This window comes from Canis lupus, chromosome 6 (assembly GCF_048164855.1).
Source record: "Canis lupus baileyi chromosome 6, mCanLup2.hap1, whole genome shotgun sequence".
NCBI classification, from domain to species: domain Eukaryota; kingdom Metazoa; phylum Chordata; class Mammalia; order Carnivora; family Canidae; genus Canis; species Canis lupus.
In genome coordinates, this window is record NC_132843.1 from 23,683,204 (window position 1) to 23,971,561 (window position 288,358).

General features: G+C 37.3%; 3 protein-coding genes, 1 long non-coding RNA gene and 1 other non-coding gene across 18 annotated transcripts; 2 read left to right on the forward strand and 3 right to left on the reverse strand.

Moving 5' to 3' along the window:
• Nucleotides 1-23,773: 23,773 nt before the first annotated feature.
• TRAPPC8 (trafficking protein particle complex subunit 8) lies at nt 23,774-111,458 on the reverse strand. 9 transcript variants are annotated; one of them, XM_072829139.1, is made up of 30 exons: nt 111,302-111,458; nt 103,554-103,748; nt 95,401-95,490; nt 94,001-94,175; nt 90,875-91,028; nt 88,468-88,561; nt 87,576-87,832; nt 87,121-87,236; nt 86,269-86,419; nt 81,631-81,731; nt 76,561-76,666; nt 67,902-67,922; nt 66,888-67,019; nt 62,817-63,041; nt 61,782-61,890; nt 59,775-59,969; nt 59,239-59,369; nt 56,985-57,059; nt 56,359-56,485; nt 55,807-55,961; nt 49,419-49,861; nt 45,917-46,064; nt 43,778-43,874; nt 42,493-42,561; nt 42,347-42,405; nt 39,948-40,115; nt 36,605-36,706; nt 33,143-33,288; nt 25,742-25,831; nt 23,774-24,814 (listed from the first exon to the last, which is right to left on the reverse strand). In XM_072829139.1, the coding sequence occupies exons 1-30, from the start codon at nt 111,456-111,458 to the stop codon at nt 24,580-24,582; spliced, it is 4,323 nt and encodes a 1,440-aa protein (XP_072685240.1). In that variant the 3' UTR covers nt 23,774-24,579. The 9 variants fall into 9 exon arrangements, with proteins under 9 accessions (XP_072685240.1, XP_072685239.1, XP_072685245.1 ...); XM_072829138.1 differs by having other exon boundaries at nt 87,576-87,835; XM_072829144.1 differs by lacking the exon at nt 111,302-111,458 and adding an exon at nt 110,835-110,972 and having other exon boundaries at nt 87,576-87,835.
• Nucleotides 111,459-112,251: 793 nt separating this feature from the next.
• LOC140635112 (uncharacterized) lies at nt 112,252-123,813 on the reverse strand. The gene is made up of 3 exons (XR_012032457.1): nt 123,776-123,813; nt 116,682-116,808; nt 112,252-113,877 (listed from the first exon to the last, which is right to left on the reverse strand). It is a non-coding gene; the product is annotated as an uncharacterized lncRNA (long non-coding RNA).
• A 45,367-nt stretch (nt 123,814-169,180) lies between these two features.
• RNF125 (ring finger protein 125) lies at nt 169,181-206,024 on the forward strand. Of its 2 annotated transcripts, XM_072829154.1 has the most exons (6): nt 169,191-169,488; nt 185,866-186,019; nt 188,443-188,537; nt 190,698-190,788; nt 198,675-198,782; nt 201,964-206,024. In XM_072829154.1, exons 1-6 carry the CDS (start codon nt 169,325-169,327, stop codon nt 202,048-202,050), a joined length of 699 nt encoding a protein of 232 aa, XP_072685255.1. In that variant the 5' UTR covers nt 169,191-169,324; the 3' UTR covers nt 202,051-206,024. The 2 variants fall into 2 exon arrangements, with proteins under 2 accessions (XP_072685256.1, XP_072685255.1); XM_072829155.1 differs by lacking the exon at nt 198,675-198,782 and having other exon boundaries at nt 169,181-169,488.
• Nucleotides 206,025-213,632: 7,608 nt separating this feature from the next.
• Nucleotides 213,633-213,739, reverse strand: LOC140636191 (U6 spliceosomal RNA). Its single transcript, XR_012033492.1, has one exon. It is a non-coding gene; the product is annotated as a U6 spliceosomal RNA (small nuclear RNA).
• A 7,125-nt stretch (nt 213,740-220,864) lies between these two features.
• On the forward strand, nt 220,865-255,905 carry RNF138 (ring finger protein 138). 5 transcript variants are annotated; one of them, XM_072829148.1, is made up of 9 exons: nt 220,865-221,028; nt 221,464-221,665; nt 237,102-237,267; nt 238,448-238,563; nt 241,811-241,873; nt 249,131-249,187; nt 249,990-250,098; nt 251,607-251,714; nt 253,541-253,725. In XM_072829148.1, exons 2-9 carry the CDS (start codon nt 221,556-221,558, stop codon nt 253,607-253,609), a joined length of 798 nt encoding a protein of 265 aa, XP_072685249.1. In that variant the 5' UTR covers nt 220,865-221,028; nt 221,464-221,555; the 3' UTR covers nt 253,610-253,725. The 5 variants fall into 5 exon arrangements, with proteins under 5 accessions (XP_072685249.1, XP_072685251.1, XP_072685252.1 ...); XM_072829150.1 differs by lacking the exon at nt 241,811-241,873 and having other exon boundaries at nt 220,870-221,028; nt 253,541-255,905; XM_072829151.1 differs by lacking the exons at nt 220,865-221,028; nt 221,464-221,665 and adding an exon at nt 222,054-222,395.
• Nucleotides 255,906-288,358: the final 32,453 nt, after the last annotated feature.

The window sequence follows — 288,358 nt, forward strand, 5'->3', positions numbered from 1 at the left end:
CAAGCTTTGTGAGAAACTAGCTATACCCACTGAATCTAATTCCTTGAGAAGGGATGGATTCTCCATTCTAAATACACCCACCAGGTGACTGCCATGATTAACCACATTTGGGAACCACTGACCCATAATACGAAGATGAGGGAACAAACCTATGAGGGGCCTAGACTGAGGCTTCTTCCCACCAGGGCTTTAAGAAACAGACCTGGGGTTCCTGGGTGGCTCCGTCAGTTGGGCATCGGATTCTTGGTTTCTGATGAAGTTGTGATCTCAGGAGTTGGCGGGTGGACCAGCATGGGGTCCATACTCAGTCAGCCCCCAGTCTGCTTGGGATTCTCTCCGTCTCTCCCTCCCTTTCTGCTCCTCCCCCTGCTCTCACGCATGTGCACTCTCTGTCTCATAAATAAATAAATAGATAATAGATAGATGATAAAATAGATGATAGATAGATAGATAGATAGATAGAATCTTTAAAAAAAACAAAAACAAAAACAACAGACCCAACCTTATGAGGCTTTTGAAGTGACACACAGAGAGTTCTCAACAACAAAGCCTGAGAGACTCTCTAAGAGACAGCTGTAGACTTGTAAGTAAAGAAGAGTAGGGTGGAGAGAGGTTCAAGCAAGGGTAGACGCAGCAAGAGCCACACTAATGCAGAAACCAAGCACAACATGGAAGCATCATCAGAGCAGGAGCAAGGGGCAAGGCTCCGGGGGGGCCGCGGAGCAGCTGTGGTCACACTCTGAAAGCAACGATGTTCTAGGCTCCTGGGGGCTGGATGCTTCGTAACTGGGATGGTTTCTTCTGCTTCTTCACTTTCCTGTGTTTCCTACCAAAAAAATCTCCATCACTTGACACACCCCGAAAAGACCTAATTCACTCACTGGTGTTATTTCTTTAAAAAGAGAAAGAAAAAAGGGGTGCCTGGGTGGCTCAGTGTTTGAGCTTCTGTCTTTGGCTCAGGGCGTGATCCTGGGGTCCCAGGATGGAGTCCCACATTAGGCTCTCTACTGGGAGCCTGTTTCTCCCTCTGCCTATGTCTCTGCTTCTCTCTCCGTGTCTCTAATGAATAAATAGATAAAATCTTAAAAAAGAGACAGAGAGAAAGAAAAAAAGTGTTTTTAGAGGAACATGTTCTTTTGAGGGCCAGCACAGAGGCTGCTGAAGATGATTCCAGTTGACTTACTCTCCTAATATTACTGGAGCCTGAGCCCTTTTTATCCTTCCTTGTAATAAACTTTTTATAATTACCATTTTAAGGACACCTGGGTGGCTCAGCGGTTGAGCATCTGCCTTTGGCCCAATGTGTGATCCCGGAGTCCTGGGATCGAGTCCCACATCGGGCTCCCTGCCTGGAGCCTGCTTCTCCCTCTGCATATGTCTCTGCCTCTCTCTCTGTGTCTCTCATGAATAAATAAATAAAATCTTTTTTAAAAATTACCATTTTAAAAAATTTCAACATTTACAACACCCTTGATTAAATGTATTTAAACATGCTATGCAGTCTTGGTCATAATTATTTTTAATGGCATAGCTAAATCTTCCAGTCATTTACTTTTTTTTCTAAAAACATGTGCCCCCTGGAGCTACTGGAGTATAATGCCATAGTCAGGGTGGCTCATAAACAACAAACGGTTACTTCTCACTGTTTCAGAGGCTGGGAAGTCCAGGATCGAGGTGCCAGTGGGCTCTGAATCTGGTGAGAATCCTTGTCCGTGTTCACAGATGATACCTTTTCACTGTGACCTCCTATGTGGCAGAGGTTGGGGACCTCTCTGTGATCTCTTCTATGAGACCACAAATCCCATTCATGAGGGCTCCACCCTCATGACCCAATCACTTCTCGAAGGGTCCACCTTCTGACGCCATCACACTGGGCCTGAAGATTCAATATGTGGATTTTACGGAAATGCAAACATTCAGCTCATAGCACTGGTGTGAGGATTTTGCATTTTTTAACAAGGAGACATCAGAAGGATCTGAATGTCACATCAAGGTCAATGACTGTAGGGATGAAGGCAGTCCTGAATGCACAGGGTCTGGAGACCCCGGGGGCACCCTCTCCTGATTGCGCTTGGTTGGGTGTTGCCAACCTCTGGTTCTTTAGGAGCAAGTGTTACAGATTGCACATTGGCTGATGCCCTTGTGTTCACGCAGCCTTTCTCCAAACAAGGCTTCATGTAATCTGTTTTTCCCATTACTAAATTACAATCACTCTCCAGTCCTGGGTTCCAGAGTAATCAAGCCTGGAGGACCACGTGTTTGTAAACTTTTCACACATAGAATGTACTTAGCGCTTACTCCCAAATTTTCCATCCAAGATATGACTCCTTCATGGAGATTGAAATAGGTCAGTGCCATTAAAGATTTAAGTTAAAAAATCAAAAAATGACTCTTTGTGGTCTGACTCTGTATTCTTCAACATTTGGATTATAATTTGGTTTCTGTTGTAGCAAGAAGCCAAAGGATAGTCTGACAGCATGAGCTTTCTGACCCACCTGTCAGTGCTGCTGCTTTCCATAAATTAGTGGTAGGTATACAGTATACACTCACCTCAGCATGTGTGTGTGTGCGTGTGTGTGAGCCCACGTGCCCACAAACATCCCTGTCTAGCCACATAACACACCTCTTCTTAGCTTTCTACCAAAGCCCAATTTCTGAGAATTCCGGGCTTTGGAACAGTCCCTTGAAAGCAGTGAATTGGTTGAGGCAAATAGCACTTTGTGAAGACCCTTGGGAGTAGCAGCCAGTCCGCCCTGGCAGCAGACACCCTCCAGCAACACCTGAACTTCTATCTTAACGTTCAAAATGGCAACAGTAAAGATCGGGTGTTTTACGAGAATTTAACAGGGGACAGGGACACCTGGGGGGCTCAGTGGTTGAGCATCTGCCTTTGGCTCAGGTCGCGATCCTGGGGTCCTGGGATCTAGTCCCGCATCAGGCTCCCCACAGGGTGCCTGCTTCTCCCTCTGCCTGTGTCTCTGCCTGTGTCTCTGCCTCTCTCTCTGTGTCATGAGACAAATATTTGTCATGAACAAATAAATAAAATCTTAAAAAAAATTTAACAGGTGAAAATTTGAGACTGATTTAAATAAACAAATTAGCTTCCTTTGTGTAAAACATAATCATTGGTTCTAACCACATAGGGATGTTGTTTTGATCATTGCAAACATTTTACTTTTCGAAATAGCTATTTCTATGAACCACTAAATAAGTGTACCTATATGTGTATTTTAATGTTACAAACTAAGAAGTGTGTATCACACACACACACACATTTTTTAATTCACAAATTGAAGGACATAGGATTTTAATTCCCAAAGCCACAATCACTTAAAAGTTGACATAAAATGCAGAATTCAGTTCATTCAATTAGGGTGGTTTGTCTCTTTATTTCTTTTAAAAAATCATATTATATTCCATTCCAGAATAAAATGAAAAAACTAAAAATACTACAAATTATGAGAATTGTGTTATTTCCATCATAAATAAGGGACTATAGGTAAAGCTACTTCAGCTGGCAAGAATTAAAAATTCTCTATAATATCACACCATCTCACACGGGGGAAGAGTCACACTAAATATAGCACATTTTGAATGCATACAAAGCCAAAATAGAAACTAAGAAAAAGGAAATAAGCTGTAGACCAGGTGTCAGGCTCCCCAAATGGAAAGGTTTGTGTGAACTTTGGAAAGCCTGGAATTGCATTACCTGTCATTTGAGAACATACAGACTACAGAACAATTGCCTTCATCTGCAAAGAACTTTTGATTATCACCAATCGAGTTGTGATGCCAAGAAATAAATGTCTAGGACAGATTTTATGATGTAACATAAGAGGTAACAAATATGGTTTTTAAGGCTATCCATATTCCCAGGTTCTTGGCTAGCAATCCTAACAATTTCTTGATATTTTCTTTAAGATTATATGCTATAGATAATTTTCCAGGTGGAGTACATTTTGAAAGTGTTTTGCTACTCTTAATAGTTCTCATGAAAGCTTCTTAAATGTTTGTGGGTACCCCCAAGGGACATAATGACCTTCTGTTGACAGACAGTTCTCCATGGGTCGCATCTTCCTGCACGTCCCATGAGTATTACGTGGCCTTGTGTTTCAGACCACCTTCTCCAGAACAGTTGTACAGTGGAACTTGGAAGCCAGCATCCAAGTTAACAAAGCTAATATCCTCGTGCGCAGTGAAGGTCACGCAAGTGTGCTTGCAGCCCATTACAAAAGATATAAATATTTTACAAACAGCAGTTTGAGTCTATGCTACCCCACCATCAACCAGTAAAAGCCCATCGAGACAACGTTCAGTCTTTATGCCTTTGTTTAAATTAGGAAAATTGGACATTTGGGCAGTTTTACTCTGTTTAGAATACAGATTCTAGGAGTGCCTGGGTGGCTCAATTGGTTAAGCATCTGCCTTCAGCTCAGGTCATGATCTCATGGTCTTGGGATTGAGCCCCATATTGCGCTCGCTGCTCATGGGGAGCCTATTTCTCCCTCTCCTCCCTGCTCGTGCTATCTATCACTGTCTCTCTCTCTCTCTCTCTCAAATAAATAAAATCTTTATTAAAAAAAATAAAAGAAGAAAGAAAATAGATTCTAGCTTCTGTAGTCTTTTTTTTAAAGATTTTATTTATTTGACAGAAAGAGAACACAAGCAGGCAGAGCAGCAGGCAGAAGGAGAAAGAGAAGCAGGCTTCCCCACTGAGCAAGGAGCCAGATGCAGGGCTCAATCCCAGGACCCCAGGATCATGACCTGAGCTGAAGGCAGGTGCTCAACCACCTGAGCCACCGAGGCGCCCCTACTTTGCATTCTTGTTAATTGAAAGTCTTCAGTTAATTCTTGTTCCAATGCTTTAGCTTAGTATCAGCTGTGCTCTGGAACCTTAAGGAAGGACCTGGGTTGACCCACACTTAGGCCAAGCAGCATGAGGGAAACTGCAGCCAAAGAGGAGTGTGTTACCTGCCCAAATGGCTAGAGGTGTTCCCTGAAGTGAGAGCAGCGGCTGTCCAGACAAGCACAGCCAGGATGGCCTTAGAGTAGAAAAGCATCCTTGTAGATAGCCGAGGGCATCTGGTCAAAGATTGGACTTTAAACAATTGAGTATGAGAGATGGAGAAAATCACTAGTCTACAAGAGCAAAGCTAAACCCAACCAAATTAACTGCTGTATTAGAAATTGGACATAAACAATGTATCATGGCATACCAAACCAGACTTACTGGTAAACAGTTTTATTAGGGTTATATTCAGTAAAAATATCAATGGCTTAAATAAAAATAAAGTTTGTTTCTTTTTCACAAAAGTCCATGAAAGGAATCCCAGGCTACTATGTAGATGCTGCAATCATTAGGACTACTGGCTTCTACTAACTAGTTGATCCATTCTCAAAGCATGACTTCCACTTCATGGCTGAAGATGGCTGCCACAGCCCCAGCCATCCCAGTCCGTGCATCCCAGCCTTCCACAGGAATAATGAGAGAAGGAAGGCATTAAGGATGCTTCCCAGATGTTGCACAGAACATTCTCAATTACTTGATCAGATATGCATTTTAGAAGAAAACTCTGGCTGTAATTTGGAAACTAGATTGGAGGTGGGGTAACATGAGGATTAGACCCATGAGGTAACTTTTGTAGTAAACCAGCCTAGTCATCACAGAACGCTGGAGTCTGGAAGTAGCAATGGAAAAGGAGAAAAGTAGACAGATTCATGTGATTGGAGATAATATTAACAAGACATGACAGTTTATTGGCTGAGGAGAACGAGGGATAGGAAGAAGTTAGGGACAAGTCTCTGCATCTAGGCTTTGGTGTGTGGCCGAAGCATAGGGCCACATAGGAGATAAGGAAGTTGGTAGGAACATCAGGGTAGGGGAGGGTATAGCTCAGAACATGCTGAGTTTGAATGTGTAGGGCTGAAGCGCAGAGAGAAATTTTGGTTGGAGACAAATTTGTAATGGATCATCATGTTCAAAATGGTGGATCTAAGCTCATATAGAAAAATAATTGTAACTGGGACACCTGAGTGGTTAGTTGGTTAAGTGTCAAACTCTTGATTTTTGGCACAGATTATGATCTCAGGGCTGTGGGATCAAACCCCGAGTCAGGCTCTGTGCTCAAGTGGAAATCTGCTGGAGATTCTCTTTCTCTCCCTCTGCCCTTCCCCCTGCTCATGCTCACTCTCATTCTCTCTCTCTCTAAAATAAATAAATAAAATAAAAATATTTATAACTGACAAATGTGAATTTTTGAAAAATATCCTTTTCCAAATTCCTATAGGGAATACCTAAATTCACATTTTAAAATAATTATAATAGGTAGATGAGTGTTTGTTTAAAGTAGTCATTTCCAAGTTCCTATATATAAGAACACAAAAATTATTTACATTACACTAGTTATATTATATTAATATTACATTAGCAATAATTTATTTTACATATGATATCTGACTTGCAATTATCCATTTTCTGATTTGAAATATGCAGCATAAAAAATTTCCTAGGCAGACAATCCCAATTTTTAAAATATTAAACTTAACGAATTTTTAAAGCCCTCAACTACAAATCATTTTAGGCTAACAGACATTTTCTAGATTTTAATTAACTTTCCTTGAGTCAACAATTGTATTTTTCATAATAGAGGAATAGCTTTCTAAAGAATAACATCAGGTCTATCTCCCATTTATTATACAAGAATATTTTTAAGATTTATTTTATATTGTTACTCTGGAATTCTTTTATTATAAAGCTATTTCTGTGTTGTCTTTTTATTAATTCATCTAGCCTTGAGCACTGTTAATTTTTAAGCACTTAATTATGCATCCTAAAAATTCAGGAAAAAAGTCACTTTCCCTGTGATTGTCTATGATTACAAACCCAAGATTCCATGGAAGCATGGAAATTAAAAATAGGAGTAGAAGCAAGCCACTCCCTTTAATTGAAATCTCACGCTGTGCCAAAACCAGTCCACTCTTTAACAATTAGACCAAACTGTTGATGGTTGAATAAAGAAAAAGGAGCTTAAAAAGAAGTCTCAAAAGGAACATTGAACATATTAAAGGAAAACCAGAAGGGTGGTCTGCCATAAAAGTCAAGATGAGAGTCTCTTGTTTGAGTTTGAATCTGAGAAAAACAAGAGAAGACAGGGCTGGAGAAGAAATTACACTGACAAGCCTTTTTTGGTAAGAAAAAATATCTCTCAATGAGGCAAAGTGGAGGCAAAATATTCATGAGGATTTTCTACAGCTATTAATCTTGGCTATAAAAGTTAAACTTATTCATGTATATAACCCTCGATTATTAGGAAAATTATTGGAACACACACAAAATTACTGCAATGCAGCATTAACAAACATACACAACCCTCTTTCTCTGTGACCCAGTCAAGTTGGTCAAGGAACTCATTTCTTTTGAGGATGGCTTTAGAAACCAGACTAGAATATATATTTAAAAATACTAGAAGGAAAAAGAGAAAAACAAGAAAAAGTATCTGAATAATGTTGCCATGGAGCAGCCAAAATGTGTGACCAAAGACATAGCTGTCAAATTAGAAAACACTTAATGAAGCAATCCCCTCTACATAACAAGAGCATGAGGCCAACACATATAAGACCACAAGGACAAGATGAGACTGACATTTTTAAAAAGTGGGAAATAAAAATATGCAAGTGCAGCCTATGTTGGAAGCAGCACAAAATGAGACACTGATGAAAATACAAAGATATTGAGAACAGAATTGACAAAAATCAAGAGAAATGAAATGGAAATGAGCAGAGTAAAATTCCTTATGAAGAGAATAACAGCTTCAAAAATTCTGCTGGGTCATTTTGGTTGTATTACCTTTAGGAAATGGCCAATATACAATAATAATGACACAAAGAAACCTAAATTGTTCTGTATAATGAGTGAAATGGGTTGTTAAATTGGGACTTTTTCTTTTTTTCATTTTCACTGATAACCCAAATTTCAAGAATAACACAGAAGATGGAAAATACTCCCATCTTCCAAAGTAAGGAGCTAAACAGTCTGTGCAGGATGCACAGAGGATATAATCAACATCCAGTTGACTCAACATCCACTTCAAGGATATACAAAAAGAATAAGTCTAGAGGGCTTTGGTGGAACTTCTCAGATAGTTTGACCTGGATCTTATGGAGACTGTATGGAAGAGAGGTGAGGGTCAGGCCCACGGACCAAAAAGCCTAAAGGCAAGAAACTGTAGCTAGTTCCTCCAATAGAAGAGCAAGAGAGGTGGCTGCATTGAGAACAGTCAGCATTTGCAGTTTGTTGGCACCAAGTTCCAGATGTGGGCCACGTACAAGAGAACGACATTTGGCAGCTGGATTTAAAAAGGGTTCACCTAGAGGGAAGTGAAAGCCATCAACAGCCACCCAAGGAAGAACACCCACATTTAGAAATTTTAGGTGAGAAATCTCTAGTAATGGCAGTTCTCCCCAAAACACAAAACATTCCCCAACAGAGTCAACGTTAAGCAACTACCAAGACCAGTGAGCCCAGAAAACGACAATGCCAGATTACCACAGGACCAGTGAGGTGAGGCCTTTCTCACTCAAGTAAACCCTTGAATCTCCTATTTAGTTCTCTTACCAAATTCTGGAAGATTTGGAGGCAACCTGGTATACAAGACAGAAGGGGAGGAGACACGATAGAAAAAATGGGACAAGTTGGCCATGCTCCCCCTAATTGAAGGCTTCTTAGTAGAGAAACAAAGCTTTAACTTTATGAAATTCAGAATACTGGTTGTCAAAGTGCTTAGAAGTGCTGAATCACCATATTGCACACTGAAACTAATGTAACACTATGTGTTAACTCTACTGGAATTAAATTAAAAACTTAATTAAAATAAATCAATAAATAGGGTGCTTGAAAACTTCAATAATTTTTTTAGGGCTAGATTTACCAAGACAGTTGTGTTTGTTTTTTTGTTTTTTTTTTAATTTATTTTTTATTGGTGTTCAATTTACTAACATACGGAATAACCCCCAGTGCCCATCACCCATTCACTCCCACCCCCCGCCCTCCTCCCCTTCCACCACCCCTAGTTCGTTTCCCAGAGTTAGCAGTCTTTACGTTCTGTCTCCCTTTCTGATATTTCCCACACATTTCTTCTCCCTTCCCTTATATTCTCTTTCAGTATTATTTATATTCCCCAAATGAATGAGAACATATAATGTTTGTCCTTCTCCGACTGACTTACTTCACTCAGCATAATACCCTCCAGTTCCATCCACGTTGAAGCAAATGGTGGGTATTTGTCATTTCTAATAGCTGAGTAATATTCCATTGTATACATAAACCACATCTTCTTTATCCATTCGTCTTTCGATGGACACCGAGGCTCCTTCCACAGTTTGGCTATTGTGGACATTGCTGCTATAAACATCGGGGTGCAGGTGTCCCGGCGTTTCATTGCATTTGTATCTTTGGGGTAAATCCCCAACAATGCAATTGCTGGGTCGTAGGGCAGGTCTATTTTTAACTCTTTGAGGAACCTCCACACAGTTTTCCAGAGTGGCTGCACCAGTTCACATTCCCACCAACAGTGTAAGAGGGTTTCCTTTTCACCGCATCCTCTCCAACATTTGTGGTTTCCTGCCTTGTTAATTTGCCCCATTCTCACTGGTGTGAGGTGGTATCTCATTGTGGTTTTGATTTGTATTTCCCTGATGGCAAGTGATGCAGAGCATTTTCTCATATGCATGTTGGCCATGTCTATGTCTTCCTCTGTGAGATTTCTCTTCATGTCTTTTGCCCATTTCATGATTGGATTGTTTGTTTCTTTGGTGTTGAGTTTAATAAGTTCTTTATAGATCTTGGAAACTAGCCCTTTATCTGATATGTCATTTGCAAATATCTTCTCCCATTCTGTAGGTTGTCTTTTAGTTTTGTTGACTGTATCCTTTGCTGTGCAAAAGCTTCTTATCTTGACGAAGTCCCAATAGTTCATTTTTGCTTTTGTTTCTTTTGCCTTTGTGGATGTATCTTGAAAGAAGTTACTGTGGCTGAGTTCAAAAAGGGTGTTGCCTGTGTTCTTCTCTAGGATTTTGATGGAATCTTGTCTCACATTTAGATCTTTCATCTATTTTGAGTTTATCTTTGTGTGGTGCAAGAGAGTGGTCTAGTTTCATTCTTCTGCATGTGGATGTCCAATTTTCCCAGCACCATTTATTGAAGAGACTGTCTTTCTTCCAGTGGATAGTCTTTCCTCCTTTATCGAATATTAGTTGACCATAAAGTTCAGGGTCCACTTCTGGGTTCTCTATTCTGTTCCACTGATCTATGTGTCTGTTTTTGTGCCAGTACCACACTGCCTTGATGATTCATGGAAACTAATGAGAATGAAGATACAACCATTCAAAATCTTTGGGATGCAACAAAAGCAGTCCTAAGGGGGAAATACATCGCAATACAAGCATCCATTCAAAAACTGGAAAGAACTCAAATACAAAAGCTAACCTTACACATAAAGGAGCTAGAGAAAAAACAGCAAATAGATCCTACATCCAGGAGAAGAAGGGAGTTAATAAAGATTCGAGCAGAACTCAACGAAATCGAGACCAGAAGAACTGTGGAACAGATCAACAGAACCAGGCGTTGGTTCTTTGAAAGAATTAATAAGATAGATAAACCATTAGCCAGCCTTATTAAAAAGAAGAGAGAAAAGACTCAAATTAATAAAATCATGAATGAGAAAGGAGAGATCACTACCAACACCAAGGAAATACAAACGATTTTAAAAACATATTATGAACAGCTATACGCCAATAAATTAGGCAATCTAGAAGAAATGGACGCATTCCTGGAAAGCCACAAACTACCAAAACTGGAACAGGAAGAAATAGAAAACCTGAACAGGCCAATAACCAGGGAGGAAATTGAAGCAGTCATCAAAAACCTCCCAAGACACAAGAGTCCAGGGCCAGATGGCTTCCCAGGGGAATTTTATCAAACGTTTAAAGAAGAAACCATACCTATTCTCCTAAAGCTGTTTGGAAAGATAGAAAGAGATGGAGTCCTTCCAAATTCGTTCTATGAGGCCAGCATCACCTTACTTCCAAAACCAGACAAAGACCCCACCAAAAAGGAGAATTACAGACCAATATCCCTGATGAACATGGATGCAAAAATTCTCAACAAGATACTGGCCAATAGGATCCAACAGTACATTAAGAAAATTATTAACCATGACCAAGTAGGATTTATCCCCGGGACACAAGGCTGGTTCAACACCCGTAAAACAATCAATGTGATTCATCATATCAGCAAGAGAAAAACCAAGAACCATATGATCCTCTCATTAGATGCAGAGGAAGCATTTGACAAAATACAGCATCCATTCCTGATCAAAACTCTTCAGAGTGTAGGGGTAGAGGGAACATTCCTCGACATCTTAAAAGCCATCTACGAAAAGCCCACAGCAAATATAATTCTCAATGGGGAAGCACTGGGAGCCTTTCCCCTAAGATCAGGAACAAGACAGGGATGTCCACTCTCACCACTGCTGTTCAACATAGTACTGGAAGTCCTAGCCTCAGCAATCAGACAACAAAAAGACATTAAAGGCATTCAAATTGGCAAAGAAGAAGTCAAACTCTCCCTCTTCGCCGATGACATGATACTCTACATAGAAAACCCAAAAGTCTCCACCCCAAGATTGCTAGAACTCATACAGCAATTCGGTAGCGTGGCAGGGTACAAAATCAATGCCCAGAAACCAGTGGCATTTCTATACACTAACAATGAGACTGAAGAAAGAGAAACTAAGGAGTCAATCCCATTTACAATTGTACCCAAAAGCATAAGATACCAAGGAATAAACCTAACCAAAGATGTAAAGGATCTATACCCTCAAAACTAATGAACACTTCTGAAAGAAATTGAGGAAGACACAAAGAGATGGAAAAATATTCCATGCTCATGGATTAGCAGAATTAATATTGTGAAAATGTCAACATTACCCAGGGCAATTTACACATTTAATGCAATCCCTTTCAAAATACCATGGACTTTCTTCAGAGAGTTAGAACAAATTATTTTAAGATTTGTGTGGAATCAGAAAAGACCCCGAATAGTCAGGGGAATTTTAAAAAAGAAAACCATATCTGGGGGCATCACAATGCCAGATTTCAGGTTGTACTACAAAGCTGTGGTCAAGACAGTGTTTTGTTTTTTTTATTTTAAGTCGCCTCTATGCTGGAAGTGGGGCTTGAACTCATTACCCTGAGATCAAGAGCCTGAGATCCAGAGCCAGATGCTCTCCAGACTGAGCCAGCCAGGCACCCTGGAAATTTTAATTATTGAAATTGAGGCTGTTCTTGAGATTTAAGGTGACTGGAGGGCATTGGATGAAAGTATTATGGTGCCCGAATTTCATTCAATCCGCCTAGGTGAGTTTCAGTGTGTATATCGGGAGGGTAAAGAAAAGAAACAGAATTGTTTTCTGCGACATCCTTTGGAGCCTGTTAAGTCCATAAGACATGAACACTGCATTTCAGGAGGCAGATGGAAAGGGAGAGAGCGAGGTTTGGTAGCCAGATGATGAGATGGAAACTGGGAAAGTAGGTCAGTGGAAAATGATGCCTGGAGTAAAGGTCGTCAACGGACTGCTGCCTGATGTCTGGTGGTGTTCAGCTGCCGTTGTGTTGTGCTCCAATACAGCAACCCTCCATTGCCACACATCTTCCAACCTCCGTGAAACAGTTTGGGTCACTGGCACTTCAGAAAGTGAAACAACTGGGCATTGCATGAGGAAATGGGACGCAGTGCGTCCATAAGTTCTAGATGGGTGACGTAAAACGATTCCTGAGAAATAAAACTCATAGATACAGAAAATAGCTTGGTGGTTGCCTGGAGGGAAGCGAGTCAGGGTAGTTGAAATGAGTGATACAAACTTTCAGTTATGGAATAAATAAGTCATGGGGTTGTAACATACAGCAGGGTGACTATGGTCAGTCGCATTGTATTGCATATTTGAAAGTACATCTTAAAATTTCTCATTGCAAGAAAAAATTTTATGTGACTTTGTGTGGTGACAGATGGTAACTAGACTTACCGTGATCATTTTGCAATGTATACAAGTTTTGTTATTGAAATATAATTGACACACAATGTTACATCAGTTTCTGGTGTACAACATAGCAATTTGACAGACAAGTCTCTACATTATTCTGTGCTCACCACAAGTAAAACCACCATCTGTCACCATACCACTCTATTACAATACCATTGATTACAGTCCCCATGCTGGACCTTTCATCCTTGTGACTTATTCATTCCCTAACTGGAAGCCTGGACCTCCCACTCCCCAATGTATACAAATATTGAATCAATATGCTGTACACCTGAAACTAATACAATGTTGCATGCCAATTATACTTCAATTACTTTAATTAGTTAGCTAATTAATCCTTAATTAGTTAATTAATTAATTCCCGAGAATCTCTGTGAGAATACTCCAGTTCCCTGTTATCAAGGGGAATGGATCCAAAAATGCCATTTAGAGGCAAAAACTAGATTGCTGATCCGGTTAATGTGAAGACTGTGGTAATTTTCAGGGACAAATGGTAAATATTGATACTATGCTTTCATTCAGGTGACAATTCTAAATTCTATCATTACGTTAATAAAAATGTCACATTCCCGAGGAAACCTTAGAAATGAACATTTGTGCATGTTGTTAAATATGTAAATTCATGATTCCCTACTCAGATCTGCTGAATTAAAATATCTGGCATAGGGGATGGAAATGAGCTTTTAAGTTGTTTTTAATTGTTGTAATTTTTAAATACAGGTATTTGCATGGATTCATATATAAATGGCGACAAAGAATACAGAGTAAAAGGAAGTCTCCTCTCTTCTCCTGTCCCACAAGGATTCCCCTTTTCAGTCCAGAGGCAACCACCATTACCAGGCTCTCCTCTAACCTTCCAGAAATGTAACCTAAAAAGCATGCATTTTTCCAAAGATCTAGTTAAATAACAGCCACAATCAATTCATGTCAACTTGGAGGTTATAATCCATTCAAATTTTAGACAGCATATCATAACCTAATTTAATATTTGCAATGCTTTGGGGAACATTTTATTTTATTTTTTTTACAAAATAAAGGATGAGCACTGGGTGTTATACTATATGTTGCAAATTGAATTTAAATATATTTTTTTAATTTTATTTATTTTATGATAGTCACAGAGAGAGAGAGAGAGAGAGAGGCAGAGACATAGGCAGAGGGAGAAGCAGGCTCCATGCACCGGGAGCCCGACGTGGGATTCGATCCGGGGTCTCCAGGATCACGCCCTGGGCCAAAGGCAGGTGCCAAACCGCTGCACCACCCAGGGATCCCGAATTTAAATATTTTTTAAAAATGAGATTGTTAGATTGTTTTAAGATAAAATACTACATTTCAGTATAAGGAACCAAGAAACAATAAGCTCAAACTGAGTTTTACTTAAACTAAGGCTATGAGTAAAGGCAGAATTATGTCACATGCCCCCTGACACATATTATAATGCTGAAGCTTCTAATGAAAACACAATTATTTTCTTTATAAGCAAAGACATATAGAAAGCTCTCACATCTCAAGAGATGACTGGATTCAAACACATAATAACAATTATAGTACAAATGGTGGGTACCCATCACATTAACAAACCAATGTTTTGATGTGATTACTGTTAGAAAAAATGTTGATTAATACTATAAAGAATAACCACCACACATCTATCAGAATGGCTAAAATTTTTAAAAAACTGATGAATAAAGAAAGTGTGGTATATACATATAATGGAATATTACCTCGCCATAAAAAAGAATGGAATGGAGGTGCTTTGGTGGCTCAATTGGTTAAGTTTCTGCCTTCAGCTGGGGTCCTGGGATTGAGCCCCACATCGGGCTCCCTGCTCAGTGGGGAGTCTGCTTCTCCCTCTCTCTCTGCTGCTCCTCCTGTGTATCACATGAATGAATAAAATCTTTAAAAAAAAAAAAAGAAATCCTGCCATTTGCAACAACGTGGATAAAACTGGAGAGTATAATGTTAAGTGAAATAAGCCAGTCAGAGAAAGACAAATACCATATGATTTCACTATATGTGGAATTTAAGAAGCAAAACAAACCAGCAAAGGAAAAAAGGAAAGAGAGAGACAAACCAAGAAAGCCAACTCTTAACTATAGAGAATAAACTGAAGATTACCAGAGGAGAGGTAGGTGTGGGGATGAGTGAAATAGGTGATGGGGATTAAGAGGATACTTAAAACAGCTCAAGTGTCCATCAACTGATGAATAGATTAAAAAAAGATGTGAGATATATATATATATATATATATATATATATGAATATTACTCAGCCATAAAAAAGAATGAAGTCTTGCCATTTGCAACAACATGGTTGAGAGTATTATACTAAGTGAAATATGGCAGTTAGAGACAAATACCATATGATTTCACTCATATTTAAGAAATGAGAAAAAGGGAAAAAAAGAGAGAGGCAAACCAAGAAATTATAGAGAACAAACAGCTAGTTACCAGAGGGGAGGTGGGTGGGAGGATGGGTCAAATAGGTGATGAGGATGAAGGAGGACACTTGTGATGAGCATCCGGTGATGTGTGGATGTGTTGAATCCCTATATTGTAATATTACACTCCATGTTAACTATATTGGAAATTAAATAAAAACCTAAAAGAGTACACTTACCATGATGAGCACAGAATAATGTATAGAACTGTTGAATCACTATATCATACCCCAAAACTAATATAATACAGTATGCTAACTATACTGGAATTTTTAGACATTAATAAAAAATTTGACAATACCAATTGCTAGTGAGGATGCAGAGCAACAAGGACTCTCATTTGTTGCTGGTGAAAATGCAAACTGGTACAGCCGCTTTAGGAAACAGTTTCGAGCCTTAGTAAGTTAAGCATATACTCCCTGTGCATTTGTGACCCATTAACCTCACTCCTAGGAATTCACCAAAAAGCAATCAAAACTACTTTCACATGAAAACATGCATGTGAATGTTTACAACAAGTGTATTTACGATCTCCAAAAACTGGTAATAACTCAAATGTCCTTCAACTGGTGAACAGATAAGCACCCTTGGTGCCTCCCGGAATACTCCTCAGCGATAGAAAGGCATGTGTCAGTAGATACACAGATAGAACAGTGTGTATGGATCTCAAATGCAGTATGCTAAATGAAAGAAGCCACAGACAAAGGTATATATTCTGTAATTCTATTTATATGACATTCTGGAGAAGGAACACTTAGGAAACAGAACAGGTCAGTGGCAGCAGAGGCTGAGAGTGAGGGGAGTGGTTGACTACACTTACGGGTTGAATTGTGTTCCCCCCAAAATTCCTACGTTGACGTTCTGACCTCTCCACACCTCACAATGTGACCTTATTTATAAATAGAGTCATTGCAGGTGTCATTCGTTAAAATGACACCAGGCTGGAGTAGGGCAGGCCCCCAATCCCAAACGACTGGTGTCCTTATAAAAAGGGGAAACTGAGGCACAGACATGCACACAGAGAGACCATCATGTGAAGATGAGGGCAGAGACTGAGGGATGCTTCTATATGCCAGGGAACAACCAAAGATTGCCAACAAATCATCAGAAGCCAGGAGAGAAGCAGGGAACAGATTCTCATAGAGGGAACCAGCCCTGCCAACATCTTGATCTTGAACTTCCAGCCTCCAAAACCGTGACAGTGCGTTTCTGTCGTGTGATCCAGCCAGCGTGTGGTCCTTTGTTATGGCAGCCCTCCCAAACAGAAGTGGAGGGCCAGCATGAGGGAATGTTGGGAGGTGTTGGAACTGCCCTGCGCCCGGATTAACGGCAGTCACAGGACTAGAGATGTGTATACAAAAAGCAATTAATTTTACAGTATGTAAATAAAGTGAACAAAAACATTTAAATGTGATAACTAGAAAGATTGTGAATAAAATATTTCATTGCTTGGTCTAGTAAATGGATACAGCAAAACGTTTTCCTGTATCTTTCAAAATGAAATTCTGGTTCTTTACAGATGCAGTGTTCATATAATTGTTGTCTGATTGCTATCTCTGTTAAGCTAAAAATTAATCTCTTTAATTAACATAAGACATCCCTGCAGCAAGTGCCCAGGCTAGTGTTTCTCGCACTTAGAATAGTGCCAGAACAAGACCCTATTAATATTTGCTGGATAAATGACACATTATGACTTCTGTACTTGAAATCACTTTTATTGACAATGTTGGCAAAAAAGCACAATACAGAATCAAATCTAATGTTTCCACTTTCCTTAAATTCTTTAAACTTCTTGTCATGGGTAAAAGGCTTGATTTTTACTCTTTTCTCCATTCTTTTAACAAGAAAATGAATTCCTGTGCATGCAATTATGAAATTCCAGTTTTGAAAGTTCATTTTTAGTAAGCTAAATGCCAGGGTTATGAATATTTGTCATTTATAAGGCATTCTGTATATATTACATTAAAGCCATTGAAGAGTTGTTGTCTATTGGCACTGCTAATCACAAAATTCATTCCAGTTGTATAATAGACAAGAGGTAATTTAATCAATTCTTCAATTCAAAAGCATTTCTAGTGTGCATCCTGCACTGCTCTAGGTATTAAGGGATGATATGAAGGAAGCAAATCTCATGGTTAATGTGCATGAGGCCCAAGCCAGCAATCAAAATAAAGCCTATAATCTTGAACGAAATTGGAAACTTAAAATAGTGTAATGGTTGCTATAGATAGAATAGATTATGGGTTTATGGTTTCTATAGCCATTTCAAATTGCATCTGTTAGGGGGGCTTATGAAGGACATTCTCAAGGGGAATCTAAGTAAACCATGTTTAAAAACAATACATTTATTGAGTATTTACTATGTGACAAGTCACTGAACTAACAACTTACGGACTTAAATTATTTGATCTTCACAATGACCCAGTGAAATGAAAACTGTTGTTGACACACTCTACGGATTAGGAAACTAACATGGCTAGTTAAGTCACTTTAGTTTTCCAAGGTCTTCTATTTGGTAAGGACTAAACATGGGAGTTCAAACCCAGGTGGTCTGCTATGGGAGCCGTTCACACTAGATCTTCCGAAGCAGTCTTTTTGCATAAGACTATTACCCACAAGCAAACTGAGAAGCCCCAAATCATAGACCCTTACTTTACTACTTATAGTAGTATAGTTAGTACTTCTAGTACTCAGCGTGTGGTCAGGTATTACACTTGTACCTCAATCTTGGCATTCATCTTGAAATCAAGATTTTAGTTTTAATATGTAACTTCTGTTTTAAAATTTTAAAGATTATTTCTGCCAACCTCTAAAGGTTGCCAGATTTTGACTTTTAGGTAACTGTGAGATACTTCAGAAAGCTGCCCTAATGACTGAATCAAGCTGGTAAGTTTTCCTATTCTCCCCAGCAGCTGAGGTCCCTTCTGGCTTCCTTCATCCTGCACTGCGATGTCAGGTCCCACTAGGAGGAATTCCGCAGGTACTTTGAAACCCCCACATGCAGCTTACCCACATATGATTTAGCCAATATGTGTTGGACACCAGCCATGTTCCAAACATTTTAAAATCCGTTTTCTCAAATATATACCATAAGAGAATCCTGCTATAAAGAAATAAAGGGGTTAAAAGATTTGCCCACAGCCATCAAGTGGGGATGGAAGAATTTTTTTTTTTTTTTTTTTAAGATTCTACTTATTTGAGAAAGAACAGAGGGAGAGTGAGGGGGAGAAGCTGACTCCCTGCTGAGTGAAGAGCCATATGTGGGGCTTGATCCTAGGACCCCGAGATCATAACCTGAGTCGAAGGCAGATGCTTAACCAGCTGAGCCACCCAGGTACCCTGGAAGAATTTTTTTAAATATTTTATATTTAAGTAATCTCTACATCCAATGTGGGGCTTGAACTCATAACTGGGATATCAAGAGTCTCATGCTCCACTGACTGAGCCAGCCAGGTGCCCCCAGACTGAGGAATTCTTACCCTCATCTTTTATTAGAGGCTTTGTTGAATTAACAATTTCCCATTTTAGCCTCCATTTTAGATTGTACTATGACATATTAAAATGACTTTGTGATGAGTAACACCTTATAGCATCTTAAGATATTAAAACTTCAGGTGTCTGGGTGGCTCAGTTGGTTAAGCATGGGACTCTTGATTTTGGCTCAGGTCATGATCTCAGGGTCATGAGATCAAGCCCCATGTCAAGCCTGTTTAAGAATCTTTCTCTCCCTCTCCGTTTGCCCCTCCTCCCACCAATTAAAAAAGATATTAAAAGTTTCAAGAAAATCCGTCCATCTTGATTCACCAGATGATGTAAAAGCTACTAAAAAGTCCATAATCATTTTAAGTATGAAACATTTCCTGGGTTAATATCGTTAATATGTTAGTTTGGTAAATTATCATTAACTTGCCTGATTCTAATTCTGTGTAGAAGAATAATGCTAAGCCAAATTCCACTAAGTGCTTCCTCGTAACATGCTAATTTTAACATTTGAAAGGAAAATGGGAAGGATGGCACCCATATAAAATTGCACTTTAGGTGCCCTCTAGTGGATATAATGGTTTTGAGCATCACTTGCCAAATCTGCCTAGAGGATGAGACATTCCTTCTCCCTATGCTCTGTCCTCTCTCCTTTCTCCTCCGTTATTCTCCGGTCTTGTCCAGGTTCCCAAGATGTACTCACTATGTCACTCAGTGTTAAAATGAGTAACTTGGGTACCTGGCTCAGGTCGTGATCCTGCGGTCCTGGGATCCAGTCCCGCATTGGGCCCCCCACAGGGAGCCTTCTTCTCCTTCTGCCTATGCCTCTCTCTCTGTGTCTCTCATGAGTAAATAAATATAATCTTTTAAAAGATAATAATAAATAAATGTTATTATTCTGTTAGTACAGAAACAGGTGTTTATTTACAAATACAGCCACACCCATTCATTTACATACTGTTTGCAGCCAGAGTGTTTGTATCCCCATAGACCTGAAAGACTTACTGATACTTTACAGAAAAAAAGTTTGCCAATCTTTAGTTTATCATTAGATCTGAAAAATGCTTGGTGAGGGAAGACTGATCCCTCCTAGTCAAATATGTTGGGAAGCCTCCATGAATGCACGTGAGCAGTAAAGAAACCTCTATTTTGTTTAGTCAGGGAACTCTTTTTTTTCCACTTAATATCTATTAACATCCTATTCAGTGGAATAATAAAATATGCAATATTCTATATTGCAAATTCCATGTAGCCCAGTGATTTCACAGAGGGCCTTTGTTGAGTTTTGCCAAGCTCTTGCACAACCAACCTATGTTGCAATTATCAAATGAGAACAATTCCAGTACGAATGGTGATTGATATTTTTATTGAGGAAGAGGAAAGCGAGAAGATATGCTAATCCTCACCTGATGTTGTTTATCAGTTACCATGAGCAACTTCTTTGCTGATCTGGATAACAGTTTCCAGGTACTGGAGGAATATTTCCTCAAATATTTGTGCTATCCATAATGGAACAGCTACCTTCATGTAATACTTTTAAACTTTAATCTGCATTGCTAACATTTTCTCCATTTCTTTTGGAGATCTAGAGAAAACAGCAAAAATCAATACATCAAGCCCTGATGTGTAGCATTTGATGCCTGTGGGGTAAATATTCCACTTTGGACCATTTCAAGCTTTGCCAGAGCAAGACATCATTGAATGCAGAGCTGGGAACAGTAGCGTGAGACCCAGAAGTGTCAGCAGCAGTTGCAGAGAAGTGTACAACCCTGCTCTTAACAAGAGCTGTTCTGTGCCCAGGTTTTGAATCTTCAATGTTTTTGAATCTGGAAAATAAGGTCTTATGAGCTCTCTTCACTTTTGTGCAGTTCTCCCTAGAGGGTTGCTGGGATACATGCTAGAATAAACCATAGCAGCCCCGGAAGGCACAGGGGCTGAGCCTGTCCCCTCCTTCAATTACACAGGCCTCCCTTGGAAACACCTCTTCTTCCCTTATCTGCATCTACCAAGGTTTTGTAGTAAAGTTAGTTTTGCCTCTGCCAGCCAAATGCCCCTTCTCTGATTAAAAAGTTATTTTGAAACCAGACTTTCTAAGTAACAGATAGTAATAGTCTTCAAAGGATAATCCTCGTAGAACGTTTACTGAACTAAGACATACTACTCAAATACAAAAAAAAAAAAAAAAAAAAAGCACTCATTTTTGGCCTTTCATAAAAACATCGAATTCTCAGATGTGTCCCTGTCTGCCACCATATAATTAATTCAATAACTAAAGAAGGGGAGAACTGTTAAAGTTAGGAAAGCGGACTTCTTTTACAGCTTAAAAATCAAAACAGAAACATGGGGGCAGAGGAGGAACACATGACATGCAAACTCTTCTCCAGCCCATCAATCCTGGGAACAGGCAATAGAATATTATCAAACGTGGTTGACTCTAAGCAAAAATATGAAATGGGCTAAGTGGGTTATTATTATTATTATTAATTTTTTTTTTTTTTTTTGGCTCCTTCAGGACCTCTCCCCATTCCTGCTCCTCCCACCAGCACTCCTCACCTCCCTTCTAAGCACTGTTCTGGAGTCCCATTCCAAGAAAAGCTTTGCTCTCACAAGCTGCTGGGCAAATCTCATCAATTATGGTAGGCTCTTAGGGTACCTACAAGTATTTGCACTTTAATGGAGTCTTCTGGAAATCAAGCCTAGGGGTATGAATCTTAATGAAAAAAAATTCAGTTGAGATTGAAAATTCTTTGAGCAGCACAGGCTTCAAAATACTCAGTGCTCTTCTAAGGAGCCAATTTACTCCCCTTAGGAGGCATTTCCTTTGCTGCCTGATGAATGACCCCGGTCCCTTGTTGCTCCTACAAGGCCTCACCACAAAGCCTGTCATCAGCGCTCTCTCTGCCAGATGGGAGTACTTTTACAGTTAGGGGAGACTTGCTTTGTTTCCGAGTGACTTCAGCTGACCCTTAAGCCGTGTTCTCTGGTTTCCTCTCCACAGTTCCTTCTGGATTCCCATCTTCCCCTCCACTCCCTACAAAGGCTGGTAGTAGATGCTTGAGATAGCTCGGAATTCAGTGCTAAATTCTCCATTCAGACAATCTGAAGTTAGTAGTGTTCTATGTCTAGTTATGCCAGAAGTATGAGTTAGGCGTGACTTCACTTGCTCTTATTGATATGTATATTTAACTGCAGAATGAAGGGAAAGATTAAGATTTAGGTAGACACCATTATCCTAGGGCCACCTGGAAATAAACACTCTGGTTTTATTTGTCTGAAGATACCTTTGTTTTATTTCCATTCCTAAAAGGTATTATTGCTGAGTTTAGAATCCTGGCTTGGCAGTTCATTTTTCTTTCAGCTCTTTGAAGATATTCCCCCAACCCACAGGCCCATTTTCCGGTTTTCATCATTTTGGTTGAGGAACATGTGATCAGCTATGCTACTGCTTGTCTTTGGAACTCAAGATTGTATTCGCCCCCACCACCACCACCACCTTTTTAAAATTCCCAGTAGTTTCACTTTGTGGCATCCAGATATAGTTTATGTTGTTTGGGATTTACTAAACCACTTGAATCTGTAACTTGATGTCCATCTTGGAAAATTCTCAGATTCCTTTCAAATACCATCTCTACCCTACCCTCTCTCTCCCCTCCTTCTGGGACTCCAAATAAACATAAAACTTTCTCGCTGAACCAGGTATGTCCCTTACTTTTTTTTTTTAAGATTTTATTTATTTATTCATGAGAGACAGAGAGAGAGAGAGAGAGAGAGAGAGAGAGAGAGAGAGAGAGAGAGAGAGGCAGAGACACAGGCAGAGGGAGAAGCAGGCTCCATGCAGGGAGCCTGACATGGGATCGATCCAGGGTCTCCAGGATCACGCCCTGGGCTGAAGGTGGCACTAAACTGCTGAGCCACCGGGGCTGCCCTGTCCCTTACTTTCTTGTGTCCATTTTCCAAACTTTTGTCTCCTTGCTTCAGTTTATTTTTTTCCTGACCTGTATTTCTTGTTTCCAAGTATGTCAGATGTGTTGAAGGCTCTGCCTCTCAGCTGCTTCTTCCTAAGTAGATAAACACTCCCAAGGCCATGTAGCCCCAAATGATGGTCTCTTCTCTCTAGACTTTCTTCTTCTAGATTCTGGTCTACTAATAAGGGACTATATTGTTAACACTTTGTCTTAATAAGATGTTTTCTTCTCTGTTTACTCTTTAGACTCTTTAGCAAGAAGACTAAAGCACCTAGGCTACCATACCCAGCTTCAGTCTGTAATGTTTTGCTTTAAGATTTTATTTACTTATTTGAGAGAAAGAGAGCATGAGCAGTAGGGAGGGGTAGCGGGAGAAGCAGACCCCTCACCAAGCAGTGAGCCCAATGCAGAACTCAATCCCAGAACCAACCCTGAGATCATGACCTGAGCCGACAGCAGACCCTTAACCAACCGAGCCACCCGGGCACCCCTGCAATGTGGTTTTTTTCAACAGTTCAGTAAGCATGATCTTCCTTTCTCCTAGAATATAAAACAATTATCCAGATTTGTAACTGGGCATCAGACAGGACATGTTTAAAGACAAAATTCATTTGCTCATGTAAAACAAGGCCACCAAGGAATGCAGGAACAAAGGCTGCACTTCATGTTTGCAAACAAAGCTATCTCAGGAAATTGGTTTGGCCTGCTATAATTAATATTGTTGGTATTTGTTTTAGATAAAGAATATATTAAGTCCTCTGAATTTAAAAAAAAAGCATCTCATAAGTCTATACAGTGAATAGCATGTCTTTATTCTATTTACATTTGTTATAAATATAATACATTTTTGAAAAGCTTATTTTTAATTAACTTGAGTAGATTTATATTTTAAACAGATCAACTCAATTGTTAAAGTTACATAATAAAGAATATGATAATTTAAATGACAAAAAATTTCATATTGTGAAATAGTGCACCCTATGCTGAGATGAATGAGGGGAAAAAAAGTCAAACTCCTTTCAAAACTATATTCAAAGCATCAGAAAAAATTTTCTTTTTACAAAGTTATGTATAAGCCATAGGAACCACCAGATACTGAAGTATGAAGACTCTATAACCAAAGTTCAAAACTGATTTTAGAGAATTGTGTGAAGCAAGACAGGAAAATTTGTATTTAACACTCTATAGAACTTCACAGTAAAGCTGGAATTTATAGACTAATGGCTTAACAGGAGTATTGCCAACAAGGCCTTTCTCTCCTCAGAATCATCTGTTATATTCATATACCATCAATAAGTTGTAACAGCAGACTTAGACATTGGTTTTTAAGACAGGGCTTAATAAGGTGCATGGATATGTTGAAATTCTGTATTATGAGCATGTAAATTATTACCAGGGTTTAAAGAAATACAAAAAAAGAATAAGTATTCTCAGTCCCACGTGCTTTGCATCATCAACACACTGACAAGTCGAAAGTATTTTGCAGCAATCCAACACCAACCTCCATAACAAGTTAGGTATTTCAAATACTGCTGTTAAAACTCATTCAGTAAAATAAAACTGATTCTTGTGGATATCAGTACAAATGTGCAAGTTGTCACACATTATTGATGATGATCAGGGCAGGCATGGAGTTCTGCTGACTTGTTTCAAACACTGTAACTTGGTCCGATAACTTGGCAAATACTCTAGGCGTTCCAAGGTTATAAACACCTGTATGAACAAAGCATGCTTTCAGCTGCAAACTGTGAATCTCCTGGCTTTTAAGCTGAAGTTTATATTGTGTTTGTCCAAGCCATGTAAATGACCCATGGATTTCCAATGCTTCTGGACTATGTGGGAGAAAGAAAACAGTAAGTTGGAGGGGTTTTTTTCTTTATAAATTTTTTCCTGAAGTCCCAGTAACACATTCATCTAGCGATTTTACTTCTAGAAACTAGTTCATAAAGCCAACTATTTATTAATAACAACAATAATGGCAATAGCTAGTATTACTAGTGCTATAATAGCTAACATTTGTTAACAGTTACTATGTTCTAGCCATAAGTGTTATCTCAATTAATGCTCACAATAGCAGCTAGTAAATGATGGAACCTGATTTCAAACCTCAGCTTTTAACCAACTGGTTATCCGTACCTAAAAATAAACTTGTATACAGGAATGTTTATAATACTAAAACTGTTTATAATGCTGAAAAATGGAGAGCAACCTATTATCTACCAGTAAGGCATTAGTGAATTTATGACACACATAATCATACATAGAACATGTCTGGACTCCAGAGAGCTGACCCAGTTCCTATCTGGGGTGTTATACAATAATAATCTGTGTATACTTCACATGAATTTTCTAAAAATCCAAAAATTTCTGCATTCCAAAAAGCATCTAGCTCTTGAGATATCAGATATGGGAGTATGGACTTATATTTTTTTAATTATTTAATAATTTTAAAAAAACCCTTTAAAAAAACTTCTGTTGCAAACTTGATTTTCCATCACCAACAAACTTTACAAAAAATTTGTCTCTGATCAAAACAATCTGTTGCTTTTGGAAATTGCTTGTCACTCCGTCACTGCTGTAATGCTGAGACAATCTGCAGTAATTCTTCTGTAACACTTCTGTTACGTCAAACACAAATCCAGGGCACATCTGAGTAAACTTCCTCTGTGTTAAGTCCTTATAGGCATAACTCAAAATATTAAACTGTTCTTAAATAAATCCTAAACTAAAAAATAATCTTGCACTAAGTGAATCTTTACCTTGTTGTTTTATGCCGAAGATCAACTATTACATCAACATCAGCCTTAGAACAATTGGATAGTAAAAGGGTGACTGGTACCAAACAAAGACTGTGGAAGGAAAATAGAGAGGTTAAGCTGTCATTTTATTTTTTAAATCAACTTTCTTGAAAATAACACTCACAAATACCTAAACAAGATCCTTAAAAACAATCAGATTCAAGAAAGGAAAAAACTGAGTTCCAAAATTATTCAAGACACAGTATTTGTGTAATTAAGAAGAAAAACATGTTCCAACAATGCCTGAATGTTAAATACCAGAACACACACATCCACAAAGTCATTTTGTTTCCATTTATTAGAGCTACTCTTAAAAAACAACCAAAGTGTTTCTTGGTAATTATTTCTCAAAATGAAAAACAAAAGTTTATAACATAAATAACTGCAACCAGGAAAGATCAATGAAGTAAAAATAAATTCTGAAAATGCCAACAACTAATCCTGTTCTCTTTATGTTTCTTGAAAATTACTTTGAGAATTTGACCTTGATTGACATTTGCTTTTCTACCAAAGATTTTACTTCTAGAAACTATTTTAGAAACTAAAACTAATCCTATACAACAAATTATGAGGAAAACCTTTTTAAGTGGACACATTTGCTCAGGTAATTCAGTTTCTGATATCGCTTTGTAATTAATAGATTACTAAAGCATTATTAAGCAAAGAATGGACAGGCGATGACAGAGGAAGACGTATGAAAAGACTGGTACAGATTTTAAATCAAGAACATAAAAAATAAACATAACCTAGGCACAAAAGAAGCCTGGTTACATGTTAATATTTTATTGTATAAATACAAAGAATAAAGAGATAGTAAAAAATAAAATATGGTAACCTTATAAGTGCACACAAAATGACTAAAAATATGCTCAATGTATTTTATGCTTTCAGAAATGGTATATCCTCTTACTGACAAATGTTTTCCAAACAAGACTGCAAATAACAGATTTCTCCTAACCAAAAAGCTCAGATAAATCAAAAACATGTCCTTCACTTGTGCTGGTGCTATGCCCTTACCTCCCCCACAAATCAAACCTCTCACAAGGAAAGGAAAGCAATCAAGGCTATTGAGTAGGTTTTCAGTCTGAAGCACCTTTTTGGTTAATTCCAGTTGCATAATTTGTAACACAAAGCAAAACCTCAGGAATTTTTTGATCCTCAAATGCCAAATTCTCCACGCCTTATCTAAATGCCTCTAGAAATGTGAACATCTGGCTGTTTCCTAGCCCCAAACCAAACTCATTAAGTTCATTCCTTCTCCTCCTCAGGCGGTGCTGACCCTGTGTCAGTGGTCAGCACCCCACCCCCACCCCCGCATCCGCCCCAGTAAACCTTGGACACTATACTAAGTGCTGCTTCCTACTTGGGAACGGAGTTACTGCCTCGCCAAGTCCCCATTCCTAGTTTTCTATTATTCTTCACAAATTTCTGTCAATTCTTTCTCCCACACATCTCTGGAACCTGATTAATTCACTTGATCTTCATTTTCCTTACTAGTTTAAGGTATCTTGTCTCTTGGTATACTACAACAGCCTCTCGATTAGTGCCCGGCTGCAATCCATTCTTTACATGGGGTGTTGCTCATACTGTGCTTCTCACACTTGAACAAGCATCAGTATCACCTGGTGGGTAGGTTAAAAAAAAGACTGCTGGGCCCCACTCCCAGTTCTGGTTCAGGAGGTTGGGGGTATGGCTCAAGGATTTGCACTTTAACAAGTTCCCAGACAATGCTAAGGCTACTGGTTGGAGACCACATTTTAAAAACCACTTTATACAACAGTCTTTCAAAAATGCTGATCTGATCAGCCACACAGAGTACCTAGAGACCAAACTGCTGACAACTATCCCCCTGCCACCAAGTTTAGCATTATTAAAGGCCTGGGTTCTACAGTTATAGTTCAAAAATGAGCTCAACAATTCTGTACCTTGGTTTTCTCAACTGTAAAACAGGAACAATAGCTGTACCTAGCTCTTGGGCTCGTTATGATGATTAGGTAAGATCAAATATGCTAAAGTGCTGAGAATACTGCCTAGCACAGGTCCAAAAGCTCCATAAACAATGTCTAATATGACTTCTTATTTTGAAAGCTATGACAGCTAAACTCATTATGTTTCACATTTTGTTATCACTGGCCATATATTCTTTCTCATTTTTTTTTTTTTTTTAAAGATTTACTTACTCATGAGAGAGACACAGAGAGAAGCAGACATAGGCAGAGAGAGAAGCAGGTTCCCTGTGAGGAGACTGATGCAGGACTCGACCCCAGGGCCCCGGGATCACAACCTGAGCTAAAGGCCAACGCTCAACCACTGAGCTGCCCAGGTGCCCCTATTTCTCATATTCTAATTCCTGTAAGGCCTGGGTGCTACTGCTGTAGTCAAACCTTTTACTGTCCCATTCCCTCCTGCCTTTCTGTTTACATGAAGGAACACTCCCCTAAAGGTCCTCAATCTCTTCTCTTTATGTTTCTAGTCTTACTTTAACTGATATTTGGCTGAGTACACAGCTTTCTCCATAGCCCTCTCAACAATAGGTACTGTTTTTCTTCCAAAGTCTTCCACAGCTTCGGTCAGAGTGTATCATTAATGTAGTTCTCAATGCCACTTCTTGATGATTTCTTCTTCCTATCTCTTCTGTCAAAACATCCATTTTTTGTCATAAACTACTCCACAGTTTTTATCTTTTTTTTATGTCCTCATACTGACATACTAAACCACCAACAGTAACTCAGTACAGCAGATTCTCTGGGGAAACGGGAAAGGAGGAGTATTTTGAAATATCCTAGGTAAAGATGAGGGAAGAGTCTGTTTCACCTCCCAACACCCATTCATCTTATAAATCTGTGAAGCAGCGGCATACCACCTAGATGAGAGACACTGCTCTAGGCTTCTCTTCCATATCAGCTATTGGCTTAAATTATTAAAAGCTTCAGCATGAATTTGCTTTCTTCTTTTTAATCCTAAGAGACTTGTCATCATGTGGACAACTTTACTGTCTTAACTCATTCAACACCTTCCCAAATTCAGTACTATACACAACTCAACTGCCTACTTTCCATGACCATATAGGGATAATTTTTAGTCACCTAAAACAGCTACCTCTGCAATAATACTCTGCCACTCCACTCTCTTAACAACTATCTTCCATCTTGCCAGCTCTCTCACTCAATTATACTTCTAATCTTAGTTTCACTAGGATGACCAATCACTTTGGCCCTCAATTTCAGTGTTTCTCACTCATGGTAACTGTAGTGTAACTAAAATTACTGTTTAGCACTCCCCTCACCCTTCCTATTGGGGGACTGTGAATCATCCTTGTTGACTGTGAAGGTGAGGCTAATTAGCCGATGGAATATTAATGTCTTTGATGTCAACAGAAGCCATAAGTGTGCTATTACAATATGGTTCACATTTGTACTCGAGAGAGATATGCCATGAGAAGAACATATCCAAGTAGCTGCTGCTCATTTGGACTGAGCCCAATATATATGTGGTGCAGACAGCAACCCAACCAACCCAAAGCTTGGAGATGAGCTTCAAGCTAAATGGTAGTTGACCTGCACGTCCATGAGTGCAAGAATACCTTGTAGGCTACTGAATTCTGGAGTGGTTTGTTTTAAAACATTACTGTGGCAATAATGACTGATATGGATGCATGCTGGTATCAGATGAGGACATTTAAAAAATACAGATGCCTGGGTCCTATTCCCAGAGATTCTGCTTTAACTGGCATTGAGCACTGGGATTTTCAAAAATTCTCCAGGTAATTCTAATGTGCAGCCAGGAGGGTTGGAAAAAAACTGCCACATTTTATTGATCCTTATCTAACCTGTCTTGTTTTCACATACTTCCATGCACAGTTTTATTTAATTGTGGTTTTATTTTTAACCCACTACTCTACTTTAGCTTGATCAAACCTGCCCTGCTTCACATACTACCCTGCACTGCCTAGATTCTATGATGCTTTTTAACTCCAATAGAATCATGTGGAAAATTCCAAGGATATTTAATCCTTGTCTCTAAGGCATAGCCAAAGCTTTAACTACTAAGGTTAAAAAGAAGCACTGTGGAATCGAAGATATTCAGGAAGTACATAAAGAACAGGTCCAATAAAGAGAGACAAAGTAAAACAATAGGTTTAAAATGAAACATCAGGGAATTAAAACTACCCATGAAAAGTACAAGATGTCAAGACAGGTTCAACAGGGATAAAACAAAAATTTTTTCCCTCACCTATGGCTGCAAATTAGAACATTAAGACCTGGACAAAAAGGATTTTATAAATAACTTAAATGGTTAAAATTTTTAAAATCTGACATGGAACAAAGGGAATTCCCATATACTGCTAGTGGGATGTCCAAGTTGGTTAGACTACTTTGGAGAAATTCCTAAATACCAAAAAAAAAAAGGGATCCCTGGGTGGCGCAGCGGTTTGGCGCCTGCCTTTGGAGACCCGGGATCGAATCCCACATCAGGCTCCCGGTGCATGTACCTAGCTGTACCTAGCTCTTGGGCTCGATCCTGGAGACCCGGGATGGAATCCCACATCAGGCTCCCAGTGCATGGAGCCTGCTTCTCCCTCTGCCTGTGTCTGTGCCTCTCTCTCTCTCTCTGTGACTATCATAAATAAATAAAAATTAAAAAAAAAAAAAAAAGAGGCAAGCACACATACACCCGGAGATTATACACAAGATTATTCACAGAATTCAAAAGAAATCAAGTATGAAAACAATCCAGAAGTCCATCAGTAGTAAAGTAGATAAACAGATAAACTGTTCTGGTATGTTGAAACATTCACGTGGCAATGAAAATCCTGTTTTATGTAATAGTTGGCAATTACTAACATAATATTGAGTGAAAGATGCTGGACATAAAAAGAATATACTCTATAATTCCACTTATAAGAAGTTCAAAAAATGCCCCACAAAAATCAAACTATAGATATATGTATTTAGAAAAATTAAGCAAAGCAGCAACTATCAATATTGCGGGTTCATGGGGTAGTGACTGGGAAGGAATACACAGGGGGCTTCTTGATGCTTGCAATATTCTATTTCCTAAATAGATGTGGTTATTTGGGTGTTAACTTTGTGGAGAAAAAAATCACCATGGTCAAATATTTTTGTTTTTGAGCACTTTTCTGTGTGTTATATTTAACAATGAAAAGGTTTAAATGTGGTGAGTACCATTTAAGTTACTTTTTAAATATGTCTGATGGGGCAGTCCCGGTGGCGCAGCGGTTTAGCGCCGCCTGCAGCCCAGGGTGTGATCCTGGGGACCAGGGATTGAGTCCCTGTCGGGCTCCCTTCATGGAGCCTGCTTCTCCCTCTGCCTGTGTCTCTGCCTCTCTCTCTGCCTCTCTGTGTTGCTCATGAATAAATAAAATCTTAAAAATAAATTAAGTAAGTAAGTAAGTAAGTCTGATGTTAACTCTCTGTCAAGGTCTTAATTTTGCCTAGCAATGTGTTCTTAGCCAGTTTCTTCTCATTCCTCTCAGAAGTTAGCCTTAAATCTCACTTCTCAAAAATGTTCTATCCTTTATTCTCTTACCTCCTATATTACTTTGTGTAGTTAACCTTGCTCCTAGAAACATACCCAAAATGGAGGCACTCCATAATGTGTGAACATGTTAAAATTTCTCCCTACCTTCTTCTGTCCCTGTTTCAATAGCAAGTACAAAGCTAAACCTGTCATTCTTTGGTGTATCTTTCCACCTATTAAGGATTCTGTTATTCTCCCTGTATCCCATCATCTCCTTCAGGACCATAAACACATCCATATCCTACCTAGTAAGAAAACAATACTGAATAGATATTCTGGGATCTCTGTTAATAGCCCAGCTTCCTGAAAGAGTGGTCTATACTTGTAGATTACACTTTATTTAACTACCTCCCAATCTCTCCTAAACCTATTATATTCTGATTCCACTCCCATTGCATAGTAACATTCTTCTAAGAAACCATCAATGGTCTCTTATTGTCAGATCCAATAAATAATGTTTTGGTCCATTTACTGCTTGACATTTCTGCAGCATCTTAAACATTTATATTATTTTTCTCTCTTTGAACTGTTCTCTCTCAACTTTTGAGATAACGCTTTCTCCTCATTGGTCTTCTAATTACCTCTCAACTAGTATTCTTTGTGTATTCCTTTTCCTTTAACTCTTTTCTCAGATGTCATTGTTCTGCAGGTCACTGTTCTCTTCTTGTTCTATCCCACCCTACCCCACCCTTATGTAGGGTAGACTTTTCACCAAAATTCATACCTTCAATTATCACTTACAGAGTGGTGCTAAGAGACTTCTTTCCATCTTTTCTTATTGCTGCAAACCAGCAATTTTTTGAAGTGTCATCTGACTTAGGACTTTTTTATTTTTAGAATCTTAAGTTTATGTAATCAAGCTACTTACCAAAATTACAAATATAGATAGATGCCCCTTGAACAACACAGGAGTTAGGGGTGCCAACCCCTACATAGCGAAAAATCTGTGTATTCCTTTTGACTACCCAGAAACTTAACTACTTACAGCTTACAGTTGACTCAAAGCCTTACCAATAACATAAACTGTCAAATAACACATATTTGGTATGTTATATGAATTATATACTATATTCTTAAAATAAGGTAAGCTGGAGAAAAGAAAATGTTATTAAGAAAATTCTTAAGAATGTTCTGTGTACACTTGAGAAGAATGCATTTTCTTCTGTTGTTGGATTCAATCTCCTGAACATGTCTGATAGGTATATTTGGTCTATAATGTTCTTTATGTCAGCTGTTTATTAATTTTTATCTGGATATTCCATTATTAAAAGTGGGATTGAAGTCTTCTAGTAAAAATAATAATAAAAAATAAAAAATCCTTAAGAGAAAATACATTTATAGTATTGTATTTATCAAAAAAGATCATGTAGAAACAGACCCATATAGTTTGAACTGCATGTTCAAGGGTTTACTGAACATTATTCCCCAAGAATTTTAGCACTTAGTAAATCTTAATAGTGCTGTCTAAATTTGGACTGTTTGATGAGTCTATAGTCATTTCTTACATTTAGTATGTGTCTAAAACAAAAACAAAATGATACAATATTTTTTCCTTGTTTCTGACTTAATGATAAACCTGCTCACCAAAAGGAAACTATCGGCAACTGAGGTGTCGAATGCAATATCCATCTCTAACCAGAGCTCCAATACACAGTAATTGTAGTAAAGGGTAAATTACTTAAGAGCAATTTCCATACACTCAATATTATTCTAAATTTCTTCTATTATTTGGGTTAATTCCATTGTTAAATAAATAAGAGTATGTGCAAGTGTGCGCACACATGCATTGTAGAAAAATCTTAACAAAAATAAGCCTCAGACCTTTTTTGATGAAATGGATGATTGAATGATTCTGGATAGTGAAGACTCGTTTTAATGAGATTAGAAAGCTGCTCTACTGATGGTCTTAAAGGAACTGTAGTGTTTTCTGGCCTGAAAAATTTTAATAGTTCCATTTCTGGTGGCTCCTGAGAAAAGAAAAAAAATATATGACAATAAAAACATCTTGTTAAAATATGGCATATACAAACAAAATAAGTTAAAACCAGTTGAGACAAAGGAAAGCACAAACAATACAATACTTTTTCTGCTGTTAAACTAACAGATTCATCAGTGATACAATTTAGGATAAAGAATCTAGGATCAGAATCATTTATTCATTCCTTATGTGCTGGAGTTAGATTTGAATTCTAGGAACTTCACATACTAACTCTATGATCTTGGATAAGGTATTCAAAATCTGCTGTGGTTCTCATTTGGTAAAATTCCTTATTACTTAGTACTTAAGTCACAGACACTGAATTAATTATATAGCACCTGCTTTAATAGTTGAAGAACTAAAATTGCCTTAAAATTTCACTTTGTCAATAGACTGCTGTGTTTTAGAGATGACAGCGTTTCATCTGTACTAACTGAAGGTTAACATGCATCTAGAAGTCTCAAGATAGCCAGTGTCAGGCACACGGTAAAGATTTCAGTAGGTATCATTATCACCTAAAGGAAAACAGAGAATATCATCCCCTTTCTACTATTATCTTTTTAAATCATTTTTACTCCATTTTTTTTTTTTACCATCCAGGAAAGTTCTGATTTTTTATTTTTAATTCCATGCTAGCCTAGTTGGGATTTTGCTCTGCACTAGGGATTGGCAAACTATAGTCCCAGGGGCCAAATCCAGCCTGTTATCTGTTTTTGTAAAGAAAGTTTTATTGAAATAGCCATATCCATTTGTTTACATACTATCTATGGCTGCTTTTGGACTCCAACAACAGAGATGAGTAACCAGCACAGCCTAACATATTACCATCTGATTATTCTCAGAAAAAGTTTGCTGATCCCTGATCTATACAGCTATAAAAGCAAGAACTAAATTTGTTTTTGATTTCTAAGTCAGAGAAAAGTAACTAGAGGTTTACTTTGAAGGAAAGAAGAGGAACAGAAGCAGAACTTCTAGGGTGCTAGTTCTGTTCTATTTCATGATCCGGGTCCTGGTTATACTGGAGTGTTCTTCAATTCATGAAATTCAATAAGCTATTCAACTATTCTGTATTTATCTTACACTTTAAGAGAAAGTTCAAAGAATGTATTATTGTTTAATATATTCTAAATGTAAAAAAAAGAAGCTGTTGAGACTTCTAAATTATAAATAAATTTCCATATGCCACTTATTAGGAGGAAAACACACGAACAAGGGCCTTAAAAGGATACCAAAAGCCTGAGCTAATTTATTGAGAGAATATTTAAGAGTTTCCCTTCTCCCAGCTTAAGAGTAGCAAAAAGTATTTTCATAACCAGTGCTAAATATTTGTCCAGTGATTTGACAATAAGCTTCTGATTCATACCTTATGATAGTTCTACCACAAGAGAGGCAAGGACTAATGAACTATTACCTTTGTCTTCTAAGTGAGTAGTAAGCTAAAGTTCATCAAGTTGTACAAGTAATTTGGTCAACAATCTGAAAGTCTTTGGGCTCCAAATCTATCATTCACAGTATTATGAAACTGCCTTATATCCCAAGATCAGTTAATCATATAAAGAGAATAAAAAATATTTCAAAGGTGCAAAAATATTTCAAAGGAAATATTTATGTAAATATTGTAATTTTGTAACTATAATTTATAATATTTATGTAAATAATGTAATTACATATTGTAAATACATATGTAATATGTAAAATGGATATGCCATTCATGGTATGTAAAATGAAAATACAACAAGAATAAATTTTATATAGCAATCACTTTTTCATTTTCTAAATACTATTTCTGCCAATGTTTGAGAGGTTCCAAATTATCAAAAACTTATAACTATACAACTAGAACTTGGGACTTCTGTATTAATCAAAGGCAAAAACAACCAAGTTTTTAAAAAAGAAAAAGATATGGGGTTAAATTTGATATATTCATTAAACCTAATGGAATATTACCATTTGTAACTACTGAAGTAAAAACTGATTCAAGATGTAGAATTGCCAATGGATGCTAAAACTAGTGGACCTAGGTCTGATAAGAAATCAGACATTTATTACATAGGTCCAAATTATCTCCCACAAATTACTTATTAGAAAAGGAAAGGAAAAACAGAACTTTACTGTAGACAAATATGGTGCATACCACCTTAATCAAATGATCCAGCACTGGTAATGAAACAAATTAACATCAAGTGCTTTTTGATATACTGGCAAGGACATAACATTAATTCTGTAGTATTTCTGCCAAAAATGCATGATCTTAATCTAATCATGAGGAAACACAAGGAAAGCCCAAAGAGGTATTATTCTACATTAAAATAAATGCCCCATGCTCTTCAAAGATGTCAGTGACATATTGACAGATCAAGGCTCAGAAACTGTTCCAGATTAAAAGAGACTACAGAGACCTGACAAGTAAATGTAATGCATGATCCTGAACTGGATACTGGTTAGGAAAAAATAATTGTTACAAGAATATAACGGAGACCTCTGATGACATTTGAATATGGACTATAAATGAGTACTGTATCAGTGTTAAAGTTCCTGAATTTAGTGATTATGTAAGAGACTGTCCTTATTCTTAGGAAAATGAGGACAGAGGAGAAGGACATCTGCAATTTACTTGGGAATAATTACTTGGGAATGATTAAGAAAATAAAAATCAATGTGTACATAAATAGAGAAAAAATCATAAAGCAAAGGTAAAATGCTAACCACTGGTGAAAACTATGAGAGTCTTTTATGCTAATCTTGCAGCTTTTCTGCAAGTTTGAAAATTGCAAAATGAAAGCTTTCAAAAATAATGAGAAAAGCTTAAAAGTAAGATCCATTATTTATAAACAATACAAGGCCACTGCTTAAATTACTGGATGTGCTTAAACTTTGTTTATACATCCTATGGGAACTTTTTACTAAAATAAAATAGTGTTTTATGAGAAAAGACATTAAACACTATTACCAGCTGCTGTACCTCTCCACCGGCCATCCTTTACATTTTATGCTCTGCCTTCCTGGAGGTCTGGGCATGTTTCCCTTCCTCTCAAGCAAATCAATTCTTTTTATAACTATGAATTCTAGATTTAATATAGAATATTTATTAGAAACCTCAAGATCACAAGTGCATCTTAATACTTTTACAAGATGCTAATAAATTTTAATTTATGTTCATTTCTCATTTTAATTATTTGCCACCAACTCCCCACTCAAATCTCAATATAAAAGGCTGCACAAACCAGATCCCTTCCAAAACCCAAAAAACCTATCAATCAAAAACTCCACAGTTCACAAGAAGACCCAAAGAAAACTGTTATTACCTGTTTCTGAGGACATGAAAAGGCTTCTTTTCCTATGGTACGAAGAAGAACATGATGCTGACCTTCCAAAATAAGCTGCTTACTATCTTCTACTACATAAGCCTAAGACAAAGCACAAAAATGTTACCTTTCTTGGCAGTAACCTCAAAAGTAATGAATGCAATATTTGATGGAATTAGTAATATGGCTACTTAACAATTATCAACACTATGGAATGTCAGCATTTCCACTTTTATTTATTCAATCAATAAAGAATCTGTCAAAATGTGTTTTATCTCAATTTAACACAGTTGGCCTGGACATTTAAGGGACACATCTTAAAATCTTTTTCAATTTTCTCTACAGCTCTCAAGAAACTTGTCCAGGGGTCCTGGGTGGCTCAGAGGTTTAGCGCCTGCCTTCGGCCCAGGGCATGATCCTGAAGTACCAGGATCGAGTCCCACATCGGGCTCCCTGCATGGAGCCTGCTTCTCCCTCTGCCTGTTAAATAGTTTTATTTATTTATTTTTTAAATAGTTTTAATTAAAACTCTCTGCCTCTCTCTCCCTCTGTCTCATGAATAAATAAATAAAATCTTTAAAAAAAAAGAAAAAAGAAAAAAAAAACTTGTCCAAAAGAACAGTGCTATAATAACACAAGCCTTTTTGTTACTGGACTGTCAATATACAGGCAAAACATTTTTTCTCATAGTCTTGCTTCTGAAATGCCCTATGGTTTATCTAGTAGAACAAAATCAGTGAGTACAATCATAAATCTTTTTTTTAATCATAAATCTTATAAGTGGAAATGTCACACCCTTAGATATCTTAAATAAGTACATATGCTTTAAAAAAAAAAAAAAGGCTGATTTCATCTATATCACAACTGGTTCCAGCATATAACTCATCACCCTCTTAAATTACTTCTGTCCCAGAGAAAATGTTATATGTAAATGGGTCTGGTATACTGTTAGCATCACATTATGCAAATACAAAAGCTTAAAAAATGTTTGACAAGTCTTTTTTTACTGTTATATTCAACAGACACAAAATTTCTGAGCCAAAATGCTATAAAAATTTCTAAATGTTTTCATTTCATATTTTCAATTTCTCTATTTTATCATGGCTAGTCTGCCATCTGCAGATCACACTTGGAGTAGTGCTGCACTAAGAAACAGGACAGCCCAGGACCTACTCCGTGTCCATCAATACGCAATCCAATACACCTGATGCGGTAGACCTGAGTGGATGAATGCGGACAGGGTAAGGTTCTGAGAAATGTCATGTTTTTTCCAATAGTCTCATGGGATTGAATAAAAATAACCCATAGCCATGATGAATTCTATAATGTATTCTCCTCTTTGCACAAAGGCTTTAACTTTTTAAAACAAACCTTTTTGTTTGGTTAAGATTGGTTATGAATTACTTTATGCCCCTTTTCCAATTATATTTCAGAAAAATGTTGTCTGAACTCTTCATTTTTCTCCTCCCGTACATTTTATTGAAAGACTCCTATGCTACCTGTATTTCCTACTCCACAACTTAAATGACTTCTCAAGTTTCCTTTCCCTCAGTGTGTCATTTTTGCATTATCTAGAGATCTCACTAAAGAAAATCTACCAGTCACTTCTCAAATGAGTGTGCGATAAACTTATCTCAGATACAAGACACTACCAACTTAGTATCCTATTCTTTATTCTATTCAAACTTCCAATTCCTAGCCAAGGAGTATCATAACCTTAGTTTTCTTCTTCGTGTGATCAGCAATACTAGAAGTGGCCTTTTATTGAGGGCTGTTTTTTAAAAGATAAACACTTTTCTCCCCAAAGTTAACTGTGGACTTAACAATAAATACAAAGTACAGATATATTTACTCAAAACTTTGTCTCGAAACATTACAAACTGTTATGTGGCAGAAATCTGTGGAATGCAGCCACATACCCCAAGGGTTAGTATACGTTTAATGAGTGGTTGGTTTATATTAAGGGACAATACCGCTGAGCCTGAAAATAGAATCCTGATTCTAAGCTTCAACAACATTTCACACTAAAAATGTGTAACTGATCTTTTTAATATTAAACACTTATAATCAATGAAAGTACCAATTTGTTTAAATAGCTTTAATTAAAACTTATGCAAAAAAAAGAAAACTTCATGCTCGCTTGGTTTCAAAAAAGTTTAGTAGAAAATGTATGATGTAGTAAAAAAGAATAGGGTATCTGAACCAATTTAAAAATACATGTACTGATCATCTACTCTGGGCATATCTCTCTATGTGAGCCCTTATTACAGACAACACAAAATCAAACCTTTCCATAGTGTTCCGGAGAATATCCTTAGGCCAATTGTTTTTTAAAAAGTATAAAAGTATTATATTTTATAATATAATCTTATTATATATTATATGTAACATGTATAAGTTCTTATATGCATAAGATACAAATGGGTGCATTGTTAAAAAAACAAGCCTCCTTTGTATTATAGCTCAGGTAATCTTAAGACTAAGGTTTAAACAATCTCATTCTGGTCTGCCATGTGTGGATCTTATCTGGATCCGATTTTTAAAAAAACTGAAATATTTTCAAATAATCTGGAAAAACTGAAAACAGACCAACAAATAGGTAATAATTAAGAATTATTGTTAATTTGACTCAGTGAGATAAAATACTCTGGGGTTAGGTTAAATAAGAAAGTCCTCATCTGCAAGAAGTAAATACAGAAGCATTTGTATTTGATAAAAAAATATGTCATTAAAAAAATACTACAGCAAAAAACAAAGGAAGGCAAAAATAAAAGAAAACAAAGGAGAGGGGCTAATGGAATAGATGAAAGATGAACAGCAACAAATTAGTGAATATGGAGCCTGAGTAATACGTATCTGAAGATTCATGGTACTATATTTTCTTTTTCAGTGTTTGAAAATGCCCACAATAAAGATTTAATAATAATACCGCTTTCATGGAGCTTATCATATCTACAATATTCTCAGTACCACTAAGAAGTAACAATAACAGAGAAGAAAGCTATATATAATTTTAATGAATTCTTTCTCATTATGGGGAATGCCTGGGTAGCTCAGTTGGTTAAGCATCCTGGGATCAAGCCCCACATCGGGGAGTCTGCTTATCCCCCTCCCTCTGCCCCTCCTTCCCACTCATGCGCTCTTTCTCTCAAACAAAATCCTAAAAAAAAAAAAGTATTTAAGAAGTCATTATGAACTGTTAAAAAAAGTTATGAAATAACTTTAATATTGAAAATGAAAATTTTAAGCAGAAAAAATAAAAGTAACAGCTTACATTTGTTCTTCAGCTTAAGGCTCAAGTAACTATAAGCAAGGTTTGCTGAAATAATTCAGTAACACATACCTTCCATAATACGACAATATTCAAATCCACCTCACTGCACTTCTGAATTAATCTCACAGCATCCTCTATTGACTGTTTTTCTGCATGCACAGATAGCTGGGCTTTCTTTAATTCAGAAGATAAACTTCGATAAAAGAAGTCTGCACATGGACTTGCTGAACTTATTATCTGTTAAAAGAAAATCACTTATCTACATAAATGTTTTCAACTAAATATACCCTGCTACAATTTATATTTCTCTATATACCAAAAGGCTTTTATTCAATAATTTCTTGTCAATTTGTCAATACAAGAAGGCTATAAAACACAATAAGACATTTAAACACCTAAAATATTTGATACAAATTACCCTGAATCTTAAAGCTGTTACCTAGAAATAATTAATCTACACTGGATTTTAAGTTTGACCATCCAGAGAGGATGATGGGTAGTTCTAAGAAAACGAATAAAAAATAAATTACTGAAAAGTAATATTCTTTGTACTATTAATATAACAGAAATATTTCTCATTCAGATAGTTAGAACACCAGACAACATCCAATTAAAACAGAATGCAAATGGAACTACTGGTCTTAATGTGGCTTTTATACTTGAAGGAAAAAAAACATGAGAAGAAAAGAATTTTTTAAAAAAATTTTAAATGGAGGAATCCCTGGATGGCTCAGCGGTTTAGTGCTGCCTTCAGCCTAGGGTGTGACCTGGAGACCCAGGATCGAGTCCCATGTCAGGCTCCCTGCATGGAACCTGCTTCTCCCTCTGCCTGTGTCTCTGCCTCTCTCTCTCTCTCTGTGTTTCTCATGAATAAATAAATAAAATCTTAAAAAAAAAAAAAATTAAATGGAATCAAAACTGCAAGATTTCCTTTAATGGAATATTGTGTTTCACAGTAAAATCCCTACACTTATGATTCCCTGCATTCTAGGCTATATTTTATAGATACTAAGTTTCAAGTTAATTATTAAATATTAATAAATATATGTTTCCCCCTTTAAGAGTGAACTATTTTCTGGTAAATAATTGTCCCCATAGGTTTCTCATTAATCTGTAGTGCTTGGTGAGTTCTATTTACTCAACCAGATTCATCAAAAGGGAAAATGTCTTTGTTTCTGCCTTCTTCAGTACTCCTATACAAAATTATCTGGCAACAAATACAATAAAAATTACAATCTTAATACAATTTAAGGATCTTGATTATGTCTCTAAGGATTTTAAGTTTCAAAAAGAAATAAACAGAACAAATAACTTGAAATCATGAAACCTAAACTCAAATCATTCAGGCGGCACAGTGTCGCCAAAAGTCATACTTGTTTTGGAATTACTGGACTTTTGGTACATTGAGATACTTCTAAAAAATTATTTCTTCAAATAGTCAAAAGATAGCCATAAAGAGTCTGTCAGATGAAGGCAAACAGCAAGAGAAATACAAAAGTATAAGAATGTTTAGGATTATCAAAGGAAAACAAACAGTAACAGAAATAGTAGCAATAATAACAGTAACAGGGCATAGCTACATGGAATTTTACACTCTTGGTCCAGTATTTCTCAAAGCAGATCACCAGATCACCTATTCAGATTATCTACAGAGCTGGTTGAAAATTCTTATTCCCAAACTCCACCCAAGACGTAATGAGCCACAGTTCTAGAGGTGGGGAGGCAAAGCTTCATCTTTACAAAATTTCCTGTATCAAAAATAGGGTCTGTAGACTGGTAACCTCAACATCACCTAGGAGCTTATAATAATTTAGTATGCATATTTTATAATAAGTAAACTCTAAATCCAACGTGGGCTTAAACACACAACCCCAAGATCAAGAGTCACATGTTCTATTGAGTGCACCAGCCAGGTGACCCAACTTATAATAATTTAGAATCTCAGGTCCCACCCCTAGGCCTACTGAACTAAAATCCGCATTTTAACAAGAGCCTCAGCTTACTCATATGCACATTCTCTGTAAGTCTGTAAACCACTGCTTTAGGTGATCTTACGAATAATTAAGTTGGACTATCACTGTCCTAAACAATATATTTAAAATCACAGAAAAGTTTATTATTTGGATGTCAGAACCATGTGATATACCAAAATCTAGACAATAACACCTTTATGTCCCAGTGTGATCACTTTCCCTAATTAAGTAAGTTCCCTTGTATAATCCAATTTCGTTTTTTAATCCCAAGGATCATACTTTTTTCCTGTGATATTCTCAAAAGGAAGTTTTAACTATTAAAATGATAAAATCCATATAGCATTTCTGGTCTGTTTTGGAACATGAAGGTAGTAAGTTGCAAAACCCAACAAAGTTGAAAAGATTTGGGGGGTTACTAAAGCAAAAGTTTTGCCAAAATAGATATTCTAGAACTTTGACTTTTAAAAATCAAATGCCATTTGCTTATTTGCATACCTGTTCATTTCCAAAGATGATATCTGCAAAGGTATATTTTTCTGAGGGCTGTGTGGCAACTGAAAAACGGGAAAACAAACTAATCATATCATTGGCATGAAATATAAAATGGCTATTAAGAAAGTATGAAAATAAAATGAATTTACCTTCTTTTTCTTTACACCGTATTGCCTTGAAGCAAAATTTTCCCTTCTCCCTACTGGCAAGTTTGGCATCTAGAAAGCAAAGAAAAAATTTCAAAGATCTTTCTCAGCTTATGACATGGTAAAACCTAATTCATTATTCAAACTTCCTTAGTCAAACTGGGAAATAATTCATAATTATAAATAATGTTTAATGAAAAACATCTTTGTTTTCATCTCCATAAAGTAAATTTCACTCAGCTCTTTTAAAGGATGAAATTCAATTTTCTTGAAATATATATTCATGTGTGCATGTGTGTGAGAGACAGTACAGATAAAAAAGTTTAAAAAGATCAAAACCTGGGAACCAGGAAGTCCACAATTGCATCAATCTATCATTTCGTTTCCTTTCAGTATTTATTCACATGCATGATATCCAGATTGTTATATGTACACATTGTGTATGATGCATTTTCTCACTATTCCAAACACTTTTAAAATGTTAATATATTTTAATGACTAAAAATAGACTTGAGCTGTAATTAAATTTAAATTAAAGCCACAGTGAATTTTTCTGTACTAACTATAACCTTGCAATAAACTACTCTGCTTTCAATGTATGGGTTTTGAATTAATTCCTTTGTATAAAACCAAAAGTAAGGTTTACTAGAAGGCTAAATATGAGTTTAAATATTTTTATATCTTTTGAAATGTACTATATAATTCTTCTCCAGAAAGAGCAAATATCCTTTTGTCAGCTTCACTCCACTCTTATAAGCACTGGCATACTCATATTAATGCCAGGACAATAAAATGACAGAAATATTCTGGAAAACAATTTGTCAATATATATCACAAGTATGTATATTCTTCTGTTTGAGCGTGTGTGTGTGTGTGTGTATATATATGGAAATACACAGAAAAATCAATCACTATAGAGGTATTGTTATACACAGAAAAAACAGCCTACGATGGCAAAGGAAACAAAAAGAAACTTCCATATTCTAGTCTACATGTTTCTGTATGATTTGAAATTTTAAAAGTGATCATGTACTCAAGCACCAGTTTTCCAACTGAATAAAGAAAATGCAAACAGAAAGATGTGGAAGAGAATAAAAAGATGAGGAAGAACGGATTAAGAAAGGTAATTTGGTTTGCACTCACAAACTAAAGAACACACAACTTAATGCTTAAAAAAGTTCATTATAAAAAAGGTACCAACAATCTATATTATAATACTACACTAAAAAAAAAAAAGCAAGCAATGAAGATGTGAGAATTTACTATGAAGAGGGAAAAAGGCACAAACCTTTGTTTTCAGAGAGATTTACAGATTTCTGTAACCTCCAGTGTTTGCTACTGCTTGATACTTGTACTATATGGAATTCCTTAACACCTGCTTCACTCTATCAAAAAGAAATAAAGAGGGTCATTTAGAACTTAGGAGCATGAACTTAAAATATTTTAATGAATACAATATTCTGACACTGCTACCAAAGTACTGATTAACATAAAATGAAATTTTTACTTTGAAATAAACAATATAGGTTTTGGAAAGCTTAAGTTACTTAAACTCTTCTTAAACATTGTTTTTGTGTGTGTTTTTTTTTGTTTTGTTTTGTTTTTTGTTTTTTAAGTAGGCTCCAAACCCAGAATGAAACTCAATGCATGCTTGAACTCACAACCCTGAGATCAAGACCTGTGAGTTGAGATCAAGAGTTGGGACATTTAACTGACTGAGGTACCCAAGTGCCCCCCTCCTTAAACAGAGAAGTCAAGAGACACCTGGGTGGCTCAGTAGGTTAAGTATCTGCCTTCGACTCAGGTCATGATCCCAGAGTCCTGGGACTGAGCCCCACATTGAACTGTGTATCAGGCACCCTGCTCCATTGGGAATCTGCTTGTCCCTTTCCCTCTGCCTGCCACTCCCCTGTTTGTGCTCTTGTCAAATAAATAAAATATTTAAAGAAAACAGAGAAGTCAACATTTTATCTAAGAACTATTTTTAACTATAATGTACACCCAGTGGCAAATTTTAAAATACTACAAGTTATTCAGTTATTAGAAGCTGTAATAATGAGTTACTGTTAGTATTTAATAGATCAAATTTGTGGTCGGTTTTTTAAAAAGATTTATTTATTTTAGAGAGGAGAGAGCACGCCTGTGTAAGCATGGGAGAGCAGGGCAGAGAGAGAGAGAGAGAAACTTAAGTAGACCCTACACTGCCTACACTGAGCACAAAGCCCAAGGGTGGACGTAGGGGGGACAATTGGGGGTGGGGTACAGCAGACTCGACCTTACCACCCTGAAATCATGACCTGAGTCTAAAGCCAAGAGTCAGAGGCTTAATCAACTGCACCATCCAGGTGCCCCTTGTCAATTTTTAATCAAAACTGTAGCATTTTCTTTTTATTTCTTCTAATCTTTCTGAGATCGCTCATTCTCATCAAGACAAAACAAACAAGAAAAATAACAAATCAGAATCCCAATACACAGCCAATGCACATAAAGTTAAATTATACATAGTTTTTTATTCTCCTGAATAAGAGCTAATTTGAAATTATTAAAATTTTAAATTGTGTGAACAAATGCTATTTTCTTTGACGAACACCAAAGTATTAGCATATAAACCCCAATTTATCTTAAAAAGAGACAATCTTACAAATTTATAAAGCCATAAGCAAAGGACATTACAGAATAAGTAACACTTCAAAGAAGTTATCTGAACTTAATCAACCTGAAGCTAAGATGATATTTTATTCATGAGATTTCATTCCCTTCTATAATATTCATTTTTATATTTAGAATATATAAATAGGAATGGTAAAATGTTTGAAATGCTTTATATGAAGAAAATGATACTCTCAAAAATGTGTAAGTGAAGGTTATCAAGTTAATATGGAATGTGAAATCCTAACAGAACTTTGCAAATTTAGTTACATCAATAGATTCTTAATGGTGAGACTAGGGGCGCCTGGGTGGCTCAGTCAGTTAAGCATCTGCCTTAGGGTCAGGTCATGATCCCAGGTTCTGGGATTGAGTCCTGCATAGGGCTCCGTGCTTAGAGGGGAATCTGCTTCTCCCTCTCTCTCTCTCTCTACCCCTCTCCCTGCTCATGCTCTCGGTCTCAAATAAATAAAACCTTTTTAAAAAAATGGTAAGACTAGAAAGCACTTTATCAGATTTATTTGGTGCTGAATTACTCACATATGGGGCTATATATCTTATGAATATGTATCACATTAATGCCACCAGGTCCTTTTATTTGAAGAGAGACTTAAAATTACAAAGCTAATAGAAAATTAAGATGTTTTCACACTGTTCTATATGAACATTCCCAAATCCCTAGCTTATGACATCTTGTGGGGAAAAAAAAAATCCTTTACTAAAAACAAAGGAAACATTTCAAATGTAATTAAAATTAAAATTTAGTTTTAAACCAACTTACAGTATTGGTATTTTCCACATCCACAAAGACTAGCATATTGCCGCCTCTGCCCTCCTCATCTTCAAGAGAATTACTTCTGCAGACAGTGGCTCGTACATTCAAAGACCGACTGGTACAAATGACTGCAGTGTGTCTTAATATTCTGTGGCTGAAGAAATAAAAAATTGTAGATTTAATAGAAGAACCTCTCCATGTATTTTGATTCTCTAGTTCTTTAAAAACCTATTGCTCTCAGGACCAATCATACTCAAAAACAAAGAGCATAATACAGTAAAATTATCCAGTTAGGATAACTTCAGTTCAATTTTTTCTTCTCAGTTTGGAAGGAAACTAATAGTCCCCCAACTCTGGGCATGTCTGCTCACCAAACTCATCAGTACAGCACATGAAAATAATTTTCATGTAGCAATATACGGATTATGCCTCTTCCCTGACAACAGTTCTGAAGCAAGTGATCCCCTATCAAGTAAACCCCAAACTTTCATCTGGCATTCAAAGCCCTCCACAACAGAGCTCTTTACATTTCAATGTTAATTCCCCTTTACTCCTTTTTTTAAAAAATATTACCTCTTAAATTTTTTTTAAGTACAATTGAAATACAATATCCTAGGAGTTTCAGGGATAAATTATAGTGATTCAGTATTTGGAAGCACTATGAAATGATCCCTTTGATAAATCTAGTTGCCATCTGTCATCATACAAAACTATTTTAATATCACTAACTATATTCCTTTTACATTATGTCCCCATGACTTACTTAAGAATTGAACATTTGTACCTCTTAATCCTTTTCACCTATTTCACCTACCCCAATACCCCCTCCCCATTCTGATAACCAGCAGCTTCTTTCTGGTGTCTAGGAGTCTGTTTCTATTTTGTTTTTTGAATTCTATATATAAGTAAAATAATATGGTCTTTCTGTCTTATTTTACTTAGCATAATACCCTCTCGGTCCACCCATGTTATCACAAATGGCAAGATTTCATTTTTTTTTTTTTTACGGCTGGGTTACATTCATGTGTGTGTGGTGTGTGTGCATGCACATACACCTTTATGCTTAGAGATGGACACCTAGGTTGCCTCCATACCTCGGCTATTGTAAATAATACTGCAATGAACACAGGGGTATATATATCTCTTTGAAATAGTTTGTTTTCTTCTGGTAAATACCCCAAATCGGAACTGTTTGATGGTGTGGTGGTTCTATATTTTATTTTTTTGAGGAACTTTTATACTGTTTTCTGTAAGTGGCTGTACCAAGTCACATTTCCACCAACAGTGTATGTAGGTTCCTTTTTCTCCACATCCTCAACAACACTTACTATTTTATGTCTTTTGGTAACAGTCAATCTGATAAGTATGAGATAACATCTCATTGCGGTTTTGATTTGCATTTCTCTGATAAGTGATGCTGAGTATTCTTTCCTTTGCCTGTTGGCCTATCTTAAGTCTTCTTTTGAAAGATGTCTACTCAGATCCCCTGCCCATTTTTAAATTCTTTTAATATTAGACTGTGTAAGTTCTTTATATATTTTGGGTTTATTAGGCTGTGTAAGTTCTTTGTATATTTTAGATATTAATCCCTTATTGGATGCATGATTTGCAAATACCTTCTCCCATTTGGCAGGATGCCTTTTTGTTTTGCTGACGGTTTCCTTCACTGGCAAAAGCTGCGATCCCATTGGTTTTAGCTTGCCGCCTTTGCCTGAGAAGAACCCCCCCCCAAAAAAATATTGCTAAAATCAATGTCAAAGAGCTCACTGCCTATGTTTTCTTCTAGTTTTATGGCTTCAAGTCTTACATTTAAGTCTTTAATCCATTTTGAATTATCTTTGTGTGTGGTATAAGACAATGGTCCAGGTTCATTCTTTTGCATGTAGCTATCCTGTTTTCCTAGCATCATTTATTGAAGAAACTATTTTCTCCATTGTATATTCTTGCCTCCTTTGTCATAGATTAACTGACCACATATACATGCATTTATTTTGGGGCTCTCTATTCTGTTCTGTTACTCTCTGTGTCTGTTTTTGTGCCAGTATCATACTGCACTGATTACTAACTACAGCTTTGTAGTATGGCTTGAAATCAGGAAGCATGATAGCTCCAGCTTTATTGTCCTTTTTCGACGGCTTTGGCTATTTGGGGTCTTTTGTGGTTCCGTACAAATTTCAAGATTCTTTGTTCTGGTTCTGTAAAACGCGCCATTGGTATTCTGATAGGAATTTTAATGAATCTGTAGAGTGCTTTGGGTAGTATGAACATTTGAACAATATTAATTCTTCCAATCCATGAACACAGTGTATCTTTCCATTGATTTGTGTCATCTCAATTTCTTTCATCAATGTCTTATAGTTTTCAGAGCATAGGTCTTTTACTTCCTTGATTAAATTTATTCCTAGGTATTCCTTTGTAAGCGACTATAAATAGGACTGTTTTCTTAATTTCTCTTTCTGATAGTTCATTATAAATATATAGAAATGCAATTGATCTCTATATGTTTTGTAACCTACAACTTTACTGAATTCAGTAATAAAAAAAATTTATTAGTTCTAGTATTTTCCCCTTTACTTCTTTTACACATATTTAGACACTGTGACCAAATTAACTATACTCAGTTAATATTTCCTAATTTACAAATCTTCATTTATATTTATAGTCACTCCCTGGAATACTCACTACTCTCTTGCCTATCCCCCTGGATATCCAAATTCTGAAATCTTTACATTCTCTGGAAGCTCATTTCATCACTACTATATTCCACAAAGCCTTCCCTTACTGCCTTGGCCAGAGGATGCTCTACTGTCTTCCAAATGAGAATTAATATTTATTGAGTATTTCAAATGTCCCCATACTTATAAATAATTTATCATTTTGTCCTCACAGTAAGTCTTGCAAGATATTTTAAATATTCCATTAATAAATGGAGTAACACAATTACTTCTAATTAATTTTATAAAAGTGGCAATGGCATTATCACAAATAAAATAATCTGTTGTTTAATAATATATGGGCCACATACCTTTGTGAACAACAATGTTTGATTTCTTCAGTGACCCTCATTATAACACCACCCTAATCATCTGTTCTGCAAGTACATACTTTTCCCCCATATATTCTCAGGGGTCAGGAGATGGTACAAAGGAAAAGGAAAGGTAAAATAATTTTCTTGCAACAGGATGATTATATGGTTATCTTCATATACAAATGGTATTTGTAAGTTTCATTATTATGTGATAACTTTGGTTAGAATACTTAGTTTTATCAGAGAATCATGAAGTTTATAGATAGAAGCCACTAAAAAGATTAAAATAGCTTCATTTTTTTCTACTTTAAGCTATTAGGACTTATATTAGGGACAAGCTCAAATATAAACATCATGCACAATTTGGAAGAGGGTAATTTCTTAAGAAACAATGACATATGTTAACAAATACCAAAATGTTTATTTGAATTTGTGCACATACATTAAGCAGGTTAATCAAGAAAATTTTATAATACTCACCGTATTTTAGGTTGCTTTTTAACACTTTCATAGTAAAACAAAAAGTTAATTTCATGGACACCTTCTTCATCAGGCCCACGTAACCACATTGGTAGCTGAACTGAAGCCCCAGGTAGAAGAACAGTGTCAGGAAGGGGAACAGGAATCACCTCTGGCTGACTTCCTATGCCAGTGCCAAAGTCCACAGAGGAAGCTGATGATATGAGTGCTGTACACACAGAGGTAGAATCTGTCACAACAGTCTTGTAAGCACTACAGTTCTCAGAAGCTGAGGGACTTAGTGGTGTTAGAACAGCTGTGTTACCACCAAAAGTAAAGAACTCTGGACGTTTAGAAACAACCTTCAATCCAGTAAGAGGACATTTGCTGACATTGACAAATTCTACATATGCTTTTCGGATTTCTCCACAGAGGAGCCCTGTAGGAAAATGTATAAAGAACACCTGCATTGGAGGGAAAAAATATTATTATATTGCTTGTTAAAAATTCCAAACCTCTAATGAATAACAATTTAAGATACTATTTCTTTACTAAAGGTTTACAATTATTTTATTAATTCTCTTTGATATCTCCCTGAATATGTGGCAATTAACAACTCCATTTAAGAAAAGATGAGACAGGGCAGCCCAGGTGGCTCAGTGGTTTAGCACCGCCTTCAGCCCGGGGTTTGATCTTGGACACCTGGGATTGAGGCCCACATCAGGATCCCTGCATGGAGCCTGCTTCTGCCTGTGTCCGTGCCTCTCTCTCTCTCTGTGTCTCTCATGAATAAATAAATAAAATCTTTAAAAAAAAAAAAAAAAGAAAAGATGAGACAGAGACCAATGCTATTCAGTAGCAGATTGCAGAGTTACAAATTAAAGATAAAATATCAGACACAAGTAAGCTATCAGCAAAACTTTGACAACTATGTAGACTATGGACAAATTACAAGTAATTTAACATGACTATGTGAATTAAATCATTATCAGTTGAGAAGCCCTATAATGTCAAATTATGCAACAATTTTTATATACATTAAGATGCAAAGATACACCATAGGTCTTTTTTTTTTTTTAATTTTTTTTTTTTAATTTATTTATGATAGTCACAGAGAGAGAGAGAGATAGGCAGAGACAAAGGCAGAGGGAGAAGCAGGCTCCATGCACCGGGAGCCCGACGTGGGATTCGATCCCGGGTCTCCAGGATCGCGCCCCGGGCCAAAGGCAGGCGCCAAACCGCTGCGCCACCCAGGGATCCCTACACCATAGGTCTTAAAAGGGAAGGATATACAGATCCATGATTCCATATCTATAATTTTAAAACCCAAAAAGCCCTGAACAACCTCAAACTTTTAGTAACTCACATGAGAGCAAAACCCAATCTAACAGAGGCTTTTTAAACCCTTTCCTATTCAGCGTGATATTCATGTGGTTCACTCACACAATATTAAATGTGCTTGATTTCCAGATGTTACCACAAACCCAATGGGGTTATATAACACTTCAGATATAAACACATGCATACATACACACACAATTTCTAAAAATTAAGGATATAAAAGTGATTTTCAACACACATCTGGCCTTAGGATTCCCGATAAGGGAATGTGAAGGTATACTAGAGAGGCAGAAATATGGGGTAACAAAATCGTCTAGTAAGTTATTTGCATTGAAAAGATGGTTAAGTATAAATGTCAGTACACTAATAGCATCTAAGAAAGGAGGGATATGAAGGTAAAAGCATGAGAAAAAAATATTCTAATAAAGTTATGGCTTGGCAGTACCATAGGAGTGATTAAAATCCAGTGGAAATACCTACGTTTCTTAATAATCTAAGTTTGAATGGAACTTCACTATGGCCATAGTCTTAAGGAAGCAGATAAATTTTGTGGACAACAGAAGCTTTAACAATGGGTATGAAAAAATAAAGAATTAACGTAGAAATCCAAAACACAGGTTAAGATAGGGGGAAAAAAACAAGACAAAACTGGGCATAGTATTGTATTAAAGACACCGACTATGTACTGATTAGCCAGTGTCAAATAAACTTAGTCAAGTAAGTTAAAACTTGTGAAGGAATGTAAATTTTGAGATATGTCAAAAACAGTTGAAAGAGTACTGGAAAGACACACTAAAATACATGGACACCTGATTACCACCAAGACAGCTCAGGCACTGGTAAAATGGGAAGGGTGCTGGAATTAGCAGAATAGTGATGCACTGATACTACGTAACATATCTTCAGAATAAAAATTTTACTAAATATTTGCTCTTTAAAAATAATCAATATATCTAACCTTTACTTCAAGTACACAATTGCTTAAAGTCCTTTTTGTGACAGCTTTAAATTTAAATGGCCAATAAGACCAAGACCCAGGACTCTCCCTTCCACTAATTTCTCCTAAAGATATACATGTGAGTAGAAAGTAGTATGCATAAGGCTATTCACTGTGGTTTTATCTGTAACAGAAAATGATTAGACACAAATCAAATGTCTATCACGCAAGTCTTGTTGAATAAACTATGGTACATCTACACAACATAATGCCTACACAGTGGAGACTCAAAGAGGCCTGCTCTTCTCTCTACTTTTCTGTATTAAAATTTTTCCTAACACAAAGTAAAAAATAAATGATGGAAGTTTTGGAGTAACACCACTTTCTTGAATACAACTTGAGAACAAAATATTTCTGATCCCCAATTTCTAGTAAGTGGCTATAGTTCACAGCTCATAGTCTACTTTCAGTGTGGTAGTATACACATGACATTTTAATTCTTATCTCTTTTCAATGGGCTTAATTTTCATCCTCACTCTTGTTTTGGTTAATACATATTACAAGGGATTATTTCATCAGATACTAGACTGGTAACTTCTTTCACTACTCCCTTAATTCAAAATATACAAAGTACTTCTGACATAAGATAGTAGAAATAGGAATATTCCATGAAATCTCTTCCCAATATTAATGTCTACCACTATTGATCCACATATAATAAAAAGTCTTTTTATTTGACTTCATCCTGTGGTTTGTTGGATTAACCAATTTCTCTAATATCTTAGTAGAAAATACTGAGTAATGTTTAAGGTAGTGAACATTAAGTGACTTTGAGGCTTTCTACAGTGCCTTCTTTCCCTCTCCTGAAGAGTCACTATTCTCAAACTTGTTTAAGTCATTATGTAAACTGCTTCCAACTTTGCCCGAAAGTATTGTTTTCAACTTTAAATAAACTCTAATCTAGACATATACTGTGCTTAAACCACTTAACTGTCTTTAAATTCTCACTCTAATGAAACCGAAATTGGAAATGTAAAATGGTAACTTATAGATGTGGCTGAATGCATGAAAGACAAACAAAATTCCTATTAGGAAACCTGTACCAATAACGAGGAACTCATAGAAAAGGCCTCTGACCTAAATCCACTTCCCCAACCCCAAAATAGCGAATAAATGTACATTTGTATGTTTTCTTAAGATAAAATATTTAGAGTATGGGTCTATTTTATTTTTTTGTTATTTACTTTACAACCTTTTTTGTTTAATCAGCCAAACACCAATTGTCATTATGTAGAATAAGAGGTCCTCTGTTAAAATACTCTCTTCAAGGAGAACTACATCTGTAACAAAGTTTTTTAAAAACCCACTACAGTATACAAGAAGAAAAGTACAGAACTAGCAATATCAAAAACAAAATAAAATATAAATTTGAAGACTATTGGGTTAAACAGATTTAAAATCAAACACCATCTGGTTCAACTTTCCTCATTTCATAAGAGAAGAAACTTCCCAAGGTAATTAGAAATAGGGCTTAGAAAGAAGTCTAAAAGTAAGGTTCTATACATAATTTGTCATCTGAGAAATTGTGCACTTAAAAGCCACTTGTACTTTTACCAATCTTAATAATGAAGACCATCTTAATAATACGATACAATGAAAATTATAAGCTAGTAAAATCATTAAAAATAGAGTATTTTAGTATCCCCTAGAGACTGATCTCAATTTAACCATAGTAGTCAGAATCTTCCCTTTTGAAAGTAAAGCTCTAGCAAACTCTTACATATAGAATTCCAAGCAAACTGTATATTAATTAGTGACTTCTAATCTAAAATGATGAATAGACCTAAAAATAAAATTTGGATTTCAACGCATTTCAATCTTTAGCCTTAGAATGACTAGGTGTAGCAAAGCAAATCCTAATAAAAACCCAATACATTACTATGGGAACTTGACAATCTTGGATAAAAATGACACAAGTGTAAGAAAAAAGAAAAAAATTAAAGACTATGAGAAATATTCAGTTTGCCAGATTAAGAAAAATAATAAAGCTAGAATCTAGTATTGACCCAGAAACATGAGGAATTATTATCAAGCAGAATAAGTATCATCCAAACAAAACAAAATAAAACATCCAAAAGACAAAAAAAAACAGGTATGCATACTTTTTGGGATATTAGTATATTAGAAAGATGATATAATAAGTTTCTAATATTCAATTTAAAATAATTAGGACTAGAAACAAAGTTTCATTCCCTACCCCTTGACATTCAATAGAGTATTATTCCTTTGGATTTAAAAAGAATATAAACATTAAAAAATAAAACTGTAAAAGTTCTGACTACAGAAGTCTCTGTAAGTAATTATAAAACTCAGAAACAACAAAGGACAATCAGATAGGACTTCATGTATGTTAAAAACCTTAACATGGTGAGAGACACCAAATCAAAGTTAAAATATGTGTAAAATATTTATCAATCAGAGACTAGCACTGAAGTTAATCTGTAAGTCTATTTGCCCTACACAACTCTTTAAATGAAACAATGAAGCAAGTGTAAAACCTGGGCAAAATACATGTAGCTCAGCAGTACCTTCCCCTCAACACACACACACACACCATCTTTTCATGAATATACCTACTCCTTCCCCACTACAAGCATAAGATGACGGACCATAAAAATCATCCAGTGAGAAAAGGGAAACGATAGCCAATTCAAAGGATATCAACAGGTATCATATGGACATATGGAAGGAGAAATCATATGATCAAAAAAACATATGAAGACTGATCAATCTTATCAGACATCAGAGAAATGTAAATAAAAGAATGTCATTTTTCACCAATCTGATTCACAAAAGTTAAAAAAAAAAAAAAAGTGGTAATATCCAGTATGACATAGATGTGAAGCAATGGATGTGAAGCATTCTCAAGGAAAAGTGCAAATTGCTACAGACTTGCTGAAGGTAATTTTGTAGAATATTGCGAAATTGTTTTATTTATATGCCCTTTGGCCCCAATTCCACTTTCATATAAACTAGAATATGGATAACATATATACATAATGTGATTTACTGAGGAACTGTCAGTAATGATGAAAAACCAGAACTACATTCATCAATAGATAAATGATTAAAATACATTATGATATATATACATAAGGAATGCCATATACAGCTGTAAAAAAAGGAATTTTTACTGAATGAAAACAAAGACTAAGCAAGTAAGAGTAAAACGTACAGTAGGATTCCATTTATAATTACTAAAACTACATATGAGTGTACAATGAAAGGTCTGAAAAGAGAAACACCGATTTAGTATCACTAGCACTTTTAGAAGGTAAATGGCTAAGCTTCTAACTCTTTTAAGTAGGAAAACTTGAGAAAGCAGGAGGAAAAGACCTTCTGCCAGTGTTTGTGACACTACATGACGCTGCCACTGGTCCAAGGTAGGCCAAATTTCTCTCCCACAAACTTGAAACTTGTAATAAAGTGGCACAAAGATTGGAAAAGTTGTTAGATTAAGGTCATATCGAAAGCAATGCTTTCTAAAGGCTTACAAACATTTGCTGCTAAATTTCTTGGACGTGCCAAGTCCTTATTCTACTTTGAGACTTATTGTTCAATAATACTTTAGTTTCTAAAGATGTTCCAATATCCTTCAACTAAATAATAAACATTTTTTCTTTTGACTTATGCTACCTAGCCATCAGTTTCTATCTTCTGTAACCTAAAAAAGCTTTAACTTAGATGGCATGAAAGTTGGGTAGGGTAGGAAACAGAGAACTGAAGGGAATATTGGTTTTTATTCATATATTTATGTATTTTGCTTAAACTTTTTATAAGCATTAATTCCCATATTATTTTTGTACCTTATCAAAAAAGAGCCACTGATTTTAATAAACAAAGTGTTCTTTAAATATATTTTCTCAATTTCCATTAATATTTTGAGGTTTATATTTTATAACCTGGCTATGATTTATCTTTGTGAATTAGATATATTTAACTCCAGTTGAATAATTAAAAAGTATGGTTCAATGTAATATCACTAACTTCAAAGTAAAATTCATTTATTGAAAATGTAATCTGACCTTATAGACAATTCATTAATCCATGAAGTTTTAAAAAGTGAAATACCTCCAATAGTGGCATTTCCGCTGTGATAATGGGATCTAAACGTCGATCAGGACCATATTTAATAGATGTTTTCTCTTCTTTTGTATTGTTAAGCCGAGGACCTTGAATTTCTAAATCCTGTCTCCCTCGGACTGACATACTCAAGGAATGTTTTCCTGAAACAAAAAACAATCAATGCCCTAAAATAATTTAGTATGTTAAATGATATCAATTTAACCTAAGTACTGTAACTTTCAGATTATTTCTAGAAAATTTCTAGACAATTACTGAGCAGCATGGTTAATCAAAGAATTAAGTATATTTTATTTTTATGTTTAACCACACCTATTGTATGATGCTTAATTTCTTGTTAGGATTTACTTATTTTGAGATACAAAATACATTAGAGGGGAATAAAGTTGATTTTTGAAGCAATGGAAGAGTTTAAAATTATCCAAATACCTTTGTTAAGGTACATTAAACCTATTTTAAAAACATCTCATTTTCATTCATTTTATTCTACAGACTTTTAATTACTAGTTCTGTATCTGTTGAGCAATGTTATAATTTTACCTGTGTGACATCCAGGAAGAGCACCAATGCCATCTACTGTCATGTAGCCCTGAATAGTGCCAAGATTATAAACAACTCCCAGAATATGCAGCTCCCCCATGTGATGGGGAAAGAGCTTTAGTCTTGCCTGTGGAGATATTTAAGTCACTCTTATTATCTGTTTTCATTATAATCTTAAATAGTGCAATACCTAAATTTCTAATATTGCAAAAATATAAACTCATGACCTAAACTTTTGAATAATTAATTTCTTATATTGGAAAGCATTTTCTTCAAAAGAAAATTTGTAAATTCTACATGTTTACAGGCCTGGATCTTCATTAACACTTCAAAGTCAACAAAAAACAAAATATTCTGGACAAGCAAAGGTCATATGAAATTACCACACTGACTCCCTTCAAAAAAACAAAAACTTTTCACCAGGCTTCTCTGGAAATTAACAAACCAAAGACTGCTGCAAATCTACTCTTTCCAGCAACTTCCTCTTGTGCAATTCCTATTTCCTAGTCTTCCAAATTTTAGCTTTTAAGAAAGCTAGAATATAAAACAAACTGAATAAACTTGATTTTAAAATTTGTTTGCATCTTACATTTTGAAAGGCTTAAGACAAAAAAAGTAATAGTTACCACTTTAGATTCTTCACCATTAATTAAAAATTCTGAAATAACTTCAGTTCCAATCATCTCAGGTTCACCTGTTACCTGAAAAATAAATGATTTTGTAAAATAAACATTCTAATGAATAAAGTATCAGAATATTAACATTCCTATATGTCAACACTTAGAATAATAGCAATAATTATAGTTAGCATATAAGGTTCTTACTATGTGCTAAACAAAATGCAAAGTGTTTTACTTTCACACATGGAGTAAAGCCATGCAGCAGCAGAATGCATGATACATACATTTTTTCATTTAATTCAGTCCAATTCAAGAGAGGAGGATAAGTGACCTACTCAAAAGTTGCAGCCATCAAGATAAAAGTCAAGAGATAAAGTTCAGCTACTAATTGTCAACACTGGCCAAAACGGCCATTTAGTTTAATCTTGCAATAAGAGCAAAATTTCTCCATCTTCTACTCTGACTAGCCTCTTTTTCCAAATCAGCCAGTTACACAAAGTAATGGCACTTAAGTATGATGCATAAAAGACTGGCGGACAGTAAGGGCAGTAGGAAAGACCAAAAGAAGGCCTATGTCCTCCAAATCAAGGACTTCTATAAGAGACTATAATCTCTGGTCATATAACAAAGTAGAATTAACTGACTCACACTTGAGAGTAAAGCTGGTCCTCATAAACACTGTTTTACTTTTACAATGAAGTTAGTTATTTCACACAATAAAAATTACATTTCCCTGAATTCCAGTTCAGCATCTTAGTCCATCAGCAGAAGCATATGAAGAAGTCCCAAGAGTATGAAATTTACAGGAAAAAGTGTAAATTATACACAATGAAAATTTTCAGTTAACTTTAATAAACCTCCTTTAAAATCTAATATATTAAACAGACTAATACAGTTAAAAAGCTAATGGATCTTTAAAAAAATTTTTCCAAGAGAAAGCAGTGTGTGTACTTCTAATTTGTACTCCAGGCACCCAAAAACATTAGAAAAATTCATGAGGTTGCTAAAATTCCAGTCAGAATAGAGCCTACTACAAAATCTCAATCTTTCAAACTATTCACAATGAGTGTAAATAATCACAAAATGTCTTTAATGGACTTAAGACTTTAAATAAGACAATCTTTAGAAATCAAAACACTTCAAGAGAAATAACTTATAATAAAGTTGACATATATCTTCTTTCAAGTTCTCTCTCCACTAATCAGTGCCAAAATGTTGGGATATTTGCCAGTTCCAAAATAATATTTACCACGTTATTAAAGCATATAACAAGGTAGTATAAAGAGGTTAAAGTTATATACTATAGTGAATAACCTAATAAATGAGTAAAAAATGTACTGTCCTAGTTATTTCTGTTACAATCAGCTTGGTAATGAAAATTATTTGTTCAAGTCATTCCTGCTTCAAAAATAACTATCTTAAAGAGCTTATCACAGACATAAATAAAGAAAAGAAATATGTATATATAAAGACAATCCATAAAAAATAGAAAAACTTAAACTTTACCAGAAATTAAAGAATGAGATAGAAAAAAATAAAGTAAAATTGCATTTTTCTTACCAATCAAATCTAAAGATTTTTTTTTATAAATAAGAATACTTAATGCTGCAAAAATAAGATATGCAATCCCATATATTATTGGTAAAAGCTTACTGGTATAACCTTTTTTGGAAACCAAGAGAGTACTAAAATAACATATTCCCTGAAAATGCTTTAACTTCATGCCCAGGAATCTCTACTACAAAAATGATAAGGATAAAAAAACTATACATCTAAATTTTCACCACTGTATTAATATAATAGTAAACAAATGCGAACTTCTAAAACAACTATCAGGGGAGAGATATTAGGAGAGCTTATAGGTCATCCATGAGGGAACATTATACAGAAATGAAACACTGAGACATTTTAATATTAAAATATGCATATGAATCAACACAGAATGAAAAAAAAAACCCAACATACATAATATGAAAGAATCCCATACATGAGAGAAAGCATGCAAGTGAAAATGATTGAAAAGACATACAGAAAAGTGTTAAAGTCACTATTTCTAAATACTAAGAAGACAGTTTTATCTTTATTCCCTATGTTCTCTGTATTCTTAATTTTCAACAATAAGCATATGTCATACTTTTTATAACTGGGAAAAATAAACATAAAAGATAAGTGTAGCTCATTAAACAAAAAATTGAAATGTTATGCATCTGTTAGGCGATTACTAAAACATGCTTATTACAAATACCTTTTAATAACTTACTAGTTCTTTAACTTCTTCATTATCCTTTCCACTACTATCTTTAGATTGAAACTTCCACAGCAATGACAAATCAGTCAGCAAAAGTGGAACCTTCAAAGGATTTCTAAAAGCCACTTCCACTGTTATTGGTTCTACAAAAGAAAGGCCTAAATTAATAACTTTAATAAATCCCACCTATCACCCCATGCTTCAATTCTCTGAATACACCTTACTTTCATAGCTCTGCATCTCTGCCTAGACTATCCTCTACCACCTTGTAAATGTCCACTTATTCAGGATTCAGTTTTAAAATGAAATCGTCTAGATTTCCCCCCAACTTCTCTGTACTAACGAATGTCATTCTAACTTCCAATAGCACAATGTATGTATATACCAGTATTAGAGCCCATTGTGCCTGATTTTATAAATGCAGCGAAGTTATGCTTCCTATTTTTTCATGCTTAGATTCCAGTGATTTTTGGCACATAGAAAATTATCTTTTATCTGCTATAAATAAGACAAACAAAAATCCATGAATAAAAATTCAAGTATATCACCTTCTACAACTGCCAGTGGAAATCTTGAGTTATCTGAATAACTGTTCAAACAGTATTGTGTGGGGTAGAAATTGGATGGAATTACTCCTCTGTTAACAACAGCTACAACCTGTTCTTCAAGTTCTCGCCACTGCTGAGAGGATTCAGAATCATATTCCTGATCAAGACTTACATGAGTAGCTGCTTGCTTTTCACCTAAAAAAATAAAAGTCACAAACATACGTTTATTAACACATTTCGAATAAACCTTCATATCACATTTCAAATGATAACATATTTCAAATAAAAACCTAAGGTATCCAAATAAATATATATACATACTCTTGCCTATTTATCTGAAGAAAAATATCCTCTCATTAACCCTAGCCTACCTGGAATTTGACCTATAATACTGATGTTCTTTTCTTCTAGACTCTAAAAGAATGTATTTTTCCTAATATTCCACAATTTAAATGAAATACTTCAAACACACAGAAACACAGGAGAATAACAAATATTTATATATTGAAATTTAACAAATATCACCATTTGTTATAAGATCCCAAATATTTTTTATACAATAAATGTTACAAATAGAGTTACTGTCCTCTGAGTAACCCTCTCAAATCCTAGGACTCTCCACCTCCACTAGCACTTCTTTCCAGAGCTATTCCAAAGCTGAAATACAGTGTTCTCAACTATATTTGTTTTTTACCTTACCACATGAGTATACAAAAACAATGCACAGAATTGATTTGTATGCTTGAAATTTATATAAATGGAATTATGTTTGATCATTCTGTAACTTTTTTACTCACCATGATGGTGTATTATCCATATTGAAACATGTAGAACAATTTCATTTATTTCCTACAGTATGAGCCCATTGTATAAATATGCCAAAATTTATCAACACATCTATCATTTCACTTTATTTTTTTTTAAAAAAAAAGATGTATTTATTTATTTATTCATGAGAAACACACAGAGAGAGATAGGCAGAGACACAGGCAGAGGGAGAAGCAGGCTCCATGCAAGGAGCCCAACGTGGGACTCGATCCCGAGCCTTCAGGATCACACCCTGGGCTGCAGGAGGCGCTAAACCGCTGCGCCACCAGGGCTGTTCATTTCACTTTTTTTGCTATTAAAACCAATGTTGCCATAAACATCTTGATAAATATATATTTTTTAAAATATTTATTTGTTTTAGAGAGGAAAGGGGTGAGGAAGGGCAGAGTCTCAAGCCAACTCCACACTGAGTGTAGAGCTCAAAGCAGGGCCTGATCCCATGACGCTGAGACCACAACCCAAACCAAAACCAAGACTCAGACACTTAACCAACAGCACCACGTAAGCACTCATTGATAAATATTTTTTAAAAAAATACTAAATTAAATCTCAAGGAGAAACATATTTAGCTCAAATATAAGAATGCTTAGAATTACAAAGTTTACTTTAACGTATTTATACTTTTTGGCCCAGTACTACCATTCTAAGGTTCAATCCTAAGAAAATAAGCCTATATCTTAAAATGTCTTACAATAAGAACAGCAGAGTATTGGCAACTGTTCTCTGCTTCTAAGTATATTTGAAATGTCCATAATAAAAAAATAAGAAAACAAGTTTTGTCCACAAAAATGTCCGTCACAACATAATTTCATGTAAGGAAAAGAAGGAAATAGTCCAATTATTTAATAAGTAAATGTTAGTTTACTTTATATACTGAATAGAGTATCTCACAGCCATTAAAAATGTTTAATAAGATTATGTAATAATATGAACATTCTTTATACTATATAAGAAAACCCATTATAATTATAGCTATTTTGCTGTTATTTTTAGCTTTTAGAGCTGGAGGAAAATCACTTAAGTAGTGGTTATCTTCAGGTAGCAGGATAAGTAATATAATACAGGGTTATTTACTTTCAAATATTATTTAACAATTACAACATCATTTCTTAAATAAGATTTAAAAAAAAACTTAAAAAATAGTCACTAGATAACAAGGCCAAACAAAATTTTACATACCATCTGCTGGTCGTCTGTCGTGGCCAAAGAAAACCCGTGTTGCTGAACTGTTAATATATGGTAAAGGTAGCTGTGGTAAAGGACCATCTGGTGATAGCTGACTTACATTCTAGGAGAAACACAAGAGAAAAAAGATTTTTTGAGAAAATTCCACTTTCTTCATATTTGCCTCATTTTTTTAATATATAAGATATTAAAAACATTTTAAACAAGAATATTAAGATAAGGAATTACTAGTCTTACTTAATGTATCAGTCATAAAATTTAGATAAAATTTATTCTGGCAAAGAGAATCTTCCTAAAATTACTCAGCTAGTTTAGCTCTCTTTGGATGTTAAAACTTCCAAATATTATTTTGGTATGCACTTCACTTCCTGTGACCCATTATAGCATCCCAGATGCCAAACTTCTAACCCATATAATCTCAAATTAATAAAGCATAAATGGGTATTTTCTGCAGGATAGATAAAATATTCATTATTCATAGCTCTTGAGGAAAAAATTTTAAAATCCGAAAAGATTTTAAATTTTAAAAAATTTAAAAATAAATTTTCCTGTAAAACAATGTTTTATATTTTCTATCCTCTTGTCTCAGTGAAGTATTTCTCCTATTAATTTTTCTGGATTAGACCATAATAATATGTCTACTTACCACAGACCCAGAAAGGAAAAGAATGTATATTTTTCAAAGTGTGGTATGAATAGCCAATATATTATAAAATCAGTTATGATTAAAAATTAGTAATAATGAAGAAGCAGTCCAGAAAGCTTATGACATTTTTTTTAAGTTCCAAGAATAGCCACAAATTAAATGTTTACTGGAATATTAAAATTTTCTTTTAAAGAAATATAGAAGGGCAATGCAACTCAGATCTAAGACCAAAGAGCATAGCCTACCACACTTTATTATGCTAGACAATGACATAAATTCTAAGCAAACCATTTTATTAAATTCTTGCTAGACAATATTGATTATGCTTCTTACTAATGACTTAAATATAATTTTAGTATCTACTACTGAAAATAAGTATTCACCTTGTAAACATAAAGATACTCTCTGAGGAAGGCCCCTTGCTGAGCAGCAGATTGTTTACTTTCATTGATTAAAATATGCCTAAAAGCAGACACCGCATTGTCCAGTTGTCTAAGGGTATACGACTGGCGCCCAATGGTGAAGTTAATGTGATCCTCTGCAAGAGACCAGCCTTTTCCCTTGTAAACTTGCATGGCTTGACAATAACAGCGTAAAGCATGCTTTTTCTGTAAGAAAATAAAGTATTAATATCCAAATTTCTCTTGGACTAGAAAAAATAAACACATAAACACATACCTGGTAATTGGTGCTTCTTCTAACCGAGACTGGAATGATGAGAAAATGAAACTAACATTTATGAAGACCCCCTTGCAATTATTACTAAAAACCAAGAGGTCCTAAAGCAGGCAAGTAACTGCTTTGTCCAAGGGCAGGAAGTCTAAGAAGTCAGAAATAATCATGATTTTATGAAAAATCACCTGGAGTTTTCAGAGCAGTAACATACAGAGCCATGAATTAGGTTGTTGTTTTATAACTGAGAGCTATCTTACTAATTTTGTACAGTCATTTCTATACCACTGCATTGGGTTGAATGAAAATATCCTGTATGTATGTATACATATTTACATACATATACACATTTTTAAACCACTGCTTTGTTGGTAGTAAGAGCATGGTATATTCTTTTCTATTGCCCACTGCTGCATACTGCCATACCCATAAACAGATACTGGTGTTACTTACCTATCACTGCTACCCTCTGAACTAAACCTCTATCTTAAAACTGGTATTTGGTACCAGGGAAGAGGATTCACTCCACTAAACCTTTTGCTTCAGAGTATACGCTTGTATCTATTACTCCCTCTCCAGGGTGGATTACATACTTTGTACTATGTATATCCAGGACTGCTTGTTTTTTTAAAAGAAATGTTTTCTTGGTAAATAATTCAAGTAAAGCAAAATCACCTGCCACTTAATATCATGCAATTTTAGAACTCAGTCTCTCTTCTGTGATATTCCTACAAAGAAGATACCCAATTTGAATCTCATCATAAGGAAACATCAAACCTGAATTGCGGGACACTCTATAAAGTAATTGGCCTGTAATCTTCAAAAGTATCAAGGTCATAAAGTCAAAGGATCCTTCTGAACAGGATCTTTATAATACAAAGGATATTTATGGTACAATTGTTAAAACCTACATAGGGTCTGAAAATTAGCTAGTGGTACTGTATTAGCACTAAATTCTTAATTTGATTGTTGCATTATGGTTATACAGGAGAAAAAGTCATTTCTAGGAAATAGCAAATATGTCCTGAAGTATTTAGGGGTAATGAGGCACCAGGTGGAGAACTATCAAATTGCTTAGGTGAAGTTTCTGAACTGTATCTGTAACTTTTTTGGAAGCTTGACAGTGTTTCAAAATAATTAATGTTTCTTGAAAAAACACCCCTAATCTCCATACTACATTTAGTAAAAAGGAACACAAACACTGAGTCTTAAAAACTAAGAGATACAGAGAGATACAGAGAAACAATGTGTCAAAATGTAAAGTTCAAGTGCATTTGTTAGGATTTCTTGGAAAAGCACCTAAAGAGATTTAAAAGGTAACAAGATTTAAAGTCTGCCTTTTAAAGTGAAAATTGAAACACTGTCCAGGGGTATACTGGACACAAACACATATACCCTCCCTAGCACTTTCTTAAATTTTTTTTACTAATTTTAATCTTTGTTAATACCAGTTCTTTTTTTTTTTTAAATGCCTTTTACTTGCTGATAATTGTTAATGGAAAACCAATGATTAAAAAAAGGAACTATAAAAAAATGCTGGGCCCAAGATAAGCAATCCAGCATGAACGCTCAGAGAGGACTGAGAAATAGCATTCCTATATACACACACATGATCTCTACTGTCCTCTCGTCCCTGCCAACACATATTTTAATGGAAATGTCATGAAAAGGTGGTACTTCTCAAAAACAACTTTGCCTCAGTCACAATTGTGTTCTGCGTCCCACCTTCAAAGAAAGATACTGTTCTTCACCAACTACAGGAGGATATATATTTGTTTTGTCAATAGAAAGACACTTCTAGGTATGTTTTCAGTTTCTACAGTATCTGAGAAAGAGAGTTCCTGGATGCAGGGTATATACAGAGTAGTCACAAAACACAAAACTGGGTACCTCAGAATCATAAACTCCATTAGATAACTAGTTAAAGATAATTAATAAGCCAAAAAGTAAATATATGTCAACCTACTACAAATGTAGAATTTTTAATTTGTGCCCATTTCCTAGAAGCAATATGCCCTATAATTTCAGAAGATGAAATATAAGCAACTGTTTCCAGTTCCAATAACATCATCATGTTCATAAATGAAACCATTCACAAAAGTAGACAAAGATACGGAAAAAGGAGGACTTATTTTTAATTAGAGGCAATGGATCATTCCTAATGGGGTATTTAATTTGCTTCCCAAGCAAAGAGAACCACATGCTTATTACATTTTGTAAATTTTTGAATAAAATACTTTTAAATAAAGATAAACAATGGGATAACATGTTTCAGATGCATTTACAAATGCATTTACATTTACTTTGGAAGAATGGCTGTGGAAAATGATAGTTTTAGAGGCGCCTGGGTGGCTCAGTAGTTGAGAGTCTGCCATTGGCTCAGGTCATGATCCCAGTGTCCTGGGATCAAGTTCTGCTTTAGGCTTCCTGCAGAGAGCCTGCTTCTCCCTCTGCCTAAGTCTCTGCCTCTCTCTGGCTCTCACAAACAAATAAAATCTTTAAAAAAAAATGATAGTTTTAAATTTTGTTCCACTTTAGAACCTGAGAAATTCTCGTTGATGGAGTGTATCAGTTATTATAAAAAAATGTTTATTTTTATAAATATTTTTAGTTTTGCATCTAATATAAAGCAAGTTCACCTATTTTCTATAATTTGTCAGTTTCCAAAAAAAGAGGAATGAACCCAAACTTGAAATATTTGTTTTTTTAAAATCATGGCATTTTTACACAAAATTGAGAATAACTTTTGAACACTTGTTTCTTTATGCCTTTGCAATAACAGATGACTTATTAATTTTTTTTAAAAGATTTTATTTATTGATGAGAGACACCAACAGAAAAGCAGAGACATAGGCAGAGGGAGAAGCAGGCTCCCTGCCAGGGGCCCAATATGGGACTCAATCCCAGGAACCCAAAATCACACTTTGAGTCAAAGGCAGATGCTCAACCACTGAGCCACTCAGGCATCCCATAACAGATGATTTAAAACACTGACGTGTTTGGTTAGCACAGACTTTAAAAATATAAGTATGTTCCTAAAAATTCATATTAACCAAATTTTTTTAAATCCTCATAGTCCTCTACCATATAAAAAGCTCCTTAAGAGATAAGATCATGGTTTTATGGGTACATGCTAGGCTCCTAGTATAGTCCCAGTAATACAGAGATGATTCTTCAATCCACACTTATCTATATTTATAGTAAATCACCACTTAAGCTGCTACCACTCTGTCTCCAGCAAAACTCCTTCCAACTAATGCTTAAGGTGGCAAATGGGGCTGGAGAAATTGCAATAAAAAGATAAAGATCTTTCCCTGGCAGCAGGAACAAGAAAGAGATGATTTCTACTCATTAAATATTTAGTAAATATCATTATAAGGCACTTTGAGAGATAACAGAAGACCAGAGCTGAAGTAGAGCGAGTCCAACCACCGGAAGGATAATTAAAATTGCTTGAATGCATTCTGTGCATCCCACCCTTATGTATATGATTTTGGTTTAACCTCACAAAAATTTGGGCAAAATTCCAAAATAAATACAAAAAGTGTGGCTCAGAGAAGTAACTTAATCTAAGTTGTAAGCATTTATCTAAATCCCCATCTCATGCCCTTACCAATATAACACATTATCTCAGAACAAAATTTACTCCCATTTTTAGGATTAATTTCGAATAATAAAAAATTGACAAATAATATACATTTATAAAATAAATAACAAATTATAACAAAAACTAAAATAAATTATTTGTTCTTATCATTTTTTTTTTAAGAAAATGTACTCACCTGCCCAGCTTTACTAAATCGATGGCCTGCCAATATCATATGAAATGCATATTTTCTAACCATGGGACTCTTCATATTTATAAAGCAATGTGCTGCCTGTTCCAAAAGAAGTGCACTTCGAAGATCAGAATCCTATTGAATGTTTAAAGGAAAATAAGGTTATCTTCACAAAATTAAAAGTAAAAAGATAACTGGTAAAAAAGCATTTACTTTCTAAAAATAATATATAGCATATTCACTATTTAACTTAAGTGTATCTGAGGGCAGAGATCAAGGGGCAATCCAATCTTGATGATTCTTTCTTCCAATAAGCACAAATTTTTCTTAAAATCCTTCAAAAAATCCCCTATATGAAATATTTTCTTTTACTTTTCATAAAGCCAAATGTCTGGTAATGATATGCAGTATGTAATAGATCTCTGAAGAAATGCAATCCCTTTTCAAATGGCAAAAAAAGTATATCAACTGAGAATACAGGTATAGTGATTAAAGATAAACTAGAAAAGAGAGCACAGAAAACAAAATTCACACTAATCTAATCTTCAGGAAATTGATCTGTGATATCTGAAAGCATATTTCCATCCATCCAAGAAAAAAAGAAAGACAAAAGAGAATGTGTGTAGATTATGAAATAATCTAATCTACTACTATCCTCTATTAAATTTACTCTATACAAGAGTAATTCCTAATTTTGCTTATTTCAAGAATGCCACAATGACTGCTTTTCATTAAAAAGTTTAGAAGGTTTCCCCTTCAAAGATCATCAGCGGCTACTGGTGTTATTAGTAAATGGTACAACTCAAATTAGTTTCCACTTCAATGGACTCTTACAACTGTCTACAAAAACCAGATACCACATTTTACATCCTCACCCATAAGGACAACCTTTCAAATCAAAGAGCCATCATCACTTTACAAATAACAGAGAAAGTAGTGAAGGTTGCTGATCAAGTATCAACAACATTTTCACCAAAACTTTCTCTAGGTTTTCAGCTATTCTTAAGCTGAACTTACCATGCCCTTCCATGTGTTCTGCTGCCATTATTTTCCCCAGGGAAAGTTGAAAACAGAAAACATTTACTTTAAATGCAGTAATGTCAACAAATTATAGTTACATCAAAAAAGTGCTCACAGATAGATCATTGACTATTATAACTATGTCCGCAGCAATTACAAAATTAGAGTGGAAACAGATCTGAGGAAACAATCTAGAAAGCATTCAGTAAATTGCAGATATTACCTATCTTAACCCCCTTATAACAGAAACTAAATGATACATGTTTTTGTCCAAGTAAGATCCAAAAGCTATTAAGTGGGAACGTCAGGAATGTACAATTGACACACAGTTCTCATCCAAGGGTTTACATCAGAATTACTTAGGGGAACTAGGAAGTGCATTCTTAATTTTCAGGAAAAAGCTTTCTTCTTTAGAAAATACTTTTTTTTTCCTTCAAGAATAAATATTTGGGGGAAAAAAGTGAGAATCTTTCTTCGCCATCCCATGCCTCATCTGACTTGCCAGAGTTAACCACAATTACCAGGTGTTGGTATTGTCATTTTTGTGTTATATTTGTGTTTTTATGTTAAATACATACAGTTTTCTAAAAATACACATACTTCTTCATACATAAATGGTATTATACAGAGAATTCTTCATCTCATTTTTTGGACTTAATATAGTATCATGGACATCCTTCCAAGATATCTACATCTCTTATTTCTTTTAAAAGGTTTTTACATCTACATCTCTTATTTCTTTTAAAGCTACATTTTGGGGATCCCTGGTGGCTCTGCGGTTTGGAGCCTGCCTTTGACCCAGGGCGCAATCCTGGAGTCCCAGGATTGAGTCCCGCGTCGGGCTCCCGGCATGGAGCCTGCTTCTCCCTCTGTCTGTGTCTCTGCCTCTCCTTCTCTCTCTCTCTGTGTCTATAAACTATTTATTTTTTTAAATAAAAAATCTTTAAAAAAAGCTACATTGTATCCTATTATATAAATATACCATAATTTATTAATAGTCTCCAATTGACTGATTTAATATTGTTTATTACTTTTATTTCTACAAAAGTGCTTTGATGAACATCTTTATAAAACCATTGAGTAATTATATGTATTCTTAAGACACATTTCTGAAAGTAGAACCGCTGAGTTAATGAAAGCTATGTATGTATATCATTCAAATTCTAATCGATAGAGCCAAACTGCTACCAAAAAAGTAGTACCAATATATAATCTCATCAACAGAATGAGAATGTATGTTTTCCACTCACCCAGCCAAATATTATTTTTAAAGGTTTTTATCTCTTTAATAAAAAAAAAAAAAAACAATGACACTGCTCCCCAACATACATTTTAATGGTAAGGCTGGTAATCTTTTCATATGTTTAAGGGTCTTTGTATTTTTTCTGTGAATTGCTCATTTATACTCTTTTGTGAATGGGTTTTTATGATTATGTGGTTTGTAAGAGCCCTTTGCACACTTATTCAATATTAGGCCTTGTCATCATACATTTGTAAATAGTATTTCCCAGTTTTGACATGAGTTTTTCTTCAGTAGTCAAGCATACTATCTTTTGCCTCTATGACTTCAAGATACAGCAACAAACAAGAAAAAAAGCTATCATTCTTAGATTTAAAAGAAAAAAATACTTTCTTATATATTCTGTTAGGAGTCTGTTTCATTTTTTCATATCATAAACTTAATCAAGCTATGTAGCAAGTAAGGTAAGAATCCACACCCCAAAAAGCTAGATGTCATAATACCATTTAAGTGAATAACCTAACATTCCTCACTAATTTTAAATGACACCTAATCACATGTCGTATTTAAATTATCATTCTATTCCATTACTCTGTCTATTCTTACCACTATAAACAGTTACAATTTCTGTAGCCTTATAACACATTTTAATATCTGGAACAGGCAAGTCCCTCTAATTACTTCTTCTGTTTTCAAATTTTATTTAGGCTTCTCAATAGTATTTCAGTCTTTTTTCTTTAAGTGCTGTAAGTTTATTCCCAGTATGTGCACACAAACCCATGCAGTCACATACAGACATACAGCATAAATACATACTTATTTTTTTAATTGTCTATGAGGCTTCATTAAACTGGAAAACTTGGAAGGGCAGCAATCCTGGATATTCTGATTAAGATAAAGAAAATGCCCTAGATATTTTTGGTGGTGTGTAAATGATTCTAATGTATAATCCAATTGAGACCAGCACAGTAAACCCTCAGCATTGTCAAATTTAATTCTCAAGGGCTGACCAATTTAGAAGAGACCAGGAAGTCCACGGCATATATTAATTTAGTGGAAGCAAAATCTGACTCTTGCATCCAGTATGGCAGTTGTCTGAGAAAGAATCAATCTGCTGAGCTGAATGCCCTATTCCCATGACTCACAGCAACTTTGTTCTTCTGTGTCTCTTACAATGACACCTAAAGTAGAAAAGATATTGCTTTATACCAAAAAATAGCCTAAGGGAATCCCTGGGTGGCTCAGCGGTTTAGTGCCTGCCTTTGGCCCAAGGTGTGATCCTGGAATCCTGGAATCAAGTCCCACATCAGGCTCCCTGCATGGAGCCTGCTTCTTCCTCTGCCTGCGTCTCTGCCTCTCTCTCCTCTGTGTCTTTCATGAATAAATAAATAAAATCTTTAAAAGAAAAAAAATAGCCTGAAAAGAATGACAACTGCCTTCAGTGTTGATGAAAGAAAAATGAAAGAATTTCACAAAGCGACAGTTTTATCTAGAAAGCAGATGCTTTGAAGGAGTTGAATAAAATTTTTAGTACTTCATACCTATATGACAAATGTATTACATATGCTCTATAAGAAACTAAGAAAAAAAAATCTGTGATACTATTTCAATAGGAATTCCAGCCTATGAACTGTGCCCATAGTCCAAGAGATAGTTTTTTTTAAAAACTGCAAATGAATTAAAATATGAAGATAAATAGTGGGAGGAAAATCGTCTGAGGCAGAGGCTTCAATAAACATTTCCATAAAAAACACAACTAATGTAGCACTGGTTACACAGACTTAAATGAATCAAATCTCAAGGATAACTTTCAGATTTTTTCCTCGTGTAGCTATAGTAAGAAAGGTGCCATGAGCTGATCAGTTTACTACAGGAACAGTTCCTCCAAAGGTAGAGAAACTTGTAAAAACTGCTATTACTATCCCTGATAGTAAAAAACTGATTTACTGTATTTAAATGCAGTAACAGACAAAGAGGTTATTAAGACCAGAGTAAATGTTCAGTACAGAAACAGAGACACAGTAGGGGGAAAGCATCACATCTTTAGCACCAAATTCAGACATACCATCCTATGTGGTGGTAACTGGCATGTTTTATTGTTACCTGGTTTTGCTCTGTCATCCTGAGAATCCCAGGGCATAATAAGAATAAGATCCACTTGCCCATTAAATTTGCATTCCAAAAAATAAAGCCAAAGTACAACTCTTTCTCCCCAGGCCTCACAGTTGTGTTTTCCAAAACAGTGCTAGCAAAAATCTGGGAAACCTAATTCATTAATTTCAAGAGTATTTAACTGTTCCCTATCCTCAAGACAAGTGCACTTTTCACATATTATACGCCATTTTAATTGATAAAATGCATATAATAAATATAATTAGCAGTTAAAATTTAGTATGACTTTATACACACTATGCCTAGCAGTCTTTACTTCCAAGTTATCTCAATTATCTGAAAGGTATAGCACCAAAAAACCCACTTGTGAATGACAATTTCTGGGGAAATGTACCACCACTCACCCCACGCCTCACCCTAAAACAATGACAATGATAAAGATCTTCAAATTTCATGACAAAACAAGTCATCCAGGTTTGAAAAGGTGAAAACAAACTTGGAAGAGAAAAAGAACAATGACAGAAAATAACAAGGTTGCGATCCAGACAAGAATTTGCTCCAAACAGTTTTTTATTCAAGCTCCTAAACCATAAATTCCCTTTACATTCACTAATAATCCCTACATTGAAAAACAGCAACATATTCAAACCCAAATTAAGATTATTACAATACAAAACATCAACACACTCCAGAATCTATATTCAGCTCTACCAAATAGTTTATGTCTAGCAACTGTTCATACTAGTCAGTGTCCATGCAATATCAATTATTCGACCTTGTTAATATCATCCTTTAACCTAATTAGTTATATCTTACCAAAACCTTTTTAGAATAATTAATGGTTCAGTTCAACAAACATCTGTAAATGATATACCATGTGCCAAGGCCAGTATCAGGCACTAAGGATAAATATGTAGAAGACAACACAGTTCTCTACCCTCAAGAACTTAAATATAATTTCCAATATAATATAACAAGTCAGGTCTTACAGCACTATATGAGAGGGGAGTACAAAGACATTTATGACAACCTGGGGTATTGTAGAAGACTATCTGAAGCACAGGACTGATATAAGGATGAGGAGACAAGGGAACAAAGAGGAAAAGGGCCACAGTCCAGAAGGACATTATAGACGTGAACCAGGGCAGTAGAAAGAGGAATTTAAAGAGGGGTGGGGTGGAGGGAAAGAAGTAAATGATCTGGAGATACAGAAAGAAAACGTATTTAAGAAATTTTTTTAAAAACTGGATTACTGATAGGATAGGAGAATACAGGCACATCTCTCAGTTTCTGCCTTGAGCAGATAAGGAACTATGTAGTTATAACATAATTTTAAATCATGATCAACAAGATAACCAAGTTTATGAGTTTGGTATACAGATATACTGACACAAGGTGCTTTGGAAACATACTAAGTAGATAAGTCTAAAAGGCAGCTGGCATTACAAATCTAAAGCTCAAAAAGAGGTCAGTGTTGAAGAAAGACTTAAGAGTGAAAATCATCACTAAGAACCATCACCAAAAAAATGTATAGAGCAAAAGTACAATGGTCCGAGGATTAAAACCACAGGGTATATCAACATTTAAAAGGCAAAGGAAGTGTTTGATTTTATTTTGTTCTTGAGCATTCATTTAAAAAAATCTGTCTTTAGCCATACATATAAAAAAAATCACTACCACTCTTTACAAGACTGGAGTCAATTCAAATTAATAATATCTGCTGTGGTATATATAAATAATGAAATATTACTCAGCAATCAAGAATGGAAATCTTGCCATTTGCAACAGCATGAATAGAACACTACAGTGTATTATGCCAAATAAAATAAATCAGAGAAAGACAAATATCATATGATTTCACTCATGTGGAACATAAGAAATAAAATATGAACTTCAAGAAAGGGAAGGAAAAATAAGATAAAAATAGAGAGGGAAGCAAACCATAAGAGATTCTTAACTATAGAGAACTAAAGGTTGCTGGAGGGGAATGTGGGCAGGGAGACAGGCTAAATGGGTGATGGGCAGTAAGAAGGGTATTTGTTGGGATAAGCACTGGGTGTTGTGTTAGTGATGAACCACTACATTCTATTGCTGAAACCAATATCACGCTGTATGTTAACTAACTTGAATTTAAATTTACCAAAAAGAAGGAGAAGGAGAATCTTCTGGAACGTTCCATCTATGAACACTCTTTGGGGCATCTGGGTAGCTCAGTAAATTAAGGGTCCAACTTTTTATTTCAATTCAGGTTATGATTTTAGGGCTGTGAGATCAGGCCCCATGGTGGGCTCTGCAACATGAGGAATCTGCTTGAGATACTCTTTCCCTCTCTCTCTAAAATAAATAAATCTTTAAACAAATAAAAAAATATAAATACATACTTTTATTTTTGTTTAATATTAACATATTATCTATCAAATTTTACCTATTAGATGCATTTATTACCAATCAGATACAAAGTAGGAAGACAGTTAAGTTACAGGCTATAAAAGTAGCTTTGAAATTGAGCCCTAGCCACCAATCCCTTCTCCTTAACTACAGACCTTTGAGCTTACATGGTCAGAAACATCTAACCCTATACCACCTGCAGCAGATGCCTGGTAGTGACACAAAGACATTTATTCTTTGAGATTAAGGCAAATATGCAAATAATGTTGGCCAGTTTGGAGATGGGAAAGAAAGATAATATATTACATACTTATTAGTGATGCAAAATAGTATCTACTATAAACTTTCAATAGCAACTATAAATGGATTGCTTTTCATCTTCTGGAATATTCATAATATAGATTATTTTCAATGCTTACAGTGATTGTTTTTACACATTCATACTAGTGAAACATTAAAAATTCCTCAGTGATTACTCATTGTGTTACCAATTTTCTATTAGAAAGATGCACATGCATGTTGGTTTAAGTATTATTATGAATAAAAAAATAAAAAAATAATTCCATTTACAATTGCACCGAGAATAAAACACCTAGGAATTAACTTAATCAAGGAAGTGACAGACCTGTACTCTGAAAACTATAAGACGATGATGAAAGAAACTGAAGATGACACATATAAATGTAACGGTATTTCATGATCGTGAACTGGAAGAATTACTATTATTAAAATTACCATACTTCCCACAGCAATCTACAGATTAAAAACAATTCTAAAAAAAAAAAAAGAAAGAAAGAAAAGAAAAACAATTCTTCCCCAAAATACCAACTGTATTTTTCACAGAAACAGAATAATATGAAAATTTGTATGGAACCACAAAAGATCTCAAAGCAATCTTGAGGAAAAAAAGAACAAAGCTAGAGATATCATAAATATAGATTACAAGATATATACTACAAAGCTATAAAATTCAAAACAGTGTGGCACTGGCACATGAATGAGACACTTAGACAAATGGAGCAGAGTAGACAGCCCCAAAATAAGTTGATCCTTATATGATCAATGGATCTCTGACAAAGGAGGCAAGAATATACAACAGGGAAAAGTCTCTTCAATAAATGGTACTGGGAAAACTGGACAATTAATTGCAAAATAATGAGAATGGATCACTTTCTTAAAGCATACACAAAAATAAATTCAAAATAAGCTAAAGATCTAAATTTGAGACCTGAAATCATAAAAATCCTACAAGGGAATATAATAATTTCTCTGACATTGACTGTAGCAATGTTTTTCTAGATACATCTCCAAAGGCAAGGGAAACAAAAACAAAACTAAACTATTAGGACTACATCAAAATAAAAAGTTTTTGCACAGGGGCACCTGGGTGGCTCAGTTGGTTAAGCATCTGCCTTCGAGTCAGGTCATGATTTCAGGGTCCTGGGATTGAGCCCTGTGACAGGCTCCCTGCTCAAGGTGGGAGTCTGCTTTTCCCACTCCCTTCTCCTCTCCATTCATGCTCTTTTTCTCTCTCTCAAATAAATAAAAATATCTTTAAAAAGCTTTTGCACAGTGAAAGAAACCATCAACAGAACAAAAAGGCAACATACTGTTTGGGAGAAGATATCTGCAAATGATATATCCAATAAGAGATTAATATCCAAAATATATAAAGAACTTAAACAACTCAACACCACAACATAAATAATACTGTTAAAAAGTGGGTAGATGACCTAAATAAACATTTCTCCAAGGAAGACACACAGATGGCCAACAAACTGATGAAAAGATGATCAACACTGCTCATTATCAGGAAAATGCAAATCAAAACCACAATGAGATACCACTTTGAACTGTTAAAATGGCTAAAATCAAAAGTAAAGAAATAACATATATTGGTGAGGATGTGGAGGAAAAGGAATTCTCATGCACTCCTAGGAATGCAAATTGTTATGGCCACTGTGGAATGTCATATGATCCAGTAACTCCACTACTCTGTATTTATCCCCCAAAAATGAAATCACGGGTTCAAAAAACTATACAGACCCTTGTGTTTACTGCAGCATTATTTACATAGCCAACATATGAAAGCAACAGAAGTCCCAGGATAGACAAATGGATAAGGAAGATGTGGTTTATATACATACAATAGAACATTATACAGCCATAAAAAAGAATGAACTCTTGCCATTTGTAATAACTTCTAGATGGTCCTAGAGGGTATTATGCTAAGTGAAACAAGTCAGACTGAAAAAGACAAATACCATATGACTTCATTCATATGTGGAAACTTAAAACGAATAAACAAAAGGCAGAATCAGACCTATAAATACAGAGAACAAACTGAAGGTTGCCACAGGGAAGAGAACAGGGAAATGGGCAAAATGAGTGAGGGAGAGTGGGAGATACACGTCTCTGGTTGTGGAATAAGTACTTCACAGGAATAAAAGGCAGCATAAGGAACACAGTCAACAATACTGTAATAGTGTTGTATGTGACATATGGTTAATTACACCTGTGGTGAGAAGAGCCTAATGTATAGAGAAGCTGAATCACTATGTTGAACACCTAACACTAATGTAACATTGGATATCACTAAACTCAAGGTAAAAAATTTAAAAAAAAAAAAAAAGAATCTAAATATATACTGTTATGCATAAGTCAGAATCTAATTCATTAAAGATGTACAATACATATTTGTGGTTAGTAATAACGTAGACTTAAAAATCTATAAATAAAAATGTATCTCTAAAATACATTTAAAATTAATTCAAGAAATAAAGCAGCAATATTATAAATTCCCAAAAAGAAAATCCTCTCTACTTTTATGTCTTGCACACCCTCGTCAAGAAAAAAAGAAACACCTTTTTAAATTTATGAACTATTACTAAAGTAATTACTATACATTTTCAGTACCTCACTAGTCAACCGTATTAGCAGAGCTGCAGCCTCTGAATATTTGCTTTGGCTTTTTAAGATTTCAGCACTTAGCAATACACATCTCTCAGCCAATACCATATTCCTGAAGAAAGAAAGACAAGAAAAAATATAATTAGCACTACAATATCTTAATACATCACAGTAATAATACTTAATGTATTACTATGTGTTCAACAAAAATCCCAATCTAGTTTTTGAGTAAAAAAGAAATCCATGCTCTTGTTTCCCACTTACCAAAAAAAGGTTAAAGAGAAAACTTCAAAGAATTCTCCTAACCATTCAAAACTTTTTACCATCATATAATTTCATGGTAAAAATACAATGCAAAGTCACATTTTCTATACACAAAATGCTAGTACCTAACTGGTACATCTGAACCGGCCACTGGTTAACAGTAAAATTTACTATGAATAGAAAAGAATATAAACATTTCATATTTCTCTTTCCTCACTGCAAACTGTAGTCAGATGTGTTTCAATTTGCTGGCTACTTCTAGGAATATTCAGGGGCTTTTCATCTAGTAGTACCATCGTGATATTTCAACTGGAGATAGCATGAGGAATGCCTGATGGATTCCTGAGCAAAGTATTTTGTAAAAATGCACAATTGATTTTTCTTAATGGATTACTACCATCAATAATCTAAAATTGGGTTATTCATTATTAAAATAATAAAAATAAATAAAAATATTTTCACTATGAAATTACAAGATGGAATCTTATTGCTGGGAAATAGCCAAGATTTATTTTTTCTTTTTCTAATCCTTGTTTCAAAATTACACTTGGCTTTAAATTGACAAAGATTCCTAACTTATTTTTTTAAGATTTTATTTATTTATTCATGAGACACACAGAGAGTGGCAGACACACAGGCAGATGGAGAAGCAGCCTCCCTGTGGGCAGCCTGATACAGGACTCAATCCCTGGACTCCGGGATCACGACCTGAGCCAAAGGCAGACGCTCAATCACTGAGCCACCCAGGTGCCCCACAAAGATAACTAATGTGAAGGTCATTCCAAACAGTGAGTTTTAAAAAGACAACGCATTACTTTAAAAAATTACTGTAGTGAACAAATACTAACAAATTATGTTCTCTCTTAGGTTATTTATGAATGTCAAAGATTATTTTTAATGAACACAAAAGACTACCTCCTAATTAGTAACACCTACTAATATATATGCGCAAATATGCTCACTTCTTAAAGAGTTTTCTTAAGTAAATTTTATAAATACCCTTGAATCTTAACACTATTGATTTACTTATTTCTGTTTGATTTCTCCTCACCAATTTTCCATGTGGTCAGTTATTAAGTTAAAGTGCTACCAAGTCCAAGATTTTATTAGTTTATTCAAGTAACATTTTAAAAAACCATTTGGGTTCAATATTCACACATTGATCAATGTGACACATCACATCAACAAAAGAAAGGATAAAAACCATGTAATCATTTCAATAGATGCAGAAAAAGCATGTGACAGAATACAACATCCATTCATAATAAAAGCCCTCAACAAAGTAGGTTTAGGGGGAACATATCTCAATATAAGAAAGGCTGTATATGAAAAACCCAAGCAAACATCATACTCAAAAACTGAGAGTTTTTCTCCTAAGATCAGGACGACCACAAGGAGGCCTCGCCCCACTCTCACCACTTTTAGTCAACACAGCACTGGAAGTCTTAGCCATTAGCCACAGAAATCAAACAACAAAAGAAATGAAAGGCACCCAAACAGGCAAAGAAAAAGTAAAACTTTCACTATTCACAAGTTTTTTAGGTTTTTTAGTCTTTTAAGTTTTCTATTTCTCTATCTACAGATACCTGAACTGATAGATAAATTCACTAAATTTGCCGGATAGAAAATCAATGTACAGAAATCCATTGTATTTCTATACACTAATAATGAAATAGCAGAAAGAAAAATAAGAAAACAATCCCATTTACAATTGCACTAAAAATAATAAAATGTTTAGGAATAAACTTAACCAAAGAGGTGAAAGATCTGTATTCTAAAAACTATAAAACACATGTCTGTGGATTAAAAGAACAAATGCTGTTAAAATGTCTACACTGCCCAAAACAATCTACAGATTTAATGCAATCCCTATCAAAACACCCATAGCATTTTTTACAGAACTAGAACAAATAATCCTAAAATTTATATAGAACCACAAAAGATCCTAAATTACCAAAGCAAATCTTGAAAAAGAAAATTGGAGGCATCATTATTCCAGAGTTCAAGTTATATTACAACGCTGTAGTAATCAAAATAGTATGGTACTGCCACAAACACAGACACAAGGATCAATGGAACAGAAGGCCCAGAAATAAACTTGACAAAGGAGGCAAGACTATGCAATGGGGCAAAAAGTCTCTTCAACAAATAGTACTGGGACAATTTGACAGCTACATGCAAAAGAATGGGACTTTTTTTTTTTTTATATCACACACGAGAATAAGTTCAAAATGGATTAAGGACCTAAATGTGAGACTTGAAACCATAAAAATCATGGAAGAGAGCATAGGCAATAATTTCTCTGACATTGGCTGTGCCAACATCTTTTCTAGAGGTCTCCTGAGACAAGGGAAACAAAAGCAAAAATAAACTATTAAGACTACATCAAAATAAAAGCTTCTACACAGCAAAAGAAATAACCAACAAAACTAAAAGAAAACCTACTGAATGGGAGAAGATATTCGCAAATGACATATCTTATAAAGGATTTGTATCCAAAATATATAAAGAACATCTACAACTCAACACAAAAAAAATCCAAAGAAAACAAACAAAAAAAATTCAATTAATAAATGGGCAGAAGACATGAACAGACATTTATTTCTCTGCAGACAGATGGCAAAGAGACCCATGAAAACATGGTCAACATCACTCATCATCGAGGAAATACAAATCAAAACCACAATGCAGTTATCACCTCACACCTGTCAGAATAGCTAAAATCAAAAACACAAGAAACAAGTGTTGACTAGGATGTGGAGAAAAAGAAACCCTCATACACTGTTGAGAATGTAGCCGCTGTAGAAAACAGTATGGAGGTTCCTCAAAAAATTAAAAATAGAACTACCCTATGATCCAGTACACACTACTGGATATTTATTTATCCAAAGATTACAAAAACACTAATATGAAGAGATATATGCACCCCTGTTTATTGCAGCATTAGTTACAATAGCCAAATTATGGAAGCAGCCCAAGTTTCCATAGAAACTTCTTTCCAAGAAGATACACACACACGCACAATATCATTCAGTCATAAAAAAGAGTAAAATCTTGCCATTTGCAGCAATATTAATGGATCTAGAGTATAATGCTAATGAAATAAGCCAGTCGGGAAAATCATTCCACATATGATTTTACTCATATGTGGAGAAATAAGCCAGTCGGGAAAATCATTCCACATATGATTTTACTCATATGTGGAATTTAAGAAACAAAACAAACTTACAAAAGAAAAAAAGAGAGACAAACGAAAAAACAGACTCTTTACAGAGAACAGTTACCAGATGGGACTTGGTGGGTAGAGGTGAAATAGGTGAAGGGAATTAAGAGTACACTTATCTTGAGTATTGAGTAATAAATGGATCTGCTGAATCACTATATCAAATTAATATAACATGCCCTGCTAATTACACTGGAATTTAAATAATAAAAATATTTCATTACTATTTAGTACAAAAAACATATTTTGAATTTTTAACAAAAATATCCATATATTTTTTTAAAAGATTTTATTTATTCATGAGAGACAAAGAGAGAGAGGCAGAGACAAAGGCAGAGGGAGAAGCAGGCTCCCTGCCCACAACCTGAGCCAAAAGCAGATGCTCAACCACTGAGCCACCCAGGTATCCAAAAAAAATCTTACCTTTTTAAAAATAAAATTTTTTAAAATCCATTTATGTCAGGCACTGGGAGTGCTATAAATTCAAGTATTCCCATGATACAATCCTTACTAAAAACAAAAAACTGATATCAAACAGGTAACAAACAGGGAACAATTGATATTCACCATAATTTGGGTAGAGAAAGGAAAGGGATGACATCATAAAAGAAATTTAAGAAAATCTTTTAAGGATAAATAGGATCTGGCCAGTTAAAAAGTGGAGCATAGCTAAATCTTTAAAAAGAAAAAAGTGAGCGGAGGGTGCCTGGCTCAGTCAGTTAAGCAGCCCACTCGTGATTTCAGCCCAGGTCACGATCTCAAGGTTCTGGGATCAAGCCCCACATTGGGTTCCACACTCAGTGGGGAGTCTGCTTTAGGATTTTTCTTCCCTCTCTCCCACTACACCTCCCCCACTCACTCCAGCATGCATGCACGCTCTCTAAAATAAATATTTTTTTTAAAAAAAAAGTGGAACATGGCATTCTACGAGGGCATTGTAAAACTAATATTGCATTTCCTATATTTTAAGAAAATTCTTTTACATTTTAGGATTTCTGAGACCAGGAAGCTTCTTAAAATGCATATGTATAATTAATGTAGTATTTCTCATTTATCCAAAAAGATATATTAAATTGATGATAAATCTTATCAATTACGGTAACTTAGTACAAAGACTCCAAGGTAAATTTTTTTGCACACAGTAAGTGTAGACTTAGAAAAAGCTGACAGTCTGTTGCAGACAGGAGGACAAAATTGGATTGCCAGACTTATCTGGGCTTTTATATAACACTCTGCATTCTGCCTATTTAACAAGAAAAGTTCAAAGTGGCTAACCCTTGGCGTAACAGTAGTTTAGGTTAGAAATGTCTGCACCATGAAATCACCCTTTCTATAACATAAACCTCAACATTACATATAACAAATTCCTAACCACACATCCAAACAAAATAGGAAAAGAAAGGACATAATAAAACACTAGTTTAAAAAAAAAAAAAATCACCTCATCTTGTGTCTGAGTATATTAACTTAATTTGGGAGCTAATTTAAATTTAAAGCATGAAAAACAAAGAACCATTTATACCTAATTAACAATATAAGCACTAAATTTACCTCTAAATGGATAGAACATAAACATTGTAGTCACCTACTTGCAGATATCCCTGTATGTCTGGATTGCTGTATCCATGTAATGCGCAGGGTATGGCCTGGGTGCTCCTGGCTGAAGAAAAGCTGACACTGCTGCCATTTCCTAAAGAAAAAGACATTATTTATACTATACTTCAAAAGGAGAAATATTCTTATAGTTTAGATTTGGAAGCCTAAAAATTGGACTGAAGTTTGCTGGAGCTTTTTATATATGCACACCTATGAATTTCATGGATTAATGCAGACTTAAAAAATTTATTTATATGCCTTTGGTTTTTAAATTCTCTAGTCAAATACTCTGTCATTCAGTATGCACACCTATGAATTTCATGGATTAATGCAGACTTGAAAAACTTATTCATATGCTTTTAGTTTTTAAATTCTCTAGTCAAAAAGTCTGTCATTCAGTATTTAAATAAGATTTTCAAAAAGACCTGTTAAACACTTTGAATTATGGTATATACAACTAACTACCAAGTACACCTAGCTTAAGATTCTACTACCTCCTCCCTGTTCTTCCCTATTTCTCATGAGTAAACAGGACCATATAGAGAAAAAAAAGGTAAAGTACATCTCTTTCTAATTACTGGCATCAAAAAAAAAAAAAAATTACTGGCATCAGAACATTACAACAGAACTCACAACAACTGACGCTATATATATTTTCAACTATTTACACACTCTAGTTTATATCCTATACCATACAAAAGACCATTTCTTAGAGCTATATTTCTGTTACTTTTCTAGGTCTTTTTATTTCACATTTAAAAGCCATTCTAGGGCAGCCCCGGTGGCACAGTGGTTTGGCGTCACCTGCAGCCTGGGGTGTGATCCTGGAGACCCGGGATCGAGTCCCACATCGGGCTCCCTGCATGGAGCCTGCTTCTCCCTCTGCCTGTGTCTCTGCCTCTCTCTCTCTCTCTCTCTCTGTGTCTATGAATAAATAAATAAAATCTTTAAAAAAAATAAAAAATAAAAGCCATTCTGGAGGCACCTGAGTGGCTCAGTGGTTAAGCATCTGACTCTTGGTTTCAGCTCAGGTCATGATCTCCTGGTCATGGGATAGAGTCCCATGTTGGGGTCCTTGATCAGTGAAGAGACAGCTTCAGATTCTTTCTCCCTATTCCTCTGCCCTCCCTGCTTACATGCTCTCTAATAAATAAATATAATCATTTAAATAAATAAATGAAATCTTAAAGTAAAAATTTAAAAATTATTTTTTTTAAAAAGCTATTCTATTGTGAGTACCTATGTTTTTAGTTAATAATGCAAATAACATACAATAGTGCTAATGAAATGAGAAACGAAGACTCAAATACGGGGTTCTGACTTTCTTAGTAAAATACACTACTATGTCCTCTTATGGACCAAGTTTCAATAAAAATTTAACTAGAAATGAAAGAAATTTTCATAAATTGGGGGATAAACTGTTAATGCCAATCCACTTTTAGGATGAAAAGTATTTCTCTGCAACACTTTTTAAAATAGAAAAGAATACAAATAATTATCTAAAAATTGGGAGAACGACTAAAACCTTTAACCTGACAGATTATAGGTTCCATGACAATATAAACTCCCATCTGTCTCAGAATGCATTTCTATCCTTGGTGTCCAGCAGTATTTGCTCAAAATTTAATGAATAAACTGAATGAAAATACTTTATATCCATGAGACAAAATATACTACAGCTCTGAAGCAAGTTTTCTTAACTACTTTAATTTTTAAAAATATAATAAATGCACATTTCTATACTATACATATAAGCAATTATCTAATGAATATATAGATTGTATAGTATAGTATAGTGTATTGTACAAAAACACATCCTTATACAAACTATATATATTACATATCAATACATTAATAAAAGGATACCTAAGAAAAAATCCTGTAAGAAAAATATGACCCCAAATTCTGTTACTTTCTAATTTAATTCTGCAAGAAATATTAAATCAATATACATTCAAACAAAACTGACATAATTTCTACAGATATGGTGAGAACATTCAAAATGATCACCCCAAGTTACCATATGATGTTCAAAAATCAACCATTAAATCATGTGTTATAGTCTTTGATATGGACTAATTCTTTTTACATGATTTTCATCAAGAACCGGAGTGATCTCCTTACCCTTCAGTTAGTTAAAGTAGTTAAGACAGATTAAACTACAAAAAACAAATAAACAAAAAAAAAAAACAACAGTATTTCTTTAAGAATTCCTATTATTGGGGCGCCTATACGGCTCAGTTGTTTAAGTGTCCAAACTCCTGATTTCAGTTCAGGTCATGATCTCAGGATAGTGACATCGAGCTCTGCACTCAGCGAGGAGCCTGCTTAAGATTCTCACTCCCTCTCTTTCTCTCTGCCTCTCCCCCCATTCACATGCACTCTCTTCCTCTTAAAAAAAAAAAAAAAGGCTGTTACTGGTTTTGCTATGATATATATTTTAACTTTTAAGTTACTATAAATGTCTTCAATTTTCCACTAAAAAGGCAGTATGGTCTGTTCTGACCTTATTAAATTAGCTGATCTGTGAATGGTAAATAGGAAAGTGGTTATCAGTACAAAAAGAATTTGTATTCATTTATAATTTTTCTTAGGCAAGGGGATCAAAAATAGCAAATACAAGATTATAACCTTCAGCAGGAAAGAAACATGCCCTAAGCTCACCTGTTGCATAGGCAGGAGCTTTTTTCATCTGCATTTTAAGAAAATAGAAAATGACCACCTACACTTTGGTGCACATGGACCCTCTCTCCAGAGAAGTACACTTTGAACAGCTCTTGGCTTAAGGCAGCTGTACTTCCCTCCATGTTCTACCTCATGGCACCTCCACTGGTTAGGAGCTACTTTCCCCCACCTTCTATTCCCAGCTATTATTTACATACTGGTTTTCTGTATGTTTTTTATTCCTTGAGGTAGCTTCTAGCCATGCTGGTGTGGCCTCACTAGATTACACAGATCACCTCTCATGGTACAAACATATTTTTTATTTGTAGTCTAGTTTCAAAGATACACGTCCCAACCCTAATTTAAGAACTGTCCCAACCTTATTTTTCTCCAAGGCCTGGTATTTTTAAAGCAGCTTTTACAGACAAGGATTTTCAAGTATTTGTATATTATGTTATAGTAATATGACTTTATTCTCCAGTGTGAAACTATTTTCTCTCATATAGTTGCTACTAACACCTCCACCTAATTGGTTTAAATATGGTATTTATCAGATTGTAGATAAAAATGAAAAAGCTTACATACCATAAACCTACAGAAATCTTTTGCCATACCTCTGTAAGATTCTACCTATATACAAACATTCAATTACGTACATAATGTATAATTTTATAAATTCACATCTATGTTGTAAAGTATTTATTAAATAACATTAAGTATTTATGATTTCATATTCACACAATCATCATTCTGAAAGACTACAATAAAAGATTACAGAATGTCTAGCCAAGGACAATTCATGTAAGTTTTCAAGCACTTCAACTCATAATGATTTTAGCTCCTAAACAAGGTTTTCAAAAGTTGGAAGACATTTTTCATTAAAAATATTGCAGAAATAAAAAGAAAAATGTAATTTTGCCATTTTAGCTTTACATTTTTAAGTTACCTATTTTAGTTTTATACATAATACTAAAACAAATGCAAAATAAATGGCAATTATTTAACAAATGTGGTAATTTCCAATGAAATATTTATTCTTAAGCATTTTTGTTCACACTTTTGTTTACAAGCTTATATATTTTTAAAGTGAAGATGTTGAAAGGAACAGTGTTTACTCTTTTCTACACACAGAAAGATTATGCATATATGCATGACAACTCTTAAAAAACTTAAAATGTTATAAGGCAAACAAGTGAAGAAAATTCTTTCTGGGGGCGACTGGGTAGTTCTGTCAGTTTTAGCATCCAACTCCTGATATCAGCTCAGGTCACAATCTCAGGATCATGACATGTAGCCCCATGTCGGGCTTCTCTCCCTGTGCCCTTCCCCCCTACTCGCTTTTGAGCTCTCTAAAAAAAAGAAGATTCTTTGAGATACCAAGGTTTACCAATCAATTCTAAAAACTAACATAGCTGATGCTTACAGCTCTTTATATACAAAGCAGTGTGCTATGCACATCACATGCCTTATACTTTATCTAACCCTATGCCATTAGGATTTACATTTAACAGGCAAAAAAACTGAGGCTTAGAGATGTTCAATACTTGCCTCAGATGAGTCTGTCTCACACCAATGTACACATTCTTAACTGATATATAGTCATATATCAGAAAAAAAACATTTAAGCAATTTTAAAAGATTTTTCAATAGGTCCAAAAGCATCTGCTAAAAAAATGTTACACTCAATGTAATAACTGAAATTCAAATTAAATTTTGAAGACATATACAAAAATTAAAAGGTGCTAGCCAAAGCTAAAACATCAACTCTCATATATGACATGCTTACATATACTAGGTTGAGGAAAATCCATCAATTCTGTATAAACTAATTCAAAACCTATAAAGCATTATATCCTCTTTAAGTACAACTTTATCCCTAAGTATTTTACTTGCCATTTCATAAAGAGAAATCTCTAAATCATTTATGATAACAGAAGTATGAAACTATAATATTATAGAACACTAACCAAGGCACCTGCTGCATAAAGCATTGCTTGATCATTAAGAAAATCTTTCTTTGCAGTATGATAGCAACTATAAGCCAAATCATAATGCTGCACCAAAAAGCACAAGTCAGCCATTTTTCGGATTTGAAGTTCTGGTGCTTCCGGTGGATACCTGTAAATATAAAATAAGTTAAAAAAGTAATTTGTAAGTTAGACCCCTAAACCACTAAATATTATAATATGTCTAACAAGCTGCTAAACTATCTAAAACATTAGGAAAATTAATCTGGTCTTACAAGAATTCTATTTCTAACAAGAGGCTGTTATTTCTCAGAAATATTTGAAAACAATTAGGTTATATAGTTTACAGCTTTATACTAAGAACATCTCAACAGCAGGCAAGCATTTTCTCTGTGGTCAAATTAAGAAGCAAATGATTAATTCTAGGTGACTCATTTTATATATAACCACAAAAAACATAAAAACCCAAAATGAATTTTATTTTCCCTTACAACAAGACTATATTAAACAAAACTATCTAAATGTATGCCGGGATTCATAATTGCTAGATCACAATATTTTAATTCAGATGAGTTAGTAATGAATACTTAATCTAATTTCATCTTTTTGCAAACAGGGAAAGAGATCCAAAGCAAGGAACGTTCCCAATTCTTATTTATTTTTAGATATCCAATTACTTTATGGTCTAAAAAACATTTTTAAATTAACTTATAGTCACTGTTCTTATCCACCTAAGTTTTAACCAATATGAAACTAAAAAACTAAAAAGATTATCATTTTTTGCTGGAAACCACAAAGTCGAACAGTCAGAGTTAAACACAGGAAAAACAAAAACAGTAATGTTTTACTCACAGCAATCCAGATGTATTTTTCAGCTCATTAATGCTTTTTTCTGGAACTTTACTGCCACTAAACCATTTTTTAGTTGCAGAAAATAGAGATCGACTTAAACCTTTTCTTGATATTAGCTACCAAAAAAGATTGTTACAAAAATGAGAATTTAATATTTTACTTTTACATACAAAAGAAAAAATTCTAAATAAAAATTAAAAAGCTTTAATAGTGAGCAAATATTCATTTTAACAACATTGATTTAAAGAAAATTGTTCATATGCTGGCAATATCCCTAGTGTAAATAAGTATCTTTTAGGATTTAACAATTTCATCACCAACAGTGACACCAATAAATCCTAATATTAGTCTATCTTAAAAAAAAAAATCCAAATACTTTAATTTACACTACTATAATCCCAAGTTTACTCTTCGCTGAAAGTTTAAAAATACTAACCCGAACAATTACATCTTACCTGATCATTTAATTGCCGAATTGTTTTCTCTATATGTGGCAAAAGGCCCCGAAATGTGAACTCTTGTATAAACTGTCGAATTCTATCATGATCAGTAAGCGTTAAACATGCACCATGAATAATTCCAGTATTTGCTTTCTTTGTTTCATGTAATGATGAGGCAGATTTTACATGATCTGGGCCATCAATGCTGTTAGAAGGGTCACTGGATGAATCCAACTGAAGTGGGTGAGCTCTAAAGTTATTTGGTAAGCCATCTACTGAAAAACAGATCTTTCTTTTACTCTCAGAATGCAACAGAAAATTGTGATATTACTACCATACTGCTAAAGAAAAAAAAAAGAACATCTTGGAACCCTTTATATTTCTGTATATAACTCTAAGATACAATAACATTAACATTTTCCCTCCTAAAATTACAGGACTTGGGTTAATACTTGTTACACATAATAAAAATTTAAAAATTCATATAATAAAAGAAAAATACATTGTTAACATAAAGAATCATTTTAAGTAACACAGCTAATAAGAAAATTTTTAACAAAAAAAATTTTAGAGCTATCACTATCAAAACTGTAATTTAAAATACAGAAATAAAGCTCTCAAAATCATATCACCTTTGGGAAGAACAAATGCTGCACACAGTATCTTCCCCCTTGCTTTCTACAAATTTTTCAAAAGAAATATATTACTCTTATAAAACAAGTTTTCAAATGTCAAAAAACATCAAATTCAAATGATTTAAAAAAATTCTTCAAAGGAACAGCTATTTTGTCCTTTTCTTTTTTTTATTATGAAAATTTCTCCCATCTTTTATCTGTAAGGATTAGCATGCTTTGAGAACAGTACATATTTTCAATCAAAAGAGAACTTAGAGAAAGTATATCAAGACCTTTGACTTCGTTATCTAATCCATCCAATGAAAGCAAGTTACTATCAGAATTCTTATTTGAAGTTATAGTACAAGGGCCATCTTCATATGACTCCTATCAAAATAAAATAAAAAAGCATTAGCAATTATATTAATTAATCATGTTTAAGATACCACCAAATCCATCAACAACTGTGGTTTTTCTGTTAACTGTAAGCCTCATTTATTTGCTTTAGCGAGACTCTGTCCAGTCCTCTAAATTGTTAACTTTTTCCATGTATCTTGTAATTCCAAACCCCACCTACTATATTTCTACCTTCACATTCTACTTTCACATTCAATCTACTACCCTAATTCTTCCGAATTCAAATGATCTCTATCTCAGTTTTCCTTTTACATGTGTTAAGTATATGACCAAATGAGAATACCTGTAGAGATATCAAAGAGAGAAATAAATGCCAAGAGAGAGGATTACTAGCCAGGAAGGAGAAAAGAAGATGGATGGTATGGAATCTCCTAGGTCATGGATACAATATTAATAGGTTGGAGTAAATTCGCGTACATCATAGTGTATTGGAGAAATATCCAATGTGATGTTTATTTGTACAACGGCACTGGTTTCTCAGTCAACAAAAAAACTTAAAAATATCCAGACTCTGTCAGTAGTAAATTTGAGGTATTATTCTGAGTGTCTTTCAGGAAAGTATATAAACGAGAACTTACTAAGATAAAAGTGATTAGGACAAGAAACAGTCTGAAACTACCATGCAAGAAAGAGTTGAAAAAACTAGGTATATTTAGCCTGGAAAAAATAAAAAGGGGACATGAGAACTATCCTTCTATATTTTGAAAGTTGACTTAATGAAAAACTGATTAGTCCCAAAGGACAAACGAGTACAAGCAAAGGGAGAAAATTTTTGGTTGATTCTCCAGTTGCTCAGACATGGTACAGTTCACTTGAGAAGAGAGTGACTACCAGATGAGGTTGTTCACTGGTAAAGAAAATTAAAGGATTACATCAGAGGGTTAGATTTGCTAAGCTTTAAAAACTATCTTCCAATCCTGGGCTTCTAGCTATAGAATTTCTGATACCTCTGTCTTCTGTTTAAAAGTTCTCAAATTGGGGACGCCTGAGTGGCTCAGTGGCTGGGCATCTGCTTTTGGCTCAGGGTGTGATCCTGGGATTGAGTCCCACTTCAGACCTCCTGAGTGGAGCCTGCTTCTCTCTCTGCCTCTGTCTCTGCCTCTCTCTCTCATGAGTAAATAAATAAATATTTTTTTAAAAATCTAAAAAAAAGAAAAAAAGTTCTCAAGTTGGACAATCTGACTTATGCTTCCCTTCCTTAAGATGTCTAGACTCTAAATTCCTCTTTCCAATATTGTTCCTATTCTGAGTGTGACCCTGAAAGACCATTTTTTAAAATAAAATTCCGTCATATCCAATTCGTTCTTTTTTTTTCTGTTTTCTCCAGCATTCTCTTAAAGTGAGTAAATATCAGTATAGCCCTATATCTGAATCAAAAATTCCATATGAGAGAAAAATAAGGCAAATCACAGATTATTAAACAATACTGACATTAGGATACCAAAAATTACATAAACTTTATAAACTGATATTTTTTTTAAATTATCACATAGTACACAATGTAGTTTAAAGGTACAAAATAGATACATTTTCCATTTACTTACAACTCCCCCTTCTACACAGAAAGCAGTCAACTCTTGATTATCTGAACGAAGCATGGGAAAGTGGCATCTGACTACCATCAAGTGGCATACAATTCTACCTAAAAAGTTTGACAGACCATGAACCCTTATTCCTACCTACCCACTTCAACCAACAGACAACAATTAACATTAGTCTAGAATTCTAGATTAAGAAAGGAGCAAATTAGGAAGAAGTAACACTTCCTCAAAATTCAGAAGGAAAAGAAATTAAAGGAAAGTTAGGGAAAAAAGCCCACCCACCTAAAAAGTATGAGCTCCAAAAGGTGGCCATAAGAACAGCATGTTGAAAATGAAGGAAGGCAACCCCAGAGCATGTGGATAATAAAGAATTGACTGTAAGCATTCATAAGGAATTAAATGTACAAGTAAAAAATTCTATTCTCTACATGTCTAGCCAATCTAATTCAATTCTTATGTAAGTCACTTTTCCTCTTTTCAGAAAAGATTAATTAAAATTAACACTGATATTATATACCTGAAAGGAGTATGCGTAGGGATCATGTGTTAGTTATAACAGTGTTTAAAACCACTGAATTAAGAGCTCACATGCCAATGGATCAGAACTAGCCAGATTCCACAAATATTAACAATTCTACCAGTTAAACGAAGACATAAAAAATTCTACTACAGTTATGCCATTATGTCGTAAAACTGAAATACAGCATTTGTGGTTTGCTTCATTGTTGTTTTTTACATATACCTGGTTTTGAATACTATTTTTCTGGAGATACTGACTCCAAGGATCTGGTATCTGTTCATCTGATGCTCGATTAGATGTTCGAGAATTAATTTTAAGTAAATAGCAACCCTGAGTTCCATATTTCTGTTTCATTTCTTCATAAATTGATTCAGCTCTAAAATAAAAAAATTGAAACAAAGTTTGTAGTAAATGGAGAGCATACCTTAAGCAATAATAGATAGTAAAATAAATGCAAAAATAATCCCCCAAAAAGGCAGAACAGAAAATCAGAGATAAAATAGTAAAAAAAATAAAATAAAATAAAATAAAACAAACTGTAATTTTGCTAGCTTGGATATCACCTTAAAGAAGAGTTTCTAAAACGTGCTTCACAGAATAAAACTTTGCAAGACACTCCATTATCCCAAGAAAGGGTTCTGGTGGTCAAACTAGTTGGAGAACCACAGTAAACAAAGCCAGAAGACCATGTCTAAGACTCCCGTTTGCTAATAATGTGCACTGTGAACTTCCAAAGAATGGCTTCAAACTTATAGATCAGAAACTCTTTCAACTATGAGAACCAGGCTTTGGGAAATAAACTTTTGGAAATTCCATCTTAGGGACGCCTGAGTGGCTCAGCGGTTTAGCGCCTGCCTTCGGCCCGGGGCGTGATCCTGCAGTCGCTGGATCGAGTCCCACGTCGGGCTCCCTGCATGGAGCCTGCTTCTCCCTCCACCTGTATCTCTGCCTCTCTCTCTCTCTGTCTCTCATGAATAAATAAAATTTTTTTAAAAAAAGAAATTCCATCTTAGATAACACACATTTATCAAAAAACATGAGTGTGAAAACAGAAAAGTATTTAACAAAACATCTTTCACTGCCACGGTTTACCCTTCCCTTACTTGTCTTCTAAGACAAAGGAAGAAAAGGAGAAAAAGAAGAGTAGCCAAGATATTTATTACATAAAATCCACTTTTTTTCTTGCAAAATTTATAATAGCCGGATCCATGAGTTACATCTTAGATGCAACAAAAAGCATTTTTATTTCCATGCTCTAACTATGCTAGTTGGTGGGTGAAAAGATCATTCAAGTGATAAGACAGCCTCAGAGCAAACAGTACATTCTGATGGAAAATGAAATTTTAATACAGAGAGCTAACCTAATTTAAACAGCATCTTTTTAGTCAATTAGCCATCTAGTGCCAAAAAAAACCAGAAAAATCCAGAAAATCTTATATTCAAATGTAAAATATAGTAGTACACAAGTAACAAACATGACAAACTATTAAATCATATTTATATACTATAAAATTAAGACAAGATAAACAGAAGTTATAAACTTGTTCAAACAGCTACAAGCATATATGTATTTATGATTTATGTATACACACTTAAATACAATAAACTACTCACTTTAACAATGATACTGCTAAACATATAAATAACTAATCTAACACCTAAATTACTTAAATATCCCAGTTACAATTATTCAACTAGAAGACATATACCATATTCAACTGATAGAAACTAATTTTAATAGCCAGTTTAAATTATTTCTACTTACATAGTAAACTTTATCCATGCACTACAGACTGTTTATGATTTCAAAAAAAAAAAAAAAAACCCTAAATAGTAATTATTCCTCAGAAAAATTTTTTGGTTACAAAGGAAACTTTATGGCATGACTGCCTGGTTCAGTTGGTAGAGCAAGTGAATCGATCTCAGGGTGGTAAATTCAAGCCCCACCCTGGGTAGAGATTTATTTAAGAAAGTAAATTCTTCAGGGGATCCCTGGTGGCTCAGCGGTTTAGCACCTGCCTTCAGCCCAGGGCATGATCCTGGAGTCTCGGGATCAAGTCCCACATTGGGCTCCCTGCATGGAGCCTGCTTCTCCCTCTGCCTGTGTCTCTGTCTTTCTCCCCCTGCCCCCCGCTCTGTGTCTCTCATGAATAAATAAATAAAATCTTTTTTTTAAAAATTCTTCAAAAAATAAAAATAAAAATAAATAAATAAAAAGAAAGGACATTTATTTAAAAGATAATGGTATGCGCTCAGAACAGGGGCAAGAAATGATTATTTGTATATTCTAAATGACGTTGGGATATCACAAAAACAGTTTGAAACAAAAGGTTAATTTGACTCACATCTTGAATCAAAAGTCTAAATTCCAAAACCATAAAAATAAAACATTTCTTGTTATCTTATTTTACAAGACTTACTTTATGTTAAAGATAAGTTAATCATTTGTTCCAAAGATAAAAGGACTATGGCAACTCACTAATAATGACTATTGAAGAGCACATAAGAAAGAAATGTATGGATGTTTTTGAGACTGTGACAATATCAAGGCTAAAAATATAAAGTGACAAGAGGGTGAAGAGTGAAGAGAGAAATGCCTTTAAAACACAGTCAAAGGGCAGCCCGGGTGGCTCGGTGGTTTGGCGCCGCCTTCAGCCCAGGGCCTGGAGACCCGGTTTCGAGTCCCACAAAGGGCTCCCTGCATGGAGCCTGCTTCTCCCTCTGCCTGTGTCTCTGCCTCTCTCTCTGTCTCTCATGAATAAATAAATAAAATCTTTGAAAAAAAATAAAATAAAAATAAAAAATAAAAGAAATAAAAAAATAAAAAACAGTCAAGAAGTGAAAAGTAAGAGGAAACCTGGGAAGGAGAAAAAAAATTAGAAATAATTTAAAGTAAGAAATGGGGGATCCCTGGGTGGCTCAGCGGTTTAGCGCCTGCCTTTGGCCCAGGGCGCGATCCTGGAGTCCCAGGATCGAGTCCCACGTCGGGCTCCCTGCATGGAGCCGCTTCTCCCTCTGCCTGTGTCTCTGTCTCTCTGTCTCTCTCTCTCTATCATGAATAAATAAATTAAAAAAATAAAAATAAAGTAAGAAATGACTGCTAAGACCTACAGGTGTAAAATGGCAGGCACTTTTGTACAAAGATTGAAGTAATGGAAATATAGACTGAAAGAGAAGTGTGAATAAGCATGTGAAATCTAACATAAAATGACAGTTGTTGAATGTTTTATTAATAAACTTCCACTTTCTTAGATAAAAAAATACATCTAAAATTTAAACAAGCCATGTCCAAACTAATGTTTTATCATTTAACAGGGAAAAACTTAAAATTAAAAAAATAAAGCTTACCTCTGTTCATCTCCTGCACTTACATCATGTAAAAGTACGTAATATTTAAGTGTATTTGGTATAAACCACTTGGGATAAGAATAGTCACTGTTGTGCTGAATTCGATGCTGTTCTTGTGATAACTTTGAAAATTGTTCCACAGGTTCAGCTTCACTAGATGATGCTACCAACATACCTTGTAAACCATATTAAGGTAATTATCACTTAATACTAAATGATAAATATTATCCTATTAAAATAGACTTTTAAGGAGATTTTTTTCAAGCTAAAAAAAAATCTGATTTCATATATTTTGCTGCAAAATCAAAATAATTCCTCCAACATTTCCAAATAATTCAAGATTTTAAATCTTAAGGGTTTTTTTGTTAACATTTTTAGGTCATTTACATATATAAGGAAATCCATGAACATAAAAAGACACAATATCAAAATTATACATCAACATACTGAACAACTCTGATGAATCTTACTCCTCTCCATTCCATCTCACTGCAGTTTCATATTCTATCCTACCTCTTAACTTCTCTCTGCAACTTCATTAAGAAAACTAAAAAGCTGGGCAGCCCCGGTGGCTCAGCGGTTTAGCGCTACCTTCAGTCCAGGGCATGGTCCTGGAGACCCAGGATCGAGTCCCACGTCGGGCTCCCTGCATGGAGCCTGCTTCTCCCTCTGCCTGTGTCTCTGCCCCGCTCTCTCTCACTGTGTGTCTCACATGAATAAATAAATAAAATCTTAAAAAAAAAAAAAAAAGCAAACTAAAAAGCCTTAATGGTCAGAAGAGGTTAACAGCTATAAAACAGGTTACTAAAAAAATGGAAAACTAATTTTAAATATGAGCTTTTGCACATGCAATTAATTTTGAGGCAATGAGCAAAAGCAGTTAACACTGACAATTTACTCTGTAAAATGGCTTAGAAACTTACTAAATGTGGAATACTTGAGCTGGAGAGAAAAAAAAAATACGCAAGACCTCAGTATTCTTACTTTGTACAAAAAAAATAATTTATCACAACCAGTCTTGTATCTGGGATGCTATTTAACAAAAACAATAAAAACTTGAAGCATCATCAATTAAAAATAATTTCTCCATTCTCCATGTCCTCTCAACAATTTTGCCCTCAGGGATCCCTGGGTGGCCCAGCAGTTTAACGCCGGCCTTCGGCCATGGGCATGATCCTGGGGTCCCAGGATCGAGTCCCACATCGGGCTTCCTGCATGGAGCCTGCTTCTCACTGCCTGTGTCTCTGCCTCTCTCTCTCTCTCTCTCTCTCTCTCTCTATCTCTCATGGATAAATAAATAAAATCTTAAAAAAAAAAAAATTTGCCCTCACAGAACTATTTCTGAGATTAACAGCTTCTAAGACATATCATTTTAAGCAAACAGAAAGGTCAAAGGATACATGCTAAATAGTGGTTCAGAAATTCATGATCTGATGCTGGCATCGACTGAAGAAAGGTCTCTCTATAAGACTCAAACCATGGAGTAGTAGCTAAAATGAACAATATATAAAATTGTTAAAATTCCTCAATAAAATCAATTTATAACAGACAATATTTCAAGTCCATACTCCTAAAAGGTGTGAAAAATAACTCTCAGCAGCAAATAAGCATTTTTCACTTGTACTTAAAGATATAAGACAAGAACTTTTCACTTTTTCAAGATTTATTATATACGCCATATATATGTATTTGTAAAAATAAAACTGACTTATTCCCAAACCTATACAATAATCTCAGAATCTACTTATTAATCCTTTAAACATTACCTATAGGAGTAAAAACATTCTAGAACTAAAGTTTTGTGCCTCTGCCACTAATCATGTTGTCACAAGTGGCTCTTCTTCATAAATATCATTTCAAAGCAATGGTTTCTCAACCAAGAGTGATTCTGACCTCTAGGAAACATCTGGAGATACTCTGTTGTTACAACTAGGGTTGGGAACAGATGCTACTGGCTTCTAGGTAAATATATAAGGAACAGTGCAAAACATCCTAAAATGAAAAGAACAAGAAAGCTCTCCACAAAATAAAATGATTTGGTTGAGAATGTCAATAGTGGTAAGGTTGACAACCTCTACTTTATAATTTGATTACTTGAGTATGACAATAACAAAACCTTTTTAAATGAAATTTCAAAGTATACTTACCTTATAATCAAATATAAAGAGGTTTATCTTCACTTTTTAATAAATGTATATAATGTAATACTTAAAATGTCAAACCTCTCTTGCTTGATGCTAAGCATTTTACAACTACTCATTTAAAAAAAAACAACTTACTTTAAAGGTTAAGTCATTCGACTGGTCATTTCACAAGGTTTAAGAAAATTATCCAGATCAATTTTACTAAAAGACAATCCGAGGCTCCTGGGTGGCTCAGATGGTTGAGTGTGTCTGCCTTCATCTCAGGTCATAATCCCAGGATCCTGGGGTCGAGCCTCACTTTGGGCTCCCAGCTCAGCATGTCTGCTTCTCCCTCTGACTCTTCCTATTTGTTCTCTCTCTCTCTCTCTCTCTCTCAAGTGAATAAATTAAAAAATCTTAAAAAAAAAATAAATAAAAGACACTTCTTTTATTTTTTTAAGATTTTATTTATTTATTCATGAGAGACAGAGAGAGGCAGACACATAGGCATAGGAAGAACCAGGCTCCCTACAGGGAACCCGATGCAGGTCTCAATCCCAGAACACTGAGATCACGACCTGAGCTGAAGGCAACACTGAGCCACCCAAGTGGCCCCCATTCCTAGTTATTTATGATGATTATGAAACCTTTCATCTTAATCACTGAAAACAGCAAAAACACTTTGTTCACATTATAATACTACATTAACCAAATGGAAAAGGGGGGGAAAAAAGCCATTCCTCTTACCAAACAGTAATATCTTATCTGGTGTCATACATATATATACACAGATATAAAATTTCAATTCCAACAAATATCTTAAGAGAATAACCCATATACTGTTTAGGAGGGCTATCACTAACCTTTTCATGTTTATTGCTATGAGAAAAAACATTCCCAGAAATATTATAATCTGTAAGAAAAGTGGCAAAAATTGGAAAGGGAGAGGATTGAATGGAAGGGAGGGGAGGGAAGGAAGGGGAAAGGAGAGGAAGGAAAGGGAGAAAGAGAAGGGGAGGGGATGAAACGGAAGGGGAAAGGAAGGGAGGTGAAGGGGAAGGAGGAGAAGAAAAAAAAACAAAGTATACATATATATATATACAATGGTTGAAATAATACTTTCTAAAACTGGTGCAAGAAGATACCAGGTACTTAACTAAGGATATAAAAGACTGAAGGAAAAAATTTCAAATATATATATAGTAGAAGTGGGTTTTATCCTTCAGATAGGTCACATTGAGGTTGATATGGTAAGTTTTCTCTTTAGCCACATATTTCCTTGAGGGGCTAATTAAGAAGTCCTCTTTCAGTTTTTCTACATGCCAATAAATCAATAGCATCTTTCCTTTTTTTGCTTTTTCAAATGATACTTTTGCCAAAATGGGAAAATAATAGAAATTTTTGTTAACAAAAGACTTCTTTAACAGTGACAATTCTCTCCCCTTAAAAAAATTATCTTGGACTTATTTTGGTTAGTTTCGTTTTTCATTGACTTATTTTGAAATGAAATCACCATTTTGCTCAAACTCCTTTTCCATCTCCACATGTTTAGTTTGAAATTGAAATAGCAACCATGTTATCCTACCAGGTAAAGTTTTTCTATGCAGAATGTACTTTGTCTTGGTAAGGAAGGGTAAAGAAGGAAGCTAAGAGCTAAAAAACAATGTTCCATCCTCCATCCACACTCACAAAATGCAGCTTTTTCTCTGTCTCTTCTTTCTTCCCTTCTTAGTGCCAGTAATTTGAGACACAATTATTTATTAGTGTGCCCAATACGCATCTAACGTTTGTTATAAAACTAGAGACCTAAAGCAACTCTGATCCTTGTCATATTAAAACCAGAAATACTTAGTAACCCTGTATCTGTAAGAGAAAAAGACTGGATTATCCTAAATAAAAACATATAAACGTTGTCTGTAGGTTACATTTTTTCCCTTCCTAATCATTCATAGAAGCTGAAATTGCCAGCAAAATCCCTATTCAGACTAAACGAAAAGCACCAATATTAACAAATTCCAAGTAACATTGGTATTTATGACTATATAACTTTAAACTGTCCAGGATATACTAAAACATATTTTCAGAATGAAAACTTTCAAAAGAAAGAAATGAAATAATTAAAAGCTGTATAATTACTTAATTCAATAAAGTACAGACTCAAGGTCAAAAATATTTGACACCAAACACTAAGGTTATCAGAAAACATGGCTTAATTCAGAAGATCTTAGAACAGGAAAGCTATAACAAACTAAAACTGGAACTATTATGTAAAATTTATTAACATTTTTCAAATCATTAAAAAACTTAAAATAATACAAATAATTAAGAAATACTAACTTCTATTTCAACAACATGCTTAAGAACTATTTTTGAAGAGACTATTTCCATTCAAGTCTTTTGAGAAAAATCAGCAATAATCAAAATATTCTGAACAGATGTTTATTTATGCCCAATTTTTAATTTTATATTTCTCTGGCATCACAGTGGAAGATTTTTTTTTTAAGTAAATTGTCCTCTTTTGAACTATACTCCTTTTAACCCTCAGTCTATCAAGAAAAAAATACTCATTGTCATTTACCATATGAATCTAATTGATCCTTGATATTTTATTGTCTTTTTATTTACAGAATTATAAAGGTACAATAAAAAAACATTATTAGAAATTTTAGTAAGAGTTTAAACATAGCAAATTCAAATTTGTTTTCCCAGTTTTCCTCATTTTAAACACACACATGCCTCAATTAGGCAATATCCTTTGAATACAACTAACTGTTCAATGGTCATTCATTAACCTGGAACACATCCATCATGTAAACACTGATTCCAGATTCAAATAAATCTGTAAGTTCTAGTTTTATCATTACTTCTATTCCTTCTTGTACTTGCATAGTCTCGGAAACTTTGATGGTTCATAATTTTGCTGAAGAGAAAAAGGTCATTTCATTTGCTCCATCACTACAAAACACCTTCATTTTCAAACTTTTAAATAACAAACAGAATGATCAATAAACCCAATGAATTTTTCACCTCTACGTCATCTAATCCCTTATACTCCCCTTCACACACACACACATCTACTTGCCTACCTGCCTTTAACATCTGTCCACGTTCAAACTGTATCAAGTAAATTTTGTCATACAAACGTCATTTAGTATGAAAGAATACTGTCCCATGTCCTTTAACAAAAGAGAATAGTTAGGACCCCAGGGTGGCGGCTCAGCAGTTAAGCGTCTGCCTTTGGCTCAGGGTGCAATCCTGGAGTCTGAGGATCGAGTCCCACATTGGGCTTCCTGTATGGAGCCTGTTTCTCCCTCTGCCTACATCTCTGCCTCTTCTTTCTCTCTGTCTCTCTCATGAATAAATATATAAAAATCTTAAAAAAAAAAAAAAAGATGGGGCGCCTGAGTGGCTCAGTGGTTAAGCTTCTGCCTTTGGCTCAGGTGGTGATCCTGGAGTCCCGGGATCGAGTCCCACATCAGGCTCCCTGCAAGAAGCCTGCTTCTCCTTCTGCCTATGTCTTTGCCTCTCTCTCTCTCTCTGTGTCTCTCATGAATAAATAAAATCTTTTTTAAAAAATAAAAAATAAATTTAAAAAAAAGAGAACGGTCTAGGTTCTTGTCTCAAAATACTGTGTTGTCTTTTTTTTATACCTTCTTAAAAGAAAATTCAATATTTTGGGCAATGGGAAATTAAAAACTAAAGTAGGATAAAATAACAATGACTTATTTCACTACTGCAACATCCTTCTACACAATGTCACCATTCTTCTACTTTCTTGTAGCTTGGCATAATTGATAAATAATTACTAAGATGATGAAAAATAGCAAAATATTCAAGATAGCAGAAAAACCAGAACTATAAGTTCCTACCTTGTACTAGCCATGTTTTAAGTTAATTGTCACCCTTTTAAAGTGTTCTTTATGCTTTTTTGTTCACAACTGAAAACTTAAAGGAAAATATTAAAGAATAAACAGGGGTACCTAGGTGACTCAGTAAGTTAAGCATCAGCCTTCAGTTCAGGTCATGATCCTGACAGGACCTTGGGATACAGCTCTGCTTTGCGCTCCCTACTCCCTACTCACCAGGGAGCCTGCTTCTCCCTCTCCCCCTGTCTCTGTCTCAGGCTGCAGCTCCCCCTGCTCCTGCTCTCAGGAGAGTGCATGTGCATGGCTGCGCAAGCACTGTCTCAAAAAAATAAATAAAATCTTAAGAAAGAAGGAAGGAAGGATAAACAAGCCTCTAAAATACTGTTTATATACAGGACTACACTCTATCACGATATTTTAGAGTAAGAGCAATTAATACAAATCAGAAAAAGCATACTATACAATGAAAGGGAGACAAAGCATGTTCTTCCTTATTTTCTAAAAGATACCCCAAAATCATACTATTCAAAGAAAATAATGCCTGGATTTAGCAGATAATGCTATAAATCAAGAGTAAACACAACAGATAATAGGATAGATAACAAAAGTTGAGCAAGCAATACCAGACCACCTCAGTTTTTAAAAATTAGACATGTCATTGGGATGAATATAAAACAGCAACAGCTGAGAAGAAAAAGATAGTATGTAAGGAGTAGAGTGAAAACAATGTGCAAAACTGAGACTACTACAGTAAATACCTGTATATAAAGAGAATTCTTTCAATTCCATCAATGTGTCTTTCCTTTTTTTATTAAAAAAAAAATATTTTATTTATTTATTCATGAGAGAGAGGCAGAGACATAGGCAGAGGTAGAAGCAGGCTCCCTGTGATGAGCCCAATGCTGGACTCCATTCAGGAACACCTGGATCATACCATCATACCCTGAGCCAGGCAGACACTGAGCCACCCAAGCATCCCCAATGTGTCTAATTATCATACCAAGGAACACTAGCTTTAATGGACCAATGTGATGAAGAAACATGGCACTGTTAAGTGAGACTTATGAGGTAAATACCTAATATGTATTTCTTAAAACAGAATGGGTAAAAACTATGCTGACTCACATTAATGATAAACCTTAGAAGTGTATTTCTAGACAGAGAGAATTATTATCTTTAAAAATGGATAAAATCACTCTTAAATCTCATGATTCCTGAATTTTACTAAATGAATTTTTATTAATAGAATAGAATTTCATAAAATGAATTTTTTTGCACTTAAGTTCAAGTCCCATGTTGGACCTAGAGCTTACTTTGAAGAAAAAAAAAAGGCAATTACCAAGTCCAAAAAAAAAAAAAAATTATGTATGAAAACAAACTGAGCCCAATATATGCCTCTGCAGTGAAGAAGAAAATAATCTTCAATTTAGAATCTTAATATTGTCAAGTGAATATCAACCAAAATATGAAAACTACATTAGGAAGATGGGGAAAGGAGCAGTAGGAATGATTAATCTAAATCTTCATCAATTATAATGAGAAATCAATAAGTAAAATTTAAAATTGTTTAAGCCATAGATAGCCATATAGAAATATGACTTAAAAACACTAAACACAGGGACACTTGGGTGGCTCAGTTGGTTAAGTGTCTAAGTTTTGATTTGGGCTCAAGTCATGATCTCAGGGTTGTATTCGAGCCCTGCACTGAGCCCCACACTGGTCTCCTTGCTGAGTGTGGAATCTGCTTAAGATTCTCTCTCTCTCTCCCTCCCCCTCTGCCCCTTCCTCTGCTCTCACACACTCTCTAAAATAAATAATCTTAAAAACACACACACACACACACACACACACACACACTAAATACCAGAGGAACCCATGAAAATAACTGGAAGGGCAGAGACACATAGGAAACACATCATTTTGTTTTTTCCTTGTAAGTCTTTTCAGTATTTTATCTATGTACACATATCATTTGGATAAACTTTTTAAAAGTAAAAGGTATTGTAAGCTTTAGAGGTTAGGAAGAATAAAAAAAGGTATTTTTTGTTTTTAAATATGATAGTTAACCACACTCTGTGCCCCCTTAGCACTCTGGCATTATCAGATATGCCACATCCCTGTTAGAATGTATTGTGATTATAAGGTATTATAAATTAGAATATATCATGATTACTGACTTACATGTTTATCTCCCCACCAGATTATAAACTCATATGTCTTCTTTATCTCTTTTATTGTGATACAAGGCACATAGTAGGAAATCAGTAAATATTTGTTGCATGAACAACAAAAGTGTTAAAGACCCTATGAAACAGAATTACAGGATTAAAGTTCTAGGAAAGGTCTTAACAAAGAATCTAAATAAATTCTCTTGTTATCAAAAAAATGAAACCAAGTCTGAATAAGTGACTTATTCAAGTTATCCAATTAACTAATGACTATGGTACTATAAAAACTTGGACAATCTGGCATATATTGTCCTTCACATGTCAACATGAATTTCCCACTGATGACAGGGAAACAATAGTTCAAATTCCAATACTTACTCCCAGAAATATCCCAATTTTATCGTGTGTTAAAACATATTATGCCAGAAACTGCTCAAAATATGTAACCTGAAATTCAGATTCTTTTAATGTATTAAAGATAACCATCATATTCTAAACTTAAATAATGCAATTAATTTCTGTGGCAATTAAAATAACATAGAATAACACAGGAAGATATCTAAACAAAATAGTTCTACAAACATTTCTAACTACACAAGTGCAATCAACTAACTTTGTGACCTAAGATATATCACTTAAACTCTCTGAATGTTTAAGAAAATCTTTAAAAATGCAATTAGGTGTTAAAATAATTAGATTATAAATTATGCCAACCTAAAAAGATTATTTTATTAGGTTGCTGAAATATCCTGATTAGATGATGTACTTTTAATCTTTGCCCTCTAAAAGTCTATTCCATGTTTCTAGTAAGTCTTTTTCATACTAGAAGAGTCACATCAAACACTACTCATTTTACATACTGATATATTTCACCTACCAATCTAATTAAGAAAACATTTACCATTGAAATCAGATTAATAAGCACTTTAAAAAGATGAAATATTTACTCATAAAAACTTCTTCAACTTCACACTAAGCAGGATAAAAACTAAAACTTAATGCTTTTTATTTTACTTATGTCACAAATGAATGTTGTTTTTGTCTTTCATTCAAGAAATATTTATTATGCCTATGTTTTAGACATTAAGTACTACAAAGAAAAGAAAGAGCAAAAGTTCCTGCCCTCGTGGAACCTTCTATTAACTTTACAATTAAAACTATATAAGCATCTTATTATAAAAAAAAATAAAATAAAATAAAATCATGTAATTTATAGTTGGCTGCCTACTTGACCGTAACCTCTGTAAAAGGACTATTCTTTTCCAAAACTGTATGCCCAACCTCTAGCACCCAGTAGGCATTTAAGTGTTTGCTGAATGATTTCCAAGATACAGAACTGCTTTTTCTAACAGAAGAACGCTTGACTTTAATAATAATAATAAAACTTATTACATACCACTGATGTTGAGGTCATAATCTCCTGCTGTAATCACATTAGCTACTAATCCTTCTGCAGGCTGACTGCCAGAAACAACATCATTCAAAAGCTTCCGAATGGCTCCAGGCTGAGGTGGTTGGGTGATAATGTTGCTTACTGCTATCTTCAGATTTTTGATTACATGAAGCTGATTATTAGGATCTCTCATATGAACTTTAAAAAAAAAAAAAAAGGAAAAAGGCTTGAAATTCTACACAATGCATAACCACTCAAATATTACAACAATAAACAATTGGGTTAATACTTCACAAAAAAGAATGCTCCAATCAGAAACCAGAAATTCCAAATGGAAGTCTTCCAGAAATACAACCAACTTAGAATATTTCCTTATATACCAAAACGGCTAGCTAGACCGTCTAACCTCCCACAATGCTACTGCTCACAACTTTCCTATCTGTAGGTCCTTTCCTTTCCCCTATGTTTGGAGTTGTCAGGGACCAATAACTATCCATACCAAATCCCTATTCTCCCCTCCCCCTCAGGCCAGTTCAGGGCAATGTGACCTGTGAGATCTGTGGTATCAACGCTGAACAGTAAAGGGGAAGAAAGGGCAATTAAGTGCTGTGCATGGGCCTCCTCTGCTTCTCTTAATGTACTGCCTGCATTCTTAGCCCTACTCTACCATCAAAAAAATAGTGCCCACCCTGGTGCGGGAGGATGATAGTGGGGAGGTTGTGTATGCCCTGGAACATGGAAACTGTATTCTCTGCTCAATTTCCCCATGAACCTAAAACTACTCTAAAAAACTAAAATCTACTTAAAAATAAAAAAGCCCAGATCCCTTCTACAACCTCAATACCTCCTGACTCCACCCTGCTATAAGCCTTGCCTCAGCCTATGTAGGATTTTTAACTAGTGGTTCAAAACTTCTCCCTGAAGAATTGGTCTGCAGGACACCATATCAAGAAGACAGTGTCCACAGTGCACAGTAGGAAATGTGAGCATATTTTCACATAAATATAATCGGACAAGATATTAGTTTTCATAACAGTATAAAAGCAGTCCGTTATATTAAGGACTCAACTTTTAGAGTTAAATTTTACTTTAAATCATAACCCACCATATGGTACCTGGGTCATTCTAAACAACTTTTTAACTTTTCTATGCTTCAATTTCCTCATCTCTAGCATGTAAGTCATGTCTCCTTAATAGGGCTATTTATTTTTTTAAGACTTTAGATGAGCTATTGTTAGATGAGACAGTAAGTGTAAAAGCACTGAGTACCACACCTGCCACATACATAATTATACAGTTAGGCACTCAAGAACTCATGACAGTGGCAGGTATCACATACAAATGAGGAAACTTTGGAAAATTGGCTCTGGGTACCTACCCATAAAAAATTGACACTTTTTTCTCAGGAGAGAATCTTTATATCAAGCTTTTAAGTTCAGGCCTGTTTATATTTTAATTAGTTACATCAAACAACTTCCTAAATTTCCTAGGTGTCTTCTCTGTTGACGTCTAAATTTTTAACAAACATAAGACAATAATCTTTTAAAAATAGTACATATAAAAAATATATAGTACATATAGTATAAATAAATATGTGCACTTGTGTTGTAAGAATACACGTATAGCAACTATATATGCAAATTCCATTACAGTGATTGTCCAAGATGAAAGATGGAAGAAATGTGGGGAAGGGGACTTCAATTGTTTAATGTTGGATTTTTTTTTTTTTTTTTTAATATTCATGAAAGACACAGAGAGAAAGGCAAAGACACAGGCAGAGGGAGAAGTAGGCTCCCCACAGGGATCCTGATGCAGGATTCAATCCCAGGACTCCCGGATCACGACCTGAGTCGAAGGCAAACGCTCAACCATTGAGCCACCCAGGTGCCCTGATTCTTTTTTTAAAGGAAAGGAAAAAATACAATGTAAATAAGACAAGAAGATTAGTTGGTTCTGTGTAGTGAGGAACTGGATATTAAGAAATTGTCTTCCCTGAATTGTTTTTCTAATTTAAATAAACACAAGCCTCTTCCCCTAATTAAACTTCTCAGCTCCTCTAGCTATGAAATAGAGAAAATGAAAATACTATGTTACATTTCTGATATTTTAAGAACATATTGTACAAATATTCTCCCTAAACTTGGTCCATAATTGTCAAATAACATAAGTAGTCATGTATGTATTAAATGTCTCTCAAAATTTTAAATAGGCTAATTATCTTTTGGTATTCCCTAAGAGTTAACACACACACACACAAAAGACATTTTACGGGTGCCTAGCTGGCTCAGTCCACAGAGCACATGACTTTTGGTCTGGGGTAGGGGGAGAAATGTGAGTTCAAGCCACATGTTGAGGGTAAAGTTTACTTGAAAAAAAAAAAAAAAGACATTCTAGCTTTGCCCTATGTTCAGAGTGAATTTATCATTTATTAGGTAATCCTAATAAATCTGGAAATGAATTAACAGATGTGGCAGCCAGCTTCTGAAATGGTCCCCCAATGATCCCATTTTTTGTGTTATACTCTTGTGTAGTCCCTTCCCACATCCTAGAATTGGTATATGTGACCAACAGAACACAGCAAAAGCAAGGGTATAGGGGTGCCTGGGTGGCTCAGTCTGTTAAGCGTCTGCTTTCGGCTCAGGTCATGATCCCAGAGTCCTGAGACTGAGCCCCACATTGGGCTCCTTGTTCAGTGGGGAGCCTGATTCACCCTCTCTCTCTGCTTACTGTTTCCCTCACTTGTGCATATGCACGCTGTCAAATAAAATCTTAAAAAAAAACAAAGGCAAGGGTATATTACTACTGAAAAACATTATGAGTACAGCTCTTATCTTGGGTTCTCTTATCACTCCCTCTGAGTCAATCTAACTGTTGTACCATGGGGATACTCAGAGAGCCTGTGGAGAGGCCTACATGGCACAGAAGAGAGATCTCGGGACAACATCTACTGTGGAAATGGGACTTGCCAACAATCACAACTGAGCTTGGAAGCAGATCCTCCAGCCCCTGATGACTATACTATAGTTTCCTGACAGCTCCACTGCAACCTCAAGAGAGATCCTGGGCTAGAACCACCCAGCTAAGCCAGATTCCTGAGAAACTGAGATATAATAAATGCTTTTTTCCCCCCAAGGTACTAAATTTTTGAATAATTTGTTATGCAACAATAGATAAGTAAAACATGAGAATATCACAAAATTAACCTAATAAAGAGAAAGATAAAAGCTAAGAATGATTAAGAGAAATAAATGCTCTTTAAAAAGCACACACAAAAAAATTCAAAAGCTTGGCTTCATTAAGAATTAAGAGTACACCACAAAAACTTAACTTTACCACATAACATCTCAATTTCAAAATGAAATTCAGCTCTGTCACTGTCTTATCTTTATAGGTTACCACAGAATTTCTTGAATACTGTATTATGAAGTAACATCCTACTATGTACAGTTCCATGGAATACTCTTTTCTCAAGCTAGTTAAGAGTTGTTTCAGAAAAATCAATTCCAGGTTCAAATAAATTTGAGAAATATATGATTAAGGTTTTTTTTTTTAAGATTTTATTTATTTATTCATGAGAGACACAGAGAGAGAGAGAGAGAGAGAGAGAGAGAGAGGCAGAGACCCAGGCAGAGGGAGAAGCAGGCTCCATGCAGGAAGCCCGATGTGAGACTCAACCCCTGGACCCCGGGATCACATCCTGAGCCAAAGGCAGACAGAAGCTCAACTGATGAGCCACCCAGGTGCCCCTAGATTAAGTTTTTAAAAGGTCTCTTTATACAGGTCTTCCCAGAGCCTTTAATGTGCTAACAACACTGTAATTCTCACTAACACATCTATTTGAAGCAAACATATCTGATCACGCATCAGGTATTCTTTGGAATATATATTTAAAAATGAAATAATATCTTTTATGTTTTTACCCAGCACGAGAAACTTTAATGTATAAATCAAACCTCAACTGCTGGAAAAAAGTCGTAACTTGTACAAAAATGACACAAGCATGTTATCTAAATTTTGAAGGCTTGAATTTATCCAAAGTTTGGTACTTGAAAAACTTGCAGGCTAATTACCTGGTTACATTACCACAGTAGTTAAGACTGAAAGTTAAGAATGAAATTTTTTTTGATGAAGTACTTCCAACCTTTTAAAAGAAACTTAAGAAAACTAGACGCAGGGACGCCTTGGAGTGGCTCAGGGGTTGAGCTCTGCCTTCAGCTCAGGGCGTGATCCTGCAATTCCAGGATTGAGTCCCTAATTGGGCTCCCTGTATGGAGTCTGCTTCTCCCTCTGCCTGTGTCTCTGCCGCACGCGCGCTCGCGCGCTCTCTCATGAGTAAATAAAATCTGAAAGAAAGAAAGAAAGAAAGAAAGAAAGAAAGAAAGAAAGAAAGAAAGAAAGAAAGAAAGAAAGAAAGAAAGAAAACAAACTAGATGCAGTTAGTACCCTTCAAAAGTCCTTCAGAAAATATTCAAGATTTATATAAAAATTATTCTATTCTTTTTAAACCCTTAAATAAATTTAATCCATTTAAAAATAATAATATATACCTTTTGAAAGTAAAAACCAAGTACTTTCAAAAGTTGGTGTTTAAGTGAAATTATTTAAGTCTTATAAATGTCTAAATGATGCACTGAAACCCTGTTTAGAATTACTGAAGAACTATCACTATGAAAGCAAAAACAGTGAGGTTTGGTTAAGTAATTATGTGACCACTATTCTCCGTAATAGATGGCCAGTGGAAATTTCTCAAGCAGTATTAAGATTACAAACTTTGTGTTGAAATGATAAATATATGTTAAGTTTCAAACATATATCTAGCATAATGATCAGAAGAATATATATAATCACCATTACTTAATAAAAAGCAGTACTTGGTGAGTTTTAAAAAATATATCCAAGGAATCTAGAATGGCTCTCTACTGCCTAATACGTAAGTTTAAACTCTATTTTTAAAGTCCTATATATGCATGGTATTCAAATTTGTTTTATCAACCCTCCCTCAGTACAGCTTTAAACCATCAGTTTTCCTACTGAAACCTTAAAAAAAAAAAAAAAGTCCCCTGGAAATATTCAACAGTTTTGATCTCAAATACTCATAGGCCACAAATGGAGTCCTATCATTTTTTTTAACATTTCTTTCTCCTCCTAAGGAAATTTTAGCTGTTTTGGTTAGTTGTATTCTTAAAGTATGCGTTTGAAGTTATATTCTCATGCCTCATTGCCTAAAGATAAGCAGCTAAGAGGAATCCTCACACTTGAAACAAAAAAAAAAGTAGCATTTTCTGCATGGCAAAGAACCCCCAAATTTACTGACCAGAAAAAAATTGAACACAGGCAAATTAAGTCCTTTTCACCAAATTTCTAATGCCACCGCCAAAGTCTATACCCTAAACATCTTAAACTTTGAAATGGTTATCAACTCCTACTTATAGACCACATAATTCTAATCTCCCTAATTTGATACCCTTGTTCAAGAATCTATGAGTGCCATATACTTAACCATTAGATAAGAAATCCAAAATTCCTTTCCTAGAATTCAAGACCCTTCCTTATCTAGGCATCTTCCCTTATTATCCTGTACTCTGATAGGGATAATTTCCTCACTGTTCCCCAACCACTCAGTCATAACTTATACCTTTTGCCCATGCCATTCTAACCTCACTCCACTCGTCAACAGGAAATGCTGGCACTCTTTCTCTCCACCAACTCTCTACTTAACCTTGGAATTATATTCCTTCCCTTAACCTTTTGCCTTTTACAGAATGAAATCAGAATATTGAAGTGAGCTCCTATTCACTGCACTATTCAATACCAGCCAGATGTAGCTATTGGGCAACTAAAACGTCTAGTCCAAACTAAAACATAAATCGTCTAAATGTCTAGATGCACACCAAAGTTCAAAGACGTGGCAATAGAAAAAGAATGTAAAATACTAAGATGTTTTATATTGTTGATATGTTGAAATGTAACATTTTGGAAATATTAAAACTAATTTCACTGGGTTTTTTTAACTTTGTTTTATAATGTGACTACTAAATAATTTAAAATTATATATGTGACTCACATATTTCTACTGGACAGCACTGCTCTCTAGTATGAATAAACAATCCTATTGCCAGGAGAGGAGTTAAGGACACCTTGAATCACACTGTTTTTAAATCTTTCTCACACGAAATACTGTGGACAAAAAAAAAAAAAAAAAAATACTGTGGACAAGTTAACATCTCTATGCTCAAAAGTCCTCAAATTTTATCTACCCCATAGGATTCAATGAGAACTAAGAGAAAAGCTAAATACAGCAGGTATCGGATATTAGCATTATTATTCTTTATTAACAAAGCAGGAAAGGGCATACACATCAAAGTCAAACAGATTCTCACTTTTTAAAGAATTTAAGAATATAGGGTACTTTGTTCTTGTTGCTTTAGTAGAACACAAAGAGTACAAGCTGAAGAAATCCAAGAGTTCCTAAACTTTGTGTTTTTTTTGGACAGTTCCCACCCTCCTTTAAATAATAAAGTGAACTTATGGAGCTATTCTCCCAAAGAATACACACCCGTGGCATGTAAATACATAAATTCATGCCACAGCGCTTTTTGTGGAGAAATCATCATAATCAAATAAACATCACAACCGTTGGCTTGAGGCAGTCTGGTTACAGAACCCTTCGCTTTACACACACCTTAACAAAAGAACCTGACCTATACTTTGCTATGCTGTTTACAAAGGCAGATACACTGGTTAAATACCCAGGAGTTCATGCTTATTTTTCCCTAATAAAGAATCTAAAGGTGGAGAAAACAGGTAGCTCTTAAATAAAGGACTCATTTCTCCCGCTGGCTAAACTTTTATCCGAAAAACTAAATTTCCAAGGCTTTACTATTCCTATAAATCTATTCAACTCCAACTATCTAGATTGATTACAACTTGTCCTTACTTCCTCGTCCCTCGGGCAAAAGGCCATTACAAATTATTATTTTTCTAACTTTTTTTCGGGAGAGGTTACACATTATATATTTATGAAAATGTTCTCATTTTCGGGCAGCCTGGGTGGCTCAGCGGTTTGGCGCTGCCTTCAGCCCAGGGTGTGATCCTGGAGACCAGGGATCGAGTCCCACGTTGGGCTCACTGCATGGAGCCTGCTTCTCCCTCTGCCCGCCCCCCTCTGTGTGTTTCTCATGAACAAATAAATCTTTAAAAAAAAAAAAGAAAGAAAATGTTCACATTTTCAAAGAAAAAAGAAACAAAACAAAACAACAGAAGATTAGGAAGAAGCCCCATTACCAGAAGAATGTAATATTCAAGAGAACTTTGAAGTCCAGTTTTAACACCCAGAGAGGTGGTCGGTCTTCTCCAGGAAGACCTCATCGGTCTAAGAGGCAGCATCTTCCTACCCTTCCCTGCCCTAGCAACTTAACTTCCTAATTCCCTCCCTGTGGCCGCTGAAACCGTCTCAACGCGCTTCTCAGGGGTCATGTTTTTCTTGACACTAATTACCCAGCAGCCCGGCTCGTCCGGGTCAGCAGGAAAGAGCCTAGGGAGACTGGAGGTTAGGACCGCGCCGTCTTGACAACCGCCCTCGTGGCCCCTCCCCCAGCCGCCGCGGGGGACACCGCGCGGCCCCAGCCCCGGACGCCACTCGACGGGCTCCAAGGTGTAAACATCGCCCTCCTCTTCCCGGCCCGCTCCCAACTTCCTTCTCCCGGCCCGGCTTTCACGGAGCACAGCGAAAAAGGGAGGAGACCACATACCCTCCGAAGTGAGGCGAGAGAAGGGCTTAAGCAACTCCGCGAAGCTCAGGTGATTGAGACGAGTGAGCCGCTCGGCTTCGTCGCTGCACAGAGCGGCGACACAGGGGACGAAGGAGTCCGGGATTAGCTCCTGCACCGATTGTACACACTGGGCCATCGCCGCGGCCCGAGCTGCGGCGGCGCCCGCCCTCCGGCCCACTGTCTGAGGCCGATCCTGCCGCTGCAGCAGCTCCTGCCGCCGCCCGCCGGCCTAGCCCGGCCGGGCGGGGCTCCGCACTGAAGCCTGGAGACCAATGGAAGGAACAGACGCCGCTGCCTCGGCTCCCGGGCACACGCCACCGACCCCTCCCCGGCACCGCCGCTCCTCAGGGCTCGCCCCGGCGTCTTCGCATTCCACCTGGATAGGTGGAGCCGCCGACAAACGCCACTTAGGCTTCCCGACGGCAAAACCTTGGTCACTGCCCGGCCGGAACCGCCATGTTGAGGCCGAACCCTGACCCACCGGCAGTGCCCGTCCCGGCAGGCCCCGCGCTCGCCCCTCACGTGACGGTATTAAAGGAGGAGATGGGGGCGGGGGAGGGGCGCCGAGGAGAGGGAAGTGGAGAGCGACGGAGGCCGGTCGGGAGGCCGGCGCCGGAAATGGTGCGATGGGTGGGCCTCTGCCGGGTGGGGCGGGGCTACAAGCGCGGTGGGCGGGGCCAAGCGGGAGACGCGCGACTTGAGGCCTGGTTCTCACGCCCGCCATTGGCAAAGCCGAGAGAGGTGCCGGGGCACGCAGGCGGGTCGGCGTTCGGGATCCGCGACGTCACAGTGGGCGGGGTCTGTTTGCCCCGCCCCCCAGGCTCTCCCTAGAAACCGGCAAGTCACGTGGTTGTTGGCGCTCCGGGTAGAGCAGCAAAGGGTACCTGCTCAGGGAAGAGAGGTTCCCGTGGCGCCGGCCTGAACAGTCCTGGTGTCACTTAAATACGCTTTTGGAAATGCACTACCACGGGGCGCCTGCGTGGCTCAGCGGTCGGGCGTCTGCCTTTGGCTCAGGTCGTGATCCCAGCGTCCTGGGATCGAGTCCCGCATCGGGCTTCCCGCGGGGAGCCTGCTTCTCCCTCCGCCCAGGTCTCTGCCTCTCTTGTTGTGTCTCTCATGAGTAAATTTTAAAAACAACAGAAACGGACTACTGCGATCGTGCAATCAACCAGCGAGCAGAAGTGTGCTCCCGTGGGTGCTACAATCTACACGAGTGTGAGGGAGGACTCTTGAGCTCCTGCGTCTTTGTTGGTCGCAGGCTGAGTTTGCTTGTAAATACCGGAGTCTCCCCTGCAGCCGCATCCGTGTTTTCACGATGCTACGAGGTTTCCTTCGCAGCGATGGAGGTGTGGGGAGCCAGTAATTCCTTACCAAATGGGAGTCCTAAACTGGCTCCCTCTCTTAGCTTCCTTTTTCTAGCTTGTTCCTCATAAGTAGAAGTGAATGAAAGGGATTCTATTCTCGTGTCACGGAATTGGCTTGGATTCCTTCCGAATTATTTGCCAGAAATAGCAAGGAGAAATACAACGCCACATCGTGGTTTTATGCTACCTTGACTTCATACAGGAGGCTTCCCCAACACCAGTATCTCGAATCTGTCGGATTGTTTGGCACCTTGAGGTTTTTACTGTGGTAAGGATTTATGACAGGCAAGAGGTATGCCTTCCTCCTGTAAATTGAGAGGTGGGAGGAAGGAAAGTATAAAAGGATATCGTGACAGCTTAGCCACAAATCAGTTTAGAAAAGATAACGTGCAAGTTGAGGATCCGGGAATTCACCCCCTTAAAAGTATTGGTGCCTGAGCACCTCTTGGAAATCCCTCGTGTATCCGCAGACATACACGTTCCCTTTTGAATACCTTCGATCTCAATCCCTTTAGGTGAGAATCCCATACAAATATGACTCAAGTTATATTTTGGGGGGAACAGAGCTCAAAATAAGAGTTAAAAAGGCAACATTTTTACACTAGAGCTAAAACTAGTTGTATTAGCCCCTCTGAGAAGGACTTTCAAGGGCAATTAAGCTTAAATGAATTTTTTGAAATATTCACAGTCTATAAAATTCACCCTTTACATTTTGGTGGCGTGGCACAACCACTGCTTCTAATATCAGGACATTTTCATCACCCTAAAAAAAAAAGCTTGGTACACATCTGCAGTTACTCTCTACCCCTTTACCTCTTCCAGCCCCTGCCAATCACTAATCTACTTTTTCTGTCTCTATAGATTTACCTATTCTGAACATTACATAAAAATGGAATCATACAAGTGACTTTTTTGTCACTTTTCCTTCACTTAGCGTAACGTTTTGAAGGTTGGTCCACACTGTAGCATGTATCAGTACTTCATTCCTTTTTACGGCTGACCCTGAATGGATTTTTGTCTTATGCATTGACTTTACAGTCTAACACCATATCCACACATGGTGTTCCAGTGAGTAATTCACTGTAAAAATCTATTTCCTAGTCTCTCTTGGTCTTCTAAGGTGTTTATCTTCTAAGGTGTCATCCTCATCTAAAGGTTAATGCTGAGTCATTGCCACATCTGCTTTCCAGGCTGCAAGAGTGGGGAAAAGAGAATGGAAAAACACATGATTAATGGTTTAGGATCAAATTGTATTAATGGCATTCAATAATTTCACATCCCCCGGCCTTAGTGAGCCTCACAAGCACACCTATCTCCAACAGAGGCTGCAAAACATAGGCTTCTGTTGCTAAATGAAGAAGAGGAAATGGAATATTATTTAAAAAGTCAAAAGTGTGGGGCACCTGGGTAACACAGTTGGTGAAGCATTTGACTCTGTTTTAGCTCAGGTGGTGATCTCAGGCTTGTGAGATGGAGCCCCACTTTGGGCTGCACCCTCAGTGCAGAGTCTGCTTGAGAATATCTCTCCCTCTGCCCCTCCTGCTCATGCTTATTCTCTCTCTCAAATAAGTAAACCTTTTTAAAAAATAAAAATTAAAAGTCTAGGGTGTCTACCACACTTTATTAAGAATGAGGTATCCTGGGATCCCTGGGTGGTGCAGCAGTTTAGCGCCTGCCTTTGGCCCAGGGGGCGATCCTGGAGACCCAGGATTGAATCCCACATCGGGCTCCCGGTGCATGGAGCCTGCTTCTCCCTCTGTCTATGTCTCTGCTTTTCTCTCTCTCTCTCTCTCTGTGTGACTATCATAAGTAAATAAAAATTAAAAAAAAAAAAAGAATGAGGTATCCTGCAATATGTATGGGGTCTGAGATACCACACATTTCTCATTTATCTGATTTGTCTGGACACTGGCCCTTTTTCATCACAGGTCCTCTGGATTATTCACTGTGTCCAGGAAAAATGAGATGCTGATTGTCCAAGCTAGATACCCTCAAGGTCAAGAGGAGAAAGTCTATCACCAAAAGAGAGGCTACTTGCTGGACAAAATAGTAATAACACAAGCAACTCAGGACCTCTTTTCCAATATTAAATATGAGAACCAGCTTCCTTCTCTCCCCAAATCAAAGAATTTCCTAAAACTTCTGCTCAGCCAATGGGCTTGTATTTTGATACACTGTTTAATCTAACATTCACTGTTTATTTTATTTTGTATGGATTGAATCACCAGTCTCTTCTAAGTCAAGTTTAAAGAACACAGACACTGATGTCAGAGAGGCCTTGGTTCAAAAGTAGTGCTACCACTTGTGGATAGAAATAGTATCACCATTATTGGTCACTATCTGCCAAGCACTATGCTTTACATTCTCTACTACTTCTGCTTCTCACACAAACCCTGAGAGGTACACGCATCACCAATTTTCAGATATTGAAACTGAAGCATAGACCAGCTAATTAATTTGCCCAAAGATAGCAGTGGAGCCAGCAGTGGAGCCAGGAACAGAACCAGCACAATTTAACCCTAGATATTTGATTATTAGATAAATTGCTTTTCTACGTTTCCTTCCTTTGAAAGCACCTACAGAAATTTTAGTTTGCAACAGTATACATGGTTTTAGCAAGAAATCTGTGGCTTTTGACAGATCCCTCACCTTTTCTGAGCCTCACATTCTCTATTTGTTAGCTTGTAAAGTTGGGATTAGAAGATTTCTTGTATTTGTCTCAATGCAAGGATTCTGAGATTTCCACTATTATTAAATTTCACTGTGTCAACAGTAGGTGGTGCTATTGAGTATTGGCTTTAAAACCCAGTAAAAACCACTCTAATTACTGAGTACATAGTTCTCAATACCTAGCTGTATATCAGAGTATTGGAGGTCAGATGCCCAGCAAATTCATATATTAAAAGTTTTTTTAAGCTCAAAGATTTTACATTATGTTACTTTAAAACCTTGGTGGGGGGGGGGAAGCTTAAATATATATAATCCACATAACTGGCGCACATTTTTTGTTTACTGCACTGGATGTTTTAAGATAATTTATTAATATTCTAAAACTAACATGACATCCATTTCCCAATTATTGTAAGGATGAATCATAACTGCAATTTTGTACTCCAAAGCCCATAATTCTATTTTCTACTTATTATAGGTATTCAAGCTCCATATAAGTCTTCTGTAATTAAATCTGTAGATAAAAATCTTTTATAAATATTTTTCTCAAAAAAAAAAATTTTTCTCCTTTATGTTTCTAAAATAAGAGATAATATTAATGCTTGCTTTTTTTTTACTGTTTGCTTTTAAATTATATATAAATACTTCCAAAAACTCGATAAAAATGTAGCAAAAATCTACACTTTACTCAATGCTGAAATATAAGAATCATTTACTTTAAAATCAGGATAAAACAAAGATGTCCATTATCACTTTTTCTATTCACTACTTCTCTAGCTTTCTACAAAGGCAGCTAAAGAAGAAAAAAATAAGTAAAACTTATAGGATTTCAAAAGGAAGAAACAAGGGGCCCCTGAGTGGTATAGTCAGTTAAGCTTCCAGCTCTTGGTTTGGCTTAGGTCATGATCTCAGGGTCATGAGATGGAGCCCCACATCGGGCTCGGAGCCCAGTGAAGAGTCTGCCAAAGTTTCTGTCTCCCTCTGCCTCTGCCCTTCCTTGCACTCCTTTACTCTCTCAAATAAATAAATGAATCTTTAAAAAAAAAAAAAAGGAAGAAATAAAATTGTACTCATTTTAGGAGTGCCTGGAAGGCTCAGTCAGTTAAGTGTCTCACTTCAGCTCAGATCATAATCCCAGAGTCCTGAGTTGGAACCCCACAATGGTCTCCCTGCTCAGTGGGGAGTCTGCTTCTCCCTCTCCTTCTGCCCCTCCCCTTATTCATGTTCCTGCTCTCTTGCTCCCTCTCCCAAATAAATATATAAGATTGTTTAAAAAAATATTGTACTCATTTGGAAATGATTTAATGGACTAAATATATAGGTACCTTCATCATATATATGTGACAGCTCATCTCTTCATTTGTTCTCCTACAAGTAGAAGGCAGAACTCATATTTTTAGGCATCATCATTTGACTTGGTTTTGGTCAGCTAGACATATAGTTGCAAGAATCCTATATGAAAGTGTATGATGTAAGAAAACACGTTTTTGGAGAATTTTAATTTCTGCTGTCATTGGTAGTGACAGAGGTACCATAAAGATGTCAATTCTACCAAAATTAATCTATAGGTTCAATGCAATTTCAATCAAATACCCACAAAGACTTTATGGAATTTGACAAACTAATCCTAAAATTCACATTTAAGAGCAAAGATCAAAGAACAGTTAGATAATTTGGAAGTGAAATAACAAGGGATTTATTCTACCAGCAAGCCAGACATACTAAGGTTATAATACAGTTATTAAAAGATAGGCAAAGATGAGTAGGCCAATGGAATAGAATACAGAGCTGCAAGTTAGACCAACTTGAAACATGAACAAAGCAATGCAGAAAGAATGAATTATTCAATAAATGGTGCTTTAAGAATAGGTTATCTCTTTGGAACAAAAATCCAACTCATTCAAAAAATCAGATCGGGTAAAATAAAGATGCAAATAATGACAGCAAACACTTATTTGATGCTTATTACATGCCTGCTATGGTTTTAAGCATTTTATATATGCCAACTCCTTTATTCCCCCAACAACCCTATGTAGTAGGTACTGTTAATATCACTTCATTTTATAAATGAGGAAACTGAGGCAAAAGAGGTTAATTAAATTGTCTCAGAGCCCTAAGTAGAAGAGCTGCGAATTTAACTTAAATGATCTGCCTTTTGAGTCCATCTTAATACGCTATACACCAGTACACTATACTGCCTCCCTTTCATGCATCTTTTTTTTTTAAAGATTTTATTAGAGAGAGCAGGAGAAAGGGCAGAAGGAGAGGGAGAAAGAGAGAGAGAGAATCTCAAACAGACTCCATGTGGAGCATGGTGACCCATGTGAGGTTCAATCTCATGTCCTCAAGATCATGACCCCGAGATCACAACCTCAGCCAAAATCAAGAGTTGAATGCTTAACCAACTGAGTCACCCAAGTGCTCCAAGGAGGGACAGATTTCTTCTTTCTTTCTTTCTTTCTTTCTTTCTTTCTTTCTTTCTTTCTTTCTTCCTTCCTTCCTTCTTTCTTTCTTTCTTTCTTTCTTTCTTTCTTTCTTTCTTTCTTTCAAGATTTTAGTTACTCATTCATGAGAGACACAGAGAGAGGCAGAGACACAGGCAGAGGAAGAAGCAGGCTCCATGCAGGGAGCCTGATGTGGGATTTCATCCTGGGTCTCCGAGATCACCTCCTGAGCCAAAGGCAGACATCCAACCACTGAGCCACCCAGGTGTCCCAGAGGGACAGATTTCTTAAACAAGAGTCTGAAAGTGCATATCCTAACAGAAAAGACTGATAATTGAATTTAAGATATTCTTTTCATCAAAAAGACCACAAAGATAGAAAAAATACAAGCTACAAATGTGAAAAGATACATATCTACACAAAAGAATTATGGTTAATAAGAAAAAAAGGAAACAATACAATGGAAAAATAGACACAAGTGACAGAAAGTCATTTAACAAAAAGGAAGCTTGAGCTGTCAATAAACGTTTAAATAATCTCAAAGTTTAAAAAATGGGCAAAAGATATGAATATATGATTCTCCAAAGAAAGATAATAAATAGGCAACAAGCACATGAAAAGATGTTCAGCATCATTAGCCATCAGGGAAATGAAAAAGCCATAATAAAACACCAGTTCACATCCACTAGGATGGCTATTATCAGAAAACAAAGAATAACAAGTGAGACAAGGATATGGAGAAATTTAAGCCTTTCTCTCCTACTGATGGGAAGGTTAAAGTGGTGCAGTGGTCTGGAAAACAGTTCATTAAACATAGAGTTTCTCAACTGTTAAACATAGAGTTACCATATGATGCAGCACTTTTACTCCTCGAAGAAATGAAAATGTATGTCCACACAAAAGCTTGTATGTAAAGGGATACCTGGGTGGCTCAGGGGTTGAGCGTCTGCATTCAGTTCAGGGTGTGATCCTCATCTGGGGATTGAGTCCCACATCGGGCTCCCTGCAAGGAGACTGATTCTCTCTCTGTCTATGTCTCTGTGTCTCTCATGAATAAATAAATAAAATCATAAAAAAACTTGTATGTGAACCTTCATAATGGTATTATTCTCAATAGCCAAAAAGTGGAAACAGTCCAAATGTTCATCAACTGATAGATGAACAATTAAGTATACACTATAAAACAGAATATTATTAATATTATCAATGCATGTTACAACACGGATGAGTGTTGAAAACATGCTAAGTGGAAGAAGCCAGTCCTAAAAGACCACATATCTTTCCATTTATATAAAATATCCAGAATAGGTACATCTATAAAAATAGAAAATAGGTTAGGGCTGAGGGAAGTGGGGAGGAGGAGTGGAAGAGTTGGAAGGTTATGGCTAAGGACTACCAGGCTTCTTTTAGGGGTGGTAAAAATATTCTAAAGTAATGGTGATGATAACTCTGTGAATGTGCCAAAAAGCCACTGCATTGTATAATTTAAGTGGATGAATTATATGTTATGTGAATTATAGCTGAATAAACTTGTTACTTCAAAAAATGCAATTGCAATAATTTGCAATTTAAAAAAGATCAGAGGTGAGGAAAAGCATTACAATTTGTGTTGCAAAATATGGTTAACAACAAAACTGTAAATGGAAAGAAATTCCCTTCATGTTTCTTCCACCATCTAGTTGTAGGATCTTAGAACACTAGTCACTTAACCTTGTGATCTCAAGAATCATCTCCTATAGATTAAAGATTGTATGAATATTAATAACTCGTGGTTCTAAAGAATGGTTCTCAACTTTTAGGATCACAGATCTCTTTGAGAAGTTGATAAACGACAGGGGCTTTCTGGTATAAATCAGGAACAAAGCACTGTTAATTATTAATATTTAATATTGTTCTGAAAATTTGGGGCAAAGGAAATACAAATAAGTAGTATAAATATTGGAAAGGAAAAAAACAGGTTGTTATATATTCAGAAAACCCAGACAAATTCACTGGGGAAAAAAACATGAGAATTAATAGAAGTATTTAACTTCTAAATTCATAAAATCGATAGCAATGAATAAGAATAACCTAATTAGAAGATTTAAAAAAAAGATATCACATTCAAATCCATACTCCTGAATTACAAGGTTATCTCAATCAATGAAAATTTGTTATTTTTCAAATATTTGGAATTTTTCAGATCTGTTTCTATTCTTGATTCATAATTTAATGTCTTTGTATGGTTGAATAATTTTAAATTACTGAGAGCTGGTTTAAGGCTCAGCATATGGTCTGTCTTGGTAAATATTCTGTGCACACTTGAAAAAATTATGTATTCTATTCTTGTTAGGAGGATGTTCTCTAAATGTTAATTAGGTAACATTGGTCATGTTCTTCAAGTCTTCTATATCTTTGCCTTGTCTTCCTATATCTATCTGTTATATTTATCTGTTATGTTTATTCTTAGGGCTGCTGTAACAAAAATTATCACAAACTGAGTGACTTAAAACAACAAAAAAAAAATTATTTTCTCATAGCTTTGGAGTCTAGAAGTCCAAAATCAAGGTGTCCGCAGGGCCATAATCCCTTGGAAGGCTCTAAAAAAGAATCCTCTTCCTCTTCCTTTTCTAGGTTATGTTAGATATTGATGATCCTTGGCATTCCTTGGCCTGTGGCAACTCCAGTCTCTAACTCTGTTATCACTTGGATTGCTTCCCTTGTCTCTGTGTCTTCAAACCTCTCTCTCCTCATAAAGACACCCACCAGTCATTGGATTTAGGGCCCACTGTAATCCAATATGACCTCATCTAACCTGATTACAGCTGCAAAGATCCTATTTCCAAATAAAGTCACATTTATAAATATGGAGGTTAAGAATTCAACACATCTCTTTCATGGATGCATTTGAACCCACAACACTATCCTTATACCTATTCTTATATCCTTACATCTATCCTCATAGAAGGATATTTCTTTCTGTATCTTTAGACTTAAAGTGGATTTTTTGGTATACATGTATTAATTGAGAGAAAACTATAGAAATCCCTGACTATAATAGTGGATTGGTCTCTTCCTCATTTGAGTTCTATCCATTTTTACTTCATATATTTTGAAGCTCTCTATTTGGTAAATTAACATTTAATATTGTAAGTCCTCTTGAAAAATTGGCTTCTTTAGTTAAGAATGCACTCTATTATTCCCCCTATTCAGGATAATACTGAGTCCTAGTTAGCATGGTTAAGGAGAAAGAAATTTATGGCTTATGGGTCAGAAAGAAAAATAAAATAAGTCATTTGGCAGATGCTAGTATTTAGAAAGAAAATTTATTTTATTTTATTATATGAAAATTATTTACAACAGAAAAAGTTATACAACTTTGCTAGGCAAAAGATCAAAGTATCAATTGTGCTTTAACATCTTAGTAACAGATACCTAGAAAATAGACATATAAAAAGATACATTTTTTTCAACAGTAATTAATTATTTGAACTTATTGGAATATAAGTTATTGGAATATGTATGACATGCATATAATTTTTAAAACATGGAAGTATTTTGTGAAGAAAACTATAAAACTTTATTGAAAAACTAATTGTTTTGAAAAACTAAATAATTTGAAAGAATACTTAAGTAAATAGATAGACTTTTTTTATGGACTCAGCACTGTGAAGATGACAGTTCTTCCCAAATCTGTAAATTAATTCTAAATTTAAGAATATAAGGAATCGCAAAAGAAGAAATAGGTAAATTTTACTACTTCACAATTTAAAACTACTATTTAACAAAAAAATGTAATAATCAGAAAATAACAATCAGGAAGAAAGATTTATCATAAATATAACAAAAAGTAAATATGGGGCGCCTGGGTGGCTCACTGGGTTAAGCGTCTGCCTTCAGCTCAGGTCATGATCCCAGAGTCCTGGGATAGAGCCCTGCATCAGGCTTCCTGTTCACTGGGGAATATGCCTCTCCCTCTCCATCTGCCTCTCCCCCAGTTCATGCTCTCTCGCGTGCGCTCTCTCTCTCTCTCAAATAAATAAATAAAAATCTTTAAGATAAAAAGCAAATATATTTGGGACGTCTGGGTGGCTCAGTGGTTGAGCGTCTGCCTTCGGCTCTGGGCATGATCCTGGAGTTCTGGGATGGAGTCCCACATCGGGCTCCTGCATGGAGCCTGCTTCTCCCTCTGCCTGTGTCTCTGCCTCTCCTTTCTGTGTCTCTCATGAATGAATGAATGAATGAATGAATGAATGAATAAATTAAATAAATAAATAAATAAATAAAGCGAGCAAGCAAGCAAGCATATATGTTTTGGGCACCTGGGTAGTGCAGTCAGTTGAGCATTGGACTTTTGGCTCAGGTCATTCATTATTACATGGATTGTGGGATTAAGCCCCAAGTCAGGCTCCATGCTGAGTGTGGAGTCCACTTGGTTTTCTCACTCCCTCTCCCTCTGCCTCTCCCAATCCCTCTCTAAAGTAAATATATAAATCTTTTTTAAAAAGCAAAAATGTTTTTCATATACAATTTCTATAAAACTTTTCTATGAGAAATATACTTGCTTTTTGTTGTAGTTATAAGTCTTTCCTCCTATCTTTTCTTACACATCTCTCAAATCAGTCCCACTTCTTTCCATTCTCAGTTACTGCCTCACTTTCCTGTTTCATTATACCTCACCTCAGTTTTTCAATAGCCCATTAATTGCTCTTTCAGCCTCTAGTCCTGCCTAGCTTCAATTCCACTTTCTCTAGAGTGAACTCTCTAAAGTGCATATATAAACATTTTTCACTTCCATAAAAATTTTCAGTGACTCCTCATAGTCCAAATCCTTGGCACGACATACTGGGATATATTTTGACCTCACCTTTGTCCTCCAGCCAGTCTCTTTCCCTTCAAACACATTCTGCTCAAATTACACCTTCTTGTGAGATAGAATTCTAACTTTCAAGTCTAGCAAAATAAGTACTTCTACATGTCTCATAGCATACTTTAATATAGTCTCTATCTCATTGTAATATAATCATTTGTTTTCTTATTTGTTTCCCCATCTAAATTTTTAGTTTTGTGAGAGCAAGTACACAAGTAGGCACTCATTTCATCACCCATGTAAAATAAATGAAAGAAGGATAAATCATGGAAGTTTTATTTGGCAGCTCTGTACATTAATGTCTCACTTCTAAAAAAGCAATTTAGTGGCATTTATCAAGAGGTATGGAAGTGTTCCTAGCCCTGCACAAATTTGTTTGGAAGAAGGTTAACAATTCTTCTTTTTTCTTTTTCTGTTTTTTTAAGACTTTATTCATGAGAGATACAGAGAGAGGCAGAGACATAGGCAGAGGGAGAAGCAGCCTCCCCACAGAAAGCCTGAAGCAGGACTTGATCCCAGGACTCCAGGATCATGACCTGAGATGAAGGCAGACACTCAACCGCTGAGCCACCCAGGTGCCCCGACCAACAATCCTATGATCATATCGTGACTATTAGAAGTTTGAACCATATGGGCTGCTCTCCATGGTTCTGAACTATAGTTGACCATCAAGACACAAATATAGTTCACTAATATCTCCTGTGTAATCTTTCCCCAGAGATATGAAACAGATTAGGGAAGAGGAGGTAAGAAGAAAGAAAGGTAAAAGACAGATGAAGAGAGATTATTACAAAGGTATAATCACTTAGAGATTCAGGTAGAAAAAGGAAACTTATTTTGAGATTATTTTCAAATAGTTTCAGCAGTAAAGGAATCACTGCAAAGGTATCAATAGAGTGAGAAGGCAACATAATGAGATGGGAGAACATATTTGCAAACCATATATCTAATATATCCTACAAATCAATAGCAAAGAAACTAATAACTAATAAAGTAGCCTAAGGACTTGAATAGACATTTCTCAAAAAATATATATAAATGATCAACAGGCATATGAAAATGTGCTGAATGTTACAAATCATCAAAGAAACGAAAATCAAAACCAAAATGAGATAATACCTCATACCTGTCAGGATGGCTGTTATCAGAAAAACAAAAGACAAGTGTTGGCAAGGATATGAAGAATTTAGAACTCTGTACATTGTTGGCAAGAATGCAAAATGTTGCAGCTGTTACAGAAGACAGTATGGAAGTTCCTCAAAAAAATTAAAAACAGAATTACAGTATGATCCAACAGTCCCACTGCTGGGAAATTATACACAAAAATTAAAATTAGGACCTTGAAGAAATGTTAGCACACTACCGTCCTACACAACACTATTCACAATAGCCAAGATGTGGAAATAAACTAAATGTCCATTAACTGATGAATGAATAAAGAAAATATGGTATATACATAGAGTGTATATATACATATAATTCAGCCTTAAAAAGAATAAAGTTCTGCAATATGCAACAACATAGATGGATCTTGAGGACATTTTGCAAATGAAATAACCTAACCACAGAAAAACACATATTGCATGATCTCTCTTAGATGATGTATCTAAAAACTCATGGAAGCAAAGAGTGAAGTGATGGTTGACAGGGGCTGAAGGAAGGAGGAAATGGGGAGTTACTAATAAATGGGCATAAAATTTCAGCTAAGCAGGATGAATATGCCCTAGAGATCTGCTGGACATATGGTCATTAATAATATATTGCACACTTAAACATTTGTTAAGAGGACAGATCTCAGGTTAAATATTCTTGAAATAAGATTTAATTTAATTTAAAAATCAAATAAAAATGAAATTGTTTGCCTAATAATACAACCTCAGAATATACAAAGCTAATATTTGAAGGGTTCCAGAAAAAACAAAATTTTTAAATAATTGATAAAACAAGCATAAAAGGATCAATAAGCTTATTTAATATTTGAATAAGGCAATTAACAAAATTGACCTCATTGTTACATAAAATATAGTACAATAAAATATAGTCCAACAACTGTAGAACACACATTCTTTTCAAATACACATGGAAAAATTATTCGGATAAATCATATACTAGGTCATAAATCAAGAAATCAAAGATTACAATAATAAAAAGTATGTTCTCTGACTATGAAGAAATTAAGCTAAAAATAAATAATAGAAAGCTAACTAGTGAATCCACGAATGCATGGAAATTTCATGCTTCCAAATAACTCTTGGCCAAAATCAGAATGAAGTTAGAAAAATTCTGAACGAAATGCTAATGAAAATACATCATTTCCAAGTTATGGAACTCAGCTGACGTAGCACTTAAAAGAAACTTTAAGACTTAAATATTTATGAATAAAAAGAAATGCTGGCAATCAACTATTTATGCATCCACCTGAAGAAGCTAAAAGAAAATTAGCAGTGGCGCCTGGGTGGCTCAGTGGTTGAGTGTCTGTCTTTGGCTCAGGGTGTGATCCTGGGAACAAGTCCCGCATCAGGCCCCTACCGGCCCCTGCCCTGCCCTCTCAGGGAGCCTGCTTCTCCTTCTTCCTATGTCTCTGCCTCTCTCTGTGTGTCTTTCATGAATATATAAATAAAATATATATTTTTTAAATTAGCGAATTAAATCTAAAGGAAATCATAAGGTAGATCAGAAATCAAAAATATAAAACAAATTGGGATAATTTAGGCAGCCCGGGTGGCTCAGCGGTTTAGCGCGGCCTTCAGCCCAAGGAGTGATCCTAGAGACTCAAGATCGAGTCCCGCAGTCCCGCGTCAGGCTCCCTGCGTAGAGCCTGCTTTTCCCTCTGCCTGTGTTTTCTGCGCCCCCCCCCCCCCCACACACACATACATGAATGAATAAATAAAATCTTTTAAAAAAAGAAAACAAATTGGAATCATTCAACAAGACAAAATGTTTATCTTTAAAGTTTTTCTTAAACCCTGTGCAAAATTTAACAAGAAAAAAGGTAGAAGGTGCAAATATAGGCATGAAAAAGCAGACAAAAAAATGCAAAAGATAATAAGAGAACTAGTTATGTCAATACATTTGATTATTTAGATGAAAGTAACAAATCCCTTACAAAATAGAAACTAAAAGGAACAGAATATGTGTATAATATTATACTATTAAAGAAATTGCTGCTGTAATGGAAAAAAATTCTCAGAGCCATTAGTAAATGTAGTCATTAGTAAATTCTATCAAACATGTTTTTAAAAAATGTATCTTAAACTCTTCCAGATAAGTGAGAAAGAGAGAGCACTTCCCAACTCATTTTATCTAACCATCATAATACTGGTATCAAAACTAACAGTCAATTACAAAAAAAAAAAAAAAGACAAGGAAATTCTACTTTATTCATAAACAAGTGCAAAACTTACAAATAAAATATTAATAAATTAAATTCATATAATGACAAAGTTGGGTTTATTCCAAGGAACATATTATTTAACATTTGTAAGACTAATCATTGTAGTCTACTATAATAACAAAACAAAGGAGAGAAATCATTCAATAATTTCAATTGATCCCAAAAAACATTTGATAAAATATAATATCCCTTCATATGAAAATATCTGTTGATACTAAAAACTCTCAGCCACTAAGAAAAAAGGATACACTCCATATGATAAGAGGTATCTACAAAACTCCTACAGGAACTATATTTGATAATGAAATATTCAAAGCCTTCCTGGGAAAAACAAAGTGATGTCCACTGTCACCACCTTTATTCAACATTGTACTTGATGTAAATGCAATTAAGCAAGAAAAAACAAGTAAAATCCACAAAGAAAGGAAAAAAAGAGATAAAACTGTCATTATTCATAGATGATGTAATTGTACACTTGAAAATCAGAAAGAACTTTGCATCAACCAGTAGACGTAAGTGATTTTAGCGAGATCACTGTATATAAGGCCAGTATATATAAAAAGAACTTGTATTTCTATATACTAGAAAAAAACTATATAATACAATGCACAAAATTTGAAAATTTGTTAAAACAATGTAACTTAAAATTGCATCAAAAGACATCAAATACTTAAGGAAAAAAATTTAATGAAAGATATCCAAGCCTATACTCAGAAAATAACAAAACATCACAGAGAAAAATTAAAGAAGACCCAAATAAATCAAGGTTGTGCAATCTTCATGGATTTGAGAACACCATTTTTTTTGAGAACTCCATATTTTAAAGATGACAATTCTTTGCACATTAAAGAAGTTTTTTGCAGAAATAGAAAATTTAGTGAAACTGATTCTAAAATTTATATCAAAGGGGTGCCTGAGTGGTTCAGTCAGTTAAGCGCCTGACTTCAGCTCAGGTCATGATCTCAGGGTCCTGGAATTAAGCCCTTGTAATTAGGTTCCCCACTCAGCAGGGAGTCTACTTGTCCCTCTCTCTCTGCTGCTCCGCTGCTCATTCTCTCTCTCTCTCTCTCTCTCTCTCTCGCTCTCTCGCTCTCTCTCTCTCCCTGCCTCTCTCAAATAAATAAAAAAAATAAAAGCAAAAAAATTTCTGTCATCCTATTTAAAAATAATAATAAATAATAAAGTTTATATCAAAATCTAAGGGACTAAGAAAAATTCAGTATTGAAGAAAAAGGACACTTTCAGATATGAAAAACTTATCAGATATGAAAACTTATTAATAAAAACTGTAATATTGATTCAAATGTAGACAAATGGATCAGTGGATCAGAATACAAATTTCAAAAGCAGACATCAAAAATCTGTGCCAGATGTTCATACCTAAATGTCCAAGAGAAAAAAAAATTTAAATATAACATAGGAGAATATGCCCAAGACTAGGATATGCAGATTTCCTAAACATAACACAAGACATATAATGAAAGAGATGGCTAAACTGACTTAAATTTTCTATTCAACAAATATGCTATTAAAAGAGTGAAAATACAAGTCACAGAATAGGAGATGATATTCGCACTTTTTGTGACCAAAAAACCCTTGCATCCGGAGATTATTTGGCACTTCTACAAATCAGTAAGAAACACAGACAATACAAATTTTAAATAGGCAAATGATTTGCACTGGTACTTCACAAAAGAGGACATCCAAATGCCTCATAAGCAAATAAAAGGGTGTCCACATCATTTGTCGGACACCATAATGGCTAAAGTTATGCCATTGCCAGTTCATGGGTGTTCACAACAATGTGGAGTAACTAGAACTCTGATATTCTGCTATGGAGGTTTAAGTTGATTCAGCCCCATTGGCTTTCGTTGCTCTTTACATTTAGAATTCTGGAAACTAAATAAATCTACTACTGGCCCACTTATCTGGACCAGAACCCTCTTAGAAACACCTATCTCATTTACCTAATAAAGCCAAACATATTTTTACAGACCCAGCAATTCCATTCAAATACATATTTAATACATAGGCATATGTGCTCCAAAAGATTTGTGCAAGAAAGTTCATAGGAGTTTATTGATAATAGCTCTAAACTGGAAAAACTGAAAATGACTTTTGACAGTAGAATGGATAAATTAGGGTATATTCACATGATAGAATACTATACAAAAGGAATGAACTAATACTACATGTACAGAGATATACTAGATGATTCCATGTTTATGAAATAAAAAAAAATAGGCAAAATTAACTACAATGACATGCCAGAAAAGTGATACACATTGGTGAAGAAATATTGACTAGAGAGGGGCACGAGGCTTCTGGGTGTTGGTAATGTTCTTGATCTTGATGTAGGGCCTGGTTGCATAGATGTATTCATTTATAAGAGTTCAGTGATCTGTAAACTTAAAATTATATGTTTTCCTTGATATTTTATAATTTTAATTTTTTAAACTTACCCTCCAAAACATACATCAAGGTGACGGTTTTTTTCCAAGGTTTTCCCTACAAGCTTTATAGTTTTTAGCTTTTATGTTTAGATGTATGATCCATTTAAAATTAATTTTGTAAATGATTTGAGACTGAGTTAACATTAATTTTTTTCATAGGGATATCAACTTATTACAGCATCATTTGTTTAAAGTATTTCCCTTTCCTATTGTATTCCTTTGGCACCTTTGTAGAAAATCAATTCACCATATATCTGACATTCTAATTGTTTTTTTGTTTTGTTTTTGTCTTTTTTTTTTTTTTTTGACATTCTAATTCTGGATTCTTTATTCTACTCCATTGATCTATGTCTATCCTTATACCAGTACCCGTGCCATCTTGATTACTGTAACTTTACAGTAAGTCTTGAAATCAGTTGCTTAAGTCTTCCAATTTTGTCCTTTTTGTTTTAAAATTACTTAGTTTCATAGCCCCTGTCCATAAATGTTCCTCGAATGAACATTTAAAAAATTTTACTTTGGCAGTTCTGAGTCACATTTTAGAATCAACTCATCAATTTCTGCAAAAAAAATAACTCCACTAGAATGATGATTGGGATCATGTTGCATCTATAAGTCAATTTGGGGGAACTAAGAACTTAGCAATATTGAGTGTTCTAATCCATGAACATAGTGTATTTCATCATTTATTTAGATCTTTAATTTCTCTCAGCAATGTTCTGTATTTTCCAGTGAGGAAGTCTTGCACATCTTTTGTTAAATTTATTCCTAGGTGATTAAAGTTTTGTAGTAATATTGTGAATTAAATCTTTTCAATTTCCAGTTTTTTGGTACTAACATATAAAAATATAACTGACTTCTGTATATTGACCTTTTACCTTATAACCTTGCTAAACTTATTTCTAGCAGGCGTTCTTTAGCACTTTCTAAGTAAACAATCATATCATTGGCAAACAAAAGTAGCATTATTCATCCCTGATTTTCATACTTTATATTTATTTTTCTTTCTGTATTGCAATGACTAAGACTTCCATCGCAAGGTTGAATAGAAGGGGGTAGCACCTGGGTGGCTCAGTGGTTAAGCATCTACCTTTGGCTCAGGTTGTGATCCCAGAGTACTGGGATGGAGTCCCACATCAGGCTCCCTGTAGAGAGCCTGCTTCTCCTTCTGCCTGTGTCTCTGCCTCCTCTGTGTGTTTCTCATGAATAAATAAATAAAATCTTTTAAAAAACAAAACAAGGTTGAAGAGAAGTAATGAAAAGGAGTATCCTTTATTTGGTCCTGAACTTCAGAAGGAAAATATTCAATATTTCACCATTAATTATGTTCGTGATTCAGATGTTAATTGAATCATGAATGAACATGAACTCGGTCTAACACTTTTTCTGCATCTATTGAAATGATGTTATTTTTATTCTCTATTCAGTTAATATGGTGAATTATACTGATTTTCAAATGTTACACCAATTTTGTGTTCCAGGGTAAAACTCTACTCGATCATGATGTATTATCCTTTTCATATGTAATTGCCTTTTCTTGACTAATTTTTAAGAATTTTTGAGCATGTGTTCATGAAGGATGTTAGTCTTTAATTTTATTTATTTTTTATATTTGGTTTGTGGTTATTCTGGCTACATAAAACAAATTGGCAATTTTTCTTTCCTCCTCTATTTCTAAAAGAGTTTGTATAAGATTGGTGTTATTTTTTTCTTGAATGTTTGAATATTCATCATTGAAACTGGGGCTTTCTTCACGGAAATAATTTTTTAAATATTTTATTTATTTATTCACGAGAGACACAGAGAGAGAGGCAGAGACATGGGGAGAGGGAGAAGCAGGCTCCCCACAGGAGCCTAACATGGGGCTTTATCCCAGAACTCCAAGATCATGACCTGAACCAAACACACACACTCAACCACTGAGCCACCCCTTATGGAGAGCTTTTTGATGAAAAAGTCAATTTCTTTTTTAAAAAAAAGAATTTATTTATTTATTCATGAGAGACACAGAGAGAGGCAGAGACACAGGCAGAAGGAGAAGCAGGATCCATGCAGGAGCCCGATGCAGGACTCAGTCCGGAGAACTGGGATCACACCCTGAGCCGAAGGGCAGACACTCAACCACTGAGCTACCCAGGCGTCCTGAAAAAGTCAATTTCTTTAATAGATATAGTAGTTCCCCCTTATCAGTGGTCTTGCTCTCCATAGTTTCAGTTACCTGCAGTCCATTGCAGTCTGGAAGCAGATGATCCTCCCTCGGTCATTAATGTTAAGTCACAATGCTTACATCATTCATCTCACTCCATCTCATCACATAGGCATTTTATCATCTTACATCGTCATAAGAAGGGTGAATACAATATGATATTTTTAGAAGGAGAAACCACATTCACATAACTTTTATTAGTATTCATATAATTCTATTTTATTAGCTATTATTGTTAATATCTTACTATGACTAATTTGTGAATTAAACTTTATCAAAGGTGTGTATAAATAGGAAAAAACATAGGATATATAGAGTTTGGTACTATCTTCAGTTTCAGGCATCCACTGAGTGTTTTGGAACATATCCCCTACCAATAAGAGGGAGGCTATTCAAATAGTATTTCATCTTTGTCAATTTTGGTAAGTTATATTTTCCTGGAACTTTTCCATTTTTATAATGTATCAAATTTATTGGTAAAATGTTTTAATAATATCTTTTTATTGTTACTTTAGAGTCTGTGGACTCTATGGTAATAATTTCTGTATCATTCTTATTATTGGTGGTATATGTTATTTCTTTTTTCTCTTAGTTACTTTTTTATTTTTATTTTTGATTACTTTTTTAAAGCTTGACTAATTATGCTAATATTTTTAGCATTACTAGTGAATAATGTAAAACCAGCTGTCACATTTATTAACTTTCTCTATTGTGTGAGGTCTCCTATTTACATTGATTTCTGCTCTTTACTGTCTTTCCTGCCTTCTACACGTTTAGGGTTTGCTTTGGTCTTCTGTTTTTAAGTTTATTAAGATGGAATCTTAGATCATTGATCTTAGACCTTTCTTCTATTTACTTTTTTTAAGTAAACTCTAAACCCAACGTGGGCCTTGAACTTACCAACTGGAGATCAAGAGTCATATGCTCTACCGACTGAGCCAACGAGGTACCCAGACCTTTCTTCTTTTAATCTAGGAATTTAAAGCTATTGAGGCGCCTGAGTGGCTCAGTTGTTAGGGCATCTGACTCTTGATTTCAAATGGAGTCATGATCTCAAGATTGTGAGATTAAGCCACATATCCAGCCTGGAATCAGGGCTACTCAGTGGTGAGTCTGCTAGAGATTCTCTCTTTTCCCCTCTGCATCTCCCCTGTTTGTGTGCTCACACTCTCTCTCTTTCTCAAAAAGTAAATAAACCTTATAAAAAATAAAGAACGTAAAGCTGTAAATGTTTTGATGAGCACTGCTTTAGTTGTATCCTCCCCAGAATGAATTTCTTATATTTTCATTGTTATTCAGTTTGAAATATTTTCCAATTTCTCCTGTCATCTCTTATTTGATCTATGGATTACTTAGAAGTTTGTTGCTTAACTTCTAAATATTTGAGGTTTTCCAAATATTATGGATTGAATGTTTGTGCCCTCCCAAAATTTATACATTGAAGCCTTGACCCCCAGTATAGCTTTCTTTTAAGATGGGACTCTAAGGAAGTAATTAAGGTTAAATAAGGTTTAAAAAAAAAGTTAAATTAGGTCATAAGGGTGGGGCACTGATCCAATAGGATTAGTGTGTCCTTTTAAGAAGAGACATCAGAAAGCCCTCTCACCTGTCCCTCTCTCTCCTCATGCACCCATGTAAGAACATAGCAAGAAGTTGGCTATGCACAAGCCAAGAATAGAGGACTCAACAGAAACCAGATTTGCTGGCACCTTAATCTTTAAGCCACCTACTCTGTGGTAGTTTGTTGTAGCAGCCTGAGCAACCTAATACACCAAGATTTCTTGTTTGTGATTTCTAATTTAATACTGTTGTAAAAAAAAAAAAATACTGTTGTAGTCAGCATATCCTAGGGGATTGTTGTTTTTTTCATTAGATATTTTTCAATGAGTCAATATTCATGACTAAACATGAATTTGAAAAGAAGTTTGAAAATTTCAAAGGTTCAATGGAAGAGAAGAACTCTACAGTTGTTAGGTGGAAAGTTCTGCCAATATCAGTTAATGTAGTTGATAGTTTAGTTCACATAAACCATGGTGACAAATATTTTAAGAGATTTCTCATATTCTTAGATAGTGGCGACTTATAATTGATTTTGCTCTAGCTTTTTTGTTTCTATGTGTTATAGCTCAGCTACTTTTATCTTGATAGGTAATTCTAGGGTTTACATTTTGGACTAAATCCAAGTCATGCATCTTGGAAAATTGGTTGCTCATGTCTAAGACCTATTCTCCTCTGAGACAGATATTTAGAAATCAATGTGCTAGCCTTGCTTTCTGCTGATGGGCAATAGTGACGCTGCACTATCAAGTTTTCGCTGATAGCAGCTTAAAGCAAACATCTTAATTATAGCCATACATTTTAAACATAAAATTTAAATAGAAATTATTCATAATAGTGAAATGACAGGATCTAGGGTCCTTATTTTGGGGTTTCATAGCACTTCCTATTATCTATTTTAAGGGTCAACACTGATTGTCCCTGAGTAGAAAATTGAGGCAGTTGTTTGGAAAATTCAGTTCTTTCTTCATCCAACTTTCTTGCTGATCCTCCAGTTTCCAAAATGAAGCAAACAAAACAAAACAAAACAGAAAAACAACCAAATTAGTCACAGTTATTTGGACAGTTCAGACCAAAGGGGTCATTTGGTTTGAATTATACGGTTTGCTTTCCCCAGTTAATCCTTCCTCCTTGCCTATGTATAGATAATTGTCTTAAGGTTGCTAACATGGAAAAATAAATAAGTGTATTTTCCAGAAGGTAAGATGACTCAACTCACTCATTTAAACTCACCTTGAAATAACTCATCTTGCATTTAATGCTATGTACAGGGGCACCTGGGTGGCTCAGTTGGTTAAGTCCAACTCTTGATTTTAGCTTAGGTCGTGATCTCAGGGTCGTGAGATTGAGCCTCGCATCAGGCATGGAGTCTGCTTAAGATTTTCTCTCTCCCTTTGCCCTTCTACCCCATGCTTGCATTATCAATCTCTCTCTCAAAAAAAAAAATTATAGTAATTTTAAAAATAATAAATAAAAGCTGTGTATGTAAAAACACCAAAGGGTACAAGTGCTAATGATATCTGTGATCCAAAGTTGGCTCTGGGGACGCCTGGGTGGCTCAGTGGTTGAGCATCTGCCTTTGGCTCAGGGCGTGATCCCAGTCCAGAGATCAAGTCCCACATCAGCTCCCCGCAGGGAGTCTGCTTCTCCCTCTGCCTGCGTCTCTGCCTCTCTCTGAGTGTCTCTCATGAATAAATAAATAAAACTTAAAAAAAAATAAAGTTGGCTCTGAATATTTATTTATTTTTGCTTGCATGTTTAAGTAATGCTCTAAAGGTTACAAGAAGAATGAATCCCTGATATAGCCTTTGTCTTTCACATTTTAGCCAAGTCCCTTAATCTACATATACCTAAATTCTCTCATTTTTTATTTTATTTTACTTTTTAAAAAGATTTTATTTATTTATTCATGAGTGACACAGAGAGAGAGAGAGGGAGAGACAAAGGCAGAGGGAGAAGCAGGCTCCATGCAGGAAGCCCTATGTGGGACTCGATCCCAGGACTCCAGGATCATGCCCTGGGCCAAAGGCAGATGCTCAACCACTGAGCCACCCAGGTGTCCCATAAATTCTCTCATTTTTTAAAATGGAATTCTTGCATTTTAAATATCTAAGCAATATTATGTTTACTTGCGTTCACTTATTTGAAATTCTGAAACAGTAAGATGCATAATTTCTTCAAATGTCTAAGATCCTTTTTTTAACAATATTTTATTTTTTAGAGCTACCCTATGACCCAGCAATTGCACTACTGGGCATTTATCCAAAGGATACAAACATAGTGATTTAAAGGGGCACATGCACCCCAATGTTTGTAGCAGCAATGTCCACAACAGTCAAAATATGGAAAGAGGCCAGATGCCTATCAACAGATGAATGGGTAAAGAAGATGTGATATATACATATATAATGGAATATTTCTCAGCCATCAGAAAGAATGGAATCTTGCCATTTGCAATGATGGGGATGGAACTACAGGGTATTATGCTAAGCGAAATAAGTCAGAGAAAGACAAATACCATATGATTTCACTCACAGGTGGAATTTAAGAAACAAAACATGGGTGCCTGGGTGGCTCAGCAGTTGAGGGCCGCCTTCAGCCCAGGGCATGATCCTGGAGACCTGGGATCGAGTCCCATGTTGGGCTCCTGAATGGAGCCTGCTTCTCCCTCTGCCTGTGTCTCTGCCTCTCTCTCTCTCTCTGTGTCTCTCTCATGAATAAATAATAAAATCTTAAAAAAAAAAAAGAAAAGAAACAAAACAGATTAACATAGGGGAAGGGAAGGAAAAATAAGATGAAAACAGGGAAGCAAACTATAAGAGACTCTTTACAGTAAACAGACTGAGGGTTACTGGAGGAGCGATGGGTGGGGAACAGGGTAACTGGGTGATGGGCATTAAGCAGGGCACTTGATGTAAAGAACACTGGATGTTATATACAACTGACAAATCACTAAATTCTACCTCTGAAATAAATAATACACTATTAATTAAATTAAATTAATATTTTTTTTAAGTTTTTTTTTTTTTTTTAATAATCTCTATATCCAACATGGGGCTCAAACTTACAACCCTGAGAATGAGTCATATGCTCTACTGAGTGAGCCTGTAGGGCATTCCCAAAGGTCCCAAGGTATAAAATTCTTACCCAATACATCAAAATATGTAAGATTAAGAAAACTTACACTTCACAACTGAGGAAACCAAGTCACAGAGAAACTGACTCATCCAAAGAATCCAACGTAGTAAATGGCAGAGTTAGAATCTAAACTCTGACAGACTCTGACTCCACACTCTTATCTATTATGTGCTATATCCCTTTTTTTTTTTTTTGTGCTATATCCCTTCTGCTGCCCTGACTCCTTATAATGTCATAACTTGTATTTTAAGTTTCTCCTCAGTAAATACTCAATAATTGGATCTGAATATCACTCACTTTTGAGTGAGAGAGTCCAAGTGGGGGGGAAGGACCATGGCAGAGGGAGAGAGAGAATCTCAAGCAGGCTCCACACTCAGCACAGACCCCCACGCAGGGTTAATCTCACCACCCTGAGATCATGACTTGATCTGAAATCAAGAGTCAGATGCTTAACCATCTGAGCCCCTCAGATGCCTCTAGAATTCTTATATATTTGAAAAATAATAGAGTTGGCACATTTTCTAAGTAAAGCTATAAGGTATGAAGAATAATACTCAGCATTTCTCCTTTAGTCTGAGGAATCCCTGGCACAAACCTTAAAACCATATGAACAAAAGGTATATTAGAATAAATGAGAAAAAACTTGTAAAACTTGGACCAGCTGTTATGCTTTTAAAGCAACTGAGTTAATGTCCTGGCCCAATTTCCCTCCAGACAATGTTTTGCACAACAAAACTAGCTCTAGTCTTCCAAAATACCCAATGGACCAGAATATGAAGTTGGGGACATAATTTTTGTACTAGTTACTACAAAAAATAAAATGCAGAGGATATTACTGATACCCACTAAATTCACTGGCCTTACTAAGACATTTGATACCCTGCATTAATCAGATTTGGGATTCCAAAATTTTTTTAAATTTTTAAAGTTTCTACTGTGTTATGTCTGGTCCCATTAAATGACAAAGAACTTTGAAAAAATAGTATTTTAAATACTATTCAAAATACTACACTATTCAAAATAGTATTTCAAAGGTAATATTCAGACATACAGTTGTGTTTTTAACCATCAGAATCTCCAGGCTTATTTTATTTTATTTTTTTTAATTTTACTTTATTTTATTTTATTCATGAGAGACACACAGAGAGAGGCGGAGACATAGGCAGAGAGAGAAGAATCTCCAGGCTTCTACATTCTTCAATACCAATGGCTTGAAATCTGGGAGTATACAATTCTCCTTTCATCTATCTAAGTGCCTTCTGCAAAGGAAAGGACTCTTACTCTTTTCAGTCTCCTTGCATTGATCTGTGCTTAATCTCTACTCTGCTGAATACTGAAACCCCTGCTTGCAAACAAACGCCCTGCCAGTTCTTCCTGTCTCCTTCTGCAGAGCTCCACCCCTCCCATCTTGGCCTCCCCCCTCTCTCCCCTCAGGTCACATGCACTGATTGGCTTTGTCCTGTCACCCACTCCCCCACCCCTCACTCAGGGCACACATCCATGAGTGACACTTTGTAGAGCCACTGTGCCCACGCACAGGATGTGATACACATGGAATGCGATTTTCATCCTACTTCTGAAAGTCAGAGAGCACTTTCCAGGGTGATTCTCCGAAAATTGGTAACAGGTTTTCCTCCAGAAAATTGCAGGGCGAGTTGAACTCAATCTATTTTAAGAAAATTCCCTTAAAAGTTTTGATTCTTAAAAAGCCAAAAGACTACATTTCTGGCTCTCCAAGTTATACATATCTTGAAATTATGTCCCTGAGGTCACAATATGAGATATTTTATACCATTTCTGCTTGGAAATACACATCAGAAATATGAATGAGATCATGCGCAACATTGCAGTCAGTTTAGAGCTGTGAGTAACACGGTTCCAAAAGAAGACCTAGGTTCTCTATCAACTGGTACCAGGTAAAGCTTTTCAAATGTGTTGTAGAATTGTGCAATGTGTCCTAATTCCTTCATCAGATTCTGGATTTCACATGCACTGATCAAAGGGCAAGAAGGGACATAAAATCTAATAGTTGAAATGGAATTAAAAGCTACAATATTCCAGCTAGGTGATAGTTTAGCCTCTGCTTGGTTGCCTCTAATGATCGAGTACCAAAGCGAAGATCTAATCCACATCTTAGCTTGAGCTGAAATATGCCTCCTCATGACTTCTACCCCTTGTTTTCTAGAGCAATATACCAAAAATACTATCTCCTTTTACATATGCAAAGAGAGCTAGCTACTATGTGCCCTTATAATCTGCTCTTCTCTAAACTAAAAATGTACATCTCTTTAACAGTTCCATTTAGGAAAAGTTTCTTTTCGATTTTCCCCTCACGTCTCTGAAAATACTCTCATTTGTCTGGGTTGCTCTAAAAATGCACTGTTAGAATTGACTAGTGCTCCAGATGTGGTCTGGTCAGTACAAAGTACAACGCAATTATCATCTTCCATCATTTGGAGGGTTTACTTTATTTTTTACATATTTATTTTTAAAGTTTATTTTTCTTTAGTAATCTCTACCATCAACATGGGTTTCAAACTCACAACCCAGAGAACAAGAGTCATGTGCTCCTCTGACTGAGTCAGCCTCACATCCCTGGAGAGTATACTTTTTATTTATTTTTATTTATTTTTTTTATATTTTTAATTTTTTTAGAGTATACTTTTTAAATGTCATTTAACAAGTAGGAATTTTTCTAAAATTAAAATTTTACAATGACTGTCATGTATGTGCAAGCACTCCAAAAGTATTTCTGAATGTTGTTAAAAGAATAGAGAGTATATTTTGCTTATTTTGTTTTTTTTTGTTTGTGTGTGTATGTGTGTGCACGCACATATGTGTTTTAAAGAAAACCTGCAGAATATATGGTTAAAGTTTATGGGACACTTAATTTTGTGTCCACTTTCTCAGTATATTTGATATTCACTTTTAACATGGTATTACACCCTTTTTAAGGAATGGCTGCATTAGCATCGGTAACCACTTTCACTTAATTTTGAGTCAGTCTATCACTGCTCAGAAGTGATTCTTGCCTGCGCAGAATTCCACTGGGCAGGACTTATTCAGAGCATGAATATAATAAAAACTGAGACCAGCTGTTGTATGGTGGCAGCACTTATAGATATTATGGGCCTTCTCCAAGAGAGCAAGGGGGATATTATTGGGGAAGCTTTCCAAATAGAAAACTAGCATGATCCATTTTCTGATGTAAATGTGAGTCACAGATTTATTTATTTATTTTTGAGCAGAGCAGATGTTTCAGTAAAATGGAAAGTTTTCTGTAGTAATAATAGTGCAAATATATCCTCAGGTGCAAGAAATATCCTTCTCAAAATTCACTTGGGCCAAGATTGGACAGAGTTCAGAATCACCATTTTATCCAAGCAGGTGATTGCTGGGAAGGAGATGTAAAAATTATTTGTTCACAATCATATCTCTAGCAGCCGATATGATGCTTGGCAAAGAGCAGACTCAAAAAAATTGGAAACTAAAGCAAGAAAGTAGGATGGGGGGAAAGGTTGGAGAGAAGTTTCAGGATTACTGTGAAGATTAAGAACACCAGATGAAGACCCAAATACTGATGCAAAATGGGACCTCCAAAATCAGTGTCTAGCCTCCTTATTTTGGATATCATAACTGCAGACATAGAGGAGTTAAATCACTCATCCAAGGTTACAGGGTTACAGTGTCTCAATCTAGTTAGTTACTACATCATTCCTAGATGCTAGGACTTGGCTCTTAAGCTAGTGCTCCTTATGTAATACCAGCAAAGCTGCAAAAGAAATTATTAAGGGAAGGTCCTGGGTTCTTGCATTCTGGCCCCAGACTAGTTACTTACCATGTCTGGATTCGAGGAATCTTGAGGAGAGGTCTTAGCTCCCTTTGTAATATTCAGGGCTAGACAGAAGTAGATCAAATTCAGGGACAGGACTTAGCACTCTCAAAGAAGAAAACCTCCCCGCAGAAACTAGAGGCCACGACAACACAGATGAAACTGTGCTTCTCCCCCAACCAGTACTGGAGGATGTGAATGCTACCTCTGGAATACAGAGAAAAATTTCTGCAACCAATCTTTGGGAGATGTTTACAAGCTTCACTGCAAGACTTCATATACTAATGTGAGTTTTGAATCTCCAAAAAGCAAATTGGTTCTCAGACTTTTCAAATGTATTTGGCCACAAATCTCTTTTTCTTAAAATTTAATGGACTTATTGTCCGAAGGAGTACACTTGGGGAAATGGTTTTCAATTTTTTTTCCTGTGACTTCAATGAGGGATATATTTCATGTCAGAACCCAGTACACATACACTTGTGAATGCAAAACTGAAACAAATGTTTTAGAAAACAATATTTACCTCTTCTATGATTGTACGGTGCCTATTTTCTATTCTACTTTTCTTGCATTCTGATGTATCCTGGATTTTCATGAGCTTGAAAATAAATGGGTGTCACAACCCACCTGTGGGTCACAACTTGCAGTCAAAAACTCCTGCCCTAACAGGTACTGGTGTGTGATTTAGTCATTTCTCCTCCCCTGTATCCTTTTCAGCTTCCTCTTACCTGTAAGCTGTGAAGTACTGAATCTAACTAAGATCCACCTAGGATCCAAAGGATTGATCCAAATGGGGTTAGATAATCCTCAGCCATTTCATCATGGCTATAAGGAAGCATACCTTGAAGGAAGCATAATTCAGAAAGCCTGGAAACAGAATGATCATAGTATCCAAGAGACCTCAATATCATCTTTTGACATATGAAGTGAAAAAAGAGGATCTTTACAATGAATAAAAGAAGACATAGAATTTTGTATCTAGTATGCTCGCATCTATACAGAAAGGGCTTTATACATACACCTATATGCCTGAAGTGCATAGAGTACGTTGAAGAACACCCCATAAAGTGGCCACAGTGGTATGTCATTGGTGGGTGTTAATGTGTGTGTATGGGGGGCCTCTTTTTTCACCATGTGTTCTTTTGTATTGTTTTAATTTTTTTTACCATAAACATGTATTACTTTTTCAAAACTAATAATATACTACTAGTTGGATAAATAAGTATATTTTATGAGAGATGAGAAAATCTGAAAGACCAAGAAACTTCCAGTGTTGCTTTTGTACGGCACTGCTAGCAATGGCATCTATGGGAAATAAAACGATAGCTCTAGGTTCAGATCTTAAAGGCATATGTATGTGCTGTAATGATTGACCTTATTAACAAAAACCATTTGTGCCTAGGGTATGTGTTCTCTATTCTACTTCTTCCAAAAACATATGGCATTAAAAAATATATATAGGAAGAGGGCTTTAAATATATTTCTTCAGGACAATGCAAGTTTTCTGTTTTGCCTACAACAGAGTAGAAGCACCAGTGACAGAGAAAAACCAAGAAGCTGAAGAAGAGGACTACCCTGAGAGAGCAGGCCTCCAAGAGGAGAGGGGGCTACCCATGTTTTGGGAAATGCAAGAGGGGTAACAGCAGTGGGTTTTCAAACTTTAATATCCATGCGAATAATCAGGGGAAGTCTTTAAAAAACTTTTTTTAAAAGATTTTATTTATTTATTATTAGAGAGCGAGAAAGCAGGAGCAGACAGTAGAGGGAGAAGAAGCAGACTCCCCACTGAACGGGGCTCAATCCCAGGACCTCAGGATCATGACCTGAGCTGAAGGCACATACTTAATTGACTGAGCCACCCAGGCACCCCTAAAATTTTTAAATTGCTAAAAAAAAACCTGCATGCAGAGATTGATATAGTGAGTCTTAGGAGTCTTGGAATCAATTCCCGTTTCTGAAGACTCTGAAATAAGGCTCAAGAAAAGGGAAGCATGACAATCCCCTTGAGAAACCCCCCCCCCACACACACACACACACAACCAAGACAAAACAAAAACAAAAAAACAAAAAGATCATTTCTGCTATATATATTACTGACACATGGACTGCTTATAAAAGAAAAAGGTCTATTCTTCTCCTGAAGATTGTTAACCTGGGAAAGTAGATTTTCTTAATTGAGTTAATACATGTAAAGAACAATGCCTGGCACAGAATATGAGTAAGTAAAAGGTATTATTATGATTTTTTTTTTTTAGGAAAAATAAAACAACAGTTGTTATGTAGATGAATCAACTCTATAAATGATGCACGGATGGACTACAAGATCTCATATTATGAGGAGCATATTTTCATAACTTAGATTTCTAGACCTAAGAATGCTAATTTTCCAGACAATGAACCAAGCTATACGGTGTCTGAATAGCTTCTGAGGGCACCTGGGTGGCTCTGTTGGTTAAGCAGCTGCCTTGGGCTCTGATCATGATCCCAGAATCCTGGGATGGAGCCCCACAACAGGCTCCCTGCTCAGGGGAAGTCTACTTCTCCCTCTCCTTTTGTCCCTCTCCACCGCTCCTACCCTTTCTTGTGCTTGCTCTCTCTCTCTTTCTCTATCTCTCGTAAACAAACAAACAAACAAACTTCTGATACTAATTCCATGTTGGGGCAGGGAGTGGTTCCCTACACCAACAAGCAAGTCTTGGGATACCAGCGGGATGTCAACTTGGTTCTGACCTATCTACAAGGAGATTGCATCAGACCCCACAGGTTAAAGGTTTAGTCCAACATAGACATTACCGATGAACCCAATGGCCAGTGATGATTGATTCGACCTCCAGCTTTTCTCCCCTTCTCCAAGGTTGGGAGTGGCAACCAGCTCGCTTCCTTAGGGACTTTTCCAAGTCACTTCATTAACATAACAAAAGACGCTTTAATTGCCCTCATCACTTAGAAAATCTCAAGCATTTCAGGAGCTCTGTGCAAGCAAGGGAGATAAAGACCAAATATATATTTCTTATTATAAATCACAATATTAGAGTGACCAGTTTTTTTTTAATTAATAATACAGTCCTATTTAAAACAGTTGTAAAGAAAATGTGCAATTAGTTTAATACTTGCATCTAAATTGTCATCAATGGAGGTGCCTGGGTTAAGTGTTAAGCATCTGCCTTTGGTTAAGCATCTGCCTTGGGCTTAGGCTATGATCCCAGGGTCCTGGGATCCAGGGCCTCGCATCAGGCTTCTGCTCAGTGGGAAATACGCTTGTGCCTCTCCCTCTGCTTGTGTGCTCTCTCTCTCCCTGTCAAATAAATAAATAAAATCTTAAAAACAAAATAAAAACAAATTGTCACCAATGGCACATTACAAGCAACAACATTATTAAAAGTACATCTTCACAAACAGGCAAATGTACCTCTATGATTCTTTTCCTTAATCTCAACAGATTGTTTTCAATTTTATTTTGTTTTCATTTGCAAAGTTGATGAATACCCAGGCACTGATCCCAGTTTGGGTTTAAACTTTGTCCTAAATGCTTGAATAATGTCCCAGATTCTGTCTCTTTTTTAAAACAACAGCCTTTCTGCCCAGAGTCACTCCTCCAACAGATGTGAATTTCTAAGTTGACAAAACCTGGAATAGAGCCACCAGTAGCTTCTGAATTGACAAATTGAGCTGGAGACTCAATCAGCGATTCTAGTTTCCTTGAGAGTTTCCAAACCTGCGTAGATAATATTGACTTTTATCAAATTCTTTCCACTCCCAAGAGAAGAGGTTCATTCAGTAAATATGCCATACTCATATTTTAGAGGATGGGGAAAAAGTCGGCCTTCAAAAATGTTCAGAACGGTTCAAACTGGCCCAGCATCCTTTAGGAGTCCTTCCTTCCCTTGAGCCCTGCTCACAGATGACTTCAAAAAATATATAGGCATCTTCACCTTTATAGCACCCCTTTCAACAGGTTGTCTAGTTTAAACTTTGTTTAAAGCTAGTGAAAAGGAATTTACTACCTCACAGAACCTCTCTGTTTTTAGGAAACTTAGTAATTAGAAGAACTTCGCTAGCATTCCTTCTAAATGTGCCCAAGGGTGCTTACCCAGGTCCATATGTCTTTTGAAGAAAACTGGAGTAAGCACATCTCCTTTCAGGTTGCAGCTTTTCAGCTTTATGGAGACAGCTGTGATATTCCTTTCCACCATCTTTGTCTTTTCGCTGGTTCCTGTAGGTGAGAAGGAATTATGCATTGGCATTTACTATAAATGTGAATCTAGTTGTACTTACTCTATACAGAGACTCAACAACCAAAAAATCTCTAGAAGACACAGAGAATTAGAATGCATTTGCCATCTAATGGGAATTTTACCTTAAAGGAGGCATGTATACGGCACCTGGGTGGCTCAGTCAGTAAAGCATCAGCCTTCGGCTCCGTTCATGATCCCAGGGTCCTGGGATGGGCCCCCAATGGGCCTCCCTGCCCAGTGGGGAGCCTGCTTCTCCCTATCTTTCTGCTGCTCTCCCTGCTTATACTTGTGCTCTCTCTCTCTCTCTCTGTCAAATAAATAAAATCCTAAAAAAAAAAAAAAGAAGCTTATATAATCTGTCCATTTTCAGCAGGTACCCTTGGGTGGATCATTTTTAGTGGGATTCTTTTGTTTTCTAATAATATGTGTATATAGGTGAGCATGTGCCCGTAATTTTTTTTTATGTGCCTGTAATTTTTTAATGAAATAAAAACAACATGTGGTGTGGCACCTGGAGATGGCTATTGGTTGAGCACCCAACTCTTGGTTTCCATTCTTTTGATCTCAGGGTTGTGAGATGGAGCCCCATGTCAGGCTCCACACTAAGTGTGGAATCTGCTTAAGATTCTTTCTGCCCTTTCCTCACGTTCCCTCTTTCTAAAATAAATAAATCATTAAAAAAAAAAAAAAAACATGTAGGGGCTGAAGTTTTGGCTGAATGAGGGCAGATAATAAGTTTTATGGGATATGTAATTCTCACAAATGGTCCACCAGGTTTTGAGTTTCTTGAAGGCGAGGACTATGTCTTATTCCTCTTGGGATATGCTACTATATACCTATTATAATACCATGCACAAAGTTATCTTCAATAAATGCTTATTGAATTGACTTTATTTGAATTTCTAGCAGTGGAGAGATCACCAAAGAGTAATACAGACCAGGAAAAAGGGGACTGAACTTACTTCAAGGAAGATCTTTTAACTGGACTCTTCTGATCTTATCCTCCTATTTAGCAGAAATACCCTCAAGGAGATGAAACTAAACTGATAAGCCCTTTGGCAAGCATGTCTAGGGACCACCCCCACCCCCACCTTAAAAACTCTACCTTTTGAAGTATCAGTATTCTGATAACCCAAAAGCAATGACCTCCTGTGTATCATAATTGACATTCTTCCCCTTCAAGTTAATGTGTGTTTTTAATATGGCTTTTTAGGGAAAGTGCTTTTAACTCAGGGAGGAATTACAGTGACAGGCAAAGATCTCTTGGGAAGTTTTGGGGTCAAGTGGTACCTAGAAGTAGAAGTCAGAAAAACCCAAGTTCTTAACTTGGCAGAGAGATGAGGAGACCCCCAGGAGAAGAGTTGGGGTAGGTGGGAATTTGCTTAGGAATCCCAGCCAAGGCAACACTGGTTTGCTGGACCTCCCAAAAGCATTCTGACCCAATGACCTACTTCGTGCAAGGGTGGGAGTGCTGTAGATAACAGCATACGTGGAAATGGTAGAGTTCTCTAAGTGCAAAGCACCTGCGTCTATGTGCTTTTATTTGAGGACTGTTTGTACTTTGACTTGATAATTAGTTAACAGCTGCACTTGCCCTATCACATGGAAACATGGCTATTTTCTCAGACTAAAACAGGTACTAATCTTGGGTTGTGGCCAAACCCACTTCTCTGGGAAGGGGGTGGGAGATTCTGACTTCTGATAACTCTTGTTATCAAACAAGAGTCCAGCCGGAAGGACAAAGGACAGCATCCTCAGGTAAGGCAATCAATGTCTGGGATATCTGTCTTTCGATGGTGACCTCTACTCACCATCCAGCCTGGATTTCAGTGACAGACTCTTGGTCCTCAAGGAAAGAACAAACAAACAAACATAAAACAAAGTTCCAGTACCAGAAGAAGGATGGATAGTTAGCCTAGAATAGTACTGTGTGATGCCTGTTGTTTTAAGTATAAATAGCATCCTCAATAGGTTCCTACTTAGGACAATAAATCATGTCATTCTTGGCTTGGAATGCTTGGGAGGATACCAAGAAAACAACTTTTGCAACAAGAACCAAGGCAGAAGCTATCTTTAAAAATTGGGATAAAGGGGGCCTGAGGGAACCCTGGGTGGCGCAGCGGTTTAGCACCTGCCTTTGGCCCAGGGCGCGATCCTGGAGACCAGGGATCAAATCCCACGTCAGGCTCCCGGTGCATGGAGCCTGCTTCTCCCTCTGCCTATGTCTCTGCCTCTCTCTCTCTCTCTCTCTCTCTCTCTCTCTGTGACTATCATAAATAAATAAAAATTAAAAAAAAAGGGGGGGGGGGCCTGAAATGGGAACTGTGGCCCAGGATCACCTGTGGCGCTTGAGATTACTGGGAATCTCAGAGTCAGTACTAATCACATCACATCAGAAGACCAATAGGGTCTTATTTACACAGAAGGAGCTTCTCTGCCCTCTCTGAACACAACATGCCTGCAATCCTTCAAAATGCATAGTCTTCCCATGTTGTGTTTATCTGTCAGCCTCATAGCTGAGAATGACTGGTATTTACTTAGCATATTAAAGTAATGCTAACTATGCCTAAAGAAGAGAAAGTTTTGCCTTGAGTATTTTTTCCACATCTATGGGCAAGACACTGTATGAACTTCATAATATGGATATCTCAAGTTGCTTATAATCTAATTGGAAAGTTAAGAAGTTATGAGTTTTAAATAGGAGTCTAAGACAGGAACAGAAGAGTTATCACAACACAGTGCCTGATTAATAGTCAAACCAGTTGTGCTAACTGTGGTTTTTATGACAGTTCAGAAAGAGAGCAACCACTTCAGGCTGAGATGAAAGAAAACTTATGAAGGAAGTAGGACTTCCCATTTATTAAGTACTTGTCAGGCATTTTCACATATGGAATCTAATATCTCAGAACAACCTTATGAAATGGGTGTTAGTACCCATAATCTATAGAGGAGGAAACCTAGGATTAGAAGGTTTAAGCAACTTGTCATGAGTCACTTGGCCAGGAAACTGAAGAGAGGGCTGGAACCCATGTGTCTGTAAAGGAAAAAAACAAAATAAAACATATTCCTTCTATGTCTCCCCTACTCTCAATTTTCAATGACAGTGTAACCTCACTTATGACACCAGATGCATGGGTTTTCCATATACTAAGCAATTCTGGGACATCAGCTGGTGTCCCACAATTTTACTGAATTCTGACAGTATCGACCTGGGAAGTGTCAGATCCCAAAGGTTAGGGGCTGTCAAATAACAAAAAACAATTTAGTCGCAATTTGAAGTCCAGTGCCTCCCAAACAGTGGACACTCTTCCCAAGGGCTGTTTGGGAAAGAGTGATTTTTATAAGATGTTAGAACAGGCAACATGGAAAGAGGGCATGATTGGCTAGGAGGTTGGGGATTTCCTTATAAGGCTAACAGGCCAATCAGAATAAGGAAAAAGTATTTGGCTTAAATTGCTTGGCTGAGGTTGCATATCTGACCTTATCTAGAACAAGGCAATAATTAGTTTCTTGGCAATTGGGGATTGCCTAGGTGGATTTATCTATAATCACCATTCTAGAAGAGCAATCATCAGGGACATGAAAACTATCTAAGTTTTAGTTTGCTGGTGTGGCACCCTAGGCAGAAGCAGCTCCATCTTGGGCCTAGAGATTTATTTCAACAGGTCTCAGTTCCACAAGACTGGCCCTGACTCCCACTTCACTTGCCAATCACAAGTCCAGGTTGCTTCTATCTGACCAACTATAAATCAGAGTTTCCCACAACCCCTCCTTGGGCTTGATTCATTTGCCAGAGCAGCTCCGAGAACTCAGGAAAACAATGTGTGTATTAAATTACTAGTTTATTTCAAAAAGATAGAACTCACAAAGAGCCGGATGGTGGAGATGCATAAGGCAAGGTATGTGGGAAGGGATGCAGAGCTTCCCTGCCCTCTCTGAACACACCACTGTCTCCAATCTTCCACATGTTTACCAACCTGAAAGCTCTCCAAACCCTGTCCTTTTGGGTGGAGACTTCATGACATAGGCATGATTGATTAAATGGTTGGCCACTGGCAACTGATTCAACATACAGCCCCTCTCCCCTTCCTGGAGATTGGAGGGTGAGATTAAAAGTTCCATCCCATAACCATGATTGGTTCCCTTGGCAACCATCCTTAGAGTAACATGTCTGTGTTTATGTCACCTCAGTAACATAAACTCGTGTGTGGTTGAAAGGGTCTTGTTATGAATAACAAGATACTCCTTTCAGTTTTATGGCTCTGGACCTATTTCAGGAACCAAGAGTGAAAGACCAAGTGCTATGACAAAAGATGCTCCCAGTGCTCGTGTCATTTAGGAAATGCAAAGACTTTTGGAAGGTCTGTGAATTGGAAGCAAGGATGAAGACCAAATCTATATCTCCCATTATAAATCACAGCATCATGGCTATCTTACTTCAACATTTCTATTTTTGTCCATCAAGAGAGTCACAAAATCCAATCAGAGGCCTCCAGTCAGGTTGAACAGTGTGAACAAGTGCTAGGAGACCTAATAGTGTAAGGTGTGTTTGGAGTTACAAGCAGCTAGATTTGACATGCGTGGAGATTTCAGGAAAGTAGAAGGGTGGCATCCCAACAAAGAAGTTAAGTAAGGAGCACTTAAAAGGCCTTTAGAAAGTAAGGAATTTTTAAAAGGTTTTTTTTTCTTAAAGATTTTATTTATTTATTCATGAGAGACACACAGAGAGAGGGAGAGACACAGGCAGAGGGAGAAGTAGGCTTCATGGAGGGAGCCTGATACAGGACTTGATCCCGGGACTCCGGGATCAAGCTCTGAGCCGAAGGCAGATACTCAACTGCTGAGCCACACAAGAGTCCCAGAATTTATAAAAGTTTTCAAGTAGCAGTCAAAGAACACTGAAGAACCTTCACATTTGAGCCTGCCCCTCCATGCCTGCAGCTGATGGTGGGGCATGGAGCTCAGGGTCTTGGGTTGTCCACGCAGGTTGCAAGTCCAGGGAAAGGTATCTGCTATTGAAAGAGGAAACAGTCCAAAATTAGAAGGAACAGATAAACTGCAAACTAGAAGAGCAAAGAAGAGACACTAGTGTCATAGAGTTTAAAGAACAAGGGCTTTAGAGTTTAAAATCTTGACTCTCCCACTCATTATATAGATGACCTTGGCTGTTCACTTAACATCTCAGACTCAGTTTCCTATTTGTTAAATGTACCTACTTTACCATATGCTTTGTGGTTGACTTCCCCCAAATTCTTTTTACCTCAGCTGATCTATCTGAGACAATCATAAGAATCCCATTCTCCTTGCTAATGATAAGCCAGGGATGATGGTGAAGGAGATATGAAAGACTGTGGACTGAAATTTTGTGGGAACAAAATTCATATGTTGAAGCCCTGCCCTACAATATTTCAAACAGCATCTAGGTAGCCCCCACTACCACCAGCACTCATTCCATGTAACCAGGGAATTTAGCTTCAGAACACAGCAGACATATAAAATTGCACAGAATTGCAGAGGAATGGAAACAGAACCCTGAACAAACCTTACCTGAAGCCAGTAGTACTTTTGCACTTTTTAAAATATGAACCAATACAATTTCTTATTGTTTCAGCAGGTTTATTTTGAGGGTAAAATCACACACCAAAAGTAAAGACCTTACTCCAGCATATGGTACATATAAATAATAGCTATTATTATTTTAGGCAGGCAACTGGTTTGTAAGTCCCCCAGTATAGTGGTCATGCCTGGGAGATCTATCTGGATATAGAGAAATTGCTACAGAAGGGTTATGGTGCACAGAACCACTATGGAAAAGGAAAGAACACTGGAATAAGAGACAGTTAACTGACCTGGGATTTGCCTCTGGCAAAGCATATTTAGATTCTGGTTGACAGTGAGGAAATCAGCAAAAGGAACAAAATAGAACTAACATAAATGGTGAGACCCGCAGTCTCTTTCCTAATTTTCATTTTTCAGCTAGTTTTCCTATTACCCTGGCAAATCAAACAGCCAGCTCTGCTTTAGAAATTTCCTGAAGCCTTTCTTTGCCGTCACTGGATTTCCCTTTATTAGTTTCTATAAACTCTGCTCTGCTGTTTAAATGTTTATACAACTTACACAGGTAAAAATGGTATAAGTAAAGGAGTTCATTTAATTCTTCTTCATTTGTACTTTCCTTTAGATTCAAATGGCTTAATTACAGATTTAAAGCAAAAACAATAAAACATCTGAAAATTATTTCAAAACCACATTGTTTACTCAATGGTAAGCAGTTTCTACCCAAAACCAAAGTAGCCAGGAAGATAGTTGCTCTAGGCCACTGGACAGCTCTTCCTTGAATTGTTGTAGCTGGTAATTAAGCTGGTATACATGATACGATTGTTAGTGTTTTCTATTTTTATCAGTTGCTCTTCTAAGTTCTGAAAATTGTTCAGTCCTTGAACTACTTATGAAACCATTTCCTTGTTTTTAAGAAGCATGTAAAACAGATTAAATTAGCTATTATAATCCTAAAACAAAAATTAAGGAAATGTACAGGTTTGACTGCAAGGATATTCATTGCAGCATTATTTATAATAGCAAAAAAGGAAGTAACCACATATCCAGTAATAGGGGATTAGTTAAATCAATTATGGTATATGCATAAAATACCATTAAAATATGCAGTAAAACTATACAAAATATCATGTGTCCATGAATAACAAGATGAGCAAATGAAAATATTCTATATAATGATATGCATTAATATAGAATCCGTGATGTAAACAACAGAGACAAGGTTTTTAATAAAAAACGTAAGTAAAGGGCACCAGAGTGACTAGTCAGTTATGCATCTGACTCTTGATTTCGACTTAGGTCATAATCTCAGGGTCATGAGACTGAGCTCAGCATCGGGCCTAGCACTGAGCATGGAGCCTGCTTGGGATTGTCTCTCTCTCTCTCTCTCCCTCTGCCCCCTACCCACATACTAGCACATGCTCTCTCTTGCTCTCTCAAATTAATTAATTAATTAATTAATTAATTAATGCATGTGTAGATAAGGATACCAGACAAACAACTCTGTGTTAGAGAATTGGAGTAGCCCTGCAAGGGTATGAAGCAGCAGCCAGCAAAGGCTGGTGCAATCTGATGAACAAGGTACTGTGAAGCAATGATAGTGCCCAGTGGGGACAGATCTGCTGCAAGCATATGTGGAAACATCATGATAACCTCCAGAAGTACTGATGATCCTAGAGGAAGGGGTGGAAGAGCACTGATTGCACGGCTGAGAATCAGTGAAATTGTTAATATATTTCCATGTGCTTATAAACAGATAAGACTTTGGAAAACTTGACACCTTTTTACTTTTCCCATAAGGAATAGTTTTCACTACACAACACAGCTGACATATTTATATACCTTAAAAAGCAAACTATTTTCAATCACTTTCAAATAATTTAGAAGTCTTCATTTGCTTATAGAGTATATTGATGTTAATATTATGATTCCATTTCTCAAAAACTTACTGTATTCCTGCATTTTGTGCTAAGTATATAGATAGATGAGAGAAGAAAAAGTTGCATTTCAAGCAGAGCCCATTTTAAAAATATTATAGGGGCACCTGGGTGGTTCAGATGGTTAAGTAACTACCTCCGGCTCAGGTCTTGATTTCAGGGTCCTGGGATCAAGCTCTGCATCGAACCCCACATTGGGCTCCCTACTCAGCAGGAGCCTGCTTCTTCCTCTCCCACTCCTCCTGCTTTGTGCTCTCTCTCCCTCTCTCAAATAAATTTTCAAGATTCTAATCTTTAAAAAAATAAAAATATCAGTAAATATGGAGTACCTGTAAGTGCCTAGATACAAGGAATTTCCACTTGCTATTTAACAAACTTTCATCATGTTCTTACCATGTTTAAGACCTGCTAGATTTTAGGTCTGTAAGGTTGAATGAGATTGGGTCCCTAACTGAGAGACAGACAAGGCACTTGATAATTGTGTTTTAGCTAACCCTTGACATTAATGATTTCAAAATCAGAATTTCTGAAATGAACAATGAGCTGTCATATAATAGTCATATAAGTAAGGCCAAAGAATTAATTTGCTAATTATTCCTCTCTGCTGTTGACATAATCCCTGTTGAGCCTTACTTCAACCTTACTCAAGAATAGATCATTTCCCTTAAACAATCTTTTTAGGCTAAAAGTATAACTGTGGATTCTTGAGTGTAACTGGAGGAGATTAGCTTGCAAATTTTTCAAAATTCATTAGTGCTGTATATATTTTGCCTCTTCAACCAGTTGATCCAGTTAAATTGCTAAGGGGCAATAAGTTGGCAACTCTCCAAATTCGGTTACTTCAGCTTCCCATTGGATGGCAGTCACATGCTTGAGAAACTGACGACCTACATAAGGGTATGCCCAACCTCATAAACTCTTCCCCTTCCTCAATTATTAATTCAAGATCGAGGCCTAAGTTATTTAGACCATTCTTACTCTAAGTCTGGATGTGACTTAATTTAAACCAATAAGGGAAGTTTGTTGTAGGACTTTTGGGGAAGTGTTTTTTAATATCTTATGACCATTCAATCTCCAAGTAATTCTGTGACTTGGAAAGCCTACCATCAGGAAATAAGTGGCTTAATAGATGTAGCCCTTAGGTAAGGATATCTATGCTGATGTTCACCCCAGATATGGCCAAGGAGGACATTGGATAGAAGAGATCCTCCCAGAGGACAGAACTAGGGCTGGAAGAAGCAATAGAAAGGGCAATGCTCTTGGGGGCACAGCCACAGGCTGCCAGTGTGGTTCACCAACGATGTCACCCCCCCCCCCCACACACACACACACACACACACACACGGCGGGGAGCTTTTGCTCTTCCTGCCCAACAGGATAGGATATATGTTTAGAACTGTGTGTTGCTGCCCAGGCTTTGATTTTACAACTTTTCTTTCTTTCTTTCTTTCTTTCTTTCTTTCTTTCTTTCTTTCTTTCTTTCTTTCTTTCTTTCTTTCTTTCTTTTTCTTTCTTTCTTCTTTTTTACAACTTTTCTTTTTAAAGCTTTTATTTATTTATTCATGAGAGACACAAAAGCAGAGACAGGTAGAGGGAGAAGTGGGCTCCCTGCGGGAAGCCCAATGCTGGACTCAATCCCACTTTTTATTTTTTATTTTTAAAGATTTTATTATTATTCATGAAAGACACATTGAGAGAGGCAGAGACATAGGCAGAGGGAGAAGCAGGCTCCCTGCTGGGAGCCCGATGTGGGACTCAATCCTCAGAACTCCAGGATCACGCCCTGAGCTGAAAGCAGACGCTCAACCGCTGAGCCACCCAGGCGTCGCTCACATCCACTTTTTAATCAGTTATCTTGTTCCTTGTATACTGGAGTGTGGGGATGATTTATCATTCAGATGTAGCCCCCCGGGGAGCTATAGCTGGAATTGATAAAGATGACAGCACAATGCCCAGATTGCTGAAGCTGGTGCTGATACCATAACTGAATGTCTTTGAGTTGACTCCTCTCTTAAGTGGGTTGCATAGAAAAGATGCATGCAGTGGGTGCTGCAGTGCCACTCAGATCTCCCCCTCTGCGACCCAAGCGCTCATTCCAGGTGTGATGTCTGCTATGGATTCACAGCCAGGTCTCACTCTAGAAATTGTCCTGCCTCCATATTACATCTGTCCTCAAGGGAAGCCTGCAACCAACATTACTTATGCCCCAGGGGTGGGCAGGGTGGGTGGTAGGGAGGTGGAGTGAGGGACAGTATAAAGGCTTCAAAGAAGGACAATTCCCCACCCCCCTCTCCCTTTGGACTCTGTTACCACTGCATCACAATTCAACTTCTCCCTCTGCCCAATCCCGTTCTCACTTGCTTTGGTTGATCCCAAAGTACTGCCTGATAACTTTACTGTACCTAAATTCCTGTCTCAGAGTCCAGTTCCTGGGAATTCAACCTCAGATAATAAATGATAATGACAATAATGTTAGGAAATACTTAGGGCTTACTTGTACCAGTCACTCTTCAAAAAGATTCACATATATTAGCTCACTTAATTCTCACAACCCATCGTTAACCCTGTCTTATGGATGAAGAGAATGGGGCACAGAGAGGTTAAGCAGGCTGTCAAAGGTCATACAGCTGGTAAGTGTCCAAGCCAGGATCCAAGGCAAGGCATTCTGTTTTGAGTGTTCTGTTTTGCCTCTCAACCACTCGGGTAGTACTTATTACATGCCAACCATTTCCTACCCAGTACCACTGCTGAGAAATTCAGGGCCAAGAAAAAATATCAAGTTGCTACAAGAAGCAGATCACGCCCGATAAAGCTTGGCAGCAGGCTCAGCTTGCACATGGCTAAAAGGATTACCCACTCTGGGAGCTCCCTGGCTCCTCCTTGGCCTCCCTGGCTGTCTCAGAAGAGGCGGTCATCAGCTATATCAAGGTCACTCAGTGCAGACCGAAGACTCCAAGGCTTTCTTTAAGCAAAGAATGTGACAGGGGCAGCTGCTGCTGAAGACAGGAAGAAGACTCAAAGGGAAGCCAGAAATCTGAAAACTCTCGGGCAGTCTGGCTCTATAGCCAGTGCTGTTCACATCCATCGCTTCTTAGCAGGGAAGAGGAAGGCGCCTGCTTAAGGATGCTAGTGAGCCCAAGGGACCTTGAACAGACAATGGGGAAGAAACTATCATCTGTCCCACCCCTGCCCTACAGTAGCAGACATAGTCTTCATAGTCTCCTTCCTGCATCCAACATTCCAGATGTTGGTTCAGGAACTCCGTCTTCACCTGAGCACATGCCTCTGCCCTGGCCATAGGCATCAGTAGCATGACCTGAGGACCCTGAAAAAGCACGGGAGACAGTAGGAAAGCCTCCTTGAAGTCATAGGTGGCAGTTATCTTGCTATTTGCCTAAGAAGAAGATGGGCATGATGGGAGCCAGGCAAAAAGGAAAGGGTGCTGCTGCCTCTGGATTAACTCACCCCAGCAGCCCACACTTGCTCTGGGCTTGTAGCTACAGGAGCCGGCATGTCTCCTTCCCGGTTCAGGTTCAGTGGGTGTGAGTCAGATTGTCCTTGCTCACAGCAGATCACAGGGGCATCTGCACACTGCACACCCACCCGCTCCCCTCCAGACCTATTGACGTGTTCATGAGACAGACAGCTGGGGAGATGCTTGGAGCATTTATATATATATATAATATATATAAAATATTAGTTCAGACACTTGTGGCAAGCGACAAGAGCCAACCGTAGCTCCCTTAAGCAGAAGAGAGACCTTTTGGGAAAGTCGACACAGTTCACAGAACCCAGGGACAGAGAGTCACAGCTGGGCCTCAGGAATAAAATAAAGCTGGGGAGAGTCCAAGGGGCCTCAATCTCCATTTCTCTCCCATGCTTCTGCCTTTTTCTCACCACCCTGAGGCTTTCCTCTCTGTCCTGCAGCCACAATGAGGAACAGGAGTGCACATGGCTCCTGAGTCTCACATGTTCTAGCTGAAGCAGAGAGAAGTGCATTCATTTCCTCTCCTCCCTCTGTTTCTCCCTCCATCTCGAGCTTTTGAAATCTCTCTGCCCAAATTTCAAAATTCCTCGAGGGACAAGCTTCTGAGCCCAGCTTGGGTCAGGTGGCCACCCTTGAACTAATAAACAGTGGCTGGTGGCTGGAGGGAGGTGTGTTGGGTACAAGGTCACCTCTTAGGAAAGTAGTTACTCTTGCTGAACTGAAAGGAGAGGGTGGGTGGGGCAATAATAAATGGAAAAGAATTTTGCAGCGATATTCACAGGAACCACAAAGGAAGGGAATATGAGAAAATGAAAACAGCTTTACCAGGGCTATGGGATGATTTACAAAATTATTCTTCTCAATTTTGCATTTTAGGACAGAATGTATAGTGTAGCAGTTAGAAACCGGTGCCCTACAAGCACATGTCTGCACTCCACCTCCACCACTTACAGGCTGCTTGACCTCGTACCAGTTACTTAACTTAAAATGGAGAAAATAATACCTGTCCAAGGGCGAAGGATGAATGAGTTACAATAACAAGAGAATAAACAATCCAATTTTAAAAATGGGTAGAAGATTTAAATAGACATTTTTCCAGAGGAGATATCCAGATGGCGAACAGACACATGAAAAATGCTCAACATCAGTCATTGGAGGACTGCAAATGAAAACCACAATGAGATATCATCTCAGACCTGTCAGAATAGCTATTATCAAAGAGACAAGAAGTAACAAGTGTTGGTGAGGATGTAGAGGAAAAGGAACCTTTGTGCCCTGCTAGTGGGAATGCAAACTGATGCAGCCACAATGGAACAGGATGGAAGTTCCTGAAAAAATTAAAAATAGAACTACTATAAGATCTAGCAATTCCACTTCTGGGTATGTATCCAAAGAAAATTAAAACACCTATTTGAAAAGATACATGCACCCCTATGTTCATTGGTATTATTCACAGTGGCCAAGATATGGAAACAACCTCAGTGTCTGTCCATGGATGGATGAATGGATAAAGAAGGTGTCATTGGGGCACCTGGGTGGCTCAGTCAGTTAAGTGTCTGCTCTTCAGCCCAGTCTTGATCTCAGGGTTGGGAGTTCAAGCCCTGCATTGGGCTCCACACTCGGGGTGGAGCCTACTTAAAAAAAATGTCTCACACACACACTGGTATAACTAGTTACCCATTGGGAAAAAAAAAAGAAATCTTGCCATCTGCAACAACATAAATGGACTTAGATGGTAATTTGCTAAGTGAAATAAGTCAGAGAAGACAACAACTGCATGATTTCATTTATGTGTGTGCAATCTAAAATAAACAAAACAAATGAACAAACAAAACCCATAGATACAGAGAATAGATCGGTTGTTGTGGGAGAGGGGGCATGAAATGGGTGAAGGAGATCAAGAGGTATAAACTTCCAGTCATAAAATAAATAAGTCATGTATAGCATGGGGACTATAGTCAACGATAAAGTATTGCAAATTTGAAAGTTGCTAAGAGGGGCATCTGGCTGGCTCAGTCAGTAAAACATGTGACTTGTGATCTCAGGGTTGTGAATTCAACCCCCATGTGGGCATTGACAGAAAAGAAGAAAGAAGAAAGAAAGAAAGAAAGAAAGAAAGAAAGAAAGAAAGAAAGGAAGGAAGGAAGGAAGGAAGGAAGGAAGGAAGGAAGGAAGGAAGGAAGGAAGGAAGGAAGGAAGAAAGAAAGAAAGAAAGAAAGAAAGAAAGAAAGAAAGAAAGAAAGAAAGAAAGAAAGAAAGAAAAAGGAAAGGAAGGAAAGGAAGGAAGGAAAGGAGGGAGGGAGGGAGGAAAATGCTAAGAAAACAAATCCTAAAAGTTCTGTCTCAAGAAAAAAATTTTTTGAGACTGTGTATGGTGACAGAAAATGTCTATTGTGGTGATTATTCCAGAATGTATACAAATGTCAGATCATTATATCATACATCTGAAACTAACAAGTTGTTGTATGTCAATTATACTTCAATAAAAAAAAAGTAATGCACTTCGCATTTTACTGGCACAGAGTAAGTGCCTCAGAAGTAGTACCTAAGGTTATTTATAAATTTTATTTAAGTGGTTAAAATACTATTCCAAAAACTAAGAAGTGAAAGGGGGAAATTTTCTGTGCTTTTTCTGAACCAAGTCATAAATCATGGGCACTGTGAGAAACGGTCTTTGCTAGGCCTGTAGGGGTGAGATCAAGTAGGATGCTTTTCTTTACTGTGGAAGTCGTGGTTCACAAGACTTGACGCTCACAGTGCTGCATTGCTGTATTGATTAACTGTGAAGGAATTTTTTTCACAGAGGACTTGACAGTAGCAAAACCATTAGCAGCGTCTCCTTGAAAGCCATCTGGTATTGATTTTTCCACTGTCTCCTGAAAGAGGATTCTCCAGAGCCTTAAAGTAAAGAAAATAATGATTTTTTTCCCCTTACCTCTGCAATTGCTGACCTACAGTTATCTGATTTTTCTGGATTCACTTTGATAACACAGAGAACAGCTAGGTACAGGGTACTGCTCTGCGGTATAAAAGGGGATTATTACTGAGTTATTAAGCCTTATATGGGCCAGGGGCATGGTGGTTCATTATAAATGTTTTGTTTAGTTTTTATTCCAACAATTTTGTGTTTAGGGTAGAGTTAATCTTGGATTAATGTTAATTTTATGTTACTCTAACAGAAACATCATTCCATTTAAAGTCCTCTTGTCCTTTGCACTACTGCTTCTCTACAGATCACTATTAATAACTTCAGGTTTTGGCCAACCTTTTGGATATTCATTCTCATTCGGCAGTGGAGCTCCAGATAATTCTCTAAAATAAATCTAATAAAGCAATATTGTCATTAAGTCTTCTGACTTTGTTAGTTTATGTATTATGGTTAGCAATTGTACATAAAGGTTAAATATAAGGCAAACTTAGAGCTGCTTATTTTTCTGTAAGTGGAATGTCTGTGATTAGACTCATATGTAAATTATATAACTTAATAACTTCAAATTTGACAGACCGTAATGATGTGTTTCTGATCATGAAATTGTTCACCATACACATGTTGACATTTTAATAGCAGCCAGTTTCATATGTTGAATGGTAGGCAGCCAGTTTTATGATGGAATCAATAGAAAAAGAAAATAGGCCAATATAATTCATTAGAGCTATATACATATATTAAAAAATAATCATGGCAAATTCTTAACATGCTGTATCCAATTGCCCAGTGCCATGAAGAAGGATTTATGGATTTAAGTTAATTCTCTTTGTATGACCTTTTCTATAATCTTGGATATTGTGCTTTTAATAAACTCTTATTACCAGTGATGACATGTTGTTTTGGTATATTGTACGGAGATTGGAGAAATTCTACTCTTTTAGTAATCCCAGTTAAAGTCGTAAAATTAATAAACTTAATCCAATGTCCATTAATTCACAACATCTGTTCCTTCAACAGCTTTTGCTCATTGTAAAGAGACAGAGTGTCTCCATCCAGCCATCACCCCACCTGACCCAGCGGAGCACCAGCTCTGAGAAAGGTTTATGCACCTCTGGAGGGTTCCCTCACTGCATGTCACCATCCCGTCTGGTCCATGGGTTTGCACCTACTTTCACCTGTGGCCCCAAATTCCCACGTGGACAATGTCTCTCCACCCTGCCCCACTTTTTTCCCAACTGTTTAAACAAAAGACCAAATATAAACAGGGAGCGGGGTTGGGGGGGGAAGGAACACAAACAACACACATAATGAATTTGCTTTAACACTTATAGGCAATTTGTGGTTGACGTCAACATCTGAGGACACCATAATTCTTTTGCATGGTACAACTGATGTGGGTTTTTTTTTTTAAGTTTTTATTTATTTATTCATGAGAGACACAGAGAGAGAGAGGCAGAGACCTAGGCAGAAGGAGAAGCAGGCTCCCTCCTGGGAGCCTGATATGGGGCTCAATCCCAGGACCCTGGGATCATGACCTGAGTCAAAGGCAGAGGCTCAACCACTGAGTCACCCAGGCGCCCCTGGATTTTGATATAATGTCAAAAAATGATGCCCATAACTCTTACCACTATGCTATTTTTAAAGAGAAGTTGATCTTTTAGTTTAAGTCACAGAAGAATAGCTCTTACCACTAAGCTTCCCAGAAATCTCTGCATAAAGTCTATACACTAATAGTCCACTCCAGATCATTGGAGTTAAACCTCTACTATAATTTCTGTATGTTTATTTTTCAAATGACCTATGTTTCCAATTTTGAGGGCATTGGCTAGAACTAAACGGTATGTTAGGCCTCTTTATATGCTTGAGTTTTCTATTTGTAAAATCAGTATCATAAGATTTGCAGCTGCTTTATTCCAGGGATATCTTCAATATTATAAGATACTTTAAGTTACCTATATTGTGCCTTAAAAAAATCAAGTCTGCCAATTTTCACCATATCCTATGTTATTTTCTGGGATTTGGGAATTTAGAATGTTAAACTTTTAACACATTTTAAAAAACAAGCAGCATAAACAGAACAGACTCAGTCCTACCTATATATCTGATCGTAGGATGGAAAAACTTGGTACCATGTTTGTATAGTGGTCAGAAGCAAAGACTTTTAGGAGGCTGAAACAACGTGGTTTCAAACTCTGTTTCTCCTGTGTAAAGAGTGTTTGGCTTTGGGCAAGTTTCTCTCTGAGCTTAAATTTTGAAAAGAGGATAAGAAAAAAATGTCATAAACATTAAACTATATACACACATATGTATAAATACGCATGTATTTATACATATATATATATATGTGGTTCAATTGTTACAATATCAACACACATGTACTCGACCATATACATATTCTAGCATTAAACATTGTGCACGACCCATAGTAATCAATCAAAATAGTATCTGTTATTCTTTTATTTATTATCTGTAAGCTTAAAGAAATCTTCCATGATAGAATCATATCCTACATACACTCCTATATACTGATAAAATATATTTTCACCACCTCCCTAAGTGAAAAAACATCTTTTATCTATATTATTTGCTTATAGTGGTAGCATGGGAAGCAATCACGTTTTTTGGAATAACACTGAAGCATAAACTTTCTCCTGTGATAAAAGATGGCTAGTTGTATAGGTAATAGAAGGATGTCCAATGGCAAACTATTTATATAATTATTGGTGTTGTGCAAAATCACAAACAAGATCTTATATTTGTATGCGATTAATCACAAACTATTTTGTTATATTGCTTCTAATTTTGTTTTATTTTTATTTTTTAAAAGATTTTACTTCTATATTTTTTTGAGAGAGAGAAAAAGCGCAAGTGTGAGAGGCAGGGGGAGAAGCAGACTCCTTGCCGAGCCTGACATAGGGCTCCATCCTGGGACCCCGGGATCATGACTTGAGTCAAAGGCAGGCTTAACTGACTGTGCCACCCAGGCATCCCTCTAATTTTGTTTTAAACTGCTAGTTAGGGACACCTGGGTGGCTCAATCAGTTAAGCGTCTGCCTTCAGCTTGGGTCATGATCCCAGGATCCTGGCATGGACCCCCGCATAGGGCTCCATGCGGGGGGAGTCAGTGGGGAGTCTGCTTCTCCCTTTCTCTCTGCTGCTCTCCCTGCTTGTGCTCTCACCTGCTTTCTCCGTCAAATAAATAAAATCTTAAAAAAAAAACAACAAAAAACTGCTATTTGAATAGGGGCACCTGGCTGGCTCAGTCCATAGAGCAGATGACTCTTGATCTCCAGATCATGAGTTCAAGCCCCACAATGGGTGTAGAGATTACTTTTTAAATTTTTAATAAAAATATAAACTATCGTTTAAATCATTTACTGTTATTTTTCTTTTCACCCTTTGTGATCTCATCTCCCTAAATAGCTTACATCTTTCCAAGTACTTAGTGATGTAATTTTTCTTTCAAATGTGTCCATTTGAAATGCTGAAGGATGCAATTTGAATGCTTTCACCTCGTTGGGAATGTTTACTTATCTGCAAGATGAGAGGACTAGGTCAGATGCCTACTGTGACCCTTTCCTGTTGTAAGCATGCCATGACTTTGCCGTCATTGCAGTAAATCACTCTAAATGCGGATTTGGTTCAATCATCACACAGTCATGCTGCCCACTAAAGGTCACAGAAGTATTCTCTGAGTCATTCCTGGAGTAATCCAGATGCTTGGAGGATATGCTGCGGTGGGACTGTTCATGACTCCAGGAAACTGCAATGCGAAGAATGAAATGGGGGTAGCAGACCCCCAAATGCTATCTGGGAAACCTGCAATGACTAGAAGTGAGACCAGCTAGAGAAAAACTGAGGACAATATTCAGATTTGCAAAACCAATTATACTGAAACCAAGGCAGAGGATCCAGGCACTTGACTGGTTCCTCTGATTGAACTCCTGGGTCTTATATTCAATAGGGTTTCATTTATGATGATGTCCCTCTCCCCTTAAGAAGAGACTAGTGCCTCATTTTATTATCAAACAGCAGATGGTGGACATGTGCTAAGTAAGCACTATTAGAGATCACTTCTTGGATATTTATATTTCTGTAGAATACTATGAATCTTTGTTACTCTCCATAGGTTAATGAATAGGAAGTTTTTAATGGTCTTGGTAAATTCAGAAGCATATGTGTTTCCGTGCCAGGGTATTAACCAGGGTAATAATGTCTCCAGTATTGAGGAGGCATGGTCATGATGGTGAACAGATGACATTAGGAATGAATGTGAGTAACTCTCTCCTCCTACCTGATATCTCTGCTCTTGTCAGAGTAACCCGAAGCATCTGCTGCTTGCCCATTGTGTAAAATCACATTTCTCAAAGAATGGCTCATTGACTCCGGAATCAGAATCAACTGAGAGACTGTTAAAAATGCAGCTCCTAAAAAAAAAAAAAAAAAAAAAAAAAGGCAGCTCCTGGGCTGGATCAGTCCGTAGAGCATATGATTCTTGATCTCAGGGTTGTGAATATGAGTCCCACATGGGGCATGGAGCCTACTTTTGAAAAAAAAAATGCAGGTTCTGTAGCTTATCCCAGCCCACTGAATTAAAATATTGGAATGGGGTCATTTTAACAAGGTACTCTGGTGATTCTGATGCTAGATTAAGTTAGAGAACTCGACATAAACAGAGTGACTTGTCAGAATTGCAGACACTGCCACATCATTCTTCTAGCTAGCCCCTAATTGGCACCATCACATCACAAAGCAAGCTGAAAAAGCTTAACCTGCATACAGCTTTCATAAAAAATTGTAACCTGTATACAACTTTCGCCTCTGCTCAGGACTCTGGTTCTTTTTCTCCCCATCGCCTGCTATGTGCTTAAAACTCCAGCAACAAGGAAATGTTTGTAGGCTCTCCAAACAGAGCATACTGCTTCTTTCCTTCTTGTCTGTGTTCACTAAGTCCCCTCTTTCTAGAATGCTCTGCCTTTCTCTCCTTCATTCCCTAATCTGTAATGTTCTTTGTTTCCCCTCTTCCTTTGTTATATCTCCCCTGGGATAAGTCAGCACCATTGCTCTTTCTCTGTCTACACATGTGTTTTATCAAATTATAAATAAATGTGATGCCACTTTTCTGTCCATCTTATCTACTAGACTACGGAAGTCCTTGAGGACACAGGACAAATATGTCCTCAAGAAAAAATTATAAATTTTGAATAAGTTAATCAAGAAAAAAGGAGGTATTGGTAAGATGCTGCATAGCTTGAAGAAAAAGGACATGTGTCAACTACATTTAGGAAGGACAGACACCAGGGAAGCTGCAGATGACAGCAACAGGGACTCTCACCCGTGCCAGGGGGTGCCCATGAGGGGTAAAAAGCAGGCCCTGTGATGGGCAGCCCCATCAGGGTCATGTGGCAGGATGAAAGGAAAATTTCTCCAAAGAAAGAGTGTGTGGTGCTGTCACAGAAGAAGAGGAGAGGCTTGGCAGACAAAAAAGAACAGCTGTCCACCTCACTGAGTCTTGCGCCTGATTATGCCCCCAGTGTCTCGGGCAGAGCTTGCCACATAGCAGGCTCTCACTGAATCTGGAGAATAAATGACATCAGAGAGAGAACTAATACTACCTGCCAGGCAATGAGCAAAGGGTTTAGGTGTTATTGCAGTCAAACTCTCACCAATCTACAAGTAAACATTACCTGTGTTTTTCAACTGAAGAAACTAAAACCAAAGCAGTAACATGCCAAGGTCACTCAGTGATCCTAGAAAAAGTTAGGATCCTGAAAATATACTGTACTGCCTTCCTTCAGTGAGAAATATATCATGGTTTTTCTCCATGAGAAATACACCTTATATTAATTTTTGTTTTGTTTAATAACATCCCTTTCTTCATCAGCATCCTTTTTTTAGTGACAGTGTCTTAGAGATACCTCCATGTTATCCACAATAGAGGAAGGCCAGTACTGCACGAAGTTCAAAGACATTAAGAATCCAATTTCCTGGGTTGGACTTCCAGCTAAAATCAGGATTTTAGTTATGTATGTCCTAGGGATATTATGAGGATTAAATTAGTTAACACATATAAAGCCCTTAGACTAATATCTAATATACAGTTAAGTGCTAAAAATTTTTTACTTGTTCTTTTTGACTATTACATTGCCTTCCACAGCATGTATGTACTACAATATATTTAATCGATTATTCCTCTGTGAAAGGAAATTTTGTTGGTTGCAAATTTATGATGTTTATAGACATTGCTACAAAGAACATTCTTGATTATGCCTCCTTGTGCACTTTGTCCACTCAATGGTTTGAGGAGTAGAATTGTTGAGTTAAAGGACATAGGTACATAAAAATTACAAATTTGTATCCATTGCAAATGGCTATACACAGTACAAATGTCAAAATGCGCTAAAGATTGTATAATAAAAGTCTTTCCTCCCACTCCATGTGATATCAGAGATGTTGATCATAAGGTTTTGAAATTTCCTTTACACTAATCTATACTTCTAATGCTTTCTAGTACCTAGAATCTGGATTGTGAATTTATTTCTGGCTGATACCATCATCACCATCATCATTATTGTCACCTTCATAAGTTGATTAAGAGTCTTATATATAATATCAGATGCTTAATTTTTACCTAGCTTCCCTTATTCCATTATCCTGTTTTATTTTATTTAATTTTGTCTTATTCTTTTCCATGATTCTTAGTACTTCCTATCTCTACACAAGCTCCTTAGTGAAAAGCACATAGGTTTTATTTACTTACTCTTTTGAAAAGATTTACTTATTTATTTTAGAGAGAGAGAGCATGAACATGCACATGCATGCGCACACTGTTGCAAGCAAGGGAGCAGAATGAGACAGAGTAGACTTCCTGCTGGGTGGGGAGCCCCGTCCCACCACCCTGAGCCACAACCTGAGCCAAAAGCAGGAGTGAGATTCTTAACTGACTGACCGACCCAGGCATTCCAAATACATGGATTTTACAATAAAAGAAGATCTAGAATTAAAATATTGTGCTACTTACTTGCTATGTGACCTTTGCTAAGTTCAATTTCCTGAGCCTTTAAAATGGGAACAATAACATATACCTTGCGAGATTAGTATTGAGTTACATATATAAATATATGTGCCACCTCCTACACATCAGGTACTTTACATCTATTATCTCTAACTCTTGAAGTAGTCACCAGCAAGATAAAGTGGAAGGCAAACGCAGCAGGTGATGAGAAAATCAAGGAAATAATATGAAATGGATGTGGTGTAGATAATCACCAAAGACCTGAACTTTGAGTTGGAGGAAGTTGAGAGTGGAGGGTATTGACAGGAAGTGTTCAAGCAAAGCAGAAAAGCCTGTGCAAAGGCCCTGAGTTCGGAGAGAACTTAGTTACTCAAGGAATTGAAAGAAGTAGAGAAATATAGGATCATGGAGAATAAAGGAGAGAGTGATAGCAGGTGAGGAAAAAATGGTTATTTTGGAAGGCCCTGTTGTCAGCCTAGCCAATCGCCTTGTCCTCATCTTTCTTGGTAAAAGAACCCCCAGGTGTCTTGTTCAGATAGCACTTCATCTTTTGCTAGTGATTGGTTTAAGGATGGTCATGGGACCCAATATGGACCAATGAGATATAAGGGGAAATCTGCAAAAAAAGGTCTCCATGTCAGGGCTCATTCCATTAAGCATCTGCCTTCTACTCAGGTCCTGATCCCAGGGTCCTGAGATGGATTCCTGCCATCGTGCTCCCTGCTCAGTGGGGAACCAGCTTCTCCCTCTCCCTCTGCCTGCTGCTCTACCTGCTTGTGCTCTATCTCTCTCTGTCAAATAAATAAATAAAATATTTTTTAAGAAGGGAAGATCTCTAGGAAACATTTGCCTCCCATAAAAAGATAGAAGGAGAAGCCCCATCTTTCCTTTCTGGTCTTGGAGATTGTTTTATATAGATGTGATTGTTGCAGCTGTTCTTGCCACAAAGGAAGACAGTGCTGACACATGGGATGGCAAGAGGCTGGACACTTGAGGATATCACTGAACTACTGAATCAACTCTGGACGTGCTCACTTCTGGACTAATTCGCGTGCTCGCTTCGGCAGCACATATACTAAAATTGGACTAATTCGCTTATTAGATAATAAATATACTTTTTTTTAATTTTGTTTATTTATTTGACAGAGAGCAAGCCAGAGAGCGGGGGAGCAGCAGAGCAAACAGGAGAAGCAGGGACCCCAAAGTGGGATTCAATCCCAAGACCTCAGGATCATGACTTTTTTTTTTTTTTTCCAATGGCACTTTATTTTTCCTGTTCTGCAGCTTCCTTGGCCCTTTTTTCCCCGGATGCCAGAGAGCCAGACATTGGCACGGGTCATGTGGAGGCTAGTGAACACGCCTTGAAGTTCTTCTCCTCTGTGATGACTCTGGCCGTCTCTTTCTTATAGATATTCCGTATGGGCATGACTGGTCCTGTCAGCTGTGTCGCCAGTTGAGCTGAACCAACTGAGCCACCCAGGTGCCCCGATAATAAATATCCTTATGATTAAGGCAGATTTAATTGAACTTCCCTATGACCGAAGGCATCCTAACTGATTATATGTATTGAAAGAGAAGGATCACACAAGACATTGTAGATCATATCAAAGATCTGGAATTTAATTCTAAGGGTTATGGGGATCCATTAAAAGCTTTAAGCATGGGGTGAATTTTGCTTTTCAAAAGATTTACAGTGTTGATAATAGATTGGACAATAGCAAGAGTGGAAGCAAGTATAGCAGATAGAAACTATTACAAGTCACAGAAAGAATGTAATGGTTTAAAATATGTGGTGACCATTGGAATAGAGAAAAATGAATCTATCCAAGAATTACTGAAAATACACTGGAGGCAGAATTGTGATTATGATTGTTTTCAATTCAATGTGAATAAGGAAGGGGAAGAAATCAAGATGGCTTCCAGGCATCTGGATTGAGCTACCAGCTAGACTGTAGCGCCATTTACTAAGAGTAGGATAAACACCTGGAGGAAGTAGAACAGGTGGGAGATTACTATAACATTCAACTATAATGTTGAAATGAAGGTGCCTGAAGCAACCAGGTGGTTATGTCAAGTAAGCAGTTGGGCATTTGAGTGGCCCAGAGTAGAGATAAAGACTTAGAAGTCTTTGGAATCAAGATGGTAACAGAATCTATATAAGTTTTCAGATTTTTAGGGAGGGAACAAGGGATGAGAAAATGTCCTAAGACAGAATCCTAGGACCTCCAGAACTTAGCTTCTCCATAACGAAGAAGAGGCCAGTGAAGGAGACAGAGAAGAATTGCCAGAAAGAAAGAGGGAATGCCAAAGAATTTTTACAAGGAGGGAGTGCTCAATACCAACAAATGCAGTTGAGAGGTCAAGGAAGAAAAAGACTTAAAAAGATTCTATCGGATTTAGCCACATGAAGGTCACTGATAAACAGGGGTGATGAAGCAACTTTTAGTCAGATGGAAGTGGATTGGTCAATTCAGAACCCAGGTTGGACTGGATAAAGAGAGCATAATTAAGAAACGGAGACATAGATGGCAGAGAAGCAGGTCAAGAAATCTGGCCTTTAAGAGGACATGGGCAGGAGCTGAGTTTGTTTTTTGTTTTCTTTTTTTAAGGATTTTATTTATTTATTTTATAGAGCAAGAGACCGCATGTGAACATGTGCACATGTGAGTGTGGGGGGAGGGGCAGAGGGAAGAGAATCTTAAGCAGGCTCCATGCCCAGCATGAAGCCCAATGCAGGGCTTGGACTCATGAGCCTGAGATCATGACCTGAGCCAACACCAAGAGTTGGACGCTTGACCGACTGAGCCACCTAGGCTCCCACCATCCCTATCTTTAAAAGAAAAACAGGGGCACCGCCGTCCCCCACTCACACATGCACTTTCCTTCTCTCTCAAATAAGTAAATAAAATCTTTAAAGATAGAGATGGCTATCTTTCCTTCACCTCTATATCCAATTCATTTGCAAAAGCCCCTTTGGGTCTTTCTCTTAAATGTATCCCAAATCTGTCCATCTCACCTTCGACCCAGATAACTCCTTGGTTTGAGCCGTCATCCTCACTTGGGCTCAGTCCTCTCCAAGTGGTTTCTCTGCTTCCATTCCTCTTTTGTTCTTGTCTTTTTGAAAACAGTGAACAGTCATAATACATGAAATCATGGTTTTGAAGTAAAATCCAAACTGGCCTATGAGATCAAATAGAATCAGGCCCTTCTCCTATTTAAGGCACCCTGTGCTACCCTGCTGGTTCCCCTTGTTCTGTCTCCAAAGAGAGTCTCTTTCTGTTCTTTGTTCCTTGCACACTCACTGGTCCCAGTGCTTAGCAAGCTTTTTCCTGCATCTTTGAATGGCTGACTCCCTTTCATTATTTATGACTGCTCAGATGTTGCCTCATCCCAAAAGTCTTCTCGGACCCTCTTACCCTCCCCACTCCTATGGTCAGTCCCTGTCTTGCCTTTTCCATGGTTCTTATCATCTGAAATGATCTTGCTCATTTACTCGTTGATTACTTACATCTTCTTATTAAAAGCAAAGTCTGGGGGAAACTGGGTTAAGTTTATGGGATTACTATGTATTACATGTATTGTTGTGTGATGGGTTGTGTGGATCATATATTACTAGGTGTTATTTATAAATAAATGATAAGCATGTTGGGGCAGCCCTGGTTGCTCAGCGGTTTTGCGCCGCCTTCAGCCCAGGGCCTGATCCTGGAGACACCGGGGATCGAGTCCCACGTCGGGCTCCCTGCATGGAGCCTGCTTCTCCCTCTGCCTGTGTCTCTGCCTCTCTCTCTCTCTCTGTGTGTCTTATGAATAAATGAATGAAATCTTTAAAAAAAAGATATTAAGAAAATGATAAGCATGTGAATCTGTAATTATCTCAACCAAAGTCAACATTTTTGGTTTTGTTTTTTTAAAATAAGTTCTGTGGGAACGGGGATTTTGTCTCCTGGTCAGAATTGTGTTCCCATCACCAGAACAAAGTCTGCTATGCAGTGGGCACTAAAGAAGTCTTATTAAATGTGTGGCTTTTTTAAAAATAATATTTTATTTATTATTTGAGAGAGAGAGAGAGAGAGAGAGAGAGAGAGTGCACAAGCAGAGGGGAAAGGGCAGAGGAGGCAGAGAGAGAAGCAGCAGGGAGTCCGCGGTGGGGCTTGATCCGAGGACCCGGAGATCATGGCCAAGCAGAAGGCAGATGCTTAACCGACTGGGCCTCCCAGGCGCCCAGGTATGGCTCATTAAATGATGTATTTGGTCATGGCTAAAAGAGGGAGGGGCAGGGAGTAGGGGCAACAGCGGGACACCCTGCGCCCAGGAAACTGAGGCAGTAGAATTTATAGCACTAGAACCCTTATCGTCGTGAGTTGGGATCCGAACCCGGGTCTCAGAACCTTTTGCACGCCGCGTGCTAGCCCTCCCCCCGTGGGGCGCCGACTGCCGCCCGAGCGCAGGGGGGCGCGGTCTCGGGAGCCGCTCGGTGCCAGCCCGCGGCCGGGGCGCGCTGGGGTCGCAGCCGCGCAGGGCGGACGCGAGCATCACCTCCCGCGGGGCCCCTGCGTCGCGGCCGGCGGGGCCAGCTCCACCCTCTCCGGAGCTCGCCAGAACGCGGTACGGACGCGCGCGACAGCCCGCCGGCCGCCCCGCCGCTCCGGGCCCTGCGGGGGAGGTTTCAGGTTTCAGCCCTCGCAGGAGCCGGGCCGTGGCAGCGCGCACCGTGCGGCCGCCCCCGCCTCCTTGTGTCGGCCGCGGCCGCGCGCTCGTCGGCCCTGGACGGAGGTGGGGCGCCGGGCCGCGGCCGCCGCCGGGCTGCTGTCGCCGGGCGCGCGGGGAGGCGGCGGTCGCCGCTGGGCCGGGACTTCCTTCCTCTGCCGCAGGACAGCAAAACAACCCGGCCGCGGGCGCGGAGCTGCCGGCCGCTGTCTGGGCGAGAGGCGCCGCGATGGGCTCCGTGCTGAGCAGCGACAGCGCCAAAGCCGCCCCCGCCTCGGCCGCCCCCCGGGCCCTGGAGCGCAGCGGGGACCCCGAGCTGCCCGTCACGTCCTTCGACTGCTCCGTGTGCCTCGAGGTGCTGCACCAGCCCGTCCGGACCCGCTGCGGCCACGTGTGAGTGCGGGGGGAGCTCGGCTTGCGCGCCCGCTTCTGGGGAGGGCGAGGCCGGGGGAGCCCGCGCGTGGGAACGGAGCTCCTGCGGGGGACACACCCGGACCCGGCGAGCCCGGGCCGCGGGGAAGGCGACCTGTCGGAAGGTGACACAGGCATGCAGGAGGCGAAAACAGAAACAGGCGGGCGCCGCGGCGCCTCCCCGCCAGGCCCCGAGGCGCTGCTTGCCCCAAGCCCAGGTGCGGAGCCCCAGACCGGGTGCCCAGGCGCAGGAGCCGCCGGGGGCCGGGGCCGTCAGCTGGGGAGGGTGCCCTTGGCTGGACGGCCGGCACCCGCTTGGACACAGGGCAGTGGGCTTCTGCAGAGCAATCACCCCGCCGAGCTCAATCAATCGGGAGGTGCTGCCCCCTCCCCACCCCCCGCCGCCCCGCAGGTCGGTTTTGTTTTGCTGGCCCTGCACGTGTTCCAGGACGCCCACTGGGGCAGCCTCTTGAGCAAACAAAGATCCGTGCAAACTGTCCTTCCACCTCCACCTCCCCCTCCCCATCCTAATGCACACACTCAGGCCCTTCAAAGATCAGCTCAACAGGCGGAGTGACCTCGTAGCCCTTAGACTTTAAGTGCCTGTCCGGGTGGGGCCGGGACCTGAGAACCTTAGCGCCAGGCCCTTGAGTGTAGCCCTTTAAAATCTAACCACAGAGTGACAGGAGTTTGCAGACTCCCTGCCTCACGCGGCGCTTCCCTAAAATCGATGGTAAGCAGAGATAAAAATTAGTCGTTTCTAAAAAGAGTTTGAAAACAAAATCCCTATATAAAATTGGCCCGTCCTTAATGTGTGCTGGGGCCACTAGTGATGGGAGTTGGACCTGTGGTTTCGTGTTCTGTTTCCGCAGAAGCTTGCTTTCCGTGGCTGCCTGGGTGTGTGAGTGAGTGTGTGCCTGTTGGGGGTGGGTGGGGTGCGGGGAGTTGCACAGAGTGAGAACGGAAGCCCACTTAATGTCTTCTTTGGCTGACTAGAGTTTGATGAAGCGCCAGGGCAATACCGCAATGGCTAGTAAGTGCTTCTGGCTTAGCAAGGGGGGAAAAACCCATATTATAAATGCAAGTGCACAAAATGTTTTCAAAAAGACTTAGATGGTTCTTGACACCTATAGACTAGTGACTGAGAAGCACCATGAAAACCTCGGTGGTGAGCCAAGAAGGAAAAATGCAGCCCACATAGTGTTTAAATAAAGAGTGCCCTGGGCATTATTTTGTGGCTGTGTTTTCAAGGCCTGTTGTTTCAGCGTTGTACTTTAAACTCAAGCCTAATTGGCCTCCAGACTGATTACTGATGTTGTTTCCCAGCTGTCCAGATGTAGCTCATGATATGAAATCCCAAGGCCAAGATGGAAGCCGAGATAGCATCGTGTAACAGTATAATATATTGATTAGTTGGGACAGTAATCATCCCCGGGTAGCTATGGGTAAATTTAGGCTGTGCATTAAAACTTTAAAGTTGCACCAGGAATGCGCAGCGGGCATCGAGTCTTGAAAGTTCCTTCTGTAGAACTGAATTGGATGACTTTGATATTGGAGGTTGTTATCTGATTGAGGATTGTTTTCCCTGGTTTGGATTTTTTAAAAATATTTTACTTATTTATTCACGAGAGACACAGAGAGAGGCAGAGACACAGGCAGAGGGAGAAGCAGGCTCCATGCAAGGAGCCCAGTGTGGGACTCGAAGTGGAACTGGATCCCAGACTCCAGGATCACGCCCGGGGCCCAAGGGAGGCGCTAAATCACTGAGCCACCCAGGGATCCCACCTGGTTTGGATTTTGAATGCCATAACTTACTGTTTGTAGTGTTTTTGCTTCTGCTAAAGGATAATGTAAATGTGTAAAAAGTTAAATCTTTTGTTTAATCTTTTTCTTTGTTAGAGTTTGAATAGGAAACCAGCAACTGGAAAAAATAGTCATGAAGTAGCACAAGGGCTGGATGAATTGCCTTCCCTCACTTTACTGTTCTTTGTTTTGACAAATCTATGTCCATTGTTCTGGCTGTGGGCAGAATTTCCATATTCCTCCTTTTGGCAAATTTACTTGGGCCCCTTCCACTTTATAAATGTTAACTAGAGTTCCTTCTCCACTGGGAATGGTGAGTGCTGTTAACACCATTTGTGTACTTCCTAAATAAATTACTCTCCTCCATTGACCCTAAATTGGAAAATGGAGAAATGCAAATGAAATCTCTGTATGTTATCTCCTATTGAAGCTAATTTCCAAACTTGTTGAACTCGTTGGTTTATGCTGATTTCTGCTCATAAACCTATTTCGAGTCAATCAAGTACTTAATAATGACAAAAATACATTGAATGAGTATGTATATAGCACTCTATAAATTGTAGAAACAGTGGGACTGAGAGAGAGCAGTATTTGAAATTCAGCCCTGCCACTGACCGGTTGTGTGACCACCATGGGGCTATCTCTTTGACTGCTTCTTCATTTGTACAATAGGGTGAATAATGGAATTTTTATGAGTATTTTAAAAATGTAAAAGTGGCCCATCATAAAGCCTCAACACTTAATTTCTATCTCCCTTAAAGACATTCCACAAAGCAAAAACCCAGGAATGGGTATTATTTCTTATCTGTATTTCTTTTGGAATAAAACTGGGCCACAAAAGATAGATCTATGACATTTCTAAGATGTCGCAGATTATCTTCCTTTTAGCTGAGTTCTTTTTCCTTTGGTGGCCTTTAATTTAAGATATTCTATTTTAATGTGCTGTCATTTCAAATCGACATTGCTCATACGTCTGTATCAGTTGTTAAAACAGCTTTTGGGGGAAAGGCTTCCCACCTCTGCCTTATCTTCTGTTATGGGGGTGAGGAGTAGATAAGTTGAAGCTGTGTGAATGAAACTGAAAGGGAATCAGAATCTGATTTATATTTAAAATAAGTATTTTTAAAGAAATTTGTTGACCAGTTGCGTATGACAGATAAAGGGGGGAGAAAGGGTGGAAGGCAACTCCCTAACAGGTGACAGAGATAAAGGGGGGCAGAGTTCAGCTCCAGAGGTAATGTAGTGAACTTGTAATGGGGCTTGTCAAGTATACAGTAGTCTGATAGGGAGATATCCAAAGGGAAATATCCCAAAGGTACTGGGAGAACGGGTTTGGGGAAAGGTCAGAGCCAGAGCTAAGGGAGTTATCTAAAAGAATCAAGAAGTGGAGAATAGATCTAACAGAACTAGGAGGTACAGACTGGAGCATGCTAGAAGGCACAAAGAGCTACATCTTCATCGAACTGAGTTGGGTTAAATAGTTCCAAATCACAGAATTTGCCTAATTTTGAAAATGGAACTGTTGAGGATAATTCTGAAGTGCTTTCAGGTAAGTGGATTAAAACTTTCCATTTGTGGTCAAGTATGAATGGTACAGCCTGCATCAAATTAGTGGTTCTCTGAGAGTTTCCTGATGAGTTTTAAACTGACCCAGAAATATACATCAGTGCTTTCACTTTTTTTTAACATTTAATATATTTTATTATATTTAAATTTTAAAAATTATTTAAATATTTAAATATATTTTAAATTTTTTATTAAGGTGTAATTTGACATATGTTAGTTTCAGGTGTTCAACATAATGATTCAATCTTTATATAAATTGGAAAACAAACACCATGAAGAGTCTAGTTAACATCTGTCAGCGTACATAGTTACACAGTTTTTTCTTACAACTTTTTAAGATCTATTGTTTTGGGGCACCTGGGTGGCTCAGTTGGTTAAGCATCTGCCTTTGGTTCAGGTCATGGTCCTGGGATCCTGGGATCAAGGCCTGCATCTGGCTCCTTGCTCAACAGTGCCTACTTCTCCCTCTCCCTCTGCCTGCCACTCCCCCTGCTTGTGCTCTCTTTTTATCAAAAAGAAATAAAATCTTGGAAAAACAAAAAGATCTATTGTCTTAGCAACTTTTAAATATATACTACAGTACTATACATATAGTGTTAACTGTAGCCACCATGTTGTACATTAGAGCCTTGTGATTTATTTATTTTTAACTGAAAGTTCATACCTTTTGACCCCCTTTCAGCCATTTTGCTGCCCATTTCATTCCTACAGGAGTTGTGCAATCCCAAAGAATTCTTCTTTAACATAAGATTAAAGCTATTTGCCTTATTGATTATTACAGATATTTATTATCTCCTTGTATATTATCTACTAGTGAGGGTTCTTCTGAGAAACAACCAATAGTGTGTGTGTGTGTGTGTAAAAAGACTGATTTTAAGGAATTTCTTCACATCATTGAGGATAATCGCTTCCTTAAAGTCAACTGATTATAGATGTTAACTACTTCTGCAAAATACCTGCACAGCAACACCTAGGTAAGTGTTTGATTAGATAACTGAGTACTATAGCCTATCCAAGTTGACACATAAAACTAACCATCACACCTATCAACTGAGTTTTTAAGGGTTATTAAAATCTGGTATCAAAAACAAAAATTAGATCATTGTCAGGCTTTACTATAGACCGTTCAGCATTCTACTAAAAAATCTGGCTGTCAGGCAACCATGTACACACCTACATGCTGCTCAAGCAGACAGTAGGAATCCACACAGTTTTCTTTAAAATAAAATCATTGTTCATTTTCTTCATCATTTTTATTTTGGTTTATTATGAGTTGTTTGGTTAGATCTGCTTTTGCATGGAATGCTTTCATTTATTGATCAAGCAAATATCCCCTGTCCTGTGCTGAGCACATAGACACAGATATCTATCCTCCTGGAGCTTGCATTCTCATCTGGCAGGTGCACAATAAACAAAATACCGGCATTAAATATGTCACTTGTTTATATAGTGATGGGTGTTAAAGAGAAAAAAAAAATAAGCCAGGAAATAGGATAGGAAGTATGTGGGGGAGTTGCAATTTTAAGATATTTAGAGCAATGCTTCTCAAATTACCTGCTGTAAAGAAGCAGTGAGGTTTTGTTTTGTTGTGCTTTTAGCCCATCACTGATCAATAATCTGATAAAATTAAAAAATGAATTATTGAAAAAAATTGAATTTAAAAATACCAAAGATCTATAAAATACAAGCCTTCATTTTAAAAAGTAATAATTACATTCAACAGACATAAAATTATTCTGGCAGATATCTATACAAGACTGAGAGATGACCACTGGTTTTATTAATATGGAGGCTATTGGTGACCTCCAGAAGAGCAGTGTCAGTGGAATGCTGGGCACCAAAGCCTACCTGGAGTGGGTTCCTGAGTGATCACAGGAGTCAGAGACAGAGAGGCCCTGTCATGGAGTGGGGAGGCAAAGCAAAGGAGAGAAATTGGGACAATAGCTGGAAGGAGAAGTGGGATCAAGAGAGTTTTCTTTTAAAAAAATATTTTTGTGATGCCTGGGTGGCTCAGTGGTTGAGCATCTGCCTTCAGCTCATGTCTTGATCCCTGGGGTCCTGGGATCGAGTCTCGCATGGGGCTCTCCACGGAGAGCCTGCTTCTCCCTCTGCCTGTGTCTCTCTGCCTCTCTCTGCATGTCTCTCATGAATAAATAAATAACATCTTAAAAAAATAAAATAGAATAAAAAATTTTTTAAATATTTTTTTCTTTTAAGAGAGGAAAAGTGGAATATTCTGTATGGTTATGGAAATGAACCTGTAGTGAGGGGGGAACTGATACACAGGAGGAAAGAGAATTTTAAGAGCAATGGCCTTGAGTAGGAGAGGAGCTGGGATTTACAGTGAGTCTTGGGGCCCAGGGGAGGCGTGGCCATGGCAGGAGACTGAATGGTTCATCCATTTCATAGGATATTGGGCGTTAGATGGGCACAGATGATGGGAGTCGAAGTGGAATATTGTGGAAGTTCCCATCTGATTACCAGTTATCATTGACATATTTTTTGACCTGTGATTTGACTTTAAGACAAACTTTGAAATTTAAATATGAACATACAGGCCCCTGATGCTAAAAGAAATGTATTTAGAATGCTTCCTCCTTCCAGTGTGCTTGGGTAAGCATCACTTAAAATAGGATGGTTAGAGCCTTTGGTACCATCAAGATCCAAAAACTCTGGAGAGTCTTTGCTCTAGTAAAGAAATGCTACACTGCCACCCCTTAAGGATCTGGTGCTTAGTTGGTGTTCAATATGAGTTGAGTTAATGGATGATTCTAAAATACAATGCAGTTTGAATACTTTGGTGAATGCCCCTCAAGTGGGGACAACTACCCTGTAGTGCCAGCCAACGGCTGCTATGTAGTCAAGTAACAGGAGTCTCATGATAGTTTCTGAACTCCATTATTTTTATGGGGTTACTCATCTGTCCCTGTATTACTGAGAATTTCGGAAAGATGTAATTAAGCTGGCCTGAAATTTGCCTCCTCTGGTGTTTGGACTGCTCTGTGTTTACTTAGTAACATTAGTATTGTCACAAGCAAATTAAATATTAGTGATCTAGTAAATTATGTATTCTCTAACAAACAGAACCTAAATAATGTAGCAGACTGAGTTTTATGCCCAGATTTTCCTTAGGATTTGGCTACTGGCCTGTGGACTAGCAGCACTGCAGGATCTTGGGCCCCATCTCATAGCCACTGAATCAGGATCTGCATTTTAATAGGATGTTGAGGTGATTTATATTCACTTTAAAGTGTGAAGCACAGCTTTACTAAAACCTATTTAACTGACAATAAAATACAGCAAGTTGAGGACAGTTTTGTAGGTTTTAGAAAGGCACCCTGCTAAGATTTTAAGTTAAAGGAAATAACATTTTCTTTGGGGGTTAAATTTTGAATCAGCAAATAACCTGGTATAGAGGTATTCAGAATCAGATTTTGGAGGCTGAATGATTCCCAGGATGAACTTGGAGTGGGACCTAATTGAATACAGAAATAACATCAAAGGAAATCTCAGGGGTAGTGAGTGGCTGGAGGGCTTTGCTCTAAGAATAGCTGTACTCCGGCCTGTCTGGCTCATCTGTGTAGGTGAGGAGGGAGTAGGGTGTGTGTGTGTGTGTGTGTGTGCGTGTGTTTATTACATTGAAATATTTTAGCCTGAGACTCTTATCATGATTTTGAATAACAATAACAACTCCCTTTTTTCCATTTCCATTTTCAAGCTCACCAAGCCAGCTCAAGATTTTCATTCAGCTTCGTTTCACATCCCCACAGTGAGGCAGCCTAGTGTTGAGAACAAATAGAATGTTAGATCGGCCTCATGTTGCCAATGGGTCTTACAGAGTCCTATTTGGGGACCATGTGTGAATACTTATTTTGCCTGTCTAGCCTTGGACCCCATGGAGTCCCTAATGCATCCCTTCCCTCCTTAAATCTATGATGCTTAGTGTTCAGTTTTACCTCTTTAAGATTGGGTACCTAATTTTACCCAGTGTCCTCAGCAAGCCTTTCCTCATTTTTCTACAAATGCTTTGCTGATCTCTTCATTACAAGGGTTTAATTGATAATCACTTAATTTAGGGAAACAGAAAGGGGTTAATAAAATTATCAATGGGAGCAAGGTATTTAAGTTTCCATCTGGTTTCAAGGCTCTTAGAGCCATCCAGTTCCTAATCGATGTCTTTAGGAGCTGCAGACTGCAAGTGATATCAATGAATGGGGAGGGTGAGTACTCACTCCACAGGGTAGGGGTGCCAGCCCATGTGACCATATGGGAATTGAGTCCAGAGTTGGAGGAGACCAGTTTTTCAAGAGAAGCCAGAAATTTGGGTTTAGTTGTAAAATATGATTTAAAAAAAGAAAAATTAGGGGGAGGGGCAGAGGGAGAAGGAGAGAGAGAATCTTAAGCAGGCTCCAAGGGCCAGCACAGAGCCTGACTGAACCACCGGGCACCTCCTATAAAATTGGATGTTAAAGCAAGGGCAACTCGCTCCGAATTTTTGAAAACATTGAACTGGTCTAAAAAAAATGTAATTGACTTCTATACTTAGCTTCTGCCTTTCATCTAATTTCTCATTCTGATTGTATCTTTATTGATTCATCATTCTTAACCACCTTATGAAGTGGGGATGGGGCAGACAAATAAGAATCCTTTATCTCAGGGTTTGTGTTCACTTATTTATTTTTTTTTAATTTATTTATTTGAGAGAGAGACACAAAGAGACATCGAGAGAGAGCACAAATGGAGGAAAGGGCAGAGAGAGAGAAGCAGGCTCCCCAGTGAGCAGAGAGCCTAATGCAGGGCTTGATCCCAGGGCCCCAGGATCACCACCTAAGCTGAAGGCAGCTGCTCAACTGACTGAGCCACTCAGGTGCCCTGGTTTGTGTTCATTTCTATCCCTTGGGTTCTTTCAGAAGGATCTAACACTCTGCCTTATTAATGGGAATGTTGGGCCTGGCCCAGAAAATTCTTTGTTCGGTTCCTCGTAACTAATTTTGTTATTTCAGTTTACTGAGTAACTACTACTCAGTAGTTACTGGGGTGGTGTAGGCAGGAGGCCTGCAAGATTCGGAATGTTTTATGTATTTCTGTGATCTTCTTCATGCAATGTTGTTGTTTCTGGCCTGTTGTCACTGGGGCATTTTTGTTTTGTTGTGTTGTTTTTCAGCTTTGTTGAGGTGGTACAGTGCAATTCACACAGAGTGTACAAGTTGATGAATTTTGGTGATTATAGAACTACCTCCACGAACGAGATCTAGAACAACTAATTCCATTACCCTAAAAAGGTCCGTTCCCTCCCCCAAGCCCCTGGCTCCAACAACCCCATCTGCTTTCTGTCACTAAGTTTTGGAATCATACAGAAAGTAGTCTTTTGTGTTTGACCTCTCTCACTTAGTATAACAGGGCGTATATTTGTTGTCATTTGGTATGTTGTAAGTCCCTTTGCCTCACTTCCAAAATAAATCCTAACACTGCCTCCTGTTACTTTGCTTGTCTGAGCCATCATTCTCTCTTGAACTGACTCTTGCAGTGGCTTAAACCTGAGCTTCTCGCTGCCGTGGCTCTTGTACCTCTGTAATCTATCCTTCACACATGAACCAGAGTGATCTATGTAATATAAATCAAATTGTGTTACCCTCCTGCTTAAAACCCTCCAGCACCTTCCCACCACCCTGAGTTACGGCTTGATGATCTGTCTCCTGACCTCTCTACTCCCCCGTCTCACATCTCCAGTTACTCTCCCTGGGATGCCCTGCCTTTCAAGCAGGTTGGCTTTCTATACCTCAGCAAGATGCTCCCTATCTTTTGTCCCCTTTGTTTTCAGTTTGGAAAACCATTCCCAGATCTTCCTTAGAGTGGTGACTTCAAATATCTCAGGGACCACCCATTTAAATACTCCCTCTGCCCCACTCACTCTGTTTTTATCGTCAACTGTTTGTTTCCTCTCAAAGCATTTATCATCTGACCAGCCTATTTGTTTACCTGCTTATTGCTCCCCCCCCTCCCTTTTCCAGAACTCTGAGAGCAGGGACTTTAGACACTGCCACAATTTCATCCCTGGCATGTCAAACACTAGCTGGCAATAATTAGCTATTGCTAAAAATTTCACCAGTGCATGAATGCTTATATGGATGGGTCTAGGGAGGTTTGTGCAGATTTACGCATTCTCTAATAAAGTCTTCTCTGTAACCAACTATTCTTGCTAATAGCTTCACATAATCAGTTTTAGAAGGTTTGTATTTTCTCTATTCAGCCCTTTATTATATCCCAAATTGTTCTGTGTTCTTTAAGTTTCTTTAAATAATCATAAATGCAATGTAATCTTTTCCTCATACTGAATTTGGGTGCCCTTAAAAATACATTTTTAAAAATATTTTTCTCGGAGGGAGACAGAACATAAAGACTCCTAACTCTGGGAAACGAACTAGGGGTGGTGGAAGGGGAGGAGGGAGGGGGGTGGGGGTGAATGGGTGATGGGCACTGAGGGGGGCACTTGACGGGATGAGCACTGGGTGTTATTCTATTCTGTATGTTGGCAAATTGAACACCAATAAAAAATAAATTTATTAATAAAAAATAAAATAAAATATTTAAAAAATATTTTTCTCAGGACGCCTGGGTGGCTCAACGTTTGGGCGCCTGCCTTCGGCTCAGGTCATGATCCCGGAATCTGGGATCGAGTCTCGCATCGGGCTCCCTGCATAGAGCCTGCTACTCTCTCTGCCTGTGTCTCTGTCTCAGTCAGTGTCTCTCATGAATAAATAAATAAATCTTTAAAAAATAAATAAAATAAAAATGTTTTTCTCTTCATGTTCCATTAAAAATATCAGGTCTCTTCATCCTCCAAACACTTCCTTTCCTAATTTTATGGTTAAAATTTTTCTCAGGAATAAAGAAAACTTAAGTCATAGTAAGGTGGTTAATTTTCTCTAACATTTTTTTCCCATCGTATTTTTTTTTTAAAGATTTTTGTTTATTTGACAGAGAGAGACAGAGAGAAGATGTGCAGGCACAAGCAGGAGGAGAGGCAGCAGGAGAGGGAGAAGCCCTCAGATCATGACCTGAGCCAAGGCAGACCCTTAACCGACTGAGCCACCCAGGTGCCCCTCCCGCACATACTATTTTGAAAAATTTCAACCATAGAGCTAAGTTGAAAGAAATGTATAGTGAATACCTGTATATCCACTACCTAGATTTTACAATGATTAATTTTACTATATTGCTTTTTATCTCTCATTTTATCATATACCTATCCATCATCCATCTGTCTTCTTTTTGGATGCATTTCAGAGTAGGTTACAATGATCAGCACACTCTGTTCCTTCTTATATCAAGAGGCATAGTATTAACCAGACTTTAGTATTTATGTTTTTTTTAAAGGTAAATTACACATGTAGTGAAATGAGTACATTCTAGGCATAACCCCTATTGAGATACAGAATACTTTCAGTTAGTTTCCTGGTGTCCTTTGCCAGCCAATGCTTGTCCATGTACCCCTACAGGAAACCATTATTGTGATTTTTTTTTCTCTACCATAGATCAGGTTTGCCTGTTCCAGGACTTCATATAAGCAAAATTATACAGGATGTGCTCTATTATGTCTGGCTTCTTTATTTTTTTTTTTTTAAAGATTTTTATTTATTTATTCATGATAGTCACAGAGAGAGAGAGAGAGAGGCAGAGACACAGGCAGAGGGAGAAGCAGGCTCCATGCACCGGGGGCCCGATGTGGGATTCGATCCCGGGTCTCCAGGATCGCGCCCTGGGCCAAAGGCAGGCGCCAAACCGCTGCGCCACCCAGGGATCCCTGTCTGGCTTCTTTAACTCAGTATGTCATTGAGGTTCATCAATGTTGATGTGTATGTTAGTAATTTGTTATTTTTTATTGCTGTGTGGTATTCCATTGTAGGAATATGCCACAGTTGGTTTATTCATTGTCTTGGTTTTTTTTTTTTTTTTAAGAGTATATTTATTAATTCATGAGACATGAGACAGAGACAGAGACACAGGCAGAAGGAGAAGCAGACTCCCTGCGGGAGCCTGATGAGAGACTCGGTCCCAGGAACCCCAGGATCATGACCTGAGCCAAAGGCATACACTCAACCACTGAGCCACACGGGTGCTACTATTCATTTTCTTGTTGAAGGACATCTGGGTAACTTCCAATTTGGGGCTGCTATGAATACATTTCTTATTAATATTCTTGTACCAATAGGTATAAATTTTCATTTCTCTTTAATAAATACATGGGCTTGTTATTGCAGGACCAAAGGTACCTATATATTTTGTTTTATAAAAATGACCAGGCCATTTATTTCAAACAGTTATAGGTGATTAACTTTTTTAAAGAATCATTTATTGTGTAGATACTATCATAAGATTCAAACTTGAAATTTGACAATGAAAATACTCACCTCTTCTTCTTAGTTCCCATTTCTCCAAAAGATAGGTAAGTGTTCTTTTTTTTATCCTTTTAGATGTTTTTATACATCTACAAGGCTATGAATAGCCCATATTATATACATAGCCTACACTTTGGTTTCCTTTTTTTTTGGTTTTAAATTCAAGTTAGTTAACATATAGTATATTATTAATTTTGGGGTAGAATTTAGTGATTCATCAGTTGCGTATAACACCCGGTGCTCATCATATCACAAGCCCTCCTTAACACCTATCACCCAATTACCCCATCTCCCCACCCACCAAACCCTCCAGCAACCCTCAGTTTATTTCCTATAGTTAAGAGTCTCTTATGGTTTGTCTCCTTCTCTGTCTTATCCTATTTTTTTCTTCTCTTCTCCTATGTTCATCAATTTTGTTTCTTAAATTACACATATAGTGAAATCATATGGTATTTGTCTTTCTCTGACTGAATGATTTTGCTAGTTCCTCTAGCTCCATCCACGTCATTGCAAATGGCAAGATTTCATTCTTTTGATGGCTGAGTAATATTCCATTGTGTATATATGTGGTATACACACACACCCATATATATATATACATATATATGTGTATGTGTGTATGTTTATATATATAGGTATATGTATACACACACATGCATACACACCACATCTTCCACATCTTTATCCATTCATCTGTCGATGGACGTCTGGGCTCTTTCCATAGTTTGGCTATTGTGGACATTGCTTCTATAAACATTGGGGTGCAGGTGCCCCTTCCAATCACTGTTTTTGTATCCTTTGGACAAATACCTAGTAGTTCAATTATTGGCTCATAGGGTAACTCAGTTTTTAACTTTTTGAGAAACCTCCATACAGTTTTCCAGAGTAGCTGAGCCAGTTTGCATTCTCACCAACTACACTTTGCTTTCTAAGAGGTTTTATTTTTGAGTTATCTTGTTTTTGTGCCTTGTTATATAGCTTACATACACACACATACAATTACATAATTACTTAAATCTGGATTCTAATTACACAACTCGTTTAATGCTTGATCACTTACATACTTTTTATGCTAATATACTAGAGTAAAGATGTTAAATTCTCCGGTTCACAATACTTGAATTTGATAACTGTACCTATAAGGGGAGACTTTTAACTTCAGATTTTTTTTGAACTAAGCGGTTCTGCAATCTTATTTCTGCACCCCCAAAAACAAGACTTGAGGTGTGATGGCATCCATTCCTCTCCTTATTGGTAACACTTTAAAAAGTCATGGTTTTTATGAATTGATAACCAGCACGTTCGGTCTGTCCCAAAACACCTTGGTCTTGTGTTTTCTCCATTTAATAATCACTTTTGTTAAAAGGGGTACTGCTAGTTGACTGACCTATGGGATTTGCAACTAATAATCTCATAGAATGCAATAGTGTCTATCTAATCTCATTTGAGAGTTTTACGCCACATGTAACACCACTGTGTAGTCATAAAGGCTTAGAGCCTTGATTTTTAAAAATTCCTTAAGTATACTACTTTTCATGACTACTAGATATTTCTGTAGTTGTAGTGATCAGTTTTTTTTTTTCCCAGTAGTGATCAGTTTTAGTTACAAAAATATGTGCAAAAGCACTTACACAATGACAGTAGAAACGTACTCTAACAAGCCCGCTGGTTTATACGGGTACCTCCACAGTCTAACAGTTTTGCTGCTTCTGCTTGTCACTGGGAGGAATCGAGGTGACTTAAAAAGAACTACAGACCTTTCTCGACTCACAGTGGGGTTCTGTCCCGATAAACCCATCCTAAGTTAAAGTAAGTTGAAAATGCATTTAATCACCTAACCTGCCAAACATCATAGCTTAGCCTAATCTACCCTAAATATGCTTAGAACACTTACATTAGCCCACAACTGGGCAAAATCATCTAACACAAGCCTATTTCATAATAAAAGTGTTGAATATTTTGTGTAATTCATTGAATAGTGTACTGAAAGTGCAAAACAGTGCTTGTCTGGGTGTAGAATGGTTGTAAGTGTATCAGTTGTTTATCTGCATGGTGGACTGGGAGCTGCTCAGCATTGCAAGAAGAATATTTGCTGAATACCAGGAGTAGACCAAAATTCAAAATTTGAAGTACAGTTTCTACTGAATGAGTATCGCTTTTGTGTCACTGTAAAGTCAAAAAATCCTAGTGGAACCAGTTAATTTGGGGACCTTCCACACATACTTTCAAGCCCCTTTCAAAACTGAAGTTCAAAGTACTCCCGTCTTCAGGCTGTATAAACTTGGCAAGTAGTTACACCTCTGTGGTTTTTTTGTTTTGTTTTGTTTAGAGATTTTTATGTATTTATTTGACAGAGAGAGAGTGAAAGAGCTCAAGCAGGGGGAAGCAGAAGAGGAAGAGGGAGAAGCAGGTTCCTTGTTGAGCAGAGAACCCGATTTGGGGCTGGGTCCAGGACTCTGGGATCAAGCCCTGAGCCAAAGGCAGCCACTTCACTGACTGAGCCACCCATGTGGCCCTGTTGTTACACCTCTCAGAATCTCTGTTTGCCACCAGTCAAGTGATGAGAAAGCAAAGCAGCATTGTAGGATTACTCTGAGAGCTAAATGAGATTGTGTCTATGGGTGCCCACTGCAGGGCTTGACACCAATATTAGTCTTCTGTTTGTATGGGTATAAAACTCAAGTAAGTTGTGAGGATCCTGACGTGGGGCTCAATCACAAGACCCGAGATCACGACCTGAGCCGAAACCAAGAATCAGATGCCTAACCAACTGTGCCACCCAGGCACCCCTCATAGGGGTTTGTTAAAATCAAATGAATTAGGGTATGTTTTAATACTTGTTAAAAATAAAAAACAAAAAACCACAGCATACCAAGTTTGAAATCATATCAAATAAAAAGTTACTAAGACAACGGTAAAAATAAAAACACCTAGAAAAAAAATGGTAGGAATACAGGTAGATCTGGGATTCTAAATAAAGAGCAGCACATCCCATCATGTTGTTGCTGAATCAGTCCTTATGTCAGTCTGTTTTGCACTCATCATCCAGAGAGAGGGTTTACTTGGTCTGGCCCACTGCGGGACTCTTGTCTTCAGCAATTGAATGTGGGCACCTTGGTGAGGGCCCAGCAGATTGTATCTCACGTAAGACATATGGTTCCTGCAGAGCAAAATCAGGGTGCTGTTGCAAGAAAAAGAGGAAATGGATGCTGAACAAGCATAGACATCAAGCAGATGCCTCAAGAACAATGCAAATGGGGATGCCTGGGTGACTCAGCGGTTGAGCACCTGCCCCTGGCTCAGGGTGTGATCTGCGGTCTCAGGACCAAGTCCCACATCAGGCTCCCTGCCTGGAGACTGCTTCTCCCTCTGCCTACATCTCTGCTTTTCTCTCTGTGTGTCTTTCATGAATAAATAAATAAATAATCTTAAAAAAAAAGAACAATGCAAATGTCAGCATCCTCTGTGTGTGTATAAGAATTTTATAACAGATGCAGAAGAGAGTTCTTTTAGGCATCAGTCATGGCTAATACAATTGGGGGTTCAGTCTGGGAAATTTCAGTGAACTATATACCTATGATATGTGAACCTTTCAATATATATATAGTATATCTAAATTTTAAAAAAGCTTAACTTTGCCATAATATTAATACTCCCAGATAGATGGTATATGGCAAGTACTTTAGCGGTGCTTCTCAGGTCACGCTAATGTATGTAATTTATCTAAAGGTCATTTTAACTTTGGTGTGCACGTGGCCTTCAACAGCTCCTATAAATAGGGCAAGATTTTCTGTGAGTTCTGCTGATTATGTTAAGATTTTATTACGATTATCTTTAAGTAAGCCAGGGAATAAATGTCTTGACTTGGAGAACATTTCCTAGTAGTGGTAACTTTAATTAGATCATTTTCTGTACCTGGGAATAACATTAAAATCATTTTATAAGCCTGATAATGCACATGGTATTTCTCCTCCTTGACTTCTTGCTGTGTTCTTTTCTAACATACAAAAGCCCACAGAGCCAAGACCTCTTCCTGCCCTCCCCCACCCCAACCCCAATTTGGAGTAAAATAGGATTAAAGAAAAGAAAGAACACATTGGCTACCCTTTGGGTTATAGTTTTAATTCCGTTTATAGGAATGCTGTTTTCACCGCTTTGTGCTCTTCTGTCCAAATGCAAGCAGCAAATGTGGTGAGAATGTGCGACCCCCAGGCGGTCTGCCAGGAAGGTAAGGGACTCTGTGCCAAGGTATAGGCTGCAAGCACACCTTTAGCTTGGCAATACAGCTCCTGGTATGTAAGGGGTCGTGAAAACACACTTTACACAAATGAACACATAGTGGTGGCTCCCTTACACTTTTTTTTTTTTAAAGATTTTATTTATTTATTTATTCATGAGAGACACAGAGAGAGAGAGAGGCAGAGACACAGGCAGAGGCAAAAGCAGGCTCCCCGCAGGGACCTGCTCGATCCCAGGTCTCCAGGATCATGCCCTGGCCTGAAGGCGGCGCTAAACCGCTGAGCCACCCGGGCTGCTGTCCCTTACACCTTTTAAGGGAAATGATGGATGATGTGTGCTTTGTTTCTTTCAGATTCTGTCGTTCCTGTATCGCTACCAGTCTGAAGAACAATAGGTGGACCTGTCCTTATTGCCGGGCGTATCTTCCCTCAGAAGGAGTTCCAGCCACTGATGTAGCCAAGAGAATGAAGTCAGAGTACCAGAACTGCACTGAGTGTGACACACTGGTACGTGACAAGAGCGTAAAGTATCAGATGTACCTCCCAGGTTTCTGACATGCGTAGGTGTAGGTGAAGGTGCTGATAGGAGGAGCAGATTTGGAGAAAAATCCACGAAGTCTTAAATATGTCATGTTTGAACTGCCAAGGGGAAGATACTATCATAGGGAATTTTGAGATCAAAAGAGAAATCATATGCTAAGGGCCTGAATTTTTTTAGAGCACCTTTCTTGATTGTTCATCGACATTGTCGCCTGTTCTACTTTCTGAGTACCTTGTGCTTTCTCTCTGTACTATTTACCACCATTTAGAATTATGCTTTTGTGATTTTTTAAAATTTATGTCAGTTATCCCGACCAGACTTAAGCTCTGTGAGGGTAAGGACCATGTCTGTTTTATTGGTGACTGTGTGTGTACCCAGCACTTTGAAAAGTGACTGGCACATAGTTAGTGCTTCATATATTGTTTTGAATATTTATCTGAGACTCAATAACTTATTCATGGCTGTCTGACTATAGAACTTATATATGGTCTTTGGAGTCAGACTTCCTGGGATCAAATGTGAATTCTCTCACTCATTAATTGTGATTTGGGGACATTATTATTTAAGTTTTCATCTTTTTGTAAAATGAGGAAAAAGATAGCATTCATGTCATGGAATGATGCATAGTTGCAAAGGAAAATGATAAAATATATATGGCTTTCAGCACTGTCTGGAACATAGTACAATGCTCAAAATCATTAGCTTTTTCCATTCATAATAATAATTACTTATTTTTACTTTGATTTTTTTTGTCGTCACACGACAATCAACATGCGCAGAAGTATCTTCCTTCTTCCTTTGTATTCTTAAACAACAAAGATAAGCATTTTTGATACAAATGAGAAATCTTTTAAGAAAAGTAATAAAGAGATGTGAGAGATTTGATGGTCAGAATTGGAATGTGGGGATCCCTGGGTGGCGCAGCGGTTTAGCGCCTGCCTTTGGCCCAGGGCGCGATCCTGGAGACTCAGGATTGAATCCCACGTCGGGCTCCCGGTGCATGGAGCCTGCTTCTCCCTCTGCCTGTGTCTCTGCCTCTCTCTCTCTCTCTCTCTCTCTCTCTGTGACTATCATAAATAAATAAAAAATTAAAAAAAAAAACAAAAAAAACAAAATTGGAATGTGAAAACTTGGAAAATAGTGTGTTTTTAAGACCTCTACCTCAACGAGTCCCAGGTGGATATTTGTGAAACAAGGATTTGTTCTCACTTTTCCACTCGCTTTTATTTTTGTCTTTTGTGAAGCAATTTGTCTTTAGTGAAGCAATTATAACAGTTTCCTTGACAGGGTAGATTTCATGCTTGAGGTTTAACTTCCGGCGCTTGAGCAAAATGAAGCAAGATGGGTCGACCACCTTACCACAGCTCTACAAAGCTTCCTTTAGCACAAGATCTTATCAGAGTTTCTAATGAAACATTTAGTAGAAGATGTGTTTTTTAGCCACAGATCCCTCATGGTTAGGATCTCTGAATGTATATCTGGAGGAACAAGGGCTCTTTATTCTGTCTTGGTAAAAATGGACTTGTAAGAGCTGTCTTTTATGTTTGCTCTTAATGGGGCCATTAACTATACTGTGTATTGTGAATTCATGTAATACTGCTGGATATATTATAAAACCATGGTATTTATATCTTTCTCTGAGGCACAGGATTTCCTTTTACTTACTATGGGCATCTTTAAAATTAAAATCCATCTATTGGTTCTTTTTATCTCTCTTTGTTTTCTTTTCCCTCTGTCTCTTCTCATTTTTTTTCTTCCCTCCATCTTGCTTGCTGTCTTTCCCCTCTCTCCTTTTTCTTTCTCACTTCTTATTATCATCAGGTTAGGTAATGGTATCCAAAAAAGGAAATTTGAGTTGTTATGTCTTTCCACTTTAAAAAACATATGCTTTCTAGGGATGCCTGGGTGGCTCAGTTGGTTAAGCATCTGACTCTTGATTTTGGCTCAGGTCATGGTCTCAGGGTCCTGGGATCAAGCCCTGCATCAGACTCTGTGCTTAGTGTGGAGTCTGCTTAAGGATTCTCTCTCCCTCTCCCTTCACCCCTCCCCCTCACTTCTACAAATACACATGTGTGCACAGGTGCTCGCTCTCTCTCTCAAATAAATAAATAAATATTTTAAAAATAAGAATAAAAAAACATGTGCCTTCTAGGAGAACCAAACTCAAGAACTCAACATTTGGATCTTCTGAGTATTAGAGGTATTTTTAAAGTGTTATTCTTGGTAATGCCTTAACTTTGTTGTACTCTTGTCATGAATGCATCCTTTGAATCCACTGACCCACACCATGAACTTATTTGCAATAATGAAAGTAATAAAGCTGGATCACAGAAGACTTTACTGAGCCTCTTTTCAACAGGGATTTTATTTTGAATTTGCTTTTATATAGGTTTGCCTCAGCGAAATGAGGGCACACATAAGATCTTGTCAGAAGTATATAGATAAATACGGACCGCTGCAGGAACTTGGGGAGACGGCAACCAGGTTTGTTTCAACACAATGTAGTTGAATGTTAAATTTGATATGCCTATAAAGAAGTTCATAGGCTGGAAAGGTTAACCTTCTTATGGTGAAAATATGTATGGAGTTGTGTTTAGGCTCTGAACCCTAACACCTACTATTGGTAATCATTTGTTAATGGCAATAATTATGAAAGAGTGAATTATGAAAGAGTTTTGCTTTCTTTACTCAAAAAACTTTGCATGAAGGGAGCCAACCGAGTACTGGAGAGATTGGGAGAACTTCCTCAGACGATTGTGTATTCAGGAAGATCCAAAAATAGAATGTGGAACTGCTGAGGTTCTGCAAGGCTCTGTTTTCTAACTAATGGGTTCAAGTAGATCCTGGTTCAGAGCCTATTCGTTTTCACTCTTCCACTGCCACTGCTCAGTGCCCCAGCTCATTTCCTCTCAGTTTTGCTGGTTTGGCTTTAGAAGGTAGGAAGTGGCATCTCAGTATATAGTCTAACAAGGAAGAACAGGCCTAGGGCAGGCATCCTGAACTGAGACCTTTTTGGTGGGTAATCTTTTATGGGGCCAGAGGAAGGATGGAGGGGGTTAGTAGGCTCAATGACAAATATTGATCATTATTTGTTTTTCCTTTAAAGAGAAAGAAAAGATATAAATCTGGGCCATTACTACCCTGATGGCGAGAGTAATTACAAAGGTTGGAGTCTCTCTCTACCAACAAAATGAGGAAATGATTTATGTTTCCCTGTCTAGGCTGATAACTTGGAAGCCATTAAGTCTACTTACAAGTTCAGTTACCAGTAGTGGTATTCAGTAAGAGTGTGATTTTTTTTTCTTTTTCCTGAGGAAAATGTTACTCTTATTTTAAGAAAATATACTCAAAGCTTAGATCTCCTAACCCGAAAGTCTAAATGATTACCCCCCTTCTTTTTGTTTTACTAGATATTGCTTTGCAAATGTATCCAGTATTGTAGGATTAGTCCTAAACCATGATGTTACAAATTTGAAATGAGCATTTTGGCTCAAAGCAGAGTATGAATTCTGTTAGATTGGCTGCAAGGACCAAAAGGAAGGAAGATAAGTGGATTAAGAAAATGCATGGATTTGATTGCAAGGTTTTTAGGCTTTATGAAAATTTAAAAATACATGCAAGCTAACTTAAATCCTAATTTCTTCTGCTGGTTAGAATTAAATAATAAAGAATTAAAATAACAAAATGAGGAGGGTTGTTGATTAATCAATCTTACGGGATACATTAATATTTGCATTTAAGATAGAAATCTTTGCTTTATAAAAGAACTTACTACTACATAATTCAAATTATAAAAATTCTTATACAAGGTGCTTTTGCAGAGTACAAGTGTTAGGGAACAGGAAGTTGTATCTATGATAGAAAGTGAGCAAAAAATTCCAAGCCTCCATATTGTCCCTGTGAGTTGAAGGCAGCAATGTCCACTAGAACACATAGGTAATTTTATATTTTCTGGTAGCCACATTTAAAAAAGTAAAAAGAAACAGTGAAATTAATTTTTAGTGTATTTTATTTAACTGAAGATAGCTTAAATATTATCATTTTAACATGTAATCAATATAAACATTATTGAGATATTTTACTTTTTTTTTTTAATATAAAGTCTTTGAAACTCAGTATTCATTTTGTACTTCCAGCATAACTCAATTTCAATAGCCAGGTTTAAAGTGCCAGTAGACATATATGACTAATAGTTCCTGTAGTGGACAGCATACATGTAAGGGACAAATATTCCTTATATACACCTGTAGTCACATATGCTGGTAGAGCTGGAGAACAAATAACACCCAGTTATGTTACCTGAATTAGGAACGGGAGGAAGAAAAAGAAACAAAAAGTAACCCAGGGACATCTGGGTGATGTGATCCCAGTTTTTCAGTTAATGGGCGCTCTGACAGCACTTCTCTCCCAAAGAGAAGAAAGGGCTTCATGTTCACTATAACTGTTTCTCTACTGTGCCCTTGTGAGGATACTTACTTTTTTTATGAGGAAAAAAACGTAGATATCTGACCATTATCAGGATGGAAAAATAATGTTAAATCAGGAAGAATAAGGGCTGGAAACTAGATCCACCTACATTCTATTTTTTATCTCTAGTTAAATGCCAACAATTTTAGTAATTTCTGTATTGTATGCAATTTCCAGGTGTGTATGTCCGTTTTGTCAGAGGGAATTGGATGAAGACAGTTTGCTGGATCACTGTATCACTCATCACAGATCAGAAAGGAGATCTGTGGTAAGGAATTTCGTTACTATATTTCTGCAATGTCTGAATTCAATATACACTAGAAATCCATTTAATAGGCTTCTATTTATAGATATATTATAAAAGATAGTTTATGTCAAGGTTGTGCTAATCCTGTGACTTAATATGTGAAAGTGTTAATTTGAAAGTGGTAAGAATTACTAATGCACAGTCATTCTCTCATTTATGAAATTTGACATATCTCACAGATAATTATGGGCATAATCAACTGAGAAGATAAAAAATACACACCTAAGATCCAACTTTAGTATACTGTGGTCATGTCCTAAGTAAAAAACATTTTTTAATAATGCAGAGAGGGTCATCATGGAAGTTATTCGTCTTATCCAGTCTTTTGTTTCATAGTCTTGACTATTTATCCATATGCTTGCACATTAAATATATATATTGCTCATCATTTCCCGGGTTCATTGTGATGCTTCCTTTTTTTTTTTCTTTTCAGCCTGGCATTTTTGTCCTGTGGCTTTGATAATTTTCATTTTTATATAGTTGTGAGGGAAAGCAGGGCAGTACTGGGTACGTCCTCATTTACTTAGCCATTTTACTATTTTTGTACACTTGTTAACCAATTTTAAGATTTTAATTCATACGGTACATTTGAACTTTTCCCTTTATTGGATTTTTTCCTAAGAGGAAATTCCTTAGGTTTATCTTTCTGGGACCAAGAAAGTACAAACTTTTTAATAGCTCTTGAAATAGACTTCTAAATGCATTCCAAAAAGGTTGAGTCAATTTATATTTGTGTTAGCAATTTAGAGGTAAACCACTTTCACCTTAACCTGGTTAATATTGGGTACATTTAGTTTAAAATTAAAATAAAAGGCTTTGCTGAAATAAAATGATACCTTGAAGATTATTTTGAATTTTGTTTTAGTTTAATTTTATAAATATATATGTGTATATCTGTATATATGTATGTGCATGTGTGTATCTACATACACAGGCATATAAGTGTATGTGTGTCATTTATATAGATATGAGTTTTGCTTTGTGGTTTTTTTTTTAGTTTTAAGGGGCTTATTTTTCTGTGAAATCCTCTTGAAAAGTGATGAGATTAAACCATAGTTATATTAGAAAGATAGATAATTTACAAACAAGGATAGTTCTCACAACAATCCTAGAAGATAGGTGTGCTTACCTCCATTTTACAAATGATAAGTTGAGGCTCAGGGGGGTTAACTATGTCCTGAAGGTCACATAGCTGATAAGTAGCTGAGCCACAATCTGAACATGATAGTCTAGTTCCAGAACATAGTGAACCCCTACTTGCTCTACTAGCAAGTTCACAAGAAAAGCCACACAGTACAGTCAAAGATATTTGTTATTGATCCTAATAGTTTAGAGGTTTTAGCTCTTGGAATGGCTTGGTATGTGTTGGGAGAGCAGGGGAGATTATCCTGGGCTTTTACTGCTCAAGTTGCTCTGTGGAAGGAACCCGACTATGGAGCTGTTTTATGATAGGTCCCCGGGAGCTAGAGGATGTTAGAAGAAAGTGTTAGGATGGCATAATAATAGCAACCATATACTGATTTCTAAGTGCTTCTTTGTCTTCTAGCAACCCTAAGGTGGCATTATCCACGCAACCTGAGCCCTAACCACTAGAATCCAGGTGCTGCTCTGGCTGCTGCTCTGGCTGGAGGAACACCAGGTGCTTTGGACCATGGTCTTGCTCTATTACAGCAGCAATCTGGGGCAGGTCTATCCATTGGTACTGTGTGCGTGCTCCAGCAGAAATCTAGCCCCTGTGCTGCTCAGTTTGGCCATCAGATTGAAGGTGGCTCGTGGAAGCTAGGTCTTCCTTGATTCAGAGGTGATAGAAGTCATTGAGGAAAGTTGGGCAGAAATAAACCAGGAATGGTGGAATCAGATCGCCCGTAGAATTTTATAGTTAAAAGCCTAGGCTTTGGAGGAGATAGACTTTGGTGCCAATCTCAGCAAATTCCACTAATGTCTTTGCCTCTGTTTCATCATTTGTAAAATGGGGGTGATAATGATGCCCTTTTCACAGGGTAGCAGTAAAGGAGTCAGGTGATAATGGTGGGCTACTACCACTTGCGCAACTACATGAAACCAAGGCTAGTGGCGATTTCGAAGAAGCCATGTACTCTCACAGTTGGGGAACCCAAGCTGGAAGAGTGGGGGAAGTGTTAGTAAATTTCAAAAGACCAGGATGCTATTGTGACCTTGAGGCAGGAGCACATTGTTCACGAAATCTGTGGTTCTGTAATATACGAGGGCTGTCTAGAAGTGGTCACTAGAACAGAAGATGTTTAGGGTTCCTGTTAATGTTTTGTGCTTGAGTAGAAACTCAAGCTACATGTCACTCTGAAGGATCTAGAGCCCCTAGAATTCACGATATACACTTTGGTTATGAAAAGGCTGGAAGTAGATACTGTGGCATAACTGGGGTTTGCATTCACATGCCTGGGGATCCCTAATGGGGGGACATAGGTGAAAACACCCTGGGAGAAGTCCTAAGTCCAAGACTGGTTCTGGATTGGTGTGGAAGTCAGCAAGGAATTAGATCTTTGATGGGCTGGGTTGTTGAGTTTGCTTACAGATAAGATCATTGACATCATCTGACTTAATCTGATGTAAGAAGTTTCATGGCAGTTAGAGATTTGAGCAAATGATTCTGCCTTTGAGATAAAATTAGATAATTCAGACATCAAATCAGGAGCAACTAATCTTTTCTCTCTGAGTTGCTCAACACTTGGGTAGTAGGTTAAGGACATCAAGGAATTTTGACTTACGTGCAGTTTTAAGAACCAACAGCTCCCTTTTGTCACATAGTAATTATAATTCTACCATGTTTTGTTTTTTTTAAGATTTATTTATTTATTTGAAAAAAGAGATGGGGGGGAGAGAGAGAGAGAGAGAGAGAGAGAGAGTGTGTGTGTGTGTGTGTGTGTGTGTGTGTGTGTGTAAGCAGGAGGGAGGGGCAGACGGAGAGACAGAGAAGCAGACGTCGTCCCTGAGCTCAGAGCCAACACCAGCTCTACCCCAGGATCTCAGGGTCATGACCTGAGCTGAAACCAGGCATCTGAGGCTTAACCAACTAAGCCACCTAGGCATGCCTGCCATGCTTTATTTTTTGAAAATTTGAAAAATCTATGGAATATCAAACTGAGAGGAGGCCGATTATGTAAGCAGCATGCTTCAGATTGAATTGTGAGACCACTTTTGAGGAAAATTTGGTATTTTGTCCTGTGAAGGATAGATGTTTCAGCAGGAGCCATACTTTCTGGCTCTTCTCTCTGCCCAAAGTGCCCTTTCTTTCAGTGGTTGGCTCATAAAAGTATCCTTTAGAACTCTGCTTGCATCTCACTTCCTCAGGGAAGCCCTCCCTGACATCCAAATTACTTTCGGCTCCTGCTTCTCTCCTCTTCTTTCTTTCTTTCTTTCTTTCTTTCTTTCTTTCTTTCTTTCTTTCTTTCTTTCTATTTATTACAATTTGTAATTGTGTTTTTGTTTCACATCTGTCTTTCCCTGTAAGTTATCAGGTTCACGAAGTCATGGAACTTGACTTCTTTGTTGCCTGCCCACCTGTTGGCAGAGAGCCTTGCGCAAAGGAGGATATAGTGATTATGAAAAATAAGATGTTAAAGGAAAACATAATTCCATTCACCCAATTTCAAAGGTGCCAGTAGTCTCTTATTTTCTGCCTTGCTCCTGAGATTTATTTCTTAAGGGAAGAGATAAGATTTTTATTGGTTTGGAATATAAACTATGGTGACTAAAGCCTGAGCCACATGCCCCAACAGTGGTTTATATCTGTGGGTATTTAGAATATCTGTGACTCGACCGGGCAGTGGGAGTATGTGTGCATAAATGTTTTGGAAGAAAGAAAAATTTCTATTAAATTTGCTTATAGACTTGCTAAATTAGATGTGCAATCTGGTACCTTAATCTTGGTTACATATTTGCCTGCAATTATTTTCAGTGTACGTCTCTTTTCTCTTTTTTTGGATTCAGGAATTTTAAATTTCTTCCCCAAATGGCACTTTGCATCAGATAGTTGCTGTGGAAGTTAATCTAAACCACAGATAGAGCTGGGTGTCCCTTGTAATAGATGCTCTGAAGGATTAAAGTCGGTGGTAGCTTCTGATATGGTGGCTGTTTTTCACCCGCAGAGTTCACCATCAGATAAAGTCAATACTGAGATGAGGCCAGCATCTTTTGAATGTATACTGTGCATTGATTGATTCCTAATATGAGTATCATGGCCTCGGAGCATTGAGTTGAGGCGCATAATAAAGGATAAGCTGATGTTAGCAAATTGACAACGTTTGGGAGAGTTTAGGTGAACACCTAGGTACTTGGTGATGATTAGTCAGTCTCTTACCACTTCTTTCTCCTTCCTGTGCTTACCATCTCTTCCCTCAGGTTAGATTCCTCAATTTAAGACACAAATCTTGAGAATAGTATAGATGTTCACCTGTTCTTTTTCATTGTCCTTCTGGAAGAAATCTCTTGAGTTACACAACTAAATTTTATGTATGGCAGAAGACCAAAGTCTCCACTAGCTCCTATTAACATCAGACTAAAAACCAAAACTACTTTGCTTAAAGTTCCAGGTTTTTTGTATCTTTCTCCTTCACTAGATGTTGAAGGTCCTTAATGTTAGGCCAGCGCCTAGCATCTCTGTACCTCTGACTCTTGACACGGGGCATACAGAAACCACAATAGGTGCTCAAATATCTATTGAGCAAAACTGGTTCTAACTTAGCCTTCCAAACTCATCTTCTACTGCTTCCCCCAACATGCCTTACTTTCACCTTTCCAAAGCTTTTCCCATTCCCTAAGCAGGCCTGTCCTTTAAGGGTCTCTTGACTTTTCCCAAATTGATTTCTCTGCCTGTGATGCTCCTCACTCTGGCATCGCTGGCTCATTCTTCCAGACAAATTTCAGTTACCAGCAGCTTGGCTAAAGCCTTTCCTGATTACCGGGGCAAAATTAATGATTCCTTTTTTAGGTCTCGAACTGTCTTTCTGAGTATAACACTTGAATATATAATAATGTCATATCTTGGGTATAGCACTTGCTGTGCAGTATTGAGAAGTATCTGCTCATGAGACAACAATAGCAACCATTTAGTATTTGTGCCAGGGACCAAGCTAATATAATGACTGAGCTTCCTAATGTTAAGTGACATCTTTTAAATATACAAACAGCTCTGCAAAGCGGAAATAATTCTCATTTTGCAGGATAAGATTAATTACTTCCAAGGTTAAGTCCATGAGAGGCAGAGATGAAGTTGGAAACTATTTTCCAGGTACTGGGAATGCTGGAGTGAATAGGATACATGGAGTTTCTTCCCTCACAAAACTCCAACTCTTCAAGAACAAGGATCAAATAGTAGGAAATATATGGTGTTTCTTAAATGCCTTGTATGTACCTGGCACATTGAGCACATTATCTCTAAACACCATACCTACTCTACAAGTTAGGTGGTGGTATTTGCACTTCACAGAAGAGGGATATTCATGTGCTGAAGGTCAGTCACACAGCTAATAAGAGCTGGTGCTGGGATTTGAGGGCTCTCTGACTTCACAGGCCACACAACACAACGGTATCTTTTTTTTTTTTTAAGATTTTATTTATTTATTTATTTATTTATTTATTTATTTATTTATTTATTTAATTTATTTATTTATTCATGAGAGACACAGAGAGAGAGAGGCAGAGGCAGAGACATAGGCAGAGGGAGAAGCAGGCTCCATGCAGGGAGCCTGATGTGGGACTTGATCCCAGATCTCCAGGATCATACCCCGGGGTGAAAGCGGTGCTAAACCACTGAGCCACCCGGGCTGCCCCACAACGGTATCTTTACTGGTTTCCGTATTCCAGGTGCCTAGTTCATAGTAGAGGCACAATAAAGAGTACTGAGTGAGCAAATTTCCATAATTTGTTTCCCTTCTTTCACATCACAAAAAAACTAATGTTGCTTTTTTGTTAAAATTTCTTGGTCTCAGCTGTGTTCTCATTACTACATAGGGGTCTCAGGGTAGATTAAGTGCTATCTTGGGATAGCCAGTGTTGCCAAATAACCAAAATAGCTACAGCATTAGAAAATCATGAATGACCATAAAGCAGTAATAACTTAAATGATGTCATTTTATTACAAAATATATTGATGGATTAGAGCAAAATTCAGAAGTAGCACTATGTATAGATATTGAACATACTGAAACTGAGAACCCCATAAAACAATAAGAATTACATTAAGACCTCATTTAAATTTAAAAGAAGATGTTATCAATCAAACAGATAAATTAAGCACTGTTATAATATGAAAAAAATGTTGAATGGTTTATCAGGAGGCCTCATCTCAGTTCTGATACTTATAATGGTATAAATTTAAGGTAATTTTGTTTTTCTTTCTGAAATTGAGTTCATGAAAGAAATAGGACAGTAATTAATTCATGAGGTTCTTGTGAGGATCAAATAAGAATACCACCTAATTTAATGCCTAATATGTACCTGGCATTCAGTACCATATTTTAAAAAATGAGAATGGTGAAGAAATAGAACTTAAAAAAAAAAAAACCCCTAGGTTAAAATGTAATAAAGCAGTAATAAAATAGTATATGGTAAAGAAAGAGGGCGCATGGGTGGCTCAGTCCATTAAGCTTCTGACTTTGGTTCAGGTCTTGATCTCAGGGTCCTGGGATAGAACCCTACCTCCTGCTTCAGGATTCTCTCTCCCCCTTTGCCCCTTCCCTGCTCACTTGCAAGCATACTCTCTCTCTCTTTCTAAAATAAATAAATCTTATCTTCTCCCTCTGCCTCTGTCTCTGCCTCTCTCTTTGTGTCTCTCATGAATAAATAAATAAAATCTTAAAAAAAACAACCTGGATGAATCTCAGGGCCATTATGCTCAGTGAAAAAAGCCAATCTCAAAAGATCAAATAATGTATAGTTCTATTTATATAACATTTTCAAAATGTTGAAATTTTAGAGGTGGAGAACAGATCAGTGGATACCAGGGTTTAGGGAGAGAAGACAAAGAGGTAGCATAAAGGGGTTCTTTTATAGCAACACAGCAGTTCTGTACCTTGATTGTGTTTGTGGTTACATAAATCTATCATGTGGGGGGACCTGAGTGGCTCAGTAGGTTAAGCATCCAACTTGTGATTTCAGCTTAGGTCATGATCTCAGTCAGGGTTGTGAGATGGAGCTCTGCATCAGGCTCTTCCCTCAGCGTGGAGTCTGCTTAAGAGTCTTTCTCTCCCTCTGCCCTCTGCTCATACATGCTCTCTTTCTAAAATAATAAATAAAATCTTTAAATCTATACACGTAATAAAATTTCACAGAACTAGGTACATATACCCCAAAAACTGAGTTCATGGAAAAACTGGTGAAATCCAAGTAAGGTTTGTAGTCTAGTTAATTGCCAGTTTCCTGATTTTGATAATGTACTGCAGTTTATAAGATATTACTATTGGGGAAGTTGGATGATAGAATTGTAGGACCTCTTGCATTATCTTTGTAATTTCTCATGAGTTTAAGAATACTTGAAAATGAAAAAGGGTATTTTTTAAAGCCATTAAGTATTTCAAGAGGGAGGCAACTAATTAGTATATTATAATACACCTACTAACTGCAATAATAGATTGATAAATATGAAATAAATAGCTATACTGTTAAGTACAGGAAATGCATATGAAGAAAGAAATGCAATTTTATTTGGTTAGTATTGTTAATATTTATGCAGTTTTAAAACATTATGCTGAAGAATGGCCAATAGATTCATAAAGTTAAAATTCACTTTGTTGAATGGTTAGTTAATTTTTAAATTGTGAGACTGGTTATTTTAAATTCTTTCTTGAACTCTTGATTTTCTTTACTTCCAGTTCTGTCCACTTTGCCGTTTACTACCTAATGAGAATCCAGGCAGCTTTAGTGGCAGTTTAATAAGACATTTGCAAGTCAACCACACTTTGTTTTATGATGATTTCATAGTAAGTATATTTTTTTACTTTTACATTATGTTTCTGTGTGGTGTGTGTTAAGCTTATCTTTTTAAATCCAAACAAATAAAATTATAGCAGAAAAAAATGTGTACAACCCTGAAGTTAAGTATTAGCATTATGTAGAAAATTATAAAATACAGTGTTCATAAACTATATCTGCCTTAGACAAAATTATTTTCTTTTTCATCTAGATAATTAGTCATTGTATAAGGTACTATATTTCACTTTCAAATTATTTTAATTTCTACTCTAGTCCCCCCTGTAGATATCGTCTTAATTTTTATGAAGTTGAAAATTTATGTAGCTGAGATGAGATGAGAATCACATCAGTAATGAAATGGCTCAGAATTTGTTCTGCATCTGGTTGCTAATAACAGATATGGCATCATCAGTGTAGTAAGACAAACAGGCCTCATTTTTTATTAAATTCCATTAAACACAAAACTCATGTTTATGAACTTTTGTAAACCGAAAAAAATTTATTATGAAAAGTTATAAACATATACAAAAGCAGACAAAATAGTACCATGAATCCCCATATATCAGTAACTACCCATCAATAACTACCCACTAATGGCCAATGTAAAAAATTAAGAATTTTTTCTTTCCATTTTATTGAGAAATAATTGAAATGTAGCACTATGTAGGTTTAAGGTATACAGTCTAGTGACTTGACTTACATAGTGTGACATGATCACCACAATAATTTTAGTTAACATCCATCATCTCAAATAAATACCAAAAATTTTTTTTCCTTGTGATGAGAACTTTTAGGATTTATTCTCGTATCACCTTTTTAAAAAAAATGTATTTATTTATTCATGAGAGACACAGAGAGAGAGAGAGAGAGAGGCAGAGACACAGGCAGAGGGAGAAGCAGGCTCCATGCTGGGAGCCCAACATGGGACTCGATCCCGGGTCTCCAGGATCAGGCCCTGGGCTGAAGGTGGCGCTAAACCACTGAGCCACCCAGGCTGCCGCCCCCCTTTTTTAAAATTTTAATTACTTACTCATCAGCTTTAAAAAATGTTTATTTATTCATGAGAGACACAGAGAGAGAGGCAGAGACATAGGCAGAGGGAGAAGCAGGCTCCCTGCAGGGACCTCGATGTGGGACTCAATCCCAGGACCCCAGGATCACGACCTGAACCAAAGGCAGACGCTCAACCACTGAGCCACCCAGCTGCTCCCTCTTATCAGCTTTCAAAAATACCGTACATTAGTGTTAACTATAGTCTTCATGTTGTATATTACATTCCCAGTATTTATTTATAAGTGGAAGTGTGTATCTTCTGACCCTCCCTTCCTCCAAATCCCCCTTCCCCATCCTGAGAATTTTTTTTAGAAGAAAAGTTAGATGTAGTATGAATAGTTCTAACTTATGACTGTATTTCCCATGATCAGGAATGAGAATAACAAGCAAAAAGTTAATGTCGCCTTTGTTCTACTTTGCTCTGTGTTGCCATGTGAGGGTAATGTGTTATCTTCTGAGTCCCTCTCAGCAAAGGGGTGTTGCCTGTTATGGAAGGAAAATCCCTCAAACCCATGTTGTGAAATAGTGTATTTTATTATTACTACATGAAATGTTAAGGGCTAAATTTTACTTTGCATATAATTTTCACATGATTTTGATCGCTGTCTTTTCATGCAATTTCAAGATAAAATGTAGTAATTGTTGAAGATCATCCCTGCTTTCTGATCTGCCCACTGTGGTTATCCAGATGCAACACAAGGAGCTTGGGTTCTGACCTGGGTTTGAGTAACAGCTCTGTCTCTGTCACAGTTCTGTGACCACGGGCAAGGGGCAAGGTATTTCACCACTGAGCCTGTCTGTTCATTTGTTAAGTGAGGAGAGTAAAAACACTTCTTCTCGAAAGCTCTTGTGAGGATTAAAGGTGATAGTGCATGTAAAGTGATCTGCCCAGTTTGGGCAAGGCTGTTCGGCCAGCTGGATATGGGGAAGAGGGTAAACGGAAGTGCTAGGACCACTTGAAGAATTGAACTGAAACAGAGGCTCCAGTGCTCAAATTATGTCTTTCCTGGCCCTCTGAAGCACCCAGGGCCTTTGACAGAGGCTAGTTCTGGTCTATATGTTCTCATTTCTTACAACACATAGGGCTTCCTCTTTACCTTAGCTCCATGAGATGTTCTAAAACCAAATTGATTTCGTGTCTCCTCTGGCTATTCACATTCGCCCATCCTTCTCAAGATTCTCCAAAGTATGATCCAGGGCTGGTCAGGAGGAAGCTATTTTGATGAGAGCACTTTCAACCCACTCAAAACAGTATTTTTGGATGTGGAAGTGAGGTGGAAGCAGTATTATTTGTTTTGATTTTTTGGTTTCCCAAGCTACCAGCTACTATACTACGCACTTTAAGTGTATTATCTCATGTTATTCCTTACAGCAACTTTGGTGAAATAAATATTGTGTTACTATCCTCGCTGAGCTGTGAAACATCTGAAGCTCAAAGATTAATAAATTGCCTAGGAAAAAGCCAGGATTCAGTCCAGATCTTGTGTTCCTCTAGACTATATGGCTTTCTTTGGATGTTGTTGATTTGCCTTTATGCTCTTATGTTTTAGAATGGATTTCCAAAGGATTTTTCTTTTTCTTTCTTTTTTTTTTTTTTTTTTTTTGATTTATTGCAGAAGAAGAGATGGATTGCAGAGAATAGGGCTCTTAATAGTTTTTGTTTTATTTACAGCATGTGCTGACCTAATGTTTTGAAAGCCATTTCGACCATAGGGAGGCAAGGAAAAAGAAGAGTTTTGCACTCAACATATTTTTCAGAAATAGAGATTTAGTATTACTACTGGGATTGGTGAATTCTAGGAGAATGTCTTAACTTTACTCCATATTACATGTTTATTTGGAACATGGCACCCTGACCATGATTTATAATGTTGACTAAAAATTACTAATTTAAATTCCAAATCAAGACTGTGACAATAACTAGTTAATTACTAGGTAGTAAAATGAAGTAGAAAATGCACTAGCCCCAAACAAAAGTCCTGGGGTTTATGACAGTTTTTGTGGAAACTTGGACAGGTCACTAAATTCAGGGCTCTATTTTCCTGCAAAATGAGGCATTGCCTTGACTCTTATCCTCCAGGTGCTGAAAACTATCATCTCTGATTGTATGTTTCTAATTATTTTTCTTTGTTGTAGGATTTTAATATAATTGAGGAAGCTCTTATCCGAAGGGTCTTAGACCGGTCACTTCTGGAATATGTGAATCACTCAAACACCACATAATTTTATTAAAAGGAAAGGGAAGGAGACCGTACAGTTGCACCGTGTGTTCAGATGCTGCTTGAACAATTGGAGGGAAATCGTCAATGTTCAGTGGGCAAAAATGTACAACACAGTTATATGTTTGTCCATGTTTATCATTATATTGCATTTTAAGACTGCTTTCATTTTGATGGCTTAAATCTGTTTTACGTTCTTGAGTTTTTTTGACACTTAACAACAAAAAATAGCCTCTATCAGCCATTAATATGTGGAAGAGAACATAAGGCAGGATATGTGGGTGAAGGATCTTTTTTTGCAAATTGGATGATACTGTGTGTAATGCTATATATTAGTAACTACTGTCATGATTGGGCAAGATAACTAATCTTTGTTCTATATAAAAAGATGGAGAGTGAAACAAAGTACAGATATTCGGTTCTAGTGCTTATCTAATCTCTAATAAAATAATATGAGTAGCCTTGTATTGGAGTAGGAGAGGAAAATTTTGCAGGTCAACAAAGTCCACTTAACCAAATTATAAAACATAATACTGTAACAAAATAAATTTTGTGTTAGGAATGTATACTTAATTCTTTGACTTTTTGTAACTATGCACAATAAGAATTTAATATTATATTTTTCAAATATTTGTAGCTTATCATTTAGAAATATTTCTATAATAAGGCAATTTCTTAAGAACCTTCAGCTGATATTTATAGTAGAAGTGTTCACATCTATAATTTTTAGTGGAAAACCCTAAGGGCTTTGATTTTTCTTTTTACTTTTATTCTTTAGAAAAAACGTAAAATATAAATACTTTAAACCAAACAAAATGTAGCTTTTTACATCATTCTAAGGAAACACTGTTTTAGAATTCTGCCAGCCATTCTGTCTTGTGTGTCCAGTTGCAGTTATCAACCATCTTCTCAAACTCCACAGAAGTAACCACTACAGTGATAGCCATTGTCACTTCCTTGCATTTCTTTATTATTACCCAAGTGTGTATCTCTACACACTATATTTCAATCTTATCCATTTAAAATTGTTTTATTGGCTATATCTTTTACATCTTTTTAATCCATAAGTTCTCCTTTTCTTTTCCTTGGAGTTTCCTGAAGAACTTGATCTTATGACCTATAGAGTTTCCCACAATCTGTATTTTGCTGATTGCATACTCATGGTACAACTCAGCATGTTCCTCTTTCCTCTGGATATTGACACATGGATCCAGATGTTTGAATACACTCAGGTTCAATCCTGTTTGGCAAGACTATAGGTCATGGTGTGTTCTTTCATCAGAGGGTACACTGTGTCTGGTTCTCTCTTTTTGTGATGTCAGCTGAAATTGATACTTATTGTCTGGATCCATTGATTTATTGTGAGTTGGAGGATATTCTATCATTTCTCTTTCATTTACTAGCTGGAACATTTTTATAAAGAAATGTTTCCTCACATCTACTATTTGGTTAACCAGTGGTTAAGTTTGTATAGGAAAAAAAAGTTTGTATAGGAAAGGGAAAGTAATTATTTGTATTTTCCCTTCATTTACTGATTTTCAAGATAATAAACTTGATTCCTGTTACCTGCCAGAGATCACTTCTTTTTTCAGTGTTACGAACTCATGGACTCAAACGTATTTGATAGGCTTCAACCAATTCAAATATTACCTTATTGGAGTTCAAATTGTCCCATCTTTGGCCATTGGGAGCCTCATCAAGTTTTCTCTGAATCATTTTGACACTACATGAGCTGTCTTTATTAGCTTCCTTGCTATCTTGGAAGACAAGATATTCCAGGCTCAACTTAGAAGCTTCATGCCCCAGACCTAGAATGAGCCATTTCTCTAGGAAGCCTGGTTACTTTCAGTGAGAAATGGTATTTCAAAACCATAATTAAGGTTCAAAGAATGCTCATTGCTATTGGATTGGCCATTGATTCTAGGAGAAAGCTAGGAAATCCCTATTTTTTCTAAGATAAAACACTTTGTGAGTTTATTGTGAAACTTCCAAATTAAATTGAGTACTAGCTTTTACTTAATCCTTTCTACTACTTAATCCTTTCTACTACTACTACTATTTCCTTTTTCTATACTGAAAATCCTGGTTTTCAAGGACATGGGGGCATGATGGAGTTAGAATATCCCACAGTTATTCATTTCCTTTATTTACCTTACACATGCAGCAGCCTCAGAATAACAATGCTAATACAACCGCCACCAGTATGATAACTGAAACAATTAAAACCTTTTCAGTTGCTCTTCCCATTTTCTATTTTTAAAAGTCATACTTTGGCAGCATTTGCAGAACATATTGGTGTAACATATTATACTCTCTCCCTTCTATTCTCCATTTAGTCTTATTTCTTCAAATAACTGTATTCAGTGCTTGCCACTAGTAGTTATCTGATGGTCCTATTTTTCATATCTGGCTCTTCAATGACGAATCCAGGATGTAGAATGACGTCTCTGTATTGTAAGCAAGCAAAGGAAGCTATGAAGAGTAGTGATAACAATTGAGGATAAACTATTTGGCTGTAGGTAGCTTTCTAATTGTCATCATTTATAAACTTTGTTCCTTACACATAAACGTAGTCATAATCATGGTGCCCCCAATTTTTTTTTATAATAAATTGTCCATTCCTTCTTTAAAGGCTTACTTACTATTCTGCTATCTACTGTGAGGTAATTAGAAAAATGTAAAAACCAGCCAAAATCTAGAGGGCCTATTCCCTCCCTTTTAGATATAGGGAAGGAAGGATATAGGGAAGCTTTTTCAAGCTTGCTTTTCATGGCTGCAGACAAGTAAGAACAGATTTTTAGTTTCACAAGCTCTTGTCCTGCAATTTGGATAGATCATCCGATAAAGCAAAACCCTCTGGACAACAAATGTAAAAAGAGAGGAATTTTTCAGAGATAATCAGGCTGAAAATCTAGTCCCTAAAAAATAAAACAATATATTTCTGAGCATTAGTACCGACGGTCCAAAAAATCAATCTTTTCTGTCCAGAAAATAAATCTTTGTTAGTTCAGAACAACATAAAAAGCATCTTTAAATCTGTAAAACTTGAACCTGAAAAAACTTCAAAATCTTAAAACCTAGATTTTAAGAAAGGCTTTAAAAAGTCATCTACCACCATTAACTTCAGTGCAGCAATTATACAGCCTGTTCCTGGGTTCCTCTTAGGATAATTTTGCCACCTACAGGACAAATGAGGTGCTGGCCACCTGAATTAGTTGGCTTTCTGAATTATTTTGAGTTCTTAAATGCTGAAGTGCAAATATTCGTTGTTTAACTGTGCCTTTAACCTTTTATAAAAAGGAATTTATAATTAATTGTTTTAAAAAATGAAAATAATTAATCAAACCATCATACTGTACACCTTAAACCTTATATACTGATCTATGTCAATTATTTCTTAATAAAATGGGGGGAGGGGGAGAAGGATGAAAACCAATATTTGAAGCTGTTGACTACTAACAAAAAAGTTTCATTCACTTTCTTTATAGCGCCTCCAGAGGCATTTTTTCCAAGGCCTTATAAGGAAAAAAACTGATCGACATGTTATTCTTTAAAAAACTAACATCTTCTAACCCAGCAAAAAGCTATGGAGATTTTCCTTCATATACTTTTTCACCCAAGTTTCTAAAACGTAGGTTGAAAAATTGGATTATGAATCTGTGATGAACAGAGCTTCAGATCAGAACTCCTAAGAGATCCTGTCTCCAGTGATGTTGCTTCATTTCTTTTACTGGTGCTAGGTATCTTTCATTTTGAAGTGAGCTTACTCCAGTTATTGCAAGTTTATGATATTAGCATTTGTATCTTTAAACACTGAAGTTGTTTTAAAAAGTCACTAAGAGATTTGTTCTTTTATTATTCAATTGCAACAACAAATCTGTATGATGATTAGAGTTTTAAATGTACAATTCTTTTCCTTCTGTAAATATGTATTATTGTTAGAAATAAAGAATGGCAGGACCATTGCTTTCATTAAAATGTCTACTGTGTCTGTTCTTAAATATGAATCTTGATAATTTTTTACAAATTTGATTAGCTTTTTAAATTGTTATCATTTGGCAATATCTATCACAAACATATACCTTCATTTTAGGCCAGTAGTTCTCACCTGGGGGCAATTTTGCCTCCCAGAGGACATTGGCAATGTCTAGATACATTTTTGGTTGTCATAACTGGGGTGTGCTATTGGCAGGGATGTGGGTAGAGGCCATGGATGCTGTTCAACATCTATAATGCATAGGATAACTCTCCACAGCAAAGAATTACCCTGCCCAAATGTCAATAATGCTAAGGTTTAGAAACCCAGATTTAGGCCAGGGTAGTGCTAAGCATCATCGAGTTAGTACTTGTTCTGTTTCCAAGGGGCTTCATTGAAATTTAAAAGATAAGATGTAAATGGACTCTATAAATCCAACTCCTGGTTAAGTGCATATGAAATTTTGGGTGGCAATAGCTATCATATGTACCCCAGATCAGAATGTGTTCAAACATATGAAAGCTTTTTGGATTTTTCACAAGAAGAGGTACAGGCCAGAACTCCAGTGTTATGGACATGACCTCTGATGACTGTTTACTGAAAGTAAAAGAGGCAACCCAGAATGGGTTAAGAAGACTTACCTCTATCCCCTAGATTATCTTTACTGAAGATAAGACAAAATATTGCAGAAGGACATGCATGTTTGAAATCCTTGAGGCTAAGAAATATTTATTTATTTTTAAAGATTTTATTTATTAATGAGAGACACAGAGAGAGAGGGAGAGGCAGAGACATGGGCAGAGGGAGAAGCAGGCTCCATGTAGGGAGCCCAATGTGGGACTTGATCCCGGGACTCCAGGATCACGGCCCAGGCCAAAGGCAGGCACTAAACCCCTGAGCCACCCAGGGATCCCCTAAGAAATATTTAAATTTCTACCTTATAACTAGAAAACCATCTGGTATTTTAATCATGGAGGTTTCAGAGAAGGCTACACATGGGTCTTGATTAAGGCTAATCATTGCTGCAAAGCAGCCATATGAGAGCCCAGTGAAGGTGAACCACGGGGAGAGATTGGTCAAGATAGATTAGGTCATGCTGCGATTACAAACAACCCCAAACCCCAGTGCTCACGCAAAGTCAACTGTGGATCCTGGCTATTCTCCCCCCTGTTCTCCAGCCTCAGAATCCCAGATTGTTTTGGTCTCGGGGCATTTGTATATTACCATGTGCTTCTCCAGTCACGCCATACCACAGTGGGCTGGAGATTTGGTTACACAGGGCATTTCCATTCACATTTCATTTGCCAAGGCAAGTCATGGCCATATGTAATTTCAAGGCATAGAGGGAAATGCAACCTTCTGGGTAGAAGAGAATTGGATGGTGGAATAAAATAGTAATGCCAACCATGGAAGTAGAAAGCCAGGAAGGGCTGGCAGAGACCAGGAGGTCCACAGGAAAAAGGGATTAAAAACACGTGTGGAGGGACACCTGGCTGTTTCAGTTGGTAAAGCATGATCTTGGGGGTCATGAGTTCAAGCCAGGAGAGGCAAAACGTCAAAAAGAGACTAGCTTATTAGAGACAGGAACTCATATTCATTTTGCCATTGTAATATTTTGCTTAATTTTACTCAAAGTTTGGGATCATTTTACCAAATGAAAGATCTTTGAGTTTCTCAAACATAAAACAATAATTTTGTCTTTTGAGTAGTCACTTTTTCCCTTTCATTAAAAAAAAAAAAAAAGCCAAGTGTGTTCTCAGTCCCTTACACATGTATTTTCTCCATAACTTACTGTGTACTTTTTTTTTTTTTTTTTTTTTTTTTTTTTTTTTTTTTTTTTTTTTAAAGATTTTTATTTATTTATGATAGTCACACACAGAGAGAGTGAGAGAGGCAGAGACACAGGCAGAGGGAGAAGCAGGCTCCATACACCGGGAGCCTGACGTGGGATTCGATCCCGGGTCTCCAGGATCGCGCCCTGAGCCAAAGGCAGGCGCTAAACCGCTGCGCCACCCAGGGATCCCCACTTACTGTGTACTTTCATCAGAACCACTTGGGTTACTTGTTACTGTGTTTTTCTGGGCCCTCCCCAGATGGACAGAATTAGAATATCTGAATTCTAATGAATATGTCAGCAAGTTGTCAAAATGTAATCAGATCCATCCATTTCTCACCATCTCTGTGATTACAGTTTTAATCAAACCCATCCTCGTTTGCTTGGATTTCTGCAGTAGACAGGCCTCCCTGTCTCTACTTGACATTAGGTCCATATAGCAGTCAGAGGGATCTTCAAAAGCATAAATCTGAATATGCCTCTTTCCTTCCTCACTACTAAAATGCTCCTAAGGCTTCCTCTTGTTACCAGAATAAAATCCAAATGCCTTCCCATTCTCTTCAAAAGACTTTCATGATCTGGCCCCTGCCTATCTCTCCAATTTCATCTCATCCCACTCTTGCCTTTGATCCATACATTTCAGCCACACTGGTCTGTAGTTTTACTAAACACACCAAGGTTGTAATGGTCCCTGTGCTTTGGTACTTTTTATTTTTTCTGTTTGAAAGCTCTTCCCCCAGAGTTTGGCATGTCTGTCCTCTTAAGTCATTCAACACTCAGTTCCATGTCATAATCTTTCCTCATAATTCTAGCCAAAGACTCTTCCCCATTTTGCCATTAGCCTATTGTAGTTTCTTCTTAACTGTTACTAGAATTTGCAATTAGCCTGCATATTTATTTTCATTTTTATTGAGTGTCTCTCCTCTCTAGAATGTAAATTCTTTGAGTGTGGGTAGACACCACTAAGTTAACCAACATCTTAATGTCCATTTTAAAACAACATCTAAAACAATGGCACATGGTAGCTACTTAGTAAATATTTCTGCTCTCTTATCAACCATTATAGTTATTGATGATATAAAGATATGTAAAAACATGTTTTGATTATATAAAGATCATAAGAATGATAAAAAAAGTATTAAAACTAGTAATCTGCTGAAAGTCTTTATGTAACAAAGCAGTATAATTAGTAAAAATATCTCAATAGGTGAGTGACTCAGCTCAGGCTGTTATAACAAAATACTATGGACTGGGTTACTTACACAACAGACATTTATTTCTCACAGCTCTGGAGGCTGGGAGGTCCAAGATCAAGCTGTCAGTGGATTTAGTTCTTGGTGAGGCCCCTATTCCTGTGCTGTAGACGGCCAGCTCTGTATAGCAGAAACAGAGCAAGCTCTGTTCTCTTTCCTTTTTTATTTATTTATTTATTTATTTATTTATTTATTTATTTATTTATTTATTTTTGTTTTAAAAGATTTTTTTTTTTATTCATTCATGAAAGACACAGGGAGAGAGAGAGAGAGAGAGGCAGGCAGAGACACAGGCAGAGGGAGAAGCAGGCTCCATGCTGGGAGCCCAATGTGGGACTCGATCTTGGGACCCCAGGATCAAGCCCTGGGCCAAAGGCAGATGCTAAATCACTGAGCAATGCTGGGATCCCCTCCTTTTTTATTTTTTTAAAGATTTTATTTATTTATTTGACAGAGAGCACACAACCTGGCGGGGACGGTGGCTCGAGGGAGAAGGAGAAGCAGACTCTCTGCTGAGCAGGGAGCCGGATGCATATATCCACCCCAGGACCCTGAGATCATGACTTGAGCCAAAGGCATGAATGAGCCAACTAGGTGCCCCTCCTTTCTTTTTTTCTTGTTTTATGAGTAGTAATCCCATCATGGGGAGATCCACTCTTATACATTCATCTAAACCTCTTTACTTCTCAAAGTAATAACTCCAAATAGTATCACATTGGGAGTTAGGACTTTGACCTGAATTCTGGGAGATAACATTCAACCATAACGATAAATATGCAATGAAGGTAAATATATAGTTAAAAATGAAGAAATATTGGAAAGCACATATATAAAAAACATGCAAATGTTACCAGTTATCTGAGATATTAACTTGAACACCATAATGATACCATTTTTTTCTGTCTTGACACAATATCTGGCATTGTGTGATCTCTCGATAAATTTTTGAATAAGTATCGGCAAAATTTCTCAACTGATAGTTTTTCACACAAGAAAGATGTAGAACTGGCACACTGTGGTGATGATAGTGGTATAATTTATACATTCCAAATCAGTTTGGTAATGGTATCTTACCTCTTGACCTAATAATTGTACTTCTGGAAATATTTCCTGGCACTCTAATCCAGAATGGAACCTCTATGCAGGATTGTAATTATTGCACTGCCATCCATACTAACAGAAAAAGAGGTCACTATTTTTTATTTTTGCTTTTTCAAAGGCCTCCTTTTTTGTTGTTTGTTTTTGTTTTTGTTTTTTTAAGTAATCTCTATGCCTGACATGGGGCTCAAACTCACAACCCAGAGATCAAGAGTCACATGATCTATTGACTGAGCCAGCCAGGTGCCCCAAGTCCAGTAATTTTTAAAACGTAGCCTTTTGATTGACACTGTCATTCAATATGTTAATACATCATTCAGTTTACTGTCAGGTCAGCCTGGGAAGAAGATTATATATAAATTATCACACTTAAACTCTGTCATCTATGGTTAGTTTTAGTTTAACTCCCAGAGAGCAATCCTATTCACTATTTTCAAGCTTTTTGGTTTTTTTTTATTTTCAAGCTCTTAAGAAATATTTTATCATTGACCTTTTACCCCCAATACATTATATTGTTTCCTGCCTCTGTGATTTTGTATACTTTTTCCTTAGCCTAAAATAAATTCCATGATTTCTCTGAAAAGACTTTTTTGAGCGATCCAAGTAGAGTCAATGACACTATCCTTTATATCATTACTATCCCTCCACCACACCTTCGTTGCTACAGCTATTCTATTTCTTTGTTTATATGCCTAATGCTCAGGAGACTGGAATTTCCTTAAGGGCAGAGAATGATACTGACTTTATCTTCACAAAGCCCCACTATAAACTCAATACAAGTGTCTTAGTCTGCTAGAGCTGTCATAATAGAATACCTTATACTGGGTGGCTTAACAGAAATTTATTCATAGTTTTGGAGGCTGGAAAGTCCAACATCACGTTCCACCAGCGTTTGGTTTCTAGTGAGAGCTCTGCTCCTGGCTTGCTGATAGCCACCTTCTTGCTGTGTCCTTACATGAGCTAGAACACTGTTATGAGGCACTAATCCCATCCTGAGGAATTTGATATACTACATATTTTTTAATATACCTCTAAGTGTATTTCACATTGTCCCTTTGATACATTCTTAATAATGTATGCAAGAAGGTCAAAATATTTTTTTAAGAATTTACTTATTTATTCGAGAGAGAGAGAGAGAGTATGAGAAAGGGAGCGGAGGCAGAGGGAGAGGGAGAAGCAGACACCCTGTGAGTGGGGAGCCCGATGTGAGGCTCAAATCCAGGACCCTGAGATCATGACCCAATTCGAAGGCAGCTGCTCAACTGACTGAGCCACCCAAGTGCCTTAAGAAGGTCAAAATTTTTTTTAGATTTATTTATTTATTTATTCATTCATTCATTCATTCATTCATTCATTCATTCATGATAGACATAGAGAAAGAGAGAGGCAGAGACACAGGCAGAGGGAGAAGCAGGATCCATGCTGGGAGCCCGACGCGGGACTTGATCCCAGGACTCCAGGATCCCACCCTGGGCCAAAGGCAGGTGCCAAACCGCTGAGCCACCCAGGGATCCCCAGAAGGTCAAAATCTTATAAGTAAACTCACACTGTCCTTTGATAGTATTTCAAAAGTATGTTCTCCAAATATTCAGTTTTGAGGCATGTTGGTTTGAAAACTATCTTAGAGAAATAATAATTTTGTTATAAAAAATTTTAATCATCTAGTAAAACTATTAGAAACAAAATGGAATGGTGGTTGTCAGGTGCAAGAGAAAGGGGGTGTTATTGGTCAGTGGATATAGAGCTTCAGTTTTAAAAGATGAAAAAGTTCTGGAGACCCATTGCATAACAAGGTGCTTATGGTTAACACTAGTAAGCTATGCACTTAAAATCGTCAAAATGGTAAATTTTATGTTATATAATTTTTTACCACAACAAACAAACAAACAAACAAAATTAGTATGTGGGTAAACCAAATACCATGGTGTATATATAATTCTACACCACCCAGTTTGGAAAATTATAATTGTCAGTGAAATTTAGGAAAGAAGTATCATCTCACTGGTAAAATTCTTGAGATTTCAAAAATAAAGTATTTAAATATAGAGACCAAACAACTCTCCTCCCTGTTGCTATTTTTTCCACCCACAGGTCTCTCTCCAGACTTGGGATAAAGTTTAAGGCACACAGCTTTGTTTGATTCTTTTTTCCCCTATTTGCAGTGGTTGTACATTCTCTTAGATATTTATTGTTTTGAGTCAGCAATCTGGGTTTGTATCACTTATAGGTTTTTTGATGGAACGCTTAAGACAAGAAGGCAGTTTTTGTTTTTGTTGTTGGTTATGCTGTTAATGTTGTTTTTTAAACTGAGAATCCTAAACTCAAATAATTTCGTACTTGGAGACCACTATGAGGGAAGTATGCCTGAGGCTAAAGTGAATTCAAGAAAAGCAGAGCCAAGAGGAAGTGAAAAACTCAATCCTAATGATATCTTTTGAGTCTCTGGTTTCAAACACGCCTCATCTCAGCTTTACCACTGGAATTATGTGAACTAGAAAATTTTATTTATTGCTTAAGACATTTTAATATTTGGATTTCTATCACTTGGAATGCAAAGAAACTTGATTAATATGTATTCCATTCAATATTTCTGCACCCTTAAAATGCATTTCCCCCATCACCTAGTTCAAGTTGGGTTCTGTAATGTGACCACCATAGAGTTCCAAGTGATAATAGACATCAATACCAGAAGTGGGATCATTGTTTCAGATCATCAGAGAAAATGCAGAACTAGCTGAGCTGTGGCTCAGTGGGAGTTGAGGCAGTAGATTCCTGCAGGTAGAGTTAGAAATTTAAGATTGTCTAAGTTATAAAGCAATGGCCAATGCTATATCCTTAAGTTTCTTGGGCTTAAGGCATGTGGTTGTGAAGGGTCAAGCTTTAGAAAACTTAGTAGCAAAATGTCAATGGGTCAGTCTGCCAGTTATCAGTCTATTAATTCTTAAGTTCCAAATGTATTCTTTTTGCTTGTTGTGTGAAAATAGATCTGGGCCCTTAAGTACTTTTCCTTTGCCAGCTGGCACTATACTAGATTTTTCCAACAGATGGCACTGGAGAGAAATTGCAGGAGGAAAGGGGTATTGTTTCCCATTTCTGATGTGCTTGCTTCGCCATAGCGCACAGGGTCAACCCCAGCTTCTGCAGTGCGCAGTGGCCAGCAGCACCCAGCAGATAGCAGCTTGCTCCAAAGTCCCCCTGGTTGGTTTTATAACAAAATGCCTCCATGAGACACATCTCTGTAAACAGCTTTCCCTTGCATCCTAGAGGATGTATTTCCAGCAAGTTCCCCCAGCATGATACCATAGAGACTTCTCTGCCATCCAGTGAACCACGGCTGGGTCCTCTCCAGCAAGGTCAGGATCTCCATCCTACTGGTGGAAGGGCCCTTCTCTGGGTACTCAAGTCTCTTTTAATTTTTTTTTTTTTTTAATATGGAATGCTTCGTGAATTTGCGGGTCATCCTTGTTCAGGGGCCATGCCAATCTTCTCTGTATGGTTCTAATTTTAGTACATGTGCTGCTAAAGTAAGCATTGAAGCCTATATTCTTTAGCCTCCTCTTTACTTATTATACCAATCCCTTATTAGAGTTTTAAAAACTTTATATTAAACTTGCTCTGGATGGGGCATCTGGGTGGCTGAGCTGGTTAAGCATCTGCCTTCAGCTCAGGTCATGATCTTAGGGTCCTGAGATCAAGCCCCACATGGAATGTGGCTCTCCACTCAGCAGAGAGAGTCTGCTGATCCCTCTCCCTCCGCCCCTTCCCTTTCTTGTGTGCTTGCGCTTTCTCTCTCTCTGTCAAATTAATAAATAAAATCTTTTTTTTTAACTTTCTCTAGTCAAATTACTATGTGATTTTTTTTCTCCTGATTATACTCAGACTGATAAATCAGATTATGCTGATTTTTCCTGAGTAAGTTCAATAAGGTACAACAAAAAATTTGCATGCACCCATCAAGATTTTCCTGCATATGGAATGCCTGGGTAGCTCAGCGGTTGAATGTCTGTCTGCTTTTGGCTCAGGGCCTGATCCCTGATTCCCGGGATCGAGTCCCACATCAGGCTCTTTGCATGGAGCCTGCTTCTCCTCCCTCTGCCTGTCTCTGCCTCTCTTTCTGTGTCTCTCATGAATAAATAAATCTTAAAAAAAAAAAAAAAAAAGTGGTTGCTTTTATCTTTAAGCAACCCCGTAAAAAAAATTAAAAAATAAAAAATAAAAGATTTTCCTGAATGTGAGCAGGAAAAAAAGAGGAGTTGGGAACTAATAATGCTGAGGTCCAAATCAAGATAGACCAAAGTGCAGAGAAGTCAAGTTCTCAGACTTGCTTCACTTTCTCTGTGTAACACTGAAGTACTGACTGAGAAAATGGGAGATCCTGTCAACTACAACAGGGAGGAATTAATGGAGGATGTGGGATACCTGATACCCTGAGCCACACCACTGGGCCTCACACTCACTCTCCTGACAAACAGGATGACACTGCCATTGCAAACTACACTGGCCTGGAATTCAGTTTGTGGGTAGGGTGCTATTCTAGAAGAGAAAGAAGAGTTCTCAGCCAGCTCAGACAGTTTCTTCACCCATACTGTCCTGAAACAAAGTTTGTCAAACAGAGAGCACTAGGTATGTGTGGTCCTCAAAGTTGCGGCTAATGAACAGAAAATTTATCAGTATAGCCCAGCCTTAGCCTTGGCTCTTCAACTCAAGAACCATGCTGACCTGATAAAGTTTTTGTTGTTTGATTTTAGGATGTTGCCATAAAGTGAAACTCATAGGTGACTATGGTGTTATTCGAATTGTAGCACCAGCAAAAACCAAACTATATAACAGGCCTGTGATGCATGGAAATCAATGGGACAGAAGAACCCAATTCCTTAGATGGCTTCAGGCCATTTTTATACCCCCATACAGTTAACAAGTGAATTGCAAATGAAATATACCCTTCCTTCCCAAATGGGTTGTCTACTCTAATGTCCTTATATGTATTCCCTTGGCAATAGGAATGATTTCAGCAGGCAATATCAGAGAGCCACATTAGTCGACAATAGAATTCTCACCACTGCCAAGTCAACCAAATGATGCTCATGAGACTCAGTGATTCATTCACTACTTTGCTTCATTACCTCTGTCCAGCAGCAAATGATACATATTGCATGATTTCTTCCCCTCTCTCTGTGTTGTTCTAAATGGAAGTTTTCATTGTAGTTGTATTTGCTCTGCATTGTGGTACATAAGAGGTGGTTGATAGGGATTACATATATGATTTAGTCTAGGCTGTAGGATTACGAGATACTACAACTGGATCAGATTAAGACTCAACTAAAGGAATAAATAAATAATTTAGAGACACTGGACTGGAAAAATAGTGGTTTCATGACATTGCCTCTAGAAGCATAGCTGGAAGGTTCTTTGGATTGTGTTCTTCTGAATAAGTAGTTATGTGTATGTTTTGAGGGGGAATGGCTGGAATAATTGAACTTTCTGTATAGAAAGAAGGGTGTATATTTCTGCTGGATAGTTCTTCTATTTCTTTAAAAATTAGGCTTTGTTTGCTTTTTAAAACTGGTGTCAGGCTTCTGCCTCCACTGTTATGCTGGAACTTATCTTACTGTAGTTGCCTTTATTCAAGGTATGTGCCCAGAGGATGTCGATAAATATGTGAAGTGAAAGGGTGGAGGGGGAAGGAAAAAAAGGGCGGGGGGTGGGGGGAAGGGTGGGAGGAGAAAGAGAGGAGAGATGTTTTAGCTTTAAATTTATATATTTCTCTCAAAGATGAAAAAAAAAACGCAGCATCAAAGCAAAGTTAAAATGTGAGTTAATTGGTTGGACTGTATTGTTATTTCTGGTCTAATCTGTGGCCCTGCTTCTTAGGACAACATAGTGTAGTCCATGAAACGATATAGCTGCATTCAAAATGTCTGTTTCATTTTTGGTTTGGTCTATCTACTGATTGGCTTTCTCTGCTTGGGCAAAGGAACAGGGTGCTTATTCCTCAGATCATGTTAATATAACTTCGAAGTTAAGGCACTAATAGAGACTGACTAGAATATGGGGATCTCAGTTCTACCTTCTGGGGAGAGAGTGTAACTGGCACATAGTGGTGCTATATCTCCTCTATTTTAATCAGTTGTAGCACGGAAGCTGGATTCTATGGGATAACTAGGGCCACTTGGGCTTCAAATAGGAATATTAGTAAAAATGACAGCTGTCCAATAGATTATAAAATACTGATGATAGGAAATTAAATGTCATTAAATAGCATGAGAAATGCATATTCATAATGACATTTATGAAAGAGCTGCAATGTAACCGTCCCAAACCGGGATGGACTATAAAAGGGTAAATTCCCTTATTTTCCATACTTAATACTAATAACCTCACTTTTGAGTTTTCATTTGTGTTAATTTGCAGAGTTATGAGGAGAGGATTTAAACTCACAATGACAAGTAACTTGGTTCCTTCTCTTTGGGGAAGAGGAACCACTTTTGCAGGATTCCATCCTCCTTTGCCTTCCTATCTCCTCCTAAAGTGTTGATTCTGTTAGGAAAATCCATCAAGGTCCAATCAGGACAGAGAACGTTCAATAAGTAGTTCAAAAGAGGATGTTTAATATGGAAAACAATTGCAAATATGTCAGAAACGCAGAAAGACATTATGGGAGAGTGAAGCAAACCCCCAAAGACGCTGAGAAAAGTCAGGGACTGCCCAGCAGGCTCTGGGACCCTAGAGGGAAAGGTGGTCTTCCAGAAGTTGAAAACATGGAAAAAAATGAAGCCACAGCCAGAAGCAGAGAGAGGGAGAAGCGCTTGGCTGCTTCTTTCTAGTCTCCCATCAGTGGCTGCCATTGACTGAATATAGACAGATGTCAGTGGGCAAGGGAAAATAGGAAACGGTCTGTAAGGGTCAGCTCCAGCAATACAAACCAGAACAGGTGACAGGTAGGGAAACAGAACTGATAATCAACCAGCAAATGTCTGGCTCAGATACTGCGAGCTACAAGTAACAAAAGAGCCAACTGAGAATGGTTTAAACTAGAAGGGCTTAACAGGAGGTCAGACAGTTTCAAAGTTAATTAGATTTTTAGAATGGCTTAACTACATTAAGGACCTGCATTCCCTTCCATCTTTCAGCTCGCCATGGTCAGCATATTGGCTTATTCTTTTCATGGTTTCATGATGGTTGCAGAGTCCCAGGGGGCACAGATGGACAAGAAAACATTCAGATATAGCATGGAAGTATTTATTCCTATTTGTTTTTTAAATCAGCAAAGAGAGGCACTTGCCCCTCAATGGAACTTCCCTCACACATCTGTGGTCATAACTGAATCACATGCCCAGGCTTAAACTGCTGGCAAGAAGAAATGACCCATTCAGATTGGTTCATCTCAATTCTGGTATTTTCCCTTGAGCTGGGAATGTCCTCTTAAAGGACATATCCAGGAAAAAAAGAGAAGATACCTAAACAAAAATCATGATTTTTTAGAGTGGCGGATGGAAACAGGATTTATAAATGTTTGTTGATGGGAACATAATGCCCTGTATGGCTTCCCTTTCACATTTTTATTCACTTGACCTCCTTCCTACTCAGCCTGAGGGATCCATCTGCCTGTATGTGTGTAGGGGTGAGGTAGGGAAAAGAAGAAATTAGGATTAATTTATCAGGAATGTAAAGAATGTTGCTTTTTTTTTTTTTAAAGAACATTTCCAAAACAGGCATAAACAATGAAATTATATGCCTTCAGCTAACAGGTTGTTTATGTCCATGGTCAGGACTAACGTGAAAAAATATTTAACAACTGGAACCAAATGGGCACTGGCCATTCAGGACAGACTATTGCCCAATCATAGTGGGCAAGGTGAAAAGCACTAGCAGAGATGTACTGGTGCAAACCAGCTGAATGTCAACACTGCACATGGTACCAATTTAAAGAGATACCAAAAGGTAGACAGTGAAATATGAGCCTCTCTCTCATTCCATTCCCCAGTTTCCCAGTTCACTTCTTCAGAGTCAAGCAACTACTTTTACTGGCAAAACAGACTTTTGAGGCTCTGTAGTAAGACAAAGCCAGGCTCTGTGAAGAAAGAAGTTAATTTTCTAGATTCACCAATCTCCTCTTTTAGTGTGTTAATTACCTGGCCAAGTGGACTTGGCTGAAAAGTTTTGAATGTGGTGGTGGGAGGCGTGGGCAGTTGGGAGTAGGAGGCAAGGTGAAAAGGTCCATTCTTTCCAGTCCAAGGGATTGTGGTTGGAAAAGAAAGGCAGAATAGAGGAAAGGTGATTAGATAGGATGAGGAAAGTGGTGAGGGCTAGGGAGCTGAGAGCACATTGCCTTCTGGGTTGTACAGAACGAAGCTGGGGGGGTCAGCACTTCATGCAAATTCAGTGATGCAGAATGTTTAGAAGGAATGACTCTCCATCCCAGAGTGAGAGAGGAGAGGGCTCCAAGGGATGCCATGGAAGGTAGCTGTGTTGAGACCAGAGCAAGAAGGGCCTTCCATGTTGAGGATCAAGGCACTGGAAGATGATTGCGGCAGAGACTGAGAGGGTTCTATAGTGCTAGTGAGGCTGACTCAACACAGGGCCTTGACTCAGCTGAGACAGGCAGGAGTAGTCTTTACCAGCAGGTATGAGCAGCAGAATGTCCAGCACTCATTGCATTTCAGAAAGGAGCCAAAATTAGCCTCCCTGCAGCATAGTCCAGCAAGAATTCAAAGGAGACCTTGTAGGTACCAAGACTGACATTCTCAAGTTCATGTCAGCTACCCCTGGTCTTCCCTCTTTTCCTTCCAGATGTTATTTTGAGAGGAGCAGAATGAGAGAGATGGAATATTAAAAGCTTAATGCTTTAGCCTAAATGTAAAGGAACTGATTAAATTATTGCAACAGACTAAGTTTATCAAGTTGGTGTAATATTTAGGGTTTTCCCCCTATTGCCCAAAGGATGAGGATATTTTGAGTAAATCTGTGACATTGCCATAAAAATATCAACTAATTTTTCACATGAAATGCTGCCAAGACAGCAGATTGTCTTCTGGCCATTATGGTTTATTTGTCTTAGTTAACACTCAGAGAGTAACCACATTTTTTATGGATTTCCACATAGTAACAACTATATGCTTACATTTACCCCACAAATGACTTCTTAGCATATATGATGAAGTAATGCAAACATGTTTCCATTACAGCATCAGTAAAGCTGCCAGAGGAAAATGAAGCAAATAAAATTAAAGTCACAAAATTAATGTTCTGGTTAAAGATTCCCAGTGAGTAAAGGGAAATACTTTATTCAACAGAAAATACACTTTACTTCTTAAAGCGGTCAAAAAGAGTGGGATATGATTGGAAATATATTAGCAAAAAGGTGAAGTTTGAAATCCAAGAACCATTTTATAAATAAATTTGAAAAGTACCTGTACTATGCTATTTGGTGTCCCTCTTGTCAAGTGCTCTTTCTCATCCCAGGAAATCTGAAGCTAAAATTAGCTTTCCTGCTCTGCTTCCACTATTCTTCCTAGGGAAGAAAGGGCACAAAAATACAAAATGTATTTTGGTAAAGGGAATTAACCTGTTCATTGAACAAACAATTCAGTATTTTTCTAGGAATTGTTATTTTAAGATGTACATTAAGACCCATCTCCTCAATCAGATTTTTCTCTAAACCTATACGAATCCAATCATTCCACTTCCTATCCTCATTAGAGCCTCTGTTTATGAAAAATGATACTTTGGCAGATATCCTTTTTTTTTTTTTTTTTTGGCCTTTTGTTAGACACCCAAGAGTGTAAACTAGTTGAGAACAAAGTTCATGACACCAGTGTAACATCTAACAGTTTCAAGGGCAATGTAGACAATGAATGACAGGCCTGCATTGACTATTCAATGGCTCCTGCGTAGGATTCACTGAGACTGTGGTGGAGAGCTTTAAGCAAGCACGGTGTTGAAATCTTTTTTTTTTTTTTTTTTCTTTCTGAAGCTAATTGAGGATGCTTTATGAGGTTCCCGATTTTCCTTAGCTCCTTTCATGTGGTTGTGACCCCATCTTCTGATTTATCAATTGTGTGGCTATATCTGGGAACTAAGGGCTCATTAAAAAAAAAAAAAAAGCAAAACATTTAAATAGTGAATAACGTTGATGAAATGCTTAGATCCATGCTTCTACCTCACTTTTCTTCAAAGCTAGCAAAAAAAAGTATTGATGGCGGAAGACTGCCATCTGCGACTGTAACTCGTCAGACTCGTGTCGAGGGCGAAAGTTCAAACCCTCTCCAGGGAGCTTATTTTTAATTCTCCCTCCCCAAAGGATCAAAACCCCGCAAAGGCGTATTACTTGCTTCCTAACACGCCTTGACATACATGCTGTCAAAGGCAAATGGCAAGGACCATGCCTTTAACGTTAGACAGTATTTTATGAGGAAAACAAATTCCTGAAAAACCCAGTATCCTCGACAGCCGCGGTGAGACTGGGGGGGGGGGGTCCCCGCTGGAGGGAGGCTGCGGGGCGGGGCTTCGGGAGGACGCCCGGCTGCTGAGGTCACAACCTGCGGCGCGAGCCACGCGCCGGTTGCTATGGAGGCCGCCCTCCCCGCCCCGCCCCGCCCCGCCCTCGCCCCACTCCTCGGTGCCCCCGCCCCTCCCCGACCCCGGGCGGTGCGGGCGGCGCAATGCCCCGGAGAGCGGCTGCAGGGGGCGGTGGGATCCCGGCGCACCAGGAGCCTCGGGCCCGGCCCCCTTCGGGCCGCTGAACCCGAGGAGGCGCAGCGCCGCTTCACCCCCGCGCGCCGGGAGAGCCGCTCCCTCAGCGGCGCGCTCGGGGGCTCCTAGGTGAGCCGCTAGGCCCGCGGAGGGGAGGGGCGGGGCGGGGCAGGCAGCCGCCGACCTGGGAGGGCAGCCGCCGGCGGCGGGGTTGCGGCGCGGGCGGGGGCGAGGGGGCGGCCCGGCGCCGGAGGCCGTCGGCCGGTGGCGGCGGCCAGGGCCCGGGTCGCCTTCCTTCCCGGGCGGAGGGGCGCGGCGTCCCGCGTGCGCGCGAGCCCGCGTGGAAGCGAAAGCGAAGGCGCAGCTCCCGGCCGGCCTCCCGCCAGGCCCCGCCCCCGGGGGAGGAGCAGCCCCGGGGCCGGCCCCCGCCCGGCGCGTGCGGCCCCCGCGTCCCGGCGTTCGGCCCCGCCCCCGCCCCGCCCCCGCCCCGCCCCCGCCCCGCCCCCTTCCTGGCGCGAGCCGCTTCCTGACGCGATTCCCCTCCCCCCCGCCGGGTTCGCGCAGGGAGTCGGGCCCCGGGCCGCCACCGCCAGCTTGGCCGCTGTCGCCGCCGCTGCTGCCGCCGCCGCCATCGCCTCGATCCCCCATCCCCCGCCATGGCCGAGGAGCTCTCCGCGGCCACGTCCTACACCGAAGATGATTTCTACTGCCCTGTCTGTCAGGAGGTGCTCAAAACGCCCGTGAGGACCGCGGCCTGTCAGCACGTGTGAGTAGACGCGTCCTCCCCCGCGCGGAGCCGGGTGGGCGCTGAGGCCGGGCGTCCAGCCCCGGACCCTCGGCCGCGGCCTGGCGGGAGCAGGGCCCACCGCGACTTGCCCCGGCGCCCCTGGGCGCGGCCCGCCCTCCTCCCGAGCTCGCGGCCGGCTTCCTGCGCCCTCACCCCCCCCACCCCCCGGCCCTCGGGTATCCATCCCTTGCTTGCGCGCCCCCGGGGCTGTGGCCGGGCTCCTCCCGGTCGTGGCTTCAGCCCCCGGAGGCCCCCCTCTCCTCCGGGCCCGGGAGGAATGGCAGGGAACGTGGAGCCTTTTTGTTTCCTAGCAACCTGAGTGAAGGCTGGGGTGTCGAGTGTCAAAACCGGCCGAAGGTGCCGGCACGGGCCCGCTCCCCCCACCACCCTCTGTCTGTGACCTGCCCTGCTTTCAACTTTTCTTTCAGAACCTGGGGCCCTTCTTTCCAGATCCTTCGGGAAGTCTTCTCTAACTTACCTTTTCAGCCCTGCTTCCCAGGCCACCCTGGAAAATGTTCCCTTTCCTTTAAAATTCGGTACATGTTGGAATGATCTAGAATGGGGTGTCTTCTCTCCTGTGTGAGAACTGACAGGATTTCCGGGTATTGAAGTGATAGTTTCCCTTTGTTTTACCCTTCTGCTTATTACTTGGTTGCTACCAAGGTAGAGATAGAAAAGGAAGATTGCTGTTCCATGGAATGAACCGAAGGCAAGGCAGTGACTCCAGGGGTGGGTGGGTGGGTGGGTGGGACACAAAGGGATTGGGTGAGATGGCACAGTGCTCTGATTTGGCATATTTCTAGGAAGAACTTCGATAATTTTACAGACGGCTTGAGTGTCAGTCAGGGTTGGAAGGAGCCCTTCTTGTAAAGATACATAGCACATCTGACAAACCTGGCTGCTGATCAGAGTCCTTGGGGAACTTTTTAAGTAAACATACCAATACCCAGGCTCCATTCCAGATTTACAGAAGAATTTCTGGCAGGTGAAGCCTGGAAATCTTTATTTGAAAAAATACACTCAAATTTGAAAGTTCTGTGTGCTTGCAAGTAGCTGAAAAGAGTGGCACAAGTTTATATTTCTTTCTCCACCTTTTTTTTTTTCTTTTTGAGTGTATTCTATAATTTTGTAAAGAATGGATTGAATGTTGGGGTTCTTAATCAGATGTTTTATTATTGTTTGATACCCATTTTTCTGACTCTGATCCCCACCTTCTTCCTATTCTGCAGTCATGTAAGCCAGGAGTATGTAACTTTTCATTATAGGAGTTGTGCCAGTTATGTTTTGCTGTTATGGGAGATGAATGACAGTCCAAAATTGCTTTGTGATTTGGTTCAAGAAATGCAGATTGCTAAGGGAAATATTTTGAGATGTTCACAGCACAATGTATAACTTTTTGGCCTTTAACTTGTCCCTATTCGTTATTATAACTTGATGCCTTTCCTGTGCTTGTGCTGGCAGTGAGTGGACAAAGGGGAAGGTAGGAAGTCAGATTGAGAGGAAGTAGGTGTTTCTGGACAGAATCGTTTCAGTTACCCTTTGGGTCATTGACCTCATAGAACTCATTGTAATCTTCAGCTCTCCTCAAAGTTCCATGCAGTTTGCTCTAGTTCATTTCCCATGTGGGACATTTTAAATCAGACTAATTTGGCCTGACATCAACGGTATGGAAAACAGAGTGGAGATGATTTTTGAGGACCTTTTTCTAATCATCTCATTGGACTTGGATATGACAAGACTAGATGTGGAAATGAAATGTAGAGTAGATATTGTTGATAGGAAGAATGGACACTTAACTGCTTTATCACTGTCCTCCTCAACCCATTTTTCTTTCCACCTCCACAAACACACAGTTGCTCTGAGGTTCAATGAATTAAAAGAAGGCAGAGGGAGGGAAAAGTTTTATTTGGAAAGGATGGTAATGGTGGAACAGGGTCTTGACTGACTGGAAAGAGTTTGTGGGGAAATAGAATTGTTAATCTCGTTTACCATGTCATTTGCTCCTCCTTTTTCACAAAGGACAAACCTGTGCCTTTAAAAATACTTCCATTTAGCTACAGAATCAGTTTTTGACTCATAGGTAGTAGGAAATGAGGTGGTAAGGGCTTTGGGTCACTATGAATATGTTAGAAAATAAAAAAAAATTTCATCTCCATTTCAATGACTGCAAAGGATTTGCCCACTGACTATTCAAATGAAAGGAACAAGTTCATTATCATTAGAATAACTTCATCATAATATAAATTTCTATATAATTCTTATTTATTTTTTCAAACAGTAATTGTTGAATGTCTTCTGTATGTCAGGTACAAAGAATACAAGGTGCTCTTTCCCTGGGGAAAAGTTAAGACTGTGTTAATAGTCTAATGGAGAAGACCTAAGCATGGATGTGATTGATATGGAAGTGATTTAGGAGGAAAATTTTATGTGAGCATTAAGAGCAGCATCTAAATCAGCCTATGACTAAAGGGGAGATTTCCTGGATGAAGTAATACTTTAGATCAGAATTGGTTATTCAGGGTTTGTTGGGGAATACCCTGATTAGATTTACGGCTTATGTAGAGGCAAGGAGGGGTTAAGAGGATGACAGTTTCCAGGCCGAAGCCAAAGGATGAATATAGTAGAGATAGAGTTTAGAGATGTTGGCAGGAACTTTCTGTGTAAGCCAATTTGAACTTTTTCCTGAAAGCCACGGAGACCTACTCAATAATTTTTGGCAGAGGAGAAGCATGATCACATTTCAATTTTAGAAAGTTTACTTTAGTAACAGGATTCAACTTCTTGGTGTAGTGGTGAGACTAGTGAAGAGGTCATTCATTGCTGTGTCAGAGAGAGAAATGGTTAGAACCTGAATCAAGGTAATGATAGTGGGAATGGAGAGAAGAGATTCCTGACATTTTAAGGAGATGCATGTAAGATTTGATGATGCCCAGTAGTTAAAGAGTATCTATGTGGATCTGGAATACTAAAGCTGTGAGTTTGAGTGTAGCGGCTGAGGGAGGTCTGTAAGTTGGAAGATAGCAGAGGGGCTAGATAAGACAAAGTGCTGGAGAATATATACTTAAATCTGAAATGAAGAAAAGTGCAGCCCGAGAAGGAATGGACAGGATAGGAAGAAATCCAGGATAGAGTGTGACAGGGGAAACTGAGAAGAATTTTAAGGAAACAGTGGTTAGCAGTGTTAGGTAGCTAGCTGCCTTGCAGTGGTCAGATGTAGTATTTTAAAAAGCAAGTAAGTATGAATTAAGAATATTAAAGTTGACAAGGTATTCAAAGTAGGGTTTCAGAAGAATGCACAGACTGGCATAGTTTTAAGGTATTTCTTTTGGTGTTTTCAGTTGTAATCTTCAAAGGCCCTTTGAACCAAACCTCCTCTTCCCTGTTTTGAGTGGTTAGGGGAATAACTTTTGTACATGGTTAAAAGAAAACTCCATCACAATGAAAATTACATGTAGCAAGATACCTTGCCAAACTCTTAAAGACGGAATCTTTAAAAACAAACAAACAAACAAACAATTCATTTACTTGAGAGAGTAAGAGAGAGAGAGAGAGAGAGAGCATGAGGGGAGGAGGGGCGGGGAAGCATGTTCCCAGCTGAACAGGGAGCCCAAGACCCTGGGATCATGACTTGAGCCAAAGGCGGATGCTTAACCAGCTAAGCCACTTGAGTACCACTTAAAGATGGAATCTAATTTGTTTGTTTTGGGGCATCTCTGTAAGGAGTCATCTTTAAAAATGAGCTAATCTAAATCAGTTTTCATTTCTTATTAGGCACATACTAATATGATTCTCTCTCGACCTGCTTTAGGTTCTCTAGTTCTTGAATTTTCAGTTTATATTTCTTATTTTATTATATTTATTTTTAAAGATTTTACTTATTTATTTGAGCACACATGCACACAAAAGTGGGGAGGGGGAAGGGGAGGGAGAAGCCGACTCTCCACTGAGCAGGGAGGCTGACACAGGTCTCTACTCCAGGACCCTGAGATCACAACCTGAGCTGATGGCAGACGCTTAACCAACTGAGCCACCCAGGCGCCTCACATTTCTTATCATTTTAACAACTTTATGGGTACCTTATCCTTTGAGCAGTCATGCTCTAAATATATACTTTTAAAATTTCTACTTTCCTATAGACTTGTTACAATCCTTAAAGCCAGACAAATAGGTTCTTGCTGATTTAATAAATGCTTTTCTAGACCATTTTTTTTCTTAAGGATGTTAAGACTACCAAATTCTCTTGACAAATATTAAATGACACGATTAGAAAGCAATTATGCTATTTACTTATATAACAGAAGGTCGACTTAGTTTTAAGTCCTGAAGACTATTTAAAATCTCTGATTTTTTTTTTTAAGTTTGTTGTTTTGGAGTATGATTTTGACTATAGACTAGAAGATAAAGAGTGCTAGATTTTAAAGTAAGATGTGTGTATATGGGATCCCTGGGTGGCGCAGCGGTTTGGCGCCTGCCTTTGGCCCAGGGCGCGATCCTGGAGACCCGGGATCGAATCCCACATCGGGCTCCCGGTGCATGGAGCCTGCTTCTCCCTCTGCCTATGTCTCTGCCTCTCTCTCTTTCTCTCTCTGTGACTATCATAAATAATAAATAAAAATTAAAAAAAAATAAATGTTAGCTAAAAAAAAAAAAAGATGTGTGTATATATGTATGTGAAGGCATGTGTGTATGAACATAAAAAATACACACACATGAAATATTACTTGGCCATAATAAAGGATGAGATCTTTCATTTGTGACAACAGGGATGAACAACATGGAGGGTATTATGTTAAGTGAAATAAGTCAGGCAAAGAAAGACAAATACCATATGATTTCAGTTACATGTAGAATCTAAAAAACAAATGAACAAATAGACCCATAAATAAGAGAACAAACTCATGGTTGCCATTGGGGGATGACATGTATAAGTGAAGGGGAGATTAAGAGGTACAAACTTTCAGTTATAAAATGAGACATGGGAATGAAAAGTACAGCAAAGGGAATAGAGTCAGTAGTACTGTAATAATATTGTGTGGGGACAGATGGTGACTATACTTATTGTGGTAGGCATTGAATAATATATCCAATCACTATGTTGTACACCTGAAACTAATATAACATTTTATGTCAACTATGCTTCAGAAGTATAAGAAACTAAAAAACCCATTCTCAGAAATACTGCAAACTTACTTGACAATTGCAACTTTTTTCTTTCCAAAATTAAAATAGTTTTATTTTTCTATTTATAAAAGTGATATAATGTAGAGTGCAAAAAGATGTAAGGAATGAAATGAAACTCAACATAGTACCTGATTGTAGTTGTAAGCAGTATGAAGTATTCTTTCCAAAGACTGGCTGGCTGACTGATGGGTTTAACTGATTTATATATCTTTACCTTTCTGTCATCTATCTATTAATATTTGATCAGTTAGGTGGAGTGATATTACATGTGCTGTTTTATAACCTTTTTCTTTTCTTTTCTTTTCTTTTCTTTTCTCTTCTCTTCTCTTCTCTTCTCTTCTCTTCTCTTCTCTTCTCTTCTCTTTTTATTTATTTATTTATTTATTTATTTATTTATTTATTTATTTATTTATGATAGTCTCACAGAGAGAGAGAGAGAGAGGCAGAGACACAGGCAGAGGGAGAAGCAGGCTCCATGCACCGGGAGCCCGATGTGGGTCTCCAGGATCGCGCCCTGGGCCAAAGGCAGGCGCCAAACTGCTGCGCCACCCAGGGATCCCTCTTTTCTCTTCTCTTCTCTTCTCTTCTCTTCTCTTCTCTTCTCTTCTCTTCTCTTCTCTTCTTTTCTTTCTTTTCTTCTTTAGAGAGAGAGCATGTGCATGAGAGAGTCGGGGTGGGGGGTAGGTGCACAGAGGGAGAGAAAGAACCCTAAGCAGGCTCCCTGCTTAGTGCAAGTTCACTGGGTGCAGTCTCACAATCTTGATATCATGACCTGAGTGGAAATCAAGAATTGAACACTTAACTGACTGAGCCACCTATGCGCCTGTGACCTTTTTCTTTTGGTAGTTTGTTTTGGACATTTATCTTTATAATTTTAACTATTAAAAAAATGCTAGATTTTTAATTAATTAATACTAAAATCAGGAGCATGATGAGTGGGACAGTTTTCCTCTCCCAGTGTCTATTGATCAGACTTTTGGTAGGAGAATGGGTAAGAACAGAAATGCATCTGGCATGTGCTAGTTTAAAATTGTGGGAAACTTAAAAATAACCTTTTAAAGTGCTTTTGGGTAATGAACTGTCCTTAAAGATGTAAGCTCCTTTGATACATCAAAACAGTTTTAGTAATTTTGATCTGCATATTTTCCTTACCCCCCTACTTTGTTTTGAAATAGGTTCTGTTTAGCAAATTCAAATAGTTCAGCCAAAGGGAGATGAGGAATAAGCCAGTTTTATATCTGAGGAAACTTGGTGTTTGGTGGTATAGAGGAAGGAACAGTAGAATTGGAGATAAAAGACCTTAATAATTTTCTTTGCACTTTTCACAGTTTATAATCTTAATGTTTTTGGATTCAGATGATTTGACTAATATCCTTCTCACTATAAGCTCTATAAAGGCAGCAACCTAAGTCTCCTTTTACCTACTGGAGTCTACTATACACATTCAGTATTGAATAAAGGACTGAATGGGTTTGTGTTGGCGGCCATAGCTTATTGGGTATATAACTTTCTCAAGTCATTTAACTTCTTTTCACCCTGTTTCTTGTCTATAAAATGGGTAGAAACACATTCTTCACAGGGTGGTTGTAAGGACCAAATTAAGTAATGTTTGTGAATAATAATAATATTATTTGTTTCACAGTTTTCAAAAGCTATACAAGTATTAAATTATTGTTAGTTTGATAACTGTAGCATCTAACACAAAAAGCTAGATTATTATCAAAATGGAAAGGAATCTATTTCAAGTTTCTTGGTCCAGATATTTAATACCAAAGGAATTGTTGTGAATGGAGAATATTGTAATTTACAATTTTAAAGTTACAAAAGGTAATATGTCTGTTTCCCACGATCACTGTTAACCTTACATATCTTTCCAGAGATGTGTATATAAAAAAGGTTATAAATATTATTTTTTTTTGTTTTTCACAAAAGGAACAGCATTCTATATACATTATTTTGTACCATACTATTTTCATGTTACTTTGGAGATCATTCTGTATCAGTACATATATACATGTTTTGGTTGTAGTTTTCTCCATTTATTCAACCAACACTGAGTAGCCATTATGTGCTAGTAGTATTGTAGATACTAGGGCTAGAATATTCAACAAACCAGATAAAAATCCCTGACTTCATGGAACATATTTAGTGTTCTAATATTCCATTGTTTGATGTATCATCAAACAAATCATCATCCATTGTTTGATGATTTATTTATACAGTTTCATATTGATGAACATTTAGGTTATGTCTAGTCTTTTGCAGTTACAAGTAATGCTGCAATGATTAAACTTGTATGAATGCCATTTCACGTGTGAGAGTTTTTCCTGTAAGGTAAATTCTCAAGTGAAATTGCTGGGTCAAAGGGTGAATACAAGGGAATTTGTCAGCTCTGTCACACAAGGACAATTGCAGCTCTAGGGGAGTGTTTACACATGGAAGATGCTTATGGTTTTAACATGAAAACTAGATTCTTTCTTTGAGTTAAACAATTTAACAGTTTGGAGATTAAGGTAAATTAACATTCATTGCTTTAACAAATATGAATGAATGCCTCCTAAGTGCTCAGCTCTGTGTTACAGTGCCGGGCATAGGGTAGTGAGCAGGTAAATGTGATACCTGCCCTTGAAGCTGGCATTGGTAAGATATTTTAATTCAAATAAACACTCAGATAAACTTGTAGTTACTAACTCACAGGTTCTGAGATAGAGAGCATAAGAAGGAAACCAGATCTAGGGTGGTTGATGGGTAGGTGGGTAGGTAATCAAAGATCCTTTCAGAGATCTAAATGGTGTGTAGATGTTAATCTGTGGAGGGCTGTTTGTGTATAGAATATTCTGGGGAGAGGGAACATTCTAGGCAAAGACCCTGAGGTAGAGGGAACATGCAGGGCCTTGTATTTTAATGAAGAAGCATCTTTTAGCCTTCAGCCTCTTACAGGTTTCTTAACTTTTCATTTTTTAAGTCTTCATTTCCTTGACTAAAATAAAGGACCATTTAAAATATTTACAGTATTATTTTTAAAGGATTCAAGATAATGAATATGAGATGTCCGGAACTTTGCCTACCACATTTTAAATACTCAACAAATAGTTACTACTATTTGTATAAATGTTCTGATCCTTGACACAAAATTTGGGTAGCTTACAAAATAGTACTATAAAAGTATATCTGTATTCCAACATCTTTGCCAACCATGGTTTTGTTTTTGTTTTTGTTTTTGTTTTTTTTTAGCATTTTTTTCCTAGTTTAATAAAGTTCAAAATGGGGGCTCTAGGATGGCTCAGTTGGTTAAGTATCTGCTTTGGCTCAGGTTGTGATTTCAGGGTCCTGGGATTGAGCCCCAGGCCCCAGGTTTTCAGGCTCCCTGCTCAGCAGGGAGTCTGCTTCTCCCTCTCCCTCTGCTCCTTCTTCCCACTTGTGCACATGCTTTCTCTCTCCCCCAAATAAAGAAATAAAATCTTAAGAAAAAATAAAGTTCAAAATGCCTTCTAGAAAATGATCTTCCTTTCCTTTCCTTTCCTTTCCTTTCCTTTCCTTTCCTTTCCTTTCCTTTCCTTTCCTTTCCTTTCCTTTCCTTCTCTCTCTCTCTCTCTCTCTCTCTCTCTCTCTCTTTCTTTCTTTCTTTCTTTCTTTCTTTTATTTATTTGATAGAGCACAAGCAGGGGGAGCAACAGGCAGAAGGAGAGAGAGAAGCAGGCTCCCCACCGAGCAGGGAGCCCCATGCAGGGCTCAACCCAGGACTCTGGGATCATGACCTGAGCTGAAGGCAGATGCTTAACCGACTGAGCCACTCAGGTGCCCTAGAAGTCACTTTAAAATGTTTTTTTAGTTAGGTTGTGTGTGTTTTTCCATATTAAATTTTTATATTTTTACTGCTCACAGAGTGCTATAGGTATATTGTGATCATTTCTATGGCTATATTTTAATGATTACTATAATTTATTACTTAAGCTTACATTTTTTTCTATTTAATGCTTTCCTTTTGTGTATTATTACATCTTCCACAGTCAGATTTGAGATATTTGATTCTCTTTATCTAAAGTTATGATGATACTCAATTTTATTTGTTGAGTCTCTTGAAAACTTTTTCAAGTTTTTGGACACATTGGAAATCTACTGAAATATATAATGTGTGCCTTTGAATCTTAATTTGCCATTCTTATTCATTTGATCTCACTATTTCTTCGAGGGCATTCTTTTTCCATTGTTTTAAAAACCTTTTTAGTATATTTGAATTCTTTTTTAAAATTTTATTTATGTATTTTTTAAGTTTTTATTTAAATTATTTAAATTAGGTAACAAACAGTATAATATTAGTTTCGGGTGTACAGTAAGTGATTCAACACTTCCATACAGTATCCGGCACTCACCACAACCAGTGCACTCCTTAATTCCCATCACCTATTTAACCCATCCCCCCACCAACTTCCCCTCTATTAATTGTCAGTTCTCTATAGTTAAGAGTCTGTTTCTTGGTTTGCCCCCACCTTTTTCCCTATGCTCATTTGTTTCTTAAGTTCCTCATGTGACTGAAGTCATATGGTACTTGTCTTTAGTGTATTTGAATTCTTAGAATAATTTGATTCTTTGGAGATCCTTCCCTTTCAATAATCTTCCTGTTTTTAATATTACTTATTAAATGTTTTTTGGGGATATAGTGTATACACAAAAACCTGCCACAAGTACCTACATGCATATAATGCGGTAAGTCCCATCAGGATAGGGATTTTGTCATTTCTGTTGTCTATTGTAAACCTAGTGTCTGTTGTGTAGTAAATTTATATAGATTTTTATCAAGTTAGTATGTATTATAGTATGTGGACATAATTTTTAGAAGTCTGGTAAACTAGATTTATTATTTTTGCTTTTTTTTTATATAGCTTTTAAGTTAAATTTATTTGAGATCATTGTAGATTCACATTTAGTTGTAAGAAATAATACAGAAATCCTATGTACTGTGACCCAGTTTCTCCCAATGGTAACATCTTCTAAATAAAACTAGGATATCTGGGCAGCCCCGGTGGCTTAGCGGTCTAGGGCTGCCTTCAGCCCAGGGCCTGATCTGGAGACCTGGGATCGAGTCCCACCTTGGGCTCTCTGCATGGGAGAGATACTGGCTATTCTAGATGTCCTTTGGTGGGTAAATGGTTAATCAGAAGGTGACATCCTACCATGCATGGATTGTACTCAGCAATAAAGGAACAACTGATACATATAGCAACCTGAATCTCCAGAGAATTATGCTGAGTGGAAAGAGAAATCCCCAAAGGTTACATAGTGTTTGGTTCTACTTACATGGCATTGTACAGCACCTAACATTCTTTTTTTGATGATGACTCTATTGAGATATAATTCACATACCATATACTTCACCCATTTGAAGTGTACAATTAAATTGTTTTTACTCTATTTACAGAGTTCAATATATAAGAATCTTGAAGTGACAAAATTATAGAAATAGAGAACTCAAGAATGTTAGTGCTTTCCAAAGGTTAAAGAGGGGCAAATGGAGAGAAAAGCGGGCATGGCTATAAAAGGGCTTTATGAAGGATCTTTGTGGTGATGGAAATATTCTCTTAACGTTATTCCATTGGTGTAGATATCCTAGTTTTTTAAACTAGATTTTATTTATTAATGAGAGAGAGAGAGAGAGAGAGAGAGGCAGAGACACAGGCAGAGGGAGAAGCAGGCTCCATGCAGGGAGCCTGACGTGGGACTCGATTTTGGGTCTCCAGGATCACACCCTGGGCTGAAGGCAGGCGCTAAACCGCTGAGCCACCCAGGGATCCCCAAGACTTCTTTATGTATTCTGGATACTGGACCTTTGTTAGATATGTGATTTACAAATGTTTCCTTCCAGTCTGTAGTTTGTCTTTTTATCTTTTTAATAGCAGATGTTTTTTAATTTTTATGAAATCCATTTTAATTTTTTCTATTTGGAATGTGCTTTTAACACTAAATCTAACTGTGTAGCTCTGTATTGTGAATATTTTCTTTTTGTAGTTTAATGTTTTACATTTAACTCTGTATTGGTTCTGAGGGCTATTGTAACAAATTATCTTGATGGATTATAATAACAAATTTATTTTCTCATAGTTCTGGAGGGTAGAAATCTGAAACTAATTTATTGGGCCCAAATCAAGGTGTTGGCAGAGGCCTGAAGTCCTGGGGGCACACCATTCCCAATCTCTGCCTTCATCTGAACATGGCTTTCTCCTGTGTGTCTGTGTCATATCTCCTTTTGCCTGTCTTACAAAGACACTTGTGATGGCACTTCTAGATAATCCTAGCTAGTTTCTCCACCCCCAAATCCTTAGCTTTAGTCTAGGCTATTGCAATATAACGTAATATTCACTTGTTCTGGGCATTAGAAAGTGAATATATCTTTGTATGGCAATTTCCCAGTTTACTACAGTCTGTGACCTGTTTCAAGTTAATTTTTGTAAAGTTGGTAGACTTAGATTGAGGTACATTTTTGTGCCTATGGACATCTAACTGCTCTAGCATCATTTATTGAAGTCTAACTCTCCTCCATTAAGTCACTTTTTGCATCTTTGTTAGTCATTTTTGCCTTTAAAATGATTTAAAAATTTAAGTAAATTCTTTGCCACACATAGGATTTGAACTCACAACCTGAGATCTAAAGTCACGTGCTCTACTGACTGATCAGCAGGCCCCCCTATCATTTTTGCTTTTTAAGATATATTTTTGCCATTCTTTAAGATGTTTCAATATCTATTAATAAAGCCCTGTTTTGTCTTTATTACTTTATTATGTGTATTTCCATTAGAAATCTTTGTTTCTTCATTTATGTCTACATTTTGAATAAAACCCTAAATTAATTTTAAACCTGATTACCTTTTTTTTTTAGTTTTTTATGTGAATATTTTTCATTGTTTTTGATTCTGTTAATGATCTTTAATAATGCAATTACTATTGGAGAGTTTGTATTGTACAGTTGCTACGTATTGTAATATTGGGGGTTAATTGAAGATTTTCTAACAAAAACAGTTTTGTCTTCTAAAGTGATTTTTATTTCTTGCTTTTCTGTATCTTATGCCTTTAAATCTTGTTTTCAAAACCATTGCCAATATTTTGGCTAGTGGTAAATAGAAATTAATGTATTTATTTTACTTTTTTAGTAAAAATTCATTCAACATTTAAGCATGTTTTGTACTTTATAAAAGAATCATATAGTCGTACTCTTTTACATCTGGCTTTCTTCAGCTCAACATAATATCCATATTCTCATTACAATATCTTATAGTTTTCATTTTATGAATATGCTACAATTTATTCATTTTTCTGTAATGAACATTTATATAATTTTCAGTTGGCTATTACTGGTAGTGTGGCTGTGAACTTTCTAGAAATTTCTTCTAATTGTATATACTGTTCTGTTGTGTATAAACTTTGGGATGGAATTACTGGGTTATAGTGGATACTGTCAGTTTTCTAAATGATTGTATTAATTTTCCAAATGATTGTATTAGTTTGCATTCTCCTAGATCAAATGGGAGTTTAAGTTGGCTCACATCCCCCTCAACACTTTGTATTTTCTACCTTTTTCATTTTAGTCATTCTGGTTGGTATGTGGTGTTACCACATTTTTACTATTTTAGTTATTTAATCAGTGAGTGAGTTTTGAAATTTTGCTTTATTTTAGCCGCTTCCTTTAACTACAGCATTTGTTTATCTTGGTTTTTCAAGATCTTTTAATAGTCTATGTTTATGTTTTATTTATAAGTAATTGTTAAATTAGCCAGCATATTGACTAATTTACCTTCTAATAGTTACTGTTCTACTTCATTTCTTTCACTCAAGCATCATCATTTTTATGCATGATTATCTCTTTGTAATGAATTTCGCTGGTATGAACTTTGTGGACAGTTTTCAAGTCCTTATTTAAAGAGGAAAGTTTAACTTAATTATCTGGTGACAGTTTTACTTTCATCTTTTTATTATTTCTCTTTGACAGCTTATTAAACTTGGCTTCTCTAATATTACTTAGTCTTCTTTTTCTCTGAGTCTTCTCTCTGAACTCTCCTATAAATGTTTATATTTCTCTAGATTTTTTAGTGCTCTTTGCACTTTATCAGCCCTTCATATTTTTCTCCATAACTCCAAGATCCGTATTTCTAGTTGTTAACTGAATATCATGCATTGAGGTTTTTGTAGGTACTTTGAACTTGCATCTATCTTTCCTCTGTCAAACCAGCTCTTCCACTATTTCTTAATTTGGTTAATACAATTGCCTTTTACTTACTCTTCTAGGTTAGAAATGCTTATCTTTCTCATCCTCCCACAAGTAATTGTCAAACAATTCTGTTGATTTTATTTGTTAACATAGGAAGCTCCCTATATACACAATCAGAAACTGAGAAATGTGTCTCTGAAGTAGAGATCCTCTGTTTCTCCTATCCCTGCCTTAATGTAGACCTTTCCATGGTCTAGACCATTGCTCCGGTTAGTCTTCCTTTTTTTTTCTGACTCATCCTCCCTTCTTTTTTTCCCCTCTTTGATTACAGAATGCAAACAGTGACTGAAACAAAGAATTTAAGTTAAAAATTTATTATTCAAAATCTACAAGATATATAGACAATTAAATTTCAGTTTTTAACAGTTGAACTTACAAATGATGATTTTGTAGCTTTCTAGTTTTCATACTTTCCAAAATTATTAAAGCTCAGAATGGCACTAAGACTTTTAGGATGCCCTCTTTAATAAAGACTTTGATAAGTACTGACAAATTGTTACCCAGAAATATAGATTACTCCTTTCTTTTATATCTCTTCTAACACTGGTTATTATTTTTAAAGCCAGTTTTTAGTTTGACAGCTGAAAGATGGTATCTCAGTCATGTTTACTTTGCATTTTTTTGACTCTAGGTTATGATGAATTTTTTTCTTATGATAAATATTTTTAATATTTTAATTTGTGGCCTTAGTACTCATATCAAATTCTATGTTAGTGATATTAGTTACTATGAGGACTTTATAACTGTCAAAAATACTGTGATAAGCATTTTACTGTATTACCTCTTCTAATCCTCTGAACAGTTGTTTCAACTGTAAGTATTTTATGGGTGAGGAAACTGCAGAGGAAAAAGTGACTTGTTCAATGCTACATAGTTAGGAAACTCATTTTCTATGATCACTTATTACCTGTTTGTTCTCAACTTTTATTAGAGGAGAAAGATTGAATATTTGCATGTATAGGTGATTGGATTAAATTTATATGTACTTCTGGACTCCAGATGCAGATGGCTGTCATTTATCTATTTTTTTTTAAAGATTTTATTTATTTATTCATGATAGATATAGAGAGAGAGCAAAGAGAGAGAGAGACAGAGACACAGGCAGAGGGAGAAGGAGACTCCACGCTGGGAGCCCGACGTGGGACTCCATCCCAGTACTCCAGGATCGCGCCCTGGGCCAAAGGCACCAGACCGCTGAGCCACCCAGGGATCCCCTATTTATTTATTTATTTATTTTTAAAGCTAAATGATCAAGTTTGTTATTTGTGTTAGGAGAGAAGAAATAAAGATTTTTAGTGAGTTTGGTTCTAATTAGAACATTTAGAGATGTTTAGAGCTGGAAGGGTCTTTAAATATTTCTCAAATTGTGTTCCATTGCACATTGTTGTGGGAAATTTTCATATTTCCTGGCAATATAAGTTTGAGTAATACTTAACATTTTTCCTAGCAGAGAAACTTGAATGTTATCCTAGAATTTCCCAAATCAATTTATGCACCATTTGGTGGTAGACCTATTAATATCTTGTGGAATATCTTGAAGTTTATCAGTTTGAGACAAAAGCTGATGTGGTCTATTCTTTCATTTTATAAGGGGAGGGAATGGAGATCTAGTATCACTGAATGTGTTGCATAAGGTAACAGTTACTAAATGATACAGGAGAAGCCAATCAGTCATTGCTTTGTACCATCCTTCCTCTGATAATGTTATGTAGTGTTAATACTTATTTTTCATATATTATGTTAAAAAGTTTAAAGCATAATTGAGTGCAATATCTTTTATATTCCCATTTAGTTTAATTATTAGTCTTAGACTCTGAGAAATATGTGTACAATTTTTAAAATTCTATGAGTACATTTGAATAGCCTAACTCATTTAACATGAATACATATCCATAACCACATGATTGTGTTTAATCATAGAAATGAAAAGAGTCTTTTTTTTCTGTAGTTGACATGTCATAATGTTTGGTTTAGTTTCTGTAGAAAATGTTTCCTGACTGCAATGAGAGAAAGCGGAATACATTGTCCTCTCTGTCGTGGAAATGTGACTAGAAGAGAGAGAGCATGTCCTGAACGGGCCTTAGACCTTGAAAATATCATGAGGAAGTTTTCTGGTAGCTGCAGATGCTGTGCAAAACAGGTAGAGTAAATTTGACATAGCTCTTCTTTGAAAATGAAGGTTCTGTTCTGCTTCGAAAGTCAAATTCCTGTTGGAATTTTCTTGGTAGGTGCTGGTTTGATGAGAAAGAAATTAACTTAAATTGGGTAGAAAGGCCAAACAAACTGATGGTAGATCTTAATAGATTATAAACTTGTTGAGAACAGAGACTGAAAGATATAACTTGTGAATTTGTCATAATTTTTAACAGGGCATTTTTCTCAAAGTAATTGTTCACAGATTACCTATTAATTGAGCAAACTGGCATTTAACTCATTTAAACCTTATTCTGGTACAAATTGTGATGGTAGCAGCATCATTATTGTAATTTTGTATATAGAAATGGGCCAAATGGATTTATGTAGTCAAGGAACTCTTTAGCTGCCTGCTTTACCTTGTATTCATGTGTTTAAGAAATCACAAAATATTTTGCAGAAGGCTAATTTTTAAGGAACGGGTAAGAAAACCAGGTGTTGGCAAATAACTGGCATTAACTCTCTAGTCTGGATTTTATTCTATCAGTTGAAGAGGGAGTGAAATAGTGAGGGGTGATTAGGCTTTGAGTATATCCATATGTTTATGGATTTATTACAGCCACTTTTTCAAACAGCTAATAAAGTCAGTGAGCAAAACCAGTTGCTATTTCATGCATTCACACAAGTCAGATCTGCTTTTCCATCTCTTTGAAGGAAGTGTTAACTGACAGGGCAATGAAGTGAAACTGGAAAATACACTTGAGAGATTCAGGCCCTGCTCCTCAGTGAGAAACTGAAAAATGTTCCAGATGTTAACCTGGGAACCTAATTTTTTTTAAAGCACTTTCTAACTCTACCTGGACGCAATAAAGAATAAAGAAATGCCCAATAACATAAGGCAATCTATTACTGCTTATTTAAAGTCTATTATCGGTAGTATAGTTTCAAATGTAAATTTATTTGTTAATATTTTTTGCAGTGAGTTTATATCTGTATCTAAAGGACAAATACTTAATACTTATTTTCAGCTTCCACTTAAGAATTAAATCATTTACATGAAAAAACTCTTGTTTAAATGGAATATTTAGTTACGTTTATCTTGTTTTTCTCCTGTTGACAATATCTCAAATCTTATGAATTCTATTTGAAATTAAAAATCACATTATATTTTGATCAATAATTTACAGATTAAATTCTATCGCATGAGACATCATTACAAATCTTGTAAGAAGTATCAAGATGAATATGGTGTTTCCTCTATCATTCCAAACTTTCAGATCTCTCAAGATTCAGTAGGGAACAGGTAAGCAATATTTATTCTTAAAAAGAGAATTTTTATAGTTGAAATGGAATTGTTTGGGGAATTATATAATAAGGTGTTTTTTATTTTGAGTATGTGTGTGTGTTTAAAGTAAATTGCCAAGTAACAGATCTGTAAGATTTGTCTTCAAGTTTGTTTAACTCCTGTAAGATTGCATCTGGGAGAGTATCTTCATGATATACTTTTCTTTTTTTCTTCTTCATGATATACTTAAGCTTATGTTATTTGAAAATAATTCTAAAAAAAAAACAATCTACATTTTGAATAAAAAACAAACGTGAGAATTGAAGGCTGTTTTCTTTTGCAACTGAAATTAACTTGAAAACTAAAGAAAATTCCTTTCAACTAAAATCTTTATTTGCTATCTGAGAAAGAGTTGTTTGAAATTTTAATTCTCATGAAAAAAATGTCATATAAAAATGAGACTTAGTATATTGAATTCTTAGTTCTATTTTAGTTCCCCCTTTTTTTAAGCTAGATTTTGGTTTGATATATCTTATTGTCTCTGATGTTTGTATATTAAACATTTTTATGGAATGTATACTTTACACAGAGTAATGACCAAAATACACATGTATGATTTTTTTAAGTAGTGATAAAATGAATATCCAGTTACCCACTATAAACCAGATTGAGAAATAGGACATTCTTCAGGGTATTAGAATCTCCTTGTGAGCCCATGTCCTTTTGAACCACATACTCCCAGAGGTAACCACTCTTCTCTTTTAGGTTATCCATTCCCTTGCTTTTCTTTGTAATATTACCACCTATGCAGGTATCCTAGATGATAAAGTGCTTAGATTTTAAACAATAGCAAGCACACACATAGTTGTGTAAGGAAAGGCAGTATTGGCAGTATTATAGAAAGGCTTTCAGGAGAGAGTATGTTAAGCAGAGTCTTTTAAGATTTTGTTTCAGTGGCATTTCATGTGCTGCTAATTTTCAGTAATGAACCACTTTTAAGCACTCATACTATAGGTTCATACTCTATTCCTCATTTGAAACTGTTCTAGTCTTGAGTAATTTTCTGATTGCCTAGTCTGCAAAATTCTTTTAGATTCTCATTTTACTTGGCTTAGTGTCATTGGATGAAATGGGTCACTCCTATTTTGTAATTAAAAAAAAAAATCTCCTCAGATTTCTTCATCCCTGTGCTTTATTATTGTGCTTCTACTGTACTGAAATTACTCAGCAATTTGTTATTGGCCTCGTAGATTATTCTTAAGTGTTAGGTGGTGTTTGTCTTGTTTAACATTGTACCTCTGGTTCTTAGCAAAGTTCCTAGTGTATGTATGATTTGTGCAATCACTGCTTGTTAAAGGACTGGAGTTTCTTCTCAGGAGTCTTGCTGCCTTCTCTCTTACTTCTCAGATCCAGTTTGATTTCTGATAGCAGTATTTCTCATCTATGCTTTTCTTCTAATACTGTTGTCACTTCTCTAGTTCGAGCCTTCATCATCTCTCACTTGAACTATTACAATAGTCTTTTGGTGGTCCTCCTCTAACCCGTCCTGTTCACTGTTGCCAAAGTGATATTTCACAAGTGCTATTCTGATCTCTTTCATCCTGTCCTTATTCCTTTCTCCTTGTACATTGTCAGTGAATTAACATGGCCCCATACCAGTGTTTCTTATCCTGGACTCCATGGGCCAGTAAAGACTCTGTGAACTACCTGAACTGCCAGATTTTTCTGGGGAAAGAATGCTGAGATTCTTAAGAGATTCCATGATCTAAAATCCAGCAACTGTTTTATCCAACAAAATTCTCTATTCTAAGGTGCTTTCTGATCTGGCACTTTCCCATGCCTTTTTTAGTCTTTCTTTTTCTTGGCTAACCATCATTGCATCATATGCCTTAACCATATTGAATTATTTGTACTATTTCCTTGAGAAGCAGTATAAGTTAGTGATTTTTAAAAAATGAACTCTTGGAGTCAGACTGCCTGGGTCCCAGGCTCTGTCACTTACTAATTGTATGATTTTGACAAGAAACAGCACCTCAGTTTATTATTTTTTTAATCTGTTTTAAAAAGGAGGATAGTAGTGATACTATTAGTACCTCATTGGGTTGGGAGACAATAAATAGGTTAATAAAGATAAAGCATATTGAAGAGTCCCTTGCTTGGAAATGTTAGTTTTTAATTATCACCTTCATCATTCCCTCACCTCCATACTTTTACCGGTAGTAGTACCTTTTCCCACCACCCAACCCATACTTAGCCAGTCAGTGGACTTTTTTTTCTCTTGAAGATTTAGACCAAGTATTACTCAGTAAAATCTTTCCTGACCTCTAGAATTTCTTCCTTTTGGTAGAACTGTTCTTTATTCTCCAACTAGACCCTCTATCACTTTATTATATTTATTTGTTTACTGTCTGTCTTTTTAAAATCTAGAAATCTAGAAAGGGCTTCTTGGTCTTAATTTTAAGTCCTATACAAAATTCTAATTGTAATGGAAAAATTGGGTTTATTTATGAATAATTAGTAAGGAAATTGGTGAAGGAAGGAAAATAAGGGTTTTTTTTGTCTGTTTTTGCTTTTGTTTTTGTTTTTTTAATGGTAGGAAATAGAAGATGTGAAGCCAGAATATATAGTAAAGGTCTTGGGAGGAAAGAGATAGTATGCTCAAATTAAGTAGTTTGAGGAGAATGTAGCCTTTAAAGGGACTATTTTCAAAGAGTAGAGTGTTGGATATACTATGTGAGCAGCTAGAAATCACAAGTAGTGAGTGATGTACTGGGTCTGCTGAAAGCAGGGGAGGGGAAGAAGTAGATACTTTCTTGGAAGAAAGTAAGCTGTATAAAGAGAGCAGTTGGGAGGTATGCAGCCAGCTAAGGCACTTTTGCTGGGAAAGAGTCTGGGAAATAAATATCCTAACTCTCCTCTTGTTTTACCCTTCCAATTGCCAGCTGGGCTGAACCCAACTGGGAAGCAGAGAGGGGAGCCTGTTGATGCAGGTTAGTCTGTCAGTACACAAAGCATGGTGAAAAATGGAGGAGAGAAGATCGGGGGAGGCAAAAGATACCAAATATATAAGGATTTCAGTTAGTAGCCAAATATATTGTAATATCTTATAAACTATGTTTCACAGCTTCCAAGTAGCTAGTACAAAGAATAAAATATCCATTAAGTTATTAACAGTCTGTGATATTGTAAACAAAATAGTTTCTAATGAGAAACATAGGTATTTCTGATACTAAAAGAAATGATACTGAAATGATTTTGCCCATAGCATCCTGAAAAGGAGAAACCATACAGTTAAACGTCATCTTTCCTGTGGTAAATACAAAACAAGGTACATAGGGCTGTAATTTAAAGGCCTCCTTCACTGTAGCATATGATAAAAACTTTTCTTCTAGAGACTTTTCTCTGATATTTCTGGCTTAATCTAGGTGTGGTGGTAGGATGGAGAGAATCTGTATATTCATGTAGTTTTCCTTGAAGATTATTGCCAGAAGCTAAGCTTTTGATAAACAGCTCAATTTGGAAAATTTAAGGTCTTACTCTTTGTCAAGTAACTAGAGAACAGATACATTTTATATTGCTGATTAAGAACAGAGCCATATAATTAATAGCTGAGCAGGATTTAGTGGCATTTTATGAATATTCATTGCTTTAATAAAGACCTCTCTGTGGCAAAGTCAAAAGACTACCTAAGAGTAGAGCATGTGTTTTCTCAGAATATGGTTTATAGTATTCCCTCATATGTACAAATGGATGATTTAAACTCTGAACTCCATGGCTGTAGAAATTCTTAAAGTGGTATTTGCATGTACCTATCTCAGCAGTAAAAAATATTTCAAAATAAATCCATTAGATCATTTGATTAATTCAATGTAGATTTATCATACTTTTAAATACTGGGCACACTCTACATGTTCTAGAATATACAGGGATGAGTAAAACAGATGCAGTCCCCTTTTCTGTATATATAAACAGTTTAACTACCAGTTGAGCAGTCCAAGATAAACTAGCCCACTAGTTTCAGTCAAATCATTCAAGGTAGAACTGTTTACTATAAAGTAATAAATGTTAGAGGATATTTAACAAAATTATTGCATTAGTAAGGGGTAGCTTGTCGTAATTATATAGCAGGGCTAGTTGTTTAAGGCCATTTCTAGTTCATAACAATAAAATTCTGGTTTTAATCTATAAGACTATGCTTCCTGATTTCTTTAGCCTCTATAGAAGTGAGGAAGAGGAGGAGAGGGAGGGAAGATGCATATAATCATTAAGATACCAGACATATTTTATTTATCTTCCAGACCAAATTGTTTGGTCTGTTTGTAGGCTTTTCCTACTAATTTTAACCCTTTGTAAACATTAATAAGTAGGTATCAGTAGGTTTACATATTTAGTCCAAATATAGCTCTTCACAAAGACTAAGAGAATGAAAGTTGCAAGCAGTCTTATGTTGTTCCTAACAAATTTCTCTCCAAGATGTTGAACATTTTAAGTGGCTAAAAAACCTTTTTTTTTTTTTTTGAGCAAGTGCAGGAGAGAGCACGCAGGTACAGGGCATGGGCGTGGGGGGTACAGAGTGAGAGAGGGAGAGAGAGAATCTTAAGCAGGCGCCATATCCACATCCAGTGAGGAGCCCATGTGGGGCTTGATCTCATGACCCTGAGATCATGACCTGAGCTGAAATCAAGAGTCAGATGCTTAACCGTTGAGCCACCTAGATGCCCTGCTAAATAACTGTTAAGGAATCTGGTACAAGTATTAGATAAAATTTTTCTTATTTATAAGCATTCATTATATATTGTGGATGCTAATCCTTTATTCCACGTATTTGTGTGTGTGTGTGTGGTGTGCTTGTGTCTGTATATATATATATATATATATATATATATATATATATATAATTCAGAATTAAATGTGTTTTTTTGGCCATTTTGTAAAACACATAAACATAGACTTTGAAAAAAAACAGACTTTGAGATTTTTCTTCATATTTTTACATATTTTTAAAAAACTAGAAATACTTTAGTAGTTTGAAAGCTTTGCTTTAAGAACTATTGCGATTTGGGATCCCTGGGTGGCGCAGCGGTTTGGCGCCTGCCTTTGGCCCAGGGCGCGATCCTGGAGACCCGGGATCGAACTCCACGTCGGGCTCCCGGTGCATGGAGCCTGCTTCTCCCTCTGCCTGTGTCTCTGCCTCTCTCTCTCTCTCTCTCTCTCTCTCTCTCTGTGACTATCATGAATAAATAAAAATTAAAAAAAAAAATTAAAAATAAAAGAACTATTGCGATTTATAGTGTTTAATTTGGCATAGTCCTACATAATTTTAATTCTTTTTTCTTTCTTTTTTTAAAGATTTTATTTATTCATAAGAGACAGAGAGAGGCAGAAACATAGAGTGAGAAGCAGGCTCCCCTGCAAGGAGCCTGATGTGGGACTTGATCCCAGGACCCCAGGATCACAACCTAAGCCAAAGGCAGATAGATGCTTAACTACTGAGCCACCCAGGCCCCCCTCTTCCTTTTTTTTTTTTTTTTTAAGTTTTATTTATTTAAGTAATCTTTACGCACAACCTGGGGCTGAAACTCACAACCCAGAGATCAAGAATTGCACTCTTCGAACTGAGCCAGCCAAAGGCCTCTTTTCTTTTCTTTTCTTTTCTTTTTTTTCTTTTTTTTTTTTTTTTTAATTTTGGGAAGGATACTTAACATGAGCTGGCTAGCTAACTTATTTAATAGATTTTTAAGTGTGTCATATAGTATTCTTACTTATAGTATAGGCACAGTGTTGTACAGCAAATCTCTAGAACCTACCTTGCATAAGTGATATTTTATACATGTTGGTTAGTAACTCCCCATTTAACCCTCTCCTAGGCTCTGGCAGCTACCATTCTATTCTTTGCTTCTCTGAGTTTGACTATTTTGCATACTTCATATAAGTGAAATCATGCAGTATTTGTGCTGTGACTGGCTTATTTAACTTAGAACATTCTCAAGGTTCATTCATGTTGTCATTTGCAGGATTCATTCATTTGTAGGATTTCCTTTTAAGGCTGAATGGTAAATATATACCACATTTTCTTTATCCATTCATATCTTTGTATATTTATGCATTCACAAGATTGTTTCTGCCTCTTGGCTTTTATGAATAGCACCACAGTGAACATGGGAATGCTAATATTTCTTCACAATCCTGATTTCAGTTGTTTTGGATAAATACCCACAGGTAACATTGCTGGATCATATGATAGTTTTGGTTTTTTTTTTTGGGGGGGGGGAGGGCAATCCTCCCTACTGTTTTCCACAGTGGCTGCACCATTTTTGCATTTCCACCACAGTGTACAAAGGTTTTAATTTCTCTATACCCTCACTCACACTTGTTTTATGTTCTTTTGATAGTAGCTATCATAACAGGTATGAGGTGAATATAACTCGTTGTGGTTTTGATTTGCATTTCTCAATTGTTTAATGACCTTGAGCATCTTTCCATATATCTCTTGGCCATTTGTATATCATCTGAGAATTATTTATTCAAGCTTTTAGCCTATTTTATAATTGGGTTGGTAGTTTCTTTGCTGTTAAGTTGTAGGAGTTCCTTAGATATTTTGGAGATTAACCCTTTATTGGAGACATAGTTTACAAATATTTTCTTGCATTCCATAGGTCATCTTTTCACTCTATTGATTGTTTCCTTAGCTATGCAGAAGCTTTTTAATTAAGGTAGTCCTAACTTGTCTATTCTGGCTTTTGTTTCCTGATGACAAATGTCTTTGCTCAGTTTTTGTCTAGTTTTGTTGTGGTGTCTTTTGATGTACAAAAGTGTGTGTGTGTGTGTGTGTGTGTGTGTATAATTATTTATGATTTTTGCTTTTTGTGTCATGCTTGAGAAATTTTTTCCTCTATCAAGGTTATAAGATCTTTTCTTCTTTAACGTTTTAAATCTTTGCTTTTCACATTTATTTTGGATGTGTAATGTGTGGTAGGAAAAATTTTACCCATATCATTAGTCATTTGTCCCAGTACTATTTGTTGGGTCAGTTTTTTCTCACTGATTTACAATGCCATTTCAGTCCTATACATCTCTTTATTCTGTTCTGTTGGTTCACTTGTTTATTTCTCTGATATCAGGCTATCTTAATTACCATGGCTTTAACAATAAATCTTAATGTCAGGTAAGGAAAGTTTCCTTTCTTGGTTTACTTATAAACTTGTCTCTGCTGTTCTTGGCCCTTTGATAATTTCATATGAATTTTAGGATCAGACTTTTGAGTCTCCTGAAAATCTCTGAAGAGATTTTGATCAGAAGCATTATAGAGGCTGAATATTGAAATCATGTATTTGGAGGGAATTGACATCCTATGATACTGATTATTCCCTCCTAGAAATACAGCCTATCTCTACCTTTTTTTCCTAAAGACTTCATTTATTCATTTGAGAGAGAGAGAGCACAAGTAGGGAGGGGAAGAGGGAGTGGGGAGAGCCCACCATGGGGCTCCATTTCAGGACCCTGGGATCATGACCTGAGCCAAAGGCAGAGACTTAACTGACTGAGCCACCAAGGTGACCCATCTCTTTTTTAAAAGAGTATTTTTTAAAAATGTACTAAAAGAATTCCATTTAGAGCATGTATGTTTTGTTATATCTTTTCCTAGTAAAACTTTATAGTTTTTGTTGCTATACAAATAGATCTTTTTTCCTGTTTCGTAATCTAAGTGGTTATTACTAGTGAGTAGGAATAGTACAGATTTTTACATTAAGGTTGTATTTAGCAACTGTTGACTTACTAGTTCTGATAGCACCAAATAATTTACCTGTAGATTCTTTTAGATTTATTATATGGAAAATTATTTTGTTTTTTTTAATATGATTTTATCTCTTAGTGCTTCATGTCAATTTATTGCCTAACTAGGATCTCTATTCAATATTATATAGCAAGCACCTTTTTCTTGTTTTTAATTTTAAGTGAGAATGCATCTAAAATTTTACTATTAAGTATTATGTTTACTGTAATTTTCTAACATAGGTATTCTTTATCTGTGTAATGATGCTATCACTCTGAATTTAAGATTTCCCCATTAAATGAGTCTGTTCCAATCAGAATATTTTATGAAATTAAAAAATTATGTATATTAGGCACCATTCCCAGGTATTCTGATAGAGTCTAGGCATTTGTATTTTTAAAAGCATTGTGATCAGGGTTTTTGGTTTTGTTTCCATTACGGAGGTTGAATTTTATTGAATGCTTTTTCTGCATCAAATGAAATTATCTTTTTAAAATTTTACTTGATAATAGGGTTCCAGTTGTTGAACTCATTCATGCTTTTTTGGAATAAATGAGTAGGCTACCAGTAGCCCAGATGTGGTAAAGGATGATTAGAATGGGCCGGAATGATGAATTATCATCAGTTCTATTGAATTATCATTAGTTCTATTGGAAAATAGAGGACTGTAATGAGAGAGGGAAGGGAGAAAGCATTTGAAAAGGGCATTAAATTTGATATTAAAATGTTTTTTTTTTATTTTATTTATTCATGAGAGACACAGAGAGAGAGAGAGAGGCAGAAACACAGGCAGAGGGAGAAGCAGGCTCCATGCAGGGAGCCCTGACGTGGGACTCGATCCCAGGTCTCCAGAATCAGGCCCTGGGCTGAAGGTGGCACTAAACCACTGGGCCACCTGGCCTGCCCTTAAAATGTTTTAAATCACTTTTGTGATTGTATACCCCATCAGTGAAAAAAAATCAAGTATGCATATGTTTATTTAAAAACTGTATGTGGGGCACCAAGGTGTCTCAGTTGGTTAAGTGTCTGACTCTTGGTTTTGGCTTAGGTCATGGTCTCAGCGTTGTGAGATTGAGCCCTGCGTCAGGTTCTGCACTCAGCACGGAGTCTGCTTCTCTCCCTCTGTCTCTCCCTCTGCTCCCTCTCTTTCTCTAAAATAAATAAATCTTTAAAATATGAAATATTAAAAACTGTTCATGTATTTTACAGTACTGGTACTTTACCTACATTATACATGTAAAATTTAAGTGAGATAAAGATGAAATCATTACTTTAAAAATTTTACTTTACCTAATGTTATAAGAAATTTTTGTTAAAGTCGCAGAAATACTTTTACTAAAACCAGTATTGTTGACTATACTTTCTAGATTTTTTTTTTTTTTAAGATTTACTTATTTTAGAGAGCGCTTGCACAGGTGTATGAGTTGGGGAGCTAGAGGGAGAGGGAAAGGTCTCCATAGTTTGAGTTTATTTTAAAAAGGTGTTTATTCTTCACATTGTTAAAATGCCACCTTTACCTGAAGAGGCAGATTAGTATCTGCTGGAAAGATACAGAAAATAGTGGTTTACTAGTCTCTTCTTTGGAAGTGAAAACTAGGAGGCTTGCTTGCTGGCTCAGCATAGGATAGATGCATGTGGGGAGATAGCATGGTTATCTTCATAGAAGGGACTGTCATTGGGAGAGTGCCTACATCAAATACAGCCTTGTTGCATGTAGTTTTATTATGAAAAATCAAAAAAAGAAAGTTCAAAAAGAAAAGGATATGTTAGGCAGCTGATATAGTACTGCTTGTTTTTTTTATAAAAGAAAAATGAATAAGCAGTTTTCTAGGTTTAAAAACTCTTTTAACTCTGCCATTGAGATATAAGAACAGATATCTATATGATAGTTTTTTGCCCACTGCCTGTCTAATTTCTGTTAATGTGTCTGCTGTTGAAAGATCTTATTTCTATAAAATTGACCACTTTGATGAAATTCTGTAAGGCATAAGTGACAGTCTCCATCTGGGATATATGCACCCTTCCCTCTGAATTTCTCTGAGACTGCATATAACATATGGCTCTGGCATAGGGTCCCATTGAGGATGTCATATTGTTCTGTATAATAAATGTTGGAAAGCCTATTTCCTTTTTGAGAAATATGAACATAATGAACATTTAAATGTTTTCTTAGACCTACTCTACTTTGGAGGCTGCAGCTTTAAACCATATTCTGTGACAAGTCAAAAAGTTCACAAATTCTTGCTTCTGTCCCACCCTTCAAAAACCTAGTAGGCTAGGTAGAAGAGTCTCTTTGAAAGTCTGAAGAACCTGGGGAAATACCATGCTAGGGATTTAAGATAATTCTGCAAAATTCTATATTCTCTACCTATTTGTAACTACATCAATTAATTTTAAAGGATGTGAATAAGGATTTAATAAGCAATTTTCTAACCAGAATTTATTTAAAAACTAATTAAGGCCACAATTATTTCATAGTTTAGAACTATTTGAAGTTGCCCTTTTCTTTTTTTTAAAGAGAGGGCATGTATGTGCAGGGGAGGAGCAGAGGGAGAGGGAGAGAGAGTACCTCAAGCAGGGTCCACACCCAGCATGGAGCCTACATGTTTCTGTATCTCACAAACCTGAGATGATGACCTGAGCCGAAATCAAGAGTCGGACACTTAACTGACTGAGCCACCCAGGCATCCTGAAGTTCAGGCTTTTAAAACAAATTCAGACTAGTAATTTTCATTAGTGATTCAACTTAATGAGTCTGTAATGTACTTTATTACTTGAGGTATTAACTTTTCCCCCCTCTATGCTTCTTAGTAATAGGAGTGAAACATCTACATCTGATAACACAGAAACTTATCAAGAGAATACAAGGTAAGCTTTTGAAAATTCTGCTACTTTAGTAAATATCTGTTACTTTATAATAGATTTTTTTAAATAAAATTTTTTTATTCAATGAAATCATCAGACATAATGCTAGGTTAGCAGTTTAGAAATAAATGCCACAGATGCTTTTACAGATCACGTTAAATTAGAATAGTCTAGCTCTCCTTTTTCACTGTGGTCTGGTTTCTTCCATGAATAATTTAGGTAGAGTTGTCGTTTGCTGAAATTCTGAGGTATTAAACTTCAGTGATGCATGATCCTCAAAATGTTTTGAAATGTTGATCATTCTGATGATTGATGCTTTTGTTTTTCACTTTTCCTATGAATTTTGTACGTTAGATTCCTAGACACTGGGATAGACTAAAGATCTGACTTTGATGGGAGTCTTTTTAAAAGTTTTGAGTTCTTAGATATGGGTTTTCCAAACTGGGACACCACAGGATATTTACAACTTTCAAGGGAGTTACAGTGACATCTGTTGGCCTTATCTGAATGACTAAACTTAACTTTTTTAGGACGTAACAGCTAGGTTTGTTTTTGTTTAGGCCAAAAGCACCTCACCACAAAAAAAATGTACTGAGATATTTTAAGGGTACTGTAAACTGAGATTGTTTGGAAACATCTGTTGTAGATCATTTACTGAAAATAGTTTTTTCAAAATGAGGGAATCTTTGAATAATCTAATAAGTATAACTTAAAAAAAAGACAATAATTGTCCAAAGAATGGGAAAGCATCATTTTTATGTTTTGATTTCAAAGTAAGTACATTTCATTTAAAATTATTTTATAGTTCTGGGCATCCTACCTTTAAGTGTCCCTTGTGTCAAGAATCAAATTTTACCAGACAACGTTTACTGGATCACTGTAACAGTAATCACCTATTTCAAATAGTTCCTGTGGTAAGTACCCATATTTAAGACAGTCTTCTGCTTAAATATGTTGTTGCATTTATTTCACTTCATGTGTACAAGGGAAAGTAGTTGATTTAAATTTCAATGGGGCATTATCATTAAGGTAGGTTTTTGTCAACAAAAACATTAATGCCTGTGAAGCAGAATGAGATATTTAAAATTCCAGTAACTCACTTATAAAAAGGGAGATGCTTACTGTACGGGTAATATAGGAGAACAGCCTGGAGGAAAGTAAAATCGTGAAAGGTGAACTGGGGATTTTCATTTGAGGAGTGGCAGAACCAGACTCTGTTGGAGCTTCTTGATTTCTTAGTCTATAGGATGCAGGCAACTGGATCTGGTCTGATGGCTCTGCTGCAGGTAAATACACTTACAAATATACTTACAGAATCTAGTATATGAATGCATAAAGCACGGAAGGAAAAGAAACATACTTTTTGATGCATACATATCTTTTTGATGCCATTTTGAGGCTGTGTAAGAAAGGGGTGAGATCTTTTTGATGAATGAGGGAGACAGAGTGGAGTGCAGGATTCCAGCATTGTGTTAATGGTCCTACAAGTCCTCTTTTGGAACATGAGTCACACAGGTAAGTATTTCAACTGTGAATGGAACAGGAGAAACTGAGCTGGAAGAGAGATTTCTTTTTAGCTGTACATTTTGATATATAAGTATTTTCTTCAGACATGAGTAGTAGGAAAATTTTATAAATAAAAAGGATTATAGGTATTTCTAAGTGGTTTTATTTGCTTATACTAGAAAAAGTTTTGAAAGAATATGCTTCAGTATCTATTGAGGCTGCCTTAAACTCTTACATAGCACTAAGGGAAACACACCACCTACTTTGCTCATTAGGGGAGGGTCAGTTACTGTTCAGTAAACAAATACAATTGCCAAAGATGTCTCCAGGAAAAAAATCTCACGTTTAAGATATTTCATTTGTTTTATATTACATTGGCAAATTTTTGTTTCTGCATTATTTTCAGCACAGCATGAACTTTGGCTAGAAAGTTGTAAAAGTTCCCAAAAGTTTCTTCTAATTTCATTTGAACGTACCATCCATTTACTTTTTAGTGTGTCCTTCGTTGGAAACCTTAAGGATATAATTTAAAGTTTACTTCACTTTCATTTTACTTATAAATAAAATTAAGCTAATAATTATAGTTTTGTAGCTCAGATGAGATTACATACTGGTTAATGATAGCAGCTATGATTGGTATTATTAAGCTTGGGTGTGATGTTTCTGTTCAAACAGTTGTGTAGTTGGCAATTTAAGTAACAATATATAAGATCTGTATTTTTATTGTGTTGTGTTAATATAATTTATCTGAGGTAATTTGATTAGGAAATGATTTTATCCTGAAATTTGGATCTCAGAAATGGTTTTCATGTAAATATTTTCAGTAACATAAGCCTGTGTTGTTTTAATACTTTAAATAATTAGTATGTTTGATTATTTTTCATTATTTTTTACTTAAACATTCTGTTTCTCATAGACATGTCCTATTTGTGTGTCTCTTCCTTGGGGAGATCCTAGCCAGATTACTAGAAATTTCGTTAGTCATCTAAATCAAAGACATCAGTTTGATTATGGAGAATTTGTGGTAAGTGAAATTCTTTAAGCTTAAGAAAGTACCCTATAAATATTCAAGTTAAATTAACTTTTTTGATCTAGACTTGAGTTTTGAGACAAGTTGCTGTATCATACTGGATGGTTATAGAGCAAGTTCTGTTGTTTTTACAATAATATAGGTGTTTTTATAATAATAATTTGGCTTGTGAGAAGTGGTGAAAATTGAATTTACTGTTCACCTCCTATACTAGAGGGATAATTAACATAAGAAGAGCAAACCCCTAGATTGACAAAATGATGATTTATATGAAAACTGTCTAGATTTAAGGGATAGTTGTACCAAGTGCTTATAGAAGTAAAATTGGTACAACAGATGAAGGAGAGTGTATTTCTCATGTAGTATAAGTTGCTTATTATAACAGAGTTCTCATATCTACATGTGAGACACATTCTTTTTAAAAATGAGGAAACTTAATTATTAAATAAAGCCAAGTTGAGTAGAGTCTGGTCTTAGATGATGGCTTTAACACAGGGCATGAGGGAAGTTATATAATATAAAAACAAATCCCTAAATCAAAACATGGGGTTACTTTATACCTCCCAAATGTGTCATGATTTTTAAAAAAAAATTAGATGACTTTTTTTTTTTGAAATTACATTTTATTCAACTTGAATGAATTAAAACCATACCAATTCAGTATTAATCCTGACAAAGAATGGCTGACACTTGTTTTCCAGTTTAAGTAAGCACGGGCAATGTGCAATTCTGACAGTGGCATGGACAGAATTTACATTTTTCTCTTTTCTAATTTTCCATTGTTAAAATTATATCAGGCTTGATAAATGCTTTTCTATTTTGTGGAATTTACATGTTTATTAGTCATACTGTTTTAAAATAACAAACGTAAAATTCAAGTGTACTTTTATAATTTTAGCATTTTTATGAAATACTTGTAGATTCTTAAATTCTCACTTTAAGAAAGTTTACTGTGGAGAACTATGATTTGGAAAAACAAAAATATATTTTATGAACCACTTTTGACCTAATTGTCCAGTTATATTATGCCACAAAAGAGTTTGTAATTTTAATTATTTGAGATTGTCAAGTGGAAGCCTATTTTAAAGCAAACCCATAGGACATAACTGATAGCAAGTAGAATTAAGTGAAGAATGGGAGTATAACTAAGATTGATGAGCTATAGTTTTTAGCTTCATGTTATGAATAAGCTGCTATTCAGTTCTCTTCATTCAACAAATGCTTATTTTCTTTAAAATGAATTTGTTGGGATCCCTGGGTGGCCCAGTGGCTTAGCGCCGCCTTCAGCCCAGGGCATGATCCTGGAGACCCAGGATCGAGTCCTGCATCGGGCTCCCTGCGTGGAGCCTGCTTCTCCAGAGGGAAGCTTCTCCCTGTGTCTCTGCCTCTCTCTCTCTCTCTCTCTCTCTGTGTGTGTGTGTCTCTCATGAATAAATAAATAAAATCTTTAAAAAAAATAAAATGAATTTGTTTTTAGACACTTGACACTCTTTTCTAGCGATGACAGAATTTATTATCATTTATAATTGTAGGTTACCTTTACCTATACTTTTAATTAATAACCTCATCATAAGGTACTGTAACTCTCAAATTTCATTCTCTGCTGATCCCATTTGAGAATAATTAATAAAAATTATTCTTGATTAATTACAACTGAACTTAATTACTAAAGTTCAAGTATTTAAGTCATATTTTAAAGGATAGTGTATATATTGTAACGTAAATATAAACCATTTCAAGTGTGTGTAATGTATTGGGCAAAGTATTGAGTAGTTGAGTATGTTTTTTTCATATTGACATGTTGACGTTGTTGTTTTTAGAATCTTCAGCTAGATGAGGAAACCCAGTATCAAACTGCTGTTGAAGAATCTTTTCAAGTAAACATCTGAAGGCTATAGACATCTCTGCATCTTTGTACCTGCAAGTGCCATCTTTAAGGGGAAAACTACATGAAGTCACCGTTTCAGTAACTTGATGTGTATATTAATAAAAGTAATTCAGTCTATTGGTTTAGGTTTTTAATTAAAAAATAAAGATGGGCTGTCTAAAAGCTTCATCTTATTGATAAGTTAAAAATTGAAAGTTAGGACATATCTTTAAAAATACCGAAAGGATTATATTTCATTAATGTAATGAAAAAAAGGGATTCCCTGTTGTACTTAGCTTTTTTATATTACACATTCTTGAATTTTTCCTTATGTTGCTTTTGAAATTTGGTGCAGTTCTTCCCATTGATGTTCTTGTACACAGGTAACACACAGTAGATGTGATTGATACAAACCTACCAAATCTGAGCCAGTTATCAGAGTTGCAGAATGGAGACTTGAAGTGCTAAATGAAACAATCCAAAGGAAATTTTTTAATACAGATTCTAGCTGAAGAATTCAACTATAAAAAAATTGTATTTATATAATGTTTAGTATTTTTGAAGACTTGTGAGATTTCTTTAATAATTATAACTTTAAAAAAATGAAAGTTCATTGTAAAGACACTCCCTTTTTGCTTTAGAAGGAAATACTAAGAAAAAAATTTATTTCTTAAGTGGACTGTTGGTAATTTCAAATTCTGTTTGGCTAATTTGTAAGCCTAAAGTATATTAAGCTGAATTACAGCTCTTTGGCCTCAGAATTTTCAATAGCCAGTATTTCTCTTTAGCTAAGATGAAACTTTTATTAGAAACTTTCAGTTGGTGATATCATAGTCTACATGTATATTTAAATGAGAGGTTTGGCTTCATCTCAGTTTAGAAATTCATCCAAAGCTAAAGATGTATATGTATATATGCATACACTTTTGTATGTGTATATACACACACATGTATGCATGCAATTTGTCAGGTTATATATATACAGAATTTCTATTAAAATTTTAAAAATGGACAAGCAATATGGAATTGAAGTATTTATCTGATTTGATTAAAATTTTATATATCACCAAATTTTTAGAAAGTAATAATAAAATGCTAAGTGGTCTAGTTGGCTACTATTACACCTTAAAAGTTGAATTTACACACACACATAATTACCTTGTTTATATGGTGCTCATTTGTTACTCTCAAAGGTAATGCATGACTATGAAGTAATGAGAATGGGTGCTATCAGCCACTCTTTTTCACTACTCCTTAGTCAAAACTGGGTTTGTTCTTAGTATTTATTAATGAAAATCACAAAATAACTTGTACTAGAAGGCTTAAATCACAGAAAAGAGGAAGAGTATATTAGCTGACATTCCATACTAATATTCATTGTTTACGCTTTCTTTAAAATAACTAAAAGAACATAAAAGAAAATCTCAAAAGTAGTTTGCTGCTAATATATACATATATTGTACGAAAGGGTATATTTTGGTTTTGTTAAAGCCCTTGTTGACTTTTCTACAGTGAACATTTTTTTTAACTTGATTTAATAAAAATGTTAATTTTGGAAGTGGAGTTTTGTAAAAATGTTTTTCAGTCAAACAGTAATAACTATGGGTAGAAATAACAATCACCAAAAAAGCCATACATCTTGATGAACATATGCCTTTGTTCTGTCATTCGAAAGAGTGATGTTTACTATGTGCTTGAACATTTTCTCTGCAGTTACATGAGTGTAATTGTAAGAATAGCTGTTTAATGAACTCTTTTTTAAAAGATTTTTGACCATAGGTTTTTCCAGTTTAAAGCAATAACTTTACTACTTTCTTTCAAAGTTAATACTTCGAGTATATCAAGTTTTAAACCATTCTGAGATTTGAGAGTTTCTTTAAAGCAAAATTGTAGTAGAGATCATCTTGATGAAATTGTGTTTTGAAGTTTGTGGATTAGTTAAATATCAATAATAGTCTTGTGTGTCTTTCCTATAAACGTTTTCATAAGGAAAATATTGACTATTTGCTATTATCTGGGAATTCCTCAGTATGGAAATGTTTGTTTAAAATCTCACCTTTTGTCAGTGGATTAGGAATAGGGACAGGCTTTACAGATTTACAGTTTAAATTCATGAAAAGTGAATTTATTCTTATTTTTAATATGCTTATAGCTGAGTCAGAATAAAGGAGGGAAACTATTGATTTCTGATAACCTAAATTTCACAATACCACTTATAGGAAAGCTATTTCCCTCAGCAAATTACAGTTTATGTTGTTAAACAGAGTCTTATTTGAGATGTATTGCTTTATTTTTCAATTAAAAGTGGTTTTCTCCTACTTGTGTGTCTAATTAAAATTTTGTCTAGAGGCAAACATGGTAACATTTAATTCTCATAACTCACCCTGGAAGACATGTAGGAGATAACCCGTTATTTTGCACTTCAAAAAGTAGATAGGGGAAAGCTACCACATGCTGATGCTATATGTTGGATTTAACTTTATAAACCTATTTTATCTTTATTTTAAGTGTTAATCAACTCATAAGGCTATTTTGTCAAGTGTTTATGCAACAAGATTTTCAAGTCCTATTAGCAACGAGGCAGAAAAGTAGTTAAGTGGTTAATAAACACTTTTATATGGAGAAGTTACCCTTAAGTAAGATATCAGAGTTGTAAGAACATATTGCTAAATACAATGTCATATACCTTTTGGGCTACTTAATAAGTACTAATTATGACCTTCATTGAATCCTAACTTTTATAGAAATCCATTAAGGCTGCTACTCAAAAGAATAAACCTTTTGAGGAGGTGATGACATTTTAGCCTTTGTGACCCAGAAAACATGTAAATACATGTAGAATAAAATTCATGATAGAAATATGAATAAAGTAATCATTCCATGATTCGACTTAGTGTCAATATAATTTTCTGATTATGCAATACAATTTTGAAAAAAAATTCTGGAATAGAAAGGAGTTACATTAAGAAATTAAAAGAATATAGGAGCCTCAAGAAAATGAGTATTACCACTTCCATTCCCCCCAAATATGACAGCAATTGTCCAAATCTGGGATTGAGGTGACAGTCACCACACACACATACACACATCCCAAAATAAGAAAGATAATGTGTGTATTCCATTATGTACTTAACTGACAAACTTGCATTAAACTAGACCACAGTTTATTGTGTTTATTTATTTATTTTTAGTTTACTGTATTTAATAGAAGTTCTTGAGAGTGTAATGGTGAAGGATATACCATTACAGAATTCAAAATGAGCAGGGCACGAAACTGAATGTGGAGGAGACTAGTCATCTGAATTACAGCCATTCTATATATAGAGAGAGAAGGAACACATAAAATGTGAATGAAGAAATTTCATACTTGTCAATGTGGCAAAATAATGCATGATCATGTGCACAAAGTGAATGATAGCCCTTAGATCAAGACAAAACATTACTAGAATCCCATAAATACCCTTATTTTGGCTTGCAGTCAAACTCGTCACCACCACTAATTTTTAATACCACAGGTAGTTTTGCCTACTTTTATACTTGATAGAAAAGGAAGCACACAATAAAAATTCTATCTGGCTGTTTTTGCTCAACATTATTATTTTTTAAGATTTTATCTATTCATGAGAGACACAGAGAAAGAGGCAGAGACACAGGCAGAGGGAGAAGCAGGCTCCATGCAGGGAACTCGATGTGGGACTCGATCCCGAGACTCCAGGATCACACCCTGGGCCGAAGGCAGGCGTTAAACCACTGAGGCACTCAGGGATCCCCCTGCTCAACATTATTTTAAGGTATTTATATGCAGGTTTTAATTTATATGTAGGTTTAATTTAATTAATATATAGGTTTTAATATGTGACTTGTCTTTTGTGCAGAACAGAAAAGCTAAAATAAAAAGCCTTTATGAATGTTAGATCTATTCCAAGTGACTGATGTATGTTGTTGGCACTCACAGGTACCAGATATAGGTGAAAACTAAGAACTGGCTGGCCTTCCCTCCTCAGTAACTGGGAAAGATGGATGAAGAGAGTAGCCCCTGACCTTTCTCCTCAGCTGCATGGAGGAGGTTCTTTCCAGGACATTTTGCAGGCAGCAGATTTTACTAAAAGTAAGGACTCTATTTCCTGGAAATTGAGTCTAATGTCACCAGTAGAAACTTAAAGAGGAGTTACACTGAATACAAAAGAAGGGAAACCGAAAATGTTTAAAACAACCAAGCCTAGTTTCTTGGGTTAGAATGGTTTTGATGATTCTGTGGGTTGATACTTAACATAGTTTTAGACAAATTACTCAGCCTCTCACCTCTATGAGTTGTGAAGATTGAGTAAGCTAACATACAAAGTGCTTGTTACCTTTACTCTTCCCATGTGTTCAGTCCATATATACCAGTTGTTTATATCTGGCAAGTCTCTCGATAAGTCCTGCCAGGAAAGCCTGGGGTAATGTATTTTTCCTTTCAGAATATAGATCCTAATGGGTTATTAGTTTTTATTATCCTAAACTTTTGCACGAAAATCTGATACATTTTTTTTTTGTCTCCAAGAAGTACAAATGCTCCAGATAAGGAGGAATTCTAAATAAAATAATATATCTTTTAGAATAATCCTTATAAAGAATAATCAGTTGATACTCATACTAAGTAATCAAATGTAGGCCCAGGATTTATTGATGAGAAATTTATTTAGCCTGTTCTTTCCCTGGCCCGGTTTTATTGAGATTTAATTGATATACAGCACTGTAGAAGTTTAAAGTGTATAACATAATGGCTGATTGGCCAATTGTGAAATGATTACCACAGTAAGTTTAGTTAACACCTATCTATACATACAAAAAAAAAAAAAAGAGGGTTTTTTTCCTTGTAATGAAAACTCTTGTGATTTACTCTTTCAAAGACCATACAGCAATGTTAACTATAGTCCTCATGTTGTGCATTATGACCGACTTTATTTTAAACATGCCTAGTTCTTAGCCAATAACTAACATGAAGAAACTTGCTGTCTAGGAAAAAACTTACTTTGCAATATTAACAAATCACTTGAATAGTTTATATATCATCACTTGAATAGCTTATATAGATAGGTTTATCTAGGTTATTCAGTAGTCTTAAAGGGTTTATTTTTTAAAAGATTTTATTTATTCATGAGAGACACAGAAAGAGAGGCAGAGACACAGGCAGAGGGAGGAGAAGCAGGCTCCATGCAAGGAGCCTGATGTGGGACTCGATCCTGGGACTCCAGGATCACACGCTGAGCCAAAGGCAAACCACTCAACCACTGAGCCACCCATGTGTCCCTCTTAAAGGGTTTACATAGTTTTTCTGAACTTTTTGAAATATTCCTGAGTGTTGAGAATATTGCTTTATGTTAACTTTGTTTTTCCATTTCTAGATAGAATTGATGCATTGCATCTTAAAAGCATTTTATTTCATGGTTAAAAAGTCATTTTAGGCTCATTAGACCAACAATTCTTAACCGTCTTGGTCTCAAGACACCATGACACTCAAATGATTGATGTAAAAAAAATTCTGCTGTAGCATATGATCTAAGTGTAAAAAAAAGGTAATTTTCTAAACATTTACATAGTTGGGGTGTATTATTATTATTATTTTTTAGTTGGGGTGTATTAACAAAAAGTTCCTAGAAAATGCTCTTTTAGAATTGACACACTCCCAACCGATGGTTGTCTGTTCCTCCACTTAGGATTTAATCAAGCAAGATGTTTCCTAACATAAATTTATTCCTTAAAAACAAAAAAGAACCAAGAAAATGTCCTAACAAACATCTTATTATGGCAACATCCTTAACATTGTATGCAGTTTCTTTTTAAAACTTTGCAGTTCAAGTAGAAGTTTTTTAATTACCAATCCAAGCATGCTTCCATACTCTACCTATGTGTTGTGGGAAACTTCATTTTTGTGTACTAGCTGATGCTTTTTGTAATTTGGGTACTTTAAGAAGGTATTTTAGGGATTCCACAGAAAAACAAGTATTTTATACCAGATTAGGCAGATGTTAATTACCAAGAAAAAAACATTTTTTTTTTTTGTTTTGTTTTTGGCTTTTTTTGCATTCTGCCTTTTGAAATTTAAGCTATGTCTTTAGTTGGTAAGCTGCAGAACTCCGGCAGTTTATGGGGAAGACTGAGTTGAACAGAGGTGATGGCCTAGCAAACAAAAATAGTAATCAAGTCTGTGAAGTTAGTGCTGTATTGCTGAGAGGAGCACTTGCTGAGCTACTGAGATTTTCCAGAATATTTTCAGGCTGTAGCCTGATGACATCCCATCTAAGCAATCTCCACAAAACAACTTCATAATTCTATATTTTATCCATTTTAAAGATTTTATTTATTTATTCATGAGAAACAGAGAGGCAGAGGCATAGGCAGAGGGAGAAGCAGGCTTCCTGTGGGGAGGCCGATGCAGGACTCAATCTTGGGACCCTGGGATCATGACCTGAGCTGAAGGCAGACGCTCAACCACTGAGCCATGCAGATGCACCATCATCATTCTATATTTTAGTCTGATTAACAGTATTACCACCTCTGATTTTGTGTTTGTTTTTAATTGAGATAAGATTGACTTAAGTTTCTGGTGTGCAGCAGATCACCACAATAAGTCTGGTTAACATCCATCACACAGAGCTGCAAATTTTTTTCTTTTGATGAGAACTTTTAAGGTTTACTGTCTTAGCAACTTTCAAATACACAATACAGTGTCATTAACAATAGTCACCATGCTGTACATTATATCCCCATGTCTTAACTCATTTTATAACTGGAAGTTTGTACTGTTTGATCACCTTCACCCATTTTTCCCATCTGCCTCCTCTCCTGGCAACCACCACTCTGTTCTCAATTTATGAGTGTGTGGTTTTTGTTTTGTAGATTCCACAAAGAAATGAGATCATGCATAATTTGTCTTTCTCTGACCTATTTCACTTAGCTTAATGCCCTCAAATTCTATCATATTACAAATGGCAAAATTTCCTTATTTGTGGCTGAATGTGTATGTGTGTGTGTGTAGACAGGTTTTTCTGTGTCTTGGCTATTATAAATGCAATAAACATGAGAGTGCAAATATATCTTTGCGAGCTTGATTTTGTTTCCTTTGGATATATACTCAGGTGGAATTGCTGGATCATATGACAGTTCTATTTTTAATTTTTTGAGAAAACTCCATGATGTTTTTCATAGTGGCTTTACCAACCTGCATTCCCACCAACAGTGCACAAGGGTTCCCTTTTCTCCACATCCTTGCCAACACTTTCTTGTCTTTGATTTTTTTTAATTGAAATATAGTTGGCATACAATATTAGTTTCAGGTATACAACATAAGGATTTGATAATTATATACATTATGAAATGCTCACTGTAAGTTTAGTTACCATCAGTCACCATACACTTGTTATTTGTCTTTTTGATAATAGCCATCCTAACAGATAAGAGGTGACATCTCATTGTGGCTGTGGTTTGCATCTTCCTGGTGATTGGAGATGTTGAGCATCTTTTCATGTACCATTGGCCATTTTTATGTCTTCTTTGAAAAAAACATCCATTCAGATCTGCCAATTCTTTAACTGGATTTTTTTTTTTTTGCTATTGAGCTGTCAGAGTTCTTCATATATTTTGGATATTAAACTCTTATCAGATAAATGGTTTGCAAATACTTTTTCCTAGTAGGTTAGCTTTTCATTTTATTGATCATTTGATTTGCTGTATGAAAGCTTTTTGTTTCTTGCAATCCCACTTATTTTTGCCTTTGCTTTGGTGTCAAGTCAAAAAATTATCACCAAAGAGCTTTCCATTTATTATTTTTTCTAGGATTTTTATGGTTTCAGGTCTTATGTTCAAGTGCTTTAAGTTTTGAGTTAATGTTTGTGTATGGTGTAGGATAGTGGTGTCCAGTTCCCCCAACACCTATTGAAAAGGCTGTCCTTTCCCCACTGTATATTCTTGGCTCCTTTGTTGTAAATTAATTGACCATATGTCTGGGTTTATTTCTGGTTCTATTCTGTTTCATTGTTCAATGTGTCTATTTTTATGCCAATACTATATTATTTTGATTATTGTTGCTTTGTAATATAGTTTGAAATTGGAGTGTGATGACTCCAGCTTTGTTCTTTCTCAAGATCGTTTTGGCTGTTCAGGGTCTTTTGTGATTCCATATGGACTTTAGCATTATTTCTGTTTTTGTGAAAGAATACCGTTGGAATTTTAATAAGGATTGTATTGAATCTGTAGGTGCTTCTTCTTTTGAATGCATAAAGTAAGAAACTCTTGCAATATCAGGAATATATTTACTCCATTTCAGACTAGACTTTTTCATTTTCTTCAGTCATTCCTCATGGCCTGGTTTTAGTATCACTTACCTTTTTGATCTTCATTAGCTGGTCCCAGTTCAGTTTTTAATGGTCTGAATTGTTGGCTCCTTGACTGCAATACAGTGCTTTACTTTTTTTTTTTTTTTCCTGATTGATGTAGAATGCTTTGGTACTATTACGTGCATTAAAATTTTTTTTAAGATTTTTTTTTTTTTAATTTGAGAGAAAGAGCATGAGTGGTCGGGGGAGGGAGAGGCAGATTCCCCACTGAGCAGGGAGCCCAACGCAGGCTCTATTCCTTGATCCTGAGATCGTGACCTGAGCCAAAGGCAGACACTTAACTGACTGAGCCACCCAGGGGCACCCCCATTTTGTGCATTGTATTAGAAACCATATTTTCATCAAAATTGTTCAAGAATATATGGGCATTAATAGCAATTTATATCAGTTACAGCCTCTAAAATGTTTTTCATAATTTAGGACCTTCCATTTGTGACTAGTGAATTTTCTTTTTTAGTTTTGGCTCATTGTTGCTACATACATATTTTTTAAATTTTTATTTATTTATTCATGAGAGACACAAAAAGAGAGAGGCAGAGACACAGGCAGAATGAGAAGCAGGCTCCATGCAGGGAGCCCGATGTGGGACTCGATCCCAGGTCTCCAGGATCACACCCCGGGCTGAAGGAGGTGCTAAACCACTGAGCCACCGGGGCTGCCCTACATACATATTTTGATTTTTAATTTTGGCATTCAACACATTAGCTATCACTCCAAGATTCATTTGCACATTGGGTAAATGAGGCCTTGACCTTGTTGCACATGACCAAACCAGCCCAGGAGCAAATCATTAAAGCCTGCTTTAGTCAGGTTTCATCTATTAATATTTGAGTATAGTTATCAAGCCCCACTTATGAATATGCTTAAATATTCTAGTCTCCAGCTCTTTAATAATGTTCACAAGACTAACAATTCTTCATCTAGTCGTCCATTAAATGTGTTAAAATATAAAATATATTTAGTTCAGTTTGACTTAGTGAATATACAGTGGGTTATTTAATTACTATTTTCTTTTCTAATTGCTTACAAGCCAACTACTCTAGAATTTTGCCAAGCAACATAATTCTCACTGGTAATTTCTCTTTGGAAAATTAGCTCTTTCAGGAATGCTTAAAGGAGACTATATGTAGGCCATTGTATGGTCTTCAGTAGTGATGGGTGTATTATTTCAATAGAGCTGGAAATCTACGTTTCTTCAATTTGTTATTTAGGTCTTGAATATTAGGGAGGACATTATGATTCTGAAGAATTATTTCTTGCACAAAGTTTGGGAGCAGTTTGATCCAGATAGTCTTTCTTTCTTTCTTTCTTCCTTCTTTCTTTCTTTCTTTCTTTCTTTCTTTCTTTCTTTCTTTCTTTCTTTCTTTCTTTCTTTCTTTCTTTCTTTTTCTTTTTTTCTTTTTTTTTTTTTTTTCATTTTTTTTTTTATTGGTGTTCAATTTACTAACATACAGAATAACACCCAGTGCCCGTCACCCATTCACTCCCACCCCCCGCCCTTCTCCCCTTCCACCACCCCTAGTTCGTTTCCCAGAGTTAGCAGTCTTTACGTTCTGTCTCCCTTTCTGATATTTCCCACACATTTCTTCTCCCTTCCCTTATTTTCCCTTTCACTATTATTTATATTCCCCAAATGAATGAGAACATATAATGTTTGTCCTTCTCCGACTGACTTACTTCACTCAGCATAATACCCTCCAGTTCCATCCACGTTGAAGCAAATGGTGGGTATTTGTCATTTCTAATAGCTGAGTAATATTCCATTGTATACATAAACCACATCTTCTTTATCCATTCATCTTTCGTTGGACACCGAGGCTCCTTCCACAGTTTGGCTATCGTGGCCATTGCTGCTAGAAACATCGGGGTGCAGGTGTCCCGGCGTTTCATTGCATTTGTATCTTTGGGGTAAATCCCCAACAGTGCAATTGCTGGGTCGTAGGGCAGGTATATTTTTAACTCTTTGAGGAACCTCCACACAGTTTTCCAGAGTGGCTGCACCAGTTCACATTCCCACCAACAGTGTAAGAGGGTTCCCTTTTCTCCGCATCCTCTCCAACATTTGTTGTTTCCTGCCTTGTTAATTTTCCCCATTCTCACTGGTGTGAGGTGGTATCTCATTGTGGTTTTGATTTGTATTTCCCTGATGGCAAGTGATGCAGAGCATTTTCTCATATGCATGTTGGCCATGTCTATGTCTTCCTCTGTGAGATTTCTGTTCATGTCTTTTGCCCATTTCATGATTGGATTATTTGTTTCTTTGGTGTTGAGTTTAATAAGTTCTTTATAGATCTTGGAAACTAGCCCTTTATCTGATATGTCATTTGCAAATATCTTCTCCCATTCTGTAGGTTGTCTTTGAGTTTTGTTGACTGTATCCTTTGCTGTGCAAAAGCTTCTTATCTTGATGAAGTCCCAATAGTTCATTTTTGCTTTTGTTTCTTTTGCCTTCATGGATGTATCTTGCAAGAAGTTACTATGGCCGAGTTCAAAAAGGGTGTTGCCTGTGTTCTTCTCTAGGATTTTGATGGAATCTTGTCTCACATTTAGATCTTTCATCCATTTTGAGTTTATCTTTGTGTATGGTGAAAGAGAGTGGTCTAGTTTCATTCTTCTGCATGTGGATGTCCAATTTTCCCAGCACCATTTATTGAAGAGACTGTCTTTCTTCCAATGGATAGTCTTTCCTCCTTTATCGAATATTAGTTGCCCATAAAGTTCAGGGTCCACTTCTGGATTCTCTATTCTGTTCCACTGATCTATGTGTCTGTTTTTGTGCCAGTACCACACTGTCTTGATGACCACAGCTTTGTAGTACAACCTGAAATCTGGCATTGTGATGCCCCCAGATATGGTTTTCTTTTTTAAAATTCCCCTGGCTATTCGGGGTCTTTTCTGATTCCACACAAATCTTAAAATAATTTGTTCTAACTCTCTGAAGAAAGTCCATGGTATTTTGATAGGGATTGCATTAAACGTGTATATTGCCCTGGGTAACATTGACATTTTCACAATATTAATTCTGCCAATCCATGAGCATGGAATATTTTTCCATCTCTTTGTGTCTTCCTCAATTTCTTTCAGAAGTGTTCTATAGTTTTGAGGGTATAGATCCTTTACATCTTTGGTGAGGTTTATTCCTAGGTATCTTATGCTTTTGGGTGCAATTGTAAATGGGATTGACTCCTTAATTTCTCTTTCTTCAGTCTCATTGTTAGTGTATAGAAATGCCACTGACTTCTGGGCATTGATTTTGTATCCTGCCACGCTACCGAATTGCTGTATGAGTTCTAGCAATCTTGGGGTGGAGACTTTTGGGTTTTCTATGTAGAGTATCATGTCATCGGCGAAGAGGGAGAGTTTGACTTCTTCTTTGCCAATTTGAATGCCTTTAATGTCTTTTTGTTGTCTGATTGCTGAGGCTAGGACTTCCAGTACTATGTTGAATAGCAGTGGTGAGAGTGGACATCCCTGTCTTGTTCCTGATCTTAGGGGAAAGGCTCCCAGTGCTTCCCCATTGAGAATGATATTTGCTGTGGGCTTTTCATAGATGGCTTTTAAGATGTCGAGGAATGTTCCCTCTATCCCTACACTCTGAAGAGTTTTGATCAGGAATGGATGCTGTATTTTGTCAAATGCTTTCTCTGCATCCAATGAGAGGATCATATGGTTCTTGGTTTTTCTCTTGCTGATATGATGAATCACATTGATTGTTTTACGGGTGTTGAACCAGCCTTGTGTCCCAGGGATAAATCCTACTTGGTCATGGTGAATAATTTTCTTAATGTACTGTTGGATCCTATTGGCCAGTATCTTGTTGAGAATTTTTGCATCCATGTTCATCAGGGATATTGGTCTGTAATTCTCCTTTTTGGCGGGGTCTTTGTCTGGCTTTGGAATTAAGGTGATGCTGGCTTCATAGAACGAATTTGGAAGTACTCCATCTCTTTCTATCTTTCCAAACAGCTTTAGGAGAATAGGTATGATTTCTTCTTTAAACGTTTGATAAAATTCTCCTGGGAAGCCATCTGGCCCTGGACTCTTGTGTCTTGGGAGGTTTTTGATGACTGCTTCAATTTCCTCCCTGGTTATTGGCCTGTTCAGGTTTTCTATTTCTTCCTGTTCCAGTTTTGGTAGTTTGTGGCTTTCCAGGAATGCATCCATTTCTTCTAGATTGCCTAATTTATTGGCGTATAGCTGTTCATAATATGTTTTTAAAATCGTTTGTATTTCCTTGGTGTTGGTAGTGATCTCTCCTTTCTCATTCATGATTTTATTAATTTGAGTCTTCTCTCTCTTCTTTTTAATAAGGCTGGCTAATGGTTTATCTATCTTATTAATTCTTTCAAAGAACCAACTCCTGGTTCTGTTGATCTGTTCCACAGTGCTTCTGGTCTCGATTTCGTTGAGTTCTGCTCGAATCTTTATTAACTCCCTTCTTCTCTTGGGTGTAGGATCTATTTGCTGTTTTTTCTCTAGCTCCTTTATGTGTAAGGTTAGCTTTTGTATTTGAGTTCTTTCCAGTTTTTGAATGGATGCTTGTATTGCGATGTATTTCCCCCTTAGGACTGCTTTTGCTGCATCCCAAAGATTTTGAACGGTTGTATCTTCATTCTCATTAGTTTCCATGAATCTTTTTAATTCTTCCTTAATTTCCTGGTTGACCCTTTTATCTTTTAGCAGGATGGTCCTTAACCTCCATGTGTTTGAGGTCCTTCCAAACTTCTTGTTGTGATTTAGTTCTAATTTCAAGGCATTATGGTCCGAGAATATGCAGGGGACAATCCCAATCTTTTGGTATCGGTTCAGACCCGATTTGTGACCCAATATGTGGTCTATTCTGGAGAAAGTTCCATGTGCGCTTGAGAAGAATGTGTATTCAGTTGAGTTTGGATGTAAAGTTCTGTAGATATCTGTGAAATCCATCTGGTCCAGTGTATCATTTAAAGCTCTCGTTTCTTTGGAGATGTTTTGCTTAGAAGACCTATCGAGTATAGAAAGAGCTAGATTGAAGTCACCAAGTATAAGTGTATTATTATCTAAGTATTTCTTCACTTTGGTTAATAATTGATTTATATATTTGGCAGCTCCCACATTCGGAGCATATATATTGAGGATTGTTAAGTCCTCTTGTTGAATAGATCCTTTAAGTATGATATAGTGTCCCTCTTCATCTCTCACTACAGTCTTTGGGGTAAATTTTAGTTTATCTGATATAAGGATGGCTACCCCTGCTTTCTTTTGAGGACCATTCGAATGGTAAATGGTTCTCCAACCTTTTATTTTCAGGCTGTAGGTGTCCTTCTGTCTAAAATGAGTCTCTTGTAGACAGAAAATAGATGGGTCCTGCTTTTTTATCCAGTCTGAAACCCTGCGCCTTTTGATGGGGTTATTAAGCCCGTTCACATTCAGAGTTACTATTGAGAGATATGAGTTTAGTGTCATCATGATATCTATTCAGTCTTTGTTTTTGTGGACTGTTCCACTGAACTTCTTCTTAAAGGGGAATTTTAAGAGGCCCCCTTAAAATTTCTTGCAGAGCTGGTTTGGAGGTCACATATTCTTTTAGTTGCTGCCTGTCTTGGAAGCTCTTTATCTCTCCTTCCATTTTGAATGAGAGCCTTGCTGGATAAAGTATTCTTGGTTGCATGTTCTTCTCATTTAGGACCCTGAATATATCCTGCCAGCCCTTTCTGGCCTGCCAGGTCTCTGTGGAGAGGTCTGCTGTTACCCTAATACTCCTCCCCATAAAAGTCAGGGATTTCTTGTCTCTTGCTGCTTTAAGGATCTTCTCTTTATCTTTGGAATTTGCAAGCTTCACAATTAAATGTCGAGGTGTTGAACGGTTTTTATTGATTTTAGGGGGGGATCTCTCTATTTCCTGGATCTGAATGCCTGTTTCCCTTCTCAGATTAGGAAAGTTTTCAGCTAGAATTTGTTCAAATACATATTCTGGCCCTCTGGCCCTTTCGGCGCCCTCGGGAACCCCAATTAAACGTAGGTTTTTCTTCCTCAGGCTGTCGTTTATTTCCCTTAATCTATCTTCATGGTCTTTTAATTGTTTGTCTCTTTTTTCCTCAGTTTCCCTCTTTGCTATCAACTTGTCTTCTAGGTCACTCACTCGTTCTTCCACCTCGTTAACCCTCGTCGTTAGGACTTCTAGTTTGGATTGCATCTCATTCAATTGATTTTTAATTTCTGCCTGATTAGCTCTAAATTCTGCAGTCATGAAGTCTCTTGAGTCCTTTATACTTTTTTCTAGAGCCACCAGTAGCTGTATAATAGTGCTTCTGAATTGGCTTTCTGACATTGAATTGTAATCCAGATTTTGTAACTCTGTGGGAGAGAGGACTGTTTCTGATTCTTTCTTTTGAGGTGAGGTTTTCCTTCTAGTCATTTTGCTCAGTGCAGAGTGGCCAAAAGCAAGTTGTATTGGGAAAAAGAGAAAAAGAGAGGAGAGAAAGAAGGAAAGAAAAGAGAAAGAGAAAAAAAAAGGGAAGAAAAAGAAAAAAAAAAAAACGAAAAAAAAAAAAAAGAAGAAAAAGAGAAAGAAAAAGAAAGGAGAAAAAAAGGGGGTGGGGGAAGGAAACAAATCAAAAAGCAAAACAAAACAAAAACAAAAACAAAAACAAACAAAAAAAGAACCACCGGGGAGTATCTTCTGATTCTGTGTACTTTAAGTCCTTTGGCTTCTCCTGGAAGTTGTCCGTCTAGCTGGTGTTCTGGGGGAGGGGCCTTTTGTGCTGATTTTCAGGTGTTAGCAGTTGGGGGAGCTGCTGTGCCCCTGCCTGGTGCAGGGCTCGGTGGGGGTTGTTTACCCCGTGAGGCCGCAGGAGGAACAGCCCCAGTGGCGGGGCAGCTCTGGAGCCCTGGATTCAGCTCCGGCAGGAACTACAGAGTTCTCCGTCTGCAGGGCCTGGAGGCTCTGGGCGGGGCCGCTGATCTGCTCAGCTCGGGGCAGGAGCGTCCTTGCTGTCCTGGGCCCTCCCGGCCTCTGCCTGTCCCGGGGGAGGCCGGATCCTGGGCTGTGTCCCGGCGCCCTGTGCTCCGGGGCCTGCGCTGTTGGATTCGCGCTCCCGGGCCGCGCAGCCCCCTCCGCGGAGCTGCCGCCCAAGCCCCTCCGAGCTGCTCCTGGAACCGCGCAGCCCCCTCCGCACGGAGCCTCTTCCTCTGCCCGAGCCCCTCCGAGCTGCTCCCGGGGCCGCGCAGCCCCCTCCGCGGAGCCGCCGCCCGAGCCCCTTCAGCTGCTCCGGGTCCCGCCGGGTCCCCCGTGCGCGCTGCAGCCCTTAGGGAGCTCGGCGCACTCTCCTGGGCGCGGAGTTGCTGTTACTGTCCCCGGGAGCCCGAGGGCATCCCCGCCCTCCTGGGTCCTGCTCCACCTCCCGGCGAGCCCCTTATCGCCCGGGAAGGTCGGTGCAGCTCCTGCTCCTCCGGGACGGGGCTCTCCTGTCCTGGGGACACTCGCCCCGGCCTCAGCCCGGCTCCTCGCGGGGCCCCTCCCCCTTGGAGGCCTTTGTTCCTTTATTTCTTTTTCCCCGTCTTCCTACCTTGATAGAAGCGCGAACTCTTCTCACTGTCGCATTCCAGCTGGTCTCTCTTTAAATCTCAGGCCGAATTCATAGATTTTCAGGATAATTTGAAGGTTTTCTAGGTAGTTTGGTGGAGACAGGTGATTTGGAGACCCTGCTCTTCCGCCATCTTGCTCTATCTCCTTTTTCTTTTTTTCTGATAGAGTTTCTTAGGTACTGAGTGGTGCTTATTAAAGGCCTACAATATCATGAGTATAACACTTTTCCATGCAAACACGTCTAAATAGAAGAGAAGGTTCTATGTGCAGGCATATTCCCTTCATATTCCTGATAAATGACCCTACTGCTTATTATGTGATGTGGCCAAATATGATGTTAAGGAGGCAAGTTGATTTGAAGTTTGTGAAAGCTATAATACAGCAAAGGTTATATTTACTTTATAGCACTTTGAGTTGGGTTTATGACATCAGGTCATTTAATACAGGGGTAGAAATGTACACATGAAATCAATGAAGTCTGTGTCTTTGTTAACCTGGGATTTACTGGGGGCACCTGGTTGGCTCAGTCAGTGGAGCATGCTGCTCTTGATCTTGGGGTTGTGAGTTCGAACCCCATGTTGGGCATAGAGATTACTATGAAAAATAAAATAAGGCTAGGGATTATGAGTTTACTTGTCTTTTGTCTTGCCTTTATCATTGCTCAAGGATTATTTGTGATAGTTCTATGATATCACAAGTTTAAAAGCAATTAACATCATAACCACTATAGATTGGTATTCAACCCACCTTGAGAATATGACAGGACTGCCTGCCCTGGGCTGTATGTCTTAGGTTATCTGTGGACCCAGGTCCAAAAATCAAAATCTTGAGATGAAGCCAGAGGTCTATTCATGCATGTCCAGATGAAAAGCACTGAGTCAAGAAGGAAGAGGTAAACTACAATGAACTGGTTGGGGAAAGGAGATGCTTCTAGTCACAGAAGCAGACCCAGAGCAAGGAAAGAAGGAATGAAGCATGAGTATGCTGTGGTGTGGGTTAGATTCAGGTGAACCTTAGCAGAAGGAGATCCTCTGAACAGAGGCACTCCTTCCACTCTTTACATGCTCTCTGGAGATTGGATGTGAAGCTTTCATGTGGGAGGTTCTCAGCAAACAGCTATCATTGTCACCATTATCATGAGATTGTCACTCTTACAGTGAGACACAGTTTATCTGGAACTAGAGATATGAACTCACACGAGGTAGCTATTTACTTGTATTCAGGTATCTCCAGCTTCGATTCTCTGTTAACTATGTTTATGGTATATATTATTTTCCTTAGTAGAAAAGATGGGAGGCAGGGTTTGTATTCTGAGAACCTTAATATTGAAAAGTCCCTTATTTCCTGGATGGCAGTCTCAGGGCTAGTTAGTACTGGTTTTATTTTACTGTGCTGAAATACTGCTTTCTCTTGGCATAGGTAGCACTCTACTCTCCTTGGTTCTCCTTAGATCCCTCTCTTGCTCCCTCTCTGCTGGCTCACCTTAAATGCTAGAATTCTGGGGCATCTGTTGGCTCAGTTGGTTGAGCATCTGCTTTCTGCTCAAGTCGTGATCCCACGGTCCTGGGATCAAGCCCCGCATGGGGCTCCTTGCTCAGTGGGGAGTCTGCTTCTCCCTCTGCCTCCTTGCTCTCTCTCAAATAAATAAATCTTTAAAAAAAAGTTAAGAGTTCTTCAAGGCTCAGTCCTATCCCTCTTTTTCTCACTGCACACTTAATTCCTCTTCAAGCATCTCATTTTTGCACATCAGTGATCATATTTGTACAGGTTTCAGGTACCATCTATGTTAACCAATCTCAAATTTTCTTCCACACCCGTCCTCTGAGCACTAGATAGGTACATCCGATATCTGCTCAGTATCTCTGGTTTTTTTTTGCAAGTACCTCAAGCTCATGCTAGCTATCTTCTCATGCCCAGGCCTCTGTATTCCAGAACTCAGAATCATGGTACCTCCCAGCACTTACTTAAGTCAAAAAAACCTGAGAGTCATCCTTGGAACTTGTATTTTCCCTTACCTCACATATCAAATTCAAATCCTGTTTAGTTTATCTCCTATCTCTTAAATATCTCTGCTTTTCTTCCTATTGACTAACATTCCATCACTCAGAGAGATCATTCCTACTCGTAGATTGCTACCAGTCTTCCTGAATCTACTTTGCTCCCTTTAGTAGATATCATCCTCAATTTTCTCATTTTCTAGATGAAATCATCCAATGTTCTCATGAGAAAAAGAAACAAAACAGAAGTTCATAGGGCAGCTACAAACCTCCCTGGTTTGCTTCTTGTTACACCTTCACAGCCACATCTATCACTGCTCTCCCGACTAGAGACCAGAGCAGGTTGGCCAGGTTCCCATCCCCCCAGCGTGGTCAAATGCATTCCTCCCACAGACTCTTCACACGTGCTGTTTCCTCAGCGGAGGATACCTCCACCCGTATACCCTTCCTCATCTAGCTAGCTGTATATGATCTATTCATCTGAAAACACTTCTTACCTCATGTGATGGCCGTATACTGGCCATAGGCTTCCAGAGCACTTGCTTCCCACCTCCACTACGGGTGTTTACTGAGCTCCCCAAATAAACCACTTACACTTGAATCCTTGTCTTAGTGTCTACTTCTTGTGGAACCCAAACCAAGCTATGCCATAAATCTGAGTATGGTACCTGGACTAGAGCAGCATCAACATTACTCAGAAATTGGTTTCTGGAACAAAAGTTTTTTTTTGTTGTTTTTTGTTGTTTTTTTTTAAAGTAGGCTCTATGCCCAGTGTGGAGCCCAACGTGGCACTTGAATGGATTACCTTGAGATCAAGACCTGAGCTGAGATCGAGAGTCAGATGCTTAATTGACTAAACCACCCAGGAACTACCAAAATGCAAAGTCTTAATCCAGACCTCTCATACAGTAACTTTGAAGTTGGGAGTCAGCAATCTGTGTTTTCACAAGGCCTCACAGGGCGCCTGGGTGGCTCAATCAGTGAAGCATCTGCCTTCAGCTCAGGTCATGATCTCGGGCTCCCTGCTCAGGGGAAAGTCTGCTTCTCTCTCTTCCCTCTGCCCCTCTCGCTGCCCCCCTCCCTGGCTTGTGCTCTCTCTCTCAACTAAATAAAATTTTCAAAAGAAAACCAAAAACAAGGTCTTGAGATGATTCCTATGCATCCCAAAATGTGAGAAGCATTGGAATAAGTCATACCTGCTTCCTCAAACAGAAAACCTAGCTCTTTTCCCCCTTGTTCCAAATATATCTCTAAAAAGTTAAAAAATAAAATCTAAAGAATTTTTTTTCAATCTTCAAAATTTTATAAGAATCTTAGCTATTGGGATGCCTGAGTGGCTCAGTGGTTGAGCGTCTGCCTTTGGCTCAGGGAGTGATCCTGGATTCCGGGTTTGAGTCCCACATCAGGCTCCTTGCATGCAGCCTGCTTCTTCCTCTGCCTGTGTCTCTGCCTCTCTGCCTCTCATGACTAAATAAATAAAATCTTAAAAAAAAAATCTTAGCTATTTGGGGACTAAGCTTCTTAAAACAATTTAAGAGTTTTAGACCATCACAGCTACTTATTCTTGTATATACTTATTCCTGTATATACCCATTTACCAGACTGATCCCATTAAAAAAATTGATGTTAATCAGACATGCTGTTACTTTGATTTCCTTAACTATTTCTCCCTTTACTTCCTCACTGACATCAATTTATCATAACATTATTAGAATACTTTTTCTAATACTTTTTTCTTTTTAAAAAAGTCTTTTTTAATGAATGTCTCTGGGGATCAAGGTACCTTTGTCTAAACCATTGAAATCTGAGGTTTTTTTCCCTCCACTGATTCATGAGTCTTCCTCCAGAAAATTTTCCCTTAAAGAATTTTTTTTACAATCTACTAAAATATTCCATTTTTTAATATTTTATTTATTTAGGATAGTCACAGAGAGAGAGAGAGAGAGAGAGAGGCAGAGACACAGGCAGAGGGAGAAGCAGGCTCCATGCACCGGGAGCCTGACGTGGGATTCGATCCCGGGTCTCCAGGATCGCGCCCTGGGCCAAAGGCAGGCGCCAAACCGCTGCACCACCCAGGGATCCCCTACTAAAATATTCCATTCAGAATTATTTTCGGTTGTACTTTGATAATCTGCTTTATTTTAGGTGATATTTAGTCCCAACAATATTATAGATTTTCACTGTCTTCCAGTATTGAATCTTTAACTGAATCTCTGTTCCTGTCTTGTGCTTCTGTAATGAAGCCAGGCGCTTGCCAGTTTAGCTTCTTTGGTCCAACTATTACTGGAGTTTTGAACACAGGAAGATTAACTTCATCAACTTTTTTCCATTCTAAAAGTGGAGGCAGTCAGTGGTCTTGTTCATACGAACACATATCCAGAAAGAGAAATATTTGATGACCTTAGCACTTGAGTGTTATTTTTGAAAACTATCAGTTGTGTACTGTTTTGTTCTTTGATCTTTACTAATTTCTGCACACTATAGAACAAATCCTCTAGCATGAAAATCAGTGTAGTTTTCCACTAGTTTCCATTACACAATCTATAATCTGGTTTTAGTTAACTATTTGAAATTCTTCTCAAACACTCTTCACTTACTCTCATTTCATTTTTTTCTTTATAGTATCTCTGCTTTGAATGCTTTTCCCATACCTCATCTTGCTGAAATTTGATTTATTCACTCTCAAAGCTACAGCTCGACAATATAAATGGCTAGCTTAGATATGTTTTAGTACTTAAGATACATCAGTAAACAAAACAAAGATCTCTGTCTTCCTGAAGCTTATATTCTCCTTGATCTTCAGGCAGAATTTAGAACTTTGATAGCAATTTGTTTATACCCCTAACAGAACATTACAATTAATTTGTTTTAAGTCTTTTTCCTAACTAGACCAGTTTTCAACAGTGCCTGCTCCATAGGATCACTTGGGAAACTTTGGAAAAGCACTCATATTCAGGTTCCATCTCTAGGGATTTTGACTTTTTTTTTGGTTTGGGGGAAGGCCCACATGATTCTAGTGTACAGCCAAGGGTTAAGAATCACTGCACCAGGGGCACCTGGGTGGGGCAGTCAGCTAAGCACCTGGCTCTTGGTTTTGGCTCAGGCCCTGATCTCAGGTAGTAAGACTGAGCCCAGCCCCAGGCTCTGAGTGAGGTGGCTTAAAACTCTTTGCTCCCCTCCACCCCCTGCTCAACTCTTGCATGTGTATATGTGCTCTCTCTCTCTCTATCTTTCAAATAAATAAATAAATCTTAAAAACAAAACAGACCAGACTATGAAATTTTTGAGGGTGTGATTATGGCGCTCATTTGGTACTACCCAACACCTAGCACTGAGTGAGCAATCAGTACGTGTTTGTTGAACTGTTTTGGCAGTAAGGAAAAATGGTTTGGGTTCTCCTTTTACTGCCGGACTAAGATGTTGAGATGGATGGGCACTTTAAGAAATTGGATTAATTTAAATAATTATTAAGATGCATAATCAATAAAAATTAACAGACAATAACCAGCTTTTCCCATAAGTGGCCTGAGGTGATCTCCGAAAATGGTTTGCTTTTCATTTGCCCCAGAAAATCCTATGAAATCTTGCAAACAAGAGGTTCAAATTTTCATGTGAGCTGTAAGAACCCACGTTAAGCTGCTCAGGCCATCAAGAATATGCATATCTGAAAAGCCACCAAGTATCTGACAGCTGTCACTTTGCAGAAACAATGTGTGCCATGGTTTGCTACTGTGGTAGAGCTCGTAGGTGTGCCCAGGGCCAAACATTGGGGCTGGACACAGGGCTGGTGGCCCAAAAAGAGTGCAGAATTTTGACAGTACATGGTTAAAAATGCAGAGAGTAATGCTGAACCGAAGGGTTTAGATGTAGATTCTCTGGTTATTGAGCACATCCAGGTAAACAAAGCCCCCCAAATGCAGTATTGAATTTACAGGGCTTGTAGATTAACCCCTACGTGAGCTCTCCCTGCCACATTGACATGATCCTTACTGAATGAAAAAGGGCAGATTGTTCCTAAACCAGAGGAGGAGGTTGCACAGAAGAAAAAGATATCCAGAAGAAACGGAAGAAACAAAAATTTACGACCTGGAAGTAAATTTTGCATAAAATAAATGCAAATAAATTTTTTTTAAAAACCAGATAATATCCAGAAAAACAATAGAAAGCATTTCATAGAGAAACTTGAGAAAGACCCTGAGGGTTTAAAAAAGGAAAGATAAGGAATAAATTATGTATTAGGAGACACTAAGGAGGAGAATCATGAAAGAAAAATAGTTTGAAAATACCATCCCTCTGTTTACTTTTTTACTTTTTGATTTTTTTAAGATTATATATTTATTCATGAGAGACACAGAGTAAGAGGCAGAGTGATAGGCAGAGGGAGAAGTAGGCTCCCCGCAGGGAGTCCAATGTGGGACTCGATCCTAGGACCCCGGGATCACCCCCGGGGCTGAAGGCAGACACTCAACCACTGAGCTAGCCAGGCATCCCCAGACTCTTTTTTTTTTTTTAAATTTTTTTTTATTGGAGTTCAATTTGCCAACATATAGCATATCACCCAGTGCTCATCCCATCAAGTGCCCCCCTCAAGTGCCCGTCACTGAGTCACCCCAGCTCCCCACCCACCTCCCCTTCCACTACCCCTTGTTTGTTTCCCAGAGTTAGGAGTCTCTCATACGCTGTCACCCTCTCTGATATTTCCCACTCATTTTCTCTCCTTTCCTCTTTATTCCCTTTCACTATTTTTTATATTCCCCAAATGAATGAGACCATACACTGTTTGACCTTTTCCGATTGACTTACTTCACTCAGCATAATACCCTCCAGTTCCATCCACGTCGAAGCAAATGGTGGGTATTTGTCGTTTCTAATGGCTGAGTAATATTCCATTGTATACATAGACTACATCTTCTTTATCCATTCATCTTTCGATGGGCACCGAGGCTCCTTCCACAGTTTGGCTATTGTGGACATTGCTGCTATGAACATTGGGGTGCAGGTGTCCCGGCGTTTCATTGCATCTGTATCTTTGGGGTAAATCCCCAACAGTGCAATTGCTGGGTCGTAGGGCAGGTCTATTTTTAACACTTTGAGGAACCTCCACACAGTTTTCCAGAGTGGCTGCACCAGTTCACATTCCCACCAACAGTGTAAGAGGGTTCCCTTTTCTCCGCATCCTCTCCAACATTTGTGGTTTCCTGCCTTGTTAATTTTCCCCATTCTCACTGGTGTGAGGTGGTATCTCATTGTGGTTTTGATTTGTATTTCCCTGATGGCAAGTGATGCAGAGCATTTTCTCATGTGCGTGTTGGCCATGTCTATGTCTTCCTCTGTGAGATTTCTCTTCATGTCTTTTGCCCATTTCATGATTGGATTGTTTCTTTGCTGCTGAGTTTAATAAGTTCTTTATAGGTCTTGGAAACTAGCCCTTTATCTGATATGTCATTTGCAAATATCTTCTCCCATTCTGTAGGTTGTCTTTTAGTTTTGTTGACTGTTTCTTTTGCTGTGCAGAAGCTTTTTATCTTAAGTCCCAATAATTCATTTTTGTGTTTGTTTCCCTTGCCTTCATGGATGTTTCTTGCGAGAAGTTTCAGTGGCCAAGTTCTAAAAAGGTGTTGCCTGTGTTCTCCTCTAGGATTTTGATGGAATCTTGTCTCACATAGATCCTTTACCTCTTTTAGGTTTATTCCTAGGTATCTTATGCTTTTGGGTGCAATTGTAAATGGGATTGACTCCTTAATTTCTCTTTCTTCAGTCTCATTGTTAGGGTGTAGAAATACCACTGATTTCTGGGTATTGATTTTGTATCCTGCCACACTGCCAAATTGCTGTATGAGTTCTAGCAATCTTGGCATCCCTCTGTTTATTAAATACTCTATAATTTTAATGTACTTTGGGGCCCCTTGTTTTGCTTGAGTTTCACTATGATGGTGTACAGGGCAAATATCATTCCCATTTTACAGATGGGGACTCCGAGTCGTGGTAGATGAGGTTAGGTGATGGTCCAGGGTTATATTCCAGCTTGATAGTAGGTAGAGCTAGGACAAGAACCTAGTCCCTGGTTTTAATCCAATGCTCTTTCCACACACTGGCTACCCACCAAGGATGAATCGTCCTTGAGTTTGATTGTCTAGCAGAAGACATTCATGAATCCACATTCCCTTTCTTCTACATGTCTGGGTCTCCCCTCCAAGGAGATCTTCTTCTGGACCTAGGTCTCTGGAGTTATTTATAGTCACTAAGGCCCCAAATGATATATTTTTACATGCTTTCCCTATAATTATTTCCCAGAACCGAGACTCAGGACTTTAAAACTTGTTCTACTTACTTGTTTAGTGACTGATTTTTATTTCATGAGTGATTAGTGTATGCCAGGAACTGTGCTGCACGCTAGCAGACAATATGGAACAGAAAGACACAGTCCCTGCCCTTATGACATTTTATAGCAGTGGGTGAGACACAAACATTAAATATTTGTACACACAAGTCCCCAACTGCAACTGTGATAAGTTCTACAGAGAAGAAGCACATGATGCTATGAGGGCTCAGACTCACAGGATTTTATTATGTCTGAGAGGTCCTAGAAAAGATCCCTACTGAAAACCAGTTCTGAAGAAGTAGGTGTGAACTAGATAAAAACAGGGTCGAGAACTAAACTAGTTCTTCCAGTCTCTTCCAGCATTACAAACTCCTTTCAAACTTCAAAAAGTTTCTCAGACCTCCCCACATGATGAGTGGCTGATTTTTATGGTTGACAAAATATTCAGTGTGATTAATGCAGCCAGGACACTAAATGAATTTATGATTCAAACATTTACATAAGTTTGAACCACATTTCTTATTTTTGTGGAATATTAACTACTGACCATATAGACAACACTTGCTACAACCTGTGGCCTCCTTATCTTCTCCAAGGCTTTCAGGATTGGTATCCGTGGGTTGTCCTTCCCTGAGCAAATCTGTGGGCATCTGCTACTGGAAAAAAAGAGAGCAAGACCTTTTTCTTCTCTCTTTTACCCTCCACTACCATATACCAGAAGTGTATTTTCCAGTGGCTTCTTGCAGACACCGATCTCAGCCAGTTTCCAATCCAGTTTTAGGGGATGGATGGTTTTTGCTTTAGACTCAATAATTTTGAAATGGGGAAATTATATTAAGGAAAGAGAAAATACACATTGGGTAACACAGTGGTTGGTCAAATTGTACATGTATCAGGAATCCACCATGGGTCAGTGTAAGATTTTGTTAGAAAAAAAAGGAGTCAGAAGGGAAAGAGTTCTCCTAAGAATATTTAAACCAGCCTGTTAAAAAGGCAAGATTCTGGAGTGCTACTTGGGCTGCCAGAACTCTGGAAATGAAGTCCCAGAGTGGTGCTGTGTGAGCTCCTTCAGCAAAACACCAGCTTTTCCTTCTCTTGGCCTGGACCCCTCCCAACCTTGGCCCCTTGACCTCCTGGCTTTTCCCTCAGTCTAGGTTCTTCTGTGAAGACATCACTGACCCCTTTGGAGAGATTCCAGTGCTCTTCCCCAGCCCCAGCCCTCAGTGTAGGGGGATCCCCAGAGCAAGCAGATTGCCTCCAGCGATTGTCCCGCAGACCCTCATGTCTCTTCTCAAGGCTGCGGCTCCCAGGAGCTCAGTAAACGCCCACGAAGGAAATTTGCCATTGCTTGTGGGATACCGCTATTTTAAAATAAAGATTACATGGCAATTGGGGACAGGAGTAAACTATAATTATGCGTAGACTGCAAAGTGATGCTCAACCCTGCCATGATTTTAAGCTCTTGGGCCAGTTGTTATCCTGAAGGATATAGTGTTAATCCATTTTCATGATTCTGTGGTAGGAAAACTGGCAGCTCCAGAGGAAGGAAGCACGTATTTTGACTTTTTTTTTTTTTTTTTAAATCTGTCATGTAGGTAATGCATTGCTCTTACATGCCAGTGGAGTTCGCTGTAGTGATGAAAATGCAGAAGGTTGAGGAGGCCTGGCATCAAATTACGAGTGCTGGTGAGGGCCGGCTGACGCAGGTACATGGAACAGCCACAAGGTGGCAGCTTAGAACTAGGACATTCTGGATCAAATGTCCGCAGCCCGAGTACCTTGCAACACTCTCCAGAGTGGAGAAGGGACGACAGGTACAGTGGGACAATTTAAAAGGAGAATAAATAAATAAATAAATAAATAAATAAATAAATAAATAAATAAATAAATAAATAAATGGAGAAAGAGATGGTAGTGCTTGCTGCATACATTTTCATACTTTTGTTTCCCCTAGAATAAAAGTCCAGCACACATGTCCACACCCAGACCCCAGAAAGTCTCATCGAATGCACCCCGAACCTGCCTCACTCTCAAGAAGCCCCACCGTGAGTCTGAGATGTTCCATGCCTGACCTGGCTGTCCTCAGGTGGCCCTCACTTCCTCTGTACCACTTACTGCATGCTTTCATAGACTCTTTAAGGACTTCCTGAGGGTAATTGTGCTTTTATTTGATTTTCACCTAACATGCTTACTTTGAACTTCATCCTCGTACAATATGTTCCTCTACCCTGCTTATGAAAATATACTTTTATAAATGTGTGTATAGATCATACATAAACACACTGTATGTGTTATAAAAATATATGACATACGCTGATACATCAGGGAACCAGTGCTTTCCATCATTCCTTGCATGCAGTAGGTACTCAATGTATGTTTACTGAAGGGAAACAGAGATAAAGTGTCCAGAAAAGGAAGGTGCAGACTTGGCAGCAGAGCAAAAATTCAACACGGTGTAGAGGTCGTAAAGAGTCAGTGTAGAGGGTCATAGAGGGTCATAGTGTCGAGGGTCATAGCGTAGAGGGTCATACACTATTCAACATAGTGTAGAGGGATAAGAAAACAAGTGAAAAAGAGAATGCCCACTTCTCTGCCTCTTCTCCGAGCAAACCTATCACTTCCAGGAGTCCTTGAGACCCACGATATCTTCCTCAGTTTTGATCCAAGCTGACACCATGTTCACATGTTCCTTCTAGTGATTTGAACACCAGTTTTTCTAAGATGAGAATGAAACTTTAGTAAAAATAAGACTTTAGTAAAAAAAAAAACAAACCTGATTACTAGAGGGCAAAGTTTTGAGGGCACATGCAGTCTGAACTATTCCCAGTACTGTGCTCAGAGTAAGTACTGGATAAAGCCCGATTACAAACCCAACCTGCCCAAAAAGAAGTTCAAAAGGTAAGCACCGAAACACATGAATATAGGGAATGACTGGAGTCATTAAAAGGAAATGCTATTTCTACTAAACCATTTGTGTATTACTTAAAACATAACTCTTGTTAAGTATCTACCAAATCGAAATTACATTTTAGTAAAATCATCTTTCCCCAGACACACACACTAGGCTCAAAACAATGCCTATAGGTAGGGCAAAGGTCACTATTTCATTCTGCCTTCGAGGAACTTGTAATGGTGGGAAAAAGTGACATGTCTATACAAACATATTGAATAATGAAGGCAAAATAAATGCTGTAGAAGCCCAGAGGAGGGAGAGATCCCTTTTCTGATGTTGAAGCATTCATGGAGGAGACTGCCACTGTCCTCGACTTTGGTACATGAATCACATCTAGATAATTCTAGGATGGAGGGGGGTGGGGGAAGGGGCATTCTTGGAGCAGAGGACCAAGAAACAGGCTCAGGAAGGTGTGCTCGGAAGATGGTAAAAAAAGCAGGGTGGACAGAACAGAAGTTCATGGAGGGTGTGGCAGGAGATAAGGCTGAGATACCTTCAGGGCGCCAGAGCTGAGGACTCCCCAGGAGCCAAGCCAGCAGTCTGTTCTTTACCAGCCACACTACAGGTCTCTCTGATGAGGCTAGTGACTTGGTGGAGGCTGAATTGCTGACAGATTGATTATGCCATGTATGTTGGTTTGGGTATGATGAGAGATGTAGATGATGTTTTATTTATTTATTTATTTATTTATTTATTTACTTCTTTATTTAATTATTGTTTCAGAGAGAGAGAGAGAGAGAGAGAGTGGCTGTGGGGGGCGGCAGAGGAAGAGGGGGAGAGAATCTCAAGCAGATTCTACCTTGAGTGCAGAGCCTGACGGGAGGCTCCATCCCAGGACCCTGAGATCATGACCTGAGCCACAACCAAGAGTGTGACACTTAATCGACTGGGCCACCCAGTTGCCCCTTATTTTGTTTTTTTAGAAGTTATCCAAACAATCTGTAGCTACTATGTGTATATAAATGTTCAAATGCATTACAGCCAGTAGATTTATCGCACAATTATAACTGGATCACAAAATAAATACAAGAAGCACATGCTATTTTAAACGCAGTAATTTTTAAAATAGATTTACAGATTTACATCTTTATTAGAGAGGTTGAGCTTGCATACTAGTGGGAGTGGGGGGCAAGGGAGAAGCAGACACCTTGCTGAGCAGAGAGCCCCACACAGGGCTTTATCTCAGGACCCCAGGATCATGGCCTGAGCCAAAGGCAGATGCTCAACCGACTGAGCCACCCAGGTGCCCTAAACACAGTATTTTAAGTTCTGATGTTACTGGGGAGTGGATGATGAATGAAGAGGAACAATGGCCATGGCTTTATTTGGAAGTCATGATCCAAACCCAACCTAGAGGTTGGGTTTTTATTCAGAGCAGGATCTCAGTTTTGAAAGGGGTTTTCTGTGGCCAACATAACGGTAGTTTGCTATACCCCGTGGGGTGTCAAAGGGCCAAGATAACCTGAATCCAAAATTCTTATTCAAGACCTCCAGCCAACCTTCTGTAAAGGTTGCAGCACAAACCTTCTGTAAAGACAAATGGTATCCACATTTTCACTTGTGTAATGGGAAAATACACCTGCTGTAGTTTGGCAGTTCATCAAAAGATTAAATATAGAGTTGCCATATGAACCCAGCAATTCCACACCTATGCCCAAAAGAAATGAAAATATAGGCACATTAAAAACTTGTGCAAGAATGCCCATAGCAGCATTATTCATAGTAAACAAAAACTGGAAACAATCCACATGTTTATCAAGTGATGAATGGATAAATAAAATGTGGCATATTCATACAGTGAAATGTTATTTGGTGATAAAAATTGAAACATTGATACGTCATATAATATGGATGGATTTTGAAAATGTTATGTTAATTGAAAGAAGCCAGACACAAAAGATCACATATTGTAACATTCCATTTATATGGAATGTCTGAAATAAGCAAAGCTACAGAGACAGAAAGATGACTAGCATTGCCAAGGCTTGAGTAGGTTGTGTGGAAATGGAGAGGTACACCTAAAAGGTATAGGGTTTATTCTTGGGTAAAATGTTGTAAAATTGATTGTGGAGCTTGTTACACAACTATGAATATGTTAAAAGCCACTGAATTCTACACATCAAAAAGGTGAATGGGGCAGCCCCGGTGGCGCAGCGGTTTAGCACCACCTGCAGCCCAGGGCGTGATCCTGGAGACCCTGGATCGAGTCCTACGTCGGGCTCTCTGCATGGAGCCTGCTTCTCCCTCTGCCTGTGTCTCTGCCTCTGCGTGTGTGTGTGTGTGTCTCTATGAATACATAAATAAAATCTTTTTTTTAAAAAAAAGGTGAATTGTGTGGCATGTGAATTATACCTCAATTAGACTGTGATCAAAAGAGCCAACGGACACATGAAAAGATACTCAACATCACTCATCATCAAGGAAATGAAAATCAAAACTACAATGAGGTATCATCTCACACCTGTCAGAAGGGCTAAAATCAAAAACACAAGAAACAATAGCTGTTGGGGATGTGGAGAAAAAGGAACCCTTGTGCAGTGTTGGTGGGAATGCAAACTGGTGCAGCAACTGTGGAGGACAGTTGGAGGTTCCTTAGAAAAATTAAAAATAGAATTACTATATGATCCTCTAATTCCGCTGCTGGGTGTTTACTTAATAAAGAAACATTAATTTGAAAAGATATATGCACCCCTAGGTTTATTTACAATAGCCAAGAAGCAGAAGCAACTCAAGGGCCCGTCAATAGATGAGTAGATAAAGAAGATACAATGGAATACTAGTCAGCCATAAAAAAGAATGAGTTCTTGCCATTTGCAACAACATGGGTGGATCTAGAGGGTATCATGCCAAGTGAAATCAGTCAGAGAAAGAAAACACTGAACGAACTCACTCATATGTGGAATTTAAGAAACTAAACAAACAAACAGAGACAAACCAAGAAACAGATTTTTAACTCTAGACAACACACTGATGGTTACCAAAGGGGAGGTGGGTGGGAGTGGGTGAAATAGATGAAGGGGGTTAAGAATACACTTATTGTGATGATCACTGAGTAATGTATAGAATTGTCGAATCTATTATATACATTAAATGAATATAGCACTTATGTTAATTATACTGGAATTAAAAAAAAAAAAAAGAATGACCTAATGGGGTGCCTGGGTGGCTTAGTCCGTGAAGCATCCAACTCTTGGTTTCGGCTAAGGTCAGGATCTCAGGGTTGTGAGATTGAGTTCCACATTGGGTTCTGCGCTCAGCTCAGAGTTGGCTTGAGATTCTTTCATCTTCCCTCTCTGCTCCCCTCCTCTTCCCCCTACTTATGCACTCTCTTTATCTCAAATAGTCTTTAAAAAATGACCAAAAGAAAAATACCTGCTGCTGTGTCCATAGTACTGGAAAGGATTTCAAGATATTATCTTATGTAGTTTGATCAATTAGATGTAGTTCATCTAATATAATGTCAACCAATTTATTGAGCACGTGTAATGTGCCAGGTGTTTGGATTTGATATTGTGAAAGCCCTGAGGAATGGCACTTGGCTTAAGCTGGATCAGAGATAGCTCCTTGGAGGAAATGATGCCAAAGCTGAGAGTTGAAAGGTAATCAGACATCAGCATGGAGGTACTCAACAGTTTAGGGGGTGTAGTTTTGGGGAGTGTTGTGCAGGGAAGCCATTAATGCTTAGTCTAATTGGTATATAAAGTACCAGGTTGGAAGGAGCAGGAGATGTAGCTAAAGAAGTAAATGTAGCGTGAGAGGCATTGAGCACCATTAAGTATAAACTGGACCACCGAAATGTTTACTCCAGGAAGTGGCACAGTATTTGTGTTTTGGACAGATCACTCTGCATATGTGGAAGAGAGAGTCATCAGGGGGCCACATTGACAGAAATGATCAGTTAGGAGGTCAAAGTCTAGAAAAAAAAATGCCTGAGAGGGTGAAAGGTTACAGTAGGAAGGATGATGATAGAGGAGAGAAGGGAGGAGAGAAATGCTTTCCAAAATGTTAAAGAGGGAGTATGAGAACCAGCATTCTGGTTGATGTGCCCAAGTGCAAGGAGCCTGTGACAAGCTTGCAGAAGATGGAGCTGCCCAGAGACCAAAGTGAGTTGAGTTCTAGACCTGTTGATTTTGAGAGATGTCCAGCAGGAGTTGGATCTTGAATCTGCAGCTTATGGATAGGAGGCCAGTGAAACCGTGGGAACAGTTTAGACCACCCAGACTGACCGGTAATATTTAATACCTGTTACATTCATTACCCGCTTTCTGGGAGTTTGTATGTTATTAACGTATTTAATTCTCCCAACAATCCATTCAATTGATATTTTTACCCCATTTATTAGAAATGAGAGATTAGGAATAATAATGAGGACTTCTATAACTTCCCCCGGAATCTGCCTACCTGCATCATGTACTTGGTCTGCTGGCCTCAAGTATCTGGTCCACCGTGGACAAAAATCACTCTTCTCCAGAGTGCGATCCCTCCACTTAAGTACTAGAGCTCATCCTTTACTCACTGTGGATAGTTTCAACAATTATCCCCTCTCTCCATCCATCACAAAAACTTCCCTCTCTACTGGACCATTCTTGCCAGCCTACAAGCATACAATGATTTCTCCTAGTTCAAAGAAAGACCAAAACTCTCTCTTGACCTCTATTCTGTTTTCTTGCTCATGTTCCATTCTTATTCTTCCTTTTACACCTCAGAAGAGTTGCCTCTATGCCTTGTCTCTAAGTTCTCTATTTCATCTTATTTGAACTCACTCCATATAGCTTAATTGCTTCCAGTCTGCCAAAAGTGTTCTTAGCAAGTGGCCAGGGAACCTCCATTTGGCTAAACCCAAGGATCGGCTCTCAGTTCTCATCTTCCGTGATCTATCTGCAGCATCTGACTCAACTGACCACTCCCCCTCTCTTCTTGCTACTTGCTTTGGAGGCTATGACATTCTCTTGGATTGTCTCTTACCTCTCTGGTCACTCTCTTAGCATCTTTTGTTTATTCCTCACCTCTCTGAGCATTTAGCGAGTAGGGTCTCAGCAAGCTGTCCTTGCAGCTCTTTTCTCCTCTACTTTACATCTTTGTGGTCTCATCCAGTCTCATGGTGTTCAGCACTCTCTATACGTTGCTAATCCCAGATTTATGCCTTTAGCCTACACCCGTTCCCTACATTCTATGTTCATAGATCCAACTGTCATCTTCATTTTGATGTCTAAAGGAAAATGCAAACTCAACTTGTCCCAACTGAACTCTTGATCTTCCCCTTCCTTTCTAAGTGTTGTTGTCTTTCAGTTTTCGCAATTTTAGTTAATAGCACCTCGAATGTTCTGGTTGCTTAACCCAAGACTCATCCTTGATTTTTCCTTTTCTCCCATATCCCACACCCACTCCAAATCTCTTGACTCTATCTTCAAATGATGTCCAGATCCCACCTCTTCCTTCCATCCCCACTGGTACTTCCCTGGTCTAAGCCATCATCTGCTTCTCTGTTGATTTTTTCAGTAACCTTTTAATAATCCACATTTGCTGACCTTTCAGGCTACTCTCAATATAGCAGCCAGAATGATCCTGCTGAGACTGATTTGATCTTCTTATTCCCTTGCTCAAAATCATCCATGAATGCTTGAACGATACAGAGTAGAACCCGAGGTCTTGGCAAAATCTTCAAGCCCTCCCCTCACCACACACACACACACACACACACACACACACACAATTCGCTATCCTCTTTGCCTGGAACTCTCTTCCTATAACAATCCCCAAAGCTTTCTCCACTTATTTCAGATTAAGAAAGTAAATATCCCCTTCTTAGTAAATCTTTCCACAAAAATTCTATTGAAAATTACCCCCAACAGTATTTATTCTCTTTTGCTAACCATGGTGAATTTGTATCATCAATGGGGCTGGGCTGGAACTGTTACCTAGGGTGTCTTCCCTACAGAGTTCTCAGGCTTCATGGGCCACAAAAACAGTGTGCATGACATTTAGAAGGCAGAAGATAAGGAATGACCACACTGATTTTGCACGTAGAGGCACAGTACAGTGTGCAAAGTGCTGGTGTCGCTCACCTGCTGGCTTACCTGGTTGGAACATCGCTGTGGCTGGAGCCACAACTCCTACAGCTCTCCCTGTAGCCTTCTCTAGTGTCTCAGACTCCAGGGTCAAGGATGTGTTTAGTTCCATGATGAAGGGTGCGGCTTCTCCTGTAGCACTTCCCCACATCACTGAAAACAGAGGCTTGGAAATGAAGCGACATCAATGAAAATTCTCATCCACCCTCCTGGTTTCATCTGGCTTCCCTTACTTCACACTCCTCTTCCCTTGCTGGCTGCCTGCCCTGCTGACCTCAGGCACCAGCACCAGACATGAGAGCCACAAAAGTTCCCACAACTGCACAAAGTCAAATTCCTATAATAAATCCATGTGTGCATGTGTGCGCGTGCATGCGTGTGTGTGTTTTTATGCTGGGAAATGTTGAACAACTAGCTTTCCAGGAGAAAAAGCCCCAATTAGTAGCATTTGCCAATTTCCTTTGTATAAATATTCCCACTCTGGCCATTTTGAGCTCCTGGTGTGATACCACTAAATGAGGACTGGGGAGGAGATGCTAGTAATTGGCTTTCTCAGGCCAGTGCTAAGCAACTCCTGCACACCAGTGGGAGTTTGTCCTAGTGGCTTTGCTTCTCCACTGCACCTTATCTCATAGACCTATTTAAATTTTTTCCATAGGTCTCAGCACCATCTACCCTGCTACATATTTTAGTTATTTGTCTCCTACCTTGGAATGTAAACTCCATCAGGGCCGGGATTTTTGTTGTTTTTGTTCTCTGCTGTATCTCTGGCTCTCAGAACAGGTGCTGCCCTCTGTATTTACTTACTGAATATATTGATTGGAGAGAGGAGGGAATGAATGAAGGAATGTAGTGTGGGAGGATGGCCAGTGCAGCGACAGAACCGGATGTGTAGCAGAAGAAAAACTTGAGTAGGAACTTTGTCAAGGTGTCACCTGGTTTGAGTCAGTTCAACAGGTATTTGCAGATGCCTGCCATCTGCCGGATATTTTGCTGTTGGGGCACATAAGAAGAAAAAGGCATGGTTGCTACTCTGGTGGAATCTTAAGGGGCTGGAAAAGAAGGAGAGAAATCATTATCAGGGGACCTGGAGACATGGAGGGTTTTAAAAATAAGGAAGTATTCAATAGTGCCAAAGGCAGAACAGTGGCCAGGAAGAAAGGGATGGAAAGGGATCCTCTGAATGGGGCAAGTAGGAAAGTGATTTAAGGGCTTTTCTCTGAGAAGCACCCCCAGTCCCTCCTTCCTCTGGAGGTCACACTCCCAAGCTCTCTAGCCATGCTTCGAAGCAGCCACGTGATGGAATTGACGTTGCCAGCCAGCCTACCCTTCTGGCAGCGGACTCTGAAGACAGGACTGTTCTTCAAAACCTGTACCCCCCCCAAAAAACCCCAAAAAACCTGTACCCCTGGTGCCCAGGTCAGTGTTTGGCACTTGTAAGTGCACAGTGCACAGTAGATGAAAAACCAAATTTCAAGGAGAAGTT

Excerpts from the sequence above, each read along its gene's own strand:
- RNF125 (XM_072829154.1), top strand. The coding sequence starts at position 169,325 with ATGGGCTCCGTGCTGAGCAGCGACAGCGCCAAAGCCGCCCCCGCCTCG. Across the intron at positions 169,489-185,865 it reads CGGACCCGCTGCGGCCACGT|ATTCTGTCGTTCCTGTATCG; the intron begins GTGAGTGCGGGG and ends TGTTTCTTTCAG. Across the intron at positions 190,789-198,674 it reads GATCAGAAAGGAGATCTGTG|TTCTGTCCACTTTGCCGTTT; the intron begins GTAAGGAATTTC and ends CTTTACTTCCAG.
- RNF138 (XM_072829148.1), top strand. The coding sequence starts at position 221,556 with ATGGCCGAGGAGCTCTCCGCGGCCACGTCCTACACCGAAGATGATTTC. Across the intron at positions 221,666-237,101 it reads ACCGCGGCCTGTCAGCACGT|TTTCTGTAGAAAATGTTTCC; the intron begins GTGAGTAGACGC and ends TGTTTGGTTTAG. Across the intron at positions 241,874-249,130 it reads TGTGGTAAATACAAAACAAG|TAATAGGAGTGAAACATCTA; the intron begins GTACATAGGGCT and ends TATGCTTCTTAG.
- TRAPPC8 (XM_072829138.1), bottom strand. The coding sequence starts at position 111,458 with ATGGCCCAGTGTGTACAATCGGTGCAGGAGCTAATCCCGGACTCCTTC. Across the intron at positions 95,491-103,553 it reads TTATGACCTCAACATCAGTG|CTACTACTCCATGGTTTGAG; the intron begins GTATGTAATAAG and ends TGTTCATTTTAG. Across the intron at positions 40,116-42,346 it reads TCATCTTTGGAAATGAACAG|ATAATAAGTTCAGCAAGTCC; the intron begins GTATGCAAATAA and ends TTCTTTTAACAG.